General features: G+C 46.6%; 3 protein-coding genes and 1 long non-coding RNA gene across 13 annotated transcripts; 1 reads left to right on the top strand and 3 right to left on the bottom strand.

Moving 5' to 3' along the window:
* Window positions 1-20319: 20319 nt before the first annotated feature.
* On the bottom strand, window positions 20320-100870 carry Tbc1d30 (TBC1 domain family member 30). 5 transcript variants are annotated; one of them, XM_029482890.2, is made up of 14 exons: window positions 100495-100865; window positions 96714-96878; window positions 61752-61813; window positions 61085-61150; window positions 59293-59418; window positions 56892-57077; window positions 51928-52096; window positions 49828-49996; window positions 44699-44804; window positions 34501-34613; window positions 30655-30794; window positions 26853-27059; window positions 26272-26331; window positions 20320-22992 (listed from the first exon to the last, which is right to left on the bottom strand). In XM_029482890.2, the coding sequence occupies exons 1-14, from the start codon at window positions 100853-100855 to the stop codon at window positions 22193-22195; spliced, it is 2730 nt and encodes a 909-aa protein (XP_029338750.2). In that variant the 5' UTR covers window positions 100856-100865; the 3' UTR covers window positions 20320-22192. The 5 variants fall into 5 exon arrangements, with proteins under 5 accessions (XP_029338750.2, XP_029338749.1, XP_085699335.1 ...); XM_029482889.2 differs by lacking the exon at window positions 26272-26331 and having other exon boundaries at window positions 100495-100870; XM_085843209.1 differs by lacking the exon at window positions 56892-57077.
* An 11258-nt stretch (window positions 100871-112128) lies between these two features.
* On the bottom strand, window positions 112129-124404 carry LOC115032159 (uncharacterized). Of its 6 annotated transcripts, none has more exons than XR_015048483.1 (6): window positions 124190-124404; window positions 119800-119833; window positions 119335-119523; window positions 113941-114088; window positions 112840-112984; window positions 112129-112250 (listed from the first exon to the last, which is right to left on the bottom strand). It is a non-coding gene; the product is annotated as an uncharacterized LOC115032159 (long non-coding RNA). The 6 variants fall into 6 exon arrangements; XR_015048480.1 differs by having other exon boundaries at window positions 119636-119833; XR_015048482.1 differs by having other exon boundaries at window positions 123819-124404.
* A 62-nt stretch (window positions 124405-124466) lies between these two features.
* On the top strand, window positions 124467-157623 carry Gns (glucosamine (N-acetyl)-6-sulfatase). Its single transcript, XM_021173548.2, has 14 exons — window positions 124467-124723; window positions 130509-130568; window positions 134109-134315; window positions 135960-136025; window positions 136363-136461; window positions 137675-137842; window positions 139789-139871; window positions 140738-140856; window positions 143109-143212; window positions 148303-148404; window positions 150815-150922; window positions 151562-151672; window positions 153040-153200; window positions 155410-157623. The coding sequence occupies exons 1-14, from the start codon at window positions 124556-124558 to the stop codon at window positions 155486-155488; spliced, it is 1635 nt and encodes a 544-aa protein (XP_021029207.1). The 5' UTR covers window positions 124467-124555; the 3' UTR covers window positions 155489-157623.
* Window positions 157624-167844: 10221 nt separating this feature from the next.
* Window positions 167845-233254, bottom strand: Rassf3 (Ras association domain family member 3). Its single transcript, XM_021174050.3, has 5 exons — window positions 232944-233254; window positions 175509-175616; window positions 174462-174684; window positions 172744-172853; window positions 167845-170609 (listed from the first exon to the last, which is right to left on the bottom strand). The coding sequence occupies exons 1-5, from the start codon at window positions 233052-233054 to the stop codon at window positions 170460-170462; spliced, it is 702 nt and encodes a 233-aa protein (XP_021029709.1). The 5' UTR covers window positions 233055-233254; the 3' UTR covers window positions 167845-170459.
* Between the last annotated feature and the right edge of the window lie 55104 nt (window positions 233255-288358).

Genomic DNA, 288358 nt, shown 5'->3' on the forward strand with positions numbered 1-288358 from the left:
CTCCAAAATTGACCACATAATTGGTCACAAAACAGGCCTCAACAGATACAAAAAGATTGAAATTGTCCCATGCATCCTATCAGATCACCATGGACTAAGGCTGATCTTCAATAACAAAATAAATAATAGAAAGCCAACCTTCACGTGGAAACTGAACAACACTCTTCTCAATGATACCTTGGTCAAGGAAGGAATAAAGAAAGAAATTAAGGACTTTTTAGAGTTCAATGAAAATGAAGCCACAACATACCCAAACTTATGGGACGCAATGAAAGCATTTCTAAGAGGAAAACTCATAGCTCTGAGTGCCTCCAAAAGGAAACTAGAGAGAGCACACATTAGCAGCTTGACAACATACTTAAAAGCACTAGAACAAAAGGAAGCAAATTCACCCAAGAGGAGTAGACGGCAGGAAATAATCAAACTCAGGGGCGAAATCAACCAAGTGGAAACAAGAAGAACTATTCAAAGGATCAACCAATCAAGGAGCTGGTTCTTTGAGAAAATCAACAAGATAGATAAACCCTTAGCCAGACTCACTAGAGGGCACAGGGAAAGCATCCTAATTAACAAAATCAGAAATGAAAAAGGAGACATAACAACAGATCTTGAAGACATCCAAAACACCATCAGATCCTTCTACCAAAGGCTATACTCAACAAAACTGGAGAACCTGGATGAAATGGAGAAGTTCCTAGACAGATACCAGGTACCAAAGTTGAATCAAGATCAGGTTAATGATCTAAACAGCCCTATATCCCCCAAAGAAATATAAGCAGTCATTAATAGTCTCCCAACTAAAAAAAGCCCAGGACCAGATGGGTTTAGTGCAGAGTTCTATCAGACCTTCAAAGAAGATCTAATCCCAGTTCTTCACAAACTATTCCACAAAATAGAAACAGAAGGTACTCTACCCAACTCATTCTATGAAGCCACAATTACTCTGATACCTAAACCACAAAAAGACCCAACAAAGATAGAAAACTTCAGACCAATATCCCTTATGAATATTGATGCAAAAATCCTCAATAAAGTTCTTGCTAACCGAATCCAAGAACACATCAAAACAATCATCCATCCTGACCAAGTAGGTTTCATCCCAGGGATGCAGGGATGGTTCAATATATGGAAATCCATCAACGTAATCCAGTATATAAACAAACTCAAAGACAAAAACCACATGGTCATCTCGTTAGATGCGGAAAAAGCATTTGACAAGATCCAACACCCATTCATGATAAAAGTCTTGGAAAGATCAGGAATTCAAGGCCCATACCTAAACATGATAAAAGCAATCTACAGCAAACCAGTAGCCAACATCAAAGTAAATGGTCAGAAGCTTGAAGCAATCCCTCTGAAATCAGGGACTAGACAAGGCTGTCCACTTTCTTCATACCTATTCAACATTGTACTTGAAGTCCTAGCCAGAGCAATTCGACAACAAAAGGAGATCAAAGGGATACAAATTGGAAAAGATGAAGTCAAAATATCACTTTTTGCAGATGATATGATAGTATATATAAGTGACCCTAAAAATTCCACCAGAGAACTCCTAAGCCTGATAAACAGCTTCGGTGAAGTAGCTGGATATAAAATTAACTCAAACAAATCAATGGCCTTTCTCTACACAAAGAATAAACAGGCTGAGAAAGAAATTAGGCAAACAACACCCTTCTCAATAGTCACAAATAATATAAAATATCTTGGCGTGACTCTAACTAAGGAAGTGAAAGATCTGTATAATAAAAACTTCAAGTCTCTGAAGAAAGAAATTATAGAAGATCTCAGAAGATGGAAAGATCTCCCATGCTCATGGATTGGCAGGATCAACATCATAAAAATGGCTATCTTGCCAAAAGCAATCTACAGATTCAATGCAATCCCCATCAAAATTCCAAATCAATTCTTCAACGAATTAGAAAGTGCAATCTGCAAATTCATCTGGAATAACAAAAAACCTAGGATAGCAAAAACTCTTCTCAAGGATAAAAGAACCTCTGGTGGAATCACCATGCCGGACCTAAAGCTCTACTACAGAGCAATTGTGATAAAAACTGCATGGTACTGGTATAGTGACAGACAAATAGACCAATGGAATAGAATTGAAGACCCAGAAATGAACCCACACACCTACGGTCACTTGATCTTTGACAAGGGAGCTAAAAACATCCAGTGGAAGAAAGACAGCATTTTCAACAAATGGTGCTGGCACAACTGGTTGTTAACATGTAGAAGAATGCGAATCGATCCATTCCTATCTCCTTGTACTAAGGTCAAGTCTAGTGGATCAAGGAACTTCACATAAAACCAGAGACACTGAAACTTATAGAGGAGAAAGTGGGGAAAAGCCTTGAAGATATGGGCACAGGGGAAAAATTCCTGAATAGAACAGTAATGGCTTGTGCTGTAAGATCGAGAATTGACAAGTGGGACCTCATGAAACTGCAAAGCTTCTGCAAGGCTAAAGACACCATCAATAAGACAAAAAAAAACCACCAACAGATTGGGAAAGGATCTTCACCTATCCTAAATCAGATAAGGGACTAATATCCAATATATATAAAGAACTCAAGAAGGTGGACTCCAGAAAGTCAAATAACCCCATTAAAAAATGGGGCGCAGAACTGAACAAAGAATTCTCACCTGAGGAATACCGAATTGTAAGGAGCCGCCTTCACATTCGCCATTACAAGATGGCGCTGATGGCACTGACACCCGTGCTCTAAGTAGTAAACAAGCAAGCTGCGCATGTGCCGGGGTAGCTTTCCACGCCATGTGCTCTGCCTTTCCCGTGACGACAACTCTGGCCGATGGGCTGCAGCCAATCAGGGAGTGACACGTCCGAGGCGGAGGACAGTCCTCGATAAAAGGGAGAGGGCTCCGCCATTTCTCTCTCTCTCTCTCTCTCTCTCTCTCTCTCTCTCTCTCTCTCTCTCTGGCTCTCTCTCTGGCTCTCTTCTCCACTGGCTCCTGATGGGGTAAGCAATAAAGCTTGTGCTGCAGAAGATTCCGGTTGCCCTGAGCGTGCTCTTACCAGGGGGGACACAAAAGCTCACAATACCGAATGGCAGAGAAGCACCTGAAAAAATGTTCAACATCCTTAATCATCAGGGAAATGCAAATCAAAACAACCCTGAGATTCCACCTCACACCAGTCAGAATGGCTAAGATCAAAAATTCAGGTGACAGCAGATGCTGGCGAGGATGTGGAGAAAGAGGAACACTCCTCCATTGTTGGTGGGATTGCAAGCTTGTACAACCACTCTGGAAATCAGTCTGGCGGTTCCTCAGAAAATTGGACATAGTACTACCGGAGGATCCAGCAATACCTCTCCTGGGCATATATCCAGAAGATGTCCCAACCGTTAAGAAGGACACATGCTCCACTATGTTCATAGCAGCCCTATTTATAATAGCCAGAAGCTGGAAAGAACCCAGATGTCCCTCAACAGAGGAATGGATACAGAAATTATGGTACATTTACACAATGGAGTACTACTCAGCTATTAAAAAGAATGAATTTATGAAATTCCTAGCCAAATGGATGGACCTGGAGGGCATCATCTTGAGTGAAGTAACACAATCACAAAAGAACTCACACAATATGTATTCACTGATAAGTGGATATTAGCCCAAAACTTAGGATACCCAAGATATAAGATACAATTTGCTAAACGCATGAAACTCAAGAAGAATGAAGACCAAAGTGTGGACACTGTGCCCCTTCTTAGAATTGGGAACAAAACACCCAGGGAAGGAGTTACAGAGACAAAGTTCGTAGCTGTGATGAAAGGATGGACCATTTAGAGACTGCCGTATCCAGGGATCCATCCCATAATCAGCTTCTAAACGCTGACACCATTGCATACACTAGCAAGATTTTGCTGAAAGGACCCAAATATAGCTGTCTCTTGTGAGACGATGCCGGGGCCTAGCAAACACAGGAGTGGATGTTCACAGACAGCTATTGGATGTATCACAGGGCTCCCAATGGAGAAGCTAGAGAAAGTACCCAAGGAGCTAAAGGGATCTGCAACCCTATTGTTGGAACAACATGATGTACTAACCAGAACCCCGGAGCTCTTGTCTCTAGCTGCATATGTATCGAAAGATGGCCTAGTCGGCCATCAATGGAAAGAGAGGCCCATTGGACTTGCAAACTTTATATGCCCCAATATAGGGGAATGCCAGGGCCAAAAGAATGGGAATGGGTGGGTAGGGAAGTGGGGGGCGCTATGGGGGACTTTTGGGATAGCATTGGAAATGTAATTGAGGAAAATATGTAATAAAAATATTAAAAATTAAAAAAAAAATCTTGGGGCTGGAGCAAGCAGGGCCAGAGCAAGCAAAGGTCCTGAGTTCAATTCCCAGCAACCACATGATGGCTCACAACAATCTGTACAGCTACAGTGTACTCATATACATAAAATAAATGCATCTTTTTACAAGTCTTTAAAAATAAGCTTTGAAAACTTAAAGTTACAATATACTAAGAGAGAATCTGCTTCTAAAAGAGGCCAGTATCCACAGGAAGAAAGCATTCAAACAGTAGCAAGAGGTCCTGGCCTGGAGAGATGGCTCAATGGTTAAGGACACCATCTTGTTCTTCCAGAATACCAGGGTTTCGTTCCCAGCATCCAAGTGACAAATCACAATCGCAGTTCCAGTTCCAGAGAATGTGAAGCACACATACACATGCAGGCAGAACATATATACAAATAATAATAATAATAATAATAAACATTAGACGTTTGTAAAAAGCAAGAAAGCATAATGTGAGTGTATTTATTGCCAACAGAGCTGTAGATTCATTATGATGAAAGTGGTCGGTTTTATGGCCCACAGGTAGGTATCAGAAAGCTGTCCATGCAGCTGGATCCTGACTACCTAATGTAGCCACGTGAGTATTGTATTCCTTGGAATAGAGAACTTGCTAGGAAACTGTCATGAGATACAGAAGGCCTGATCCCTAAACGTGAAAGTGTCTGGAATATGTTTTATAGTTTTGCGTGTATCTGTGTGTGTCAGTGTGTGTCGGTGTGGGTCTATGCACCTGTGTGTGCACATGGATGTCAGAGGTCAGCATTGGGTTAGTCTTCTTTAGAACTCTTTACCTTATTTTTTGAGGCAATGGCTCCCTCCCAAGCTGGAACTCACTGATTGGCTCGACTGTCTGACCAGCAAGCTCTGGGGGGGTCAACTCACCTGTGCCAACCCCAGTGCTGATGCTACGGATATGCACCCCTGTGCCTACACTTTCACATGGTTTCTGGGACTATGAACACGCATCCTCATGCTTGTGTAACCAGTGCTTTATCCATGAAACCGTTTCCCCAGTCCTGTGTTTCCTAATATTTTCGAATTCTATGAGTGTATATTTTTCGTAGAATCAGAAGACAATGATGCTGCAAAGTAAATAATGCTTTTTTCTTTTCCTAAGATTTATTTATTTTATTTATATGAGTACACCGTTGCTCTCTTCAGACACACCAGAAGACTGCATCGGATCCCATTACAGATGGTTGCGAACCACCATGTACTTGCTGGGAATTGAACTCAGGACCTCTGGAAGAGCAGTTGGTGCTCCTAACCACTGAACCATCTCGCCAGCCCCTAAATAACACTTTTTCAATCTGCCCCTTCTCCAGTAAAACTGTACAAGTCAGAGCTCACCAAAGAGGAAAAGGGTGGGAGAAAAGGCTCACGAAATCACAGAGTCCAAGTTCCATGGTCTGCCATCTGCAAGCTCTGTATCCAAGAATGCCTGTGGTAGAGATCAGTCCAAAGTTCCAGTCTGAGGGCCTGACACTGCCTGAAAGCACTCTCACAGACACACTCGACGGCCATGTTTTGCCATCTATCTGGATATATCCCTTAGCCTAGTCAAGTTGACAGCTAACATTACCATTTCATAGCTCTTATCCAGACCCACTTGGATAGTTGTCATAATTCCCTGACTGATAGATAAGCCCTTCCTCTCTCCAGTGCCACTAGAGACCGTGTTCTGAAGGATAAGATGGAGGAGACATGTCACGTGGTACTACTGACTCCTGGCATGTCCTTCAACTCCGAGTCATCCCTCACTGAGCAGCACTGATCAGTGTGAGGCCGTAGGAGGGACACCTGCCAAGCTGTCATCAGGGGGAATTCCCAGGAGGACTCTGATTGAAACTGGGGAAACCATATCATATTTGGAGGAATAACTTGATGCAGAGGGTGGAGGATAGGATTTGTAACCAAGTGGTGGTTGTCTACCAAGCCTATAGGATTGTATTGTGCATTTACTTGGAGTAATGTAGGCTACGGTCAACGGCAATTCCAGGAAGTTCTATCGCCATCAATCTGCTCCCCACCCCCTTGTTCTCCTTGCTTCCGCTTCCTCCTGGCCTGTCGTCATTTCAGACATTGCTTTCTCTTTAGAGTCTTCCTTGACTCCGAGTGTCCAATCGTCTGCCTCTCGTCTAGACTCTCCTGACACTTCACACACCCTTGCTCTAAAACCTAGCCACACTCTCCTGCCACTCTCCTTCCGTGCCCTGACGCCAGTCGACAGCTCCTTCAGAAGGAGGGATGCCCGTTGTCCCAGTGCCTTGAGTGCAGAGCCCTGGAGCAGGCAAGTGACAAGTACTTAGTCATCACCTCCAAACAAATAATTAAATACGTGAACAAATAGGAATTAACACTTAGCAGTTAACCATCTCGAGATCGAGAGAGATTACAAAGGGTTAAGTGCTGTGTTAATGGCATGTGTACCTCCCGCCACTCCAGTGAATAAGCCATTAAACGTTTTCTTATATGGTAACTCACAGTGAGACAGCATGTGACTTTGGTCATTAAATAAATTAATAAACTGTTGATCTGAAGTAATGTCCAGGATAAAACTGTGAAGCAAAGTAAGGCAGGAACACATGGTTATTTAATTCCCTAGAATTAAAGATAGATACTGGGCAAGAATCCCGTCGCAATGCCCAAATCTAAGAAACACCAAGCTGCTAGTCCCCAGTTCCTGTTAAATGATGGTTGTTACAAGAGCAGATCCTAGAAGCATCTCATATGGGCCCTAAAACAGCGCAGCCCTATTTCCTACCCCCAACTCCAGAGCAGAAACAAATCTGCTATTGTGCTTTCTGTTACTCGCAAGCAAATTTAATCTTAGTTCCTACAGCTTCCTGAAGGAAATGAGTTATGAAAATGAAGCGGCAGTCATCCAGACGCAGAGAAGTAGGCAGGGGGTTACAGAGGAGTAAATGAATTGGGCACAAGGACAGAAAGACAAGGACAGGCCCTAGAACAAAGGACACTGGGCTATCCAGCAAAGGTGAAGGGAAGAAACAGGCTACCAGGCTAGGAGACAGGCAGGAAATTAAACTGAGATATCAGGACCAAGGCCACACAAAGGAGCCTTTGTTGTCCTGAAGAGGAAGGGAAAGTATACATTGTTTCTAAACAGGAAAACTAAGTATTTGAGTTAGCCGCTGAGAAAGCTCTCTTCAATAGAGACGGGCCTGAAGGGAAGGAGCCAGGTAAGTGGCTGCCACAGTAGTTTACAACAGTGGCTCTCTCTGCCTTCCCAACACTGTGACCCTATAATACGGTTCCTCATGTTAGGGTGACAACCCCCCCCAAGCCATAAAGCTATCTTTGTTGCTACTTCATAACTGTCATTTGTGACAGTTATGAATCATGATGTAACTATCTGTGTTTTCCCATGGTTCTAAGTGACCTGTGAAAAGGTCATCCAACAACCCCCAAGGGGCTGAGACCCACTAATTTGGACGTCCATAACCCTACAACATCTGTCCCCTCCAAAACATCACAATGAAGTCTATCCCTCAGACACTGGATCACCAACCGGGCAGCATACACCAGCTGATGTGAGGGCCCCCAACACATACACAGCAGAGGACTGTTGGGTCTGGGTTCAGTCAGAGAAGATGCACCTAACCCTCAAGAGACTGGAGGCCCCAGGGAGTTTAGAGGTCTGGTAGGATAGGAGTGGTGGAGACATCCTCGTGGAGACACGGGGTTGGGGAAGAGGTATGGGATGTGGAACACTTGGAGGGTGGACTGGGAGAGAAATAAAATCTGTAATATAAAAGAAAGAAAAGAAAAGAAGAGAAGAGAAGAGAAGAGAAGAGAAGAGAAGAGAAGAGAAGAGAAGAGAAGAGAAGAGAAGAGAAGAGAAGAGAAGAGAAAAGATAAATAAATAAATAAATAAATAAATAAATAAATAAATAAATAGTAAAAAGAAGCCTATCCCTACAAATTGAAAGAGACAAGGAAAGTCAACAGATGTGTTGTGAAGATTCCTATAGCTAGCTCTAGTCCATCATATGAAATGATAACATATTTTTTTTTCAAAACAACAATATTCCCTATTGGTTTGGCCTAGTTTTGGTGCAATCCACCAAACCTGCTCCTGGCCTATGAAGCCAAGCCCCCAATAACCGACCCCTAGACATTTGCCTTTTTCTGCCCTGTGTTCTGGCCCTTATTGTGGCTAACAGCTACCAAGAGTCCTGACAATTATCACTCACCCCTAGACAGACAGACAGACAGACAGACAATGCCCCATTTCTCTGCTCCTCTTTGCAACAAAGCCTTTCCAAAGACTCTTCATCACTACCTGCCCCGAGTCCCTGTCCTTCTGCTCCATCTTGAATTCCTCTACCATGCCCACCAAAGTAGTTTTTGTGAAAACCAGCATTGGAGTGAATACTGACGAATACAATGACTGGCTCTCAGCTCTCGAGTGCACCACAATGCCTAGCACACCTCTTGGGACAACTGTGTCTCTTCACTTGCCTTCCGAGATTCCCCGCCTTTGGTTCACTCCCCTTTGCATGATGACTAGAGTCTCCTTTGCTGACTCCTTGTCACCCAAGCAGCCTATTAAATGCTTCTGAGTCCCCAGCTCAGTGTTTCTTTCACCTTCCTCTTTCCATCTACATAAGGTTTTCTCAAGATTGACACTACTGATATTTTGACCTGGACAATTCTGTCTGTCCTGTACTCAGCTGTCCTGTGCACTGTAGGACACACAGTGGTATCTCTAGCCCCTAACCACCAGAGGTCAGTAGCTATTGTGCCCCCACTGAAACTACCAGAATAGTTAGGGACCAATATCAGCACCCACAGGAAAGTCTCCTTTGGCTGTTTTAGATTTTTGTGCTCTCTTCCAGTCACTGGGTTCTAGATAGTGTCTATTGGCTGATGGTTCCCCAATTCCCACATCCAGAGCAGACTTCTCTCTAGAACTAAATAGAATCTTCAGTTTCCCATTCAAAAGTTCGTCCAATATTTAATACACACCCGAACCCACCTCTCAGCAGCCGTGACTCCACCCTTCTAGCTGCTCAGACTAGACTTTCCCTGTTATCTCTGACTGGTCTCTTATTTTCACATTCTGCACCCTGCCAAGAAATCCCACTAACATGCCAGATCGCAGGGAGGATATAGCTGTTTCTCTCCAGCTCCACTGCTTCAGCCTTGGCTCAAGACACCACAAGCTCACGCTTTGGTTACTACATCAGCCTCCTACCAGGCCTCTCTGCTTCTGTCTGATATCCCCTCATGTCAGTTCTTCATGAAGCAGCCAGAGCATGCCTTTCAAAGCATGTCAGATAATTCCACTTCTTGCTGACAATCCTTCGTTGTCCATTTTAGCTAGGCTTTGTTTACCTGTTTTGTTTGTTTGTTTGTTTGTTTGTTTGTTTTTATCCAGTGCAGAATGCTCAATATAAAGAATGGTGGCTTGGGCTGATGGCTTTGGAGGCTCCAGCCATGGTCAGCCAGTTCTACTGCTATGAGCAGGCTGTAGATAAAAAAGATGTACAAGATGCAGTGGCTCACGGAGTCACTTTGGAAGGGCATGCTGGAGCAAAGCTATTTAGCTAATGTTGGCACGAATAAGAGAAAGAATGAGAGGAAGAAGGGAAGGGAGAGGAGGGGGAGAGAGAGAGAAGAGGGTGGGAGGGAGAAAGAGATAGAGAATGGAGACAGAATATGCCCCCAAGACATGACTCCAAGGATCCACCTCCTGTGACCATGTCCCACCTCCAGAGCATGCCACTAAATAACAAACCTATCTATGAAGTCTAAGATCAAATCACATACCCAAATCGCTAAGTTGAAACACTGTTGCATTTGAAAACCACACCTCCAGCAAGCGAGCCTGTGGGGAAACGCTTACCCAAACAATAGGTGTATCTTTGCATTGTCCTCGAAGAAAGTTCAGCCTCCGTGCAGGTCCCTCTGTAAGCTGACCTCTATTTATTTTCTGGCTTTATTAACTGCTCTTCATAGTTACCATCCACAGAGACAAGAAAGCTGAAGGGAGCAGGCTGGGTAGGCAGACCCAGAGTTCATGTAGAAATGCTCTTTTCCAATGCAGATACTGTGTAGACAGCTAGGCTGTATGTAATCTAGAACTCGGAATTGTGGGCTGGAAGCAGCCATTTAAAGTCGGTGTCATAAAACAGTATTTAAAACATGAGCCTAGAACAAGTCTCCAATGGAGCAGATATTGATCAGCGGACCGTGGGTTGAGCTCTAGGACACCCCAATATTAAATGGGTGGGAAGAAAAGGAGGAGCCACAGCAGGAGGCTGGAAGCGGAAGTCAATGAGCTAAGAAAGTGCCCTGCCAGCTACGTGAAAACTTCTCCAGGAAACATAGAATTGAATATTTGCATACCCAAATGAAGTATATACATATAACAGATATGTCTTCCTCGGTTGTGCTTGCCCGCCTGTCTTTACCACATGGTCTTACAGTAACAATTCTTTTCTCCTTAGAACACCAACTGTCTTGTTTGTGGAAATAGGGTTCTAGTTTCGTTAGATAAACCTAGGGCCCAGGTAGGGTGTGACTAGACCATATGGTGTGGAAATATTAAATGACACATATGACTAATATCTGATATCTGTAATTATTATTGGTTACTAATCTTGTCAACGACCAGAATGGGTGGCTCCAGACCTGGTTGAGGAGCAAGGGGCTTTGCCTTACCGTCAGCATCGTCAGAGCAGAGATGCATCATCACATGATGGCTAAGACTCCATCCAGTGTTTTCCTCGTGTTTGTTCCTTTTATTTACTCTTCCATTACCTTCTCTTATGCCCGCCCACTCCCTGTGGAGTCCTTCTGCTTGGCCAAGGGTTTCTCTTGGTATTAATTATCTATTCAGTTTCTAGCAGTTTCCCAACACTTAGAACCAGGTGGCTTGGCTAACACAGCTAGTTCTTCCAGTGATACTAACACGTGTTGATCCAGCCAGTGTAATGCTGATGGTTACTATAGCCAATGACAAACAAACCAGAAGTGCCACTTGGGTCACCTTGGTAAGAAAAGGTGTGACTTCTTATAAACATTTACTCCCCCCACCAAAGCAAAACAGAAAAAAACTGAAGCTACCTGGCCTTATGATCACCCTTTTAAGCTGGAACCTCCTGGAGATTGGTACTGAAAAGGCCCCCACAGGCCATGTTCCCTGTAAACAATTATTGAGCTCGATGAACTAAAGCTCAGACCAGGGGTGGCGGCTCGCGGTTACCAGCCTACCCTTGAAGAGGCTGACGCAGAAGATTGCCATGATTTTGAGGCCAGCCAGGAATACAGAGACAGAGACAGAGACACAGAGACACAGAGACACAGAGAGAGAGAGAGAATGTGAATGAATATGAGACTTGAGAGAAGAAGGAAGGGAGGGGACAGAGCAAGGGAGGAAGAGAAGGAGGAAGGGAGGAAGGCAGGGAAAAGGAGGCACTGCAGACTTCAAGTGCACGCGGTGTGTATACCTTGTGCTACCTGTGTCTGATGCCCTTCACCCACACTGTTGCTCTGCACATTCCCTGTACAGACGTCCATCTGTACCACATTTTACTAAAACCATGGAACTAAGTCACCACTTGAGATTTGTAAAACGCCATCGATGAGTGGAATCTCAAACCCAGGCTAAGCTTCTTTTACATCTCTTGATATAGAATTGGAGCCTGTAAAAATTAGTCAGACCTATCTCAAGTACCTATGGACCCCAAGATGACTTAGCACAGGACCTTGGACTTCAGACTGCTCAGTAAATGGGTATTGAATGACTCTGAGTTGGAAATCATGAGAGGAGATCCTGGGCCATAGAAGGAAGGCCAATTAGAGCCTACGCTTTGCCTCCTGTGCAGCCTGGGACAGACACCTTGTGGAGCCTCTAGCAAGTTTTAAAAGAAAGTTATTTGAAACCATTCATCAAGACGTGGAAGTCTTTGGCAGCAAACTTTGTACCTGAGTGCCTCTCGCCCAATAACCAAGCTCACATATGTTTGCGAATGAACAAAATGGGCTCGAGGACATAGGAAAAACAAAAGAGCCAACCTTGTAACCTAAAGGGCAGAGGGAAGCGCCCCTACATACACACAGCCCTCGCAGTGAGGCAGATGGCAATGTTCACGTGAAGCAACAGCGGCATCTAGTGGTCAGATTAATCAATCGCAAGTCCTCCAGTCCCAGTAATTGAGAACGGGAGAACCCAAAGCTTGCTCTCTCTCCTCTCAAGTAGATGTAACCTGACAGATGACAATCGTTAACTTGACCCATCTGGAATTTACTGAACACTTCATCCCAGAATGTAGGTTAACTCTACTGTTAATCCCCTGATACTCGATGCACAGCCAGATTCCTTTCCAGAATGCAGATACACTAGGCAGGCGGTTGCTAGTGTGTACCGCATATGAAAACTACTACCTAACCTCTGTGGTGGCCAGTTGTTTGCTTACTACACTGGATGAAACTTTAAAACTCTCATGAAGAAGACACATTCACCTCTAACCCTAGAGTGTAGGGGATGCTGGGATTGACAGGAGGGCTTGCAGAGGTTTGCAGGTTGGCCAGCCAGCCTAACTAGGTTTAGTGAGAGACTCTGTCTCAAAGGAATAAGGGGTAAAGTGATAGGATAGCTGATGTCCTCCCATGTGGAACAAGGGGCCTGCCACCAGACAGAAGAACTGGTAAGGCTGAGCAGACTCAGAATCTCAGAATTAAGAAGGACAGGAGTGGAGCCAGCTCCCTGCCCCGATCTAATTGTTCTTGTAACCGTGTTACTTGTGTGTAACCATGGCACACACGCACGCACGAACACACACATACACACACACCCAATAGACCATGCAATCAGCCACATAGCATAAAAACCTGGCGTTCTCCATGCTAATGAGGTATCAAGATAGGCCAATGAGCTTCCCTCCCTGGGCATCCCTTCCTGCAAAATGTATTTAATCCCTGGTTCACCCTGAGTAAGGTGTATGCATTTACATTTGCAATCAAATAAAAGTTTGAACAAGCAAGAATAGTCTCTTCTTTATGAATAGCCACGGGGTGGGGGCGGGGCTTCGTGGTAAAGAGCCACGCCTAAATCTCCAGGAAGAAGGCCTTCTCTCTCCCAGCCCCTCTGTACTCTTGGGACTCATTCTGAACCAAACAGGCAGCCTTTCCTCTTCCTGCCTGGCCACAGACACCCTGAGAGGAAGCGAAGACCTGGCATCTCCGTGCCTACTCCCTGCGGTACCCCAGCAGCAACTGGGTACACAGGAGACTGGGACCCACAAGCAAACACCCCAGGTGCCACTGTTTCCCACCCGAGAAGAAACCGACTGAGAACCCTGGTAGTTACGGATGGCGTTCTGCCTCCCCTGAGCAACGTGCCTGTTCTCTGAGCACCACAGTGCGAGGCGAACACGCAGCCCGACACTCCCTCTGTCTCCATGGTCCATTATACCTGTTTGTATTTCCCCATCTGTCCCTGGTAGTTGGACATACATATACAGAACTCTGTGTATGACTGTCCCCTTTTCCTGAAAAATTCTCTCAAATACCTCCATAGCTAGCTGTCTGGGACATGAACTAGGGGCTCTTCAACCACCTCATGTGACTCCTATCACGGGCATTTATACACATGGGGCGGGAAGAGGCATCCGCGAGATTCTCCACCTTCAGTGAGAAACAGGCAGTGGCCAAATCGGTGGCTTTCAAACTCTGACCTCCAGGACCCTAAGATCTCTACAGAACATCTAGATTATCATCAGCAAGAAAGAGAAGGCATGGGAAAGGGTGTAGCCTCCTTCCCCTACCTAGCCAGAGTAGCTCTGTACTGCCTGGGTAGTGCAATTTGAACACAGAGTTCGGTTGTAGTTCTGGAAGTCCAGAAACACAGGGACTTAGCATGGTGTAAAAACAGCACTCAGGTCAGTAGAATGGACCACTTGACAGATGCTGTGGACAGCCTGGGTAAGCACTTGGGGAAAATATGTTAAGAGGACACTTTAATGCACATCTCATGTAAAAGTGAATTCCAGAAAGAGACAAGCATAAAAAGCAAACCACAAGAGAAGCCAAAGGAAAGCAGGATGTTTTACTAAGTATGAAGTAGAGAAGGATGCTCTCCACATTTCATACGACCTGGAAATGCAAAGGGGGAAACCTGATAGATGCAAACTTAAAGAAGATCCAGATACATAGTAATAAGTTAGTAGCAAATGTCGTCCTTGGTCATAGCTGCCTCCATGACTGCACTGAGAGAGGCCTAGAAAGAGGATAGCATTGTCTCCCTGGTTAAGACTACATTTCATCAGAACGAAGGGCTTATTAAGTCATCACTGACTCCAAGAATTCCCTAAAACTGTTGATGTTAACTGTGGCGACTCCGTTTGCTTTCCTGAGGAAAGATGACTAACTCAGGACCCCATGTCGGAAAGATTTTATTTGTGACATGCTGTCAAGCTGTTCACAGGTGGCATCAAAAACAAAATCCGTGCCAGAATGTAATGAGAACTGGCTGAACAGATTTTTCACTTTTACTGGATGTTATGGTTTGTATATGCTCAGCGCAGGCAGTGGCACTATTAGGAGGTGTGGCCTTGTTGGAGTAGATGTGTAACTGTGGGCGTGGGCTTTAAGACCCTCATCCTAGTTGCCTGGAAGCCAGTCTTCTCCTAGCCGCCTTCAGATGAAGATGTAGAACTCTCAGCTCCTGCTGCACTATGCCTGCCTGGATGCTGCCATGTTCCTGCCTTGATGATAATGGACTGAACCTCGGAACCTGTAAGCCAGCCCCAGTTAAATGTTGTCCTTCTCAGAGTTGCCTTGGTCATGGCGTCTCTTCACGGCAGTAAAACCCTAACTAAGACACTGGATTTAAGTACTCACTTCAACGAGTTGAACGTCCATCTCTAAGGCAAAGGCAGCTAATCAATGCGTCCCCTAAGTCACAGCAGTGTTCCAACGGAAACTAAAGCTATGGCATACTTGAACTGAGGCGATCTTACGCATGCTGACACATAGGCTAAGCATCTTTCCTGGGGACCCTGAAACCTGCATTGCCTTGCTTTTCTATGTGGTAAAGGCATTTGAAAACAGACTTCAGGATATCCTGGGGGGAAAAAATAACATTTTGGTATACTTGGGACTCAGTTTTCAGTTGATGTAAATGCCTTATCAGTCAGTTTTCAAAGGGAGTAGAGAGCCTGCCATCTGATACTGACTTAAACCTTTGATCGTGCCCTTCCTAGACTTCCCCAGGTCAGGCTTCCCAGGGGCAACTACCCCTTGATTCACAAACATTTCTTACTCGGGTCATCACTTGAAAGAAGCACCTATATTTGCTTGGTTGGATTTTATTTGCTTTATTAATGGTAGTAGTAGTGTTTTGTTAGGATGTGGGGATGGCCACATGGGCACCTTTAAGCACACCTTCACTTTCAGTTAACTGCCTAGACTGTAGGCAACTCAACGTTTCTCAGACCTCAACACCCTTTGGTCCAAGTAAGAGCTTGTTCCCACCAGTGACTCCGCCACTGTGTTTACAGCTTTGGGAAAAGGCTTACAAGTTCTTCTGTCCCCTTGACAAGGTGAGGTTTTCTTCGATGTCTCAGGAGGCCTTTCTTACGTGCTCCCAGTGAGTGCTCCTGTGGCTCTGCTGAACCCCACAGGGCTTGAGAGGCCCGGCCCCACCCAGCTCTCTCGCTACACTGTAGACACCATCAGGTACACATGGAGCTTTTGGAGGAAGCTTGCTTTGAGGCCACCTAGGAATTTCACTCAAATTCCATTCTGCTCCCAAATATACCACTGGGGCTTCTAAATTTTGTTGAGTTTGGGAGTTTAAAAAAAAGCAAAAAAACAAACAAACAAATAAGCAACTGTTCTCATTTTTAATCATTCTACTTTTCTTAGCCATGAAAGCAACAGATGTGGCAGACAAGATATGGGTGGGGGCAGGGTGTGGGTCATACTTGGCATTGTGTCCCATGAGGGGAGAAGATTCAAGGCCTACAGAGGTTCAAAGGGCCTAAAGGCACCATGCTCCCCCTAAAGCTGCCCCAATACCCCCAACCTCACTCCCCTCACTTCCCCATATTTTCTGCTATAAGGGTGGAGAAGATGGGGAAATAAGAGAGATCTCAGAAGATGTCTGTGTTACCTCTGCAATGGAGAAGTGCTTTTCCATACCAGTGATACAACCAAGCTGGCTATCATCAAGAAGCGGAAGGTGGTTAACTGATGTCACAAAAGATATTAGGATGAAATGCTGTGAGTCAAGTCTGGTGCTAAGCCAACATGACTTGGAATGAGCCTGTGTTGTTTTTCAACTTCATGATTCTCCAACAAGCTATCCCCTCATGATAACCGGCCAGTGGCCAGCATTGCCTTGCAGGCTTTTTCCCTTCCAAATTTAAGTCCAATAGATCAAAGTGAGTCTGTTCCCCTGAAAGCTTGAAAGGAGAGCCTAGGAATTGATTTTCTTTGCTCAAGTGGGAGCCAAAGATCAGTCACCATACCCAGGGTGGAGGAAGATGTTGAGGGGCTCTCAGCTTAGGCCTTGGACTCTGGGGCCATCAATCTCACCAGAAGTATAGACAGAGGGAGGTGGGGGCTAGCTCACCAGGCAAAGCCAGTCCTTTGTTATGGAAGGCAGGCAATAAATTCTGATCAGCAAGGATAGCCTATGACCATAACAGGCACCATGAACCTGCGATTGTGGTTATACAGATACGGACACTGAAGTTCCCAAATGTTAAATAGCTTGCCCTTGGTCTTAGGAGGAGGAAGTGGCAGAGATAAGTGACCCCGCTCATGTGGTGTGCCAAGACTACAAGAATGAGTGGGTGTTCCTCAGACCAACTGGAACAAGGAAGAGGTCTAAGCTCTCTGAACATGGAGGAATAAAATATTGAGGAGCTGGGACCTTGGGGAATCTTCAAGTTATATTTGACTGTCATAGTTTGCATAGTAAGTCTTTCCCAGAAGCCTGTGTGGTAAAATCTTGGTCTCCACCCTGCTGCTATTTGAGATGAGGTAGAAAAATTTCAAAGAGGGCCTGGTGAGAAGTCTCCAGATCATTGGGGTGTGTCCTCGAAGAGGCTGTAGACTTCTCTCTTGTTGCAGGTCATCTCCACTCTGGCGGAGACAGGAACGACACGGACACCAAGTCGGGTTCACCCAGTAGCTTCTTTACTTGCTCTCCTTCTTGCAGCTTTTCTTACAACTCCCTATAACTAGCTTCTACCTAGGGCAAGGGCTAAACAACCCTCCTATACTCACGCCGACTGACCTCATCTAGCTCCACCCCACCTCATCCAATCAGAATTCACACACACTCCGGGCACGAGCTCGGGTCTGTCATGATAGGCTGACAGGTCTGGATCAGGAGGAACGGTCCAGCCTGGCAGGCAGCCCACGCATGCAGCCTCACTGCGCATGCTCAGGCAAGGCAGTAACCGTCTTAGCCCATGCGGCCACATTCACTTCCCGCACTCTCTTTTCCTTTTTTTGGTTGCTTTTGATATCTGGCTATAATGTGGTTGACTTTCTCCCACTACCACCACCATCTTGCTACATACCCAACACAGCAACGGTCAATCAACCATCAACAGAAGGTTCTGGGAGCGTGAGCTTAGAAATCTCTTTTTGGTTGTTTCAGGTATTTGTCACAATAACACAAAACTAATTAATGTACCTTCTTGTCAGGCAGCTAGCAAGGGAAACTATCCGGCCTCGGCCAGACATCATACTCTGTGATTTATCAGCCAGGTGGCAATGGTCGAGAGTATAACCACCTTGCTTTGTTTCCTGGAGTAGTGATCCCTGAGGGACATACAATGCCTGACACACAGAAGCCCAACAAATGCTCACTACTGCTGTTCTGGAGATGCTAAATCAAGAATGCAGACAAACGGGTAGAGACCATGAGGAAACAAGAGAGAATCATTCAGGATCTTCCTAACGAGTTTGCCCTTTAATCCTCCAGAAAGTCAGAGGAATAGATAGATGGGCCTGTTAACATTTTCCTTTTCCAAGATCACCCGGGCAGCAATATGATAGAACATGGGTGATGAGCAACGCCCCCCTCCAACTACACACACACACACACACACACACACCTGTTCACCTACAAACCAGGAAGAGCGTGCTTCTTCAATGAACACCAAACCTACCAATATCTTCACCTTGGATCTCCAGTCCCTAGAACTCCACAACTATCTATTGATGAAGCCACCCAGTTTGTGATGTCTTGTTATGACAGTGGGGCCAAGATACTCAGTGTCCTGCATGGGAGCTGATGCCAGACCCCATCCATTCCCCAGCTTGGGGGAGTACAAGCCACCATTATCAGTGAGCCATCATCATCCACAAACACGTCCCACGTCCCATCCATAGCTTTAAAGCAGAGGCTCCTGGCCACAGATGTTGCTGACTTTAATGAACGATCTCATGTGGGAAACAGAAGCTCCCGTTGCTATGATCCACCCCTCCACCCCCATCTCAGTTATTTCTATAGTCTCTAAATCTTATTTATGGAAGCCTGGCGACCTGAGTTCAACCCCCCCTCCCCCCCCCCCCCAGCTGTGAGAAGCAAACACATGCATGCGCGCTTCCAGAAAAAAAAGATCCACGGCTCTAAATGAATGAACCCTTGTGTTGTTGAAAGGTTCTAAAATATGCTACTTTTCTAACTTGAGAAAATGACGTATTCGAAATGCTGCTTCAGAGGACTGCTGTAAGCGGCGATGGAAGTAGGTTGGGAATTACATAAGAATCTATGAGGAGAGGCGCAAGCCGCTGGACACGTGACCCTAGCTCTCGGTCCGGGCGCAGTTTTTGAAAGAACAAGAAGTAAATTTATATTATTGCTTCCTTTAGTAAACAAAGTAAAAGAGCAGGTCTAATGGTCAACTTATATGTACACCATATACATATGATCTCTCCCTCCCTGCGTTCCTCCCTCTGGCCGTTCTATTCAGGAGCCTGCTCTTCTGTCCCCTTCTGAGCAAATGAAAAGGTGCCTTGCATGCAGTGGTAAGAGCAGGAATGAACAGAGCCCTGTGGAGCCTCAATGAGCCTCCCTCGTTCCTGTGATCAAGCGGGATACAGGAGAGAGCGTTGAGAAATAACTAAGAGGAAGGAACGCTATGCTTCCTACACATTCAGACAGGAAATGACTCCACCACCACAACAGTGAGAATCTTTATGCATATATCTCTGTGATCAGTACAGTTCTTCAGAACTAGACAAAAGAGAGAGAGAACATTGTTCCAAACAGTTACAGCCATAGATCGACATTACAAACTAGGTTTAGATCTAGATCTTTTTGGAGAGGACTGAGGTGCAGTTGACTTCCAGAAAAAGTGCTGAAAGGGTACAGGCAGACTCGGAAACAAACTGCAGGTATTAAGTTCTTCCGGTGTTTGCATACAGTGTCCGACACGTGGGGAAGACGGACAGTCACGACTGCCCCTTTGTACATGCTGTGGGGAGGGGCGGGGGAGGGGAGGCTATTACAGAGTTCTTGTTCTCTAAGTGGCAAGGCTCAGAAGTCCGTCCGTTCACATTGTGATTACCTGGTACAGTGCATGCATGTTATCAGTACAGAGAGCTTTAACAGGAATCTGTTGGGTTTCCTAAATTGACATGGTCATTTTTACCACACACACACACAAATATTCTTCCAGCTATTCGTTCAATCAATACTTGGCACATACCCTGAGCTGTCTCATCCGGCTCTTTCTTAAGATATAGGGGGGAAGAGATACTAAGAGAACAGTTGATAGACAATCCCACCTAATTATCCATCTCCTCCCTCCAAACATGAAGACCCTCAGGAGCCAGGGAACTTGGTGGAGAGAGAACCATTTTCTATTCAAGTCAGTCATGGGGTGTGTGTGTGTGTGTGTGTGTGTGTGTGTGTGTGTAAGAGGGAGAGATGCTTAATTGGAATGATCAAGAGAAAAGATGATAATTAGGTGGTTGTTGTGAATGAAGTTTAGTAGATAAAAGAAATTCTCTTCTTGTGCTTAACTTTGGGAAACAGTGGGTCTCATCATCTGGGGGGTGGCAATGCAAAGTAAGCCCACACAACCCCCCACCCACAATCTTCCCTACAGACAGAGGAAGTGGCCTGCTAACTTCAGATAGAACTCCAGGCCCAAACTGTAACAACTTACCAGCTATTCCATCTTGGGATCCTTTGGGGTAAAAATACCATGTGGGGGATTAAATGTGTCATTCCTGTAGTGGTTTTTCATTCAAAAGAGCCCACACGACTCCTCTCTATCTGATTAAAAAATGAGTACTTCTCATTGTAAAAGCCTTCTGAAACCAGATTTGGGTTCAGAAATAGCAAAGCAACTCACTCAAACCAACAGTGACGGCTTCAACAGAGTTCCTGGGAAGACTGCCAAAGGCTCTGGGAAACGAAGGTAAAGATGTCACTATATTCTGCTAATGATGGTGGAGACGGAGTGGAGAGCCCTTCATTTATCCAAAGGATAGACGCATGAAGCATGTTGAAAAGGAACTAAATTTTCATGGTGAGGCAGTTTCACAACTCATTCTGTGAACACCATTCCGGGACTCTATACCAGCTAGAGAACGAGCCTTTGAATCAGGAGGCTGTGTATTAAATAGCTTCCTAGTCTTGGCTCATACAAGCTCTGTAGTCAGTCAGTGCGCATGGACAAAGAGCAATAGACCAGCTTAGAAACATAGTTAGATCCTGTAAAACCCTAGATTATTTACCGTGAGTTATTGAAGTGCCACTTAACCTGTGTGGCTCAGAGTTCCCAACTGCATAGTAGAGACAAGAGATGCTCTCTCTCTGATCTGCTGGGACCAGGGTAGGAGTGGAAGGACAGAAAGAACGTGGGGGGAAAGAGGGCATTCTCCAGAGAAAGGCAGTGTTCAAGTAACAAAGTAACAAAAGTACTGCAACCTGAAACCACAAAATTCAAGTAACAGTCACCGTGCGATGTTCTGGTTTGGAGCTGTGCATCTGCAGTGGAGAGAGAGCCGGTAGCTATGGGAACCACGTTCAGAGGATGCTGAAGTTCCACACAGAGCCCATCGAGTGCATGGGAGAAAAAAAAATGAGCCTCCAGAAAGGTGGCAATCAGCAAACCATTCAGAGCAGTTGTTTAATGCATAGCCCACCTGTGTGTCTGCATATGGTCTTCAATTTGGTTATTAACTTCAATTTTGACTTATTTGAAGGTTTTCTTTTTCACAGGTAGAAATAGAAAGTTAAAGAAAGGCTATCTTGACATTTTTGCTATGCTTTAGCATATCAATAAAAAATAATCTCAAGACAGATATTAAAGTATACACATGTGCGCGCGCACACACACACACACACTCACCCAAGCACACACAGGCACTCTTGCTCATACACACACAAACTCCCTCCCCTCCCCAACAGAGCAGAAAGAGGAACATCAGGAAGTTTTCTGCAACTAATTAACTTACTTTCTACGGTTTTAGTTCTAGCAAGCTGGTGTTCGTTCATGCTTGAGTATTAGTGACCTCCTGAGGACAGAAAGGTCAGGGAATGTGTTGTTTCAGGGATCCAAAAAGGCCCTGAGAAGGCCAGAAGAGGGCTTAACAGTCTACAGGTTGTCTTTTCTAAAGAGCTCACAAGGAAAATTGGGGAAACGCCATACTTGAGACGCACAAGATTTACTTAGTCACCAGAATCCACTTTACCCAGCAGATGGGCAAAGGTCCCATCTGGTCCCCACCGTGGAACTTCCAATTCCTGTTTGGAGCAGGCTGATGGTGCTCAGCTCTGAACCTCTCAGTTCATTCTTATTGGACAAAAGAAACAGGAAGGGCATAGCCTGCCACGTGAGTCTAGCCACTGAGCCACTTCGGGGCGTCATCGCTTCTTGGTGCTGCTGTTCCCAATGCCGGACTTGTTGAAGCCCCTGCTCATCTGAGGGAAGTGCATGTTTGGGGTTCTTTCTGTGGGGCCATATAACCCCAAATTCCTGGCCGTGGCTGACTTTCGCAGTGGCTTGACACTGGGAAAGGGGCTGAAGATGGGGGGTTTTGAGTTGCTTCCGGGGAGAGGTTTGCTGGCAGTCAGGTTTTCTCCAGGGGCATCGGCTAACTCTGAAGCGTGCCGCTGGCAGGGGAAGTGCACCTTGGGTTCAGTTTCTGCCGTGGCATCCCTTTGGTTCAGTTCCAAGGCTTCTAATTTCACCTGAACTGCAGCCACGTCAACGTCAGCATCCCCAAACACTGGCTCCGGAGACTGCCCTTCGATCGTCCTCGGAGTGCCGCCGCCTCCATCACCATCACCGCTGCTGCCTTCACTGTGAGCTGTTACTGCACAACCGGAGGGAAACTCCTCGGCTGCCCCCAAGCTGCTGGCCTTACAGCCTTCACTCTGTTCTTCTATCAGCCCTACCGTGTCTCCGCAGCCCAGATGACTCTTGGTCCTTGGCATGTTCTTTTTGTGGACTCGGATGTGAGTCCGCCATGGAGAGTTGAGCTTTGTCTTAATGTCTTCATAGGGGACCGGAGATATTTTCCCTCCTGGGTGGCCTGGCACGTGGATCACTGCGTTCTTGGCTGCTCTGTTTGTAATTTTCATCTTTTTCCCCAGAAGAAGATGGTTGATCACTGGAGAACTATTTGCCTGCGATGGGAGGATACTGGTCACTGGCCCTTTGTCTGAAAGAAAGGTTGAAAGTCCGTGTGAAACACACCACGCAGAAACACAGCTGTCTTTAACAGCAATCTCACGGAGCATTTCTTCCCCCCAAATCTTTTCCCCAAAAGCTGGCAGAGCCATGTGACTGAGGACAGTAGAAACCGAATCAAATCAAACCCTAGTGCCTGGGATACCCAGTCCCCCCCTCTTCAGATAAGAGAGCACTGTGGGCTGATACATTGTGGTTTAAATGGGTATATCCCCCCCAAAGGGCTCGTGTATGGAAGGCTTGCTCCACAGCTGGTAGATCCAGCCACTGATGACATCATCAGGACGTTGACCTAACAGCATGAGGTAATTGTTCCTCTCAGGATTTAAAATTGCATCAACTCTTTGGAGGTGGTTAAAGGTGACCCCGTAGAAGTGGGTCATGGGGGGGGGTGGATGCCACTGAAGGGTGTACCTTGTTCCCAGTCTCTTTCCCTGTGGCTCTGCTTCTTGGCTACAGTTTTTCTCTACCATAACCACCACCACTACCTCCTCCTCACCCTCCTCCTCCTCCTCCTCCTCTTCCTTCCTCTTCCTGACTATCTCAGGCCATGAGGATGGGGCCAACCAACCACAGCCTGAAACCTCATGACCCACAAACCAAACTCAGCTGCCCGCTCCTTCACACTGTTCCTTCAGTTATGGTCAGTTATGAAGACTCTAACACGGACCTAAAATGGAACAGAGACTCTGCTGGCCCCATGCGTTCCTAAAGAAAGCTCAGGTATCCTAATGATTTTTACAGAGTTTGTCTCTGAAGAGCCACCCTGGAGGTCATGTTATCTAGAAAATCTTTGAAAAAAAAATTGAAAACAATACAATAAACTCTAAGGACATGAGTCATCGGACCATGAGAGGCAGGAAAGTGACATGCTACAGGGTGCAGAAGACACTGTCAGAGGGAGTAAACCCAGTGGGCTCATGCTGACCCAGTGCCTGGCCCTGAATATGAAAACTACGCCCTCAGCTCAATGAGCTTTGGAAGCCAAAAAGCAATTAGAACAGCAATGTTCTGGGGGGCAGTGATGGCTTGCTGGCTTCCTCCTCCTGAGGCTGTGACCAGATCCCTATCTGTGGTCTAGCATTTAACACCACGAGCCCCGGAAATGAGGGCAATGGCCAGAAGCATGGAGGAGAAGTCTCTCCATGTGAGCAAAGCTCGCTCTCCCTGATGCCTGTACTGTGTGGCCGACTTCCCTCCACCTCCTCAACTCTAATCATTTCCTTCCGGTCACATCTCAGTCTCACTGGAAGCGTTATTCATATCTCCACCTCATATGCTGCCCTCTCCCTCAGTGAATTTAGGGTTCTTGGGACGGACATGCCCATTGCCTATTCTAATGGCTCCTCACCCTCCACTGCCCTGTCCTGAACCAACCAACCCCCCCTCCCTCTCCCTCTCTCCCTCTCTCCCTCTCCTCCCTGCCCCCACTCTCGTAGGCGCCTGCCTCCTGGTTGTCCTAGTTTCTCACATCCCTTCATCCATCCTTACATTGCCAACTAAATGCTCTCCATGTGTGCTGCTCAGCTGAACCTCAGCCGCACTACCCACCATGCGTGCCAGCGTTCCTACACCTTTGCCACACCCCAGAGAAGTTCCAACCCCAGATCTAAGGCCTACATTCTCTTTTCAGAATCCTGGCCCTTCGAGTTCCTGACTTCGGGTTCCATTGGGACCTTGATGTCACCAAACAATCTGTCCTCCTTTCCCCTCTTCTCTCAGACCCTTCAATGATTTATTCAAATCTTAGTTACTCTCCTTCGTGTTCCTTCTTGTTCTCAATGCTTCCCCCATGCTCACTGCAAACAGCATCTTCCCTAATATGCCCAAGGAAACAGGAGCTCTCAGGTCTTAAAGACCTTGACTTCCTATCCTTTTTACCCTAGGAATCTGGGACCTCAGGCCCTCCCTACCCTGGGAATCTGGTACCTAAAGTGCTATTCCCATCACCCCTCCCATCCTCAGAAGCTGAAATCTTTACTGTGCCTTCAAGGTAACTCAGATATTTAATCTCATCTGCTGCCGCTTCCTCTAAAACCTTGCTACTCAAAGTCCAGGCCCCACCCAGAGGCTGAAGAAGCCTCAGCACACAGCAAACTTGCTGGAACGCGTTCTGAACTTCAGCCAGCCTCTAAATGACTGTCCGGGCACCCTAAGATTAAAGAGCCAACGCTCTGTAACTTTGCTTCTGAGCACCAGTGTCCCCTGATTTAAGGACAACAAAGGGAGCTCTAGAGAAGGGACCAGCAGACTTTCTAGACTGCAAATCTTCTAGCCACTGGAGCATGAAGCAGCCTTAACCAAGGTGTAAATAAATGCGAATAGCGGTGTTCCAATAAAACTTTATCAAAACAAACGAACAAACTCTACAAACAAGCAGTGGGCAGGATTTGGTCTGTAGCCTCGGTTTGCCAACTCCTGACTAAAGAGCGAGCCACTGGACCAACTTAAAGCCCAGCAGCAACCGTTCACCATTCTCTCAAAGATGCTTCTGAAAAACAGCTACACAAAGGATGAAAGTTGCCCTGGCTCTCACCCTGGCCTGACCACTCACAGTCGCTGTAACCCCGGACAAATGCTAACCTGTTAACCCTTCCTGGGAGATTGAAGGACAAGGCGAGGAAATGTGTGGGCCAGTGTTTTGAAAGCTAATACGTTGTCATTGTGGGTTTCCTTCATACTGCTTTCTTACTGACTCAAAGTGGAGTAAGAGCCTTCAGGATTTCCCTAATTTTTTTTTTCCTGATGTTTTTTCCAAGTTTTTTTTTTTTTTTTTTCAGTTTTTGTCCAAGATCAGTCACATGCTCTGAAGTCATTTTTCAAATTTGTATTTTTTGTGAACTCCGGACAGGCAACATTTTCATCAGGAACAGGAGACTCACTCCCCAATCAGCATAAATTAGACAGCAAGGCGGACTGTCCCCTGTGATTTGGGAGATTATACGGGTGAAAAGGAAGCTTGACAATCCTTGGAAAAGAGCGTTTTCACCGAATCACAGTTGTTCTCCTCATACAGGCCCAAGATTCCAGAGCTAGCAAGATCGGTGAGACACAAGATTTCTTTTTTCTGTCTCCCGTCTTCTATGGTCACAGCTGTTAAATTACTACCTGACTTTTTTTTTTTATGGTCACCCGCCCACACGCTTGACTTTCTGAGGTTTCTCAAGTCCAAGGATTGTACAGCTCGGCCACATTTTAATCATTTGTAAATCCCTCTCTGCAAGCACACGAAGTAAATAGGATATGATACCATCCACAGCCTGCTCCTCGGGACCTAAGAAGAACCCAAGGTCCTGTTCTTCTTTAGATCCTGATAAAATAAAGTAGAAAATGAGGTTCTAGATAGGTTACTGTCGGACACCAGTGTGTGACTCAATGGCTAATCTTCACTGTCAACTGGACTCAGAACCACCTGGGAGACACACGTCTGGGTGTATCTGTGAGGTGTCCCGAGACGTTCCCTGAGGAAGGAAGGCCCACCCTGAACATGAGCAGCCTTGTCCCTTGGGGTCTTGGACCGAATAAAAAAGGAGGAAAGATAGAACATAAGCTGGATCCCAGCACTCACCTCTCTCGGCTCTCTCTGTTCCCTGACTGTGGGTGCAGCATGACAGCTGCCTCACATTCCTGCTGCCCCACCCTCAGCCCCTACAGCCCCTCTCACCACCTTGCTTTCCCCTCCATGATAGACTGGGAGCCATCCTATGAGACAAAGTGATCTCTTACTTTGCTTGTGTGGGCTATCTGCCTCAGCAGTGTGAATTCTGAGGCCATCCTAGGGTCCCTGTATGCGCTGGGATGGAGTTCACACTAATGGAAACATCCCCTTACCTGCCCTGATGTACACCTGATGGAGCTGCTGCTGTTGCTTCTTCTTAATTCGGGAGTACTGCCGCTTCAGGGCGTTGATGTCCGTGGTCATCCGCTCCATCATCATACTGTTGAACGCTGCGTGGTACTCACTCCGACAGGAATTGATTGCTCCTGGGCTCAGCTCTGCGATGTTGTTCGATCTGAGGGTCTGTTCCTCAGTCGCTTCTGTCCCCGGGGAAGGAACAAAGTCATCGGAGGGGACCTGAGCAAATGGGAACCAACTACCCTACAGCCAGTCTTAACCCGCAAGAAATTCCAAACTAGGAAAGCGTCCTCTGGAATTTACCTAGTACTGGCTTCGATTTGCTTCTGCATTCCCTAGTGAGCTTGTGGGTCTGAAAAGAGCCCTGTGGCTCACTGATTTTGTGGGCACTTTTTCATGATATAGACATACAATCAACTATCTCCAATTAAAAATCAACGCTGAGTTGGGCGTGGTGGCGCACGCCTTTAATCCCAGCACTCGGAAGGCAGAGGCAGGCGGATCTCTGAGTTCGAAGCCAGCCTGGTCTACAAAGTGAGTTCCAGGACAGCCAGGGCTATACAGAGAAACCCTGTCTCAAAAAAAAAAACACACACACACACACAAAAAAGATCAACACTGGGCTGGCGAGATGACTCAGTGGGTAAATGCACTGGCTGGTCTTCTGAAGGTCCTGAGTTCAAATCCCAGAAACCACATGGTGGCTAACAACTATCCGTGTTCTGGAGTGTCTGAAGACAGCTAAATCTTTGGGCCAGAGTGAGCAGGGTCAACCAGAGTGAGCAGGGTTGACAGGAGCAAGCAGGGCCAGCCAGAGCAAACAGAGGTCCTAAATTCAATTCTCAACAACCACATGAAGGCTGACACCCATCTGTACAGCTACAGTGTACTCATATACATAAAATAATAAATGAATAAAATCTCTTAAAAAATGCCATTTTCTAGAAAGCCCTCAGAAAAATACAGTACCAAGAGGTAGCTACTGTACGAGCATCCTCTCATCTGCATAGGAATGTATTAACCATTTGTAGACATTTTCATTACGTTTTAAAAAGTAACACCTTCTATAAATGTATGAGACCTCGACCACTGTGCCACAAGAAGCCGATCCTTTTGCACACCTAACAAGCATTTTCCAATTGTGTGTGATGGGTGTTAGGTCACACCCAGGTACCAGACACCCTTGCTCTGGTGAGTGTGGCATTCACAGGCTGTCTAGATGAGAACAGAGAAAAGCAGACTTCTCTAAGGCACTGCGTGAGGCTGATCCCAGGAACCAATGAAAGACAGAGATTTCAGCTCAGCTAATGTCTGCTGGGAACCTCTCCAGGGAAACCCTGGGCACCTTGTAAATCTGCTACATGGGTTACTGAAAATCACTTCTCTAAAGGGAAGAGAATTAAAAGAATGGATAAGTTGAACAAAATCACTAAAAAGCACTATTTATGAGACAGTGATGTCTACCCTCGTCTATAATTGCACAGAAAGAAAAACAAAAGCTGGCCAGAGGCCAAGACGATAGACTTAAAACCCTTAGCACTGGGACTGGGGAATGGATGGGTCAGTGGTTAGGGGCAGTTTCCCTGTAATGGTAAGGACCAGAGTTCAGACCTCAGACCCCATTATATAGCTCAGTGACCCATAAACACGTGTCACTCCAGCATCAAGAGATCTGACAACCTCTTCTGTACATAAGCATTCAAACATGTACATTCACACACATCAGTAAAACAAATTGTTAAAAGTAAGGAGGGCCAATAAAAAACTACACAGCAAAATAATGAAATTAAAAAAAAAAAACTTTCACATTAGGGCTGAAGAGATGTCTCAGAGGTTAAGAGCACTGACTGTTCTTCCAGAGGTCCTGAGTTCAAATCCCAGCAACTACATGGTGGCTCACAACCATCTGTAATGGGATCTGGTCCCTTCTTCTGGAGTGCAGGCATACATGCAGGGAGAACACTGTATACATAACAAATAAATCTCTTTTTTTTAAAAAAGAAAAACTTGAGATTAATAATTAATTCCATGTCTAAAAATCTAAAAGCTGAAATTCAGACAAGAAAGGGAACAGAAGACATTGCAGAAATCAAAGAAACCTCACTGGGCTCAGATTTTCAAAGCTTGTTTTAAAAGCTGAGAGAAGAGTGCATGTCACAGACACACACATACACAGACACACACACACACATACACACACACACACACACACACACAGACATGCACAGAGCAGTGTGAACCCAGCCTTCCCCACTCCCCAGTGGAACTTCTTATAATTTTACAAACTTTATTATAAAAAAGAAAACTGGGACATACATAAAAACATACACCAGAATTAAGCAGACCCGAAGTCTATCCAACTCAATGAATTTCTAAACATGAACCCAATCGTTAAGCAGGTGGAAGCTGGGCATGTAGCTCACTTGGTACTGGGTTTGCCTAGCATGCACAAAGCGTGGTCAATCCTCAGAACCATGTAAGCCCAGCATGGTGGTGCATGCCTGTAGCCCCAGCACTTGGAAGGAGGAGGCAATGCCCAGATGTATGAGTCTACTGTGGTTTGGATGAGAAGGCCCCATAGGAGGCTCATTACATTTGAATAATGGAGCTCCAGCTGGTAGAGCTGTTTCAGAAGGACCAGGAGGTGTGGCCTGTTGGAGAAGGGGGCGGGCTCTGAGCTCTCTGCCTTGTGCTTACCTCGCATGTAAGCTCTTGGCTACTGCCCCAGCACCATGCCTGCCTGCCTGCTGCCATGCTCCCTGCTGTGATGGTCATGGACTCAACTCTCTGAAACTGTAAGTCCAAATAAACTCTTTCTTCTATGAGTTGCCTTGGTCATGGTGGTGTCTTATCGTAACAATGGAAAAGTTAGTAAGACAAAGACTGCTTCAAACAATCTCAAAACGAGTCCCGCCTTGGGTAGTACACTCAAAACTATCACAACCAAAAAGCAGTACCAGCAGCCACCTTTTAAGTAATAAACAAAAATAAACAACAATAAGCAAAATTTGATCAGATGGCTCATTAATGTCAAGATATCAAAGCTGGTAGGAGGTCAAGATCACGCAGAGGGGCCTATGTGTCTGTCTCTGGATGCACGTTTCTGCCCTCTTTGGACAGGAGAATTGGCCTCTTAATTTGAAGAGGCAGACTAAATATCCTAAGTCAGAGATGACTTAGAAGTCAGACAGGAAGGGACCCAGTGGGGAAACCACAGGCTACATCTAAAAGCTCATTAGACTGTACTGTATACCCCAGAGAAAGTCACTTCTGTGAGAGAAATAAAGTATGGTCATTGATCCAGAGCACCCTTTTTAACAGAGACAATACCAAATCATAGAACTCCTAGGGTGGATTCATAGAATACCAAAAGGTCTAGAATCCTACCTTATGAGAAATGAGCTCTTTAAGAGAGCCGGCAATATAGCTTGGTGAGTAAGCCCTTCCCTAGCTTGAGTGAGGCTCTAGATTCAGCGTGAGAGAAAGGGGATGTGGGAGAGAGTGGAAAGAGAGGGGATGGGCAGGTGGGCAGGCACAGGTGGGCACAGGTGAGGACAAGCAGGCAGGCAGGCACTTCTAAACATGGGCCTTCAAGAGAACCTTAGGAGACATGATGGCCATCCTCAAGGGCTTGAGAGATTTCAGGTAGAGGAGGAGGCAAACTTGCTCTGCTGCTTTGAAGAACTGGTCAGAGCAGTAGGAGCCCGAGGCTACAGGTAGATCCTAGCAGTCTGATAGAACCAACTCTATCAGGATCTGAACAAGGCCCCTCCTTACCTTTAATCTGCTTTTGGTACTTCTGCAGTTCAGGTGCCAGGAGCCCACTGAGCGGTCCAAGGCACCCCACGGCACTCGCAACAGCATCCTCATCATCTGGGCCATTCTCATCGTCACTATCTCTGGCCTTACTGTGTCGCCTTGGGAAGAATAAAGGAAGGAAAAGAAATAGTGAAAATATCAATTTTTTTAAAGGAATAGAGTCACAGTATTTAAATGGTGTGCATGACTGTGTGTGTAAGTCTCTGTGTGTGCGTGTGTATATGCATGTGCATGTGTGTATGTGCATGTATGCGTATATTCATGTGTATGTGACAGTGTAAGTCTCTGTGCACATGTGTATGTGAGTGTGTGTGTGTATGCGTGTGCACATGCATGTGTGCATATGTGTGTGCGTGTGTGTGTGTATGCGGGAGCGCGTGAGATTTGTAAATTTCCCACCATTCTTTGCCAATTTTTTCCTGGGTCTTGTCCCATCTAATTGCCATAGGTCAACTTTACTAGCAGTTTCTTTTATATTCTCTAGTTATCTATGTATAGATAAAAAGACATAACTGTGGATTTTTATATAAATATGAATATATATATATATATATATATATATACACCTTTGTACCTTTAATCATAAAAGATTTCAATATTTTACATAGAGCTTCCTTGATCTTTTCCATAGCTGTATTAAATCTACACAGCCTATGTTCATTAGCCAGGCTGCTAAAGATGCCCACCTGAATGGTTTCCAGTACTATCCTAGGACAAAAATTATGTGTTTTGCATATGTAGAAATAAATCTTTGGGGGAGGGTTATATACAGAATTGCTGAGTGAAGTGAAACACACACCAGTATTTGGGGCAAATACTATCAGATTGTCCCAAAGCCTGAGGAACCTCTAATCCACAACGTATAAGATTATCTGTCTCCACCCACGATCGTATCTAGTGGTGGACCTTGCATACCACAGCATTAAACTGCCGGGAAGCTATGCCCAAAACGGCAACACTATTACAGGAGCAACCAACTATGTTCTGATGGGATTTGAAACATGTTCCACAGGAGGACATTCATGCCTGCGGCTGTAAACCTGGGCAAAGCCTGTGGCTGGGGAGGTCACAGGCCCTGAGGAGTGGGAGAACCTGCTACTGGTGTTTTGTTAAGTAGTCACACTGTTGAACAGCTTTCTAAATAGTTATGTTTATAGCCACTGACGTGTGCTGCTCTCAATCATCATCAAAGAAGTTTCGTTTTACTTTGGGCAGCAATTAATGTGGAGACTCCAAACTGTTCTAAGAGCTCAGAAGTGACTTCTGGGTGTTCAAGTCAAAACTTGGAGACAGAACAAATGGGGACAGGAAAAAAAAATGTAAGTGCTGCAGGATGGGAGTGGCGCTGCAGGGCGGGAGGGGCACTGGAGGATGGGAGGGGCCCTGGAGGATGGGAGAGGCCTTCAGGGTGGGAGGAACAATGGAAGATGGGAGGGGCGCTGCAAGATGAGAGGGACGCTGTAGGGTGGGAGGGGCGCTGTGAAATGCTGCTGTTCTCTGGACATGAAGTGGCCATGACATCCTTGAGCTCACAGCAGCTGTGGTTCCCTGCACAAGGTCAAGCCACTCCAAATTCCAGCATAGGTGGGGGAGGAACTCGTGAGGTCCCCACCCCGTGCTGGGGAGCTATAGGCAGCTAATGAGCGCTGGCCCATGGAGAGCCATTTTTCTCCGAGCATGTAATCACTGGCTGCCATTGCTCAGATGGCTGGCCCCACACCCATGGGCATATGGGCACTAATCTAACTCAGAGGGTGACCAAAAAAGAAAGGCCATTACATTGGGAAGGGACTTTTGGCTGCCAAGGGGAGCTGAAGGAGGGAAAGAGGTGGATATGATTTAAATACACACACACATGCACATACATGCACACACAAATAGATATATATACACATGAAGGGAATCCTCACAACAAATAAAAATGTATTTTTAGAAAGGTATCAGAGGGTGAATATTTAACCTGATTCAAACACTGCACATTGTTATACATGAGATGGAACTCCATTTAAAAACAAAACAGAACAAAACAGAAGGTCTTCACAACCTTGCCAACAGAGAACAGTACCAAGCATATGGATTTATGCCCCTCGGACAGGTGAAGACAGACCAACATACAAAAGAGAATCGACTGTTTTAAGCTGGATTTCTCTTGGTGCTAACAGAGTAGCCCTACCCTCTCACACACACACACACACCCACACCCCCGCACGCTTTGATCAGCACGGCCGCCATCTTTGATTAATTTTTAGGAAGTCTGTATATTAGAGAGATTAGTCTCTATCTTGCAGAAGCTTAAAAAATGTATTTCTGCAAATGTTTTTAAGTCTGGTTATAGAGGGACTCCTTCATTCCCCGTACGGGCCACCACTTTGTTGTGTTTATCTTGTCTAGCAAGAAAAAAACGCAACACGGTCGGATTTTTTTTAACAGCCTTTTTTTATTTTAGGAACACCTCTATGCTACGGGGGTGGGGGGGTGGGGGGGGGGGGACTCTGGAAACCCCAGGAGGACTGTTTATATCCACCCCAGCACTGGGGAGAGCTGGAGAGAGTCTTTTTGGGATTTGTCAGTCTGTCGGCACTTTGATATGTAACACCCGCTCGGGAGGGGCTGGCACCAGATTCGGGCTGGCGCCTGTGCAATGGCGTTGTTTATGGCGCTGGTGTACCGGAGGTCGGCGCCATCTTTTGGGCTTGTGGCTGCCTACATCTCCCCCTTTTTTGTTTAATAATATGATGCTAGACTAGGTCTGGGCAAGTCTGTTTTTATTATTTTATTTTATTTTATTTTATTTTATTTTATTTTATTTTATTTTTTGGTTTAGGTCATGTAAGAAAATCTTTTAATGTATGTAAATCTAATACTTTCCCCTCTGTTTCTGAACTGTTTAGTCAGGTACTAAGTCTTCCTACATTCCAAAGAAGGGGAGGGGGGTGTCTTTTACATTTTCTTCTGTTAAGTAGACCTCTCTCTCTCTCTCTCTCTCTCTCTCTCTCTCTCTCTTTCTTTCCTTCCTTCTTTCTTTTTCTTTCTCTCTCTTTCCCTCCCTCCTTCCCTCTCTCCCTCCCTCCCTCTCTCTCTTTCTTTCTTCACCGCTTAACATTTTAATCCAGATGGAATTCACCCAGAATACGTTGGTGTGAGGAGCTGCTCTTTTCTAACTACTCCACTGGAGCATGACCATTGATTTTGATCTTCTCTGGCAATTTTTCCCATCCTAGATTCTTGATGTACTTGTCAATGTGTGTGTGTGTGTGTGTGTGTGTGTGTGTATGTGTGTGAGAGTGAGAGAGAGACCTTCCAAATCAGCTCATTCACTAATTGGTAACCAGTTTCACACAGTTTAAATTACTGAGATCTTAAGTATTTTACATCTTTAAAGGAGTTCCAGGTTTGTTACATTTTCCTTCAGTTTCATGTCCCAATTTGTTTGGAAAGCACCCTTTGAAAAGCTCTCTTAAATCTAAGTGTATAAACCTTTGGGAAAGAGTCATTCAGATTTTTAAGTATCAAGTTACTTTGCACATATCTGAGGGCTTAATAAATATTAACTTACAAAAACAAATATTAAAATATTAAGTCTTCCCACATCTAACCTTCGAGAGACTTGAGGCCCTGGGGAGTGGGGAGGCCTGGGTGGGGGATCCTCTTGGAGACAGGGGGGAGGAGGAATGGGATGAGGAACTGCGGGAGGGCGGACCAGGAGGGGGGCAATGACTCGACTGTAAAAAAAAATGAAAATAATAATAATAAAAAAAAATATATTAAATCTTCCATTATGTAAACAAGACAAAAAAAACTTACCCCGAAACCGAAGTGGGCTTAATCGTGGCTGGGAATGGCGTGATGTTATAGGTGTACTTTTCCCTCAGCTCTGCCAACTGCGGGAATGGGAACGGGGCCATCGAATACACGGTCTGGAAAACAAAAGCAAAGCCACCAGGTCTCAGAGAGTGACCCAGTGACTCTCATGGGTCCCAAACTGAAGGAGTTAAAAGTTCCAGCAGGTTGAGGCCTGAGAGAAAGATATTGCTCCTTACAGGGCAACTGGGAGAGACAACATCTACCCTGGAGACAGGCCAGTGTGTGAGGCAGGGATGGGGATGTAGCTCACCTCATAGGTCCTGAGTTCAGTCCCCACCCCGCACCACATAAACATGGTGTGGTGGAACAAGACCCCAGCATCCAGGAGGGCGACAAGAAGGTCAGAGGTCAGAAGTTCAAGGTCATCCATGGCTAAGCAGTGTGCTTATGGCCAGGCTAGGCTACATGAGATCCTAGCAGATGAACTAAAAACCTAGGAATATTGCAGATTGGGTATCGTCTCTAAGCCTTGAGGCAAAGGACTCTAAAATCTGAAACAGTTGAGTACCAACATCATCTCTAAAAAAGGAACAAAAGAATTCCACATCTAACCCATGTAGTGGGTTACAGACTAAATATGGATATTCTCAAAGTATGGTATAATACTAACTTCAGAGACAAGGGGGAACATCCTATGACTTATAAAAAAAAAATCCTATGTTTAGATTTGCGCTCTATACCCAAGATTTCTCATTGTACACATGCAAACACCCCCAAACCCGAGTCATTTCTAGTCCAGGCACTTCAGATAAGGGGCAGCCAACCTGTTCCGATAAACACACGAGTGACCCTCCACAATGCTGAAAATTCCAAATAAGGGGCATGGGCAGGGGAATTCAGGCATCTCACATCCTCTTGCCATCGGAGAGGCGTGTCAGCACCAAAGAACCCACACATGCCCCTCCCAGGTCTGGCTTGTTTAAAGTGTTTTGATAACTTTCGTGGGCACTGATATCAGCTTTCTGAATCAAATTAAGTTTCGTGGATGACCTTGTAGTTGACTGCGAGCTTTCTCCAAGGGGACCACCGTTCCCAATGCCTGTGGAGGAGCTCTAAGCTAGAACTGATAGCTGCTATTTTTGAAGGGAAAAGAAAAAACAATGGTAGGTTGATGAAGCATAGGCTATCAAAAAAAAAAAATCCTATAAATAAAAACAAGGGAGCCAGGTGTGGTCTGGCATGCTTTAGCCCCAGCACTCAGAAGGCAGAGGCAGGCATGTCTCTGTGTTTTAGACCAGTCTAGTCTACAGAGCTAGTTACAGTTATAGGACAGCCAAGGATAGACAGAGAATCCTTATCTCCAAAACGGGGGGTTGGGGGAAGGGCACTTGGGCTTACACCAGACCTTGAAAACTCTGCATCAGCCTGAAGAAAAGGACAGGGTTGGTTCTCTTACTCTTAAATCTTACTTGCCCCACACTCACCCACTCAGCCACCCAGCCCCCCTCACTAGCAAATGTGCATTGGTAATGCTATCATTTCTTGATAGAAGCCAATCAAATATCCTGAGGAAAGGACTGGAGAAAAAAATGACTCAGCAGTTGAGAGCACTTGCTGCTCCTAGAAGGGCCAAGGCTCAGTCCCCAGCACCCACAGTGCAGCTCACTACAGCCTGTAATTCCAGTTCCAGGGGCTCCAACACCATGGCCTCTGTGGATCCCAGGCGTGAGAACAGTAAACATACATTCAAGTGGGCACAACACCTGTGCTTATAAAGTAAACATAAATAAATCTTCAAAAACTATATATATATTGATGGTCTAGGAAACTATTTTTAAGTGGTTTTTCCATCTCTGCCAGACCTCTGGGGCTGAGGCGCTCCTTGGGTAGGAAGGGGAGAGCTCTGAACGGAGTGTGGCTGGTTCAACTGGCAATTTCTGTGACGCTACTGTGACAGTTCACTTCAGTTTTGATGCATCTGTCCCTACAACTGTCCCTGAACTTCCTGCCAGCCACCTATATGCTTTATATACCTTTATATATACCAGTTCAAGATCTCACACAAGTAACCGTAGGCCACCGTCCCTTCTCTTTGATGCTTTATGCTTATTTTGCAAGACTGCACAGCCTACACATTGTTTTTAAGGGAGCACCTCCCATACACTACATCCATGATGAGCCACAAGGCTGAGACGCAGTATAAATTTAGCAACACTACACAACTCTCCCCACACCCGAAGAAGAAGCAGCAGAAGGCTTCTTCTCGTGGTTCTCATTAGTATGGCGTGTGAGGTGATCAGTCCCCAGCCATTCTAGGCTTCCGAGCTTAGTCTGGAAAATGCGGGGTGTGAAAGCCAGGGTGACAATTCCTTCCAGCAGGAGGTGGGTAGTTAAAACCAGGGAGGTGTGCACGGGGTGTGCACAGGGTGTGCACGTGAGTGTCAGTGCTTGGATTCTTTTGGTTTGTTTGTTTGTTTGTTTGTTTGTTTGTTTGTTTTGAGACAGGGTTTCTCTGTGAGGCCCTGGCTGTCCTGGAACTCACTCTGTAGACCAGGCTGGCCTCGAACTCAGAAATCCGCCTGCCTCTGCCTCCCAAGTGCTCCCAAAGGCATGTGCCACCACTGCTAACCTGGACAGCGTTAGTGTAGATTTTGTGATACCATGTTTAACATACTACCTGCCTGAAGTGCTTTGTATAATTATGTGAATAGTGGATTCTCATGTTTGATCTCACAAAGATGGCCAGTGGGCTCATTCCCAGTACAGAATCTTCTCTTTGCTCCACATGATCTTTTGAAAAGTGTAGAACCATATTCTTAGCGCTCTGACTTTGAACCCAAGGAAGTACCTCCTCTCAGATGTCAGTCAGGGAGAATAGAGTCAACTGTATCTGACACCATACACACATGTCACCCCAGGACTGAGCCAGGAATCACCTGACCCTGCCCTTTATGCAAATTTTTGTCTTAATAACTGAAGAACTTGATTCAAACAGTTAAGAAATTCACATCATTTATATTTTGTTTTAAAAGATTTCATACACGCACACACACACACACACACACACACACACACACAACCTCAACAGGCAGGAGAGCTGGCCCTGCCCCTCACCTACTGCAGCAGTTGGGAGAGCAGACCCTGCGTTTTGCCTGAATGGCACAGTAGAGTTGACCGTGATGGACAAGGGTGAGCCAGCCCTGAGAAAGCTGGCCCTGCAACTTGTCTGCCATGAAGTGGAATGAATGAAGGAGAGATGTTCTCCCCAACCCTATCCCTACCCCTACCTACTATGCCCCTGCCAGAGAGCTGGCCCCAGGGTCATGGGGTCATCTGTGTGAAAGAACTAGCTCTGTCTCCTCACCGGCTGGCCCAGCTCCTTCTCTGGTATAGGCACAGATGAGCTGGCCCCAAAGTCATGAGAGCAGACAGCTGGCTCTGCCCTTATTCGCTGCAGCACTGGATGGGCTAGCTGGGACAGCACTGGAAAGCTCACCCTCAGGCCCAGATCCAGGGCTTTGAGTTGGTCCACCCTAACATCTACCCCATCGACAAATTGCTGGTACTTGTGAAGGGGCCGGTTCAATTCCATAACCGGGAATTGCGGTGTCCCCTGACGCAGCTTTGGGTGAGCAGTTGTTACTTCATGCCCCCAACCTGACCCCATCCCGCCTGGGGCAGATGGCTGTGCTCCAATCATGCATGATCAGAGCCCCTAAGAACAGACCAGGGACTGCTGGGCTTGCAGCTGCCTGGCAGGCTTGGGGCTCCCTGGCTCTCTCCTTCCTCTGCTGTTTATTTGCGGTTAGCACCTCAAAGCAGTCATCTGCATCCTGAAGCAAGCTCACCCACAACCCTTCTTCACGTGGACACACTCGTGTGTGAAGGTCTCACATGGCTGAAGGCACATTTGTCCCATGATCACGAACATGCCTGGTTCTTTACCCAGAGGGCTGGATACGTGGAACTCGTGCATCCAAGTTATAGATTACCAGAGATTCCTAGTAAGGCCTTCCACTAAACCTCTTTTGAGTTCCCATGCTGTACAGTAATCGAATCTTAGAACAGAATTGAAACATAATTTAGTTGCATGCCCCTCCTCATTCCACAGGCAGCCCTCTGGGGCGTCACCGACAGATGGCCTCAAAGGCGCTGCCTAAACACTTCCAGTTATGGGCATACAGTGCCACGCAGGGCAGATGGCTTCGGTTTGTGACAGAACTAATTGATCAAACATTGTCCTTCTATTGAACAAGCATCGACATCCTTGACATTTCCAACCCGCCACTGGGGGAGGGGGGGTGAGCAGTGTGGTTACTGGGCAGAGCCCATTCCATGGCATGCAACAGCTGCCTCCAGATTAATTCAACATTCCCAAACAAGGTGAGGTGTTCAAAACACCTATGATTCTTGTAACAATTCTCCCGTGTTCAAAACACCTATAACCCCTGTAATAATTCCCCTTCCGTGGTCCTTAAGGAACTTACCACAGATACTGTCCAGAATCTACTGCAATCTGATCCAGATACCTTACCTTGCTGGCACACTTCAGTTGCCCATCTAATACCATCAATTACGGAAAATCAGAAGGGCTGGAAAGATGGCTCCACCAGTAAAAAGTGCTCACCACTAAGCTTGAGGACCTGAGTTCAATCCCCAGAGTTCAATCCCCAGGACCCACATGGCAGAAGGAGAGAACCGACTCTAGCAAGTTTCCTCTGACCTCCACAGTACACTGTGCAACGTGTATATCAGCAAATACACAGACATGCACACCCCACATACCCACCCACATGCACACGTGCGCACACACATACAGAGACAGACAGACAAACAGAAAGACAGAGAGAGGCACACAAATAAATACACACATAATAAAAATTTTAAATGTATACAAATGGCCATTGCAGAATTAGTGGGGAGTAATGTGGTCTCTGCAGGGAGGAGAGGTGCAGCCCAGTCTCTTTGTTTGTGTAGCGTTTAGAAAGGCCTGGGGAAATTCCAAATGGGAGAATCCTTGCATCCTCTTCAGCTCAGAAATAAGAACCCCTGTATTCAGCCAGCTCATGTATTCATGCGGAGCCATTTTCCGTTTGCTGACAAGTTCGTGGTCCACTGAAGCCAGATCCCAGCCACTAAGTGCTTTGAGAGCGAATAAAAAACAGAAAGTGGCTTGGAATGACATTTGCCATTTCTCTCACTAACAGTCCTTCATGACAAGGAAAATGGACAAGTCTCTCTCCTCTCTGAGGTACTAGTGTGCATTGAAATAGACATTTATATTTAGGCCCTGCTGAAAAGGAATTATGTTTTCTTTTCTATTACTGACGTGTTTTATGAGAAACACGGACATAACACATAAAATTAGGCCTAGCTCGTCTTCCCTCACACAACAGGAGGAGTGCTGCTCGTGGGCCCTGCAGACCATCCAGAGCCTACAGGTCTCCCTGTAAGTTCTCAGAAGGCAGGATTAAAAAGCCACCTCTCTCCCGATGGCTAATTAGAAACTCACACTCCAGAGCAGCTTTCCTTCCTTCTGGCCACATTTAAACTCTCCGTGAACTGATACGTGGCTTATCCTTCTAAGAATTTCACTGTTAGAGAGACATCTTTACAATAAGCTGCAGGGTTGTCAGGAAAAGCATAATTAAGCCAGACGTCAGGGACACGGGTCTCAGTCCTGGGTCAGCTACCAAACAAGCAAGCAGCTGGCAAACTGCTCACATTCCAACCCCTCGTCTCCTCTCTAGGAGGTAAGAGAATTACGTTAGTTGTGATCTCACACTTCTTTCAAGCCAGTGTTTTTCTAAGTGGTCTGAGACCCACCTACACCAGAAGTCCCCACGGACCAACATCCGCCCTGAATACATTCCTGAGATGTTTCTTACACACAGTCTGCTTTGACAGCAATCGTCTTCTGACCCAACGTTCTAGGACTCTGTCTCCCTAAGCAACCAGCACCGTGCTTAGCACACCACTGCTTACCATAGAGAACACCACACAAGACCCCTTTCATTAAAGGACCTATGTCTTCCTTAGAAGGTTCAACTACTTCACAAAAATTGCAAACAATGCCGGATAATCTGGAATTAATAGGAAGTCAATTGCTGAACATCTTTAGTACCAGAGATGCAACTCCAGAAGAGGCTCCATCACTGAGGGCTGAGGTAAAGAGAAGAGGCAGAGGACACAGGTGAATGAGTAGAATTATCCTGATGGAGCATCATCAGCAGGAACACAGCCTACAGAGGCTTGGGCAAGCACAGAGCTGTGGCGTGAGAGAAAGATCCAGCTGGAAAGCAGTACAGAGGACCACAGATCCTCTGTACGGGGAAGCCCTCAGCATACCTCCAAGGATGCTGTGTGGAAACAAGCCTACCTTCCTCCCCATAAACACTGCTTTCTTGTAAGCCAGAAACCCAGGGTCGCTCTTGCCTCTAGGCTTTCCCACAGGTTGTCCTGGTGTCCGGTCCAACTTTCCAAATCTATGCTTCACAGCTTTCCAAATGGAAAACACAACTCAGGCCATTTCCCCCTGCCCTTGAAAGCCTTTCAGATCAACAGCTCCTGTTTCTCCCTTAGCAGAGAGTCAAAGAGATGCTACACCTGCAGGAAGCATAACCCCTGACCGAAAGACCAAGTCCGGGCTCCGTGCACTGGCTGGAGTCTTCCACATCCCAGTCCCTGAAGATCCCACCCCTCACCTGCCGTGCATCAGCTCTACCCTCTGCTCCTGCAGCTCCCTCAGCTACTGCTAAGATACAAAGTATTTGGTTTTCAACCTAGCAAGGGGGTAGACTTGTTCATTTTCTAAGTCAATTTGGCTGGATTTAGAATCACATAGGAGAGCCCAGAGCCTGGCAGTGGTGGCACATGCCTTTAATTCCAGCACTTGGGAGGCAGAGGGAGGCAGGGGGATTTCTGAGTTCGAGGTCAGCCTGATCTACAGAGTGAGTTCCAGGACAGCCAAGGCTACACAGAGAAACACTGTCTCAAAAAACTAAAAAAAAAAAAAAAAAAAAAAAAAAAAGAATCACTTAGGAGACACATCTCTGGACATGTCCTTGAGGAGGTTTCCAGAGAGTGTTTATCTGAATAGTCCATCCTGAATATAAACATCACCACAGGGCTGGAATCCTAAGCTGAACAAAAACACTGAGGCCAGACACCCTCGTCTCTGTTCGGTGGTCTTTCCAGATGTGGGGAACTTCAGCTGTGCTCTTGGAACCACCCTAGACTCTGCTGCCCATCTGACGTTGCTTTTTGCCATATCTGTCACAGCAATGGGAAAAGCAGCTGTAACAGAGACCAGCTACCTGCCCATCATCTCTGCATTGCTGCCTTCAACCCGCACTTCCCTTTGTTTGCTTCTCTGTTGCTGTGACAAGCATCATAGGCAAACCCAATCTGGGGGGGGGGGGATGGTTTCCCCTTGGAGGTCACTCACAGTCCTTGGTTGAGGAAAATCAGGACAGCTACTCAAAAAGAAACCTAGAGGCAAGAACCAAGGAGAGAGCACGGGGGAGCTCTGTTCACTGATTTGCTGACACTTAGACACTCAGGGATGGCACCACCCACAGTGAGCCACATTGATCCTTAAGCAAGGAAATGCCCCACAGACTTGCTTACAGGGCAATCTGATGGAGGCATTTTCTCAGTTGCAATCCCTTTTCCCAGATGACCCTAGCTTGTTGGAAAAAAAAAAAAAAGAAAAGAAAAGAAAAGAAAAGCACACACATAGATGTACTGTAACATGCATGTGCAGCCCACACACACACACACAGACACAGAGCTAGACATCTTTAAAGGTACCGGACATTAATAGGAAAACATCTTCTAACTTCATCTGCCCTCTCCCTGCTTCCTTTTCCCCTGGGGATGAATTCTCTTCTCCTCAGCCCTATACACACAGAGCCCCACTTCCTCATCCCACATTGTCCCCAAGATCTAAGCACAGGACCTAACTGTTAGGGATACTCAGTAAATATTGAGACGTCTATACAGAGGCTAGAACCTGAGAGCAGGGCATTTTGTTGACATCGGTTAGTGACAGCCCAGTATAGTTTCCCATGCCTGCCATTCCACTGCTCAAGGCTATAGAAGGATTTCATGGCCAGCCTGAGCTACAGGCCTGGCTCAACAACAACAACAACAACAAAAGTAGCAGACACCGTGGTGCTTCACTACCCTCCTACCTAAATTACCACCGTCCTCTGGGGTCTGGCTGCAGATGCTTTTGCACCTGTGCAGCCCCTGGAAGTTACACAGAGGTTGCTCCACCATTCCTGCGACAGGGCAGTTTACTAATTCATGAAGCAAACATTTATTGAGAGTCTATGGTTTGTTTTCTGATATGGTTCAAGCAGGGGAAAACAATTTGACCCAACGTGACGAAGACTGGGTACAAAAGGAATGGACAGGCACTCTTCCTAAAATGAGGGGAGTCAAGAGCGTGGGATGAGGGTCTGGTGATGAGATATGTAGGCTGTGAAGAGCCTTGGAGTTTCATAGGTGAGAAAGAAGGGCTTGTCTCTCTAAACCCTGCTTTGAGCACGTGATTCTGGCAGTTCTGTAGGATTTAAGGGATTTCGTGCATGGGAAATTTCAGGCATGGAATGGGGCTACAGAATAGTCACAATAAAAGACACCTAAGAGGGAAGAGCAATGACCAGGTTGCATGAGGAAGGCTAGAATCAGAAGCCAGCTACCAGACCAAACATTTCCTCTTCTGAGACAGGAAGGAAGGAGGGCTGAGATTTGACAGAGCACTGACATTCAAATACAAATGCCCTGGAAGTTATATCAGACTACCCGTGCTCCCAGTAAACCTGACAGGTTCAGCCCTAAGCAGGCTTTCCTGAAAAGAATCTGGGGTATCAGGCATGAGTAGAGGGGCGATGCTCATTTCTCCATTGGTGCCTGAGTCTTATAGTCCGTTGACTGAGTCCCAGTCCCCAAAATGGCCACAGGCAAGGCACCCAACATAAAGGTGAAACCAAGAGAAAGAAGAGAGAAATAGCAGAGAAAAAAAGCAAGCAAGTCTCAGGGACAGCTTTAGATACAATCCACAGTTGATCAAAGGCAAAAGGGGGAGATGGAAGGATTAGAAGAGACCCAAAGGACTGGAGGGGAATGAAGAGGATAAAAGGGTGCCCCAGAACCCAATGACAAAATCTTCCAGAAAGATAACCCAACTCCTCCTGCCTCTCACATTGACACTTGTGACACTTGTAATTCATACGGGATACTGTCAGTTGGGACACTTGTAATTCATACGGGATACTGTCAGTTGGGACACTTGTAATTCATACGCGATACTGTCAGTTGTGACACTTGTAATTCATACGGGATACTGTCAGTTGGACATAAACCAAGACACAGGTCAGTCTCCAGTCCAAACCTAGTAACTTCTTTCCCCCTCATAAACACTTCACCCATAAGTCACCTTTCACAAGTCAGCTCAGGAGGTAAGGGGCTTGCCGCGAGAGCCCGACAAGCTTGCTACTCTCTGTAGAAGGAGAGAAGCAACTCCTGGGGGTTGTGCTCTAACCTCCACGACGATGGCATGGTATGCACGTGTCCGCCCTCCACACACACACACCAAACAACAAATAAAGACATCTTTAAATCTCAGAATTGGATTCACAATAAGCAGTGATGACTTTTTTTTTCCAGGGTTTTTTTTTTTTTCACCTTATACCTAAGCATATTTTAGGCAGTAAATCCCATTCATTTCTTCCATTCTTTTGTGACAAAGGTTCTTATTCATTATGCACATGCCTTGGTGGGGTCATTTGCCTGGGTTGCAGGTGGAAGTTCCTACAGGAACTTAGAAGATTAGACTCCCGCACTGACCTTGCTTTGCAAAACAAAGGATAGGTTCTGTGGGCTTTCCCTATATAAACGCGGTGCTGAAAATTAAACTTGGAGCCTTGATCAGAACCTTGTCTTGGCTTCATTCTTCTCTTGCTGCCACCACCACCACCACCCTTTTTCATTTCCAGCCTCCCTTTCAGGTAAACCCAGTCTGTCTGGTCACTGGACGGCTACAAAATTACAAATAGACTCTTGGCCAGTGGAAAAGCTAAGTCTGGAGGACTGGCTGATACGGTTCCCCAAGGTCAGGTCTCAGAACACCACCAACTGTCATTCCTCGGTCCTGGGCTTCCCACCCCAGACTGCCCAGGCTGCCACTCACCTGCATGAGTTCATGGCTCTGTAGCAGATCCTGCTCCAGCATCTCCTGGGTGAGGCGCCCCATGGTGCCGTAGAATTCGTCTGCTGTTTCGCAACATTCTATCTGCCTAGATGAGAAAAAAAAAAAAGAGCAGAAAAGGGCCTCAGTGGGGGCGTTCATACTGCATAATGGCTCCAAGGACCGCCTCTCATCATCAGTAAAGTCCTGGGTCACTCTCACAGTGCAGTCTGCTGTGGAGCAAAGAACAAAATAACCAAGGGCAAGGTGACCTTGGCCATGCATCCCTGTCATACCAACGACTAGGAAGACTGACTCAGGGGGTCATTAGAGAGTAAGAGTTTTGAAACCAACCAGGGAAACACAGGAAGAAATAATTTTTAAAAACACAAAGACAAAACAAAACCAACAGCAGACATGATTTTGAGGTAGTCATTATAGAATGAGTTCCCATCTCCTCTGCATGGCTCACAGAGCCTCACAGCCTCAAAGGGTTTGTTTATTCTTCCCGTGAGGTACACTCTGTGCATCAGAACACACACCAGTGAGCAGAAATCAGAACCACAAAATTGGGAACTGAAGGCAATTACGCCCTGTAGAAATAATTAATCGGATTGAATCTGCTGGGATACGTGAACGGACTGGATTCAAACCCCAGTCAAGTTAAGCAGACTATGGGAACTTTACATCCTGTCTCCAGACTGTTTCCACAGGCTTTGCCGATTCCTCAAGAAGGTAGCTGTCACCTGGGAACCTATGACACCGCTGAGACTTGAATCTGCCTTGTAAAGAGGAGGAAGAGGGAGGACATAAAATGGTGGGCTCTGGGTGTTTCCGGCTGATCTGTTACAAAGGTTTTTGCACGGTTAGACAATCCTCTTTGCCTACCTACCATCAGACTTGTTTTGATCGGCACTAATGTTGAGCAATTTCCACACAAATATTCAAAACACAAAAGTAATGGGAAGATCCAAGTCTCCCACCACCACTGTGTAAGCAAGAAAGTGAAATATGAGAAAGTCACATTATAAAACACAGCAGGGCAGGTGGACACCAAGAGTAATGGGATCTGGCGCCCTCTTCTGGCACATAGGCATATATGCAGGGAGTACTTTTTTTTTTTTTTTTAATGCGCTGGAAGAAGCATTGCAAAGACCTAATGTAGAAGACAGCAGCAGGCCTGTCTGGGGAGCCTCTTGCTATTGCCCAAGACCAACTGATGTTTATGGAAGGGAAGTCACTGCACAGCCAGAGGGAGCCATTGAGAGCCAAGGACAAGAGCTGAGGACTGCAGATTGCAAAGGCCCTATTGACTTTCTGAGCCTCTTCAGGGCACCAGTGACCCAGAGGTTTTTAGCAGGTTTTAGAGGTGGCTTGGCATGTTGGGGCACAGTTAGGAAGACTGAGTGTGAGGTGGTGAGGGAGTGTGCCAATATGGAAGTCATAAGAGACAGACAGAAGGATGCTGCTACAGTGAGCCGGTGGAGAATCCACAGTGGTTCTGCTGAGAGGGAGGGAGGGAGGGAGTGAGGGAGGGAGGAAGGAAGGGAGGGAGGAAGGAAGGGAGGGAGGAAGGAAACAAACAAACTAGAGGGGCCCCACAGATAATACAAGGCACAAGCGCTGTTCAGTTATTCACAGACCCGAGGCTACCTACGCGATGGATGTCTTCCCAGCGGTACATCTGTGGGGAAGCTTTATGGGCGCCAGAGTCCAAGACTCCAGGCGCAAGTCCCGGCTCTGCTTCACATTAGCCGTGTGACTGTGAACGAGTTAATTAACCTGCTCGGATAATTTTCTCACTTGAAAAGACAGGGAGGAGCAATCTCCTCCGCTCTGTGGGGTTATTGAGAGAACCGAATGAGATAATATACTCAGACTGCCTAACGTAATGACAGGCGCTGTCGGCGCTAGATGGATGCTGTTGGCCTCTCCTTGCTCCTCACAAGCCGCGAGCTGAATAGCTGTATAATTATCATGAGCAAAGCCCCTGAAACACTTACAATTCATAAACGGGAGCCACTGCTAAGCAGGGGATTTGCATAATGAAAAGCACAAATTATAGAGCCAAGATGCCCTGGTTCAGCACAGCGTTTCTCACTTACGAAACGGGTGATTTCAGGCGGCTCGTTGAACTCTGTGCTTCAGTTCTCATAGCTGTAAGAGGAAGCTGGCGGCTCAGCAGTTCAAAGCACTTTCTGGGTTCCATCCCCGGGACCCATCTCAAGTGGCTCACCACTGCCATAATTCCAGATCCAAGAGGTCCTAGCACCTTCTCTAACATCCCTGAGCATCTGCACCCATACAAGACACACATACTCACACACATATGCACACACTCATACACATACATGCACACTCATACACTTGCATGCACACACTCATACACATACACACACTCAGATATACACGTACCCTCATACACACACGTGTACACATGCACATACACACACTCATGTACAGACACACACATGTGCAAACATAATAACTCTTAAGATGAAGATGGTAAAGAACTACCCATGTAGGATGATAGAAAGCATTAATGAGCATACACATGCACAGCACACGCATACAGTACACATGCAGAGCACACATGAACAGTGCACACACAGAGCACACACACAGAGCACTCGGAGCACACATGCTGCCCACTTTGAGCACTCCATGAGCGCCAGCTCTCACCAAAGCAATGACCTCACCAGTGCCACCCCATCCCCCCCGCCCCCTGTAGGAACAACTTCTGGTGTGACAGGAAGTGAGCAGAGGGGAGCAATAGGACCCCCTTCTGTCCCTGCCTCATCACTGAGGACTAACAGGAAGTGACCAGCACTGACCCCGTACAGCACCTTCTCGAATGCTATACAAATTACACAGTCATGGGCGAGGACGCTCAGAGAGCCTGCACTGTGGAGAGTGCAGAGAGCAGGGCATCCTGGGAGAAGGTGGAAAGGCAAGGAAACCGCACTCAAAGCCTCGCAGATGAGGACTTACTGGTTCGTCTGTCTGGAAACCATCATACAGTAAAAGACGACAGCTGTGTGATGTTTACAAATACATACATTAATGAGTTTTTAAACCTACGAACTGATAGCTGCCAGATCTTCCCTGTTTAAAAACTACATCCCATAAACAAGTTATAAATAGAAAGGCTAGCTAAAAACTTTGAAAACGGAGCAGGCAAGATGGCTCAGTGGGAAAAGGAGCTTGCAGCCAAGCCTGACAACTTGAACTCCATCCTCAGAAGCCGGATGGTACAAGAGAACCAGTTCCTGTATGTTGTCTTCTACCCAGCATACACAAACCATGGTGCCCATGCCTGTACAGACACAAACCACGGCACCCATGCCTGTACAGACACAAGCCACAGCACCCAAGCCTGTGCAGACACAAGCCACAGCACCCAAGCCTGTGCAGACACAAGGCATGGTGCCCATGCACACACAGACACAAGGCACACAGTACCCATGCACACACAGACACAAGCATGGTGCCCATACACACACAGACACAAGCCACGACAGACACAAGCCACGGCACCCATGCACACACAGACACAAGGCACAGTGCCCATGCACACTCAGACACAGGCATGGCAGACACAAGCCACGACAGACACAAGCCATGGCACCCATGCCTGTGCAGACACATAGATAAATGAGTATAATTTTAGAAACATTTAAAACACTGCCAGTGGCTTGTTAGTTTTCTGACCTGTTGTCATGGCTACCTACTCCAGTCATTCACTGGAAATTTCCCTGCTTCTCACGTTCACCATAAATGAGCAGAGACATGCCATTTTTCTCACCCGCTACTACCAGGGACAGGAAGTGACATTTGGGTTGGTTTTATGTTCTGGAAGAAGCAGATTTTAGCATCTTGGTAATTACTCATGATGGAAGAAAGCATCTTATATTGTACTACCAGCTGTACAGGCGCAGGTACACCTTTTCCTACCAACTGTACAGGTGCAGGTACACCTTCTCCTACCAACTATACAGGCGCAAGTACACCTTCTCCTACCGACTGTACAGGCACAGGTACACCTTCTCTGGCTGTACAGGCATAGATATACACTTTGTGCAGGGAAATCTCATTTAATTTTATCACGGCTCTAACGTCAGAACAAAGTAAATAATAAAGATCCATAACTAATAAGAGCCAGGTGTGGTGAGCCACACCTCTAGTCCCAGTTTTGGGGAGGCAGAGGCTGGGGGATTAGGAGGTTAAGATGATTCTCCACTTCATAGTGAGTAGAAGCCAGCCTACATTAGACAAAACTCAACCTCAAAGAAAGAAGAGGAAATAATCCATTTGTGACAGGCACCAGGAAATCTGCCTATTTCTTTCCAGATGCAGCGGATTCTTCTCTAGCTAAGTCCCCTCTCCTCTTCCACAGGAGTGTACAGAAAGGCTGCTGAGAAGGGGGCCGGATACAGAGGAGAGGAACCTAGAAGAAGTTTACAGGTTGGTGTAGCAGAAGTTTCCCCTAATTAACTGATTGGATAGTAAAGAAGCCAATCACTGGGCGAAAAGGAGGCCGGCCTTCCGGGTCAGAGAGAGGAAGAGGGGATGCAGGAGGGAGGAAGGACATTTCTTTGTGCTGTGAGACAGCAGCTGAGAGCAAGCAAGATGTAGACCCAGAACTGTTAGACCTGAATAGTTGGTGAGTCATCTGTTGATTCTAACCTAAGATTCTCCGGTGTTTTACATTCGCAATGACTCAGGTGAGGTGGAGGGAAAGAATTTAGCTGGGGCAGAATTCTGCCAGGCTTTGGAACTGAAGATTGGACAAGGACCGAGCTCCAGGAGAGAGGTAACCACAGCGGAGAGTATGCTGGCCAGAGCACACCCGCAGCTAGCCGCAGAAACTTGGGAGTGCAGCAGCTGGCCACGGGGACCAAGAGAGCCATCTTGGAGCCCCGGAGAGGCAGAGCTTTTGTGGGAAAGGCGATGGCTAGGAGAGACCCTCAGTCTCCGGCTATGTACTGGGCTGGGAACAGACAGAGACCACGGGTGCCGAGCCGGCAAGGAGCCTGCTGAGGTTTGTGGGGGCCACAGCTTGCTCTCCCACACTTTGCTCTGAGGAGCCCAAAGGCAGCTAACAGCAGAGGGCAGAAAAGACGATCACTCACTCTCCCAGCTTTGCCCAGATGGCCAGCGACACCCTCAGGATGATCTCTGAACCTTCGAAGAACACGGAGTCCCAGATCTTCAGAACCGTGTGGTTCGGGAGGCACGTGGCGAAGAGTGTGAGGAACCACTGCATTGTGAAGACGTTGGTGAGCGGGGGCTCGTATCCGCCTGAAACACAGAGAGGGCGCAGAAGCCCCTGAGAGTGGGGATGTGTAAGGTGCGCAGCGCCCTTTCTTTCTCCCACGGCCTCACCAGGTGCTGCTTCCTGGCTACCTACTTCGTATTCCCTAGCGCTTTTTCTTCCTTTCCCCCTCCCATCTTTCTAGAGGAAACATTTTTAATAGAAGGCTCCAGGACACGAGAATCATAAATTCTTTGCCACACTTCACAAGTCTTTAACCTGACCTAGATCTGGCTGCACTTATTGTAGTCTGCTTTCAATGAAGGGGAAAGTTTTCCTCACCAAAAAGAAAAACAAAAAAAAAAAAAAAAGTGTGAGAAGAAGCCATTGTATCTGCTCAAATACAAACTCTGGGGCTGGGGCTCAACTGGTACCTACGAGACCTTGGGTTCAAGGCCCAGAAGAAAACAAAAACAAACAAGCAAACAAAAAAAAAAAAAACCAAAACAAATAAAACAAAAAAATGCCAGCAGACTTTCAAAAATCTTGCAGTTCCCACTTCAATTCAAATGCGTTATTAGAGCTAAAATTGCTTATCCTATATTATTTATCTCTTAAGTTGTATAATTCCAAGATCACAATGGAATGAAACAAAATTAGCAGGGAAATATTCCAAAATACCTACATGTTAAACCACTTTAAGCTGGAAAATGTTTTGAACAAAGTGATACACAATTTTAAAGGGCGATCCGCCCCATTTTGGAATTTCTGGACTAAGAGCTCAACCCTCCTTTCCACCCCACGTGACTATAAATGTCTTAGATTTTACCCTCCTCTCCCCAGTGACTGTCAGTAGTACAACTATCTCAGGGTAAGAAAAAAAAAAAAAAGTTCCCCAAACTTGTTTTCTTCTCTCCTGTGAACAAATATTTGCTCAGAGACTTGAGCCCACGGTTATCCTCATGGTCGGGAGCAAAGGGACTTGACGGAAACCTACCTGTCAATAACCCATGTCTGTCACTACCTTAAAGACAGAGTTCTACTGCAGCCGGATCACACAAGATCGTTAGAGCTACTCAGCTGTCTCTAAAACCTCCAGTGTTTTTTAATAACAACTAGATCTTCAGCACCCTTTAACATAGCCCCGAATGTTAGTACAAACTTGTAGTTTCGGCATCAAGAGGCTGAGGCCGGGGGGTTACCACTAAGTCTGAGGCCAGCATGGGATACATAGCAGGACCTCATCGCAGAAACAGCATCCTTTAATGTGCACCCCATTGTTTTACTTCATTTCACCTCGCTTTTTCCTTTTGCTAGACCAAGGGCTCGAACCTAGGGCCCTGGCACATGCTGGATAAGCACCATCACTGACTGCAACTCAGCCCTGCGTTCCCAGCTCGACTGAGCATGTGGTGTACCACAGCAACCGGCCATCACATACAGAAGCTCAGCAAATGTCTGACGGGTCTCTGGTGCTCAGAGAAAACACAGTTGGCAGAAATGCACCATGCAGCCACAGTAGACTCAGGATGTCCACTACCTACCAGTGACCCATGCCCCAGAGTCTCTTTTCAATAACCTATTGCTTCTACCAAGGTCACAGTCTGTGCCAAAGCGCCCCTACCTCAGTTTTTAGAAAGTCCTTCTGGTCCGGTGCCAGTTTAGTTTAACCGATTAGACCATGTTTACCACTCTCTGTGAGGAGCTGAATTTATCCTGATGGTTGCGGATCTGGAGCTAACGTAGAGTTAGACACTTAACCAGCTACCCACCCTTGTCTACCAATAGCTTCAGCGCATGACCCTATATATTCTCAATATTGTGTTTGTTCTCTGGAAAGGGAAGTGTGATGACACCACACCCTTTAAACAGAAATACCTGGCAACCTGTTTCCATCCAGAAAGTAAACTCATATGCAGAGCAGAACCAGACCAGCCAAACACTTCCCGGGAACGCAATAGCCACGCGTCTTTCTTACCTCCACTCTCTTTGTTCGCCGTTCTCTGAAGTGTGTCGAGGTGCTGAGACAGCTCAGGGAGCTTCAGTCTCAAGAGATCTCTGAAGACAGCCATATCCACAGACAGTGCCCGGAGATTATTGACAAAGTAGCTTTCGGGGAGTACCTTATCAATCAGATAAATCATAATCTAAAAATTAAAAAAATAAAAATTAAAAAAAGAAATCGCAAGCCTGCTTCATACCCACCAGGATTTTAATATGCCAAAAATAAAAAAGCACAGCAAAAAGACACAGAAGCAGCTGACCAAAGTTCCTCCTGATGCGTCAGAAACCAATTCAGGACTCACCTACACCACCACCACCACCCCACCCTCCTGCAATGAGAAGGCGGCATAATTATCTAAGTAACCCAACGTCAGCTGTGCTGCGAGGTTTCTAGAAGGACTGCCAGACCTGAGTTCACCCCGTATGTAATTGCAATTATGCAACCCTCAGCTTCTCAGAGAGATGAGAAGGCACAGGTTCCCCCGCATTCAGCAGGACCCTCCATCCTCGCTCCTGATGTCAGCGGTTTTACAACCTGGATATGAAAATCCTGAGAGCTGGCCCGTCATAAAACGCCCACGCTGAGGCAGGTCCTGGTACTTATGGCCACTTGGGCTATCAGCGTGGCCCACGCCGGCTTTGGAGAACATAAACTAGGCTTTGTTTGCACACTTGGTGCCTTTTTAAATTGGCGCTTCTGACACATGGCTTCCTCAAATTACCACTTTCTCCTGACTGCCGTGCTCGCGTTGCCTTTCTAATGTGTCAAAAGCCACTCAAATGACCCAACAGAGCACCCATAACCACCTAGGCTACCCCATACTCTAGGCAATCACCCTTGCCATTGAGCTGCAGCCCAGGCGAACACAGTTCTATTAAATTATGTCCTCTTTAAAACTGCTAAAGAAATGTTTCTCAATCATGCTGTAATTCTTTTCTGCGAGTGTGCAGGCGGGCTGGGGTCCTATGGAAGCGGCGTGTATATAGAAAGGACCAAGGCTGACACCGGATGTCTGTCACGTACCGAGGCAGGATCTCTTGCTGAGCCCAGAGCTAGTCTGGCTAGCTAGCTTGTTGGCTCAGGGATTGCCTGATGCTGCCTCTAACAGGCAGGATGACAGGGATGCCGCGCCTCCATCAGGCAGGATGACATGCAGGCCCCCTCAGTCACCTGTCTTTTATGTGATTTCTGGAGATCTGAACCATTTTTACCTGCTGAGTGTCCCTGTGCCCCCAGTTATGCTTGTAATTCAATAACACAGTAAAACTGTCGGTCCAAAGTCATCTCAAATTCTAACATCAGGTCAGCCTTCCCTCACTCTACCCATAATTCCAAGCGTCAGGTCAGCCTTCCCTCACTCTACCCATAATTCCAAGCATCAGGTAGCCCGCCCTCACTTAATCCATAATTCCAAGCGTCAGGTAGCCTTCCCTCACTCTACCCATAATTCCAAGTGTCAGGTAGCCTTCCCTCACTCTACCCATAATTCCAAGCGTCAGGTAGCCCGCCCTCACTCAATCCATAATTCCAAGCGTCATGTCTTACGTTGCAAATTAGGAAGAGGAAGAAGAAATGGGAGTGTGTCTGATTTTTAACCAATATTTCTAAACAAAACAGCTACAAAGGAAACTCGTGGCAAGGGCTGAGGAAGAGGGAAAGCAGCTTGCTCGTATCTGTGGATCCGTCGTTTTAGCTCCCAGTGGCTAAAATGGCAACTGGAAAAACAGACCTGCAATAGTCTCCTGGGTATCAGGCAGGTCCCCTCGTGAACCTCGCCTCCCTCTGCATGTGAGACGTCCGCCAAGGTCTACCCGTCCTCATGCCCCAACCACAGACTACCATGGCATCTCACGGCACGCTCTGGACTCTTTTAACTTTTCTTTCTTTCTTTCTTTCTTTCTTTCTTTCTTTCTTTCTTTCTTTCTTTCTTTTCTTCCTTTCTCCCTTTCTCCCTTTCTCTCCCTTTCTCCCTTTCTCCCTCCCTTTCTCCCTTCCTTCCTTCCTTCCTTCCTTCCTTCCTTCCTTCCTTCCTTCCTTCCTTTTGTTTAGTATTGGTTTTGGTTTTCTTTTAAAGCAGGATCAGACCTTGAACTTGTTATGCAGCCAAGGCCGTCCTTAAACTCCAGATCATCTGGCTGGAGAGATGGCTCAGTGATTGAGAATATTGGCTGCTCTTCCAGAGGACCTGGGTTCAATTCCCAGCACCCACATGGCAGTCCACAACTCCAGTTCCAGGGATCTGACACACTCACAGAGACACACCTGCAGGCAAAGCACCAATGCACATAAAATAAAGATTTTTTTAAAAAATCATTAAACGCCGGGCGTGGTGGCCCACGTCTTTAATCCCAGCACTTGGGAGGCAGAGGCAGGCGGATTTCTGAGTTCGAGGCCAGCCTGGTCTACAAAGTGAGTTCCAGGACAGCCAGGGCTATACAGAGAAACCCTGTCTCATCTCAAAAAACAAACAAAAAAAAAAAAATCATTAAACAAAAAACCAAAAACTCCTGATCTTCCTGCATCCATGACCCAAGTACTTAGGTTAGGTACCACCACCGCTAAAGTCCAGTTCATCCTTTTTACGAGTTAATTTCTCAGGCATCACTGAGCCCATTTGAGACCTGATCGGCATGTACACACACCTCCCCCTAAGCCTCTCCATCCCACCTCCAAACAGAACCACGTACACCAGCTTTGCCACAGAACACTCCCTATTTTAGACATGCAAATTACATCTGAGGAAAAACACTAAAGGCAGTGGACGGAATACATAAAATAATTCTCTTTTATTTTTTTACTTTGACGGGGCTTGCTTCAAACTCACAGGCATCCTCCTGCCTCTACCCCCCCCCCATGCCCAGCTAAAATTGCTCCTTAATCTAAAGCATCCCAAAGCCATGCACTGGCTCTCTCTCTTCCTGCCTCTCTCTCATCCCTGCTGCCTTTTAGATGAGCCAGGAGCTTCAACGCCATTGCCTTCTATACATAAACAGAGAGAGACGGTGAGTGCGTTCGGGCTGGGTTTATAATTAAGTCTACCGTGATACGTCTACAACCAGGAGGAACATTTGTTTATTTTTCCATATCACTGAGATATTCCCCACAGTCAAGCAGGTGGAGGCTTGGGTACAAAGATTAGATCTCAAACGGCACAAATCCTGCAGTCAACATCAGTGTGGAGGTTCAGCCATGAGACGGAGACTCACACTGCCCTGAGTATATGAGGCAATGGTACCCCTCCCCCAACGTTTGCATATATCAACGCAAATGGCCCCGTAAGCCCATATATTTGAGGGTTTCATTCCTAGTTGGTGGGCTGTTTAGGAAGAATTAGGAAATGTAGCCTTGCTAGAGGAGGTGTGTCACTAGCAGTAAACTGTAAGATTTCAAAAGCTTAGGCCAGACCCAGTCAGTGTCTCCATCTCCTTCCCCTCTCCCTCTCCTCCCTCCCTCCCTTCCTCCCTCCCTCCTCCCTCCCCTCCTTCCCTCTGGTTCTTTCTCCCTCCTGCCTGCAGATCAGGATGTAAGCTCTCAGCTACTGCTCCAGCCTAATGCCTCTCTGCCACCATGCTCCCTGCCATGATGGTCACAGAGCCATCCTCTGAAACTATAAGCAAGCCCCCAATTACATGCTCTCTTTTCCAAGCCTTGGTCATAAAGTCTCTTCATAGCAATAGAACAGTGACTAAGACACTCTGTGGTGACTTACCCGCCCACCTTCAGACCTCTAACCTTACACCACGAGTGCTTTCAGAATTGCTTTCAACTAAAACAGGTCGTAGACATCAAAGATTCAAAGACACGTTTATTTCTGTATGCAGCCACCTCCCATAGACGCATCTACTTACACCCTATACACCCTGCCCCAAATACAAACAAGTAAAGCAATCAAGTTAGGCAGGTCGCTGCTAATGGGATTCCCGTGTCTTGTGTGTGTCTGTGTGTGTGTGTGTGTGTGTGTGTGTGTGTGTGTGTGTGTCTGTGTGTGTCTGTGTGTGTGTGTGTCTGTGTGTGTGTGTGTCTGTGTGTGTGGTCTATCTATCTGTCTCTGTCTCAATCTCTCTGCCACTCTCCTCTCTATCGACAGGGTCTCAAGTAGCTTGGGCCGGCCTTGAATGAATTCATTATATACTGAGTATGGTCTTGAACTCAACCTGATGCTCATGCCTCTGCCTTCCAAGTAGTCAAGCTGCAGAAATACACTACCACACCTGGTCTGTGCAGCACTGGGAACTGAACTTTGTGAAGGTCAGGTGAGCATTCTGCTGCCTGAGCAACATCTCTGGCCTGGTAGTCCTTATGTAAGCCCTTCCCCTGGGATATAAACTGACCTGGTGACCATGGATATGGGAAAACAACAGCCACCACAGGGGACGTTTGGCTATACATCTGTCATCTCCTCGGCCTTACTCTTAGGGACCTCAGTCACCTGTCTGAGATGGGGGACCTTACATGGCAAGGAACTGAAAGGCCTTCAGCCAACCACCGAACACCGGAGACCCCTCATTTCAACAGCGTGTGAGGAAGTCCTTGCCAACAACCACATAAACACGCCACTGGACGAACACTCCTGCCATTTGGGCCTTCAAATAAGATCACAACGGCCACCATCATGAATGCCAAGGTGGTGTGCGCCTGAGCTGGCTCAGCCATGTCCAAATGTCTGACGAAAAGAAACTATGAAGTAATATACGAGAGAGAGAGAGAGAGAGAGAATTGACATAATGCTTGCTTTTAAAGTGTCTCATGGAAGTGAAAACGTTCATGGTTGGCAACTACGGCAGTCTGTCACCTCACATGGCTTTAACTTGGGGAAAATCCTATCACGGGTAATTACAAACGATCACAAGGGGCAAGGCAAGAAAGAGTCATAGGCAGGGAAGAGTCATAGCCCAACGTCAGCATTCCCGTTGCCCTGTTCTGAACCTGACACTCACCTTCAGCGCGTCCCCCTCGTTGCCCTCCATCACTTCCAGAATGAGGGCAGCCAGGATGTTGAAGCCTTGGCAGTACCCGACGTTCTTGTTCCACCGGGCGTAAGCCAATAGCACCCGCTTTAGTACCACCCTGTCTTGCTCCGCCTCCTGGCCACAGTAGGAACTACAGCCCGTGCGATGCAGATCCTAAGAAGGGAGGGGAACGGTTCTTAAATACCTCCTGCTGTGGTTGGAACAAGTCCTGGCCTTCAAGGAGCAAAGAGCTTGGCTCTACACACTTCCCACCATGATGACTCCCCCGCCTCAGACGTAAAGCAACGGGTCAACAGACCTTCCTGACCAGTGAGCCAAATATCTTGTGAGTTGACTGTCTCAGGTATTCTCCACTGCCTGGTCACGTGATTGAAAGCTGACTAGCAAACCTAACATTCCCTCGGGGGAAAAATACCTAATTTTTTTTTTTCTTCATTTCACCTTTACCTCTATGAGCATAGATATTCAGTTTTTTTTTTTTGCTTTTAATTTATAAGCAACATATACACATGAGCCAAAACGCTCTGAAATTTTTTGTTTTCCTACTGTTTTCGACTATGCAGTCTGAGAAAAAAATCGCAAGAGTGAGTTTAGTCAGTCAAATGTTCCTCAGAGTGCTTCCTGAGCAACACAAAAAGTTACTCAGTTAAAAAAAAAAAACTCCATTATAATTTCATGTAAATTGAGAGCCTTTTTAAAGATGTATATTAGTCATATATATATGTATACATTTGTTTCAACATATGAGAGGTGCTAAGATTAATCCTTTGAACAAAATATGGTATAAGATTTAACTGCTAAAGCTCTAATACTGAAGACTAAAATTAAAACAGCAAAATTATCAAGTATTACACAGAGAAACCATCCTTTGCCAATTAGTCTATACATTTCTACAGTGTGGGTAATAACACCTGCTGCTCGGTAATAACATGGAGCTAATATCTATAACTGAATTACTAAGACGAAGCTATGGTTTTCAGGGGAGACAATTTCACTGATTAGCACTCGCTTCACTGAAAAAGATCCTTTCAGTAGCATGATTATAAACTGTGTGTTGCCTAAGCTGTGTGATCACGGTGGGAACCTCCTCTGAGCCCAGCACACTCAGGAGAGGCAGGGGGATTTCTGTGAGTCCAAGGCCAGTCTGGTGTACATAGTGAGTTCCAAGCCAAACAAATCTACACAGTGAGACTCCGTCTCAAAAAAAAAAAATCACAAAACAGGGCTGGAGGGATGGGTGGGTGGACAAGAGTACTGGATGCTCTTCCAAAAGCCATGGGTTCAAATCCCAGCATCCAGATGGCAGCTCATAACTGACTGTAGCGCAAGCTCCAAAGGATCCGTTGCCCTCACCTGGCTTCTCTAGGTACCAGAAATGTCACAGACACACATGCTAACGAGACACCATACACATTAAATAACATAACCTGTTTAAAGTGCACGCACAGCCTTAATTCATAAGTTAAACAGAAAGGGAATATTTCAAGTATGGAATTTTGTCTCTATGAAACCTATGCTGAAATTCCAAATAAAACATTGAAATGCGGACAATGCAAAGCACGCAACGTGCCGTGCAGAGATTTTTTTAAATGTTCATTTGAAACAAACCAACTTAAAGCAGAAAGTAGCTCATTTTAGTTTGTTCTTCCCCCCCTTTTTTTTTTTAATGGATTTAAATGTGCCAGCACATTAACCATCTTGTGGTGGCCAAAATGTAGATGAGACAGCCTTCCTTTTCAAATCCCAGCTTAGCATTCCACTGTGGAACACTCACAAAGTCAAAGCCCACGTGCCTTGCCTTATGGACAAGGATTATTCTGGTACCACAAGAAACCAACATCCTTGGCTCTTAGCACCAAGCTCTTATCAACTGCCGCAATGCAGGTGTGCAATCAGAGCTGCCCCCATAGCGGACTAGAACTCTAAGCACAGATCCATCAGCCAACCCACCTACTATAAATTAACAGTGAGACTAGCAAAAACTCTAATAAGAGCCAAATGTTGCTAATATGAAATATATTCACCTTTGAATCTCTCAGTCCGATGACTTCCATGTAAAAGTACAATTGGTATCCCTGACCCATACCAGAGAAAATAAAAAGGAATTCCTCCTATCATGTGACCAAATTAAATAAATTGGATATGTATGGGAGCTCGGTCATGTTCTCCTCTTACTAGCAACATTTAAATTTATGAAGACAGGATGCGGTCAAGTTCTCCATACAAAAGCTACCAATTGATGGAGTGAGGTCGTAAGGAGATGCTCAGACTCCGCGCAGAGGTCATGTGATCCTCCGCATAGGGAATGCTTGGCTCTTAGCGTCCTTCCTCCTGCATTAGAATGGGAAGCCGAGCTCAGCAGCATTACCTTGACGATCTGAATTCCCATGGAGTCGTCATCCGGGTTGCTTCTCTCGTTGAAAGTGAAGCGCATGGTTTTGTCCCAGTCGATGGCTATACTGTGCAGATAATGATCCGCCAAGGTCAACCAAACCTAAAGGGTTGCACAAGTAGAGAAGACTGGAGAAGCAGAATCGCCACTTTCATTAGTAAGCTCGGACTGCATCCGGGAAGAGCTAGCTGGGAACTGTTTGGAGGCGGGGCTAGCTCGGGCATACAAGTCTAGTTTACTGGAGTAAAGTGAACCCTCTGGGGCTTTTTGTTCTTTCTTGCAATAAACATTTGTTGAGTTCTACTATATGCCAAATAACAATCTGATCATTAGAGAAGAAAATAACCAGGTTTTATTTTTCTTTTATTTCAGGTAATTCAATAGTCTGTATAATTCTATGACCTCGTTTTGCTTAATTGTAAATCATTCTCTGCTTGGACAACAGCTGCTTGGCCACACACGAACCGTTTTTTCCCATGAAGACCTCTGCCTTAAACCTCCCCCTACACACCCCCTCCATACACACAATCCTGACAGGTAAATACCCAGAGTCGCTGAGTATTTTAACTCCCTTACCTGACCAATAAAATCTAATTCTGAACAATGAATTTCATAATTCCGTGTTAATATTCACTTGAGAAACACTCAGTGTTCAAATTCCAACGTTATGATTAGGTTTATAAATTAATAACTTTAGAGTTCTTTTTAAGTTTCAGTACTTGGACATAATTTGGCAGGAACAGCATTGATTAATATCCCTAAGCAGACTTCCAAGCATCAGAGTCCTGCCCAAATGCCCACCAGATAACTTTTTGTTAGAGATGAATGGGGCATCCCAACAGATTCATATTCACTCTCTCTCTCTCTCTCTTTCTCTCTCTCTCTCTCTCTCTCACACACACACACACACACACACACACATATTCCGGTTATACACACAGACTTACAGACTTAGACATACACACACCTGTTCCTCCCACCTACACCAATGAGAGCTCTACCTTTCCAGACACTTGAGCCAAAATCTTGACATCCCATTTATATCTTATATTCATCCGACCCTTCATCTCAGCTCAGGCTTCAAAACGCAAAAGGCCAGTTACCACCACCCCGGCCTGTTTCTTGCCTGAATTATGATAGTCTACGTGTCTCCTGGCTGTACCCTCACATCTCAGAGGCTCACCAGCAGATGGAGTAACCCATCTGACGAGCCTGCTCTGAACTTCCCAGTATTTCCTCTCTCACACTGACACAGAAGAGCCCTTCTGCTTCTACAGCCTGGGAGGGACCCAGCCACTCACGCTGCAGCTAGACGCCCCGCCCCCTGCTTCCCACTACCTCTAGGCACCTCCCACCTTCGGCTCCTACTTGCCTAAGAACATGGTCCAGGTGCTCCCACCCCAGGCTGCTTCATAAGTGACCGTCTTCCTTTAGGGCCCTATTCAACGTCCATATAAAACTCCGCCTCCTGACCCCTTATTCTCCCACACTCTCTGCTTTACGTCTGTTAGCCCCAGCACTTATCGCTGGGTGGCACACTATATTTGATTCACCGTAAGTTCAACAAGGACAAAATATTCCACCCTTATTCCACCCGCTGTGGTTTCCACAGCTGCATCCCTCGCACCCAGAACGTAGAACGTTACCTGGCACGAATGATAAATACCCAGGGCATGATTAGGGACGCATACACTTTTAGACTTCCCAGACACATCAATGGACAGAGCTGTGGTCCTTGAGTATTCCAGCCCTGTGAGAAAACACTTACCTTTCTCCTCCATTCCTTTGGTATCCCCGTTGACAGTCTGGCCACAGCCTTGAGCGCATCATACCACTAAGACCAGAGAGAAATATTAGGAAAGGAAAAAGATGGACCAGAAGCAACATTTTTCAGGCTTTCTCCATCTTGGCATCTGCACTGTCTAGTTTTATGTCAACTTAACACAGGCTAGATAGAGTCACTGGAGAGGAGGGAGCCTCAATTGAGAAAATGCCCCCCCCACGCGCCCCATAAAAATCTCAGTAGAGTCAAGCCTGCAGGGTATTCTCTTAATTAGTGATCAATGGGGAAGGACCCAGCCCATTGTGGGTGGGGCCATCCCTGGGCTGATGGTTCTGGCTTCTCTAAGAAAGCAAGCCAGTAAGCAGCACCCTTCTGCATCAGCCTCTGCATCAGCTCCTGCCTCCACGTTCCTGCCCTGCTTGAGTTCCCGCCCTGACTTCCTTCAGTGATGAACAGTGCTATGGAAGTGTAAGCTGAATAAACCTTTCTTCCCAGCATGCTTTGGTTATGATGTTACCACAGCACCAGTAACCCCAGCTAAAACAGCATCCATAGAATGTGAGAAAGTTAACACAGCACCCCAGGACACTGACAGCTCTAGTGTATTAAAATACATGTGAATATTAAGACTTAAAAGCCAAAAAAAAGTTACCTGCTGAAAACCATTTTGACCCAAAGAAGGCTCAAGTGTGAACTTCAATTTTGTATCAACTCCTAGAAGAAAATTAGGTCATTGTTACTTAGGGAAATTGTAACAAAGTTCATAAATAAATTCAACACTCAGTTCTACTGAACTATGGTAAAAAATGGTTTTTTAACTAAATTTAGAAAAAAATCATTAACATTAAAACACACAGAACATTAAAATAGAAAAGTGACCTAAGAGAATAAAAAGGAGTTACAAACATTGGGTGGAGGCCCCCACAGATGCCCAGAGTAAGGCAAAAACGAAACAATGATTGACTGACACACAGGCTGGAGACACAAAACAATGACTGACTGACGCACAGGCTGGAGACAAAACAATGATTGACTGACACACAGGCTGGAGACACAGACCTGCATTCACTTTAGGTCCTACACTGAAGCTGCTTAGCCTGCCTGGACCTCAGTTCCTACATCTCTGAGGTAAGGACAACAAGCCCCACCTCAGAGGACTGTTTCAGGGACTGGCTGCAGATATCATCACCTGGGCAATTAACAATTACAAAACGCAAAAGGGAGTTCTCTACTTACAGTTTGTTTTTCTGCAACACCTGCATTGACTAAGACACTTAAGGGGAAACATCAAGGGCTAGAACTGAGGCCCGGCAGTAGATCAACCTTTGAATATGTGTGAAGCCTTAGATTCACTGGAACACCAAACGCTATAAAATACCTTCATGAGGCTGTGGATGCAGCAAGGAGGCAGCGCTAGGGCCTGGTGCATACAAGGTGAGTTGGAGTCTCAGCAGAAGAGGCTACATCCGTCTATCTATTCTTCCTGTTTGCTTTGACTTGGCAACGCTGAGGATCAAACCTTTAGCCCAGCACATGCCAGGCAAGTGCTCCATCCCTGAGCTACACCCACCCATGCCTCTTCCTGCTTATTAAAGCCACTCCATTTGATGACTTCCAAGTATTTTAACTCTGTCTCAATACACCTCTCCATTGATGATAAAAGTACATTAAATTCTAGACTTCAACCTAAAGATAGGACTGTATTCTAATGCTAAGTGATCTACTGCTTTAATTTTCTTTGATTTAATCCCAAGTCTATGCAACACAAGTGGGAAAGTACATAAAAATAATATTTATTTTTACTCCTGTTGAGCCGGTGTTCACAATCTGCAATAGAATTATGTGTTGTTTTTGTTGTTGAAGAGAGACTCTATAACAATTCTTATTTCTGTTTAAATTCTTTAAAAATATATAATTAAATGTGAAAACATGACATATCCTTTTTACACAGTGTCAAAATCATTTGATAGCACTGCTTGGTTTTTGAAGACAGGGTCCCATTATTTTACCCTTAATGGCTTGAAAGTCTCTGTGGACATCTACCTGGTCTTCACTTCCTGTATCTTCTAAGTACTGGCATTACACGCACCCATCATCATACCCAGCTTTAAGCTGTGTGTGTGTGTGTGTGTGTGTGTGCACATGCGTGCGCTCATGCGAATGTGTCCACATATGTGTATGTGCATATGTGCAAGTAAGCATGCATTTGGGGGCATCTTCCTCAATTGCTCTTCACTTTGTATTTTTGGACATAGTCTCTCACTGTGGAGCTCATGGTGCTAGGTTAATCAATGAACTCTGGAGATGTGATCAATCCTACACACACGCACGCACGCACACACACACACCCTTGGAGTGCTGCGGCTACCAGCATGCACTGTGCAGCTTTTACAAAGGTTCTCAGGATGCAAACTCAGGTGCTAGGCTTGCAGAGCAAGCACTTTGCCTTTAAGCCATCTCTCTCCCAAGCCCCCTTAGCCAACTTAGAAAAGCCTTATTCCTTACAAGTTCAAGGACCAAGAAATGCCAAGCCTTCTCAATAATAAAATCAGAAAAATCAAACGATGACATCATTGCCTCGGTATTTAAAAACCTCTCAACTTCCGCCCTTTCGATATTGACATGGATAGGAACACTTGGAGATTAGTGTCCCTGATGTATGTATAGGAGCATACGTGTGTTCCTGTATGTTTAGGAACAGTCTTCAGGACTTAAAAATAATAATAAAGTGGCCTTTTAAAAGACATGCATATGGAGTCGAGAAGCGGGGAAGACATGTCTGCATTTCCCAAGCCCTTGACTATACGCAGAGAGGTGGCAGGGACGCTGCTATTGTTGTTCTTGCTCTTGATGGTGATGTGGAGCCCCGTACAAGTGTTTTGGATACATGTATTGACACCTAGATGTCCTGTGGCAAGAACCCAGGACATCTGAGAATACCCCTGTCATTTCGAAGCTTTAAAGTCAAAGCCGTGCTATGATTGGATAGATGATTTTCTTCTCCAGGAAAATGTAAATGACCCACTGATTCTCATCTCTGGAAATTAGTTTTAATGAATTCCTCCCAGTCTCTGTAATGGGATCGAGTCAGCCTCCAGTGCCAACCAATGAAATGGACTTTGTAGAGAGTGCTGTCCAGGCCTGGAGTGCTGAATGTAAGAGCTTATAATTATGACTCTTGCTTTATCACAACAAAGACCAGGAAACTCGGCCCTATGGTGACTTTGTCACTGCCCAAAAACCACTGGACTCCCAGTATGCTTGACCAAATAGGCTCCTTTGACTTTGAGGGGCCACCTGCTGGGCTTAAACCAATTGCTTTCCTGTGCTGTAAAGCAACTGGGTCTACTCAGTCAAAACCACAACTATTTTTCTCATAGTCAAAAATGAGTCAGGTTTGAAGTGGAATTGATCATTCGCTGCCCTCACGCAGAGGCTTGAATCGGGTCATTTTCACGCTCTTTTCTTCCAAGTGAAACAAGAGGAGAGGAGGTTTATATTTCATCTGATAATCACAGCTGTTCCGGATTCAGAAAGACAAAACACTATTTAACGTGGGAAGGAGATTTAAAAGGGGTGGAGGGGGGGAGGTAAAGGTAAAAGAAGACGGCGAATAAATACTAGTCTTAGCAATTAGACACTTCGGTGGGAAGAAAAACAAAGAAACCACGAGGTTCAGAGAGGCAGCAACGCATTCCACCCTTTAAGACCCAGTGCCTGGCTGTAGAATCTTCAGGCTGGGTGGGAGCAGGTCCCAGAAGGCATGGGGGGCGGGGGGTGCTGGAGAGACCACATACTGACTGGGGACAGTAGGGGGCCACTCAAGGGAAAGGTGAGTGCTCCGCGGGCAAAGAGAGCTGCGTTCTCTGCGGCTACCCCTTTGCCAGAACCCCCAGCGCCCAAGCGCCGGTGCCAGAGCCAGGCTCTTAAATCCCAGAGCAACGATGCCAGGTGACGGAGCTGGTGCGGAGCCTGGAGAAGCAGGGATGTGTAAATACAAGCTGATGGTAAGAAGGGCTTGTGCTCACCAGGCTAGGCTGGCTCCTGGACCTTACCTTACCGAACCGAGCTCGTGCCCCCTCCCACCCCCAACACAAACACACCACGGGCACTCTCTCGGGAAAACACGCTCTGGATCGCCCACCCTTCGCAGCCGCTGCCCTTCCCTCAGACCTGTAGGGTCAAGGCTGCGCTTCAGCCAATCCACACACCTCTCCGGAGGTCTGGCTTCCAGCGAACCTGGAGCACAATAGGTGACGCGGCCTGGGCTGACGGGGGCAGCCTCCCTCAGCCCCCACCATGCACGGAGGCTAAGCACATAGGCCGCGGGGTGGCTTCTTCAGGGCGGCGGGTTCTCTGTGCCCGGGTGGCCGATGAACGCACCCAGGCCGGGGTCTGCTCCCATCCCTCCCAGGCCAGCGGTGCTCCGCAGACACCTGCACCCCAGCGCCCATCCGCAGCCCGCGCCTCACCCGGCTCCAAGGTGCAGAGCAACCGGGGCGCGGTCCGCGAGATGCAGCTGCGCTTCTTGAGCACATTGCTCAGGATGGTGCCCACGCCACCGCCGCCCTGGCGCTTGAGGCATCGCCCGCCGCGACGCAGGGAGCCGGTCAGTTTGTCTTGCCGCATCCGACAGCGCCGTCCGCCGCCCGGCTGCTCACTGCTACTGCTGCTGCGGCTGCGGCGCCGGAATGACTCCTCACGCAGGGCTCAGCGAGCCCAAGCCGGCGAGGCTCCCTGGAGAGTCGCGAGCGCGCAGCCGGAGCTGCGGGAGTCAAGAGGATCAGAGAGAGCGGCTGAGCTCCGGGAGACCGGCTGGCATCTGCAGTGCGGAGCCCGAACGGCTGAGACCGGAGCGGGCTGGGGCGGGGAGGAGGGCGGGAGCGAGCGCGCCGGCACGCAAAGACGGAGGCGGCGCCTCGGCACCCAATCCCGGCATCAGCCTAAGCAGCAAGGCGGTCTGAGCCCCGGAGCCAGCTCCGTGGACAGAAACCAGAAACAAGGCAGAAGTGTCCTCATGTCTAAGCCTGGGAGAGATGGAGGGGCCGCAGGTGCAGGCAGCCAAGTGCCCACTTGGTTTGATCAGCCTGGGGAGGCAAGGCCTGTCCACTCCAGCACGAAGCAGACCTCGGGGCAGAGAAGCTGGCAGATGATGACCTCAACCTTCAGCCCAAATTGTGCTCACGTCTTTCCAGGCCGCTTAGAGAGGCAAAGAACCGTGTTTAATAACAATGACGACAACAATATAGTTCCTCTTGGGAAAACAGAATCATAAGAAATTGTTCCTGTTGAAGAAGCAGTTTTCAAAAGAAGTGTTTCTGGGGACGTGGTGAGGTCAGGTTCTTAAGAAGTTTCTGCCAGACGTGGGAAAAAAACAAAACAAAACAGAAGACTCTTAAAAGAGTGCAGTTTCTGAGTCAAGGCTTAGGGTGGTGGGTTGGAGAGACAGAAGAGCTACAACCTTGAAATTAAAGGGGCACACCCAGATGGATGAAGGTTGATGGCTACGTTCTGGCAAGTCCCATCCAGCTTGAGTCTATCCATCCGTGTAGATGCTCTACCTCCCATGGCGCTGCTGCTGGAGCTGCCTCAAGCTAGCAAGCCTGGGGAGACAGGCAGCCCAGGACGTGACCGGGCTGCCAACTTAAGGCTACCTGTGCAGCCTTCGCCCAGGTCTATACTTTTTATATTTCAGTCATGGGGCTCACTTAGGTTGCTCTGACTGGCCTTGAACTCGTGATCCGGTTGACATGACCTCCTGAGTAACTGGTATTATAGTACTATATCTCACCCCTGCCCGAAGGCCTAGCTTGGTTTATACATTTTTCTTCTGCTTATATTTCATGTAAAATATGGTAGCCAAGAATGGAGGTGTAAGAGGATCTCTCCCAAGCTGTCTTTAATCTTCAAAGCGCCCCCTTTCTCATTGCATTCGTTGAATCTCAGCTCTCAAATCTTCCAAAGCTCCAGAGAACAGCCAGGTCTGGCTTCATAATCATTGGCAAGCCGTCTGGACAGACTTCTTCAGGACCTACCTCCCTTACGCCTGTTCCACAATCTCTTTCCACTGCCTGGGACCACAGAAGGCCCTTCCAGACTCTTCAGCAAAGTTCCCTGGGAGTACTGGTCAGCTGGCTAACCTTCATAAGCACGTGGCCCTGATCTAAACATTTACGAATGGAAGGACGTTTCCTTGCCTTTGCCAATGAGACAAGTTGGAGATCGCTTCATCTGTCCTTCCTGTGGAAATTTCAAAGGTTTTCTGCAGCTCCTGCAAGACCCTGCTCCAGTTCCACCTGCGCTTTGCAGGTGTTGTGTGTTTTTCCTGCCCAGGTGGTACCAAGTCAACACTTACTTAGTTACGATACATTGTTTGTCCTAGGATCTGAACTGTGGAGACAGAGTACATTTCCCACCTGAATCCCTTCATCAGGAACAAGATAATGGCTCATAATTCTTTCTACAATGGTTTCTCCATAGCAAGTTCCAGGCCATCCGGGGCTACACAATGAAACCCTATCTAAAAATAAAATATGGAGAGAAAATTGTTTCTTAGCAACCCTTGGAGCTATAACTTGAGAGTTACCAAAATAGAATATAAAACTGATGTTAAGGTACTTAATTGTGACTGTCCCTTGAGAAGCTCGGACCACACTTGAGTGTGTCTTATTCTTTCCCTGAGCACCCCCCTACATCTCTCCCTCCATCTCTCCCTCCATCCCTCCCTCTCTCCCCAAGTATGCATGCTAAGCTTATCATTCACAAACTTACAGTCTCCTTTGACAAGCCCACTCTTGGTGTGTCATACATTCCTCCTGAACATCTATCCTCCCCTTAATCTTTCTGTTTAAAATCTATATTAAAATCTCTTTTAATAAACTGAAACTCTGCCTCGTCATCTCTCCACGCCTTTGGGGCTCCTGAACTTGTGCTTACCACTGTTGCTGTTAGAAAAGGAAAAATCTTTCTTAAAGTACAATGTTGCCTTCAGAAAGCAAGGGGGCAGGAGCATAGAAAGGTTTCTATTTGGTAATCTTAGGGAGGAGGAAAGCAAATATTTAAAACCATGGGGAAGGAGGCCAGGGAGAGTCTCTGTTTCAAAAAATAAGGTGGATGGGGTCTGAGGAAGAGCAGCACAGAAACTGTCTTCTGACCTCCATCTATACCTGCATACACACAAACACACACACACACATGTACATACACAGGTACACACATACACATGCATAGACATACACATGCATGCATGTACATGCACATGTACACAGACACATATACATATGTACACATACACACTTATATACATTCACACATATATATACATGTATATACACACATATAAATGTACAGACTACACATGTACACACACATGTACATTCGCACATGTACACACACACATGTATGTATGTATACACACGTACATATACATGTACATACACACATAACATAGAGGCTACACATATATGTGCATGCATGTACATACACATGTACACAGTACACACATGTGCATGCATACACTCATATACATACACATGTACACACATACATATACATACATTTAATCCCTGTACTTGAGAAGCAGAGGCACATGGGTCTCTGAATTCGAGGCCTACAGAGTGAGTTCCAGGAGAGCCAGGGCTACACAGCGAAACCCTCTCGAACAAAGCCAGAGTGTCCTCCAGATTTGCATCAGATCTCCTGGCCTTCTTCAACAAGCTCAGGCACGGAGCTCTATCCTTCACTGGCCTGGTGCTTTCACACTGTATGTATTCACTTTCCTTTAGCTTTCCTTAGCCATCCCAGCCTCTCTCAGGGATGTTAAGGACCACAGGAAGGCCTGATGTTTAGCACAATGTTCTAGAGAATTCTGAGGCTGAAGACGATGAACTGCGGGAGCAGAAAACTCCAGGACAAGTGTTCTTACCTTCCAGAACTCTCTCCTTTGCCAAGCCTAGGGCTCTGTGTCTTCTTTAACAAAGGATGCTATTCACACTGCATCTCACTGAGCCAGCAAGAGAGGCAGCCTCATGGGCCAAGAGGAGGAGCCTGTGGTGTGGGAAGGACAGCCCGAGGCTGTGTGACACACGCCATTCAGAGCACCCCACACCCTTTGCCTCAGACATCACGCTCATCAGGCAACCTCTGATTATCATTTGGCTCCAGAAATGGCTGCTGCCCAGAAGGGAATGTACTGAGCACAGCAAACCGCAGCCACAAGCCCAGAGTTCGGCTGATGCTGAGCAGGCTGAGGAGACCAAGGGTCTAAGCTATTACAGCTGAATTCCAACCCTGGATGAAGTAAGTGCCTGGCCAGGGGTATCAAAAAGATGTTTCTCCTAAGTTCTTCACAATGCTTTCCTCCCTCATAGTGGAGGAGGCTACTTTCCCAAACAAACATTCCATTTTGTTTCTTTCAGATTACCAGAGAAAACAGATTTAAAAAAAAAAAAAAAGGCTTCCATTCTAAAATGTTTCTACTATTATAACAATAACTAGCGGAGGAACTAAACAATGTTCTTTTGTTTACATTGGGGAGGACTGCCAGGACTGCCAGGACTGCCAACTTGGGTATCAAACAGATAATTAAGTTAGTGCTAAAATACAATACACTAAAAGTAGCCACAGCACAAGCCTGGCACTATATTTATTATGTGACTCATGGTTTATTTCATGTCTGGGATATTGTTTTCCAAAAGCAAAAGATGTCATCTGAAGTTAACTCAGAGATAACAAGGCAGTGTGGCCTTTGCCTGAGGCTACCAACAGCAGGGCCAGCCCATCATTAGTCTCTACTCAACTAATGACCCTCCCTCCCTACCAAATAATGTCAGTGAGTTCCCATTTGAGTAAATCACACCTTGGAACTATCTGAATTAGTTAAGATTTAAGCTGAATGTGTGGAAACGCTCAATGTAAAATGTATACGGGGTGAGTCTGGAGGTGAGGCAGGAGATCATAAGTTTGAGGCCAGCACGGACTACATCACAGGTGCTGGGCTAGCTTGGGCTACAAAGTGAAGCCCTGTCTCAAAATACTTTATAGATATAAGAAAGTGTCCCTCATATTGTTAAGGAAAGAGAACATTTTGAGGAACGTCCTACCAGCTGACTAGCGAATTAAGGACCATTTGCTCACAGGGCATTCGGTGAAATCTTCAGCCTATTTTCTGGGAACGAGCCTTCTTGAAAAGAAACTTTGCCTTGAATGGGAGACAAGCAAGAAGTCTGAAAGAAAAGCAAGCCCAGCACCAGAAATAAAAGCCGCGTCCCAAGGGCCTTTCCAAGAGAAATCGGGTCTGAGACGCTTTCTGATTTCCTGTTGCTATTTTCGCTTAACAGAAAAATCTCGAAATAAAAAAGGCCTACGTGCTTATCCTCAGGGAGAGCGCAGGACTGGTGCTGGCAATTACCAAGGAGAAGAGGCCCAGGAAGCCTGCTGCTTAGAGAAAGGAAAACCGCAGGGAGCCAGGCTGCAGTGGGAGCCTGGGGCTGGAGCTTAGCCCCTTGGGTTGCTGCGGCTGCACAGCTGCGAAGCTCCGGGCAGCCTCTGAGGGTCAGGGAGATCTCATTATATCCATATATCTCATTATATCCATATATCTCATTATATCCATCATACCTCACGTTGGGCAGCACATGAGAACGTGCATCTTGCCCTCACGGTTACTAAAAGAGAAGGGCAACCGCCAACATTAAAATAAAAAATAAAAAAATAAAATAAAATAAAATAAAATAAAATAATAAGCCACTTCTTTTCCCCTTCTCCCTACTGCCTGGTAAAAATCAACATTTCCACGTGTCTCCTGTTGTCTGCTATAGGCTGGCTTATCCTGAGAGGCAGGTTTGCCACCAGCACTAGTGAAAGGCAGTCGGCCTTTAGGAGATAGGTCCTCGGAGTGAGTCTTCCTGAGGTCGCTGGGCACATGCCCCTGAAAAGGAAGGGGGACGCTGCTCCTTTCTCTTCCCTGCCCTGTGGCTTGTGGTGAGGGGAGGCATTCTGCTCCACCTGCACTCCTGACTCACCGCAGGCTCAAAACACAGAGCCAACAAGATCATGGACCGGCGCCTCCAAGACTGTGAGCCAGGATAAACCTTTTCTCTTTATGTGTGAATCGCCTCACTTGTTTTGTTACAGCGATGGAGAGCTGACCAACGGAGTATGGGCAGCCACTTCTCTAGAAAACAAACATTCTCCTCCTACTACTTAAAAGTAGAGTCTAATAAGTAGTTCCTTCAACTCATTACCTAGGACAGAGCCGTGCCTGACAAACTCACGGTGATGAGCATTGCTTTCGTCCATCAAAGAGGCTTGGGGGCAGAGGAGCAGGAAGGAACTGAGGGGGAAGGAAAAAAAAAAAACCCACAATTTCCTGACACTGTCACATGACGCGCACGGAACATTTTACTTTCCTTTTATGTGACGGTTCTCATCTTAGTCATAAAAACACTTTCTCTATTTAAACACAGATGTCCTTTAACACAATGGGGTGTGGCTTTTATATTCTGTTAAATGCAGAGAAAAATTACGATCACACGCTGAATAAAGGAGCTCTGAGATTCCAAAAACAAGTCACTCCTCCCCGTTCTTCCACCTCTCCACAGTGCTATTTATGCTTCTCAGAAACATTCTCTTCAATAAGATTTAAAAAGAAAGGAAAAAAAAAAAGAAAACACCCCCAGGCATAAATTCTCCTTAAACTCACTCAAACATTCTGGAAGATGTATTTTAAGAAAAAGAAATCACTTAAATTTATAGATCAAAAGTTCAAAATTAAAAATATATCTAATATTATAATTTAATTCCTAGTGCAGAAATCATATTTGTTTAGTATTATACTGGGCGTGTACTTGAAGCCGCTACAGCTATTATTCTTCTGACCTAATACTTTTGGTGAAGCACTTTCTATCCTCAAAATGGTTTATATGGATTTGCTACTAGGGGTGCCTTTAACCCAAACCTTCAGGACCAAATGTGTTTGGGGTTTGTTAATATTTTAAAATATTTACACACATGTTCACAGGTAGATAAGTAGATAGATAGATAGATAGATAGATAGATAGATAGACAGATGGAAAGATGAATAGATGGATGGATGGATAGATAATGTATATGTATGTCTGGAGTTAGCTTGGAGGTAGACTTCGGTCTAAACACAAGATGCATTTATATCTCCTTCACATCTTATATACATGATGTTGAGGTAATCTGGTAGAATATGTTTAGCCTGCCTGTGTGGGAAGTATGGCCCATCACATGAGGTCATGTAGAATTTTCCATGTGTAGCAGTGGCATACCGCTGCCTGAACAGCTTTGTGTTTTGGAATACTTCAGATTTGGAATTTTCTTTTTCTTTTTTTTTTTTTCTTTTCTTTTTTTCTTCTTCCCTTTTTTAAAACGATTTATTTATTACTATATGTAAGTACATTGTAGCTGTCTTTAGACACACCAGAAGAGGGCACAGATCTCATTGTGAATGGTTGTGAGCCAGTATGTGTTTGCTGGAATTTGGACTTAGGACCTTCGGGAGAGCAGTCAGTGCTCTTAACCACTGAGCCATCTCACCAGCCCCAGATTTGGAAATTTTCTGATACAATGTTGAACTGTTCTTGAGCTAGGCTTACATTGGCCATAAAAAGACTCCTTTTTTGAGGGTCCTCAGCTTACCACTGCCTCGGTGAACTCACCACTAGCCTGTTCCCTTTTTTACATGTGGCAAGTTACTTTTAGAAATCATTTCTGAAGTTTCTTGGGAAACTTGAAGGTCGACCAGAAGAAGGGGGTGTCAGATCACTTGGAGCTGGAGCCACAGGCATTTGTGAGCGACTTGATAAGGGACTGGGATCCCAACCCCAGCCCTCTGGAAGAGCAGGGAGCAGTCTTTCCTGCTGTGCCTTCTCTCCAGGAGTCTAGGAGACTCATTGCTTTGGCAAAACCACTGCTTAATGTGTCTGTAACTGTCTATCCTGAACACTTTAGAGAAAACTATTCTATGATTCTCTTCACCTGTTTTTAAAAAGGCAGGGGATTGGGTGGAGGGTGGTTCTCAGTACCAATTAATGCAGATTACTTTAGCTTAAAATATATACAACCGGGAACAGGGACATCAGAGGGGTAAGATGTAGCTGCTAGCGTTTCCTGGTATCATTCGCCACCAGAGGAATCAGATTTTAATAAGACTTACAAGACTAGGATTGAGTTGTTGCGCCCAGCATTGAGTTACCATTGTTTCTGAATTGAGTTTGTATCGCATTTCCGTTCACAGGAGCTCCTGGCTCGTTTGGGTTCAAGAGAGAAAGGTTGTTCCCAGTTTCTGGCTATTAGGAATGAATAGAGCAGTAACAATCCTGGTTGAGCCCATGCCCTTGTAGTAGGATGAAGTGTCCTTCAGACTTTGAGGCTGGAGCCGATTGTTGATTCAATCGCTATACTAGAGAAGGACTTAGAGACATAGATTGTCAGCAATGACCACCACCCCTAGAAAACATTTGGACAAATAAAACTGTTAGTGAAACTATATTGCGATGCTTTTACTACTGGCTCTGATGTAGAAAATCTTAGGGAACAGTTAGAGGTTCAGAACGGCACACTCTTATTTGCTAAGCTAGAACTTTAATGGTCAGGGAACAAGAACAAAGGCAGCCCTGGCTGGTGTGACTCTCGCTGTTGCTGGACAGGGGATGGTAGATTTCTTATACCCATTTTTGCCCTCCGCTTCCTGATATGATTTATTAAGAATTGCTGATGAGAAGATATGCATTCTGAGGATTCAAAATCGACATTAATTTTTATATAAAAGTTTAGATTTGTGATTCCTTTAAACTTTTTCCTGGATTATTTTAAAGATAAATAATAAAATAATTATTCCTTTCTTTGTAATATATGTATGTGTGTGTATATATTATGTGCGTGTGTGTATACACACACACACACACACACAAAACCATAGACTGGAGCAGGGCAATGCTTTAGAAGGGAACACTATTGTGGCTAGAGTTCAGTTGGTAGAGTGCTTATCTAACCCAAGGCCCTGGGTTCAATCCTCAGTGCCACAAAAGGCAGATGTGGTGGCCCATGTCTGCAATCCCAGAACTCAGGAGGTAGAGGCAGGAGAGTCAGGAGTTCAAGGTCATCCTTGGCTACAGGGCAAGTTCAAGGGTAGCCTGTACATAAGACATTGTCTCAACATTTTTTTCTTGATAATAAGAAAGAAGTATCAGAAAGCAGAAAAAGGTTACAATCGACAAAAACACTGGATTGGCTGGGCTGGACCTCTTCTCTCAACATACTGAGTTCATTCTGTAGAGACAGTGCAGATATTTGGGCTGAGAAAGGATGTATGAGACACACAGGTGTCAGCTAAGAGCCCCCCCCTCCAGGAAGCCAGGCAATGTGGCCAGAGCAGGCCAAGGTTTAGATTCTAACACCAACATGTGTCTTTGGGCAGGTGTGGTGGTTTGAATATGCTTGGCCCAGGGAGTGGCACTATTAGGAGGTGTGGCCTTGTTGGAGGAAGTGTGTCACTGTGGGGGGTGTACTTTGAGACCCAAATCCTAGCTGCCTGGAAGACAGTCTCTTGTGTGCCTTCAGAACAAGATGCAGAACTCTCAGTTCTCCTGTACCATGCCTGCCTTGATGATAATGGACTGAACCTCAGAACCTGTAAGTCAGCCCCAATTAAATGTTGTCCTTATAAGAGTTGCCTTGGTCATGGTGTCTCTTTGCAGCAATGGAAACCGTAAGATAGCAGGTGACCTAGTTTCTAGGCTTCAGTCTCATCATTTTTAGAATGGATGATATTTATGTTATGAGACCTGATGACATGACAAAGTCAAGAATGTAAACCCAGTGCTGGCACAAAGCAGGTGCACAAGACACTTACACCCAGGTCCCTTTCTGTGATGGTTTATATAAGCTTGGCCCAGGGAGTGAACCAGGGAGTGTCACTGTGGATGTGGACTTTAATACCCTCACCCTAGCTTCCTGGAAGCCAGTATTCTGCTAGCGGCCTTCAGATGAAATTGTAGAACTCTCAGCTCCTCCTGCACCATACCTGCCTGGAATCTGCCATGTTCCCACCTTGATGATAATAGACTGAACCTCTGAACCTGTAAGCCACCACCAATTAAATGTTCTCCTTATAAGAGTGGCCTTGGTCATGGTGTCTGTTCACAGCAGTAAAACCCTAACTAAGACACCTTCCTTCCATCTGTGTGGCCATCACTGAAAGGAAACCCTGGCACTGTGAGTTCTCTACCTTGAGGTCTGCACAGTACAAGACCTAGGTTCACCTCCAGAGCCCTTTCAACTGCCCAGGACCCCTCCTGGTGTCCACACCAGCCTCATTTTTTGTTTTTGACCCTAGAACCCTCACTCGCTTGGTAGGAACACAGCGATGATCTCTGTGCTTCTCCCAAAGGGGATGAGTTTGAACTGTATGGTGAGAGCTATAGAGAAACAGACACCAGCAAAAATGTAAGAAAATTCTTGCTATGATAAAATACATTCTCCAGGATCAGAGATTCCCTCTCCCACAAGGCTCTGGAGCAGAGGCTACAGGGTGGACATGATGTTCACACTGCATGAGGCCAGACCAGCATCTGTCCTTCTAGTTCTCTGTGGTAAACTCAGTGATAAGATTCTATTACTCCATTCCAATCCCTCAATGCTGCACAAACACTAATGTCTGGAGAACATACCTATAATTGTTATGTTTTCAGACAAACTGAAATTTAAATAGCAAATTCTTTGGGTATAAGCCCCTCCTCATTACAAAAGGTTTATAAATATATATTCTCGACTTAAATAGCCTGAACAAATAAAATTATTATTCATTTCTTAAGGATTTTATGTTATCGGACCTAGAGAGATGACTCAGTGCTTAGGAGTATATACCACTCTTCCAGAGGATATAGGTTCGAATCCCAGCACCTACAGGGTGGCTCACAACGGTCTGTAACTCCAGTTCCAGAGGATTTGACATCCTCTTCTGATCTTTGTCAGCACCAAACACACACATGGTGCACAGACAAACATGTAGACAAAACTCTCATATACACAAAATACCTTTAGGTCACTATTCTTATGCGTATGAGTCCAAGACAGATACTATAAGTTCAGGAAGTTAAATGGTGCCCAAGTCATCTTTCTCACATGTGCTGCTGGGTTTAACTCTTTAGATACATGTGTTTAAACTGCTGTACTCCTCCCCTGTCCATGAGTGTACACACACACACACACACACACACACACACACACAGGGCTCAGCAATCATCTTTGATGAAGGGGTAAAAAGACTGCCAGAGCCATGGGTAGTGCATAGGCAGCAGAATGGTATTTTCTGTCGGGCTGTTGTACCCAAAACTCTCAACCCCAGCATGGATGGGAGGGCTCATGAAGCCCCACCCCTACCTGAATTACTACTGACAGCTGGTGGCTGCTAGGCAAGAGGGGAGTCAGTTCTCTTCAGGAATGTGGCCTCAGACAGTCTATGCGCCAGTAGATGGCCCTATGCCATGCACACAAGAGACTGCAGTATGTGGATTCCATATGTGAGAGACTGAGACTGAGAGAGGCAGAGACAGAGAAACTGAGAGAGACAAAGAATGAATATAAAATTGGGAGAGAAGACTGAAGAAATGGCCATCCAGAGACTACCTCACCGAGGGATCCATCCCATATACAACCATCAAACCCCACACTATTATGTATGCCAAGAGGTGCTTGCTGACCGGAACCTTGTACGGCCGTTCCCTGAGAGGCTCTGCCAGTGCCTGACCAATACAGATGCAGATACTCACAGACAACCATCAGACTGAGCCCAGGGACCCCAATGGAAGAGCTAGGGGAAGGACTGAAGGAGCTGAAAGGGTTTGCAACCCCATAGGAAGAACAACATCAACTAACTGGAACACCCCCCCCCCCCAGAGCTCCCAGGGACTAAACCGCCAACCAAAACTACACATGGAGGGATCCATGGCTCAGCTACATATGTAGCAGAGGATGACCTTATCTGACATCAATGGAAGGAGAGGCTCTTGGTCCTGCGAAGCTCCATGCCGCAGCATAAGGGGATATTAGAGTGGTGAGGCCAGAGTGGATGAGAGGATGGAGGAGCACCCTCATAGAGGCAAAGGGGAGGTGGGAGAGGAGGGATGGGATGGGGACTTGTGGAGGGGTAACTGGAAAGGGTGATATCATTTGAAATGTAAACAAATAAAATGATTAATTTTAAAAAATTAGGCGAGAAAATTGCTGGGGCAATAATGGAAGAATTGGAAGGAAAGGAGTAGAAGATGGGTTTCATCAAAACATGCTCTAAGAAATTCCCAAACAAGCCTTCAGTCTTAGCACTCAGGAGCAAAAACCCCTCACAGCAAAAACAGCACATCTCTGTGAGTTTGAGGTCAGTCTGGCCTACATAGCAAGTTCCAGGACAAGCAGGGCTACATAGAGACACTCTGTCTTAAAACAACAGCAACAAAAATCCTTCTGAAACACTAAAAAACAATTTTAAAAGTGAAATATGAAAGGCATTTTTGACGGGCACGACCTGAGGGAGAATGCAAATGGAACATTGCTGTGGCAGGGGCCAAGGTCGGTGCATGTGACACTGCCAAGCTGATAACTTCATCTTCCCTGGAGGACAACCCCTGGCACACAGGCCAAGAGAAAAGAAGCGTGGGATGGTGTAAGCCACAGGCATATCCTAGCGAAGGCCCATATGTATGTTCTAGAGTGTCAATGCCCACATAAGCTTTGGCCATGGCAAAGAGCCGGTAAGGAAGCAGATAGCTCAATCGAGGATGCACTTTCTGCGTTCTTTCTCTCTGCTAGAAGCAATGCGGGGTGGCATGTTCTACTTGTGAACTTAATATAGCGACAGCGGCACCTTTAATTACTACCTCTTTAGTCCCTGCTTGCAACAGAGCATCACCTGGCAGAATGTCAACCTGGCATATTGCCAACATTAATCATATGCACCCGCTCCTGGGGAGGAGACACATTGTGTCTTTTTTAAAAAAACATTTCTGGTGCTTGATACTTAATGATACTTTTAGTATCCCTTACCCAAAACCGTTCTGACCACGTGTTTCAAATTTGGGTTTATTGTTGCTGTCCTTCAGACTTATTTGACTCTTACAGGGAGAAATCATAGGGATGGCGCTGAGGTTCATTTTCACCTTAAGCACATGGCTGGAAGGTGGCATTGTGCAGCGTTTTTAATGGGCCTGAGCCCAGGTATGGTGGCCCGTGCCTATAATCCTGGCATAGAAGAGTTTGAGACTGGAGAATGGACACTTTGAAGCCAGGTAAGGCAACCTGGTAAGATCCTCATTCAAAAAAACAACAAGAACAACCAAAATTGCACAGGCTGGAGAGATGGCTCAGTGGTTAAGACTGCTCTTCCAGAGGTCCTGAGTGCAATTCCCAGCAACCACATGGTGGCTTACAACCATCTGTAATGGGATCTGATGCCCTCTTCTGGTGTGTCTGAAGACAGCTACAGTGTATTCACATATATTAAATAAATGAATAAATATTTTTTAAAATTGTATGGAAAGTTTCTGGTATAGAGTTTTCTCCCTGTATCATCATATTGGCACCTTTTTTTTTTTAATTTTGGACTTCTGGACTAGATAGAGATGATAAGTCTGTATATTCTGAGAAAATGGGAAATAACTTGCTAACATAGAAACTGATATACACGGCCACTCTCTTATGTTTGTTGCTTTGGCTGCCTGGAACTTGCTATGTGGGCCAGACTGGCCTCAAATTCAGAGAGCCCCTCCTGTCTCTGCCTCCTGAGTGCTGGGTTAAAGGCATACAGTACTGAGCCCATCTTGTGGAGATCTTTTTAACTCTACTTAGAGAACACAAAGTGTATCTGAGCGGCATCCTCCCGGTGTGACATTGAAAAATGACACCTGCCTTGACACCTGTTTCCATGCCCTGCCCTCCCCACCCCATGTGTACTTCATCCATGTGCTTGAATTATTTATATGAAGACTTTTATCCCCTCAATAAAACATAAGCTTCTTTGAATGCAGAAACTAATTTTTATTCATTGTTTATCTCTCTCCGCCCATGCCTGCAGCTATCATGGGGCCGGGTACACATTTGCTACCCAGTTCACAATGTCAAAAATAAATAGAATCAGAAAGTCATTGTGTCAAGAAGTGTGACTTGTTCCCACTCGTCAAAAAAAATAACGTTTTATTCAATTATGAGAGAAATAAGCAGATGTGTTTATGGACAGTTATTTTGATTAGCATTTGTGCAATGAAAAAAAAAACCCACACACTTTTCTTAGTCTCCTGACAAGATGTGTAATTCTCAGCCATCACACACTTGTCTGCTCATCCTGTAAATACAAAGGGAGTCAGCATGGAATGGTGGAAAAACCCACACTCTAAAACAGAAGCTCAGCTCCATCGCTCAGTAGCAGTGGTAATTTGGGTAGCATCTTAGTCTCCTTACCACAAACATGCGACAAGTGAAGGGCCAACTCTATAGATGGCCTCTTAGGAGCAAATACCACAGATAAAACATCTACCACACGCCTGTCATACAGTGAGCTCGCTATTGAAATATTACTTGTTCTGTTGATAGTAGGCGGGTATTAAAGCACTTGGGTTACTTTTAAAGACTTGTTTAAGGTTGGTTGGTTGCTTGCTTGCTTGCTTAAGACAGGGTCTCACTATGTAGCCTTGGCTGTCCTGGGACTCACTCTATAGACCAGGTTAGCTTGGAGCTCACAGAGATCCACCTACCTCTGCCTCCCAAGGGCTGGTATTGAAGGTGTGTGCTACCACAGTGCCGTGTTCACCTTACAGTGACCTTCTCACAGATTTCCAGCCCCGCCACCAGGTCACTTGAGCAGGATTCTGTACTTTCTAATACCACGACTTCCCAGCTTGACCTGGTGATGTCATCTAAAATGCCAGGAAATCAGTTTTGGAAAGTATTCATTCCAACTGGCAAATTGGTCCCATCTTCCGTCTGGGTTTTCTGAGATGTCACTCAAAGAACTTTTGCCACAGTGCAGACAAGTCAGCTTTTTCATTCTTCGAATGTTAATAAAGGCCCAGTGTTAGTTACCTCCTAGCCATTGTCTTGGCAAGACCATTGCAAACAGGAAATCAATCTTTCCTAGCAGAATCTAAGCGAGCCACTTTCTTTTCAATCTCTCTCTCCAATATGAGAGCTTTTAAAGAATGCCTGCAATTACCAGAAATTGAGTCATTATATATTTCTTTAAAGTTTGCCAAAAACGGCCCACCATTTATAGGAAGTTTTCTGGTCTTTGGAATTATTATTTTTTTCATTCTCTGCAGCACAGATAAGTTTTCTGGTAAATTCTGCATGCCATGCCTATATGTACTAACAATAATCTCCCAAATTGGCAGTTCCAAATACATACTAAAAAGAGAAAGAACTTGTCCAAAAAGGGGGCTTGGGACCTGGAGAGGTGGTTCAGCACTGGCTGTTCTTCCAGAGGACCCAGGTTCAATTCCCAGCACCAACATTGTGGCTCATAATCTCTAACACTAACTCCTATGGGATCCAATGCCCTCTTCTGGCCTCCATGGGTACTGCATACATATGGTACACAGCCATAGAAGCAGGCAAAACACTTAGACATAGAAAATAAAAATAAATCTCAAAGAAAAAGCATTTTTCTAACCTTTTCAACTTGCCAGGATTATATTTCCTGAAAAAAATGCCTGGGAACAGGAGCAAAAATGGAAACAAGGTAACAATATTAACAATCAGGTGTCAGCTGCTGTCCATGGACCAAACACAGACTTCATGCTTTAACTGGCTATTTAACTCAGCAACATAGAAACCCCAGGGAAAAGTACAGACATTAGTAGGGTGAATTTTATTACGAACAGAAAAAATGACTATAATATAACATAGTCAACAGATAAATATAAGTGGTTAATTCTTGTGGGTTTTTTGCAAAATATCAGGTTTTTTTTTTTTTTTTCTCTTGAACTCATTTTTTTACATCCTAGGAGAAGAATGTTGGCTGGCTCCTGAGACACCTCCCCGATCCGTGGATATAAATGCTAAGTCACTGCCAGGGAGGAGGCTCATCGGAGGTACAATAGCCCATGCGTAGTACAGGAAACTGTAGTGCTTCAGTTTGTGGGAGACATCACCATGCTAGGGTGGGCTCTTTGGCAATGCAGCTGCCTTCTGTCCTGTAGCTAACCCCTCATCCAGGCCTAAGTAATCCCAATAACTCTTTAGTTCAGCCAGCCAAACTTGGGTGGAATCATTTCTTGGTTCTTTTGGTATCCCTTCTATGATGAACAGACATTGTTCACATCTCCCCAGGAAAAGTCATACAACAGAATGACTTTTTACGACTAAAAAGGAACATGAATAATGTAAGAGATTAAATAACTTCCCCCAGAGTCGAACAGCTAGGTAGTTGGATTATGAACCCGGTTTAATGCTAAAGCCACATTCTAACAACTATGTTAACAAAATACAGCCAGATAACTCTACTTGACTAAGATGAAAGCATTCTGGACGGATCTAAAATAGACTTGCTCTCAGCCCCGTTTGTGTTCCCAACTGAGTGTGGTACACCCATCATTTCCGCAGATTCTTCTTACGTCATTTATTAATATTGTAATGGCACAGATAACCAACAAGCAGTTTCAACAAGGTCAGTCCATCTGTGTTTGTTAGCCTGAAACTCCTGAACAGCAGAAGGGATGTAAAAGCTCGTCGGTGAGTGCAGCAGACCTGGCTGTTGCCCAAGGCACCAAGACAGAGCCTACAGAAGTCAGTCAGGACATGAGAGATGGGCTTTACTAAACATTTACTGTACATCCCAAATATTCCTCTCTGCACCAACCCGCCCTGGAAGCCACCCAGGAGACATCTGGTCAACCTTCAAGTTTCCCAAGAAACTTCAGAAGTGATTTCTAAAATTAACTTGACTCATGTCAGAAAGGAAACAGGCTGGTGGTGAGTTAACCGCAGCAGTAAGCTGAGGACCCTCCATACAGAGAAGGTGTCCACGGTGCAGGGTATAATCAGTTAGAAATCATTTTTGCACCAACATTGTGCTCCCTTTTCAGTGAGAAGCAGCTGTTGTAATCACTGTAGCACAGAAATTAAGAAAACATCTGAGATGATTCAACCCAAAATGCCCTGGGTTTTTTTTTTAAATGCTTAAAAAATCTTACATTGTATTAGACTCAGTAGAGAAATTAAAGACTGCATGAATTATTTATCATGTCAAAGCTTTGATAGAGTCAGCATGGGCTGTGAGTCCAATGTTTGCATTACAGTACCTGGTGCACAGTTTGGCTGAAAATGAACTTTAGTTAAAGAGAAATAGTTAGAATGTGTGGGCGTCAGCTTTAATTGTCAAGCTGACAGAACCCAGAATCATGTGTGAAGAAAGTCACAAGGAGGGACTGTCAATGTTAGGTTGGCCTATGGGGAGTTGTCTTAAGATAACTGATATGAGCCGGGCGTGGTGGAACACACCTTTAATCCCAGCATTTAGGAGGCGGAGGCAGGTGGATTTCTGAGTTCGAGGCCAGCCTGATCTACAAAGTGAGTTCCAGGACAGCCAGGGCTATACAGAGAAACCCTGTCTCAGAAAAAAAAAAAAAAAAAAAAAAAAAAAAAAAAAAAAAGATAACTGATATGGGGTGCCCATCCCACTGTGAGCAGCACCATTACCTAGGCAGGGACTCTGCATAAGCGTAGAAAAATAACACTGAGCACAAGCAAGCGACTGAGTGTGCACACATTCATTTCGCTCCATTCCTGACTAAAGATGTGATATGAACATTCTAAGTTCCTGCTGCCTTGGCTTCCTGGCAATGATGGACTGGAACCTGGAACTGTAAGCCAAGTAACCCTTTCTCCCTACATTGCTTTTATGAGGTGTTTTATCTTGGCAGCAGCAATGAGATAGAACAGAATTCCTCCTCCGCCATCCTGTTTGAACTCATCCAGGTAAACCATAACCACACAGCCAGATGTTACATGCATGGAAATTATCTATGGCTGACTCTTCTGTGCAAGAAAAAAAAAAAAAAAAAAAGGTCACACCAGGATGTAAGTTTGCCTCCTAGGATAGGAAGGCTGTAACTTGATACACTGTAGGCTTCCCTTGTTTGGGGGGGATTTGTTTCTTTGTAGGACTGAGGTTTTGACTCAGAACAAAAGCATTCCACCACAGAGCAGAGAGGCCCATGCCCTGAATTTGAATCTGTAAGTACAGCTGAACTATAAGATAGATTATGAAGACCTAAAGCAGAAGGCTCTTGGAGAATTCTACATCAAAGAGCAGCTGAGATCAATACTGTCTAAGACTCAGTTCAATAACTGTTTCTTATTTTCTCCCATGCTACAGTTTCCCTTCACTACCCTGAAACCTTTAATAAAGTATCCTTCCAGGTTTATGGAGGGGAAACTTTGGAGAATGAAGAGGAGGGGCAAGTCTGGAGTAAAGTGAGAATAGAAATCCCACAAGTAAAATAGGATGGCCCAATGCAAAACACTAAAGCAAACACACACACAAGCACACACACATACACACACAAGCACACACACACACACATACACACATACACACACACACACACTGCCCAGAAGTGAGGGGTTGGTCTGACTTTGCTATGGGTTGGCTCTAATGCAAGAGGAGAATTTTCACTCGCCGAGGCCTTGAGGTCATGGGAGCAGGAGGGAGCCAGGAGGTATGTACTCTAAGGAAGGACTTCATGCTGAACATGGGGAAACTTGGGTCGTTTGAGCCCTCTAAAACTAAGTACATTTGTGACACTGGTATACACTATTGATATGGCTTCCAGAAAGACACAGATTAAAGCTGAAGCATGAAGAGCGTTAATTGGATTTAAGAAGCTTAAGAAATCCTGGCCCTAACCACCTGTGCAGTGGGCGTGGCTTCAGACATGACACTGACACCAGAGGCCCACACAGTGGCACTTTTGTTTCACTGGCCTTCACAGGGGCCTGATTGATTATTAGCACAGTATAGACAGAAATCCACAGATAATTCCACAGAAATAGATTTGCAGTTGTATTTTCTGAGACGCAGCTAGCTATATAGCTCAGGCTGGGCTTGAACTTGTGGTCGGTCTTCCTGCCTTGGGCTTTCAAGTGCTGAGATTACAGGTGTGTGTCGCTATGCATAACTCTATGCTTTTTTTAAGTATGGTTCAGGAGGAGAACAGCAGAAAAGGCCGTTTCCCCAGGAGCTCTGATGTAGGACTCACCCACCCAGAGACAGAATGTAGGGAAGTTAAAGATTGTTTTCAATGAGATACCCTGGAAAGGAGTCGCCAGTCACTGCTAAGTCCCTAGGTAAAATACTGCTTTGCAAAGAGCTAAACAAAACAAAGAGGGGGGTCTAAAATAAACAAACAAACAAACAAACACAGGCCCCTGAGAGAGAGAGCCGAGCACAACAAAACACCAACAGATCCAGCTACTCCACAGGCTGAAACTTCTGGGCCAGGATGGACAATACAAGTCCTAGTGTCAGAGACAGTGTAGGCCACCATGTGCACAGCTGTCATCATGCTCCACAGGCTCCAAAGGCAGAGGATGTTAAAGTTCAAGGTCAGCCCACACTATCCAGTAAGCCCTTATCTCAAAAGAGCATACACATGTGCATTCATGTGTGTGCACACAGTAGAGCACACACACACACACAGATACACACAAGCAGAATGAAACTCCTGACTTCACAACCTCATAACCCAGTGCTGTCTACACATTTAGCTTCCCCCTTTAAAAGGACGATTACTATCAGACACCTTCTTTGTATGGACATGGAAAGACATTTAGCTACAGAAAAGCCTCTGTGTCTGTGAGGAGTCGCCATGTTGTGGGCCTGATCAGGTGCTGAACAGGAGGAGCCTCTGTGATGAGCCACTAAGAGTCATCACACAACCCATGAAGACCCCAAACTGTTTCCATTTACAGAGACTTAAGATTGAGATCTTTATGCCTGTTCTGGGAAGTCCTCAAGACAGAACATACTGAGAGAGTCGTGAACGTGCACTGAAGAGGGACTTCCTTCAACATGTGAAGTTGTATGGGGAAAAGAACGGGATTCTGTATCCGTCCCCTAGTAATTTCTAGTCACACAACTGAGTCTAGAATGTTGGTGACCCTATAAGTTGTTGATGAAAACTAAATAGAGCAAAGGAGACAGAATCCTAAGTCCCCCGACAAAGGAAAGGAGCCGGCTTGCCCTCTGCTGGCCAAACCAGGTAGTGTCGGCAAGATGTGAGGTGACCTTTCCTACCACTCTGAACGGAAAGACGCAGGGACAAGCACCGAAATCACATTACCCATCTCACAACCTTCCACCCATGACCAAACCCTTACAAGAAGATCACAGCCGCGTGCCACACTTCACAGCTAAGCCCTGAACGAGCCCTTTCCTGTGAGTGTATGAAGAAGGCAATATTGGCCAACGAAAATGGGGGTGGGGTGGATGGAGGGTGGCGACGTGGAGAGCTACAATGATGGCTCAGTCGGAAAAGTACTTGGAGCAGAATGAGCATGAGCCATGAGCTGGGTGAATTCTCAGTCACTGAGAGACCCTGTCTCAAAGGTAATTAATTCATGAAATGGCACACATGCACCAGGATACACACAGTCATGTGCACAAAAGACTTGAGTAAGCTAGGCATGAAATACAGCTTTTCCCATCAGCAACATCAAAATAAATTTCTCTATATGAACAGGTATAAAGGAAAGAAAGAAACGACCTCCTACCACCAGGGAGAGAGACAGGGTCAGCTGTACACTCAGCATAAAACTTCACCATGCTCTTAGAAGGGCATTGTGCAAACAGCGACGTCCCCCCCCCCACGCCCCCCCCCCGCGCGCGCGCACCCCTCCCCCGCCCCCCGCCCCGTCCCCCCCACCACCACCACCACACACCTAAGCTTGCTACTCTGTAGCCTTGGGAAACAAGGCTTTCATTTGCTTCTTTCCACCCACATGCAAAGATTGTATTAATGTTGTCATAAAGCAAGTGTGTACTCGATGAGCGCCAAACCTCCACTTGCTTTAAATCTAAGGAAGCAGTTGCTATACACTAATGTCCTATGTTCAATAATAAGCTGGGGACCGGAGGTGGCTCAGCCGCTGTGACAGCATGCTGTTCCTGCAGAGGACCTGAGTTTGATTTTTTTTTTTTTTTTTTTTTTTTTTGAGACAGGGTTTCTCTGTGTAGTCTTGGCTGTCCTGGAACTCACTCTACAGACCAGGCTGGCCTCGAACTCAGAAATCTGCCTGCCTCTGCATCCTGAGTGCTGGTATTAAACGCGTGTGCCACCACGCCCGGCTCTGAGTTTGATTCTTAGCACCCACATCAAGCAGCTCACAACTGACTCTAACTGCACTGAGGCATCGATATCCACATTCTACACACTACACATACATGCCCACATGCACACACATACCCCACACACACCACAAACCCCCCCCCACACATACACCACACATGTACATGCACACACACACATATGCCTACACATTTTACATATCAAAACACTTTTAGTTTTGTCTCCAAAACATTCTTGCGATCTGTAAGATCAATATTACTGCTCACTTTGTAAGTTAAGAAAAGCATAAGAGCCAGGTGTGGTGGCGCACACCTTTAATCCCAGCACTTGGGAGGCAGAGGCAGGCGGATTTCTGAGTTCGAGGCCAGCCTGGTCTACAGAGTGAGTTCCAGGACAGCCAGGGCTATACAGAGAAAAAAATAAATAAATAAAAGAAAAGCATGAGAAACTTAGAAAAATGGAACAGTAGTCTGATGTTCAAGAACAATTTTAGTGTTAGTTTCTGTTTGTTTTGTTTGTTTGTTTTGGCAGCTTTTCAAGAAAGGGTTTCTCTGTGTAATAGCTCTAATTGTCCTGGACTTGATTTGTAGATCAAACTCACAGAGCTCTGCCTGCCTCTGCCTCCTGAGTGTTGAGACTAAATGTGTGTGCCACCACACCTGGCCAATAATATCACGTCTATTTTATTGACTTATTTTTTGAAACAGCATCTCACTTTATGGCCCAGGCTTTACACAAACTCACAGTCCTCCCCACGTGTTGAAATTACGGGCATGTACCACTATGCTTGAGCTATCGTATCTAATTAATTAGCTAGTTGATTAATTCATCTTCTGGTGCTAGGAACTGAACTCAGGACCTTGTGTGTGCTAGGCAAGAGTTCTACCACTGAGTTGGTTGATCAAAGCCTAGTGTTCGTTTTCATGAAAGATAAAATCAATTTGGAAGATCCAATAGAGATAGAAACCTAATAAAAGGGACCCAGAGAGATGGCTCAGTGGTAAAGAGCACTGGCTGCTCTTCCAAAGGACCTGGGTTCAATTCCCAGCACATACATGGTAGCTCACAACCATCTGTAACTGCAGGACCAAGCTGTCTGACACCCTCACACAGACATATATGCAGGCAGAAATCTGTGTACATAAAATAAAACTGATTTAAGCAAATAGGTAGGAAGCACCGGGACTTCCTGAGTATGGAAGAGATGCCTGACCCAATATACACAAAGGTGTGGCTAGTTTATCCCAAGTCATGGGAAGAGAGCGAGCCACTCAAGACAGGACTGTGAGAACAGTCTACCTCTCCGGCTTCTTTTCAGATAGGATCCTGCTATATCGCTGAGGCCAGCCTCAAATGCACTGCCTTCCTCCTTTGGCCTCCCAGATTTTTGGATTTATGGGTACGTCCCCACGACACCTGGTTTTTAGAACTCTTTGGATTGCTTATATTTTCTCTATTAAAATACAAAGTAAGGTGAAGTGAAATGTTCTGGTTTCTTTGGAGGCTCGGTTGTGTCAGTTCTGGAAACTGTCTTCTGAGAGGATGGTTTTGCTGAGAACAGGCACGTGGTGATCTTCGGGAAGCTGCCTGGAAGAGGGGCGTGTGATGTTTTGCTGGAGCAGACACTTGAGAGAACACGTGATGTTTGGAAATGGTATAAATATAACCCAACAGACAGTGGGTGATGCTGTGTGGCATTGGTTCGACTTGCCACTCTTTGCTGGTCTTAGTCTTTGCTGATGACGCTGTGGCATTGGTTCACCTGGCCTTCTGATCATCATTTGTCATGACTTCATAGAGAGAAACGCACCAAAGAGTTTCTCATGATGTTCGAGAGGCTTCTTGTCACTTCCACAGACTCGGCCGATTGGCAGGGCCTTGCAGTTTCTTCTGGATCAAACTGTTGTTGCTGACTCGTGAACAGTATCTGTGAGTGGACTGAGCGACCACTGCTGCTTCCTGTGAGCTGAACTGCTGATAACCTGACAATGAAGCTTAAATTTGCTCCAAAGAACTGTTTCTAAACAGGTCCACATTCCCCTTTGCCCTTTAACCTTTCCTTTCCACTAGGTTAAAGCATTTAAGAACCCTTACTAAAGTAGGTTTTGAAAAATCTAAGCCTGTGGTAAGGCAGTGGGATGGAATGTAGACATGGAGCAAAGCAAGGATGTGAACTAAAGAAATAAATTAGCATGGCTGGCAACAAAGATTCTCAATTACATTAGTGGTCACACATCTAAAGAAAGATCAGATAATCTGTCTCTCCAGCCACAGCCAGCAGTAGGTGCGTGCACAAGATGCTAGAGATCCAAAGAAGATACAGGTTGGCGTTTTGCTGGGGGGAGACCAGGCCAATTGATCTGTGTGGGCATGCAAGTGAACTGTGAACACGCACGATGTAAATGCTACACAGTTAAACAAACAACAGTCACTAGTGATCACTGCCAGGTCAAGTAGGCCGCACATGGTCACAAAACCAGGATTCGGCTGAGTGCGGTGGTCCATGCCTAGGATCCCCGAGAGTCTACAGTCAGGCTGGGCTACACTGCAAGTTCCAGGCCAGCTGTGGAAGCCAGCAGTCTGATTCAGGCATAGTGGCGCACGCTTTTAATCCCAGCATCCGGGAGGCAGAGGCAGGTGGATCTCTGTGACTCAGAGGCCACTCTTGTCTACATGGTGAGATCCAGAACAACCAGAGCTGCACAGTAAGAGATCTAAACACAGTCCTGAACAAACAAACAAAGAGGACAACAAGAAACAAACAAACAAAATAACAAGAAGCACCAGACTGAGCAAGCCGTGGGGAGCAAGCCAGTAAGCAGCATTCATCCAACGGCCTCTGCGTCAGCTCCTGCACTGAGTGCCTGCCTTCAATTCCCTTTGTGGTGGTCTATAAGCTGTGACAGGAAAGAAACCCTTTCCTCCCCGAGTTGCCTTTGGCCAGGGTGTTTATTACAGCAACAAAGTAAGATAAGTGGTCTTCATACTGCTGTTTTCTAGTTACTGTTTTAGTCTCTATCGTAACAGATTTAGAACATTTTTTTAAAAAAAATTACATTGCACCGGTGTGCTGAGACATTTGTCACACAAGCCCGATGAGGTGAAGTCTGATTCCCCAAAACCGAGATAACGGTGAAAGGTGGGAACAGACTCGTGAACATTGTCCTTCTTCCACACACATGCTGGACGACACTTCTGGACAGAATGTCCAGGAGGCTGGGCCACTTCATGTCTGACCTGCTTCATCCTGCAAGGCGGTACTGAAACGCTGGCTCTCCCCTCCATGCCCACAGAAGTGTGCATTCACTTACTGCTAAGAGTTAACTGAGAGGGGGTGGAGGGGAGATCGAGCAAGCCCTGGCAACCTAGCTGATCATTCAGTAACTAGCCTGACACCCATCGCAGAAGTCGTTTTTCAACTTTTCCCTTTGATTTCCCCCCGAAGAGATAGCATGTGAATTCTCCCAGGAGCCCAACAGTAGAGCAGGCCCCAAAGGCCTTGTGGCCTCTTCGGAGAGCTTTACCTCAGATAGAAACCTTACCCTCCTTTCACAACCAGGCTTGTCCCCGCTACTCAGGATTTCAGAACCGCACCGTTGCTTGGGAATATAGCCAAAAGCAGAAGTATAAACAAAAGCAAATTCATGCTTTCATAGGAGAGAGATTTCACCCCGAGAAGAGCTCCTGGGAGCTTCTAAGGGGCCTTGTAGTTTCTGTTACTCAAGCTTGGTAAGCGAATATCCGTACACGTAGACTTTCATTGTTCCTTGAAATAAAAACAGTGTCTTAAATACTCCTTATACTCTGTATAGTGGCGCACTGTGTAGTAGACGTATTTTAAGGAGTAAGTGGATTCGTCGGTGAAACTGCTTTAGCCTTTTGACATACTCCAGGACCAGTGTGTGCGACGGAACGAGTGAGCCTTGGCTACTGAGCTTTACCCTCTAAAGCTCCTCCCAAATTATTCTTCATCATTTTACGCCTATAAATACAAAGTACGTGAAGAAGCTAGGATACAAAACGTTATGCCATGTGATGACTTAAGAAGAAACTACACGTGGGTTTAGGTCAGGATATGTTATCCCGATACTCACGAAATTATAAAGCTGTTAGGCTGGGGTCCCAGCTCAGCTCGATCCTCATCACTATGCAAATAAAATAAAATAAAACGAAAGTTTCTAGCATCTACTATGTCTTCGTGAGATCGGCGTTAAAGAACAAGAAGGGGAAGAATTTTTCATACAGGACTGACAGAGCACCAGCCTTAAACGTATTGCTGACTGTGTGATTTACTGTGCCTCTTGCGCGGAACTGTCAATGAGGGGCTAGGAAAGTAGCTCAGCTGATAGGGTGTTTGTTGGCATTTCGTCTAGGCTCCGCCCCTTGGTTACCTGGCAACAGCCAGGCGTGTCTGACTCACTATAAAGGGGTTGCTCGCCCCCTCCTCACTCTCTTGCTCCTGCCCCCCCCCCCGTCTCCCTGTTCCCCTCCCCTCTCTCTCTCCACATGCTCCTGGCCGGTCTCTACTCCTCTAACATGCTCCCCTCCCTCACCTTTCTCTTTCTCTACTCCCCTCCCCATGCCCTGAATAAATTCTATTCTATACTATACCTTCAAATGGCTGGTACCTCAGAGTGGGAAGGGATGCCTCAGCATGGGCCCGCCGAGGCACCCCCTTCCCCTACACCTTACTGCGCCTCTACCAAACATACCCCTTCTTTCTTATCTTTTTATAAAACACAACAGTGTTGGCCTAGCACTCATGACACCCCAGATCTGCTCTGCACATAACCTGGCTATGACGGTACATGCCTGTAATTCCAGCACTTGGGAGGTAGAGATGGGAGGATCCGAAGTTCAAGATCATACAGAGCAATCAGGCTAGAAGTGACCCGGATGCTTCCTCCCTGCTGGCCAGCTTTCATGGTCCAGAAGGTGCTGTACAAGCTTCTGGGGTCAGTGGGTGGGAGGCAGTGGGTGTCAGACTGCCCAGTAAGGGAAACGGACACCTTACATAAGATATTATCAGAACAGCCTGTAATACCAGGCAAAGGTACAGCGCTACATCCGTAACCAGGAAAACAAAACCCACACAGTCTTAACTAGTTGTGGATGCTGCCAGGTAAGACTGTGTCCACTCCACAGGAGAAAATTCATACACGGTGCGGTAACCCTGGTCGAAAGCCCGAGTTGGGAAAGTCACAGATCTAAGGGGTTGGGGGGAGCTACGACTGTTGCTTTCCTAAACTGACACCTTGAGCCCTCAGATTGTCTTCTAAATATTTATACCCATAAATTGGTCAGAGTCTCATTTCACAGTGGGAAGCAGTTAGAACTAGTTATACTCATAGTTAGTCAAAGCGCTGAGAAGAAATAACTGTTGAATGTTCATCCCTAAATGTCACCACCACCCCTGCCAAGGTTTGGAAAACAACGTGAAAGAAGAGACAGAAAGCCGGTAAGGGCTGAAGATGGGAAGGATTGCTGTAAAAAGCCATCTTCTGGACATAATGTGGACACTGCACGCATGAACTTGGCAGCTGTAGTCATCTGCACAGGGCTGGGTTCTTCGACATTTTGTCTTGGTTGGTGGAGGAAGATACATCACACAGCCCCACCAGTCAACTGAAGAGCTACTAGCACATGATACTGCAGAAGGGGGAATGCCTGGGCTTTTAATTATGTCTGCCAATTTACTTAGGCATTTAAATCCATTTTAGATGTGCTTACTAAGTAAACCACTACTGAAAGAAAACTGTTTACTATTACAATGTTGTGGCAAAACAAAATGACAGACTGTGAAACCCTGGGATAGCGCTAAGGATGAAGGCGTCCAAAGAGATGGCCTACAGGATGACGACATCTAATAAGATGGCTCTGAAGAGGAAGGAGTCCAATGAGAAACTTCCGAGAATGAAAGCATCCAGTAAGATAGCTCTGAGGATGAAGGTGTCCAATGAGATAACTCCAAGGATGACGGCATCCAATGAGATGGCTCTGAGGATGAAGGCGTCCAATAAGATGGCTTCGAGGATGGATGAAGGCGCTTGCCTCCAAGCCTGATCACCTGAGTTCAATCCCCTGGTCCCACAGAGTAGAGACAGAGCACCAACTCCCACCAATTGGCCTCTGGCTTTCACATACAAGCACACACATGTGCATCACAACATGCACACACCTGCACAAGTACACACCTGCACATATACACACAAAGGACTCTCGCCGTTTTGACAAGTACTTGGCCCTTGCAAATATTTCTAAGAAACCGTAAAAATGTAGAATGTCAGAGTGGATGCTTTTCTAAAATAAGGCTGCCAGCTGTCTAGGAACCCCGTGTGTATTGGCAAGACTTCCGTATGGTTGCGTACATTTATATTTAGCTCATGTTTTCTCTTATCACACTTTTAAAGTCACAGCCATGTTTTATCACTTGATTTGGAATGGCATTTCACTAGCTCAACCAACCTGGCATTGACCACACCAAAGCAGAAGATTGTAAAGCCATGTGGCGCTAGTCACATGGATTCTGCCTTCAGGAGAAGGGGGTTGAGCAAAACAGATAAAATATATATACATATATATATATATATATATATATATATATATATGTGTGTGTGTGTGTGTGTGTGTGTGTGTGTATACATATATATACATACATACACACACATACATATAGAATGGGCTGTTGATATATATATATGTCTGTATATGTATGTGTATATATATATATATATATGTGTATATATATATATATATATATATATATATATATATATATATATATCAACAGCCCATTCTTAAATGAATATAGGAGGGAAACATCTTCTTCTATCAGACAAATACTGATCCTGAATCACTTTTTTTGTTTGGTTTGGTTTGGTTTTTGCTATGTTTTGTTTGCTTGTTCAGAGTTTGAGGGAGATTTCATGTTGTTATTCTGAGTCTGGGTCTCAACTGGGTAACATGGTCTCACCTCCAACTGTTGATCCTCCTAGCCCAGCGTCCCTTTAATTCCTTTCATTGTCTGAGCCTTCAAGTGGGTTTCCTACACTCCAAACTACATTCGTACAATACAATCATTTAGCCAAGATAAACACTTCCTTCCTGTGCAGACTGTGCTAAAGCAGTGCTTGCGACAAACTGGGAATCATTTTGCTTTCTGCACATTACAAAACTCAACAATACTCCAACTATGTTGCAGAGCTACAGGGAAAACCAGAGCACTTGTGATTTACGGTGGAAAACATGGACTTTTGAGACCCCTGTCTTTCCATTCTTTCCCAATTCCTCAGCAAGGTGACACTTGGCCAATTAGTTAAACTTGCTGAATCCCAACACAGTGTGCCTGAAGGAGCTGTTGTCAGATAGGAAAGCAAAACTTGGGCAGAAGGCATGCGCTCAATAAATGATCGCAGCTGCTGCTGCTGCTATTTTTAATTAGTATTAAAATGGTTATTAAAAAATAGATCTCCTTAAGTGATATGGAAGGAAAATACGTTCTTCTATAGGACAATGATTGATCCTGCTCCTTTTGCCTGCTCAATTTTTTGAGATTAAAGTCTGGTAGTGTAGCCCAGGCTGACCTCAAAATCTTGCTCCTCCTGCTCCAGGCTACTGAGAGCTAAGAGGACAAGCAGGTACCTTACCTGCCATACTTAGCAGATCAGGCTTGTCTTACTCCCAGCTCAGTTGTAAAATGAAGAGATGCTGTCTGTGGCTGTTCGAATGAAAATGGCCCTCACGGTCTCATATATTTAAATGTTTAGTTCTCAGATGGTGAATTGTTGAAGAAGAATTAGGAGGTGTGGCCTTGTTGGAGGAAGTGTGTCACTGGAAGTGGGCTATGAAGTTTCAAAAGCCCATGCCAGGCCCTGTCAGTCTATCTGTCTGTCTGTCTCTGCCTGTCCCTGTATGTCTATCTCTATCTCCACCTGTCTCTGTCTGTCTCTATCTCCACCTGTCTCTGTCTGTCTCTATCTCTGCCTGTCTCTATCTCTGCCTGTCTCTGTCTGTTTCTATCTCTGCCTGTTTCTGTCTGTCTGTCTCTATCTCTATCTGTCTGTCTCTATCTCTGTCTGACTCTGTCTCAGTTTGCCTCTCTCTCCTCACCACCCCCGTCTCTTTGTCTTCCTCCCTCTCTGCCTCCTGCTTGTGAATCAGAAGTAAGCTCTCAGCCACGGCTCCAATGCCATGCCTGCCTACCTGCTGTCAACCCTTCCCCACCATGATGGTCACGGGCCAATCCTCTGAAGCTGTAAGAAAGCCCCCCATTTCATTAACTGCTTTCTTTTTCAAGATGCCCTGGCCATGGTATCCCTTCACAGCAACGGGAGAGGAATTAAGACCCTGCCATAAGACTTTTGCAAGACACCATAAAGTATAAGTGGTTGTTGGGTTTCGCCTGGGTTCTGGGGATCCGAGCACATCAGGTCCTCACACGAGCGCTCTTACCCACCAAGCCATCTCTCCAGCCCCAACTTTGGAATTTAATAAAACAAGTCAACATGCTGCATTTGAATATGGCATTGCCAGGCACTGCTAAAATGAGAGCAGATGTTCTGTGTGGCAGGGAATCTCCGTTCTTAGAATTCTACGTGAGTTTGCTATTGACTTTGTTAGAAAGAGTGTGAGGTACTGGAAGTAGGCCATTGTAACTGCTGTAACTCAAGTATTTCTACCACCAAGGAAAGAATTGAACTTGTTGGGAAAGGCTCAGGACAGCCCCACAGTCTCATGAATGAAAATTAAAGCCTGGCTAAAGTTGAAGAGATATATTTAAAATACATCATCAGGAGGATACATGCAGAGATTCACACATTGAGTTGGGTGCTAGTGGGCATATTTGTCTAAAAGACACAGTGCCAATCTTTCTGTCAATCAAATGCATCTAAAGTCTAACATGCATCAGTCTCCTGTAGATACAGAGTCCACCAAGCCCCACCTCCTGTCAGCTGCTCCACCTTCCCCATGTCTTCCTACACATCAAAACCCCATGCTTTTAACTTCATGCAGACAAGGTAATAACTAATCACACTAAAAGCAGAATTGACAGGAAAAAAAAATCAAAGCCAGTCTCTCATAATAGAAGGGGGAAATAAGTTTCCCTTAACACATTTGAATCAGTCAGAATCCATGAAAAGCTATCATGTGTGATGCGTGCCAACATTCATGCATGTCCATGCACACACACATGCCCTTCTTTCATCCTTCTCTAGCTCTTCAGATAAGTGCCCAACTAGAGGAAAGTCGGTCTACTCGACTGCATTCCTCTTGGTGAGGGCCACCATCACACCACTATGATTGCTAAACTGCATTTGGCTTACTATGCATTATGTCTCAAAACCATAGGTAAGTTGAGGCCAGCAAATAGCAGTGTACTGGGAAGGGGTAATTAGATGGAATTTTAAGCTGCTGATGTCATTACTGAAAACTAGTCAAGCCCTAGACATTGGTTCATGAAAACAACACATCTTAATTTGGGAATTAAAAAAAAAACAAACGTTGATCTGTTACTTTACATATAAAAATGTGACAGAGGAAAGTTATAAGAAGAAGCAGCTCCTGACATGCACCCAAGATGCTGCCCCAGGCATTTTTTCAGAAGGACACTCACACTGTGTTTGCCATACCTGAACCCCACTTTGCCGCGCTGCGTGTTAACAAAAAGGATGCAAAACAAGAACAGGGACATGTTAGCAGAAGAGAATTACAAAATTCATTCACAAGATTCAGTCTCTGACTATCAAGTTGGATCGGTAACTGAACATTTTTTTTTAATTCAATTAACCAAGCTAGGCAGCTCTAACTAAAAGTGAGGAACGCAAGACAAGGATTTCACTTGTTCAGACACTTTGCCCTTCTTGGGTTTCAGAGCAGGCTGTAGCGGCTCTCGTTCTCATTGGTTAGGCCAACTGTTTAATCATTAGTGCACGGAGATCAAAGGAACAAGGACACTACTTTAAGTTACATCCATTTGATGCCTGTTTAAAAGCCATTGAGTATCACACAAAAAAAAATAACCATTGTCAGAGTGAAACATGACCTCAACTCATGAGTAATAAAGCCAGGGCTTACCCTTAGACATCAGGCATTCATTTTAAATTTAAAAGCCGTGCTGGTTGGTTGGTTCCTGGACTTTTCAATCAATGCAAAGCAGTACCTGCTGCAGGTTCACTGCCAGCCAGTGGCAAGGGATGACAAACACACACACACACACACACACACACACACCTGCTCCCAACCCCTGGACTTACTTCTCTTCTGTGACACAGCCTGCAGGCACGCTGTCACAATGTCGCAGTTCTTCTGAACTTTATGCAGAAGCCTGTCTTTCTGCTTCAGCTGCCGGAGTAACTTTGCGGACTGGATGCCAATCCTGTACTTTAGCTCTCGAAGAACGGTCTTCAGCTCACTGGAGTCTATCAGGAAAGAATAAATCCCTTGAGAGGGATATAAATCCCAAGTGTGCTGCTAGTCAAAAGGTGTAGGTCTAGAAAATGAATTTAAATCCACTCAGTCTAGCTTTTCATCCCAGGTAGCATGAACGTGATTCAGCTAAGACGTTCCAGTGTAATCAACCACCCATTCATCTCCGGCTTTGCTCATAAAAGGAATTCTATAAGATAAATGTTATCCTGGATGCTACAATATAACAAGTAAGCAAAGACTTTTACTGTTACCAGCTCCCCGGATACATTTCTCTCTCTCTCTCTCTCTCTCTCTCTCTCTCTCTCTCTCTCTCTCTCATCCTTCCTTCCTTTCTTTCTTCCTTCCTTCCTTCCTCTCTTTCTTTCCTTAAATATAGGACTTTTTAAAAAGATTTATTTTATGTATGTGAGTACATGGTCTTCAGACACATCAGAAGAAGGCATCAGATGCCATTACAGATGGTTGCGAGCCACCATGTGGTTTCTGGGAATTGAACTCAGGACCTCTGGAAGATCCTTCAGTGCTCTTAACCACTGAGCCATCTCTCCAGCCTGTATTTATCTTTCAATGCTTTAAAAGTACTAGCTATTGAGCCTGGTGACGCAGGCCTACAATGCCACCTACTCAAGATGCTAAGGCAGAGGGATCACAAGTTCAAAGCCAGATGATACAACTAAAATAATGTCTAAGACCTTAAGTGCTGCAGATACAGTAAAGTACTTACCATGCAAGTTTACACAAGCATCACATAGAAAATGTCATCATGGTGGCACACTGGCCTCTAGCCTTTACAGGCAGGCACACATGCACACACATACATACACACATATACACACACAAAAATAAATAAATAAAAAGTAAGAGTGGTCTCAGTGGTAGAGGCATTGCCTAACACGTGCAGGGTCCTGGTTGTTCAAACCCTAAGACCTCAAAAATAAGAAACAGTTAAAACAACCTTGTCAGTTGTAAATAACACCAGCACATTTCATAACGAAGATGAATGTAGCTATGCTGATTTTGTTTTAAATGTGTGGCCTTCAAATAGCCTGGGTAGTACATTTAATTTAGGACCTCAGTAATTTTCATACACGGCAGAAAATGTATTTCCTCTAAAGGGGTCAAATGATTCAACATTCTTGGGCTGGAGAGATGAGTCAGAGGTTAACAGTCCTGGCTGGCTCTTCCAAAGGACCGGGTTCAACTCTAGCACGCATGATGGCTAACAGCTTTCTGACATTCCAAGTTCCAGGGGAATGGACCTGTCTTCTGACCTTCAGAGGCACTGAACACATATGGCATACAGACATGTAGGTAAAAACTACCAAACACATAAAATAATTTTTTAAAACTTAAAAAAACTAAAAACCTTAATAGTAAAAATAATGAAGTCTACATTCTTAAAACTAGTACTGGCAACAGTAGGAAGTGTGTGAAAACTCTAACTTAGTTTTGCTGTTTCTTAAAGTACCTACAACTCTGTATTTCTTCTCTACATTATACACTTCGTATGGGGACATATTCTGATTCCCATGTAGAAATGTCTTCCACAGTAATAGCAACAGGCAAATAAACATCCCACACAGGAACCCGTCTCTCTGTAGACCATAACCCCTGCTTCTCACTAGGTAACAGAGGAAATGGTCAGCTGGAAACCTGACTAATTTCCTCTCAAAGGAATTTTACCCCTCTATGATACATGGGCTTGCAATACTGAAAGTGTTCTTCTAACATTCACGGAGTGCCTAACACACATTAGCGTAGGTAAATAGCCTGCCCGAGGCCGCACAGGGAGATAACTGAGGAATCTGACTCCAAGTTCATCCGCTCCACCACAGACAATCCACTTTCCATTACAAACTACTTTGTTGCTGCCCCTAGACCTCAGACCCACACCCAGCATCGTCTGGATACAACATTGAAACAAACACTAAACCGTGAGAGAAGAAAACCAGCAGGCAGGTTATCTGCATTGTCCCTCTAAGTGGACACAACCATTAGGTTGGAACAGCTAACAACCCAGTGAGCATGATTTCTGCGAACAGCTGCATCCGTGACCCGATGGTCTAATCACAGTGTTGTAAAGATGTCTGTGCACAGAGACAGTGTGTCAATATACAGCATCTTGCTCATCCAACACAGTCAACTGTGGAAAGAAAGGGTTCACAGGCAACGGGTCAACAATGAGATGAAAACTGGAAAGAAATGGATTCTGGCAGGATCTGTGAGTGATCTGTAGAGTGGCCACGCATGTGAACGTGACACCCACTTGCAGGCGGCCGACCTCTATAAGCTTTGGCTTGCCAGCTTTCCTCTTCTAAAGGGAAATTATCAGTTTCTCGAAGTTTCCTGGTAAAGTGAATAGCCTTCTAACATGCGAAAATCTGGACATAACTTTCAAAACTGATTCTCTTGGAATCTGCCCTACAGCAAGAGTTTGGGCACAACTTAGCACAGCCAGGTAATTACATAAAATAAAATGTCTGCAGCCAAAGGTGTTGGGGAACGTGGAGGGAGGGGGGCGGGATTCACTTGGAAGCTGAGAATTGTTTACACAAGTAGGAGCAAACAGACAGATTTATTCTTTTTCGTTTTTTTTTTTTCTTCCTGGAACCAGCTAGACTGGATACAGCAAGTACAAGAAGACTGTATAATTCTCTCTATCCCCCCACCCCCATGGTCATTTAGCACAAGGACAATATTGCAAGAAATGTGATAGTGGCTGGCCTTCTGTTCCCCACACCTTAGTAAATTTTGTAAATTGAGGTTTTCCTAGATGTATGCAAAAAGACAACTACACTAGTCCCGATGCCTGAAATGTAAGCTATAATTATTGAGAAAAAAAAAAAAATCTCGACCAGAACTTGAGTCTCAGAGTTCGATAACAGAAGAAACATCAAATCAGCCTGTGATCCGAGGAAACCAGGCCATTTCTCAGCTGCACTCTCTGGGCAGGTGAACGGTAGCAGTAGTTAAATGCACCGTGAAGGCCAAGCGCTCAGACTCCACTCAGTCCTGAGACCCAGATTAAAGCAGAGCTGCTGGGGACTCACGCTCTGGCAGGCACGGAATTCACGCGCTCTGCTGCGAACTGCATTATCGAATTATTCTGCCTCACTAGTTAAAAATCCCTGTCCAAGCGGCGTGGCTAGGGAAGGGGGCGGGGTGGGAAGCCCTAGAAGTCGGCTCTCTTCTCCCAGGGTCCTCTAGGAAATTTCTAGTAAACACGGAAGAAACGCCAAACTAGTCCTAACAGCTGTTCAGGTAAAGTTAAGCGTCTACACTGCCCCTAGCCTCGGACTCCTGACAAGCGTGGGGGAGGTGGGAAGACCCGACCACGCTCCGGGCCACCCCAGCAGAGGGGGAGGGGCTGGGCATTAGGAAATGTCTAGGGAAAGAGTGACAGAAGAGTCCCGAGTCAGATGAAAGGAGACGCCACACTCTCCGGGTGTGCGGGCAGAGCGACAGCGCACAGGTGGTGCAGGTGGGCAACTAGCACAGGTGGTCAAGCGGGCCAGGTGGCGCAGGTGGGCAACTGGAGCAGGTAATGCAAATGGCGCAGTGGGGCAGGTGGCACAGATAGGCAGGAGTCCCCGCGCCCTCGCTCACCTTTCCGCTGCAGGTACTGCATCTGGAGCCGCAGGCTCGGCCGCTCCCGCAGCTCCTGTAGCACTCGGGAGTCGCCAGCGCCGCGGCCGCCCAGGAATGCGTCGGAACCCGAGGTCTCGGTGGAGCTGTCCAGGCTGTCCCTTCGCCGGGGGCGGCCCTGGGACGCACGGTCCCCGCCGGCTGCCACCTCCTCCTCCTCGGTGCAGCTGTAGAGCTCGGTGAGCAACCCGCTCACTAGGGACGCCGTGCGGCTCGTGCGACCGTCGGGCTGCGGCTCCAGGTCGCCCTCGTCCGCCCGGTGCTCCGCCGCCTCCTCGGATTGCTGAGGGTCCCACGTCCTGCCCGCGGGAAGGACCTCCATGGCTCGAACCGCCGCGGCGCCCGCCAGTTCCGGGAGGGCGCGGCCACGCGGGCAGCAAAGAGTCCCCAGCAGGGGTCGAAATGCCAACCAATGGGCGGAGGACCGGAGTTCCGGCTTCACGACCGCGGGCGCCGCGCCCGAATCCTTCCCACCTGACCCGGAGCGTCCAGAAGACTCCACAAAAACCTGAGTATCTGGCAAGTCCTGGGATTTGAGTGACGTTGTGAACTTTTTTTCCTCCAATAAAAGACCTGGATTCAGAACAACTAAATTCCTTGACACTTGATTGTGGGTTTAATAGACCTTCCTGAGTTGGCCGAGCTAACAAAAGTCGCCAGAGCTGGTTTTGATGGTGAATTCGAGTTTATGAGAGTTTTATCTTTTTTTCTTTAAAAAAGAAAAAGAAAAAAATGTGTATTATTGTTGCGCACTCATCCCAGGATGTGCCTATGGAGATCAGCGGTCAGGCAGCATTGTGCAGTCAGTTTTCTCCTTCCAGCTTTAAGTGGGTTCTGGGAATCAAACTCCTAGCTTTAAATGGGTTCAGGGGGTCAAACTCGGGTTGGCAAGCTTGTTAGACAAGTACTTCTACCTGGCGAGCCCTCTCTCTAGCTCCTCGGAGAGATTTGTCTTTACACTAGACTTCAGAAGAATTTTTGATACCTTCCCCTTAGATAACTTTGTGAACTTAGTCACATCGATCATCAGTTTAACCCTGTGGTGTCCTCGCTTTTTGGTGAGAGCCTTGCAGCAAAGAGGTTAAAAGACTTGCCAGGAAGATGGTGGCACACGCCTTTGATCCCATCACTTGGGAGGCAGAGGCAGGCGGATTTCTGAATTCGAGGCCAGCCTGGTCTACAAAGTGAGTTCCAGGACAGCCAGGGCTATACAGAGAAACCCTGTCTCGAAAAACCAACAAAACAAAACAAAACAAGACTTGCCAGGAAGGAAGCTTGAACTTTTCTTAATGTCTGCCACTCATTAGAAAAATACTCCTCAGTCTGAAGCTGTTAATTGTCTGTACATCTAGGGCTTCTGAAGAACAGTAGCAGCCGGGCGTGGTGGTGCATGCCTTTAGTTCCAGCACTCGGGAGGCAGAGGCAGGGCGATTTCTGAGTTCGAGGCCAGCCTGGTCTACAAAGTGAGTGAGAAACCCTGTCTCGAAAAACCAAAGAACAGTGGCAGGCTTCCTGTTTATTTACACGTCTTACGTGGTGGGGCACAGCCTGACCCGATGTCCTTAACCACTACCAACAAAATACTTTGAAATTGGAGCTACTGTGAGTTATAAAAGCACCAGTTTTATAACGTTGTATGTATGCCCTAAGCATACAGAATTTGAATATATACTGGAGGGGCTGAGAGATGGCTCAGCAGTTAAAAGAACCGGCTTTTACCTTACAAGGGACACACCACACAGCTGCTGCAAAGATGGAGCGGTCAGGAGTCACCGTGTAGACAGGGAGGTTTGATCCAATCCTCTGCCATAGAGAGGTGAATTAAATATTAGGGCAGCCATAGAATGGGTGTCCTGTCATTATTTCAGAGAACAGTAGTGTCCTGACTTGCTTATGTCTTTACATATACCTTAGGTGAAAAATTATAGTACCCATGGGATGGCCCCATCATCTCAATGGAATAATGTTAATTTTTGCATATATGTATATGTATATATGTTTTTTGCATAAACATACATATGTATACACATGTACATAATATATAGATATATAAATTCATGCTTAAAAGAAAGAAGTTAATCAAGATGGATAATGAAATGAACCGGCTTTTAAAAATTTAAGATATTAAAATATTTAATATATGGCAAGATGGATCAGCAAGTAAAGGCACATTTGCCATCAACAACCTGGGTTTGATCCCTGGTACCTACAAAGTAGAAGCAAAGACCTCCTCGTAAAAAGTTGCCCTCTGGCCTCCATATGCATACCCTAAGACACACGCCAAGAATAAACAAATGTCAACCTGTTCACGGACTACAAGGAAAAGATGAATAAGCTGCTACCACACTGATTCTTTTAAAGAAGTTTTTTCTCCCTGTTGCTTGTGGCATGAGTGAAGGAATCCATGGGCCCTTCATCAGAGAATGATCTTTGCAGCACGCCAGACTTCCCCAGGGAGCAAATACGGCAACTGTTTCTCTTTTCTCAGTAGACTTTCCCCCGTTTCTCTCCATTTGCCTCCACTAGGGACCCACTTCAACATTTTTTTTTTCTTTTTAGAGCGTGTCTTCCCAGAAACTGACAGAAGTTCAAAGGGATCTGAGGAAGATGAAGAAAGACACCAAGGAAACAATTGATTGTTAACATCAATATTTCGAGGAATCAAACTTCAAAGTCACTTCCTACTGTTACCATTACTGGAAGAGGTGAAACTGGCAAGCTGGAAGTGATGAACAGCTAACTCTAGTTGTGTGTGTGTGTGTGTGTGTTAGAGGGGTTGAACTAGTCAGCAGGATTCTTCTGAGGTCTCTGCTTCAGTCCCTGCCTCGGGGTTCCTGCCTTGAGCTCCTGCCCTGGGTTTTCTTGATGGTTTTCTTAACTATACTGTGTATGTGAAATAAACCCCTTTCTCTCCAGGTTGCTTTCGATAATGGTTTTATCACAGTAGTATAAAAGCCAACTAGCATGCTCATCATTTTACAAATACCTAAACAAGGTAATTTGATTTTGATCAAATTTTGATTTTTTTTTAATGTGCATTGGTTTTTTTTGGGGGGGTTGGTTTGTTTTTTGTTTTTGTTTGTTTGTTTGTTTGCCTACTTGTATGTGTGGATGAGGTTTTCAGATCCCCTGTGTTGGGAGAATTTTGGTTTCTTTTAAAATACACTGAAATATTATAAGGTTTTCATTTTTAATCCCAGGTGTGGGATATAGGGCTGCTTCAGATTGTCCCCAGCAGCGAACTATGATTTGCCTCATGTTCTAGCAGGGGCATGGTTTTGCCAGCTCCAGATAGTTTCTGTGAGTATGTGACATGTGGAATTCTGGGAACTTTCCAGAGGGTATATAAAGGTTACGCTCCCCCAAAAGGTGGGGTGGGTTGTTGTTGGTCCCTTGGGAGGGTTCGTTGTTGGTTGGTTGTATTTGGTTGCTCTTGGTCATAGTTTGTTAAGTAGTTGTGTGGGGGGAAAAAAAACACAACAAGAAGAAATTCGATATCCTAGCAATGAAGATCAAGTTGCCCCAAGAAACTCAATGCCCCTGATCAGTAGGAAGTAGTCTAATGATAATGTTGTCCTTTTTCCCCTCTATATTTTTCTCTCCTATCTAGTGTTAGGGGGTTGAAAGGGTGGAAGACAGAAGAACCTAAAAAGTGGCAAAAAGACAGGCTACACCCGGGAACTGGAGACAGTTGTACCATGTGGATGATGGGAATTGAACCCGGGGTTCTCTGGAAGAGCAGCCAGTGCTCTAACTCCTAAGGTATCTAGCCCCCTTGATATGCCTTGTGATATACATATATATGTATATATATGCTTGGCCTACAGGAGTGACACTATACAGGAAGTGACACTATTAGGAAGTGTGGCCTTCTTAGAATGGGTGTGGCATTGTTATAAGAAGTGTATCACTCTGGGGGTGGACGTTTTTTTAAAGATCTATTTATTTATTATATGTAAGTACACTGTGGCTGTCTTCAGACACTCCAGAAGAGGTCGCCAGATCTCATTACTGGATGGTTGTGAGCCACCATGTGGTTGCTGGGATTTGAACTCAGGACCTTCGGAAGAGCAGTCAGTACTCTTAACCGCTGAGCCATCTCTCCAGTGCCCAGGGGGTGGACTTTGAGGGCCTATGTTCAAGCTCCTCCCAGTGTGGAAGATACAGTCTCCTGGCTGCTCTTGGATCAAGAGGTAGACCTCTCAATTCCATCTCCAGCACCATGTCTGCCTGGACACTGCCGTGCTTCCTGCCATGATGATAATGGACTGAACCTCTGAACCTGTAACCCAGCTTCAATCAAATGTTGTCCTTTGTAAGAGTTGCCTTGGTCATGGTGTCTCTTCACAGCAATGGAAACCCTAATACACTCACAGGAGGAATGAATTGGTATGATGAAAGTTATGACTGTATTTGGAATTATACTTTCTAATATCTGGTGGTGAGCATTGATTATTGTCGAAGAAGAATTTCTTGAAGAATTTCCCCTTGGCCAGGTTCGAAAGGAAACACAAAACAACATTGATCAGCAGTTTGTCAATTTCACCGGTTAATTTTGCTGTTTAAAAATTAATCATAAGCTCGGAACATTACACAATCTGCATTTTCTATTCACTTGCTGTATGTGAGGAAGATTTTTATTTCTCAATCTAAAAAGTTGTAATGATGATAACAAGGGGGGAGAGATTAATGCTTTTAAAAGCCATCAAATCCTACACAGACTTCAGGAAATGCAAGACAGGTCTCTTTTTTTGAAGAATGGGGCCTGACATGTGCTAAGACCAGAGGAGGCCACAGTGGTGTCCAGAGAACTGCCAGGAAAGGGCTCACAGCCTCCCCTCTCCACGCTGCAGAACCCCAAGAACCCTGGGGTGACAGACCAACAGCTCCCACTCATCCCTCCCACACAGAGCAGAACGTGGGACCTTCTAAAGCTAGAGAGATCTGACATCATCCTGCAACACAACACAGCTGAGCCACTCTCTAGCTTGGCCAGAGAAGCTCCTCTCTGCAGCAGGCAGCAGAATGCAGACTCAGAACTGGACAAAGTGCTGAGAAGAAGGGACTGCAAGTCGCCAGCTCTAAATGGGGCATCTGTGTCAAACATACACACGCATGCATGCATATGTGTGTGTGCACAAATGCATACTCAGGAAACATTGAGGGAAAGGAAAGAGTGCAAAAGCCAGAAAATGGAGTCATGGACAGCAACAGTAGCTACCCAGAGTTAACACTAATTGCTCTCAGTGGTGGGTAAGAGAGAGGAGAGAGGACATTAAAGAAGGGAGAGTAGCTGAGAAAGTGTCCCTGTGGTATAGTGGGGCATCTTTCAGGTATATTCCCAGGAGTGATATAGCTGGGTCATGAGGCAGAGCTATTCCCAGTTTTCTGAGAAACAACCAAATTGATTTCCAGAGCGGTTGTACAAGTTTGCACTCTCACCAGCAATGGAGGAGTGTTCCCCTTGCTCCACATCCTTGCTAGCACGTTCTGTCCTTTGAGTTTTTAATCTTAGCTATTCAGACAGGTGTAAGATAGAATCTCAGGGTCATTTTGATTTGTATTTCCCTGATGACTAAGGACATTGAATATTTCAAGTACTTCTTGGCCATTCAAGATCCCTCTGTTGAGAATTCTCTGTTTAGCTCTGTACCCCATTTTTAATTGGAATTATTTGGCTTGTCAGTGTGTAATTTCCTCAGTTCTTTATATATTTTGGATGTCAGCCCTCTGTCTCATGTAGAGTTGGTGAAGATCTTTTCTCATTCAGTAGGCTGTCATTTTGTTCTATTGATGGTGTCCTTTGCCTTACAGAAGCTTTTCAGTTTCATGAGGTCCCATTAATTAATTGTTGATCTGAGAGCCTGAGCAATTGGTGTTCTGTTCAGGAAGTTGTCTCCTGTACCAATGGGTTCAAGGCTATTCCCCACTTTCCGTTCTATTAGATTTAGTGTATCCAGTTTTACGTTGAGGTCTTTGATCCACTTGGATTTGAGTTTTGGGAAGGCAATAAATTTGCATTGTTCTACATGCAGGCATCCAGTTAGACTAGCACCATTTGATAAAGATGCTTTCATTTTTCCATTGTGTGGTTTTGGCTTTTTTGTCAAAAGTCAAGTGTTCGTAGGTGTGTGGGTTTATTTCAGGGTCTTCAATTCGATTTCATTGATCAACTTGTCTGTTCCTATACCAATACCATGCAGTTTTTATTACTATTGTTCTGTATTACAGTTTGAGGTCAGGGATGGTGATAGCTCCAGAAGTTCTTTTATCCTTTGGGATTGTTTTAGCTATCCTGGGCCTTTAGTTTTTCCATATGAAGTTGGGAATTACTCTATCAAGGTCTGTAAAGAATTGTACTGGAATTTTGATGGGAATTGCATTGAATCTTTAGATTGTTTTTGGAAAGATGGCCATTTTCACTATGTCAATTTACTGATCCATGAACATAGGAGATCTTTCCATCTTCTGATATCTTCTTCAATTTCTTTCCTCCGTGATTTGAAGTTCTTGTCATACAGATCATTCACTTGCTTGGTTAGGGTTACACCAAGATATTTTATATTATTCATGGCTATTGTAAAGGAAGTTGTTTCCCTAGTTTCTTTCTTGGCCCATTTATCACTTGTATAAAAGAGGGCTACTGATTTTTTTTTTTTTTTTTTTTTTTTTTAGTTAATTTTGTATCCAGTCACTTTGCTGAAAGTGTTTATCAGTGGTAAGAGTTCTCTGGTAAAATTTATGGGGTAGCTTATATATACTATCATATCACCTGCCAATAGCAATACTTTGACTTCTTTCTTTCCAATCTGTATCACCTTTATCTCCTTTAGTTGTCTAATTGCTCTAGCTAAAACTTCAAGTACTGTATTGAATAGATAAGGAGAGTGGGCAGCCTTGTCTTGTCCCTGATTTTAGTGGAATTGCTTTAAGTTTCTCTCCATTTAATTTGATGTTGGCAATTGGCTTACCATATGTTGTCTTTATTGTGTTTAAGTATGCACCTCTATCCCTGATCTCTCCAAGACTTTTAAAATGAAAGGATGTTGGATTTTGTCAAAGGCTTTTTCAGCATCTAATGTAGTGATCATGTGATTTTTTCTTTCAGTTTGTTTATATGTTGGATTACATTGATGGCTTTTCATATATTGAACTATCCCTGTATGCCTGAGATGAAGCCTAGTTGATCATAGTGGATAATGTCTTTAATGTGTTCCTGGATTTCTGTCTGTATTTTATTGAGTATTTTTGCATCAATGTTCACAAGAGAAATTGGTCTGAAAATCTCTTTCTTTGTTAAGTCCTTGTGTGGTTTGGGTATCAGGGTGACTGTGGCCTCATAGAATGAGTTTGGCAGTGTCTCTTCTTTTTTTTTTTTTAAGAATTAATTTTTTTATTAGGTATTTTCCTCATTTACATTTCCAATGCTATCCAAAAAGTCCCCAATACACTCCCCCACCCACTCCCCTACCCACCCACTTCCACTTTTTGGCCCTGGCATTCCCCTGTACTGGGGCATATAAAGTTTGCAAGTCCAATGGGCCTCTCTTTCCACTGATGGCCGACTAGGCCATCTTTTGATACGTATGCAGCTAGAGTCAAGAGCTCCGGGGGTACTGATTAGTTCATATTGTTGTTCCACCTATAGGGTTGCAGATATCTTCAGCTCCTTGGGTACTTTCTCTAGCTCCTCCATTGGGGGCCCTGTGATCCATTCAAAAGCTGACTGTGAGCATCCACTTCTGTGTTTGCTAGGCCCCAGCATTGTCTCACAAGAGACAGCTATATCTGGGTCCTTTCAGCAAAATCTTGCTAGTGTATGCAATGCTGTCAGCGTTTGGAAGCTGATTATGGGATGGATCCCTGGATATGGCAGTCTTTAGATGGTCCATCCTTTCGTCACAGCTCCAAACTTTATCTCTGTAACTCTTTCCATGGGTGTTTTGTTCCCAATTCTAAGAAGGGGCACAGTGTCCACACTTTGGTCTTCATTCTTCTTGAGTTTCATGCGTTTAACAAATTGTATCTTATATCTTGGGTATCCTAAGTTTTTGGGCTAATATCCGCTTATCAGTGAGTACATATTGTGTGAGTTCCTTTGTGATTGTGTTACCTCACTGATTGTGATTGTGTTACCTCACCAGGATGATGCCCTCCAGGTCCATCCATTTGCCTAGGAATTTCATAAATTCATTCCTTTTAATAGCTGAGTAGTACTCCATTGTGTAAATGTACCACATTTTCTGTATCCAGAAGATGTTCCAACTGGTAAGAAGGACACATGCTCCACTATGTTCATAGCAGCCTTATTTGTAATAAATAGCCAGAAGCTGGAAAGAACCCAGATGCCCCTCGGCAGTGTCTCTTCTGTTTCTATTTTGTGGAACAGTTTGAGGAGTGTTGGTAGTAGCAGTCTGGGTAGAATTCTGCACTAAAATCATCTGGGCTTGCTTTTTATTTTTTATTATTTTTTATTTATGTATTATTTATTTATTTTTGGTTGGGAGACTTTTAATGACTGCTTCTATTTCCTTAGGGGTTATAGGGCTGTTTAAATAGTTTACCTGATCTTGATTTAACTTTGGTATGTGGTATCTGCCTAGAAAATCATCCATTTAGTTAAGATTTTTCAGTTTTGTGGAGTACAGGCTTTGAAGTAAGACCTAATGACTCTTTGTATTTCCTCATTGTCTGTTATGTCTCCCTTTTCACTTATGATTTTGTTTATTTTCATACTCTCTGTCTTTTAGTTAGTTTCGCCAGGGGTTTCTCTTTTTTGTTGATTTTCTCTTGGTTTAGTTGATTCTGAGCATTGTTTTCTTTGTATCTAATTGATTGATTTCAGCCTCGATTTGGTTGTTTTCTGCCTTCTCATCTCTAATGTGTTTGTTTGTTTCTTTTTTCTTTTCTAGAGCTTTCAGGTGTGCTGAAATGTAAGTTGCTGGTATGAAAACTTTTTAATTTCTTTATGTAGGCACTTAGTGCTATGAACTTTCCACTAGGCACTGCTTTCATTGCACCCCATAAATTTGGGTATATTGTGCCTTCATTTTCACTGAATTCAAGAAAGTCTTTATTTCTGTATTTCTTCCCTGACTCCAAGATAATTGAGTAGAGAGTTGTTTAATTTCCATGAGTGTTTAGGCTTTCTGGTGTTTCTGTTGTTGTTGAAGTTCAGCTTGGTGATCTGATAAGATACAAGACATTATTTCAGTTTTCTTGCATCTGTTGACTATACGGTCAATTTTGGAGAAGGATCCATGATGTGATGAGAAGATATATTCTTTTGTGTTTGGGTGAAATAGTCTGTCAGTGTCTGTTGGTTTTATTTGATTCATAATGTCTGTTACTTTCATTATTTCTGTTTAGTTTCTGTCTGGATGATCTGTCAGTTGGTGGGCATGGGGTATTGAAGTCTCCCACTATTAATGGGTGGGGATCTCTATGCAATTTAAGCTTTAGCAATGTTTCTATTACAAGTGTAAATGCCCTTGTGTTAGGGGCATAGGTGTTCAAGATTGAGATATCGGCTGGGCAGTGGTGGCACATGCCTTTAATCCCAGCACTTGGGAGGCAGAGGCAGGCGAATTTCTGAGTTCGAGGCCAGTCTGGACTACAGAGTGAGTTCCAGGACAGCCAGGGCTACACAGAGAAACCCTGTCTTGAAAAACCAAACCAAACCAAACAAAAAAAAAAAAAAAAAAAACCAGAATTGAGATATCATCTTGGTAATTTTTTCCTTTGATGAATATGAAGTTTCTTGCCTGTCTCTGTTGATTAATTTTGGTTGAAAGTCTATTTTATTAGATAGTAGGATAGCTATTCCAGCTTGTTTCATGGGTCCATTTGTTTGGAAAAGTTCTTACGAGCCCTTTACTCTGAGGTAGTGTCTATCTTTACTGCTGAGGTGTGTTTCTTGTGTGCAGCGAGTGAAGGATCCTGTTTTCACATCCATCCTGTTAGCCTGTGTCTTCTTATTGTGGAATGGTGTGCATTGATATTGAGAGATATTAATGGCCAGTGATTGTTATTCCTGTTATTTTGATGTTGGTCCTGTTACTCTGTGTGTGTGTGTGCGTGTGTGTGTGTGTATGTGTGTGTGTATGTGTGTGTGTATGTGTGTATGTATGTGTGTGTGTGTGTATGTGTGTGTGTGTGTGTGTTTCCCTTGTTTTTGCTGGTGTGGAACTACTTATTTCCTGTGTTTTCTTGGACATAGTTTTCCTCCTTGGGTTGGAGTTTTCCTTCTAGTATTTTTTGTGTGTCTGGATTTGTGGATAGATATTTTTTATATTAAGATCTGTCTTGAAATATCTTGTTTTCTCCATCTATGGTGGTGTGCTAGGTATAGTAGTCTAGGTTGGCACTTGTGGCTTTTTAGAGGTTGCAGGATATCTGTCCAGGCCCTTCTAGCTTTTAGAGTCTGTTGAGAAGTCAGGTGTAATTCTGATAGGTCTACCTTTGTATGTTACCTGGCCTTTTTCCCTTGCTGCTTTTAATATTCTTTCTTTGTTCTGTAGATTTTGTGAGTTTTTTATTGTGTGTTGGGGTGATTTTCTTTTCTGATCCAGTCTAATTTGTGTTCTGCATGCTTCTTGTATGTTTATAGGCATCTTTTTCTTTAGGTTGGGAAAGTTCCCTTTTATGATTTTATTGAGAATATTTTCTGTTCCTTGTAGCTGGGACTCTCTTTCTTTACCTTCTTCTATTTATATTATTTTTAGGTTAGGTCTTTTCATGGTATCCCAGATTTCCCAGATTTTTGTGTCAGGAATTTTTTAGATTTAACATTTTCTTTTCTTCTATTGTGTTTTCCATGCCTGAGATCCTCTCTTCCATCTCCTGCATCCTGCTGGTGATGCTTGCATCTGTTGTTTCTGTTCTTTTCCCAGTTTCCCATATCCAGGATTCCCTCCATTTGTGTTTCCTTTATTGCTTCTATTTCCACTTTCAGGTCATGAACAGTTTTATTCATTTCCTTCACCTGTTTGATTGTTTTTTTTTTTCCTCTTGTATTTCTTTAAGGGGTTTATTTGTTTCCTTTTTAAAGGCCTCTACCTGTCTGATTGTATTTTCCTGCATTTCTTTATGAGGTTAATTCATTTCCTTTTCAAATGTCATCTTCATAAGATTGGATTTAAGGTCCTTTCCTTCGCTTCAGTTGTGTTAGGATATCCAGGGCTTGCTGTAGAAGGGTAGCTGTGCTCTGAAGTTGTTGTAGTGCCCTGGCTTTGGTTAACTGAATTCTTTCAAGGACCTTGAGCCATTGGATGGCTTTGGTTCCTGGATGTTCCTATTGCAGTAGGTATTAGGCAGGGGCCTAACCTCAATGATCCTGGTGTGGTAGGCCTTGGGTGGGCATCCTTGGGCTGTAGGGTTCTGGATCAGTGAGTCTGATGGATGGGCAGAGAGGTGTCACCCATCTGTGCCCTCTGTTCCTGATTCTGTACTGTTTACCTTCTGTGGTGACTCTCTTGGTCGCTAACTACATCTGGAATGAAAGAACTCCCAAAAATGACAAGGAACAGCTGTGAGAAAAAAAAGAATTTTTTTAATTTTTTTTATTTATTATTATTATTATTATTATTTTGCTTAATTAAATCATTTGAAGTGAGAAGATCCACTTCTAGTCTGGTAGGTCTGGGTCTTTGACACACCTTTCATCCAGATCTTTAGTGGTGGGTCTTATAAGCTGGGACATGTTTTCTGCTGGAAGCCTATATAAAAGACATGAAGAAGGAAACTCGGTTCATTGCCCGCTTGCTCTCACCTCTCCCACAAGTCCATTCCTTCCCTGGCATTAGAGCTACTTTTTCAGGATCCCAATGTATAGTATAGTGACGGCCAACTGAGACATCCAGCATTGTAGAATAAGCAATGGATCCTCTCTCTCTCTCTCTCTCCATTAATTAATTCATTTATTCACTTCACATCCTGATCCAAGATTCCCCCTTCTCCTAGCAGCCCCCCTCAAAGCTCCTACCTTCCTCCCCTCTCCCCTTCTCCTCTGAGACAGGGGAGCCCCACCCCCAGGAACCAACCCACCCTGGCACATCAAGTCACCACAGGACCAGGCACATCCCTTCCTATTGAGGCCAGACAAGACAGGCAGGGAACAGAGTCAGGGACAGCTCCGGCTCTTATTGTTAGGGGACCTGCATGAAGACCAAGCCATACATCTGCTGCACATCTGTGCCAGGGGACCTAGGTCCAGCCCATGTATGCTTTTTGGCTGGTGGTTCAGTCTCTGGGAACCTCTAAGGGTCCAGGTCGTTGACTCTGTTGGTCTTCCTGTGGAGTTCCTACCCCCTTCCAGGTCTCCTGGTCCTTCTCCAAACTCCTTCACAAGACTCCTGAGCTCTGTCCAATGTTTGTCTGTGGGTCTCTCTGCATCTGTTTCATTCAGCTGCTCAGGGGAGCCTCTCAGAAGACAGTCACACTAGGTTCCAGTCTACAAGCATAGCAGAGTATGGTTAATAGTGAGTGTCAGGAATTGGTGCTTGCCCATGGATGGGTGTCAAGTTGGGCCAGTTATTGGTTGGGCATTCCTTCAGTCTCTGCTCCATCTTTGTCCCTGCACTTCTTGTAGACAGGACACATGTTAGGTCAAAGGTTTTCTTGTACCTTCCTTGTGCAAGCAGCCATTGTTGGACTAGCTGAACTACAGCCTATATATAAGTCATTCTAGTTATTTGGTGCCTTGTGACCTAGAGTCTCTCAGAGCTCTGTATAGGAAGTTTGCACTCCCCCCGCCCCTACCTACCTCACTCCTATCTCACTCTGTAGCCTGGGCTTGGCTGGCCCAGAGCTCCCCAGATGGTGGTAGCAAGGACAGCAAGCAGGATGGAGGTAAGAGTCTGAATTTACCGCAGCTGTACTCACATGCACACACCATCTCTCTGCAGAGTTTGCACAAATCTCTTTTTGTTTATTTTTTTTTGAAACAGCCTGTGTATATAATACAGGCTTACCTGGAACTTTCTATGTAGACCAGGCTAAACTCAGACTTGCTGCATGTATGTATGCACATCATGCATGTGCCTGGTGCTTGTCAAGGCTGTGACAGGGCATGGGAACCCCTCGAAAAGGAGTAACAGAAGGTGTGAGCCTCTTTGTGGGTGTTGGGAATCTAACCCAGGTCCTGTAGAAGAACAGTGTTCTTATCCCCCACATCGTCTCTCCAGGTCATTACAATAAGCTTATCATACCAGCTACAGTTTTACAATTATAAAATAATGATAGTTTATCATTCACACTTGACAGACATAAGTGGATCTGTAATAAACGTTTTAAGTGTTTTTTTTCAGAAAACCTTTCTACAGGTATTGTCAACATGGTGTGTACAAAAACTTGCACTTTGAAATTCTGTCAGATGTGTATTCTATTATTTAAAAAAAAAAGCCTTACAAAATACTCCTGTCAGCTCCAGCAACAGCCACATCAAAAGGCAGAGCCTTCTCAAAGTTCAGAAATCATTTGCATATTCCAGGATCAACTGGCATTGCTTTCTGTTACATCAAGAACTGAAGATGAATTTGCAGAAAGATGTGGTGGCCTGTGAAAAATGAATTTGCAGGCAAATCTTATAGTCAATCAAGTATCATATTTATAAAGTCTCATTATTAAGTCTATTATATAAAATTATAACACCCACAATATTCGTTGCAGGTCTTCAAGTGACACTATTAGTCACACACCACGATATCACCTATTGCTTTATAAAGATTTATTTTTTTAAAATATATGAGGATAAGTGTGGGCACACGAGTGCAGGTGCCCATGCAAGCCAGAGGCTTTGGACTCCCTGGAGCTGGAGTCACCAGTTTTTGTAAGCCACACTATGTGGTGCTAGGAACCAAACTCAGGTACTCTGTTAAAAAGCAGTAACAGCTCTTAAATGCTAAGGCATGTCTCCAACCTTGTAACATTTTGTGATCTATAAGATATTTTTAGGGCTGGAGAGATGGCTCAGCAGTTAAGAGCACTGACTGCTCTTCTAGAGATCGTGAGTTCAATTCCCAGCAACCACATGGTGGCTCACTGTTGTGTCCGGCCAGCAGATCACAGCCTGGGTTCTAGCCTGGAAAGGCATTTTGGAAACCTGGAAGAGGGGCTAGGCGGCGAGAGAAGGGAATGAAGCTAAGACAAGATTCTGATCAAAGCTCAATTTTACTATTTCCAGACACTCAGTTTTAAAGGAAGGGGGAGGGAACCCGATTTCCTGCCAAGTAACTCAGGGTCCAGTAGCAGGACGAACACGTGTGTGCCTCCAGGCAACAAAGCGACAGGGTTCAGCAGTAGGCGTGGCAGGACGAATGAGCAGGTAGCTCCACCCTTGAGCAAGCAGGTTCAAGAAGATGGGGGAAGGGAGACCACATATCCTCCCATTAGTTAACAAAAAAAAGAAAAAAAGAAAAGGCTGGCCTGAGGCAGAAAAATTATCTATGTGCAATAGTTCTGTCTGAGTTCTTAGGGCTAAAGAAAAAACCTGTTTCTGTGGGATTCCCTAACTTTTCTAATGGTAAACTGTATCTGGCTAAGACTGTCCTTATTATCTTAGTAAACCACTAACAACAGAATAGGCTCTGACTTTATAATGCTAATTAGTGCTGAATAGGTAACTACCTGGTTGCGTTTTAAGTAGGGCGTTGGAACCCTGGCTAAGTCTGACTCAACAAATTTAGAATAACACTGAGCTGATATTCCTCCGCAATTTTGGATGACAGGCAGGGAAACAGGGAGAAGGGGTAAGACCAGCTCTTTAGTACAAGGCCAGTTGGCTTTTTTATTTGGGTGGGAGGCAGTGAAGGGCTTGCCCTTTCGACAGTAAGGGCTCCAACCTCTCTCCCCCCTATTAATTAAGTTAAAATAGGCAACGCTTAATTGAGGTGATCAAATGATTTTCTCATCCGTAGATGAGTGGGCCTTTAACCTTGACTTGGGTGGACATTGACCCGATTCCTCACATCTGTGGCTCTTGGTATCTTTTGGGGAGGGGAGGCAGAGCCTTAGGTATTTTTGGTTTTTAGCTGGAGTCAGATACCAACCTCTTTTAAATCAGGTGTGTCGCACAGGGAACTCAGAAACGGTCAAGCTGGACCTTCCCTCCGCAGTAATCTCCTGCGCCAAGCGGTACCCATACTGTATTCGTCTGATCACGAATCAGTAGCGCAGGTCTGAGTCCTGCGTAGTCTCTAGTGGAGACTTGTCAACCTCAGATTTAGCAAGGCCTAGACAAGAATTATGTCATTATTAACACCACTAATTGTGGTTAAAATAGGAGCTGGAAGTCTTTTCTCTTCATCCCTGTTATTCCCTAGCCTGAGGAACTAAGGACACCTTGCAGTAACAGCAAAGGTGAAAAGCCAGAGGCCAGCTATGGGACTAAGCCCGTCTATCAAAATAAGAACTAATCTCTGTAAATATTTGAAATTTCTACTTCTCTAGCTCTCTTGGTAAATCTAAATTCTATCTCAGACTGAAAGCCACGTGCTGGAATGTCCTTGGAAGGAAGATAATAGTATCCACCTGTGTGCTCTTGGGGGAGGGTTAGGCACGCCTGCAGGTCCGGCTGGAGAACATACTTGAAAAAAAGAGATCTAGACAATGAGAGAGTAGCAATGCAAATTTTCTTTTTGGAGAAGTCAAGGTACTTTATTCAGTTGCAAATTTTAAGGTTAAGGCTAGTCTCCGGCCTCCTGTGGGGGAGCCGGCTCAGAGAGTAGCAGGAAAACAGCTTTTTTAGGAGCTTCAGTTTCCAGCTGAATTTTAAGCAAAAGAGGAATTTTAGTCCTCAAGGTGATACTTATAAGAAGATTTGTAATGTGTGTTCATCTGACTAATTAATCTCTCTGGCAGCCACCGTGCTCTATCTTTATCTCTAGAAAAAACACAAACCAAGCCCCTTCCCCAGATTAGAACCGGATCCTTTTATCCGTAGTTAGGGGGTCTTTTCAATTTATTAATGGATAAGAATTAGAAGTAACTGGATGCTAGTGGCAATCCACTGCAGACTGACCTTTAATATCAGTTTGCAAAACGTTTAGGACAAATAAGGTGAAGGCAAGATGAGCCTTTGGTGACCTTGGGGGATATGCTCTGAATTAACTTTGCTAGGTAATTTAGAATATAGGAATCTCTAATAATTGTACTGAATATTAGACCAGTCTAAGATTGAGTTAGAATGGCTGGTCACACTGAAGAAAAGTGAAAAATCATTATGACTCTATTAAATGACTAATTTTACTAAGTCTGAATATACAGTCTCTGATGTACTATTGCCATAAAGTTAAAAGGCTAGAAGCTAGTCTAAACTGGAAAAATGACAAGCAAGAATGGATCTAAGACATGAATTTAATCTTTTAGTCCTTTTAATCAGGACACTGAGTTAACTTACCTGTCGGCTCGGCACAGGAATTACTAATATGCTTCTGTAGCGTTCTGTGGAGAGAACCTGTTTTTCCCTTTCCTAATAAGGTAGCTGTTTTAGGATCAATCTATAAGCCAATAAGTAGACCCTTTTAAGATACTATAAAGCATTTATTAAATTTGACATTTTAATCTCAAATTTTGAAAATAAAGGTATGATTTAAATAGTGTGCATGGAAATGCACTAAATAGTATATATGGGGATACAATTTCTCTCTTTTGTCTTTTAAGAGGTTAAAGTTTAAAATTTTACAATATCTAACCTTTTGAATTAATAACTTTTTGGACAAAACATTTTAAATATTTGGCTGTAAAGGGGCAGTAACTAATTGCACTTTTAATCATTTTTTTTTTTAAGGAACGGTTGTAACTAGAAAGCTTGAAAAGTTATTAAGAGTCACACGTGCATAATTTATTTATTTATTAACTAGAAATATGTATAAGCAATTGTAAATTTGAGAATTAATAGTATCTGAGGGACGAACAATTTTAAGTAATTATGAGCTCAGAGATATAGCATTGACTATTAATATATAAATTAAGGTTTGATTGTTCAGCATTTTAAAACACCATCTACAGCACACAACCAGATTATTTGTGCTGGGAACAGGGGCAACTGTGTGTCTTAAGACTTCGCCCCACAGCAGCTAGTTGGGCCCACGTGGGCCAACGATTGGCTGGGAGGATGAGAAAAATGACTTTACAATAATGTTTTTTCTGGCCAAAGAATTGTCTTGGGCACAACTAATTTTTAATTACCAATTAACAACAATTATAAAAGCTTTTTTTATTTTTTGTAAAACCTTTTGTAGTAAACTAAAGCACTAAGTAATAAAAGGATACTGTCTCTGAATCTTTTGGGTGAGAGCAAGGATTTAAGGTAAACTTCCCTTGAGAAGCATTAGTTAATAAAATACTTTTCACTTAGGAAACAATATATACTGAAAGATTAAAACTTTTGGCTTCTTGTAAAGAAGCAGAAACAATAAACATTTTTCTTACATAATGTAAAGCTATATTAGCCATACCTAGAGGCAAAATTTTCTAGTAATTACCAGTTTACTAGAAGCAAAAATCTTTGAATTTAAGCATTATTTTAAACATCTGAATAGATCTGTAACACTGTTAAAAAGAAATTTTCTTGAACACAGGGAAAAACCTTTTTAGGCATTGTTTGCAAAACAAAAGAAAGTTCACAAGCCCCTCTGGGGCTGCCCAGAGCCCTGAATTGACTCAAAGGTAAAATACTTTTTAATCTGAGCATCAATCTTAAATTTGCAATCAAACTGCAAGCTGCAGTCAATGGAACAATGGCAGTTTTAACCATAATTTTTAAGTTTTTTGTGCAAGGTTAGGATAATACCTATAACTTTGGGAAAGCAAAACCTAAGTTTAAAACAATTTATCACCTTTAAAATCAATATTAGAAGCATTACTATCATATTATGAAGTTTGGATGTCAATTAATACCTATGAATACCTATTAAAGCAAGCTTTAACGCTTTAATAAAGAGGCATTGCTTTAAATCTTATCTTAAATTTTACTATTTAGGATAGGAACCACATTAATCATTATCTAAACTAGAAATATCTTTAGAGACCCAGCCTCTAGGGCTGCCTTAGGCCACGTGTCGGAAGGACTCTAAACTTGAGTTATCAAATTTAACATTAACCATCTGTTAGCAATGTAACAATTATTAATCTTAACCAACAACTTATGAGCTGAATGCGAAAGCATGCAGAACACATTTTCAATAAAAAAGAACCAAATGAAGCAGTTAATTTTAGACCAATCGGAGAATATTAATTTTTTGTAGCTACAATCATAGAATAAAAAAGCACTTACCATTGTCAAACACATTAATCATGAACCATTTATCAGATTTGAAACTAAGAGGCTGTGCACTCGCTGCTTTTTCTTAAAACAAATAGTTTTTCCATCAGGGTCCCTCCTGCCACGTGTCTGGTTTTTGGCTGAAACACGTGGCAGCTATTGGCTTTGCAGATAAAGTTTTTTATACCATCTTTATTATCCAACATAAAACATAGAACATTCATTCATACAGACTGGACACGAACATACATGAATTGAACACGAGAACAGATTGGTGCACCAGACATTAAACAAGACACAAAATGGGGGCAGAGTACTCCTGCTATTTGGGACAATTTCCTCCCTCATGATGCAGTTTTTATAACTGTGGCAATCCGCCTGATTAATTTCCTTTTAATAAACCCTTTCCTTTCTCACACCTAACAATGTAGCTTTTTCGAGCCACGGCCTACCGCCTGTGCCTAGCTCCTCTTAAGCTTCACTGCTGAACCTAAGTGAACCAGCGCTCGGGTTTGACGCTGTTTCAGCTTAGCCCATACCTTCTCCGGTATGAATTTCCTTTATCCTTTAATTATTCCATGGAGCTCCAAACCAGCAGTGTCTCTTCCAAAAATCCTTTGCCGTTTCTCAGTCCCGCGTTGGTTCGCCAAATGTTGTGTCCGGCCAGCAGATCACAGCCTGGGTTCTAGCCTGGAAAGGCATTTTGGAAACCTGGAAGAGAAGAGGGGCTAGGTGGCGAGAGAAGGGAATGAAGCTAAGACAAGATTCTGATCAAAGCTCAATTTTACTATTTCCAGACACTCAGTTTTAAAGGAAGGGGGAGGGAACCCGATTTCCCACCAAGTAACTCAGGGTCCAGTAGCAGGACGAACACGTGTGTGCCTCCAGGCAACAAAGCGACAGGGTCCAGCAGTAGGCGTGGCAGGACGAATGAGCAGGTAGCTCCACCCTTGAGCAAGCAGGTTCAAGAAGATGGGGGAAGGGAAACCACAGCTCACAACTACCTGTAATGGGATCTGATGCCCTCTTCTGGTGTATCTAAAAACAAATACAGCGTACTCATATAAATAAAATAAATAAATCTTTAAAAATATTTTTTAAATAAAAAGCTTTGGGCCAGAGAGATAGTTCAGTGGTTAAGAGCACTGGCTGATCTTCCAGAGGTCCTAAGTCCAATTCCCAGCAACTATGTGTTGGCTCCCAACCATTTATAATGGGATCTAATGCCCTGCCTGGCGTGCATAGCATGCAGGTATCTATATGCAGACAGAGCACTGAGATACATAAAATAATATAGAAATAAATCTTCAAATATAAAATAAAATGTAAAAAGCTTTACGAGATTTATTTTTCTTTTTGCAGTAGGACTTCGGGCTGACTTTGCACTGCAGTCCTGCCTCAACCTCCTGAGCCCTGGACTAGATTTATGTCTTAGCACAGTTAACATTTTCCTGCTGATATTTTGCAGAATGGGCCCTATGTTTTGCTTCACCTTGGCCTACAGATTATGTAGCCAGCCTTGCCTGGCACTGTGTGCTTTTCTTCTCTGTCCAGCCCTCACTGGGAGCTGACAGCACGTCCTGGCATTCAGTATGTGGCTGCAGCTGTGTTCTTAGGTATAGAATATTTTGAGGCTGTGACTTGTTTATTTTTTTAGTTGTTTGGTTTTTTTCCGAGACAGGGTTTCTCTGTGTAGGCCTGGCTGTCCTGGAACTCACTCTGTAGATCTGCCTGCCTCTGACTCTGGAATGCTGGGATTAAAGGTATTCACCACCACAGCTGCCTCCTGGCTCAAGGCTGTGATTTAATGTTTCTACCAGGCAACGTGAGTCTCCACTGTAAGGAGTCTCTCTCCACTGTAAGGAATACAAGATGCAGCCATTTGGGTTTCATCTGAAGGTAGATCCTGGGATACTTTGGGACTTCTAACAACTTTGGTGATGTGTTAATCCCTATATTTCACAGGGTCCACTTCCCACTTGCTGGAGCATATACGCCACCACACTAGTCTTTCTTGATCAGCACGAATGACCAGCACAGCGTCATCAGGATAACTGGTAGATGAATGTCCCTCAGAATGCGCGATGGCTTACATCTGGTTGGACTGTATTGTGACACCCAGTGGCATGCTGTTGCATATGGGATCATTTGCATCACCCTGAAACCAAACTATATATAACTTTTGCTGTGAAATCCTCACAAACAGAAACTGTTTTGGAATCCCTTTCGTGACTGAATTAGATAAGAATGTACTTGCCAAATCAACACCCTGCTTGTAATTAGCTGAGGATGTCTTTATCTTCCCTGGCAGAGATACGCCATGCAACATCAGCTCCCGCAATCACCTGTTGACTGAGATCATGAGAGATGATAATCATATCTGTGGTCCTTTCTGCCTCTCTGCCAGCCTGCCTCTTTGAGCAGGGATATACTGGGGCATGCAACAGCTTGTCTGTTTTGTTTATGCCCAAAGAAATCACTTTTGATCCTTTTATTTTTCTCTGATATTTTTCCTATTCCTTGTTTCATTTGTTTCTGTTATTAACCTTTTAAAATGAATTATTTTATTATGGGGATTTATATGTATACATCTCTGTGTGAGGGTGCGCATACGTGCGTGGGTTCCCGAAGAGGCCAGGAGGCCATGCCAGAATCCCTGGAACTGGAATCAGAAGCAGTTTGTCCTCTGCAAGAACAGTATGTACACTTAGCCCCCAAGCCTTCATCTCTCCAGCCCGACATCTAGCTTCTGAGAAACTGTATTTAAAGAAAAACTTTACGGGGGTGGAGAGATGGCTCAGCAGTTATGAGCACAGGCTGCTCTTTTAGAGATCCTGAGTTCATATCTCAGCAATCACAAGGTAGCTCACAACCATCTGTAATGGGACCAAATGCCCTCTTCTGGTGTGCATGAAGTCAAGGTACTCATATACATAAAATAAATAAATAAATCTTAAAAAAAGAAAGAAAGAAAGAAATACTTTATGTTTTTTAAATTAGTATCACTTAAACTATATATGGATAATCTGACCAAACCTCACAGAGAGGCAGTGTAGCGGAGAGGTTGCTGAAAAAGGAACAAACTTCCCAGGGGTCACATCTGAGCAGCACTAGGCCCATAGCGTAATTTTCAGCACGGCTAACTCTACAACTTATGATACCTCTGACGTGAGCTACAGTCAAACCCGCATGTGCAAAGCGGTATTGCTAAAGTAGAGGGCAGAGCATTGTAGCGGCCGAGGAGACTTGCATTAGAGGTGTCTGCTGGTTTTCTTGGAGTCCTTTGGAGTCTTTGTTAACAGGTAAACATGTTTCTCTTGCTGCTTCCCTCCCTTTGTCTTTCAACATATATTTTTTTTTACTATGGTGCATCTATTTATGGGCCCTTAATTAACTAGTTAATTGATTTGCCAGTCTGGCTTAAAACTAGCTTAGTAGCTGAAAACCTTATGCTTCAGGCACTCCTACCTCTGTCTCCTAGGTGCTGGGATTACAGCTGGATCGAATGTGTTGCTCCCAGGCTCGATTTATGCAATCCTTGGACTTGAACATAGAGCTCCTGTCAGGCTAAGTAAGCACCCTCCCCATTGAACTACATCCTTATGGCCACCTGAGGAGCTGCCTGAATGATTCCCTTCTGTACAGCAACACCCGAAACCATACTTCTGAGCAGAGTATTGGGAGTGAACATTCTTGTTACCATCCTCAAAAGCTAACATTTATTTATGTAGCCTTTTACAGTGAAGTAGGTGGCTAGCTGCAAATTTTTATGAGACTCTTTTTCTTTTCTTTAATTTTTTTTTTTTTTTTTTTTTTTTTTTTTGAGACAGGGTCTCTCTGTGTAGCCCTGGCTGTTCTGGAACTCACTCTGTAGCCCAGGCTGACCTCAAACTCAGAAATCCACCTGCCTCTGCCTCCCGAGTGCTGAGATTAAAGGTGTGTGCCACCACTGCCCAGCGAGACTCTTTTTCTTTAGACAGGTTCTTATAGCCTAGCCCAGGTTAGCCTCAAACATATAATCCTCTTTCCCCCAGTGTCCCAAGAGCTGGAATTACAAGTATTTGCCATCATGACTAGGGGAAAACTGTCTCTGATTTTTCTGCATGAGGCTGAGTTCCTTGGATCTTATTTTCTCAAAATGTAGACATTTTGAAGCTATTATTTCATTTAAAAAATTATTTCTTCTTTCTCTAACTCCAGTTCTGTGAGTGGTGGACTACACTGTCGTGTCTCATAGGTCACAGAGATCCTATACATTTTTATTGTATATTATATTAATTGTACAATAGTGTATGGTTATTATAAACTATCTGCTTTATTTTTAGATATAAAATAAGAAAAATACTTTTAAAAGGTACTATGTCCAGCTGTCTGACAGATGTCTCAGTGGTTAAGAGCACATGTTACTCTTGCAGAGGACCCATGTCAACTCCCAGGAACCCTCGTGGTGCCTCACAACCATTTGTAACTCCAGTCCCAAGAGTCAGACGCTCTTGTTGACCTCCCCAGGAACTAGGCAAGCATAGTACACACACATACATGCAGACAGACACTCATGCACATAAAACTTTAAAAAAAAGAAATCACAAAGGTGTAAGTCCAACACACAATCAACTGACAAATGGCTGTACCTTCTTCTGTTCTGCATAGAACAGCGCTCACTTGGTATATCATGCATTGACCTCGCAGGAATCCCTAACAGCAACTTAACTTTTTAGCTAACTTAAAATATTTTTTGAGGTTTCATTCAGCAAAGGATTTGTTGCTATTGGAAGGATTTGTTGCTACTGGTCATGCACTTCTTTTCTTTTTTTAAGATTTATTTATTTATTATATATAAGTACACTGTAGCTGTCCTCAGACACACCAGAAGAGGGCATCGGATGTCATTACAGATGGTTGTGAGCCACCATGTGGTTGCTGGGATTTGAACTCAGGACCTCTGGAAGAGCAGCAGTTAGTACTCGTAACCACTGAGCCGCCATGCACTTCTAAGTTTCCAAGAAGGCTTGCAAAAACTCACCAAGTAGAACAGGCCAAGATGCCAAGGCACCTGCCGCCAAGCCTGAGGGCCTGAGTTTGATCCCCTGCACTCACTCCATAGAAAGAAAGCACTGACTCCAGCAAGATGCCCTCCGACCTCCACACATGTGCCGCGGAAGGTGCGTGAGCGCGCAAAACCCACAAAATAAATGTAAATTAAAGTGTGATTAAAACTTGAAACGTTGACCAGAGCTCCTAGCGTCGTAAAGTTAAGGCGTTCCTAAATTGTTTGAAAGTACATGCCAGCCGAGGAAAGTGGAATAACAACAGCTGAGCCAAATGAGAACTTCACCTCGACGGGTGAAAAGTCAAAGGACACAGGCAGAGCTGTCCATTAACCCCAGGACTGACCGGGACTTTAACCAGCAGCTGATCTTATGTTCACGGCACGTGCGCTGCTTCTCTCTGGAGGGAAGATGAGCGGACTGACTCCTGTCTTCATCTCCGGTGCTCTGTCCTGCCTCCTCCAGCATCAGGAGCAGGCCTAACCAGTGGCGCGGCCAAGCTCCGCGCGGTCCTAGCTCTGTCCAGCCGCCCAGCGCCCGGGCTCTCCGCCGCTCCCCAGGCCCCGCCCACGGCCGCCCGTCACGTGACGACGCGCCCCGCCCCCTGCCCCGGCTCACGTGATCTCGCCTAGGGAGAGAAAGCCTGACCCCGTCTCCTGCGCTCCCCGGCGTCTCTCCGCAGCTCTCGGTTCCCCCGCGGAGCTTGGCCGCCATGTGGCTCCCGTCGGCAGCCGGGCCCCGGCCGGGCTGTCCCCGCCGCCTGCCGGCGCTGCTGCTGCTGCCGCTGCTGGGAGGCTGCCTGGGGCTCGTGGGGGCGGCTCGCAGGCCCAACGTGCTGCTGCTGCTCACCGACGACCAGGACGCGGAGCTCGGCGGCATGGTAACTCCTGTCCACGCCCTCCCCTTGCCCCTTTGCTGGGCCGCTTGGCCGTGGGTGGGTGGGTGTGCGCGGTCACTCCGGGTCCTCCGGGAGCTTGGACGAGTCATAGGACCCGACTTCCTCCCCCGAGCTCACCCACAGGCTCGCACCGTGCGCACGGTGCCTCCAGCCTGGACCTTACTGCTGCAGTGGACACTCGCCGCTCAGGGCAAACCTGTGGAGGCCAATGATTGATTAGGGAGATCCGAGGCCACGTCAGCCCCCTTCACGGAGCACCTGGGACGTCGGCATCCGTGCTTCTGGGGTGGCTATAAAAGTGGGTTTGTAGGCTGTCGAGCTGTTATATTGACAGAGAGTGTTTTTGCTTAAGAAGCATCAAAACCAAAATCAATTGGCCTAATCGAACAGTTGGCTGAGGCACAACTGTCAGGGCTCCACTTTAGGTCTAATGGGTGTTAGTCATGAAGACTGCATTTCCTTCCCAGAGTCACTTCGGCTCTTTTGAGGTTCCGGAATTTGACCTTTGGGAGCATGAACGCCAACCTCCTTCCATTGGTGCTCAAGGGATTTGCCCAAAGCACTGAAGCAGAGGAGGCAGATTAGGACCAACCCTCCAATGGTATTCCGTCCTGGGTCAGCATTGCTCTCACTAAAAAGAAAAAAAAAAAAAAAAAAAAAAACAAGTCTCGAGACTCTCTCCCTCTTTCGGTTCTCCTTCGCTTTCAGCTGATTGCGGTAACTGTTAAACCTTCTAAGCAGGAGGGTCCTACTTTTTCCTGTGTGGTAATTAACCCTGGCTCAATGTCCTTCAAGTTGCTGGTCCCAGCTGATCAGCGAGTTGTGAAATGAGTCTAGTGAGCCAACATTTTGGTTTTCCACGTGTCACATGTGATAATGGTAAGCAGAGCCATGTATTTCTGGGCTGGGCAGTAACACGTGCTTTGCCTTCCACGAACTGTCTTTTTCTAGATGGTATTCTGTTACCAATCCCCTTGGCCCTTCTCTATATCTACATAGATCCCATTCGTTGCCTTGTTGCTGTTGTGGTATCCCCTGAGCCATAAGGATGTTGAATCTCTTCTCCCCTCCCACCCCGCTGCAGGGCCTGCTAAGCCAGTTCTCTCTCAGAGCTAGCCCCCACCCCCTGTATCAAAAGTCTTGACTTAATTCCCTCTTAGGTTTTATTATCCCTCCCTGCAACAGTTCCCATAGCTCTCTTCTCTTTCTTTTCTCTTTCTCTTTGATTTATTTCGTTTGTTTGGTTGTGTTTTGTTTCGTTTTGAGACAGGGTCTCACTGTATAGCTGCGGCTAGCCTTGAACTCACAGAGATCCATCTTCTATCTCACCAGTGCTGGGATTTCAAAACTTTACCCCCCAAAAAAGTATTTTGTTCAGGAAAAAAAAAAATGCTGTCTCTCCCAGAGTACTCAACAGGTCAGCCTTAATACCGCTGTTGGAAACAAAATCCACTACTTACATATAAGGTGCCCCAGCTCAGTATATAGCTGTTGACTGTGTATAGTTGAGGTCTTACACTTTTGTGTTAATGGTACTTGCCTTTAGAACTTTCTCTTTTTCTATTTGCTTCTTTATACCAGAAGGATGTGTGTATAGGGGGAGCGTATGTGCACACAGTGGCCTGAATAGAGTGGAGGTTAGAAGACAGCGTCTCCCATTCTCCACGAGTGTCCTGGGAGCTTGAACTCCTCAGGCTTGGCAGAGGTTTGCGTGTACCCATGAGTCATCTCGATGGCCCTGGGTTGTTTTTTTTTTTAAATATATATAAAGTATTTGTAGTAGCCAGAGAAACCAAAACAAATGAAGCTTGCAGCTTCCCACACAGGTTCTGTCAACAACCTGGGTTCCTTCCCTGGATCGTACAAGTGCTGTGGACGCTAAATAACTGAGGAAACGGTGTGTGCATGTTTTAAAGCTGCAGCCCCTAGCACTGCAGGGAATTCTGACTTTCCTGGTGGCCCCTTTTGGAGTCGTGACACTGCCTGTCAAATAGGAGAGCAGAGTGAAGAGCTGAGACGGGGTGATGTTTAAGAACTTCCTCCATGCCAGGCAGAGGGTGAGGTGTCTTCTGTTCGTATTTCTAACATCACGGAAGCTGCCTGTGGCAGACAGCTGAGGGGCAACAGGTTTCTTTGCTTTTCAAAAACACTGTGGTAGCCCCGTCTCACCACATGTTGTCTCAAGGCCACATAGGCGCTTTGCACTGAGTCTTCAGTGGCATTCTGGAATGTCGTCAGTGGGGTTCACCCACGGTACTTAATTTATGAATAAAGCCTTATGTATAGTGTCTCTACCAGAGAGAGGAATTGTGTTTCAGATTGACACAATAGTAGGCAAGGTAAGGAATGGGGACCCCCATACACACGCACCCACACTGGCTCAGATCAAAAGTTGATGTCCCTTGATTTCCATTTAATGTGATTTTTTTTTTCTTTTTTCAAGACAGTCCACGTCCTAGTTAGGGATACGATTGCTGTGATGAAACACCACGGCCAAAAGCAACTTGGGGAGCTAAGGATTTATTTGGCTTGAATGTTCACTGTCAGAGCCCATCCAGGGAAGCCAGGGCAGGAATTCGAACAGCCCAGGAACCTGGAGGCCAGAGCTGATGCAGAGGCCACGGAGGGTGCTGCTTACTGGCTTGCTCCACCCACGACGGGCTGGGCCCTCCTCCAACAATCACTAGTTAATAGAATGCTCTACATGCAGGCTTGCTTACAGCCTAATCTTAGGGAGGCGTTTTCTCAGTTGAAGCTCCCTCCTCTCAGATGAGCTCAGCTTGTGTCTGGTTGACATAAAACTATCCAGGATAGTCCAGGGTGACTCAGTTATCCCTGTAGCTGAGGTTATCCCTGTAGCTAAGAATGTACTTGAAACCCTTCTCCTCGTGTGTCTACCTCGCACGAGCTGAGACTACAGGAATGCACCACATTAAAAAAAAAAAATGTGTATGGGAGTCCTGCCTCCCTGTATGAGCGTATGGCTATGTGTTGCTGCCTGTTGCCAGCGAAGGCCGCGGGAGTGATCCAGATGAGTTAGAACAAGAGGTAGAGATGGTTGTGAGCTGTCATGGGGGTGCTGAGAATCAAACCTGGGACCTTTGGAAGAGCAGCCAGTGCTCTTTTCTATGGAGCCATCTCTCCAGCCCCTGTCAGTTATCATTACCCTATTTTATGTGTGGTCACCTCATCTTTCACAGTTAATATTCCACTGTATTGTCCCATGTGCCACCTGAGAGACTGTGGTTTTATTAGTTTTTGCAGGGCATGGCGTTTCCCTCTTAATGATGAGCACGGGTTGTTTTTTTAAGTCATTTATTTACTCTAGGTAAGGGGGGTGGTGTTTGGTCAGGGGCCACTCGGAAACGTAGGGAAAGAGTCAAAGTGACATTGCTCTGCTGAAAGCAAGATGAGTTCCAGTGTTTAAAGGCAGGCAGCCGCTGAGTGACGGGAACCATCAAAACCTTTGGCGTGCTGTTGCCTGAGATCAGGAAAGTCAGTGAAGCCTTTGGTTTTTATAAAGGGATTGTCTTAGGGTAAGTAAAGTTACACGTTTGCGTTTGCTCAGGAGAGTAAAGGCGGCTGTTTCTTAATACCGTCACATGGTTTCCACCTGACCAGCCACTGTCACCTCAGATCAGCACGGATAACTGTCTTCAGTCTAGTGCAATCTCTCAACTGGGACTTGTTCAACCATACGTAGATGATCAGCGTAAAGTTCTAAACCAAAATGCCTATGCGGCCTTGCCTTCCACTCCTCCCTTTCTGTCTCTTGGGGTTTTTTCTACCACAGTGGCTCCTTCCTGTTTGCCCTGTTGGGCTATTTGCCAGCCTCAGCCAGCGAGCTCCACTCCCCCTCCCTCGGGACTCTCAGCAAGGCTCCCTGCTTTAAGGGCCTACCTGGTGCTGTTCTGAACTAGCTTCCTGCTTTTCTTCCCACCAGGTGTGTCACATGGCCACTGTGCTCTCTCTCACTTGCACTCTCCGAGGTCATTGGTCACCCGAGGCCATTGATCACCTTGTTCAGGTCCTACAGCAGTGGTGAGGGCAAGACCGTGTTTCCTACTCGTCCTCACCTAGCTCAGTGTTTGCTGAGATTAGCGCACGATGCACCGTATAGTCTTCCTGTAAACCTAACACTGTCCGTAGTTTTGTGTGCTTATCAACTTGATGACTAAATCCCTCTTGATTCCCATTCTTTCTCTATATCACTGGTTCTCAGTCTTCCTAATGCTGCGACCCTTGATACTTCATGTCGTGGTGACCCCCCAACTGCGAAATTATTTTTGTTGCTACTTCTTAACTGTGATCTTTCTACCTTTATGAATCAATTGTAAATCTCTGCCATGCAGGGTATCTGACGTGTGACTCCCCCCGAGGGTCGAGACCCACAGGTTGAGAACCACTGCTCTAGGCGTCCTTTGCCTGTCCTTAAGCCAGGGTTCCATTCAGTCCACCATTACTTCCTGAGCTTGGCACCAGTGATAAGTTAAGGACAGCTACTGGCATTGCTTCTGCAGCTTAGCACAGACCTTCCATGGCGTCTCTTGAGGGTCTACTACTGGCATCATCAAAGCTTGACTAGATCAAGTTGGAATGGTGTCCTTTGGAGACTACGAGCAGCTTGGTCTTATAAGTCAATGGAAAAGGCTACTCACATATTGTTGAAAGTGAGACTTTGGTGAGCCTCGGTATGTATCTGGAGGTGCAACCTCTAAGAAATTACTGCGCCACGTGGACATAAGACTGTATACAGTCCGTCTTGGGTCTGAAAGGTATTTCAGAATCATCACGGACGTCCTCATGAGCCTCATCCATGGTAGTCTTTGCTGTCTGGGCAGTGAAGACAGAGCAGAGAGCCTTTGATGGATAGTTACACAACTGCCTTCGCTCCTCTGCCTTCTGGGGTAAAGTGTACTTTTCCAAACCTTAGGGGATGCACAAAAGATGGCGAGTGCACATGAAACACACTGGCAGGCCTGCACATGTGGCTCAGTGGGAGAGTGCTTGCCTGAGTACGCAAGGCCCTGGGTTCAATCCCCAGCCCTGCAACAGTTATGTTTATGTTTGACAGGGTCTGTGTGCACCTCTGTACCCATACTGTCATCTGGTTCAGGTGCCAGCCAGTAGAGTCCTTACGGTGTCAGGGTTCCATCAGTGAATGTATGAGGTTGGAAGTAGGCTGTGTGAGCCTTGCAACCTTGTCTGTCTTTGAAAATCCAAGTGTTGCCTTATTTCCCACTAATGATGGAAGTGTCCTTGCTGATGCGTCCATGCCTTGGGGTTATTGGCAAATAAGAGAGCACTGTGATTTTGTTACCTGCTGTCCCCGCAGACAGAACAATGCTATCAGCTATGAACTTTCGCTTCCTGCTTGCAGTTTACCTGACTGTAGCCAAACCTGTTTGGTTCATCTCCACAATCATTTCTCTTGACTTTGTGTCAGAGTTGACCATGTGGAGGTAGATGATTAAGATACGAGGAAGAGGGCTGGAGAGATGGCTGAAAGGCTAAGAGTGCTAAGAGGCTTCCCAGCACTCACTCGGCCTCCAACAGTCCGCATGTTGCTGTCCATTCCCAGGGGATCTAGTTCCCCCTTCAGGTCTCTGCAGGCACTGCATGCATGCACATGGTGCAGAGACATACACACGCAGGCAAAACTGCCGTACACACAAAATAAAATATAAATTTAAGTTGTAACAAAACACAAACTTTGATTTCTGTATTTTATCAGACATTGTTTAACAAGGAATTGTTTACTTTGTAGACGCCGCTGAAGAAAACCAAGGCCCTCATCGGAGAGAAGGGGATGACTTTCTCCAGTGCCGTAAGTTTAGAAGCCAGTGTGATGTCCTTAGATGTCCTATTGCATCCCAGGACGAAACCTCACGTTTCAGTTCTAGTGTGGTCTATGTGGGTGGATTTTTTTGTTTGTTTTCTGGGTTTTTTTTTGTTTTGTTTTATTTTTAAATGAAATACCTGGCCTGAAGAGTTTTATTTTTTAATTAAAATGATAATTTCCTGGTCTTTTTTTTTGGGGGGGGGGAGGTTCTTGTTTGTGTGTTTTGAGACAAGGTCTCCCTTGTCAAGCTGTGGTTGTCCTAGAACTCGCTCTATAGACCAGACTAGTCTTGAACTCACAGACTAGACTTGCCTCTGCCAAATGCTGGGCTCAAAGGCATGTGCCAATACACCTGACTAATCGCCGGTGTTTTCTAAGCTAGACTGCTATAACTAGGGGATTTTATTGAAATCCTTACTGTTCAAGGGCTGCGACTAGTTTGTATAAACCAAGAACAGTTATGCTCTGTAAGCTGATCCAGGGTTAAAGTTTCATGAGCTCTGCTAACTCACCCTGACAAAGGTCATGATACTGAGAACACACATGCAGCCCGTATGGAATCAGAGGCCCAAAACAAATCTGATTCTGTAAGTGCCTGTGTGGTGGCTTCACACGGGGAAACCCACCGAAGGGTGGGTAGCACAGCGCTGCGCTCGGGTTTAAGCACAGCCTCCGCAGCCAGGCTGCATAATCTTGAATACATTTTTATTTCTTTATTTACCTGTTCCTAGCTCTGTTTTGGATTTTGGTTTCCCCACTTTGAATGAAGTCAGTACCGTCCACCTCAGGGTCATTGTGGTTCCATGAATCAGCACAGGCTGAATGGATCAGTGTAAGGTCACAGCGAGTTCTACGCGGTATCAGATGGTGTCCACAGAAGGAGTAAATGAAGGGAGGGAGAGTTCATTCTAACCCGGAAAACGCAGTCCACGTATCAACTTCAGATTGAACCCAGTGTGGTGTGCACGTGCCTCAAATTCCAGCACTCAGGAGGCAGAGACTGGGAGCTCTCTGTGGGCTCGAGTTCCAATCCAGCCCAGGGTTACATAGTGAGACTTTAAAAAAGAAAGAAAGAAAAAGAACAAGATCAAGAAAAAATATTATAGAGATGGCTCAGAGGTTAGTAGCACTGACTGTTCTTCCAGAAGTCCTGAGTTCAAGTCCTGGCAACCACATGGTGGCTCACAGCCATGTAGAATGAGATCTGATGCCCTCTTCTGGTGTGTCTGAAGACAGCTACAGTGTACTCATCATATATATATAATAAATAAATAAAATCTTTTAAAAAAGAAAAACACAAAAGTTCCACTTAGTAGCAGAAAAGTCACTCTAAGAATAACAGGCACTGGCCAAAAATGGATATGACTTCTTCAAGTAAGCCAGGCATAGTGGTGCAAGCCTTTAACCTAACACTCAAGAAGCAAGGGCAGAGCCGGGCGTGGTGGCGCACGCCTTTAATCCCAGCACTCGGGAGGCAGAGGTAGGCGAATTTCTGAGTTCGAGGCCAGCCTGGTCTACAGTGTGAGTTCCAGGACAGCCAAGGCTACACAGAGAAACCCTGCCTCGAAAAACCAAAAAAAAAAAAAAAAAAAAAAAAAAGAAGCAAGGGCAGGTAGATTTTTGTGAGTTTTAAGCCAGCCTGGCCTACATAGTTCCAGGACAGCCAGAGCTATGTAGTAAGATCCTATCTCAAAAAAAAAAAAAAAAAAAAAAAAAAAATATATATATATATATATATATATATATACACACACATACATACATACATACATACAAGCAACAGTACTTTTTGAAAAATGCTTGATATATTAATAGGAACATCATTCCCATGTAAAGACACTAATATAAAATATACTAATTAAAGTTTTAAGACTTTTTTTCAAGATCCAACTAAGTGATTCTAAATACTGTGTGGGTAAGAATAGTCAAGATAGCGTATTTTGTTTGGGGAGTCAGGTATGCTGTGCATTCACTCAGCCACGGATTAGACACCCAGGCCCAAGGTTGGTTGGGTTTTATCAGCACCAGAGGTCAAACCCATAAGACGATGTTTTAGCCAGGCACTAAGATGAAAACCCAGTAATAGTGTGAAACTGGCCATAAAAGGTCAAAAGGCAGAAAAAAAGGGAAATGTTCTAGTTTCCTTTCTGCTGTGGTAAAATGCTCTGGCCAAAGGCAGCTTGGGGCTTTCGGCATCCGTACGGTCACAGTTCATAACTGAGGGGCATCAAGACCGGAATTCAAGCAGGAACCATCAAGGAAGACTGCTTGCTGGCCTTGCTGGCTCAGTGGCCAGCCCATGCTTAACCACCTTGAAGGCTGTGTTGTTTTTGTTTGTTTTGTTTTTTTAAGACAGGGTTTCTCTGTGTGGCCCTGGCTGCACTGGAACTTGCTCTGTAGACCAGGCTGGTCTCAAACTCAGTGATGCACCTGCCTCTGCCTCCCGAGTGCTGGGACTAACAGTATGTGTCACCATGATGGCTTCTCTAGCTTTCTTATACAACCCAGTACCAACTGCTCAGGGAATGTTGTCGCCCACTGTAGGCTGAGCCCTTCAGTATCAACTAACAATCAAGGTGGTCCCCCATAGACATGCCCACAGGTCAGTCTGACCCGGGCAGTCCCTCAATTGAAACTCCCATTTTGGGTGACTCTAGGCTGCATCAGTTTAGCATCCAGGGCCAGGATGAAGAATGGCCAATGTAGAAATTACAGAAGTCAGGGCTGGAAAGGAGGTTCCGCAGTTAAAGCTGCCTGCTGGACAATCCTGAGGACTGGACTATAGGTCCATCAACCATTAGCAGGCCGATCGCCCCACTATGAGGGTGTCACCTCTCCCTGCTTCCATGTGTGCACCCACACACAAGTGACAGACACTCATGAAGACAAATATCCATACATATGCATACATAACTAATATATTTTTAAAGCAAAACCTTAAAAAGAGTTACAGAAGACAAATAACATCTGGTTTAAAGGGGGGGGGTGGTAGAGGGAGTGAGCATTCGTGTGGAGACAGTCACCCTCGTGAGTATTTTAAAATGCCAGTCAGAACCGGAGGCTTAGCTCAGTGGTGGGGCATATGCTTAGCGATTCTAGATCCTGATTTTTTAAGTCCTGGCACCAAAGGAAGAGAAAAGGTTAAATCCAACTTTAAAAGCAGAAACAACAGCAAAACCAAGTTAAGTACTTAAAGGGACCGTGATGCCAGCACAGATCCTGGGCAGTCGGTTTTCATGTAGGCATCAGAAGGGATGGGCTTAATTATGTTATTTACACCCAACCCCGCATAGTCTCTTCCACCTGCCCCCTGGTCCCCTTGTCTCAAGTAACAGCTAGTTCACTGACTTTATTTTGCAATCTGCTGTGTTGTCCCTGACGCACGCACACAGGACTCCAGCAGCTCTGGAGTGTCGTGTGTAAAGAGCGATCTGTGCTCAGTGAGAGACTGAACTGAAAAGGAAGCAGGGCGCCTTCCTCTTCCCTCTCGGTGAATCTCACCCTTTGGCTCCCACCCCTCTCCAGTATGTGCCCAGTGCTCTTTGCTGCCCCAGCAGAGCCAGCATCCTGACTGGAAAGTACCCCCACAACCACCACGTCGTTAACAACACTTTGGAGGGGAACTGCAGTAGCAAGGCCTGGCAGAAGATCCAGGAGCCATACACCTTCCCAGCCATCCTCAAGTCGGTGTGCGGCTATCAGACCTTTTTTGCTGGGAAGTATTTAAACGAGGTATGTGGAATGATCTCCTTCCTTACAACAGCATTTAATTAATGGGGATTAATTTATCTCCTTGGTATCATCAGCTCACGTCATGCTATTCAACGGTTTGGTTCTATGCGGCTTTTGCTGATCCGCCCATTAATTAGACAAGCACAGTGTGTGCCCAGCTCTGTGGTTACTTTCTTTTCACAGAGCCCCCACAGCATCTATTTACAAACTGTCCTAAGTGTTGGGACATCTGCCCCGCTCCCCCAGGACATCTGGGATTCCTCAGTCATGTGGCTGTCACAGTGTCTGTGTTCCATTTCCTCTTTTTCAGTATCAAGGGGGAGGGGACTAAACACTTTGCTCACCTCTGAATTAGAACAGCTCAACCTACAGCACATTTTTTGACCTGCAGAGTGAGGTCAGACATAAAGCGAGCCCAGCTTGTGGAGGGTGTGTGCTGAAAGGACAGTGCCCCGTGGGCTGTGAGGCTGTGGAAGCATAGGGCTGAGTGATTGATGCTGGCCTCCTGGGCTGTGTGGGGTGTGGTGCCTCACTGTGGCCCACCACTCAGGGCTTCATAGCCCCAAGTGCACCACCTTGACTTGGTTTTCTTAGAATATATGTTAAAAGGAAATGATGCATTGGGGGTGTTTGGGGTTCTCTCTAGTGATAATTAACTGGGGTGCCCAGGGGAAGATGTGTGTGTTTTCTGACTTTCTTTTCCCGTAGTAGCTACAGGTCTTCATGTCACATGAATTTTCTGTGTCCCTTCCTCCCTGTCATTTTAGGGGGGTTGTGAACTCTGGGCTTGAGGGTGGATGAGTCAGTTTGAAAGAATCATGAGAAGCAGGAAGACACTCTGTATTGGGGTTGGGGCAACTCGATAGTCATAAGGGAAGTTAGGCTACTTCACATTGAAAGTCATTTGAGGGGAACAGTATAGTGCGAGACATTCTTCAGAGATTCCGTTCTCCCTTCAATGGGCAGTACTAAACTGTATTAGATGGGGGGGAAGGGGGGAGAGTGTACTGTGATCTCTTCTAATAGTTTTACCAAATAAATGTAGCCTCAAAAGTAGATGTTATAAGGACGGCCAAAGTCACAGGCAAGCAGGCAAGCAAGGGTCTGATTTTCTTGGCTGTGAACGACCAATCTAAGTATCTTTTAGATTATTCAGTTGTAGCTCAGCACTCACCCATGAATAGGTCCCACGTAATGTCCAGATGGCAATATGTTGGGCTGAAAGACCACACATCTCCCAGAGCTACTGCAGTGCCACCACAGTAGAAATGCAGCTGTGGACACACTCTGTGGGTGAGTTTGCCTGACTGTGTGCTAACAAAATCATCCGCACTGACATCTGAGGTCTGCATAGCTCACATTTCACAAGACAGTCTTCTCTAGACAGCGCTGTACATTTAAATGATTGAATGGTACACTGGCCATCCGAGACAGCTGGCAGGCCAGGTCAGCACAGCGACACGCACAGTTACAGACTCTGCTGAGGAGAAGCCTTGGGTCACAGGGTTCGTTATGCGCTAGGCCGTGTGTTTGGGGAAGCTGTGCCCCTGTTGTCTCAGGCACTGGCTGAAAGGTGTTCTCGGTTGCTGGTTTCCCTCTGGACTCTCTAAGGAGCTCTAACACCCCGCTCTACTGTCCTTCCAGTATGGAGCCCCAGACGCAGGCGGACTGGAGCACATCCCCCTGGGCTGGAGTTACTGGTATGCCCTGGTAAGTGGCTATGGAACTGAATGACTAGACTCGGCCCCATACTGGCACAAGTGTTCCGGCAGATGATTTGTCTCTCACGAAAGGCTGGTGAGTCACCTCGTCCCAGGTGGTTCTCCTGCCATTAGTGGTCTGAGCCACGTCTGGTTTTTAAAACAGCACGGATTAACGAAGCCCTGCTAGTCTATGACAGTGCTCCTTAACCCCAGCTCAGGGTGACACAGGCAGGCGCCCCTCTCCTGTCTTGTCACCTGTAAACAGTGCACTTTAGCCAGCAGGAAGTCACAGTTCGGCTTTGAATAGTGACCTCCTCACAAATTTTACTTCCTGTTTCACATAGGAAAAGAATTCTAAATACTATAACTACACTCTCTCCGTCAACGGGAAGGCACGGAAACACGGCGAGAACTACAGCGCGGACTACCTGACAGATGTTCTGGTAAGTTCTGAGGCTCAGCAGCCCCGCCTCACACATGACTGCTTTGTCTAGACAGCAGCAGATATGTATCGGCAAACAGAAATGCGCAACGACTTGGTCTGTCTGCCAAAGAATATTTCCAGCTTATTAAAGACCTCTAGGCTGTTTTTCTCTGTATATAAGCCAAGACACAAGTCTCATATTCTCATAATCCAGAGGTAAATGCCTCTGTCTGCGACTGTGGTGGCCTTTACAGGCCTCTGGGCGAGGCTGGGCACAGGTGAAGCCCTAGCGTCAGGTGACTCCTCCCCTCCTCACACGTTTCTAAGGAAACTTTCTGCTGAGTGTCCACCAGACAGTGTAGCGCATGACATAGCAGATGTTCCCTGGAGAGGGCAAAGACCAGGCCCTTGGAAGGCAACCTCCTCCGGCTGGAACTCTCACGTGGGCCGTGGGGGCGTGGCTATGTACACGCAGTTATTTGTTGCAATCACTTCCTACTTCGAGAGGCGCTGCTGGGTGACATAAGGCAGAAAGGTAAAGCATGAGAGGTCGCTTCTCAGCAGACGACTGAAGGACGGGGGCAGGGGCGGGGGGGGGGGGGGGGTCCGGATGAGGAGGAGGGGGCAGCGTGACCGAGCAGGGCTGAGCCAGGGAGAGGGGATGCAGCTCATTAGGTTTGGTGGGGGGCAATTTTACCTGATGAACCCTCCCACTGGCCCCTCCTACCATTCTTTTTTTTTTTTTTAAAGATTTATTTATTATTATATCTAAGTACACTGTAGCTGTCTTCAGAGGCACCAGAAAAGGGTGTCAGATCTCATTATGGATGGTTGTGAGCCACCATGTGGTTGCTGGGATTTGAACTCAGGACCTTCGGAAGAGCAGTCAGTGATCTTATCCGCTAAGCCATCTCTCCAGCCCCCTCCTACCATTCTTTAAGGCATCATTGCTATAAATTAATACTAAAATGGACAGTTTACTATTCCGCACTGTTGGCGGGTCTTATAAGGTTAAGGTCTCAGTTGCTCTCCTTGGTAGACTTCTCAAGCTCCACACCAGATGTGTTATAGCAGCAGTGTGCTGCACATGACCATGAAATGAAAGAGATTAGTATCCACACTGACCCCGCCTGCTCTCTCTGTCTACCAAGAGAAACCTCCCCATTGGATGCACGGTTGCTAGGACGGTTGCTAGGCAGGCCTAGGAGATGACAGCTCTCTGTGTGTGTCAGGCCAACCTCTCCCTGGACTTCCTGGACTACAAGTCCAACTCTGAGCCATTCTTCATGATGATCTCCACTCCAGCGCCCCACTCACCGTGGACGGCCGCTCCGCAGTACCAGAAGGCTTTCCAGAATGTCATCGCACCAAGAAACAAGAACTTCAACATCCACGGCACGGTAGGTACCTCTGATCCTCGAAGCGAGCGGTCCGGAAGCATCAAGCCTTGGAAGCGGGCTCCTTTGAGCTCTCCTGGGTGGACTGCTGTACCTGTCCCCAGTATAACAGATTGTAGAAATGTTCTTAAAGGTACAGATCAAGTCCCTACCACACATCCTGTGAGCAGCTAGAAGAGATCCCTAGGAATGGGAAAGGCACTACGGGTCAACCAGGAGCCGTTAGCATGTCTCCTGCCTCCTCTGTCCCGGAAGTAGCTAAGCCAAGTCTCAAGGACATTCACACGTGATTCTCCCCTAAGGCATAGGATGGAGAGAGGAGTCACGTTCAGTGTGCAGGTAGCAGGGTGCACACAGCCCAAGCAGGGGCCTCATCAGTTAACAGCACTTGTCCCTTAAATTTACCTAATATGCCACTCCCTTTTCCTCATTCCCCTACCCAAGGTACTGGGTGCCTGGATTCCTGGGAGAATCCTGTCAGAATATTTCCTGAAACTTCAGTCCACATCTGAAGGTTCTTTCTCCCTCCAACAGAAGTCACATTTTCAGCAACGGAAACATTGCCACACACCATTCTCCCCTTCTGCTCACTGTCTCCCAAACTGTGTTCCTCAGTTTGTTTGGTGAGACACTGTCTCTCTGGGTAGACCACGCTGGCCTCAAACTCACGACTATGCCTTTGCCTCCTAATTGCTGGGATCAGAGATCTGTGCTACCGAGCCTGTCTCCTCAGAGTACTCCTCAGGCAGTAACTTATGCCTCCCTTGGCTGAGCGTATAAGGAGATCGCCACTGCCTGAGTCTTACCTAGAAGTCACGGCACTTGTAGCGATACAGAAGGAGTCTTAAAGTCAGAGCAGAAGCCTGAGTTTCTCTCTGTGAGATGAGCCGGATGCTGTCCCTCCTGCTGTCCTCCGTAAGGAGGCAGAGGTCTCAAGCCTTGATTGTGGTAATGATTTAAATATAGAGAAACATCTGCACCCTGGGCCACAGCTCGGGCGTGTGCTTGTTGAGGTAAGTTGAGAAGCTGATTTTGAGCTAGTGGACTGGTCTCAATTTTGTGTTCCAAAAAGAGTTACTAGAAGCATTTTAATATTTCAGTATTACTGAGTGCAGTAGTTCCAGTCACGCACGAGCTGATGTGAGCCTCCATCCACAGGGGATTCAAGAGCGAATTTCTGAAGCCTCTTAACCAAAGAACGGTTGGAGAAATGCAGTTTTATTGTGAATGCTGATAGCATCTGAGGGTCCTTTTGTTACTAAAATGTGGCTTATATGAAAATAAAAGGGCCCTCCAGAACTGGACCTAAAGGGTTTTTTTTTTTTTTTTAAGATTTCATTTTTATTTTTAAACGTTCAAGCATGTGTCTGCCTTTGGTGTGGGTTTGTTTATGTGGGTGCAGTACCCAAGGAGGCCAGGAGAGGGCCCAGTTCCCCCAGAACTGGAGTTACAGGCGGTTGTGAACTGACCGGTGTGGGTGCTGGGGACCAAGCTTACGGCCTCTGCCATTCCAGTCTCTGCAGAACTTAAAGTTTTAAATTCAAGTACAGGATTTTCCCCAGGGATATCAGTCTCTTGAGTTGACAGACCTGTGGATAGCAGGGCCTTACAGGCAGAATGTAGAGAGAGGTAAGTTAGCACTTGCCCATTTGTAGCCATAGTTGACATAGGATAAATTACTAGCTGAACCTCACATTAGCAGGGGGCACTCACAAAAGTGTCCCGGTGCCTCCCAGCAGAAGGCTGTGAAGTGGTGGAGTTCATTGAGAGGCTGCCAGGCTGCTGTAGCAGCTCAGGAGGAAGAGGCAACCTGAGGTAGTCCTACGTGGCTTCAACAGCTTCGAGGCAGTTTGCTAAAGTATGAGTGAGCCTTTGTGTTACCGACTCTTGGACTCTCCTAGTGTGACCATGGTGACTTGCTGTTAACGTTTGTTTCTTCTGAATCTTAGAACAAGCACTGGCTAATCAGGCAAGCCAAGACTCCCATGACGAACTCGTCAATACGCTTCTTAGATGACGCCTTCAGGAGGAGGTGAGCACAGACACTCTGTTCTCAGTGTGGGGCTCTGAGAGCAGACAGGGAGGTGGGCCAGCAGGAGATATGCTCTGGGTCACTGCGCCTCACAGGCACGCAGACATGCCTTTATGTTCATGGGCGTGAGGTACCCTTTGGACCCCAAGACTGACTAAACCATCCATGTTAAGACCTGGTAAGGAATATGACAAACTGGAACTATTTGCTTGACATTTTTCCCCATGCTTAAAGAAAAGGTTATATAAAAATCAGCCCATGGAGAGATGGCTCAGCGGTTAAGAGCACTGACTGCTCTTCTGGAGTTCCTGAGTTCAAATCCCAGCAATTACACAAAGGCTCACAACCATCTGTAATAAGATCGGACACCCTCTTCTTGTGTGTCTGAAGACAGCTACAGTGTACTTACATATAATAAATATATAATAAAGTAAATGTTCTAAGACTGCAGGCCATGTGTCCCAAAACAATAACAGCCTTAGACAATATGGAAATATTGCTGTGTGCCAATAAAACTTTATAAAAACAGGCAATGAGCAAGACAAGCTTTGGCCTCTTACCTTAGACCAGTGCCTAGTATTTGGACTATTTTAACAATATTGTAGCACAGATTTATCTGAACCAATCTGTAGTAATCTATACTGAATAACCATCTTTCCTTTCTGATTAGCTCTGTTCTCATACAGCAATTATGAAAAGCCTGATTTCTTTCTTTGGAAACAGACTTGATGAAGTTCTTACTGTGTTCTGGGATGTGCAGTGGTGGAGCCTGGGGGACAGGGTTGAGCATTAGCTGTTTGCTTTCCCCGGATGAACGTTTCTGTGCGGCCATTGCCCCTGACGGGCCTTCCACCTGTGTCCTCCAGGTGGCAAACCCTGCTCTCAGTTGACGACCTTGTGGAGAAACTGGTGAAGAGACTGGACTCGACCGGCGAGCTGGACAACACGTATATCTTCTATACCTCAGACAACGGCTACCACACAGGTGAGGGCAGGCGGGGTGAGTGCTGTCACGCCCTCGCCGTAGCAGCTAGCACTGTACAGCTGCGCACCCGCCAGGCTGAGGCGCTCATCCTCAGGACTCCTCGGGTAGAAAGCATTGCCACACAAGAAGCCGGGCTTCTGTATGCGCTGTGTGAGATGCTAGGCCAGCTGGTCTCAGGCAGGCGTGCAGGATCGTTTACCAAGTTAGAGACAGTGTGGGAAAGCGAGAAGATCTCGCATCTGTAGGGTAAGTGGAACATATCTGTAGGGTAAGTGGAATGTGTTGCTGTAGACGGGGAAACGACGTTTTCCTGCAGTCACAGTTTGATCATTAATCTTGTGATTTGGAGAGTGACTCTGGCTTCTGAAAACGGCAGTGTGAGTGAACTCCGTGCCTTTGACTTCCAGCCTTCTAGCGTGGACCCTGATAGCTACAGACATGTTTTCTGTCTTCTGTGTGTACACATTTGCTCTTGAGTTAGCACTAGGCTTGCTCTCACTCGGACAGACTGACTGACACAGCATCTGTTACGTTATCCTGTGGGTATCTTAACAGGCAGCGTGGAAACTGGTGTGGCCCAGGGGGGAGGGGAGTGGGGTGATGGTGTGTGCTGTTATATTACTTACTGAGAAGGCTGAGGCAGGGGGATTGCTTGAGCCCAGGAGTCTGAGGCCAGTCTGGTCAGTGTAGATCCTGCCTCTGCGTGGCAGAGAGAACTAATAAAAACCTCCTTCCTGTCTTCCCACTCAAGGTTTCAGCTGCAGAGTCCTTCCTGCCTTCCTTGTGTTTTTCTGTGTGTGTGTGGTGTGTGTATCTCTGTGTGTGTGTGTGTGTGTGTATCTCTGTATGTATGTGGTGTGTGTGTATCTCTGTGTGTATGTGGTGTGTGTATCTGTGTGTGTGTGTATGTGTGTGTATATCTGTGTATGTGTGTGTGGTGGGGGTAGGGAAGTCAGGTGGGCTCTGCAGTGCCGACATTTAGACTGAGCTTCTTGTGCACGCCCGGCAAGGGCGCTACCGCTGACTACATCCCCAGCCCGTGGGTGTTGGTTTGAGCAGGGTCTCGCTTCATCTCTTAGGTTGGCCTTAACCTCGTATTCCTGCTGCCTTGACCTCCAGAGTCTTGGGATCCTGGGGTCCCATGGGGTCCGGCTGCTTCTCTAAAAGCTTTGAAGCAGCTCCCGGCACTTAGGAGTACACAGATGGTCCCAGGCCCATCTAATTTATCAAGCAGATAACGCCCGGAATTTCGAGGCCTCTAAGCCTCAGTGCTGCTTACTGATGGCTCAGGAAAGTGCTCTTCCTATACAGCACTTCTTATCCCAGCTTGGCTGCTTGTCCTGTGAGGCCTTGCGTGCTCATTCCCACTCAGTATTTCCTGTAGCCTGGTAATGAGAGCTGAGGCCTGGCGCGGTTGTACCTTCAGGCCAGAAGGCTGCCTCAGAGATGCAGAGCTATCCCAACCATCTCAGGCTGTGAGGCCCACTGTGTGGCTGGCTCATAGGGGTGCCAGTGTTGATGGGTGGTTTACAGGGTGGCCCTTTCCTATGACCCTGTCATTGCCATTCCCTTTGCAGGCTGTTGCTAAAACTCTCCTCAGACTGAACTTGCCAAGCGCTGACACCTCGCTCTGTCCTTATTGTGGTCTGTGGGCTTCGGCAGGAGGGTCTTTTCTCGTTCCGTGGCCCTGCACTGCAGTGCTCAGGGGACAAGGAATGTTCCTCCCTTATTTGGCAGTGATGACGTTCGCCCAGGTCTGGCCACGTCCACATAAATGAGTGTGTATTTGTCTTTCACCCCTTCCCAGACATTATTCTCAATTTGTCCTATTTAGAACATGTTCTTTTTAGTTATTCATCTAGTAACCTCTTTTTTCTGTGTCCTGTGTTGAAAAGAAACTGAGGAAAGTGTAAGCTCTCTGTTATAAACCTAGAATTAAGGCGCTAGAGATGGCTCATGGTTAAGGAGAATGCTTCCAGAGGACCTGAGGTCAGTGCCCAGCGCCCATGTCAGGGGCCTCAAGGCTGCCCATCCCTCCAGCTCCAGGAGATCCAGCATCTCCTGCACCTCCTAGGGCGTGCACACATGTGCCATACGTTACACACACACACAGAGAAAACACACATGAATAAAAAATAAATCTTAAAAAACAGTTACGACAACACCTTAGTGTTTCAGCTCAGGCTGCCCTGGCTCTGTGCTGACTACGTTTTGTTGCAGGGCAGTTCTCTTGACTCTGTGTTTTCTTGCAGGGCAGTTCTCTTTGCCAATAGACAAACGGCAGCTGTATGAGTTTGATATCAAAGTTCCACTGTTGGTTCGAGGGCCCGGGATCAAACCAAACCAGACCAGCAAGGTAGGTGCCCAACCGCACCTGATCCTGTGTGTGGAGCATGTGGCTTGAGAACGTGGCTGTCCCTCTTGGCGAGGAAGGCGGGCCATATGCTCTTCTGCCTGTATGGACCTTGGGAAGAGTGGCCTGTTTGTCCTGTAACCGTCCACTGCCCTCTGTGGATTTCCACTGCCACCTCATTCATTTCAAGATTTACTTCCAGCACTGGTGACTCTCATCAGAATCACTGTGTGAAATTGTGTGGGATTTCTCACCAGTTTTCATGTGAGTGCGTGTATGTTCTGGGTATGAATGTAGGCAGGTACGTGCATGTGTGTATACATGCACCTGTACATGAATACATGTAGGGGCCCAAGGTACGAACTCGAGAAGAACAAAAAGAAAAAAGGGTTCTCTAGTTTTTTTGTTTTTGTTTTTATGTTATTTTATTTTATTTTTTGGTTTTTGAGACAGGGTTTCTCTGTATAGCCCTGGCTGTCCTGGAACTCACTCTGTAGACCAGGCTGGCCTGGAACTCAGAAATCCGCCTGCCTCTGCCTCCCGAGTGCTGGGATTAAAGGCGTGCGCCACCACCGCCCGGCTGGGCTCCCTAATTTTCATTGGTTAAGAAAGTGTTTTCTCTTTGCTATCAGTGGTCCTCCTTCATTCATACTGGCTCACAAGTGGGTGTTGGTTCATTAGAGAGTTCACTGGAGCTCTCTCCAGAAAGCAGCCGGCTCTTCCACCTGCTGTTGCTTGTTTATATAAACCTTAAAGGGAGAAGCTTATGACTCTTAGCATTTCTTGAACTTGTAAGATTTTATTTCCCAAGTTCCTGAGTCTGCACATCAGGAGCGAGGAGTGTCTAGGGATGTCCCCTCCCTTACCAAGGCTTTTCTGCTCTGTCCCCTTCTGTCTTGTGATGTGCAGCATCTTCTGTTGCTGCCATTGGTTCAGAGTCTTTCCCAGCCTATCTCGTTGAAGCACTTTGTTCACAGAGGCGCTGGCCACTTTTCTCTAGTGGTCAGGAGGTGACAGTATGCAACCCTGGCTATGTCTTCTCTCTTCCTGAGTTTGCATCATCACCTAAGCTCTGAGACCAGAGAAAAGGAGCACACACATAACTGGGTGGCCCAGACATCGGGGTAGTGGGTGCTCTGGGCTGTCCCCACCCTCCCCTGCTTCCTATGTCAGCACTCTTGGTGCTTCACTGTTAAACTGTCCCCAGAAAGGTGGAACAGCCCTTCCTACCTGTCATACAAGTCCTGGCTTTCTCAACAGGCCAGCAGATCTTAGTGTGTCTTACTGAGGCTGGCTTTTGATCTGAGTGTAAAGTCCATATTAGTAGGTAGGTGGTGCCCTTCTGAGAAGCATGGCACCTGGGACATCATGTTCTGTCAGAAAGAAACTGAAAGGGAGCGGAGTGACTGTGTCCACCAGCTGCGGGAAGAACAGACCGTTCCTTCTTCTCGGCCGCTTACTCATGCCACGCAAGCGGGGAGGTCAGAGGCCTCACCTCTCTAAGCAGGGTCTCTGGGGGAAAGTATGTGGGGCCTTGTACAATTGGCCAGGACAGGGGTATCGGAAGATACTTCATCTGCAGACTCAGGAGATACAGTGTTGACAGTTGTAGGAAATTCTTTTTTTTTTTTTTTAAGGTTTTTTTTTTTTTTTTAGATTTATTTATTATTATATGTAAGTACACTGCAGCTGTCTTCAGACACACCAGAAGAGGGCATTAGACCTCATTATGGATGGTTGTGAGCCACCATGTGGTTGCTGGGATTTGAACTCAGGACCTTTGGAAGAGCACTCAGTGCTCTTAACTGCTGAGCCATCTCTCCAGCCCCTGTACTGGCCTTGACAGTGTTGGAGCCGACGCTTCGGTGCCAGGCTGGGATCGGGGAGGAAGCAGTGCTTCCTTATGTGAGGTGTCTGGGATAGAGTTCTCGAGAACTCCACCATTCCTCACTCATCCCCGGCCATTACAGCCCCACAGAAGATACCCACAAAGGCCAGAACGGGTGTCAGATCCTCTGCAATGGTCTCAACTTGTGGGTTATGACTCCTTTGGGTCATAGATCAGATATCCTAAATACCAGATATTTTACATTACGATTCATAACAGCAGCAAAATTACAGTTATGAAGTAGCAGTGAAATAATTTTATGGTAGAGGGGTGGATCACTACAACTCGACAAACAGTATTGAAAGGTCACAGCATTAGGAAGGTTGAGAGCCACTGCCCTAGAACTATAGTTAGAGGTACTTGTGAGCCACCCGATATGGGTGCTGGGAACTGAACTCAGGTTCACTGGAAGATCAGCCAGTGCTCTTGGCCACTGAGCCATCTCTCCAGCCGCCTTCATCTCTACTTCAGTGTGATACCCAAGCTCCTTCCTAGCTACGGAAGCTAAGGGCAGATCCACCCACAGCAGCTCAGCCTTTGCTGGTGCTAGACCCTCTCAAGTGCTCATAGCTCTTTCGAGCCTTCTGGGATGTTATGTGACTTGCTTGTAGTAGCCCTGCTTAGGATGCCTTGTGGGGTGCTGTATGCCGTGCCTTACCCAGCCCCTCCTGGTTGGCTTTAGTGTCTGGAAGCCCGCTGTGTTCTGAGAGGACTCACTTTGTTTGCACAGCTTATCAGAAGCCTGTGTGAGACCAAGGTAGACAATTCCCACTTGACTTTTCTGCTCACAATCTGTAACTACATAAGGTCTCTAGTCTCCTTACATAGTGTGGGCAGATTTTGAAGCCATCTGCTTCATAGGCAAAATTCCTGCCCTATTTAGAAGACCCATGTGTGTGTGTGAGAAGAAAGTATCCTGAGGACATGTGTTGTGTGTTTGTAGTGCTTTTTTTTTTTTCCTTGGTTTTTCAAGACAGGGTTTCTCTGTGTAGCCCTGGCTGTCCTGGAACTCACTCTGTAGACCAGGCTGGCCTCGAACTCAGAAATCTGCCTGCCTCTGCCTCCCAAGTGCTGGGATTAAAGGCGTGTGCCACCACCGCCCTGCATGTTTGTCATTCTTAAGCCATCGTAGTGACTTGATTTGTACTGGAATTGCCAGCCTTAGCCACTGAGCAAAAGGCCATTAAACAGCGTCTCCCATCCTGCAGCCGTGGTATTTGAAGGGAGTTTTGATGAGACTAACAGTCACCATTTTCATTCTGGGCTCTTAGTGCTTTAGCTCATACAACTTATCTTGTACCCTGCTTTGACTCCCAGTACCAATGACACAGGCTCCTCCGCACACCTCCTGGACTCCCCGGGCTCATGTTTCTCCTATGGTGATCTCTTCCTTGTCACACCCAGACACCAACTGTGAACCAAGCTGCTCGGTTCACCCCCCAACCCCCAGGGCCTTGAAAGAAGGAAGCCGACCCGTGTCTGGGGGGGGTCTGGGTGATCTCTGGAGACAGCTCCAGTGTCTGGGGGTCTGGGTAATCTCTGGAGACAGCTCCAGTACACTTTCAGTGACATAAGGACTGCTGCTTCCTGAAGTGTCTCCATGGAATGGCAACCCATGACAGCTGCTGAGAGGTGCTAATAGATTCAGAGCCAGGTTGTGTATCAGGGCTTTCCCAGCCACCAGGAAACCTGAGCCCCGACCCACAATGCTCTGCTCCTGCCTGTCATACAGACCTTCCTATGTGGTCTTAAATTAAAAATGACAGTTACTTGATTTTTTTTTCAATCTCCCTGTTTGGTTGCCTAAAATGGCTGTCTTCTCCACAGTTTCAAAGACATACTTTGTGTGTAACACGTGAGCCTTAGTCAGTGTTCCTCGGGAGCTGGTCACCGAGTTCTTTTGTGTTTGTTTGCTTGGTTGGTTGGTTGGTTGGTTGGTTGGTTTGGGTTTTTGGTGGGAGTTGGGGGGCAGACGGGGTCTCACTATGTCTCCCTGGCTGTCCTGCCCTGACTGTCCTGCAGCTCACAATGTAGACCAGGCTGGTGTCTGTCCCCCAGAGTGCCTCCCAAGTGCTGGGATAAAAGGCCTGAGCCCTCATGCCCGGCTTCTCAGCTTGGTTTCTTAGACAAGGGCTCTCTGGCCTGGGGCTCACCCTGTAGGCTGAGCTGCCACATAAGTGCGAGGACCCGAGTTTGTTCCTCAGAATGCACTTGAAAAAAGCCTTGGACTCCAGTACAAGGAGCCAGGAGCCAGAGGCTCTCTGAGGGTGGCGATCAGTAAGCCAGGCCCGTGAGAGAGAGGCTCTGTCTTAAGAATGACACCTGATGTACTCTGGCTGACACACACACACACACACTTGTGCATACACATATGCACACACAATGTAAAGGTTTTTACATGAAACTCACATAGCCCCACTGGGTTGAAATGGAGCCATGCTGCTTTAGAAGCTCAGAAATGTTGATCACAGAAGGAAAACCACCTTCTAAACCAGGAGAATATGTTGAGGTAAAAATGTAAGACTTTTGTTTCTGGTTTCTAGAATGCTTGTTTTAATATAGATATATAGCTATAGATTTTTTTTTATTTGTGTGTGTGTGTGTGTGCACACACACGCATGTGTCATGGTGTGCATGTTAGGGGACAACTTGTGGGGAGGGGTTGGTTCTCTCCTTCCACCCTGTGGGACCCAGGATTGAATTTAGGTCATCCACCTTAGTGACCAGCACACGGGCCCTAGAGTGTTTTCGGTAAAGCGGGGTTTGTGCTATTTAAGGAAACATGTTGACCAGTTAGAGTAGCTTTTCTGCAGCCTTCACAGCCTATTGCAAGACCGGGCGGGTGGAACACACCTGTATTCCCAACATTGAGAAGTCTGAAGGAGGAGGATCACGAGTTTGAGACTAGCCTGGGCTACATGGCACACCCTGTTTAAAGTAAATTGGGGACAGAGTAGGAGCACTGTCACTTTGAAGACTATAGCATGAACTCATCCTCCTTGCTTTGTTTGTGGGTGGGGGACAGCCTGGTCTACCTAGTGAGTTCTAGAACATGTCCTGAGTTGTAGTTGGATGTCTGGCCCTGGGTGGGAGAGCAGGTTTTCTGGAGGTGACAGTGCCTGGCTGCTGGTGGGTTGTTTAATGTTTCTTGGGTGGGAGGAGCATGAGACAGCCAGGCCTCAGACAGTTTGCTTCACTCACACAGATGCTGGTCTCAAACATCGACTTGGGTCCCACCATCCTGGACCTCGCTGGCTATGACCTGAACAAGACACAGATGGATGGGATGTCCCTGCTGCCCATTCTGGTGAGTTTAAAGCCACAGCCAACCCCGCACCGAGCTCCAGAGTTAATGCCAGGTGGACAGAGACAAGCTCCTAAACCTGAGAGGCAGAGAGCAGGACTGTCTCTGGCCTTGTGCTGGGAAGCAGTTCCCCAAAGGAAAAGTTTGACTGGACCACGTGTCACCTTCAGTCTCTGTATTCTCTTCCCCTCTCCTCCCAGGAAAAAAAAAAAATGGGTCTGAGAGCGTAGAGGTTGCCGACCAGGGAGAGAGCAGTGAGACACCTTCTGTAAGACTCAGGGATCGCCCGGGTCACTGTGCAACGATTACCTTAGAGTCGGTCAGAGAGATGCCTGTGCTGCTGGCAGAGTGGTGAGGACTAAGACTGATAGCCACTGTTGCCGACGTCTGGGGGACAGAGACTGCTCGCACACTGTTCATGGAGGGACAGGCAGATAACCAACCAACAGACCCATTTACTCACCTGAGTGTTAGCTACGGACGCAGCTACAGGCAGCATTGCATAGCATGCAGAGGCCCTGGGCTTGGTGTCCGGGACCAAAGACGGGAGGGGGAGGGGAGGAAGGAGGAGAAACATTGAGAGATGAGTGTTAGCCGCGTTGATGCGTCTCCTCATGCCCGTGGACACCCTCCCGTTGGTAGTTATCGATGTTACCTTAGACAATTAGGGTCTTGCTTTGAGCCTTCACACACACACACACACACACACGGGGAGGGGCCACACACACAGGCACGATACTGGACTAGATCTCTCTCTAGGCACTTTTTAAGATTCAGTTTTGTTTCCAAGCTGGATCCATATTGTTCCGGGCTTCCATTACCTAAAGGCATGGTGACCTGGTTGCCCGACTCTTCCCAGGAAGGAATGTTCTTTGGTGGCCTAGTTCTGTCATGTTTGCTGCCTTCGCACACGTGTCCCCAGTGACCTGCACGCTCACCCCGATGAGAATCCCCGTCATCCTGTATAAACTGTCGGTTTAGTACAAGCTGGCCGAGTGAGTGGAGAGCAGTATTTGCTCTCCAGTTTGCATTTACTTGTTAGTAAGGTGAGGCTCTCTTCTGTCATCTTCCTTCGTGTGCCACACAGTGCGAGAGTGGACAATCCCACATGGTGCATGAGAACAGACAGTTCAGTCGTTTCTGGTGTTTGGCCATCACAATCTGATTCCAGAGCATCCCGCCATCCCAGATCGTTGGTCACCCCTCCACTGTCTCTTCCCCGGCCCTCAGGCAGCCTATAACCCTTTACCTCTGTGGAGTCATCTACCCTGGACACACAAGTGTATGTGCAGAACAGAAATGCACAGGGTAGGGCTTCCCCTGTCTTGACATTCAAGGCCTTGTATAAGCTTGCTCCCATTCCCCACTACATGTCCTCAGACTGACACCACAGAGGCTCGTGGGCTTGCTAAGACCTGTGATTCAGAGCTGATGTAGCAGCACACTGAGAGACCCAGCCTGGGACCGGTGCTGCTCAGCTTCCTGTGCACCGTGTGTGTGTGTGAAACCCTGCATCAGCCACTAGCACCAGAAAGACGACCCTAGGACACGAGACGGCTGGTGTCACATATGCAGCACCCAGCTGCCAAGGAAGATGTTAGACTGACAGAAGGGTCCCTTCTAGTCTGGCCTCCCTTCGGCCTTCCTCTGTCCTTGGCTGATATCTGAAGCGGCCTTGCCCCTTCTCACTCAAGACCACCCTCTCTCTGCCCACCTCCTGCCTGTTGTTCTGCCTTGTGCCTCGGCCTCCCGAGCAGCTGGTGCTGCAGACGCCCCTGGCCCAGCTTGCCTGCTGCTCAGGGCCTGCTGAGGTTTAGGCCCTGGATCTCCGCCCCAGTCTGTTCCTACTTCCTCCTCTTAGATGCTGTGGTTCACAACCCACCTAAGCTTTTAAACCCTAGCTTGCTCCTGTCCTAGAGGCCAGAGTGTGTGTCCCTGTCTCAGTGCTGCCTCCTTTCTCCACACAGACAACGTGTGCAGAGAGTGAACGTGATGTGTGGGTTGTACGTCATCTCAAGGCCTCAACCCCACACCCCAGCACGGCCTCTGTGTGTGTGTGTGTGTGTGTGTGTGTGTGTGTGTCCTGCTGCCCAGGGCACGCAGAGCCTCTGCCAAGCTAGGCCCCGTGTGTTCTCCCACCTTGACCTGGAGCCACCTGCACCGCCTTGGCTTTCATCCCCTCCCGCTTCACATACTGCCCTTAAAGAGACAGTAAAGCGTTCCGGGCACCCAACTGTCGCTCTGAAGACCTTACGCACCAGAAAGGACAGTAGTGACTTTCCTACACATCCGGTCTTCCCATTCCCTTTGTTACAGAGTGAGCTGTCTAAGGCCCTCAGGCAGCGCAGTGAGAACTGGTGGTCACTTATCAGTCCGCGCCTCACGGGACCCCCACATCTGCTCTTCTTTCTAGAAAGGAGACAGAAACTTAACCTGGAGGTCAGACGTGCTGGTGGAATATCAAGGAGAAGGCCGCAATGTCACTGACCCGACCTGCCCTTCTTTGAGTCCTGGAGTGTCTGTGAGTAGCTTGTCTTTGATCACAGCTTCCTTACCGCAAGGCAGGTGCTGTTTAGACATTTTGGTCACCTGAGGGACCTGAATGAATGACGCTGCTGGCATCAGGCTCTCCCAGTTACATAGACACGCCCACACCCGCCAGCTTCTCCACCTCCTAATAGCAGAAGAGATGGAGTTTGTCCCTGTGGCTGTGCTATCACTGTGGCAGCCAGGCAAGCCACGGAGGTGACAGCAGCCATGCTGACCTGGCTTTGGGGACAGAGCCTTGGTTCTCCTGACAGCAAAGGTTCTGAGTATAGGACCCAGCCCACTGTGCTGCACACACATCTAATCTCTCGGAGAGCAGGGGCTGGGGACTTCTGAGCTCCAGGCCAGCAGGGAATTACAGTCAAGCTGTTTCGTTTTGTCTAAACTCTGAGTGTTTAAAGGGCACAGCACAACCACCTGTGGACTAGCAGAGCCTGTGGAGACGGTGGAGTCTGCTCCTCTGTAGTGCCAAGCACACGGGGCAGTCAGACAGTCCTTCAGAGTGTGTCTCTTTCCCGGTGTCTGCCTTCTGCCAGCCTGTGCCAGTGTTGCCACCTGAGATGCTGATGCTGTGTCAGAACAGTCCTCATTAACTTGTAAACTGTCCCTCCAGCAATGTTTCCCGGACTGTGTGTGTGAAGACGCGTACAACAATACCTATGCCTGCGTGCGGACACTGTCGTCATTGTGGAACCTCCAGTACTGCGAGTTCGACGACCAGGAGGTAAGGACCGTGTGCCTGAACACCCCTCCCACACCGCACCTATTGTTTAGGCTTGGTGGCAAAAGATGAGGCCAGAGCTCTACCCAGGGAAGGCCTGTTTCTTCTCTGCACTCCCCCTGGTCTCCTGTGGCTCACAAGGCAGCAAGTCAGGCTCACGCGGGCAGCTTCATTCTGAGTTTTCTCAATGGAGTCTTCTCCACTCACCACCTCCTCACAGTTGGCTTTTTCAGCAAGACACTTGGCCTGGTAATAGGGCTAACAGTGAGGTGCTTAGCGTGTACAGAGAGAGGGGCTGGCCAGCCTCTGACTTACCCAGGAGGACCGTCCTTGGGAGAAGGTGGGTCTTGAGCCTCACTGATAAGTGTGGGTCATCTGAAGGCTTCTGTGGAGGCAGGGGTGCAGTGTCCGCAGGTGCGCAGCATGTCCCGTCTGCCACCGTCTTCCTGTATGAAGCAGATGCTCACCTTGCTCTTCAGAACAGACCTGTCCTTCCTTACAGCTCAGAAGCACATTACACAAGCAAGCAAGCAGACATCACTGCGGCTGGGCTCTCCTGCCCCGTGTGTATCTATTTGATAATGTGTGTGTTAGTCTGAGGGCTGAGGCTTAAAGCCCTTAGAGCCACCCTTTACCTCCGTGTCCTGGCCTTCTGTTTGGAGAACAGTGTGCTGCAGAAAGTGCTGGTGTCCGCTGTGTAAATAAGGCCTTCTGCCTGTGCAGAACATCCCAGACTACTTCTTAAAATAGGGGATGACTGGTGTACCACAAGCCAGGATGCTTCTCACTCCATCCTGTTGCTTAAGGATTCTGAGGAAAACATATGGCCTACAGCGCTCCCCTTGGAGTAGCTGCAAATCTGTCTTATTGCTGAGGCCAGGCCATCGAGGGTTCACCTTGTGCTTAGCCTGAGGACAGTGGTCCTCCTCCTTCCTAACGCTGCGAATCTTTAATACAGTTCTCACGGTATGGTGACCCCCAACCATGCAATTATTTTATTGCTTCTTCATGACTGTAATTTTGCTACTGTTAGGAGTCGTAATGTGTATGTGTGGTTTTCAATGGTCTCAGGTGACCCCTGGGAAACACCAGTTGTGAACTGCCACTCTAAAGGGTCATGAGTCACTTTCCTGAAGATATGGGGTAGACAGGTAGCTGCAGATCAGCATGGGGCTGTGTGTCTAACACAAGTGCACCCTGACACAGACGGCATGCGATCACGTGTGGGGTCTGGGAGCCTTAGACCACATGATGGACAGGCCTTGGCTTTTCCTGTCCTCCTTCCATTTCCATTTAGAAATAACTGCCGCAGGAGGATTCTCTCAATATAACCTTCACTCTCTTCTTCCCTCCTTCCTTTCTGCCTCTAGGTATTTGTCGAAGTCTACAATATCACTGCAGATCCAGACCAGATCACCAACATTGCCAAGAGTATAGACCCTGAGCTTTTGGGAAAGATGAACTACCGGCTGATGATGCTGCAGTCCTGTTCTGGGCCGACCTGTCGCACTCCAGGGGTCTTTGACCCTGGGTAAGTGTCTTTCCTCAGTGACTCTGCCATTGCCTCATCTTGAGAGGCCAGGCGCTTCTGAAGACAGAGGGGAGCTAGGGGCTCCTTTCTGCTTTGAGCTGTGTTTGTTCTTCTGCTCTATTGAGAGGATGCTGCGTTCCCTCTGTGTCAGCTTGTTTGGTTGGGAAAATAAACTGTTTGGGACTTGGCTCTGTACCTTTGGTGGCTGCTGTGACTACAAGCTCAGCCCTGCTTTCCTGTCCCAGGGTTCTGCTTGGTGGCACTGGATAGCTCTGGCCCACCCTAGCCCCGGTCTGAGAGCATACTGCTTTATTTCTCAGAGTATTAAACACTTAGGAAAACGGGTGTCAAATGTAACTGACGTGGCTCACCTGTTGTTACCCAGCCTGCCTCACTCTGGATCTGCTTACAGTGCTGGGGCTGCAGAACACTGCCTGTCACTGCCCAGGAGTTCAGGCTGTAATTGAGTAGAGAAATGGCTCATGGACTGTCAAACTGTAGTCCGTACACGGCCAGGAACACAGAGTCCACACTGTCAGAAAGGGTTGTCGTACTGGTCATCCAACTCTCACCTCCATCCCCAAGGCAACCCCAGGGATCAGGCCCCAGCTAGAAATTGGTTTGAGACAGGTCTCTCTGTCCTGGAGTTTGTCATGGAGACCAGGCTGCCTCTTCCTCCCTAGTGTTGCTGTGATTAAAGGTGTTAGCCACCATGCCTTGCTAAAATGGAAAACGTTTAAATAGCTAGGCCACTGTGTAAAAAGACAATACATGTCGATCTGTCTAGATTAAACCCAGGACTGTTTGAGTGGAGTGAATGTCGTAAGCCTGGTCCACATGGCCTTTATCCAGTCTTCACCTTCCCCGATGTCTGCGCAGACGTCAGCTCACAGTGTTTATCAAACCAAATGGACTTAATGCTTCTAGCCGTGTGTTCTAGGCTGGTTCCAGGAATTGAAAGCTGTAACTAAGCCCTTGAAAGGCGAGTGGAGAAATCCCTGGGACTGTGACATATGGCCAGCAATCCCTGCTGGCTTAGCTGCTGGAGCACTGGCCAGCAAGAGCAGGGTGGCTTCAGGTACTGTCCTGTTTGTCCTGGACATCTGGAGCGGTCGTCGGCTCCCTAGAGCCCAGCGCATGCATGTCGTCATCATCAGACACAGGGTTTGCCCGGGGTTCACTGGCTGCACGGGTCATGTTTCTCCAGCGTTTTGTTTATGTTCAACCCTGATGCTTCAGTGATGAGATGCTAGTTATGTGTGCTCTCGTTCGCCCGAGTACGTAAATACCAACTGAGTTTGTTTCTAATTTATCATCCCAGGTTATTCTTTTCTGCCAAACATTTGGCCTTCCAGGATCCTCTGCAGTAGGGTCATCGGACTGGATCCTGTAGGCACAAGCTCTTAACGCAGCCACACACGTGTGTTGTACAGTGTCTGTGGCTGGATGGTCACAGTCCCAACCATAGCATCTGACCCTTTACAAAAGTGTTGCTGCAGAGATTGGCCCACAGGCAGTGGGAGTGTACATTCAGTGCCAGGTTCCTGCTCAGCTTATGGAAAGCCCATTTCTGGCCAGCCTGGATTCTATTCCAGCCACAAACCCTCAGCTGTTCCCACGGAGCACTTACAGGGAGGGTTCCATACATTCTACATGAATGCCTCTCTGTTTGATGGCCAGAGACAACTTGAAGTTGTCTAAATTCATGAGCCTGGCTCAAGCACACATCTGAGACCCGTGTTTGTGTGTGCGCCAAAGTGCCAGCGGCTAGAAAAGAGGAAGTGATCTCAGAGCTTGAGTGGAGCTTAAGTGAGGGTCAGCTCTTCCATCTGGATGCTTTATACCTGAGACTCGCTCACCTCCTGTAGCATGCCTGCCTTTAATCCCAGCACTCAGAAGCCTGAGGCAGCAGGTCGGGAGTCTTAGGCCAGCCTGGTGTGTAGCAGTTTCCAGGCCAGCCAAGGCTGTGTAGTAATGTTTTGTTGCTGCTGTTTTCTGAAGGACTCTCCCTCCTGCTTCTTGCAGTTAACCTTGTTGTTCTCCTCAGGTCACAGCTTGCATGGAAAATGCTCTCAGCTACTGAAACCACATTTATGTGACAGTCTCTTCCAGCCTTGCTCCCTCCTGGCAGCTCTCTGCTGCAGGATATGCCTTTGAAGTCACATGGCTAGTGAGCAGTCACTTGACGTCCTCCCTTTCCTTCCCGCAGATACAGGTTTGACCTGCGTCTCATGTTCAACAGTCACGGCAGCGTCAGAATGAGAAGGTTCTCGAAGCATCCTCTGTAGCAGCCTCTGCAGTTGGATCCTTGCACAGCCTTTTCCGGTGACGTGGTTGGAGTGGAAGCCCATGCCTCAGGAGCTCTGGCCTTGCTCTTTCAAGTCTTGTTTGAAAAATAACCCAGTCAGCTGACTTCCAGTACTGTGAATCCGCCCCTGTCAGAAGTGGCTGACCCTGTTTCTCCTCAGATGACAACCACCACTCCTGAGGTCTTTGTTCTCTCCTTGTCCCTTCATCTTGGCTGGGCACAGTATATGAGTCCCCACGTGGTCCAGTCTGGGTCTGTGAAACTCTTCTGATAATGGCAATACTTTCGGGCAGAGATAAAACCTTTTGGTATTCAGCTAGCCCCCAAATCAAAAGCACTGTACAGCATTTCACACCAAGCCCCTCACCAAAACACACACAGGTGTGAGAAGAGCTGCTGTCTGTGGACACGTAGAGAAAGGACATTCACGACATCCCTGTGGTGTGGGTAATGTGCAACGTGTTGCCCAAGCTCTGCCCTAAGAAGCGCTCGGCTTCTCAGTGGCTCCAGCCACCTGAGAGAGCCCAGAAGTATGGTGGAGAAGGAACCACCAGGGGGAGGGCCAGATGTGCTTTCTGAGCGAGCAGACCTGGCTCTTGGATCAGTGGGCTGAAGGGCCGCACTTAGAAGTGCCTGTCTGGAGGGTTCTCAAGTGTCAGTGCCACACATGTCATCCTGCCTGGCTGCAGTTAGCTGTCATTGTCACTGAAATAGTGTCGAGGGGAAGGACCAGCTGCCTCACCCACTCCCTGCTCTCACAGAAGCGCCAGTTTCCAGTCTCCAGTCAGTATTCCCCTGGCCGGCTTTCCAGATGCCCTGGACGGCATTCTGTTCCTTAAAGTCCAGTTCCACCCTGACGTCCACAGAGGCAGCCCAGAGTGGCGAAACTCGGTTCCAGCCTGTCATAGGCAGTGAGCGGGTTTAGCTTTACACAGCCTCTGCCCAGCTTTAACTTGTAAGACAGCTATGAGTCACTTTGAGAATTCCAGAGGCCATGTTGGGGGGGGACAGCCATTGAGTTTATTCCTTTACCTCATGTGAGCCCGGCAACTTTGGTGATACTGAGAGGCCAGCAGGTAGTGGAGTGGACACCTCGGCCGTGGCCACTTTAGAGGGGGAAAAGTTTAAGTTTTAAACTAAAAGTTACAGAATTGAATGTGGATACCGGCTTCATTCACCCCACTTGGATTCTAAACATGACCAGTGAAGTAGTGAAAGCTGACCACAGTTGTTCCCAAATAAAGGTAGGCAGCTCCTACCAGGCCTGGGATTGAGATGTTATTGTCTTCAGTTTTATAGCTGACTCCTGAAAGCAGGTGACATCAGAATGATAACAGCCAGTAGGCTGCAGTAGGTGTTCCTACCTCGAGGCCCTCAGACGGAGGTGACACAATAGGGTGGTGGGACACGAGATCCTCTCTGAACCTCCTAGTTGAGGAACGTTCCTGCAAACATTCAAGTAGACCTTCTCTAACAGACTGCAGCATGCATGGCCTCCATCCACAAGAGATGCACTGCAGGAGGCCGGCCTTGCTCTCTGTACTCAGAGTTCTGAGGTCTCCTTGGAAGGCCAGGTATATGTGCGCCCGTGCTCTTCAAAAGGGAGACCCATTAAAGCCAACATGGAATGCAGGGACTTCGCCTCAGAAGGTTTCCAGTTTTAAAACTGCCCCTCAGATACAATTTCAAAGTAGGGTACACATTAGAGTGTCTTTGAGTTCAACCAGTTGGTACTGTTGCAAACACCTTTTGAATTGCCAGCGCCCCGGGTCTTTGTATAAAAATAGAGTGGCTATGGAAGTCACACCTTCATCTGTGGAAGTGTTCTCAGACGTAGGGGTGTCTTTATCTTATGTTTTCTAATGGAGGATGGCAGCCCAGCATCCTCAAGACAGAGCAAGGGGTATCAGCTGATTGCCGCGGGACTGATGGGTGTCCTGGGACTCTCTAGCTCACCAGCACTTTGCGCTCAATGGACTTTGTAAATTCTCATCAGCTGTTGTAGAAGCTGCTCTGCCCGGAGCTGTCATCTCAGCCGCTCCCTTAGAAAGTGCCCTTCAACGGACCCTGTTCACTGCTGCACTTCTCAATGAATTAAAACTGACTTCTGCTCTAGTGGCAATGTGTCCTTTGTTTTTAGTCCACAAGTGTTGATTCTCACAATGTATAAGAAGGGGGCTGCTTCGTGGAGTTCTGTAGTTTTGTGGTGCTAGGGACCAAACTCAGGGCTGACATAAAAGGATCAGGTCAGCACTGTCCCCCGGAGATAGACCTTCCTTCCGGCTGCTAGGTTAGCCAATAACCTAGTGAAAATGGACCGTCTCCTCCTCGTGTGCGCCCTCCGCCTGGAAAGCTCTTAGATACCAGTCCCTGCAAGTCATCTGAGACCTGGGGAGATGGCTCAGTAACCAAGAACACCTGTTCTTGCAAAGGACACCCCCTCCCCCCTCCCCCTGCTCCCAATGCAGCTCCCAGCCCCTACAGCCATCTGTAACTCCAGCTCAGAAGATCAGGTGCCTCTTCTGACCCCCACAGCCTCCTGCACACACTCATAAATATTCATAAACTTTTTTTTAAAGAAAACACGCTGATAACTTACAGCTTCTTTGAGCAACTTTTAAGAGGACAGACTACTCACCCTTGCCAGTACATGACTGTGATAACCCCTTTCCCTAGAAGAAAAAATTACATTTTACAGGAGTCATCAAATGTTCTTAAAGGGATAAATATCCAATCCTAGGCATACAGGTTACATACATAGTCTCTGTCACAACTACATTGCTGGTAGAACATAAAAATAGCCCAGGAGCTGGGGCTACAGCTCAGAAGTGCTTGTGCTATATGCAAAAGGCCCTGGGTTCCACCCTCCCTTCAACACGTAAACTCAGTGTGGCGAGGGTTCTTCAGCTCCAGAGAGAGACCAAATCCTGGTGCATATAACTGTGGCTCTGTTCCAATGTAGAAAAACAAGTTGGCCACAAATTGCCAGCCACCGACATCCATGATTGCTTCATAGACCAAGGAGATGTTAGACATTGAAAAATTAACATTACTGTCTGGGAAAGATGATTTGGGGGCTGGAGGGATGGTTCAGAGGTTAAGAGCCCACACTGCTCTTGGAGAGAGGGCTCCAGGTTGGGTTCCCAGCACCTACACCAGATGGCTCACAACCACCTGTAACTCCAGCCTCGGGAGAGCCAACCTCCTGGTCTCCACAGGTACAGTGCCCACAAACGAAGTCACACAAATATACACTTAGTTAGAAATAAAAATCTTTAAGAATTAATGTGTGTTTATCACAAGGCTGAGATCACTTCTGGATCCGGGCTTTGGCTAGAAAGTAGCCCAACCCCTGTCAGTCCCCCCTCATCCCGCTGTCCCTCCCCCACCCCCTGTTCCCACCCCGAGGGGACCACACATGGTGGGTTTGTTACAAGTGAGGAGCACGCGATAGGAGCAACCTGTTTTGTAGCAAGCCTGCTCCTTGCTCCAGAGGAAGACAGACCTCCTCAGCCACTGAAATTGCTCATCTGCCACAGTCCTAAGAAATGACTCTCATAAACTCGTCGGGGCCTTGTGATTGGGAGGCCATAGTTGATGCTTACCCAACACCTCTCAGCTGGCTAGGCAGGTGGTCACCTGGTTGGATGCATTTGCTGCCCTACCCAATGGAGTCTAGAAGCCAGAGCAGCCATCCACAACTGCTGTGATGTGGTCAGAAGAGCTGTTTTGTAACCCGGCGTTTAAGGTGAAGGGTGTGTATAGGGTCATGAAGATGAGCACAATGCTTTTATGTGTTCTAATCACCTAGGGGTATATGTGTGTGTGCAGGTGTGTGTGTGCCTCGAATGCATGCGCTTATTTGCCTGCACACATGCACATGTGTGCCAACGGTGCCTGCATGTCCAGGTGAGAGGACAATTCCTGGAAGCTGGAACATATGTAATATCAGCTTGGGTCAGACTCTTGAGGGAATACCTAGTCCTAAACAGAAAGCCAATCGTCCTTTAGGAACCAGGAAATTAAGTTCTATCTCACCAGCATGCCAACAGCAGTCAACACAGACTACCAGAGAAGACAGACTTGATGGTACCTGCCCTTGGAGCCAGATTCCCTGCAAGGTCTTTGTTTCCACCCCCCTTTTTTCCAGGCAGGTCATATGTATACAATGGAGTCTGGTCCACAAGCCACAAAATTCACAGGACCCAAGTTGGAAAACCCTGTACTGAGGTCTCCTGGTGGCTTAGGAATCACTGTAATTAGATGAGATTAAGAAATGGGACCACGGGCTGGAGAGATGGCTCAGGGGTTAAAAGCACTGACTACTCTTCCAGAGGTCCTGAGTTCAATTCCCAGCAACCACATGGTGGCTCACAACCATCTGTAATGGGATCTGATGCCCTCTTCTGGTGTGTTTATAGTGTACTCAGATAAATAAAATAATCTTTTTTTTTTTTTTAAGTGGGACCAGGTGTGGCAGCTCAATGCTACCAAACTAACACTCAGGGTGACTCGGTCAAGGCCAGTGTTGGCTACATAGCAAGACTCTCTGCAACATCCACCAAAGGTCTGGAGATGGCCCCTTGGACAAGCACAGTGTGTGGATCCCTAAGAGCTGCATGGGTGTGGGGGCAGAAATCCTAGGATGGGCTAGCTAACGAGACTAGCATTATCAGTGAATATTGCTCAACTGGGAGACCCTGCCTCAACCAAGTAATGGATGAAGGCTCCCAATGTCAGCTTCAGACCTCCACATGCATGTGCACACACAGTACCCACAGCAAACACGAACATGTGCACACAGGTGGGAGGGTATGAAATATGAGCACCAACTATTACAGTACCAGAGCTTAGGAGAGTTCTAAGTTGGAATTCCGTCTTAAAGGGAAGACAGTAGAGCCAGGCAGTGCATCCCGATAATCCCAGTGCTGGAGGTGGGACACGGGGGTCAGGGCTCCCAGACAGGCTTGGCTAGAGGCTGAGACTGAAGTCAGTCTGGGCTACAGGAGATTAGTTAACAAAAAATTGTCAGTCTGAGCCCCCTTCCTCCCTGTGAGACCCAAGCTGCTCACTTTAGCTCTCTCTCTCTCTCTCTCTCTCTCTCTCTCTCTCTCTCTCTCTCTCTGTGTGTGTGTGTGTGTGTGTGTCCATCCTCTTGGCCTACAACTAACTGAAGGTAATAGGTTCCCAGAGCATAGAGAAATACCTTTACATCTCATGTCAGGGTCAGATATGGTAGTGCACACCTTTAATCCTGGCATTTGGGAGGCCGAAGCAAGTGGATCTCTGTGTGTTTGAGGCCAGCCTGGTCTATAGTCTCAATGGGTAGCCCTCCAGAGTCACATGGTGAGTACCTATCTCAAAACAGCAAAGTTCATGGGACAGATTCCCACCCCCTGACCCCCTTCAGCTGAATTTTTCAAAGCTCACAAAGCTACTTAGTAAAATACTAAAGATAGAAGTCAGGATTTCGGGGTTGTGGCTCCTGCAGTCCTGGGCTGGACCTGGGATGACCAGGCCTGTGGCCATTGCCCCAGCTAAGAATATCCACACCAGAGCCCAGAGGTTAGAAGGCTCAGCTGTCAGACAGAGTACTGAAAAGGAAGTGGCTCAAGTCACTTCAGGTAAGGGCTAAAAGTGGATCCAGGGGCTGAAGAGATGGTCCTGAGTTCAAATCCCAGCAGCCACATCCATCTTTGTAATGGGATCCGATGCCCTCTTCTGGTGTGTCTGAAGAGAGTAACAGTGAACTCACATACATTAAAAAAAAAAAAAGTGGATGCAGCCCTCTGGAAAGTCGCATCCTGTGACTTCTACCCATCACGGTCCAGAAAAGCTGCTGCAGCAGCAAAGGCTACAGGAAAGGGAGTGACCCACGGCAGAGTCATAGTGAAAGACATGGGACCAGGACATTGGTCTGCCACCAAAGGACTGACCGGGGCGGGGGCAGGGGGGGGAGGTGTCAGGAAGTGATCTCAGTCACAGACAACACCCCTGTCCCACACAATGGCTGCTGACCCCGGAAGGCTCAAAGGCTCGAAGGCTGTGACGGGAAGGAAGCCTGCTCTTGGACCTGTCCTAAAGTCTTGCCTCCTGTGGGCCCTACAGAAAGCCCTCTGTGGAAGCTGCCAGAGCCGGCTGTTCTCCAGCCCTCCTTGGGGGGACACTCCTCTCCTCGCACTGAAGCTGGAGGTACCGAGGCTGGCCTCTTGGACACGAGAGGATGGGGACCACTGTGACCAGCTCCAACCTCTGCTCCAAAAATAAAGAGCATTCTCGGAAGGGGAAGGGAGGGGAGGGGAGGGGAGGGGAGGGAAGGGAAGGGAAGGGGAGGGGAGGGAAGGGAAATAAAATAAAAATAAAATAAAAAATAAAAGAATAAATCAAGAGGTGTCAACCCTAGGTGGGTGGTTCTGAATGGTATAAGACAGCAGGCTGAGCAGGCCATGAGGAGCAAGCCAGAAAGCAGCACCCTTCCATGGCCTCTGCATCAGCTCCTGCCTCCAGGTCCCTGCCCTGTGTGGGTTCCTCTCCTGACTTCTCCGGATGCTGGACAAGGATCTGGAAGATGAAGCACAGCTTTTCCTTCCCAAGTTCCTGTTGGTCTGGTGTTTTCTCACAGCAACAGAAACCCAGACTAAGACAGGAGGGCTGCCAGGACTGAACCCTTCCACAGCTTAAGTCCCCGCTCCTCCCCTGAGCTTCTGCCTCGGCCCCAAATCCATTTTTCTGCTAAACTCTGCTCACTCTGCAATCTTCAGGATTTGTCCCTCCTGTTAGCCAAGGCTTCTTTCATTACAGGTACCCACAGCAGAGCAAAGCCGGCCAATGGTAAACGTTCAACTTCTCCCCAAAGGGGACACAACTACATTGTCCAGCTTCAGTGACCTGTGCCTGTAGCCCCAGCATTAGGTCAGTTTGTGGTCTTTCTTCCTCAGTCCTTATCTTCCAGGAGGCAGGAGGATTACAAATTCAAAACCAAAGGGTTAGAGCCTGCAGTACATAGTCAGAACTTCTCGGGGGGAAAAAAAACAGGAACTGACCGTGTTGCTCAGTGCTGCCTACCACTTGCCGACTGTGCACCAAGCCCGAGGTTTAATCCCCGGCACCACCCCCACTAAGTGCATGCGTATTACATACCCAGGAATATAAATAAACACGAGTCCTAGCCTATTCTTACTAAAGAGAGTACATGTGTCTTTGTGGATTGGTTGCTAAATGTACCCAGCACATGTTGGAAAATATTTTAATGGGATCCCTGGCTGGCAGCTCATCACAGACCACCCTTCACTCTCCAGTGAGTTCTCCGTGGTTTCCAAAAGCCTCTGACCCAAGGCAGGAGCACCTGTTAGCACACTGCCCCGGCCTCCTCTGTGAGCAGCTCCGACACATGGTGATTGTATTCTGCCCATGCCCCTACTATTTAAGCTGCTGCGTGGCCTTGCTTCCCAGCTCTGGCATCTCCTGAATACGAACTCAGGACATTATGACACCTTGGATGCTTACTAGGGAGCTGGAATGAGTGTCAACTAAGGCTGTGTCACCTCCCAAGGCTGCCTCGGTCTTCTACTGCACTCTCTCAGATGCTTGCACAATGAAGCCCACAATGCCATGGCGAGCCCTCTCACAGAACAAGAACAGAGAATCTTCCAGTCTATGATCCTGGCTTCCTGCGTCCTCCCTACAATGCCCCCAAAGCGCTGCCCAGGCAGAGCTCAGCTGGGGCAAAAGCCACAGCCGGACAGGCCATAAGCTGCAACTGTGTGTGTCTGAGGAGGACAAGCTGCCCACGAAGCTGTTGTCACACCTTTGGGAAGTCCCCCCTGCTAGGAGAGATGTATAGAGTTCCGAAAATAATGCCTGGCCTCAAGGAAATTACCAACTGAGGGAACCAACCTGGTTTTGTTCTTGTGACTATCCCTGAGAGCTATTGAGACAGGAAGGACTTCACTAAGGAGCCCAGGCTAGCCTTGAAGCTATATTCCTCAGCCTCGGCCTCAGGAGTGCTGGGGTAATAAAGGTAAGCTTTCCATGCTTAGGGAGGGGGTGAGAGTTTACAAGCATGGAAACAAAGATTGGCAAAAAAAAAAAAAAAAAAAAAGATTCAGGCCTCCAGCCATGGTCTGGATCACTCGGCATTAGCATCACCTTGGCCTTGAAAAGACTACTCCAGGTACCCTGAACCTAAGTTGTCAGGAAAGAACACGTTTATGGCAAACACAGCGGAAGGCCAATCGTCCTACAGTTGTGAGTGTTCTGTGTTTAAATCAATTTCCTTCTGTAAGAATCAATTTTTAAAATACTAACAAGACACTTGGCAGTGGCCACACCACAGATCCAGTTCCTTCTGGCTCACACACCTTACTTGCCCTCCACAACCATGTCTGGCTAAGATCAAAAATTCTCTTAAGTCAAAATTGAAGGTGACAGAGACAGAAGAGGAAAAGCCAGCTTTCAAAGGGAATGCCAGAAGAGAGACAAAATGGGTGGATTGCAATGAAATATAAATCTCCAGCTTGCACCCCACACCCTGCAAGTGTTACCTTGTGTTAGCTCTTTTTTAAAAGTTTCATTTTAAGGACTGGAGAGATGGCTCAGTGGTTAAGAGCACTGACTGCTCTTCCAGAGGTCCTGAGTTCAATTCCCATCTGTTATGGGATCCGATGACCTCTTCTGGTGTGTCTGAGGACCGATACAGTATAGTCTTCATATATAGAAAATAAAATCTTTAAAAAAAAAAGAAAAAGAAAAAGAAAAAGCCGGGCTGGGCGGTGGTGGCACACTCCTTTAGTCCCAGCAGGAGGTGGAGGCAGGTGGATTTCTGAGTTCAAGGCCAGCCTGGTCTACAGAATGAGTTCCAGGACAGCCAGGAATATGTAGAAACTGTCTCAAAAGACAAAACAAAACAAAACAAAATAATAAAGTTATCCCAAACTTGATTGGCTAAAGTAATTCCCTCCCCAGAAAAGTTTAGAGTCCTGTGCTACTGTGTGAATAAACATTTCTAAGTCCCAACTCACCTGCCTCAGAAACAAAGACAGGAGCTTTGGGGAGCTCGGTGCCAAGGTGTGGGCCTGGCAGGATGTTAAGATGGCGGAGTCTCTGCACTGGTGCAGAGGTCTGCCTTGTCTAAAAAGAGCTCCCTCGTTGAAGTCTTCGCAGGATTTTCTCTCAGAAACCAGAGTTTTACAGCACAAGCTGCTTCTCAACCGAATCGCCTACGACCAACCGACTGGGAGTGGTTCGCCAAAAAGCAAAGCAAAACCAGAGGAAACCAGACCAGAGACCAAGCCAGAGCCTAACCCCACCGTGCAGAAGACCAGGCTCACCTGGAAGGAGCTAGATAGCTGGCCCGCCCTCCAGGCTCTCACCGGCCTTCCTGTCCATCCTCCTCCACCCTCGACTCTTTAGCAGAGATTCTTTCTAGAACACCAAATTAAGCAAGTTGCAGTTCACATCGGAAGTCAGCACAGGGAGAACTCGAAATTTTTCGGTCCTTTGCAAAGGATGGTGCCTGTCTCGGGACCAGCTGAGCGGCTCAGCCCACTGCAGCTTTGGGTGGCTTGCCTGGCTTGCTTCGGAGCCTTCTTTTCTTGGTTGCTCTAGGAATTTTCTGACCAATTACAAGAGGAACACTAGGAATGAATGGTCCCCTGCCCTACCCTGCCCACTCCTCCCAGGCAACAGACCTTAAAGGAAAACCAGGACAGTTCCTTCCCTGTATTTCAGGATTAGCCCCCAAATCGGTGGCTCTCAGCCCTCCTAACGCTTCGGACCCTTTCATACAGTTCCTCACGTTGTGGTGGCTCCCCAACCACAAAATTATGTTGTTGCAACTTCATAACTGTAATTTTGCTACTATTGAGTTGTAACGTAAATATCTGAAATGCAGGATAACAGACATGCCACCCCTGTGAAACAGCCATTCGACTCCCACAGGGGCCATGACCCACAGGTTGAGAACCACTACCCTAAGACAACCACTTCCATAACTGAAGCTCAACCACCAGTAAGTAACTGAGTGAGTGGAAAGGTCCCCCTCTTCCAGCACAAACTTGCTTTCCCGTCTGCCCCCCAGAGGGGAGGTAGTGTTTGCTCTAAACACTCTTTGGAACTTGAGAACAAGATGGCCAAGAAGCCGGGCTGTCAAAGGCTTGCCCATCACTCACACCCCACCTTGGGACTGCCTGCCTGGCAATGCGTTCCTCAACTATGACATGTTGCTATAGGTTGTACCAGAGACTTCCCCTTTCAGTAAAACAAAACACCTAATTAGGGCTACCTGACAGCACCCCAATGCAGCATTTGTATTCTACCCTTCTCCCAATCTCTCAGAAGTCTGTCCCTCTCGTGTGTTACACACTCACAACACTGATCCATCGCGTGAGCCTGGAAACTGTGAGAACTCCCCACCAGTAAGCAAGGAATCCTGCAGCGAACACCCGCAAGATGGCCTCTTGTAGTGCTACCCACGGCTGAGGGCCTGCCCAGTCCCCCAAACTCACTACACACTAGACACTAACAAGGTCTGGGGTTACATGGCTATAAATCTGGGTTCCCTTGGCCCCCTCCTCAGATTAATTTTACTAGGACAGCCCCCGGAAGGCTGGGAAATACCCACCTGTATGAGCTGGCTTATTACAAAAGATACAGATGAAGAAAGTCACGGGGCAAGAGCGCTACTCCCCAAGCTCTCTAAATGGGGATGGGGATGGGGCAGTTGTGGAGCGCTAAGGAGCCTTCACTACACAAGCATTCAGTGAAGCAGAATCAGCCCAGCAGGGCGAGACTCTCCAGGCTGTTCTTCCTCTGTATGCTGCCTAGCTTTCTTACAGCCAAGAGGCAGGACCCTTTTTGAAACGGAGTCTTATGCTACACTTCAAATAATTTACTGTTATTTGTATTAACATGACTATTGACATAGTGACAGAGATGGAACTTGTCTTAGAGTTTCTATGCCTGCACAAACATCAGGACCAAGAAGCAAGTTGGGGAAGAAAGGGTTTACTCAGCTTACACTTCCACATTGCTGTTCATCACCAAAGGAAGTCAGGCCTGGAACTCAAGCAGGTCAGGAAGCAGGAGCTGATGCAGAGGCCATAGAGGAATGTTTCTTACTGGCTTGCTTCCCCTGGCTTGCTCATCCTGCTCTCTTATAGAACCAAGACTACCAGCCCAGGGATGGTCTCACCCACAAGGGGCTCTCCCACCCTTGATCACTAAGTGAGAAAATGCCTTACAGCTGGATCTCGTGGAGGCATTTCCCCAGCTAAGGCCCCTTTCTCTGTGATAACTCCAGCCTGTGTCAAGTTGTCACACAAAACCAGCCAGTGCAGAACTCAACCCAAGGGCGTTTCCTTTTCTCTAAATTGTTTTCATTTTTAATGATGAGCATGTGTTTGGGTGTGGCCCGTGGAGGGCAGGGACCCACAGAGGCCAGAGACGCGGGATCTCCCTAGAGACCGAGTCACAGGCAGAAGGTTGTGAGCCCCCAGGTTCGGTTGCTTGAGGACTTTTCCTTTTCAGTTCTGAAAAAGCAGCCAACACTTTCCAACCTCCGAGCCATCTCTCCAGTCTCACAAGATGATGGTTCCTTTAGGGCCAGCTCCAAGACAAAGAGACAGGACGATTTGCTTCCGTGACCTTCATCAGGGAAGAGAAATTCTCATTTCTCTGCTTTGTCTTGGGGGAGGGAGTAAGGAGCCGGGAGTCCTGTGGAAGTGCCTCCTACCCAGGATCTTTACAAAGAGTTTGGCAAAAAGCAAAAGCAAAGCAAAACAAAACAAAACAAAACTGTTCCTCTCATGGCCTCTAGGGGGCAGCATGGCTGAGAGAACACCGTATGCAGCCTTGAAGACAAATCCAAGCCAAGCTCTCCAACCCATTTGTACAAAAGTTGTAGGAATCTAAAACCAAACAGGCCCTGCTGTTGAGGTGGCTTCTTGCAGGTAAAACCTGGCAAGTCAAGTCCGGCAGGGGTGGACCGGGGCCTCTGAGGACTGCCTGCTTCTGTGTCTGGAGAGCTCTTTTGGTGTTTGTGTAGTTTTTGATGGGTTCCCAAGGCATACATTTGTTTTCACAGGGAAAACAATTTTAATGTGCAGGACAGGCAGACATGGAGGTAGAATAACAAAGAAAAATGACATTTGGGAAAGCGTGTGCCCCCTCTCCAGAAAAACACAAAGCCAAAACCGTATCTTTGTAAACATTTCTGAATTATGGAATGTTCTTCTCAAAAAAAAGAAGCTGTTCCAAAACTGACTAAAATACACACACACACACACACATATATATTACACATATAGTAGCATGTTATCATAAATGAAGACATACAAATTTATCAACTAACAACTTCAATTTTTAATAATAATAGGAACAATTTTGCCATTCCAGACACAATTTCAGGGGAGAAAAAAAAATCTGCCCTATAAAAATAAAACATAAAGTCCTCAACATTATAAATATAGCTTTTCACTTTAGATTTAAAAGCTTCCCTGCGCCACCCTTCATTTACCACCGTCCCTGTACCATCACATTCTGAAGAGAAAACAGCATTACAGCAAAGCTGGCTTTCGCTTTACCGGAGGATCTGAACAACGGTTTGAAAAAAAAAAAAAAAAATATATATATATCTTTGGCCTCTGGGGCTCCTTTTCTTCCTTTATGCTTTATGCTTCCTTTATGCTTTTTCTTCCTTTATGCTTTAAAACAACGGCTGCTGTAGTAACCAGTGTTTGAGCGAGAACATCGGCCTTCAGGAACCACGGACTGGCAGATCTTCAGGTGAAATTGTACACGCCATCGAGCGAGGTTTGGAGGCATACAGAGGAGGGAGCTGCTTCATACAGTCTACTTCAAGTAAAAAAAAAAAAAAATTTCACAGATACCCATCAGCTGCTACTTTAGCGTCTAACAGTGTCTTAATGTGAGAAACTAATGCCTCACAAACGCTAGGCACACTGGGCGGAGTAGTCAGAAGACCAGGTGGCTGGTGGCGGCATACACAAACCCAATGGTAAAACCAGTACAAGAGCCACGAAGGCTTTCCCTGAACAACAAAGGCAGCGTGTCGGATGACAATGTCACTAAACCTCATTGATGCACGGAAAAGAAATCACATGCAAAATTAAACAAGATGTGCCATTCATATTTTATAGCTAGCTCTACTTTTTTTTTTCTCCCAACTCTTTCTAATAGCTTAGAAGATCTGATTGTCCGATTGTCTGTGGAGCTTGCGTTAGCATAATCCACACTTGGATCCGCCTCCCACAGGGTGACATTCTCTGACAAGTCAGGAGAGCCACCTCGAAGGGACAGATTCTCGATCGAAGGCACGGTTCATAGAAAGGCTAAGAGCTGGGGCACCTTGGAATTTCCAAACGATTCCATCGGGTGTCACCGTGTTAACAATTCCTTGGGAATTTATAAACAACAGAACCTATCTAGACTAGAGACAGACCAACCGTAAGGCCCCTCCGGAATCGGAACACCATTCCCTCGGCTCTCCGATTTGCAAGCTGCTGTGGAAAGTGAGGCCATTGCGCCTGTCTATTGCACATGCGTCTCTTTGGTTGGAAGGAACATGCTCGCTTGTGTTAAAATAGTTCCATAATTAACGACTGTTGTGCAGTCAGCTGGGTGTGGCCTTTCCTTCCTTGGGGCCCTTAGTTAAGTCTCTGAAGAGGCAAGGATGCAGTAGGACCCGGCCTTTAATCAACATCCCTGTCTTCTACTTTGTAAGAACAACTTTGAAGAGTGATTGGGGCTGGGAGGCTGGGGAGGGGGGAAGCAGGGGAGGGGGCAGAGGAAAGGAAGGATGCAATGAACGGAAGAGAGTGATTGTCACAGTGTGCCGTGAGCCCTGGCCTTGCTACATCTTCTTTCTAGCTAACAGCTGAGGGGAAGCAGCTGCCCTTACCCAAACTCCTTTTTAACTCTGAGAGCAACCCTTACATGTGGGGGTGGGGGTGGGGGTGGGGGTAATAACCTACATTAACAGGGATCAGCACATGGCCAGGCCCCACCTACACAGAGAAGCTAAACCCCAGGCCATCCGTTCCACGCCAGCGGGTCTCAGAACCAGCAGGTCTCAGAACAGATGCACAGGTCAGGTCCAGCTGAGGCACACCTACCTACCTGTGGACCACCTCGGTCAAGGTTAAATCCACTGCGGGTCGGCTGCACTTTGTGGGTCCCTTTGGACTTAGCTCCTGGCTCTTTGGCTCTGACCCCACATTTTACCACTAGCAAATTAAGCAATCTTTAACCAACCTCAACATTGACCCTGAATGCTTTTAGCTCCTTTACAGACAAATACACCTTTCTCCTCTAACGCTAACTTAGAAGCCACGCTACCTCCCCGAGCCCTGGGCCCTTACCTTCCCTCTACCTTCCCGACTTGCTCTCTACTTTCTTTGTCAAAACTCTTCTAAAATCTTTTCCCAGTCCCCCAGAGTTCCTAAATTCCTGTGTCCTTCAGTTCAGGTGGGTAGGTGCTCCAACAGAGAATGAAAATATGCAGGCAGTTTCACCGTAGAACACTAGGACTTAGCGGTTGCTTAGTGACGCCTTAAAGCTCATCTTTGCATCCTGAAGGTTACCAGAATCGCGTCCCTAAAGTAACTAGTAGAAGACAGGGGGCCTCAGCCCAGAGCTCATGCTTCCAAGCACGCCGGGATGCCTGATGCCCAAAGGCTCACAGCTTGTGAGAGGTAACATCGCCATGCCAAAACAGAACAAGCTTGCGGAGTCCCTTGTGCCAGTCCCTCGTGAGGCGCGGGATGCTGCGTGACCAGGCTTTGACAACTGTGTCTACAGAGAAAAGAGGAAGACCCTAGAGTGGCCTGGCCGCGAAGACAGCTCTCCGAGAAGAGAGGCAACCAACGCGGCTCTCTCGTGCATCCCAGAGCTGTGCCTTCCGGGCAGGGAGAGCCCTCGGCCTTAGCCGGGCCTTAGCCGGGCTTCCACACCTCGCCCAGGGCTTCCTCCAGCTTCTGCCTGTAGGCTGTGTAGCGCCGCTTCAGGCTCTGCAGCTGCTCATCCTCTTCTTTGTCCAAGATGCGCAGGAAGTTCTGCAGCTCCGGGAGGCTGAAGGCTTCCCACTGTCGGGGACAAAGAGGAAGACGCCATGACTGGCTCCAGGAATAATCCAGACAGGGTCACTTCAGTGTTCTCCCTGAAACCAATGGAGGGTGGGCCCCCTCCCACCGCCAGGGCAAGGTTTTGCTGTGTCATACAGTCTAGCCTTGACCTCATGATCCTCCTGCCTCAGAGTCCTGAGTGTTGGTTTTATGGCTTCCCTCCTCTCCTAGTCAACCCCACAGAGAATCAGCTCTCCACATCTGCACTGGTGGTCATCCCAGCCTTGCCTTCCTCTCCCTGCACAGTCTCCTCAGCTCCGCACAGTTCTGCCGCCCGCCTGCAGTCAGATGGACACGCTTTCTCCATCGCTGCTGCCCCAGCTCTCCTTACCCACTGCTCACCCCTGCAGCCTCTTTCCCAACCTTCTTGCTCTCTCCTGCTCTTTCCGACCTCAGCTCCAACTCCCAGCCCTCCCACACACCCAGCCACGGTGAGCACGCATGGTTAAAGGACGCAGCTGGCACCCCTGAATGTTACTGGAGGTAAGAAATGTGCTACCTTCCAGCTCCGCCCTTAGCCTCCTCAGTACCTCAGCTTAGCGCTCACTTGCTCTCCTTGCTTTGCTTGGCCTGCCAATCTTCAGCCCGTCCTTCCAGTCTCAGCTCACACCTCACTTCCTGAGGAGGCTTCCAGGACCTTCCCCTTCCCTTCCCACCCAAGGCTGGGTTCACTTACAGGTCTCTCTGAGCCACTTGGAAGCCCGGCTCGCAATCAAGATTGTAAGGACTACAACACCTTGCCTAGTGTCTTGCTTGCCTATGTCTGCCCTCCACGGTAGCTGGATGCAGCTCGCTACTTGGAATTCGGTCACACTCACACACACACACACACACACACACACACAGAGAGAGAGAGAGACAGACAGACAGACAGACAGAGCAGCAAGTGGTTAGTACCTCCTCTTGCCAAGCCTGACAACTTGAGTTTCACCCCTGGGAGAGAGGCGAGTCCTGCGAGTTGCCCCCTCAGCTCCACACGTATGACACGACAAGTGCATATCCACTCATCCGCACAAAACAATAAAAGGTAATTTAAAAAAATAAAAGTTTTTTTTCTTTTAAAAAGCACCAAATATCAAGGAAATTGCTGTGCAAAAAAAAAAAAAAAAGTGAGCCGAGTTCCTCCCCGTGACCCACTGAGATGTGGAAGGTTGTCCTCCACGTGTATGCTGTGGTACACATGCCCGCAAAACGCGCACTCACACATACACAATAATGAGAGTAAGAACTACTTTTAAGAAAGCCTCAAGCCAGCCAGTGGTGGCGCACGCCTTTAATCCCAGCACTCGGGAGGCAGAGGCAGGCGGATTTCTGAGTTCGAGGCCAGCCTAGTCTACAGAGTGAGTTCCAGGACAGCCAGGGCTAAAAGAAAAACCCTGTCTCGAAACAAAAACAACAAAAAAAAGAGGCTCAGTACCACTCTCAACTGTTTCTGAGTGGAAGGCTAGAATAATCAGAGGCTCTGCCTCCGGGTCCCGATCTATCTCTATCCATGGCCCAGGCCTCCTGACTAGGCCAGCGAGCAGAGCCTGTTCTCTCAGCTTCGTGAACTGCTCCACGGGACACCTCACACGTCCTGAGTCTGAGACCTGGCCTGGAGAGTTTGCTCCAGGATCACTAAACGCTGACAGAGGATATACAAGGCAGTCCAAAATGGTTTTCAATGGACACCCCAATACGTCGTCCTTGGAGAGAAGAGGACACATGCAAACAGAAGTCCTGAGTCATCTGACTGGATGTAGAGGGGAGGGGATGCCAGGCCCGCGTCTTGTTGGGTTTCCTTGCTCTTGGGAGCCTTTCCTCAGCAGCAGATAGTGGGGAAGGGGGGGCTGGATTAGAGTCCCGTGGACCTGGGACGAGAGGTGAACATTGCTCTCTGTGTGAGCGTAAGTAAGAATTCTTTCCCCTGACCTCTGAAGAGCGTACGGCCACATAATGTTCTAAGAGAATTACACTGTAAGCTAACTAGGGGTTCACTTTGGGTGATTCAAAATCTCTCTCCTTTGCTGCCCTGCCCCCCTCATCTCCTTGAAGCAATAAATCAGGCCAGCTGTTCGGGGCCATCTGATGCCACCGTGACCTGTCCCTCACTCACCTCTCCAATTTCATGCTCTCGAAGAACAAAACTAAGGGTGTCGGTTCTGGGCCCTGCTACCAAACGCAGGTACAGCGGGTGCTCCTGGTCGGAGAGCTTGCAGGCATACACTGGGGAAGGAACACAAACAGCGTGTTACAGAGGACTCCAGTGTTCCTGAGACGGTTCCCCCACTACCCCACCACATCACAGTAACAGGACACATCTCTCTCTCTCTCTCTCTCTCTCTCTCTCTCTCTCTCTCTCTCTCACACACACACACACACACACACACACCTGTGACACACCACAGTAACAGGTCAGATTCCCCGAGCCTCTAGATCACCATTCGATCACACTAACAACACAGTCCCACAAACCTAGTATACACCGGGCCTTGAAGAGGAAGCGACGAGTTCCAAGAATGACATGAAATAGGAATTTGCATCAAGCGTTAGCGCTATGGTGATTCCGTCGGTCCCTCCCTTCAGAAAGATGGGACATTTTGGGGTGGGGGAGGGACCTTAACCCCTATTAAAAACCATGAAAACATCTCAACCAAACAACATGGATCCAAAACTCCCAGGAGCAAACGTCTTTGCAGACTGAGTAAGACCCAGCAGGCCAGACACTTATCCCACAAGCACAACTTGTCTTTACGGATGCACACAGATGTACTTTCACATACAAAGATTTGCCATGGGGGTGGGGGGGTGCCCCCGCAGCTCAGCTGGACACTGCCATTTTAGATTGTGTGGCTGACATCCACCTGTGCTGGCAAAGTTGCTGGCAAGCGAAAACTGTGTCTGTCCCTTAGCACTTCAGATGCAACCGCAGTGCAGTTTCCCGGAGGCGGCTGCTCCTCCGCCAGGCTGCTGAGCCTGTGGCTTCTGACTTACCTATCTTTCTGTACAGGCTGGGAAAAGCCGTGTGTCACCCTGCGCAGCTAAAGGACATTACTGTCATGTCCAAGTCAGTACCTTTTCCACTATGGCTGCTTTAGGCTTTTCCCAGAGAAGACTTAAGTAGCTGACTGTCACTTATTGCTTGGATCATAGACACCAGCTTCCATTCCAACTTTCCCCAGGAGATCCCAGTCTATTTCCTGAGGTGGTCTAATGTTCGTTCTATTCACTGGGCATGCGTGTGAGTTCAGGAACACCCGAGATCAGCACTCGTTTGTTTTTACCTGTGAGCTGTACAGGTGCCTCTGTTTTTTTGGTTTTTGGTTTTCGAGACAGGGTTTCTCTGTGTAGCCCTGGCTTTCCTGGAACTCACTCTATAGACCAGGCTGGCCTCGAACTCAGAAATCTGCCTGCCTCTGCCTCCCAAGTGCTGGGATTCATTAAAGGCGTGCGCCACCACTGCCCAGCCCTGTACAGGTGCCTCTTGGCCGAAAACTTCAACCACAAAAGTGTTCTCTGGCGTGTCAAAGGGCACTGTTGTCATTGCTACCACAGCCTCACCAAACCTGTCCCTCTGTACAGCACACCAGCAAGTCCTCCGCACGAGTCGTCTCATGCAGAAGCCTCGAGGGTCCTCAGGCGTAACACTCTTCAACTCAAAATATGAACAGGCAGCAATCAGAGAGATCTGCCTGTAGATAAAGTGTGGCTTCCACAGTCCGACCCTGGCCTCTGACAGACAGTTAGACATGGCGTCTATCAGCTGTCCTTCTGCTAATGAGTAAGAGAGGCAGGAACGGACGGCCTGCTCTCATTTTAGGTGTGGCCACGTACCTTGGTCTTCCCGGTGACAACGCTTATAAAGCGCAAACTTGGTGGGACTCTCGGTCACCAGAAACTTCCTGAGCAGAGCCTCGATCACTTCCCCCACGGTGTTTGTACTGCTGATGTGAAGTGTGTTCATGCAGCCACCGCTGCTGGGCTCGGGAGAGGGCTGGGCAGGTTTACAGAGTTCCATCTGCACCTTAATGAAGCCAGTGTAGATCCCATTGGAATTCTGAAGAATGAAGAAAGGTCACACTGAGCAGGTGGCCAGCAGGCTCAGAAAGGAGCAGATCTAACCCACAAAGGAAGGCGAACAGCTTTTACCCATTTTTTTGTCTTTCACCAAAGAGTGCAGAGAGGGGCTACCTCAGTGGGAAATTCATACAAGATCTGCAGGGCAGATGCAGTGGAGGAAACATGCTAGCCCTGAGGTTTGAGCTTCCAGAGCCTTCTGGGATGGATCAACACCCACTGAAGAAGACACAGTCCTGTGTGGCACACACCTGTCAGACCAGTGCTGCCTCGAAGCCTGGAGTGTATCTCAGCTCGGGGCTCAGCACCAACCTTCCACAAGAAGGAAGGTTGTGTGGAGGGCTCTGAGACACCCAAGTCTGCAGCAATAAGTTGACACTAGGAAAACAGGCTGGCTTTATTCCCAGTGGCAAGGGGACACACAGCAGATGACACTTCTGCTACACTCACTAGTGCAGAGCATGCACAGCATGTCAGACACTCACACCTCCCACCTGGTCAAGGCAGGGTCCCTCATTCTGTCCCTGCTATGGCTGCTGCAGCTGCAGCTCTTGGGTAGCCCAGGCTACCAGTCCTGAAAGCCCCTGCACAACTCCCCATCTCTCTGTAGAGTGTCGGCATTACAGGTGCGTGCCGCCCCATCTATCTGGCCTCTTCATGGGCCTCAGGGATCAAACCTGCCAGCTTGTACTTTTACACACACACACACACACACATACACACACACACCCCAGCCAGCACCCTGCCCCTATCCATCCGTCTTGCTTTCCGTGAGAGCCAAGCCCAGCAGGCAGGAGTACTTACTAAGGTCATCTTCAGCTTGTCTGTAACGGCTGAATTGTATTTATGAACTTTCTCTTTGATTTCCTCTTTGCTGAGGTAATTGTGCGTTTCCTTCTCTTTCTCCACATCCTAGAAGAAAAGCAAACCATGATCATGCATGGACAGCCACGGGGGGAGTGGGGGGGGGGGCAAATGTGCAGATAAACCAGGATTCTTCTATGTCCCACAAAAGAGCAGCCAGGTGTGTTGCTCCCCGAGACACAGGCAGCTCTAGTTTACCATCAAGAACACCAGGGTCATCTGCCAAGCAGGCCTCATTCTTCCTAGGGGTAGCAGAGTGAAGTCAGCCCACCAGTAACTAGAAATAGCACTTTGTTAAATATCCTCCCACAAACCTGTCTTTGCTAAGTTCCTTCTGAAAAATATATTTCCACAGAGTACCTGCTACTGGGCACGTCTCCCTCTAAGGGTTGTTTATCTGCATGTTTATTTTTGAGACAGGGTCTCATTCCGTGGCCCTGGCTGGCCTGCAACTTGCTATATAAACCAGGCTGGCCTAGAACTACTAACAGAGACCTGCCTGCCTCTACTTCCTGAGTGCTGAGATTAAAGTTGTGAGCCACTATACCTGGCTTCAAAAGGTATTTAAAGAGGTACACTCAAAGCTTCTCCTGAGTACATTTTATTCATGTCATGGTCTCTACAGCTGTACAGTGTGCCTTAGCAGAAAGGAGGGAATGAATACTAAGTAACCAGCAGTAATCACCAGCCTGTCAGACTGTGCACAACTACCAGAGGGCATATTTACCTTCCCAATAGTCTCTGTGCCAAGATATAAGTGACCAGACTCTCTCTACCCCGCCATGCTCTTTGGCCTTTCCCCATAACGTGAAAGGGGAAATACTTACTGGTTAAGTTCGCTCCTGATCCTTTAGAATTCACTAATAATTTAGGATCGAAAGGCCTCAAACAGTGCGTGTATGTCCTACCTGATTTTATGTCAATTTGACACAGGGTAGAAGAAGGTAGAAGGAGCTAGGGAAAAGGAACTTCAAGTGAGAAAATGCCCCCCACCCCGGACTGAACTGGGGGCAAGCACGTGGTGCATTTTCTTGATTGGATGATTGATGTGGGAGGACCCAGCCCACTGTGGGTGGAGCCACACATGGACTGGTGGGCTTGGGCGCTATACAAAAGCAAGCCAGGCAAGCCAGTAAGTAGCAGACCTCCATGGTCTCCGCCATTGGTTCCTGCCTGGAGCTCTGACTTCTCTGGATGGTGACATATTTGATCATAGTATCTTATCCCAGCAATAGAAACCTAACTAGAACAGGTGCAGCCATGTACCCACAATGCCTAACTGTAGCATCAGGAGAGTCAAGGACACCAGGCACTGGACTGGATTGCAGGCCATTCTCCAATCCACCGGCAAAGCTGGCGTAATGACCCCAGTGTCCACGCAGAACAACTGCATTCTAGGGAGTGAGTTAACTTGCCAGATGAGACTTAGCTGTTGAGTGGAGCCTCATCCCAAAGCCTGGGGATGCTCACCAACCCAACTGTCTGGCAGCCTGTATCTCCACATGGGCATTTCATTCAACACTTCCTCAAAAATGAGCTAGCTAGTCTCTCTGTGGTATAGACAGGAAACAGGAGAGGTCTGCAGAGCCCATCGGCCCTTCCAAGAAGTCCCCACTAGTTATCTGAACAAGTGCTATCTTAATCCAGATCCTATATCTTTTGCACTAAATTACACAGGTTTCCAAGGCCCTGGTGTAGACAAACCATTTTCTTTGAAAATGCAAAGAGTGTGTGTACAGTCAGATTCAAACTCGAGGAGTGACTGGAAAAAGAAAGTATGAAGATATGCTTGTTCCAGCCAGCCAGAGCGCACCATGCTCATGGCTGGATGGATATTCTCCAGGCTAGCAGTTGTTCACTGTGTGGCAATGGTACAAACACACCAGGAATGGTCACCATGGAACCCGCTGGAGGAATGCTGTGCCGAATTCCGAACGGCTCTTAGGCAAGCATCCCAGCAACAGCAGACTCCGTTCTTGACGTCCTTTGGTCTACCACTGGGCCTCAGGCCTTGCTCACCCTCTGAGTCTGTTTGCTCACTTCCTGCTAAGTGACCAGTCTGGAGTAGGTCATCTCTGAAGAGCTCCTGACCTGAGCGCAGTGCTGTCTGCAAAGATCTGATCTGATCTGAGAGCAGCGCTGTCTGCAAAGATCTGATCTGATCTGATGGCTGTTCTCTCTCAGGACCGCGGGAGGGACAGGGTTCCATGTAAGGGATCAAGGACGCCGAAGGGCCCCCAGACCACTTGCTGCACACAAACATCACTGCATGTAGGCCCGGGGTGTCACGCGGGCGAGAATCCTAAGGAAAGGAATGGAAGGGGGCAGAGGATAGCAAAGAAAAGGACCAGGGCTTAGGCCCCCTTGGACCAGAAGCCCACTGGCACTATGAGAAAGATCAAAGGAACCATGACCCCAGGATAACCCACACCTGAGCACAGAAGAGGAAGGCAGACAGATCATTATCTTTACTTCTCAGAGACTAAACCGAGGCAAGAGTGGAAAGCATCAAGAGGGCTGGAGCTCAGGGCCTACGGGACTGCTCCTGGGTTGAGCACTTTGCTATTCAATGATCAACTGGACAGTAAATCCTAGGAAAGCGACAGCCCAGAGCTGGGTTTTTAAAAATAATAAACTGGGGGTTGGGGCTGGAGGTGGGGTGTCTACTCATGTACCAACCATATAGGCTTGTGCTTGAGGAGGGTGGGGTAAGAGACACAGGGGCTCCCTGCAGCTGTCCCGTCTCAAGGTGCCTGTTCCCTGGGCAGCCTGGCAAGCACAGGTGCTTCAACTGCACAGACAGTGCAGAGACAGAGCGCACAGACGGGGCGGGGGCGGGGTGGGAAATGACAGACTCCACATAGGGCCCGAGCTGGAGAAGGACCACAGCCTTGGACAACTTGTAGACTGCTTAAGCCTTTACGAGACTCCCTTGTCTGCCAGCCTGGGAAAGAACCCTCCAAATGCATGCACATTCTCGATGCGCCTCGGGTGGGGGCAGAGGGGTGGGAAGGAAGATGGCAAAGATTGGTGGCAGGGTTAGGCAGTGGCACAGCAGACTATAAACAGGATTCTCACTGCAGGGCAGGATGGGGAAGGGCGGGGAAAGGGTAGGGGCAGCCACCTGTGAATGATGCATGGCTGTTGCCCTTGGCAGCCAGGGAGGGGCTGGTGCCACACCCCAGAGCGTCTGTCGGGCAGGGTACAAGTCATTTCTGTCTGAGGCCACAAGGAGAGCTCGGCTATGCAAAATTCTAACTCTAAACCCACCCCTGGCATTTCAGCCTCTGTGCCCGAGGAGTGTGATTTGGGTCAGACTCACTTCCAGGGTGGAGCCCCACTTCCAGGCTGTTTTCTCACCAGCGAACTTTCTCAGGAGAGACACACCCACCTATCTCAAAGACACAGAGAACCTTCGTCCAAGGCACATTCTTTCTCATAGGCGTTCCAAGGATAGACGGACGCCCTACAAGTCTGAGAGGACCTGAGAGTCACTTACACTTTCCTGGCTAACTCTGAAACTACATCAGAATTTTAAAAGCAAAACCACTAAACAACAAAAGGCTCAAACAGCCAGGCAGTGGTGGCACAGGCAGAGGCAGGTGGATCTGTGAGTTCGGGGTCAGCCTAGGACTTACAAAGCAAGTTCCAGGACAGCCAGGGCTACACAGAGAAAGCTCATCTTGGAAAAGAACAAAAACAAAACAACAACAACAAAAACAAACAAAAGAACCCAAAAACTCAAACCATAAAGTGCAAACACAAGCAGCTTCAAAGGAGGCCACAAGGAGATGACTATGCCCCCATCACTACCTCCGATTTAGCATAGTACAGAAATCTGACTTATGGGTCCCACATACTTAGGTCTGAAACCATGGCTCTGCCACCTTCGAAGTCACAGGACCTCTCTGAGCTCCGGCTTTCTCATCTCTATGAAATGTGTGAAAACAATACCTACTTTATACAAACGAGAGGACACAATACCAGCCATCATTCGACAATTATTTATTAGTGCCCACTGGTGCCAAGCCGGATTTCAAGCTGTGAGAGGTGGTTGTGATCGCTGCCTTCCCACCCCTCCTGGCCGACAGCCTGGCGAAGCTTGCTTTACTCCCCAGGCCCCACCTACTCATACCGGTTGGATTGTTTCACTTGGCACCACGGTCCTCTAGGATAATAAGGCAGGACTAGGGATATAGGTCATGGGTAGAGCGCTGTGTGAGACACCCAAGGTCTTGGGATCTGTGGAATGAGGGTCTCTGGACATGGCTCGGTGGGTAAGCTGTTTGCCGTGCAAGCATCAAGACCCGAGTTTGAATCCCCAGAGAAAGCTGGGCACAGCAGCACACACCTGCAATCTCCTGTAGTGAGATGGAGACGGAGACAGAGACAGGACGGTCCCTGGACACCACAAGACAGTTAGCTCACAATACGCAGCAGCAGCCAACAGAGACCCTGTCTCAAAATCCACACGAGGGAGGCCTCCACCCTCCAAACATGTGCCCATTCTTAAGTGTACCACACCCACAAATATTAAAGTTTAAAAAAGGAAAGAAAGAGAAGCAAGCTACTGATCTTCTTCCCTGGGTGTTAGAGGAAGAAAAAACTCAAACCCAAAACCAACAACAACAACACAAAAACCCAGATTGTCCAAGGATCGAGGAAGGACAGAAGGACAGAACATAAGTGGTGCACCTCCACCTTCCTCCTGGCTCTCAGGCACCGCTCTCTGAACCAAATGGATCTGGGTCCAGTCTGCAACAGCTGAAGGTAACCTGACCAGGCCAACGAGTGCTTTCTGTCCAGCCTAGACTGATATCATAAATTCCTACTTCTCATCTCACCTCTAGCTTTGAAAACAGGCTACTGCCTACTGACGTCTCAGGTCCCCGTGGCATAGAGACAGAATGAGTTCCGGACTTACGATTACACAGAAGAGAGTATCTAGCATTGTCCACCCTAAAACAGGCCCATTTCCTGGAGCAGCGGGCCCTGGCTGCAGATGAGATTCAGGGCCAATTAAGGTGAACTGAATCCAGGCACTAACTGTGATAAACATATTCCGGCCAGACCTGGTTCCAGGGAGGAAGCAACACAGTGTATGATGGGACTGTGGTGGTTAATTTCAAGTGTCAGCTTGGTTGGATTGAGAAACACATGACCGAGGCACATTGTGTGCACTGTGTATTTGTCGGTGCTCACAGTGGGTTAACGGAGACCCACCCCAAATGTGGGTGCCAGGAGCCCACTAAGTGGAGGTCCTGGACTGAATAAAAAGGGGTGGGAGAAAAGCCAGCTAAGCCCTGCCACCCCCTACCTCAGCTTCCTGGTGAGTACCACTGACCAGGCAACTCCAGCTATGACACGTTCCTCCCCATGCCAGACGGCAGTCACTTGGACTTGGCGGGAAATATACCCTTCCACCCTGCAGTTGCTTTGGCCATGCATATCTGGTTGTAGCCACAAGAAAAGCAACTTAACACAGGGATCCAAACTAGAGAGGACCATTCTCTGCAGAGGCTCCTCCTGCTGAAGTCCTAAAGTGGGCACACACTGCAGTGGTGCCAGGCAGATCTCTGTGAGTTCAAGGCCAGCCTGGTCTACATAGAGAGAGAGAGACCCTGTCTCAATCCCCACCCTTGAAAAACAAACAAACAAAAACCCCCAAAACAAAAGCAAACCAAGTTCACCAGAGGCAGAGCAAGCAGAGGCAGGGCTGACATGTTTTGTTTTGTTTTTTAAAAAAAAAGTCCTCCCCCAAGAGCAGTGGTGGATTCTCTGTGAGTTCTAGGCCAGCCTAGTCTGCAATGGCACATAGAGAACACAGAGAAACCCTGTCTCCAAACAAGCAAAAGATTATTGTTTTCCTAGGGAATGAGGAAAAGGTTTTTGTTTTGTTTTGAGATAGGATCTCTTGTATCCCAGGCTGGCTGCAGACTTGTTATGCATGTGACTGTGGGTATCCCCCTGCCTCCACATCTAGTACTTGGGTTATAGGCATGCCTCATACGACTGACTCCAAGTTGACTGAAAACACCCATGTACACGCTCCTAAACTGAGTTCTAAAGTAGAACGCAGCAGCCAACTTTGGTGGGAAGCCTTTCAGGTATGCAAACCGGAGAGAGACCCTGGGATGGGCTGTCAGACAGAACCAAAGCTGCAAGGTTCTAAGAGAGCCCTTTGGACCAGAAGCCTGCCTTGCTCAACCCCTGTGAATACATCTGTATGGAGAGCTGGAGGGGACAGATCTGTATTTACCTTGGCTGCCTGTCTAACACTCCAACACTCCGGCTAAGATACTGAAGGAGACAGACACTACAAGTCTTTTCAAGGGTCAGCTTATCCATTCGTACCGTAATGACCCAGCCGCCTTTCCAGCAGCCATGCTGTGTGTGAGCCTACAGCAGGCAGGAGTCTCATGAGGTTTCGGAGCGTGAAATGAGGAAACTAATTGCAAGTGTCTTTTAATTGCTCCACGGGACAGCACGAATCTAGACAGCACGAATCTAGAAAGCAACTCGCTGGTGCCGACAAAGGATGAGAGGCAAAAAGCACCAAGAGACAATGTAACAACAGGAAACAATGTAACAGGAAACAATGTAACTGGAAACAATGTAGCAGGAAACAATGTAACAGAAGCTAGAGTGAAAACCCCGGCTGGGGATCTCACAACAGTACTGAGGGGACACTCTGAAAGGCAGCACCCCGGATGCTCAAGGTGGCTCTGTGACAAGGCCTCCAAAGCGCAGTCATGTGTGCAAACCCACAGGTGCCAAGTCCAGAGAGATTCTGTGCTTCTCTTGGTGTGTGGTCCTGGCATGTTGATCTCGACTGGCCACTGGGCTGTCGAGATTGTTGTCCTGCCAGATGGAGGAAGACTTCTTTAGCTGGCAAGATTCAGAGAGCTGGCACTCCATTTCCAGTCCCGTGAGGATTAGGGAGTCTATCTTGCCTGAATTCAGCTGGTAGACAGGCAACCTTCCTATGTAGCCAGAAGATACTCAGCGTGCACTCTCCTGGTCAACCCCCACCCAGTCATCCCTGTAGCAACAGACGACCCACAGCTGCCGCGGGCAGAAAGGCAAATGGAAAAATGGGAGCAGATGGAAGTGTGGGTGCCAGAGAAGTCAAGGGAGCCGTGTCTCCCCCAGAGCATTGGTCCTGTGATAGACAAGGTGCACACACCTCTTGTACCTCAAACACTGCCCCTCACATCATCCCAATAAAAATGTGTGTGGCCTTTAGAATGCTACAGGCTCTAGGAAGCCCTGCAGCTAAGGTATCAGGAAAAACACCCAGCAAAGAAGAGGCATTGCTGTGAACGTGGTGCTGGCTAATTGTGACCCAGCAAGCGCTTTATGCAGGAACAGATTTTTTTTCTTCCCTTTATCATGCAGCTGCCTTCCAGTTTGCCATTCACCACCTTCAGTCTGATGATGGTGTGTTATAGGTCTAGTGTCTTATTAACCGTTCACTTAGTCTGTATCCTGGGAGGGGTGTAGGGGGTGGTGTTACTAGTACACCTAAGATACATCAGTCAAACTTGGTAATTTAAAGCATCCTTTGTCCCCAAGGTTACTTATTAACAATCAAAATGACACCAGAGGACAAAGGTTGGTACTTTAGACTATCATATATATATATATATATATATGTGTGTGTGTGTGTGTGTGTGTTAATATATTTGTTAATGCCAGGAGGTGGCACAGGCCTTAAATCCCAGCACTCAGGAGGCAGAGGCAGGCAGATCTTTTGAGTTCCAGGACAGCATGCTCTACAGATTGAGTTCCAGGATAACCAGGGCTACACAGAAAAACCCTGTTTTGAAAACAAAACAAGACAAAACAGAAAACAATCAAACAAATGAAAGTTAAATCTAAACATACTACAAAAATAAAACAGCAGCTACTGTCTGAGACTGGGGTCTGCAGCAATCTCCCCTTACAAGCAATATGCTCAGAACATAACACAGTCTCCACCTGTCAGCCTGTCACCACCCTTTCCAGGTACCACCTGGTGGTCCCCAGCAGTCCGCAAGCCAACTCCCCTCCTCATGGCCCAGCCCACAACGGAAGCCATCCCCAACAACAGCAGCCCATAGGTGTAGCCCGCACCACACACATCCAGGTTCAGCACCCAAGGCACCCTTGGGCTTCTCAGCCACCCTAATGTGTCCTTAAACCTTCTACCGGGAGAATGCTGTGTTCAAACTAGCTGTGTCCTGAACAGGAGAGGCAGGCCCTAGCCTATTCAACAGACTGGGTCCTGAAACCTGGCTGGAGTCTGCATTTGCCACCTCTCTAGCCTGTTGCGTGTCTTATCAACCAATGTGATGTTCTTGCTCAGTTCTCAAAACCTAATAAATCTGCAAAGGCATATGAGGGCTTTACAGTATCAGACGCGATGTTTTATACGCTTCTGCTATCCATCCACATCAAAAACCAAGAGCCCTTCAAAGTATGCCCCGTAACTACCCTGGCACACCCAGGCCCAACCCGTTAATAAGATTAACTGCAGCTGCGATGCACATCGAAAGACCTTCATCTGGTCCTTCCATGAGCTCACTCTTTAAAGCCCTGCTCACCACTCCACCGCTACCCTATATGGTTGTGCTTTTAAAACCGGGTCGCGTGCCAGTCGGCAAACAGCCACTCGGTTGTTTGGAGCCAGAAAACAAACTTGGAGGTGGCCCCGACTCTCCGGGAGTGCCCCAGTCTGAGGTCGTGACCCTATGGAATACCAGATTATACTCAGCCTCAGACATGGAGGTTGAAACGTTTTCAAAGGGAGTCAATTACGATGCTATTCATTTCTGAATGGTGACACAACTCATAGCTGGCTTAATTTGGTTCTTGTTTTTTTGGGTGAACAAAGTAAGAGAGAGGCCAGGCACACACAAATGTGGCTAATCTGCCTGGGCAACTAGCAAAAGAATGAGGTGGCAAGCCGGGCGTGGTGACGCACGCCTTTAATCCCAACACTCAGGAGGCAGGGGCAGGCGGATTTCTGAGTTCGAGGCCAGCCTGGTCTACAAAAGTAGTTCCAGGACAGCCACGGGCTACACAGAGAAACCCTATCTCGAAAAACCAAAAAAAAAAAAAAAAAGGAAAAAAAAAAAGAAAAAAAAAAAAAAGAGAATGAGGTGGCAGGTGAGGTGGCACTTGGGCGGAGGCCAGCGCAGGCTTCCCCAGAGCCAGAAGTCTTTATGAGAATGTCAACTCAAGGCCTCTGCTTCTTGATTACTGACAGCCCTGAACCCAGTCTCTGTCCCCCTACATCATCTAAAGCTCGAGTCTAGCAGCCCACAACGCTCCCCTAACTAATCAAGCGCTACAAAGCAAGTGTGCTGGAGATGAGAAAAATTAACTGAGAAAAACAAAATAAGGATAAGAAAGTGCCTGGAAGCCAAGAAGGAAGAGAGAGACAAAAAAAAAGGAACAGACCTGCTGCCCCAGATTCTAGCAGATTAAGCATCTCATTGGTGCAATCTGGAGGAACACCCTGGAGCCATCCAATGGTCACAGGCCATCAGCTAAGGGCACAGGGGTCTCCCATCTCAGGTCAGCCCAGGGAGGGACACTGGAAGTCTCCACAGGGCCAGAGTCTGGAGGTAAGATCTCATACTGCCACAGCTGCCATGCAACCCTTTGAAACTCTGTGGTCAGGCCAGGTTCCGGAGAAAGGAAATCGGACGGGCTGGCTCCTTTGGAGACCAGCCAGAAAGGAATGCTGGAATCTGGAAGGCTGGTGGGGACATGCTGAGAAACTCTGCAGGTGGCTCCACCACCAGCAGGATCTAAAAGTCAGTCAAGGGCAGAGATGGGCAAACAAAACCCTGGCAACTCTGCCAGGTGACACCGAATTTAAAGCCAAAAAAAAAAAAAAAAAGTCTTAGTAGAATCAGAAATTGGGAGTTTGGGGATTTAGCTCAGTGGTAGAGCAGTTGCCTAGCAAGCAAAGGGCCCTGGATTTGGTCCTAGCACCCGTGTGTGGTGTGTGTGTGTGTGTGTGTGTGTGTGAGAGAGAGAGAGAGAGAGAGAGAGAGAGAGAGAGAATCAGAAATGGGGGGCTAGAGAGGCAGTTCAGTGGTTAAGTGGCTTCTCTTCCAGAAGACCCAGGTTCTATTCCCACCCACCCACATGAGGGCTCACAACCACCTGTAACTCCAGTTCCAGGGGGAACCTGACGCCCTCTTCTGGCCTCCGCAGGCACTGCATGCACACCGTGCACAGGGAGACCCAAAAGTAAAAAAAAAAACCAAACGATCTGAAACAGGTCTGTGGGAAGGACTGTGTTGTCTTTCCTTCTCCTGGTACAAGCGTAAGTTACTGGCATAGAAAAGAAGGTTTACTCCAACATAGACTCTGAGTTTTCAGGGAACAAAACTATAAATGCCAATGGCCAGAATGTCAGGAAGATGGTGTCCAAGAGGTCACACTGAACACCACTATGGCTTGGATTTACATAGCTGATTCCTCCCCTGTGCAGCCTCGCTAACGCGCTAGCCTAAGCATCTTAGTGCTGGCTTGATCTCATACACCCCAGGTCCACAGCACCAAACGGAATGAGCCACGCAACAGGTGAGCCCAGGGCCTAGCAGATCCTAAGACTTACCATACCAGCAAGTATCCTAGCACTGAGTGCTTGCTTTTACACAAATGTGACAGTCTGAAAAGTCCACAGGAGGTTTAGGCTAAACTGTTTCTATCACTAGTTCCCATCGATCCAGTCCAGCCATCCCTTGTCAGACCATTCCCCTTGGAGTACCCCGCACCGCCTCCAAGATGGCTCTTTTGATAAGCTGGTTCCTAGCCCTTAAAAGGCATGGCTCGAATAATACTGACTCCTTCTGCCAAGAGCAAGACACAATGAAGGTGCTTGCATCCCTTGATGGCCCATATCGCAGAAGGACACCACCGTCCCCAGAATGAGGGCCACGGAGGACGCCTGCAAGCCTCTGTGCCTTGGTGTCTCCAAAACTGGCTTTGCAGCCCTAGGAATTATCTTCCTCTCCTTGCCAACAGGGTCGGATTGCACACTCTGAGAGCCAAGAAAACCCAGGAGCCAGCTCTGCAGTGGGAGCTCCCTGTCGTTCTTCCTGCCTCCTGCTCTGTGGGAGGAGAAAGCAGGAAGGATCCAGAGGTGTAGGCTACCCAGAGTGTGTCAGAACACAGGCTGGCTGGACCAGGAGGGTGGGATGACAGGAGAGATAGATGTTCACAGAGAGGCTAATGAGTGTCTAGTGAACCCAGCCTAGTGGCCTAGCCCACCACTTACTGCCTTAGAGAGCTCTGGCACTGCCTACAGCAAGGACTCAGAATAAGGACATCTCCATCCACACTAAGAAGTAGGCGGTGTCTCCATTCCTCAGCCCTAGTCTGCCACTGTCTTCTTCCTAAAATCTTTTCTTCTACAGCCTCTCAAGCCGAGGTAGCCACCCCCACCCAACTCCAGGGCAGGCTGGGGAGCTCTGCCTGCTCAATCTTGTCACAGTTACTTTCCAAGCACTAACTCATACCCTTCACACTCTGATGGAGAACACGCCAAGCCGTGGAGGCCGGGTTACTTTGCCAGAGAAGTACTCAGTTAATTTAAGTGTGTGGTAATCGGAGTGCGCGATGATACTATACTTGGCAGATAGAGAATTCCTACCTAGCCATGACCAAAGAGTCCATTCGAAAATTGGAAAACCTGAGCTGGAGAGATGGCTCAGCGGTTAAGAGCACCGACTGCTCTTACAGAGGTCCTGAGTTCAATTCCTAGCAACCACGTGGTGGCTCACAACCATCTGTAATGAGATCTGATGCCCTCTTCTGGTGTGTCTGAAGACAGCTACAGTGTGCTCACATGCATAAAGTAAATAAATCTTAAAAGAAAGAAAGAAAATTGGAAAACCATTTTAAGTACTGGGGGCTGAGGGGGACCATGGGACTAGGATCATGTCCTTTGAAGTACAATATAGCTCATGGAAGAGTCTCTGCATGAAAAGAAAAGCCAGGGAAGACATTCTACTGTTCTACCAAGTACAAACACGGGGGAGGAGGGGACGGGGAGGGGAGCCAGCACAGTGGACAGGGTGCCTGCCTAGCATGCAGGAAGTCCTGCAGAGAGTCCTGGGTTCAATCCCTAGAAACCCATAAACGGGGTGTGGTGGTCATGCCTTCAATCCCAGCGCTCAGAGCACAGCCAGGAGAGGGTCAGGTTCGGTGTTATCCTTGGCTACTCAGCAAGTTTCAGGCCAGCCTGGGAGACCTAATAAAGAAGTGCCCATATATGGAAGCATGCCAAAATGCTAACAGAGTTTGCCCTTCATCTGGGGAGGTCTGGAATATACACGCGCACACACACACACACACTTCTCTTTTTCCGTGAAGAAAAATATATAAGAATTACAAATATTTCAAAAGCCTTCTTCAGAGTCTGGTTGGCTGAATCAGAGAAGAAAAAAAGTGAAGTCTGGGGCTGTTAAGTGGCCGTTCATGTATAAAAAATAAATAGCCTTGGGAACAAAAATAATCGTAAGACAACTGAGCACTTCACCAGTAAAACTGAGTTCCACTTTCATGTGCTGACTGCCCCCCAAAATAAACAGAGGCACCAGCTAGGCAAGGCTGATAGCCAGCTGCTCGTACAGAGAGCAGAAATGAGCTGCCAGAGACAGCAAACCACGGCTCTGAGGTCTGTGAAAACACGCGCACACTCACAAGTACACACGCATGGACACACACAAATACATATGCACACAACAGGCACACATATTCATAGACAGAAACATTGTCATACATGCGTGCACACACACATTGCCAAAATTAATAGTTGGTTCCTAACGTCACACAATTGGCCAATTTATAAACACAGGCTGCCCCGGGAAGGGTGGCTGTCTGTATTTTTGGTTTTATTAGTGTTTGTCTGTAATTTTCACTGTCTCTTTGCAGGGGGAGGCTCTTCTAGGTAGAGGTCTCTCTCACCCACCCTCCCGCTCCTTTTCCTCCTACAGTGGTGTACACAGGAAGCTGAAAGCCGGAGGAAGCCAGCTCCACCTTTCCTCCACTCAGGGCGTGGGGGTGGGTCAGCAGCTGCCCCTGCCCCACTGTCCAGAGGGTCAGCCAGCAAAGACAGGGGAGGGCTGGGCTGACAGTAAGGGAGGGTCAGCTCGTGTGGCATCGCCTGAGCACGCGGTCCCAAGGACACAGGATGCTGCACTGTGGAAGCTAAGGAAACAGAGGACCAGGGACTACAAAGAATGTCACTCGTTCAGGCCAGACTCCTTCCGTGAGGATGTAAAGGATTTTGTCTTTTCTACCTTTTCACCTCAACTGTCGATTTCCTGCCCTGGGAACTCCTTGGCGGAGTCCTCTAACAAGCAAACAAAACTAAAGGTTTCAAACAGGCACTTAGGGGTGTTCTAAAAGTTAGAGTATCAGAATGAAGGACACTCGTTCCTCAGGGTCACACAGGGGATGCTGTCCAGCCAACCCCTGACTGCAAATCCACTCCAGGTGAGACGGAGTCGGCCTAGGGTACCTGTGATACAGGAATGTCTTTCCTATTTTAAACTTCACTTGCTTACGGACATTTTTCTTCCCATTCCAAATTAACAAAGCACTAAGCAGTCAAGTACCACTCTACAGTAGACAGCCTCAACCAGAGCTGAATCAGTGCTGAGTGGAGGACAGGACGCTAGGCTGGCCAGGTGACTCTGGACTCTGCCCTACACATGCCTTGGCAGCAAGGGGATCAAGCAGAGGTCCAGGCCACACATGGCACACTGTAGCCCACCCACCACGAACCCCCAAGGCAGGACACTGTACAGATGCACAAATAAAAGCTAATGTCACACACAGTGACTGTGACCATGAAGCCCAGCCAAACCCAGAACTGTGCCCCTTCTACCAAGTGGCCGGTGAAGCCTAGGGAACCAGCAAAGCTCCTGCTGCTGGATGAGGATGACTATGTGAATCGGGGAAGACACAGAACCTTCCCGGGGTCATGTTCACGCCCCACTTTGCTGAGCGGGACTGAACCTAGGACCTTTACATGCTTGGCAGGCAACTCCACCACTGAGCTATGGCCAGCCCAACATGGATGAGCCAAACGGAGCCTGAGGAAGACAGCTCGTCCAGAGACAAACCATGCCCCTCCCCGTCGGCTTCATCTGTTAGCAGAGATGGATAGAACTTGGTCTCCTTATAGCTTACTTCTGTCTTCTCAACCGAGTATGGGCGCAGGCAAGGGAAGTGGGATAAGATGGGATCCTCTCAGAACAGCCAACATTTGAAAAATGGAATGTATAAGACAGAAATCCTGTCAAAGTACAGGTTAGGACCCCGCCTCCAAATCAAAGCAGGAAGAAAATACTGGGCGTGGGAAAACAACGGAAGCAAGATTCCAGAAACTGACCAGTGAAAACTGCTAACCAGGTGCACCCGAGTTCACCTGGAGATTGCGCAGGACAGAGTGAACTCTTACAAAGACGCTACTTTAGAGACAGAAATATGTCTTAGAAGTAGCCAGTGCCTAGGAGACAGGGGACAACCAATCCCGACATTTCTAACCAGTGACGGACCGGTCTTGTACCTGTAGCCCCATGGGCCACGGGCTCTTGGCTAATTTTCCTTCCTCCATAACTTTCTGTTTTTCCCTTATGATTAATTTTGTATGAGTACACTGTCACTGTCTTCAGACACCCCAGAAGAGGGCATCTGATCCCATCACAGATGGCTGTGAGCCACCATGAGGTTGCTGGGAATTGAACTCAGGACCTCTGGCAGAGCAGTCAGTGCTCTTAAACTCCGAGCCATCACTTCAGCCCTGCCCCCCAACTTCTTGATTTTCATGTGAAAAGACAAATCTCTTTGCAGACACCACCAACAAATAATATTTTGCTTCCCGCTGCTTAGTTAATGGACTGGCCTTGGCCTCCGACAAATGTTTACTCTGCACTTAAATACCTTAGCAAATAGTTGCACCAGGCAGAGGGACCGCAAAGGAACATGAGCACAGCCCTAAAGGGCTCATGTAGGACACAGAAGTGCCACAAAGAGGATGGGGGCAGCTGTCACCGAGCAGATGGTGGGCACAGAATGAACGTAGCAAGGGCCAGGGGAGGGTCCTGGGGAGGAGGCACCTCAATAAATGCCCTGTGCAGTCAGTCAGTCGTTGGTTGGCTTCTTATCAACTTGTCGCCCGGCACACAGAAACCCACAGAGAGTAGCCAGGGCAGCTAATGGAGGGTTTTGAAAACCAGAACACACGGCTGGAATGGGCTAATTTTAGACAAAGAAAAAATACTTAGCATGCTGTTAGGGGGTATTTTTAGAGTCTGTTTCAGTTAGCCATTGCCGACCTCAATAGTTCAAGGGAAAAAAGCAAAGAGAAGAGTCTGGGAAAGTGGTTTCATATCTTTAGAGTCCAGCACCATACGAAGGGAAGGAGGAAGGAAAGATGGAAGGAAGGATAAAGGGGGAAAAGCCTCCAGAAAGCCAAATCCGATCTTCCTTGTTGTGGCTTGTTTCCCTCATCCTAAAACAGAATAAACAATCTATGCTGCATAACAAGTTCCGTCAGTCCCATGCTGAAGTATTTACTCTGGGCTGGGGCAGAGTTTGCTGCACCTGCCTTTCTCGTGTGTGCCTTAGAGAAACCCTGAAAGATGTAAAACAGAGATGAGCACTGGCAGTTGGTTAAACAGAACAGCACCACCTAACAATGGCTTAAAGGTTCCCTAGCCAGGCAGGCCTGGGCCTCCATAATCCTCTAAAACCCGCCCCTCCAGGCCAAAGCTGGAGCCAAAGCAAATTCCGGGAGCTTGGAATGGGATGCTGCATCAGCTCAGCCTCCAGAGGGCTTGGCGGCACCTGCTGCTCTCTGAAAAAGACACCAACCAGCCTTGAGGTTTCGGGCTGGAGACTTGCCGGCCCTTCCAAGCCCAGCTCATCACAGACTCAGTGAGCCTGCCGTCACCCTCAACTCCTCTGCTAGTCTGAGTCTGAGAAGGGGATCACAGTTTTCAAATGGCCACTGTTGCAGGGTATCTAGTGACCAGACTGTGCTCTGAGTTTCTACCTCCCTCCCAGTAAAGCAGAGATTATAAACCCAACCCTGCGCCTGTGAGAGCTAACAATCAACAGTAACTCAGTCATTTTCCCAGGTAAACAGAGCCCCTGAGAGGAAAGCAAAACTGGAAACCTCTGGACATTTTAGAGGCTGAGAGTGCAAACACTCCCGCCTGGCGGGGCTCCGGGCCCTTAGGTGGTACAGCTACAGGCAGCTGAGGCTTGACCTTCTGCCCCCAAAAGCCAAGCCTCGCAGAAAGCAAAGTTCCCAGGGCAGTAAGTAAGTAAGGTACAAACTGCTGCACAGGACCTTCCGACTCCGGCTGTCCTAAGGGAAAGCAACCTAACTGTGCATTCTACACCTCTTGGTCTCTCTACATAGTCCTGGCTGGCTGCCCTGGGACTCACTAACGTACACCGGGCTGGACTCTGCTTCACAGAGATCCACTCATCTGTCTTCTGCCTCTGGAATGCTGGGACTAAGGCATGCGCCACTGTACTCGGTTCTAAGTCTGGCTTCTTGCTGGAAAAATGAACACAAAAAAACCATATGCTCTCAGAGGGCCTTGTTAAAAGGAAGAGATAACCTACAAGGGACTTCTCCACAATCAGGTGACATCATCATGTGTCGAGATTATTACAGTTGGCATTTTATAATAAACAGTAAAAAAAATGTTTATAAATTGGGCAATGGGGCTGGAGAGATGGCTCAGTGGTGAACAGCACCGGCTCCTCTTCCAGGGGTCCCAAGTTCAATTCCCAGCAACCACATGGTGGCTCACAACCATCTGTAATGGGATATGATGCTCTCTTCTGGTGTGTCTCTAGACAGCTACAGTGTACTCACATATAATAAGTAAATAAATCTTTTTTTAAAAAAGTAAAATAAAATAAAATAAATTGGGCACTCTCTCCCCAGAAGCTCTCAAAATATTAAGAGGTTGCTGGGTATGGTGGCAAACACTTGGCAAAGGCTGGCACCGGAGGCCGGCAGGGAGACACGGTCAAGAAGAGTTCAAGGCCAGCTGAAGAAGCTACATGGTAAAAACTTTGTCTTTGGAAGGAAAGAAACAAAACAAAAGTGGACTATTTCTAGCAGAAGCTAAACTGGTCCGATTCAGCCTTGGCGGGCATCTCGGGTTAGATGCTTTTATATGAGCCCGGTTTAATCCTCCCAAGTCTCCCGAGCTGACGTGGATCACTTCAAATGTTTTTCGAAAACACAGGGATGGAGACGCTGACCACGTCTCTGGCTTCAGCTCCTCGGCGTGCCGCTGATCTGACATGATTTGGTGACCACGTACCATGCATGCCCAGTGGTGCGCTTCATACCTATTAATTCTGAAGCGCCTGGTCAAGTGGTGCGGGATAGAGTATTGTTTCTTAAAGGGGACCTGCTTCATCTCAGAGAGAACTGAGATAGTGGGTCGTGGCATTGAGGGAACTTCTCAAGGTGTGATTTCCCACATACTGCAGAGTCCGTGGTCCCAGGCAGCCCACTGAGAAGCAGGGTAAGCAAACACGGGCTCAGAGTGAGCGCACGTCCCTGAGATGGCTTCCGTACTCTCCAAACCGCAAACTCAGTCCATAAACAAGATACAGGCAGAGTGGAGAGGCACAAGAGCAGTGGTTCTCAACCTGTGGGTCGTGACCCTTTGGGGGAGGTCAAATGACCTTTCACAGGGGTCACCTGGAAAACAGATGTTTACATCCTGACTCATAACAGTAGTTAAGATTACAGATACAAAGTAGCAGTAAAAATAATGTTATGGTTGGGGATCACCACAGAATGAAGACCTGCATTACAGGGTGGCAGTATTAGGAAGGCTGAGAACGGCTACATTACAGTCTGATCTTTTTCCTCCCCAGTGAGCATGTGCCACATCTGCACTGCATTTCTCCTCGGCCTGACCTCCTCTATGTACACATTTGGAGACCTAATGACTCTGAGGCTATCTTCCCTCTGCCCATTCCTTAGTTAGCCAGGACAAGAGCTCTGTCAAAGGTCTGTGCTTCCTGCCTTAAACTCAGTCTTCTTAGCTGGCTGCGGGGTCAAGGGAAGATGGAGAGGGAAGACTGGGAGTTTGATGGGGTCCGGTGTGCCAGGAAGAAGCAGATCAATGACTGCATAGACTCCACGTATGGTACTTGTATAAGAACCACTTCCAGGGCTGGACGCTTTCCCCCAAGACAGTGGCCCTGGCGTCCAGTTAAAGCTCTGAATTTTATAACAGGATGTAACAGGGTTGACACCTACAATGGCTAAAATTTATTGAACGTTTGATATCTTCTCGGCAGTCTCCATCTGAAGACCGACCACACACTCCATTCTCCCTCAAGCCCTGTGCTTTCTCGTTGGGGTCCTCGTCCCCAGTCAGGCAAGATCTAGAACCCACCAGGGCAGGGACAGCCAGGAAGTTTTATTTCACACAAGGGTGAGATCTGGCCCTCATCTGGGACTTAGAGACACATTCCACATGAGAAGCGTGCAGCTACAGTCACTCAGCATTCTTTCCCTCAAACGCACACAGGCACACATGCATAAAATTACTTCATGGAAGTTTTATTTTTTTCTATGCTAACACTAAGATATTCTTTTCTCTGTGTGTGTGTATGTGTGTGTGTTGGGGGGGGGTGTCCACATATATGTGTAGGTGCTTGTGTGTGGGTGTGCATGCACACAGGTGCTCAGGCATGTGGAAGCCAGAGGTCGATATTTATTGCCTGCCTCAATTGCTTCTCTAGGTTGTTTTTGAGACCAGGCTTCTCAACCAATCTGGAATTAATTCAGCAATACAGCTAGACTGGCGGACCAGCAAGACCCTCCAGTCTCCGCCCCTTCTTCAATGCTGGGGTTACAAGTCTATGCCAGTCAGCACACCCTGCTTTTTATATGGGTGCTGGGGATTCAAGCTCAGGCCTTGTGCTTACACAAATGCATTTTAAGAGATGATCCATAACTCCAAACAAGTGCCAGGAACAGAACCCAGGACTTTCCACATGCTGGAGAAATGCTCTATCAACCGAGTTGCAACCTGGCTTTCACTTGCTTAGTTCTTGTGCATGGACAGGAGAGAGGCTTGCACCCAGTGTTGGACAAGCACCCCGGATTTCTATTCATCTTCTTTCTTTTTTTTTTTTTTGGTTTTTCGAGACAGGGTTTCTCTGTATAGCCCTGGTTGTCCTGGAACTCACATTGTAGACCAGGCTGGCCTCAAACTCAGAAATCTGCCTGCCTCTGCCTCCCGAGTGCTGGGATTAAAGGTGTGCGCCACCACGCCCGGCCTATTCATCTTCTTTATTGCCTGTTTTCTTCCTAAGAATTAGCAACCTCCCATAGCAGGGATTTTTAGGAGTTAGATCCTGGCACCTGGAACAAAGCTAGGAGCACTTAGACTCAATAAACACCTCTGAATAAAGGGACAACAGGTGTGTGGGGTGGAGAGGGATATCACTCACCGTGTGAAGAGAACTGTGAGAGTCCACTGTGCACAGTAATCTTATCTAAGAAATCATTGTTATCACTAACACAGGAGCAAGGGGGACTCAGCCTGTCCACTGTTAAGGTCTGATGGAGACCAGGGTTTGAACTCAAGGTCTATAAGCAAGGAGTCACTCCCTTCATAAGAGGCTTCTGCCAGTCAAGTCAACCACCAGGAGTGCCCTGGGGTATGCACTGAAGGAGGGCGCTGTCCTTCAGAGAACAACAAAACTGGATGGTTGGCAGGCACAAGGCAAAGCTGCCTGTGTGTGTGTGGGGGGGGGGGGGGGACAGCCAGGAGACCTCAGCTGTGGATGGGAGAGAAAGACATGGGCCCAGAGGTGCAGAGAATGCTCTCACCTCAAATACAAGCCCCACCCTTCCGCTAATTTCCATGTTTTCTACATAAGAGTATATATTTCAGTCATTGGAAGAAAACATATTAGTGCCTTTATTAATCCTAGCACTTGGGAGGCAGAGGCAGGCAGATCTCTGTGAGTTCAAGGCCACTGAGGTGACATTCAAAGTAAGTCACCTATCTAGGCCTGGGGATGTAGCTCAGGGTGCACCCAGCACGACAGTAACTGGGTGTGGTGGCGTAGGGATCCAGCACCTTGGGGCCTAGATCCATGCCTTCAGACTTGTCTTAATTAGAGAGATGGTTTTCTCTTAACCCAGTTTTGAACACACGGTGAGTTCCAGGACTACCAGGGTTAGGCAGAGAAACCCTGTGTTGAAAACAACAACAACAACAACAAAAACCCAAAACATTAATATTTGTTTCCAGTAATATCAGGTTCATAATTTGTAGCTTTTGATCTTTGTAAATTTTTAAATTTTACTGTATTCTAATTATGGAGACCTTATATTACTGCTACATACACACTAAGTTGGGGTCAAAAAAAAAAAAAAAAACCCAGAAGCGATGAGAAGACTTTTTGCTTTAATTAATTACCTTTTAATGCAGGCTTAAGCACAAGGATTAAGCAAAAGTATTGCTCAGAAGGAAGTAAGACAACCTGAAGGCAAGGGATGGGCCTTAAGGTGCTGGATCCAGGGGCCACCATGCCCAGTTAACGTAGAGCTAGACCCGAGGCCAGGGCTTCATGCACGTCTGGCAAGCACCCTGTTCACCGAACTACATCCCGGGTCTAGTGACTCGCTGGTCAAAGCTGCAAACAAACCTCTCAAAACAACGTGGCCCACAAGAATTGATCCCTCCTCTCCCTCAGAGCCACCTCAGGACATGGCACAAAAGCTGACGCAAGAGCAGAGAGCCCGGCTCCCCGAGCTGACCGTGTGTTATCCTTTCGATGGTAAGAGTGACCAGAGTCCAAGTCTCACTTGGGAGGAATCTAATCTTATCAGGAAATTTCTTTGTATCTCAAACTATTCCAAAAATACCACATCCTCACCTCACCCTTACCTCACTTCACCTCTCTCCTCCCTTAAAGAATTTACTTAGCAGATGAGGAGCCAGGCCTCCGGACACTCTAATGGGGCCAAGGAATGTCCTTGAAACTAGGGTGACAGTCCCAGTGGCTCTCACATTTCCCGTCTGTTTTCTCTCCTTAAGAAATTGGGTTGGAGGGCTGGAAAGATGGCTCAGCTGTAAGGAACACTGGCTGCTCTTTCAGAGGTCTCGAGTTCAAATGCCAGCACCCACACGGTGGCTCACGACCATCTATAAAGGAATCTGATGCTCTCTTCTGGCACGGGGGGGGGGGGGGCGGTGGTGTGGTGTGGGGGGGTGTGTACATGCAGCAGAGCGATCATATAAATAAAATAAATAAATACAAATTTAAAAAAGAAATCGGGCTGGGGAGATGGCTCCGTAGTTAGAACATACCACTCTTATTGAGGAGTTCAGTTCTTAACACCCAGTTGCCATGACTCCAGCTCCAGGGGACAACGGTGACTCTGGCCTCCATAGGCACCCGTACTCGCTTGCACACGGAAACACACACACAAGTAATATTTTAAAGATGAACTCTCTTCAGTTTACATAAAGCCCCTGTCTATATTTTGGTCTCCTCTTTAACCAGCACAGTAGTTTCTTAAGAACCTGGCTGTGTCAGATGCCATTATATAACTCAAGTAGTGTTGGGGCTCGTCCCAGATATGCAGTCCTCTGGTACCCAGGAGGGGCTCTGCTCTAAGGATTTTTAGGATGCAGACATGACTAACTCTTCGAGAGACATTTTGTCTTTATTTTGAAAGGATCGGTCTGGTTGGCATCAGGTTTCATCCACATACTGACTTCCCAGAGTACCTCAGGGTCTCGACTTGTAAGGCCACCCACACTTCCCACCACAGAGAAGCAACGGAACATTTTAAAGTCGATGCACCTCTCATGAACTCCCTCTGCATTACCAACACCTCTGTACACAATCTTAACCTGCTCCAGTGACACGGTGCATCTTCCTGGGACACGAGAGACCATGGGAGTGATTGGCAGGTGAGCACCCGTGAGACCTCATCAGGTGGTGGTAATACTGCAGGTGAGCTGGCCCTCCAGAGGTCAGGCGATCCTGTCTCCACCTCCCATCTCACCGTAATTGCTCCAGAACTGCACACCACACCTGGCCTTTTTTTTTTTTTTTTTAAACATGGGTTCCACGGGTTGAAGTCACGATTTTATCTGTTTAGCTGCCACCCTGATTTGTTCTCTTTAGACAACCAAATATTTAGATGCAAAACATGGTTGCTTGAGCTTTCCTCTGCATTCTCAGAAAAGCTCAGCACGCTTCGCCTCTGGTCTTCTCCGGGAGCTAGTGACTGAAGGGAGATGGGCTCCTGACATCTGAATGACGGGGCTTTCAGTGATAAAATCCATGTCTATTTTAAAATTCAGGGATAGACAGATCTCTGCTTCTGTATTGGTTGACTTTTCTAAACAACAGATGAGAGGGAAGGGGCTGATTTGTCCCACCATTCAGGGGTACAGCACACCGCTGTAGAAAAGGCGGGCAGTGGAAACAGCCGGGTCTGTGGTAGAGGACAATGTGGCCGGGCCTCACAAGTTACAGAGGACGAGTCTAGTGCAAGACCACATGATGGTAGATTTTGTGTCTGCTGAATTAGAAAACGGAAATCTCAGGCCAGAAAAAAACTTACCCTACTAGGTTTTAAAGATGTTTTTAAAGATCACCCGCCTTGGCGAATTTCTGAGTCCAAGGCCAGCCTGGTCTACCGAGTGAGTTCCAGGACAGACAGGGCTACACAGAGAAACCCAGCCTTGAAAAACCAAAGGAAAAATAAATAAATAAATATCACCTGCCTCTGCCTCCTGGGCGCTAAGATCAAAGCCCAGCCCAACTTGAGTCACGAGGTGTTGAGTTTTGTACTAAGTTGCTCAACACCATATAACCACTGCTACCATCCGTCCCCACAACTGTCTCCCCATCACAACCCTGTCCCATTAGACTCTGACTCCCCGTCCCCGTCCCTGCTTTTCTGACTCTATGAGCCTGGCTTCTCCAGTTGCTTGGATGTGGACTTATCCCTTTGAGACTGAGTTCTTTCACACAGTTGCTGCATTTGTCAAACTTCTATTTTACTTCGGACAACTATTTAGTTGACGGCCCTTAAACAATCTGAGGGACCCACATCAGGAAATCCTGGATTTTTCCATCAAGTGAGTAAGGTGGCCTATTTTTCTCTAATCAGTGTTTGCCTGAGCGGGCCTTCCTCTCTGGGCTTGCAGACTCGGTCTGTGTAAACAACTTCCACTGCACACATCTGGGACCACGTGGCATTTCTGCACACGGGAGAACGAGTGCTTGCCCGATCTGCCTTTTACTGTGACCGCTTTAGGAGATGAAAAGACCAGAAGGAGAAACGGACCCAGCAAAAGCAACATAAGGAAAGGCGGGTTTGTCCTGCCTCGGTCGGAGGGTGTTGTCCATCACGGCCGGAAGTAGCCGGTTCACTGCGCCAGGAGCCGGAAGCAGAGAGATCAATCTGCGGCAGTTCTGCTCACCTTTGGTTTGGGAGCCCCTCACCCACAGTCAGAGCAAGTCTTCCCTATCTGGTTTAACACACCCAGAGGAATAGTTGAGGGTGTCACGTGACAGTGGAGACGACCTGCTTAAGAATACAATTCAACAGTTTAAGTATATTCACCATGATCTGTTTACATTTTTAATCAAGAAAGAAACCCTAGGGCTGGAGAGATGGCTCAGCGGTTAAGAGCACTGACTGTTCTTCCGAAAGTCCTGAGTTCAAATCCCAGCAGCCACATGGTGGCTCACAACCACCCGTAATGAGATCTGATGCCCTCTTCTGATGAGTCTGAAGACAGCAACAATGTATTAATATAAATAAAATAAATAAAAATAATCTTTCTAAGAACAATCTTCTTTAAAAAAATAGCCTAAACTCTTAACGGTCACAGCCCACTCTGTCCTGTTAGTATGACCTTTTTTACGGTCTAGTGATTCTTAGCATGTACCTCCTTTCAAGTCCACACATGTCAGCAACAACCTCAAAGACAATTTTCCCTACAGGCATATTCCGCTAACTTCAATTTTCCAGTAAGAAAAAATTATTTTTTCTTTTTTAATTGGATAAAGGCAGTAAGCCTTGGGGGTTGGGGTTTTGTTTTACTTTTGTTTGTTTGTTGAAGCAGGGTCTTTCTCTCAAGGTAGCATTGACTGGCCTGGAATTCACTAGTTAGACTAGGTTGGCTTCAAACTTTCGAAGCTCTTCTTAACTATGCCTCTCAAGGCCTTGGGCCCTACCACCCCCAGCTTGGTTTTTGTTTTCTACAAATAAAATTCACAAGAAGCAACAGTGAATTTCAGGAGAGGGCTCCTCTCACGCTATAGGCTGGCTCTCTGTTGATGATGGGCAGAGAGATGTGTCCTGTCCGCTCTCCCACTCGCTGCAAGTGACAGGCTATTACCAATCTATTTAGCAATGTAACAAAAATAATGCATCTATTTATTTCCTCTTATGGCATACACGTGGTTTGAGGACAACCTGCAGGAGGTCTGTTCTCTTCTTCCACCATATGGACCCTGGGATTTAAATTGTTTGCTAGGTTTGGCAGCACACACCTTTACCTGCTGAGCACTCTCACCAGCCCAGCGATGTAAAAACTTTTAAACTATGATGCCCCTGCCTCTCATATAAAGCATTATTATCAAAGACTATCATGGGCCATCACAAGCTTTTAAAACGGCAAATTACTCATAAAGAGCTGAACAATAACTTTAAAAAGCTCTATGTACAGATCTCTACCAATGCAGCCTGTCAGAGAAACAGTTGAGCTTCAACCATAAACCGACTCTGAATAAAGACACCCCTGGCTACCACTCCACTGCAGGGGTTCTCAACCTCCCTAACGCTGCGACCCTTTAACACAGTTCCTCACACCGTGGTGACTGCCAACCACAAAGTTAATTTTGTTGCTACTTCATAACTGTCATTTTGCTACTGTTTTGAATCGCACTGTAAATATTTCTGGCCATAGGGGTTGGCCAAAGGGGTCATAGCCCACAGGTTGAGAACCGCCGCCCGCCCCACAGCGTCAGGTGTTGGTGTGGCTTTCTGATGGCCAGGACGCCACAGCACATTAAGTGTTTGGACAGTCCTCAGGAGTCACTGCAGAGAGCAACTAAGAAATTGACTACAGTCACATACTTGGAGATGAGAGAGCAGTCATCCGTTCAGCTTTAAGCAGGGAGTTTTGATTAAACGTTAGGAGAGGGGCAAGGTTCTGGTGCCCCGGGTGAGGTGACTCACGTATGTGTTTCCGTACTGACTCTAGGCGGATCTGAGTAAGCGGAGAGCTGGCAAGCAGCAAGGGGCAGCACCTCCTCCCGAGACAGGCTTGCTCCATGGCCTCCATGCAAGAAGGGACTCAGCCCTGCGGCTCTCCACCAGCCTGGAGATTCCTGGGGACCAACCTGAACTGGGACCCATGCTCTGCACCCTGTGCACGATGTGGCATTTCTGCCACAGGCTGGTTGTTAGAGCTCCTACTATGGATCAGTTTGTGTCCCCACATCCACGTGTCAAGTCTCTAATACCTCGGTATTGCTGGTCTTTACCGAAGCCGCTATGTCCACATGAGCGTTAGGGTGGCCTCTGCTCCCCATGCCTGGTGCCCTCCTCAGGAGAAATTCTGGCATGGCACACAGGGAGAGAGGATGCTCTTCTACAAGCCAAGGGCGAGGCCTACCTCAGATCCTGCTTCTGCCCTCAGGAAGCAGCTCCATCCCTGGCTTCCAACCTCCAGACCCGAAGCTGACACGCTTCCATTGTTTAAGCCGCTCTCCATTTGTGATCTGTTCCTTTGTTGGCAGACCAACCCAGATTCCAAGACTTCAAGTATAAATACAATATTAATACAAATTACACACTGAAATGGAATCAAGTTTTCCGAGTTCTACATATTTAAGAACTTGTAAGAGTACGGTTTCTGTAGTCACCATGGCATTAAGTTATTCCGCACTGAGGGAGCTCTTTCAGAGGTGGAGTCAGAAGTGGGTGGGGGTGGGGGGGTGGAGAACAAATCCTCCATCACTCTGTATCAGACGCTCCCTGGGTCTGGGAGCTGCCTGGACACCAGCTTAGCAAACTAAACCCATGTGTGCCCTGCAAGAACAAAACAATGAACAAATGATGTGCTATGTATGGGACATTAGTCCTTGGGCGTGTGTGTGCATGTGCGTGTGCGTGCGTGTTTTATGTAAACCCCAAGAACTTGCCGGAAGAAAACCCTGATATGTGTGTTGGAGACATGGGGTGACACAGAAGTTTAACACTATCTTACACTTGGGAAGCAGAAGCAACTGGACTTCTGTGAGTTCAAGGCCAGCCTGGTCTACATAGGGTGTTCCAGGCCAAACAGGACTACATAGTCAAAATGGAATCCTATCTCAAAAAAAGAGGAAGAGGAGGAGGAAGGGGAGGGAGGAAGAAGAGGAAGAGAAGAGGGAGGAGAAGGAGGAGGAAGAAGAGGGATAGGAGGAGAAGGAGGAAGAGCGCTAGAGGGCTGGCTTGGAGCATTTGCTGTTCTCGGAGAGGACCTGGCTCCATTCTCAACACCCACGTGGCTCCCAACCACCTGGAACTCCACTTCCAGAGGATCCGATGCCCTCTTCTGGCCTCTGTGGGCTCTAGGCACACAGTATACATACACACATGAAGGTAAAACATCATACAAATAAAATCTAAAAACTCTAAAAAACTGTATGTACTGACTGGTATTGTGTGTCAACTTAACACAAGCAACAAACCAGAGAGGAAGGAGCCTCAGTTGAGGAAATGCCTCCATGAGATGCAGTCCTGGGGCATTTTCTCAGTTAGTGATTGATGGGGAGGGTTCAGCCCATCGTGAGTGGAGCCATCCCTAAGCTGGTGGTCCTGGGCTCTAAGTTAGCCAGCTGAGCCAGCTATGGAGAACAAGGCAGTGAGCAGCACCCTCCGTGGCCTCTGCATCAGCTCCTGCCTCCAGGTTCCTGCCCTGCGTGAGTTCCTGTCCTGACTTCCTTCCAATGATCACCTATGATCTGGAAGTATAAGCTGAATAAGCCTTTGTCTCCCCTTGCTTTTTGGTCATGGCATTTTGTCGCAGCAACAGAGACCCTAAGACAATACACTACCTAGGCTGTGGCTAGCTTAGAGGTAGAGTGTGTATGTGTGCAAGGGTCTGGGCTTAGCGCCCAGCATCAAAAACAAACAATACGAGAAGTCTATGTTATTGGCAGTTCTGGCAACAGACAACGATCTGGCCAAACAAGTGAGGTCACGTGGACAAGTAGGAAGTTTCAGGGCTGTGCAACCAAAAGCAAGACCAGTGTGGGGACTTTCCAAAGAGTGGTTCCATGTAAGTTAACACAAACCAAAGAGTCAGTATAAAACTTCTCAACTGCTGACCACTGCAGTGAAACCATCCCATGAGAGCGACATCTATGAGACTCCTGAGGCCGGTGTCTCCCCCTGGTAAGAAAGGACTTCGTACTTCAGTGTCCTGGGGACAGGCGAGGAGTCGAAGGTTTTCAGGCAGGATTAACAGTCGTGGAAGGACTGCCTTTGAGATATTGATGTCTCTTCTGCCTGGAGATGGGCAGATTTGCTTATCAAATTAGCAAGAATGGCTGACAGGGTGAGCAGATGAATCCACAGAGCAATTACTTGAAGCTTCATTTAAGGCTATTTGGGACGCTTCCTAAGTGCCCCAAATGTAGACTGGGTTACTTAGAGATCAAAGGACAGTTAGATAATCCTGTTCTATTTAGTACTGGTCAAAACGACCAAATCCTGGGCGCCTGCAGGATGGGAGTAAGTGCCCCACCCCACAAGCCACCATGGTGTCCTAGATTCCTTTCTTCTATCCCACCAAGTCCGGCTTCCAAACAGTCATGAGTTCAAGGCTATCCTAGGGTACAGGGGACTTTTTTTTTTCTTCTATATTTAGAAAAATGATTCTCGGACTGGAGAGCAATACGGATCACGGGCTCAAAGCACTGTTGGCTCTTGCACAGGACCTAGCTTCCACTCCATGTGGTGGCTCACAACCACCTGTAAGTTCAGTTCCAGGGTATCTGGAGCCCTTTCTGACATCCACGGGCCACCAAGCACGAACGCGGTACTGATAGCCACACGCGCAGGCAGAACACGCACACACAACACAAAGATAATAAATCAAATTCTTAAAAACTGATTTCAGAATGGATGAAAGACTTTCATGCAAGACCTGAAACTCTGAGGTTGTCAGAGGAAAACGTGTAAAATACTTCCAAATGTATTCGCAGAGTCCAACGGTGAAGAGAGGGAACTCACACCCGCTGCCTAAAACTTGGGGAGAAAAATCTTCACCTGCTATACATCTGACAGGGGACAAATAATTAAGAACTACATTTTTTTTTAAGACAGAAGGAAAAGGATCCAACCAATCAATGAGCTTGCCCGACGAAGAGACAGTTCTCAGGGGACTGAGTAAAATGAAGGGAAAACGCCCAACATTTTCAGCCAACACAGAAATGCAAATTAAAGCTGTACCATGGGGTTTTGGTGAAGCAGCAGCCGGTGAAGTGCCTGCCCAGCATGCACAAAAGTCCTAGGTTCGATCCCCAGCACAGGATCATATATATGGTGGGGTACACAACTGAAGCACTCAGGTAAGAGGGTCAAAATGTCAAGGTCCTCCTCAGCTATCTACAGGTTTAAGCCAGTCTGGGCTACAAACACCCCCAACCCCCGGGGCCCCCACACCATCTCAAAACCAAGCAAACAAGCACACAATTACTATTCATGATCCTGTCTTGGTCTGGTCAGGCTGGCTATCAGAAGAAAATAACAAACACTGGCAGGGATGGGGAGGGGGGAGGGGAGGAATGGTAACAATTGGACACACTGGTAGCAACAAATTAGTGTGGGCACTAGAAATGCAGAATAAAATAAAACAGAACTGCCCCTCCCCCACCCCACCCCCCCAACAGCTTGACAAACACTGCTGCTGTGATCTCTCCTGCTCCAGGGGTTTCCCTGGGTCTTTCAACAAAGAAACAGAAAGGAGCAAAACCCTGGAACGCTTCAAGTCACACTTCCCTCCAGGAACCTGCAGGACGGGGACCTTTTGTTTAAATTTCAGCATGATTCTTATCGTGGAAGAATGCAAGAAAACTGAGACCAAAGTTTATTAGCCCAGGTTCTTTCAAAGGAAAAGTGGGCAAAGCCCCGATTTGTTCTCCTGGTGCTTACTGGAGCCTGGGTTTGGGTGTCTGTCTGTCTGTCTGTCCGTGAGACAGCTGACCTAATGAGTAGGGAGCCGTGCTTACATATTGGCAATTGATTTTCATTCCACAGGTATACTGATTGGCAACCTCCTCTCAGGCTCCTACTTGAAGACAGGATTAAAAATCACACAGGGGAGGCTTTACAGATGACTTGGCAGTAGAGAGAGTGTGGCTAGCGCTCTGCAGAAAACCAGTTTGTTTCCCAGTGCTGTAACTCCAGCTCCAGCAGACCTCATGCCTCTGGCCCTCCTTAGCCACCTGCACATCAGTCATGCACATACCTGCACAGAGAAACATGATTAAAAATAAGTCCTTAAAAAAAAAATATCACACATAGCATAGGATGTCTATGTGATGGAGCATTCAAGCTAGCATGTACAAAGTCCCGGTTTGCTCTCCAGCACGGAACAAGGTTGAGGGTCACGGGGCAGACAACCATTAGCAAGTATGTGGAGGGAATGGAATCTCATATATATATATATATATATATATATATATCCCTGGGGGGCGTATACCACATGATATGTAAGTCAATGGCAAGTACCAAAGCCAGCCCTCTACCTTCTCTAACATACAGCAACTATCCAAAAGAAATGAGTGTATACCCACCAAAATATAGACAAGAATGTCCACAGTGCTCGGGTAAAACAGGACACCAACATCACCCCCTCCATGGCTCAAAGAATACTGAGAAAAGGGGACAGAAAGAATGTATGAGCCAGACGATGGGAAGAAGGGCCATGAAATGCTGTCTTATGGTTCGGACATGGCTGCTGGTGAGCAGGGCCTCCATCCAGCATGGAGCACTGATTTACGATCTGTCAAATCCTATCGAAACCAGCTATGGAACCTGGAAACCAGGGTCGGGCAACCACTGAGTTGGGAGTTCTGGATGTGTGTGTTAGCTGTGATGTCAAAGCCTAGTGTCTTAAAGTTGGGTCATTCCCTGTGGTTTATGGCTCAGGCACACACCAAGTGCAATGTCCCTCGAGTCAGACACTCCTCAGACCCTCTTGTTCCCACGTGCACTGAGGTTCCCTCTGCTTTCCAATTCTGACATCACCTGCTTTAACGCTCGAAGTCACTGGCATTAAGGAAGGATATCTCCTCTAAGGACATTAAATAAGAATGATAGAGGAATGGGGTCATCCATACAGCAGGCTACTGTTTTTAGCCTTATGAAGAAGGAAAGCCTCCCATTCACAAAAGTGTGAGCAAAACCTGAGGTACAATACCAGTGACGCCAGTCAGTCATGGGAGACAAACAGCACGGCCAACTCACAGGAGACCCAGAGAGGTAATATTAGCTGACAGGGATGGATGAAGTCAGGCCAAAGGACATGAGTTGTCCAAGAGGAGAGGAAGCTTTCAACTGTCACAGTACATAAGTAGACAATTGATATGGAAAAACGTAAGACCCTCAGTGAAGCGAAGCTCCAAGCCTCCAACATGGCCGTTCTAACGGTGCAGAAAGTCACTGAGACAGATATACAGGGTTCGGACCTGAGCAAGTGTCTGAGTGGTTCCCTTAATCTAGCCATGCCATGCTCTTATCTGTGAGGTCACTGTCATCAAGTCAATTTTAAAACAAAATACAATAGTCAGACTTGAAGAAGTAGCCACTAGGAAGGGTGGTGCTGAGGACAGGGAGGAGGGGGAGAGTGAGAGGGAGTGTTCAGTGAGTGTGAGTTACGGGTGTGCAAGATGAACAAGCCTGGAGACCCTCACACATCATGCCTACATTGAGCAATGGGACACTGGATGCTGACCGTCTGCTAAACGTTCTCACCGCACACAGGAGTGACTCCAACTTTCAAAGAGGATGAAGTTTATCATCTTGATGATGGCTTCAGTATTGCAAATACGGTACATGTGTCCTACACACCAAGTCATCCCCTTTAAATACTAACAGGGTTGTTTGCATAGCTACTTTATCTCAATAAAGCTGTTACTACACATAGGTATATAAAACACACACACACACATTTATATGGATTTATGTGTCCAAAGGAAAGCGATATGGTCCGTTAAGAAAAAAATATGTAGAAAGAAAGAAAGAAAGAAAGAAAGAAAGAAAGAAAGAAAAGAAAAGAAAAGAAAAGAAAAGAAAAGAAAAGAAAAGAAAAGAAAAGAAAAGAAAAGAAAAGAGGGCTGGTGAGATGGCTCAGCAGGTAAGAGCACCCGACTGCTCTTCTGAAGGTCCAGAGTTCAAATCCCAGCAACCACATGGTGGCTCACAACCATCCGTAACGAGATCTGACTCCCTCTTCTGGAGTGTCTGAAGACAGCTACAGTGTAATTACATATAATAAATAATAAATAAATCTTTAAAAAAAAAAAAAGAAAAGAAAAGAAAAGAATATGTAAGTCGAACTTGCCAACCTGCGGGTGTAAATGAAGATCCTTGGAAGCTTGAGATGAATCCCTCGGGTCAGTGATCTCACTCCATGACGTGACTGTACAAAGGTCAAAGCAGGAGTGAGATGAGGGGACAAAGCAGGAGTGCGTGGGAGTAGATAACCCAAAACTACGAATGTACAAAAACTCTACAGAAACCACTATTTTGTATGCTAATTTAAAATATAATTTTTTTAAAAGGTAGTTTGAACACAGGTACCCTGCATAGATGGTTCCCTCAGAAGACAGGGGTCATTAAGTGAAAATCTCAGAGCTAAGTATTGATACCTCCCTATGAATTGCTATGAGGAAGGTCCCCTACCCTTACATACAACACAGGCTACTGCCATTGTTGTGGGCTGCTTCCCATAACTGATTGGTAATAATGTCCTATTGTTGAAGGTACAACACACTTTGGTTACAGGACACACAGAAATCAAGCTGGAACTGACCTTAAAACTCTCGCCCTGCTAAATATCTTCCACAGTGTTAGAAAGCTGCAAGAGAAGCCATCAGCTGTAACGGCCAACCCCAAGAGCTACAGATCGACGGCCCAGGCAAGATGTGCACTGGTGGAGTAGTGTGACCGTTATGCAATAACTAACTGCTTTCTGACTGGACGTGAGGCCTGCTTCACAGAAGGGAATTCACGTCTGATACTATGAACTTGGTTAGAAGCCCATGGCTCTGTAGGTCACAAACCCTAAAGGCCAATCTCCAACTGTGGCTTTACTCAAATGGACATGCTATTTGTGACAATCTGTTTATTTTCTCAGCCCAGAGAGTGGCACAATTAGAAGGCGTGGCCCTGTTGAAGTAGGCGTGTCACTGTGGGTGTGGGCTTTAAGACCCTCATCCTAGCTGCCTGGAAGACAGTATTCTGCTAGCAGCTTCCAGATGAAGATGGAGAACATCTTCTCCTGCATCATGTCTGCCTGGATGCTGCCATGCTCCCACCTTGATGAGAATGGACTGAACCTCTGAACCTGTACACCAGCCCCAATTAAATGCTGTCCTTTATAAGACTTGCCTTGGTCATGGTGTCTGTTCACAGCAGTAGAACCTCAGCTAAGACACTGTTAAACCGTCCTATTCTATGTGTGTCTGCACTCGATCTTACCCAGAGCAGTGGAGAACAGGTGACACAGACACTCATAACTGGCAAAATACCAAGGATAAGTGCCCGTTGAATGCTCGCCCTAATGGGACATCTAAATCAACACCCACCGGTCCCAGGGCTCAGGGAACATCTCGTAAGCAGCAGGAAGAATGTAAAATGCCAAAGGATGGGGAAGGCTGTCTAGATGGATGCGGCCACTGTATCCATTAAACTCACTAGAGCTGTGGTCACCTGTACAAGACCAAGACAGTCGGGCTGTTCAATCGACATCCTAGATGGACTAATTGGACTTTGTACAAAGAAGGGGGGTAGCATGAAGGTGGGGGTATGCTGGCATTATCTGGGGGAGTTGGGTAGATATGTAGAGATACATTGCATATGTGTATGACATTATCAAAGAATTTTTTTTTTAATTCCAGTCTTAGTCACTGTTCTCTTGCTATTAAGAGACATCATGATCATGGCAACTTTTTGTTTTGTTTTGTTTTGTCGAGACAAGGTTTCTCTGTATAGCCCTGGCTGGCTGTCCTGGAACTCACTTTGTAGACCAGGCTGGCCTCGAACCCAGAATCTGCCTGCCTCTGCCTCCCGAGTGTTGGGATTAAAGGTGTGTGCCACCACTCCCAGCTATGGCAACTCTTATGAAGAGAAACATGTCACTGGGGCTGGCTTACAGTTTCAGGGGTTTAGTCCATTAGCGTCATGGCAGGAAGCATGATGGCATGCAGGTAGACAGGGTGCTGGACAGGTAGCTGCAGAGCCATTTTAACCTCCTCATTATTTCACCACAGAACAGCGACAGAGACAAGATGAGAGATGCCTCCGCCAATAAGTATCCACCATAGAACCAGGGCCACCAGTAAGGGCTCTCCCACTGACTTCTGCCAGTGGGTGAAAAACTTTGAATAGCGACTACGTTCGTTGCACAGCAGAGGTGTTTTGAGGGCCGTGTTGAAGGAGAGTTTCATAAAGGCTCTAAGAAAAGGAAGTTGGGGATTATGAAGAAGCTGGTGCCGTCAGACTAAAGCCGGTCCTGTGGGTATTTGGAAACCACCAAGCACACCTGGGCAACTGGAGCAGGAAGGACATGATAAGGAAACACAGCCTCTTTTCAGCTGGAGGGACTGTGCCAGGTCACCTCAAAAAGACCCTTTCATGCTTTTGGCTGTTCTGGACATTTCAGGCCCCTTTTGCCTGCTACTTGAGCTCTTTTGAGAAGGTTTAATAAACTAGAAGGCACAGTTGGTAGAGTGCCTACCTAGCATTCACAAAGCCCTGAGCTGGATACCCAACACCAGACCCCAGCACTGCATAAAATGAGGGTGGCCACAAAATGCCTATAATCCCAGCACCAGGAGGTAGAAAAGTTCAGGTAATCCTCCACTCCCCAGCAAAGTCCAAGATAACCAGAAATCGCTCCCCCAAAATAAGATTTAAACCAACAAAGCAGGGCTGCAGAGACGGCTAAGCGGGTAAGAGCACCGACTGCTCTTCCAGAGGTCCTGAGTTCCATTCCCAGCAACTACACAGTGGCTCACAACCATCTGTAATGGGAACCAATGTCAGCAACAGTGTACTCACACGCATACAATAAGTGAACCTTATTTAAAAAAAAAAAAAAAGAAAAGAATACAAGAAGAAGATTTTTTAATTGTAATGATTTTGTTTGGGCATACAGCTCAGTTGGCAGTGAACTCGCCTAGCATATGTGAAACTCTGATTTCAATTCCCAGCACAGCATAAAACCAAGCACGATGAAGCATGCTATAATCTCAGTACTTAGGATGCAGAGACAGGGGGACCAGAAGTTCAGGGTCAACCTCAGCTATAAAGCGAATTCATACCTAGCCTGGGACACATAGACTGCTGATAGATAGACAGACAGACAGGTGATAGATAGATAGATAGATAGATAGATAGATAGATAGATAGATAGATATGATAGATACCACACAAAAGAAGTTCTTTTCACTTTATGCAGTGCTGGGGTCTGGTGTTGGGTATCCAGCTCAGGGCTTTGTGAATGCTAGGTAGGCACTCTACCAACTGTGCCTTCTAGCTTTTAGCTTCCTGTGCCTGCACCGAATGCAAATCCAGCTTGAGGAAGGCATCAGGATACCATAGAAGCAGGATTTATGTTACCGGTCTCCATCAAGAGCTGAGTGGCTCTGTGCGCACCCATACAGCCGCTACTGCTTGCGAGCTGCACAGCAGTGTGTTGGCCTCCCTACATAGGCTGGTGAGCTCCTTACATAGAGAGAGTTGGTTTTTCTCGCCCAGCTGTCTGTAGGACAGTGAGAGCTCTGAGCAGTGCCCATGGTCAGAAACACCATGAGTGCCTGGGGAATCTCAGTGTGTCAATAATGGGTGTGTGACTTACTTTACTCTTGGAATGCACCCAGGCTACTAAATTTTCTTATCAATCTAAAAGGAAAAGAAACATAACCAGCCTTCAGAACTTCACTCACTATTCCTGGAAGCAAATTTCAAAGACCTACTAATTTTTGTTTTGTTAAGAAAAAAGGATCATGCAGATTGTTCCTTACTCATACTCCTTCCCTATAGTGTTTCATCTCGCAGAAGGGTGCTCCCGCTCCGGAGGGCACCGGCAGTGTGTTTGCACCAGGAGACAGTAAAGGAGCTGCTGCAGGCAGGTTCTGCACGTCTGAACAGCTGTCCCCTGGTTCCACTCTTCTTGCAGTACCTGTCATGCCTTGCTCAATCAAAAAAAAAAAAAAAATCCTTTGTCAAAGAAAGAAAGAAAGAAAGAAAGAAAGAAAGAAAGAAAGAAAGAAAGAAAGAAAGAAAGAAAGAAAGAAGAAAGAAAAGAAAATGTTTCTTTGTGTAGCAGAGACCTGGATGTCCTGGACTTGATTTGTAAACCAGGCTGTCTTCAAACACAAAAAAATTTGCCTGCCTCTGCCTCCAAGTGCTGGAATTAAAAGCATGAGCCACCACACCTGGCTAGAGACAGCTCTTAATGACAACAAAATTTTTGGAAATCCTCAACTTCTTTGTAGCTGAGGCGACATTCATCATAATCATTATAGCTTCCACTTTTGTTGTACGTGCATCACGTTCAGATGACAATGAATGTGGCCCGTATGGAAATAGGAACCCTGGAAACTCAACACGCAGGGGTTTTCTCCTAATGTCTCCAAGAGTTAAGCTATGAGTGCAGCTTCAGAAATCTCAGTGACCTTTGTAAAGAAGACGGGTTCACAACCCATATCAGATATCCTATCAGATTACTATTTACAACAGCAGCAAAAATCACAGCTATGAAGAAGCAATGAAAACAATTTTATGGTTGGAGGAGGCTCACAACACGAGGAAGCTGATGAAAGGGTCACAGAGTTAGGATGGCGGAGCCATTGCTTTGGAGACAGTACATCTCCGCTAAGTTCCGACCTAACTGCACTATAACCCACGGCTTGTACCTACCTGCTTCCTCACATCGCCCAAGCTCCATGGCACCCAGCCCCTTTCCTCTGATCCCTGTGAATGTGATAGTCACCCTGGCTGCCCAGCCAGCCTGGCTTTTCTACCCCACCATCTCTCAGTGCATCTTCTTAGCAATGCCCTTGTCCAAGACCTTATCTACACCAAATGTCTCAGCACAGGTGAAGGGCCCTGTGTGTGTGCACTGTGGCCAGTGGCATGGGTGCCTTCACTGTACACCACATCACCACCTTGATGCTGGAGGCTCCCCGAGACCTCCCACTAGGCCGTGTGCTCCGGAGGCAAAGATATTACACTCCTCTGAGAAGCCTGCAGGGTCTCGGCCCTGTGGATGAAGCAAACAGTCAAGAGGGCAGGAATGCTAAGTCAAGGAGGAAAGGATGCTGGCCACAGAATCAGCAGGGGAGCTCAGAGACCTCCGTCCCACACAGACTCTGAGCAGCCCAACACTGCTGGAAATGCGGAGGACTTAGAGAATTTACTGTTTAGTAAACATTTTCACTTCACACCTGCAACAACATTTGGAAAAGGGAAGCAGAAAAAAAAAATGCAGGTTTTATGGCCCATTCAACTGAAAGGTCAAAAGGGCAGTTAAACTATGTAATCAACCCATTCTCCTCCCACCAGAGATAAGCCACCCAGAGAGAAGGACGAGGTGACCTCACTGTGGGAATCCCAGCATTTGGAGGGTGTGGTCAGTGGTGTCAGGAGGACCAGGAAGGTAAAGTCATTCCTGAGCTACATAGCAGAGCTGGAGGGCAGCCCTGGACACTGGTATGGGCGTGGCACTCTTGGGAGGTGTGGTCTTGTTGGAGTAGGTGTGTCCCCCTGGAAGCCAGTCTTCTGCTAGCAGCCTGCACATGAAGATGTAGAACTCTCAGCTCCTCCCGCACCATGCCTACCTGGATGCTGCCATGCTCTCACCTTAATGATAATGGACTGAACCTCTGAACCTGTAAACCAGCCCCAACTAAATGTCATCCTGATAAGAGTTGCCTTGGTCTTGGTTTCTGTTCACAGTAGTAAAACCCTAACACTGTGTCAAAGATACCAGAGAGAGATAAGGCCTTGCATGGGAGATAGCATAGTTACCAGGACCTGAATTTGATTCCTAGAACTCATGGGAGGGGGGATGCTGTGTGGTGGTCCTGTTTCAAGACTTCCCTCAGAAGCCATCAACTGTCAAGAGTTACCCCACTGGGGTTCCTCCTCCTGATCTCCTCTTTCATCCACACTAAAATGTTGAGTGGCCAAGGCTTAATCTTGTAGGTTTTGTGCAGGCAACCATATGTACTGAGTTCACCCGTACTGTGTCATGGCCCGAACACACTGCTTCTCTCTGGTTCCCCCCAGTTTTCTAGTCAACGTAAATCTGAATAACAAAAATGTTGCTCTTATCAGCTCCTCCACAGCTGTTATCAGTGTAAGCTACCAAGTCTCAGTAGTAAAGACAGCACGGCACACGAGCAAGAGCAGACACACTGATATCATAGAACAGAGGACCCAGGTATAAGTCCACACACCTACAACCACCTGATTTTTTGACAAAGAGACCAAAAATACAAACAGGGAAAAAAGATGAAATCTTTAGCAAGTGGTGTTGAGGAAACGGAGCATCTGCGTGCAGCCAAATGAAACTTGGCCATTTCTCTGAACTGCACACAAACCCAACCCCAGACCAACCAGAGATCTCACTGTTAGACACTTCAGCATATAGTCCCTGGTAGACTTTCTGAATAGGATTCTGGTCACAGCAAGAAACAGGACCAACAACCAAGTTCACAAAATTGAAGAGGTTCTATGCTACAAAGCCACCCGCCGATCGCCTGAAGAGGCACCTACAGCATGGAACCATCTCTGCCAGCTAAGCATCCCATGAAGACTAGTATATACAAATATACGAAGACCTCAAAAAGCAAAACACCAAGCAAACAAATAATCCAGTTAAAGCGGGCTATGGAACTAAACAGAGTCCTCAAAGAAAATACAAATGGCTAAGGAATGGTTTGGGGTTTTTTTGTTTGTTTTTTGTTTTTGTTTTTGTTTTTGTTTTTGTTTTTGTTTGAAGTGTTCACCAAACTCCAGGGAGATGCAAATTAAAGCCACTTTGATATTTCACCTTACCCCAGTCATAATACTTAAAACTAAGAAAATAAAAGACAGAGGCCAGGTATAGTTTATAGTGGCCTACGCCTTTAATTCCAGAACTTAGGAGAAAGAGGCAGGAGGGTTTCTGAGAATTTGAAGTCAGCCCGATCTACAGAGTGAGCTCCAGGACAATCAGGGCTATAAAGAGGAAAAACGCAGTCTCTAATAGAAAAAAAGAAAAGTAAGTTGTTGGTCAGGAGTGACCGAAACAATAGGCTATTGCCATTCCAAGATCTGTCTATCAGAACGCGATTGTAAGACCCTATTGCTGAAGAAGCCATGACACTCTGATTGAGGGGTAGGCCGGCGGGAGGGGCATGGTATCAACAGTTTCACCTAGCTGTGAACTCTGTAAAGTGCTGGGTTATCTCCCTACCATTGAATAATCGATAAACAGCCACCAAGAGGGCTAGAACTTTGCCCTCACATAGACACTGTGTGACCAGTTGTTACTCTGCAAAGGAGGACTTGGTATTTTATTTCCAAGCATCTTTTTAAACTCTAGGTCTCTATGAGTATTTTTTTATTGTTACATTTTCATTTATATGTGTGTGCATGAATGTGCATATGCATATGTATCTCTGCGGGGACGGGGCACAGCACGAGAGTGCCAAAGGACACCTGTAGAGGTCAGAGGACAACTTGTAGGGATCTCTTCTCTCCTGTCTACGCAGAGTTCAAAACCACCCTGGGATACACGGTGTCTCCACAGCAACAATAAATGGCTCAGATGAAGGCAGTCAGCCAAGCACGGCAAGGCACGCCTTTAACCCAGAAGCAGGAGGCAGAGGCCAGGGGAATTTGAAGCTAATCTGGTCCACAGAGTGAGTTAGTTCCTGGCCAGCCAGGGCAACACAGTGAGACCCTGTCTCAAAAAAGCAAAACAACCAAACCTACATAAATGTGTGTGTAGATATACATAAATATATACACACACATACACACAGTACATACAAGTAGTTTTGTTCCCTTTTTTTTTAAGTAGAAGAATCAATCAAGTGGGGCTGGGAATGTAGCTCAGTGGCAGAGCACTTGCCTCCCATGCGTAAACCCCTGGGTTCAATAGCGAGCACTGGGGAGGGAGAGGAAGATGAGTGAGTCACGCTAACCACCACAATCCTGACTCATCCCTCATCCCTTCCATAGGCAGAGTCCTCCACACTGATAGTTTCCATTGTTCAGTAGCGACCCGAGACAAAGTTCATCATTTCTTCACAGGATTTAACCAGCTAAGGAGGATCCTGAAGAGCATTTCCTGGCAGTGTGAGCGTAAACCGGTTGGGAAAGGGGAGACACTAGAAGTAAATGTCAAATCAAACTCTCTCTCAGCAAACTTCTCCCCACTTCCTGCTGCACCAACCCAAGTCCCGTCCTCCCACCAGCACGGTGGCCAGCCCACACCTCTTCTGTCCTTCAAGTGTACTAGGATGAGGATTCTATTTGTGTGTGCAAGTGCGTGTGTGTTTGTGTAGGGGCATTATGTGTGTTGAGAGTACACATGCACACGCACGTGGAGACCAAAGACCAAGTGTTGTTCCTCAGGAGAGGGCCGCCTTGTTTTCTGAGACAGGGTCTCTGGCTGGCCTGGAACTCGCCCACGTGGTAGGCCACTGGATGAGTCCCAGCGATCTTCAGACCTGCCTCCACTTCCCAAGAGCTGCGGTTACAGGCACAAGCTACCACCCCCATCTTTTTGGCGTGGGCTCTGGGGACTGAGCTCAGGACACCATGCTTCCGTGGCAAGCCCTTTATCGACTGAGCCACACTTCAAGCCCACTGGATTCTTAAACACAACATGACATTGCTGGTGGGCTCTTTCTCAGTACTGTACGTGTAACCCCTGCAACACAGAATCTCACATCAAGTTAGTGTTCTTTTTTGTTTTGGCACCAAAAATGGATGAATACAATAAACCATGCGGGCCCCCTCGATCTCTCTCAAAATATCTCCTCCTTCACAAGAGAAATAATTCTGCATATTTTGCTCATTTCTGCAGCACTAGCAACTAATGGACTGGCTTCAGTTCCCTTCATGCAGCTTCAACACGTTCATGGGGGGGGAAAAATCCTCCCTACCATAATCGCTGCTTCCTTCACGCCAGACAAAACTTAACCACTTGTCACAGAATTCATCAGGACAGTTAAGAAAGCAGTGGTCTAGGAGCCGGGTCTCTCCACCCCGAGCCCAAAGCCCTTTTCATTTCAACTAAATGTCTCGCTTCCACACGAATGCAGAACCTTCTTATTACCGCTCTCTTATTATCACTCAATCGAAAGCAAAAACAAAACAAGTCACTTGTTTTCTGCCTCAATCCAACTTCTCCTTCTTAATTACAGTTCTGACACAAGTCTGACCATATTAAAACCAGACGGTAAACTAGCAAGTGTGACTGTACCGGGATATAATTCACTAACGCCCTCAGTCAGCATGCACAAAGGCCCCATCCTGGCAATGCCAGTAACAATAAAACAAAAATCAACAGGGCTCTCTCTGTCCCTGTGCCAGGCACCACACACACACACACACACACACACACACACAAGTTCACACGCACACTGAAAATACAGCACATAATCTAATAAAGCAACGGCGTTCCTAACACCGTGAGACAACACTTCCATGAGTAGTGTGGCGGGTGTGAACTGCTGCCATTGGCATGGAAACAAAGTGAACACACCAGAGACGGAACACTTGATAATAACAACTATGTGGCTGGCTGGTATATTCATTAAATATATTTTCATCGCGATTTTAGCAAGTACTGCCTTCCACTTACAGAAAGAAAATACAAGGTGAAACTACTGTGAACGGGATTCTGGGTCACCGTAGCAACAGGACCACAGACCCCCACATCCGTGTTCTTTGATTCCGTCTCCTATGGCATACGGAGTGACTGGCTGAGAGATACCATCTAGGTTTGGCTGTGTGCATTCTGAAGCTCATGATCATTTGGAAGCCCAAGGATCATTTCCCAGAGTGGGGCCCCAGAAACCAACTCGTAACTACAGCATTATATACATACACCAGAGATCTCTTTGTCAAGTTCCGAGTCTAGATAATCTAGAAGACATAAAACTAAGTTCGCAAGCCCCCTGATACGCCCAACAATGCACCAGAAGGTCTTCTCTCTCCCAAGATTCCTCCATAAACAAAATCAACTCCAAATGGCATTTAGACTCAGATATAAAGTGCTCTGATTTTCAATCACTTTACACATGAAAATAAACAAAAGAGATTCTTTTTTCAAAAGCTATTCACTAGTCCTTGCAATCAACTTCATTAGAAGATGCAGGCAAAAACTGTTTTGTAAGCTTCTAAACAGGTCTGCCAGGCCAGACTGTCAACTGCCTGATTGACCGCTCAGAGAGACTTTTCATGGATAGTCTATCAATCATTCCTCTTCGAATATCTGTTTTAAAGGCTAGAAAACCAATACTCAAGGGACTTGATAAAGGAGACTCCTGAAGTTCCCAGAAAAGGTAATGACAAATTCAAAACTAGGCGTCTTGTCGGGTCCCAGCACTCAGGAGGCAGAGGCAGGCAGATCTCTGAGTTCAAGGCCAGTCTGATCTACAGAGTGAGTTCATGACAACCAGAGCTACAAAGAGAAACCCTCAAAAAATAACCCTTCCCATCCCCCTACTGCTCTCCCCTAGTTTCTCTTTCCCATCCACCCTACTGAGTAACACTGCCTTAGTAAAAAAAATCCCCTACCAAGCTGTCACTAATTAACAATGCTAATACTCAAAACAGCAAATCATCCTTGCAGTTGTGCTGCACACCTTTAATCCTTTATTTATTTAATCCTTGCATGCCTTTAATCAGGGGGCAGAGGTAGGTAGATCTCTGTGAGTTCCAGGTCAGCTAGAACTACACGAGATACCCTGTCTCAAAAGACAGACAGGCACAGGCAAAATACCCATACAAAGGAAAGACATATTCCTTAAAAAGGAAGAATATGTACCTGTAAGTTGTATGTAATTTTACAATCACGCAACAGTGAGTCCTTTAGAATTCATCAGAGACACTACAGCAAGAACGAGATTATGCAGGCTGGAGAGATGGCTCAGCGGTTAAGAGCACCGGACTGCTCTTCCGAAGGTCCTGAGTTCAAATCCCACCAACCACATGGTGGCTCACAACCATCCATAATGGGGTCTGGCGCCCTCTTCTGGAGTGTCTGCTGAAGACAGCTACAGTGTACTCATATCATAAATAAATACATCTTTGGGGAAAAAAAGGGAATGAGATTATGTATAAAGCATGCTAATAAATAGCATTCAGAACTAACAAGGCCAGTTTCAGACTACTTTGTTTTTTGTTTGTTTGGTTTTTTTTTTTTTTTTTTTTGGTGAAAAACACAAAAGGAAAGGGAGGCCAGGGTAGGAGTAGAGAGTGAACATCAGAACCCAGAAAGCTTCCCCCCACCCCCACCCCCAGAGTAGAAAGGAACTCAGCAGGGTTGGCCAAACAGATCCCATGACAGGCTGCACTTCCTCAACTCCTGCATTCAAGCATAAGCAAATCCATTCAGAGTGTGCAAGCCTCCAGAGGGGCTGCAACCCCCATTGCTGTCTGCAATCCCTGCCCGCTGAGACCGACGCTGTGGGTGGGAGAAGGCTGAGCAGCCAGCCACAGCCTCGGACAGCGCTCCGCTCAGGGGACAGCGGCCATGGCTCCTGCTCCCTTCGCAGTTGGTGACCATTATCTCATCTCATCTGATGTCATGATCACCAGAAGGAGCACAGTGACTAAGTCCCCAAACAATGCGCACAGGGCGATGCAGGAAAAAGGAAAGGCCTCCAGGAGGAAGCGCAGTGTCACCCAAGTGAACACAACTGGCAGTGAGGATCCTGCAGCCAGGCAAGTGCAGAGAAGCCAGGGAGTTCGCACTTCAAAACAAAGCTTTATATATGATTGAATATCTTCTCTCCGTCCCGGGGCGGCCTCCTTGAAAGGAAAAAGCTGGTAACATCTTGATATTAGGTGGCCTCGGGCTCACAGGGAGGCAACAGCCCCATTCCCAGGAAACAAGAACACCTCGGTGATATGGCAAGCAGTTAAAAGATAGTAATAACCTCCAGGACCGACTGGTGTTCCTCATCAGCCGCAGATACCCTGTCCATTAAGTCAGTACAGCCAAAGAGACACTAAGCTTTTGTAGTTTTTCACCCTTCCACTGACAGTATGGTTCACTTTAAATCTCAACTGCAGCGGGCTCTCCATCCGGTCTGGCCAGTTAAAGCTATCACAGGTAGAGAGAGCAACTGCTAACATTTATTAATGCTACGCAGGCTGCTGGTTCACAGATGGGGCTTAAAGGCTTGTGATGGCTTGCCCGAGGGGCCCACAGCTAGCCTGATTTAAACCCAAACTATTGTAGTAACCGCTCCAGTCAGCTCACCATTCACAAACATAGATCGGATGGGAGAGCGACGTTAGACCACTTGCCTGCTTGCCCACGTGTGTGCATATACATGTTAAGATAAAGATTTTGACGTCAGGTGTGTTCCTCACCATTTTTCGGCCTAGCTGTGATGAGAAAAACCTTTTCTCACTAAGCCTGGAGCTCACCAGCGTGACTAGCCTGGCTGAGCAGCAAGCTCTAGAGGTCGTCCTGTGTCTCCCTCGGCAGCCTGGGGCCATGCCTAGTACTTGCCGTGGAAACTTTAGGGTTCTTTGGAAAGTCTTTTGGATGATGTTTGGCTGGGGCAAACAGGTGAAGGAACATTTACTGAAGTGGACACAGGTGAAAGGCTCTGGCAGACTCGTGAAGGAACGGTTTGCTGATGCAGACACAGGAGAGAGGATGTTCTGCTAAAGCAAACACGTGAAAGCACACGTGACGACACGTTATGTATTGGTCCGCCTTACACTGTGTAGTTGAGCTGCCTTTGTCAGGACGACATAGAGAGAAAGGCACCAAAAAAAGTCTGGTGTGCTGTAGTTTCTTGCCTTTCCCGTGGACTTTAGCTCATCGGCAGAGTGACGTCAGCTGAGACAGATGCATGTGTTGAGGCAAGACCCATGCTGAGGCACATGAAGACACATGATATTTGGAGGGTATATAAAAAAGACTCAGTGGACAGTGATGGAGGCTAAGTTAGGCTTGCTTACTTATAGAGCTAGCTGTGCTACACCCGGGGGTCCAGCCTGTGGGTCTAGTGTCTTTGTGACCTTCACTTCCATGAGAGTTCCTCCTGGTCCCTCCTGCTGACTCAAGCAGAGGCTGAGACCTGGCTGTCTCTCCTAGGTACCACCACTGCTGATTCTTGCTTGCTATTCCAACTCTACTGGATGGAACTGCTGACGCATCCCTGGAGGTTTGCGAATGGATGGAACTGCTAACCTATAAACTGAGCTGCCAATTTCCAGACAACACAGACGGGAGTTGTTCCAAAGAACCTTTCTAAACAGGTCCACTTCCCTTGTATCCTTCCTTTCCCACTACCTCTGGTGGGTGGTGGGCTAAAAGGGAAGTTAAAGCGTTAAGAACCATCATTAAAAATAGCTGTTTGAAGCCCGGCGTGGTGGCGCACACCTTTAATCCCAGCACTCAGGAGGCAGAGGCAGGTGGATTTCTGAGTTCAAGGCCAGCCTGGTCTACAAAGTGAGTTCCAGGACAGCCAGGGCTAAACAGAGAAACCCCGTCTTGAAAAACCAAAAAAAAAAAAAAAAAAAAATAGCTGTTTGAAAAAATTAAAGTTATAATATACTCCAGGTTAACCTCAAACTCAAGAGATGGCCTGCCTCTGCCTCTGAGTGCTGGGATCAAAGGCAGGCACCATGACTGTCCTTCTGTCCGTCTGCATACCCAGCTTTTAAAAGGTCGATGACCTGAGCTAGTATCTAGATGGTGGAATTCCGGAAAGAAATACTTCCCATTAATTGTCCTCTGACCTTCATACAAACAGAATGGTGTGCATGTGTGTGTGTGTGTGTGTGGTGTGTATGCATGTGTACAGAGAAGAAACAAACGACACAGAACCAGCATTCATCTGGCAGAATGAATCTGAAGTTGATTTACCTTTTGAAATGCAGTTCTTACCCTAACGAGTCTTCCTCCAAATTCTCCCCACCAACTGGCAAGAATGATTATTAGAATAATTAAGGAAGGGACTGGAGAGGTGGTCAAGACCCCTTTAGGACTGCATATCAAGTCATAATAGTTATGAAGTAGTAACAAAATAATGTTACGGCTGGGGGTCACCACAACATGAGGAACTGTATTAAAGGGTCGCAGTGTTAGGAAGGTTGAGAACCACTGGTCTGGAGCAAAGGCTGCTCTTCCAGAGGGCCTGGGTTCTATGCCCAGCATCCACGTGATGCCTCACAACCATATGTACCCCAAGTCCCAGAGGATATGATGCCCTCTGAGGTGCACTCATGTGGTGGACAGACATACATACAGGCAAAAGGCCCATACACACAAAATAATAAAATAAAGTATTTTTTAAAAAGTATGGAGCAAATTCCCTCAGGCAGAGAGCAAGGATCAAACCGAGCATGGCAGTTTTGTGCTAGACGACTGTATAACTCAATCAACGACGGTCAGTCAGAGGAAACACAAGAAAACAACCTTCAAACTTCAGAAGGCTCTGAAAGGGCAGCACCTTGCCCTAAAGGAAGACTGGCTCTGAAGACCAGCCATCAGCAAGCCTGTGTAAACAAAGTTACAGGGACAGACCTGGAGCGGACAAAAGTGATGCTATTGTTTCTTTAGCTATGTACATAATATTTACATTTTCCCATAGCTGGGAAATTACTCACTTGTGGTCCAGTTTCCCTGAATTCACGACTCAGGCCATAAAACCTGCATCTGCTACATCAGAGGGCAGTAAAACCCCGATGGCTACTTCTCCTGTCTCAGCTCCATAGAAATCCCATGAACAATAGAATCAAGCCCATCCTAATTTTCCCAGAATGCTTCACTGATTACAAGTCCCAACAGCAAACTAGACTTCATTTTGCATGAGTACCTCCCCTATGTAATTTCATACATTTTTTTTTTACTAATTTTGTTTTGCAGTTTGAAAACTAAATCGTGTGCACTTAAACTCCTACGACCATGCCCACAAATACCAAAACTGAGAGCACAGACTCACTTCCCATCTACCCTAAAACCAAACAGTAATTCTTTTAAAATTTTTTTGTTTCTTTTTGGAGACAGGGTTTCTCTGTACAGTCGGTCCTGGCTGTCCTGGAACTCACTCTACACTCACACTGCCCTCGAATTCAGAGATCTATCTGTCACTGCCTCCAGAGTACTGGGATTAAAAGTGAGCACTGCCGCCGGGCGTGGTGGCACACGCCTTTAATCCCAGCACTCGGGAGGCAGAGGCAGGCGGATTTCTGAGTTCGAGGCCAGCCTGGTCTACAAAGTGAGTGCCAGGACAGCCAGGGCTACACAGAAAAACCCTGTCTCGAAAAAAAAACCAAGAAAAAAAAAAAAGGAAGCTAAGGACTGGAGAGATGGCTCAGTGTTTAAGAGCACTGACTGCTCTTCCAGAGGTCCTGAGTTCAATTCCCAGCAACCACATAGTAGCTCACAACCATCTGTAACGGGATCTGATGCCCTCTTTCGGTGTAACTGAAGCCAGCGACAGTGCACTCATATACATAAAATAAATAAATCTTTTTTTTTTTTTTTGAAAGCTGAAAGAAGAAAAAGTTCCATCCGCGTAGAAAGGGGTTAGTCAGGATGTAAGGACTGGACAGCGATTTTCTACAGAGGCACCAACTTCCGTGGATGCGATGCTGGACTCCTGTTTACTGTTCCTTCCTTCAGTAACACTGTAAACCTAGAAGCAAGTGCTGTAATTCTCTCTGCTGGGTGGGTTTCAGGCCTTTGCCCTGCCGTCCTTTCTCTAATGTCCGTTTTGAGAGGACTCTGGATCTCCTGACAGACAGCAACGACAATCTCCTTTCACAGGGTTAGTGAGGGACACCATCAGCTGGCTCCTCACTCTTTTCATCCATGGCTCTGCCTTCCTGGCAATGCCTGTCCTATGGGAATGTCCCTCTACTACAGGGCAAGTTTTTTTTTTTAAGTTATAATAATAATAACCCAAAGTTCACCCAACCACAGGAAAAGGGAACTATCAGATCAACAGGCTCTGAACTGGAGCCATCCAGATTTAACCAGCCTCACAGACAAAAGGTCAGGTAATTTCATAGAAATTATCGTCGTATACATTTGATCATAGATGTGTTTTTCCAATAAGTGGAGCCTGCTTTCTATTTAATAAACCACGATACAGAAATCAATTAAAGCTAAAGTCATCGGCAATATCTCAGAATTTTAGGTTTAAGGAGCAGGACTCAAATGTCAACATGACATTCTCTAAAAAAAACAAAACAAAAAAAACAAAATCAAAAATTGAATTAATTACCAAATGATACCCAATGATGGTATTTCTGAGTAGGCGCGCCAAGGAGCTGCCAGCAGGGCCTCTCGACAACATCGGTACAGCTCGGCCACTCAAAGGCTGTAATAACCTGGTGCCCATCAGTGAGTGGTTATGGAAGCAAGAGGATGTACACGCAGATACTGTGATCCTCCTGAGAAGGGAAGGAAACTGACACAGGCTGCAGCACAGGCGGATCCAGAAGACTAACAAAAAGACCAACGCCATGCCCTACAACTGAACCGAGATGGTCAAGCTCAAGGTGGTCTACAGAGAATAGAACGGAGCCCAAGAACTCAACGGGCTTTGTTCACCCAGATTCCCTAACACCCAGCCCAGCACGCAGTCAACACGGGAAACAAATTTAGAAAAGTCCCCTCCCTACCCCTCTGTCTCTTTTCTCTCTCACTGGAAAGTCCCCTCCCCCACCGCCATTATTTCAAGTGAAATCTATAACAAGTCTGTGAAAGCCAGTATCTTCTAGGACATCCATCCATTCTTCTGGTCTCCAATTTCCAAATTTATCCCTTTCCCCTCCTCTCATTATCTCCCCGTGTTTAGTAACTGGAGAAAGAACTCGAGGACGGCAGAGTGTAATTAGAAAATTATTCTTAGCTGACTGAATCACGGAGCAGCAGTTAGCAATCACAGTGCTTAAAATGCGTATTGAGCTCGCTGTTCTAATACTCTGAAATCACAAGTCCCATCGTCTCTGTAAACTGAACACGGAGTCGAATGTAGCAAGCATGCCGTCGGGCTGTGTTATCCCATTAAGCTCACATGAGAGGTGAGGGGTCTGCACACACACAAGTTTCATATCCTTAAAATGTTGGTTGGTATGCGTGACCCACGGAACTACTCCCCCCAGCAGTGAGCAAGCCCCCGTCACAGACAACACTCTTCCCAGGATTCCTGGCGCGTACTCCAGACCCCAGGCACAGCCACCCAGACCATGAAGATTTGAAGTCTGCTTTAGTATGCAACCCTATCCAACCAAGATATAATCCGAGCCATATGCTTGCTCTTATAGTTTCCAGGTGTCTAAAACTAAACAGGTGAGGATGGAGATGGCTTAGCAGATAAAGGCACTTGCAGCCAAGCATGGGAAGCTAACTCTGACCCCCTAAACTCACCCTGTAGAAAGAACGGACTCAGACAAGCTGTCCTTGACCTCCATACTTGCACAGTGGCGTTTGTGTTCACAGACACACACACAAACGTAGGCCAGACATAGCAGCACACATCTTTAAATCGCAAGACCCTAGAGTCGAGTCAGGCGCAGCAGGCAGATCTCTGTGACTTCAAGGCCAGCCTGGTCTACACAGTGGGAAGACTGTCTCCAAAGACAATTAAGACAACTTTTAAAAGCAAATACATGTAGAATGTTTTTAAATAAAGTTTTTAAGAATGGGTTAAAGTAATGTAGGCCAATGTCCCTAAAACATTTCTGTGTGTAACATATTTCACATTCCACGCACAGGGCATGCTATTCAAACGCGGTACCGTATGGTTTCATTCAGGAGTCCAAATCAGAGGATTTTTGCAGATGAGTAACTACATCCCCAAGGGGGCGTGTCATATATTTCATATTCAGATTTTAACATTTCAACATATCTTTTTAAACTACTGTGATGTGTGTCTTGCATTCTTTCCTTTAGAGTTACATCCTTGGAATCTAGTGAGATTTCTTTTTGTTTTTTGGTTTTGTTTTTTTGTTTTTTGGTTTTTGGTTTTTTTTATACCTACGGTCCATTTCAATTCAAGCCAGCCACATTTCATGGTCTTGGTAACCACAAGACCCCAAAGTGCTGGACAGCACTGCTTTGGAAGAGTCACGTGATCCTAAGAGCCAGTTCTGACCGTTTTTTCACATACATTTCCAATTCCAGTCATGCTCCAGCACCCTCTGATCGGGAGCACAGTTGACTTTTTATTTAAAAAAAAAAAAATTAGCTGGGCATGGTCGGGCCCACCATTGATCCCAGCACTGGAGAGGCAAGAGCAGGCAGATTATCTGTGAGTTGGGAGTCCAGCCTGGTCTACCGAGCAAGTACCAGGGCAGCCAGGAACGAAGGATTTAGGGTGTAACTCACTGGTAGAATGTCTACCTACTGGGGGGGGGGGAGGAACAGTAACTAAAAATAAAAGCGGGGGGGGGGGGTCAGAAGTTAAAAATGCTCTTCAGCTACAGAGCAAGTTGCTGATCAGCAAGTGCTTGGTGAGACTCTAAAAAACACAGGAAGGGAGGGAGGGAGGGAGGGGAGGGGAGGGCAGGGAAAACGGAGAGGCGTTGTTTACTTTGGTTTATATTTTGGTTAACCAGCAATCTGACCGGCTCTGCTTACAGTTCTCTATCCTCAAAGGTGACTGAATACATTTTTCACGAAATGAATATACAAAGCAGTGACTTGATTTCTTAAAACAAGAAGCTACAAGCAAGGAGTTGAGGCCTGTGCCTAGGATTCCAGGCTTGAAGGGGGTTGGGGCAGGGGAGACCACTGCCTAGGCAGCCTGGGCAGTAGGGTGATCTCCAGCCTCAAAAACAAACAAGAGGCTGACACGTGGGCCGGAAGACACCTGGTTCTCACAGGTTATGCCTGCATAGCCCAGGGAATAAAACCCTCTGCTCTATTATTATTTATTTTTATCACAGCTGCTCAAACTGTTTCCACTCAAGTTCCCTTTTCTCCAGAGGGATTTTTTTAATTTGACTTGCAGGATTATGGGTATGTAAAATAGGCACACAAAACCAAACATCATTGGTAAGAAATCATGAAAAAAAAATGTATTTTAGGGGCTGGAGACAGCTCTGTGGGTAAAGTGCTTGCCTACCATGCATGCATCTCTGACTTGTTGCTAGCGCCCAAATCAGAAGCTGAAGGTTATCAGATCCATTGGTTGATTCAAGAGCTTGAGGCCAGCCTGAGGTCTGAAGGACCCAGTCTCAAGCCAATCAGTGGCGTGAAGTTTGCCTCCAGGGCCCACAGGGTGGGAGGGAAACCCAACTCCCACAAGTTGTCCTTTAGCACTCACAAAAGCACCGAGATACAAACGTACATGTAAGTGTGCACACAGACACACACAAAATAAATATGTGCGAAAATTGTTTGAAGAGAACTTATTGTGTAACAACGCTTTGTGTGTGCATGTGTGTGTAAAACTTCAAAAGCAAAGACAAAAGCAAGTTTGCATACTCATGATAGTCATGTCTGTCTATTTGTACACAAGGAACCACCTCACGACTGGAAAACGTCGAGGATGCTGGGTCTGAGTTGGCTGATATCTGACTTTATAGTCATGAATGCTGGCAGTGGTCTGAATGCCAATTCACACACATACCATAGTAGGAAATTGCCATTTTGATGGTATGTTTAGGGTCATCTCAGAGAAAAGAGGCACTTGTGTCCTAATCCCAAGCCAAAATTCACTTTTGCTTGTTTGTTTTTTAAAAACCTGATGGTTTGCCAAAGGTAGTGCCAGAAGCCTTTAACCCCAGTGCTCTGGAGGCAGAGAATTCAAGTCTAGCCTGGTCTGCGTACATACAGAGGACCAGAGCAACCAGGGCTACATAGAAACAGCCTGTCTCAAAAACAAAACTAAATACTCGAACATAGCACAATTCAAAGATACACTAAACTGATATTTACACATTGAAGAACAATAACAGGGAAACAGTTCGTGTTTGTTTCCCATCATTTAAGCATGATGCTCTGTAAGGGCAGAAAACCATTTATTTATTTATTTATTTATTTATTTATTTATTTATCCAGAACAGTCTCACATCCACATGAGGCGTTTCAGGCAATAGCCATTAATTAACCTTGCGTGGTGTGTCAACATGCACTGTGCAAACTGCCCTGGGTGTGTGCACACAACCAGGGTGTAGTGAAGTCTGTCACAACCAACACACCGGGTAAGGAGATTAATTGTGTGTTTGGTTGTGAATTTGTTTTGGGTTCAGAAACTTCTCACTGTAGTCAGATTTTTCTCTGTACATATTCAACTGAAGGACCCCACGATTTTAAGAAGCTAGGATGTGTTGGGGGCTGGAGAGATGGCTCAGCAGTTAAGAGTACCGACTGGGGGCTGGTGAGATGGCTCAGTGGGTAAGAGCACCCGACTGCTCTTCCGAAGGTCAGGAGTTCAAATCCCAGCAACCACATGGTGGCTCACAACCATCCGTAAAGAGATCTGACGCCCTCTTCTGGAGTGTCAGAAGACAGCTACAGTGTACTTACATTAAATAAATAAATAAATAAACTTTAAAAAAAAAATTAAAAAAAAAAAAAAAAGAGTACCGACTGCTCTTCCAGAGGTCCTGACTTCAAATCCCAGCAACTGCATGGAGGCTCACAACCATCTGTAATGGAATCCAATGCCCTCTTCTGGTGTGTCTTAAGACAGCAACATTGTACTCATATACATAAAATAAATCTTAAAAAAAAAAAAAAAGCCGGACAATGGTGTCACACACCTTTAATCCCAGCACTTGGGAGGTAGAGGTAGGTGGATTTCTGAGTTCGAGGCCAGCCTGGTCCACAGACTGAGTTCCAGGACAGCCAGGGCTACACAGAGAAACCCTGTCTCGAAAAACCAAAAAAAAAAAAAAAAGAAGCTAGGATATATACATATATCCTAGCTTCTTTTATATATATATTTTATATATATATATATATATATATATTATATATATACATACATATATATATATATTATATATATATATATATATATATATATATATATATATACACACACTACTCTAGTTTTCTGCTATGGTTTCTGAAAATTGGCCCAAGGATGACTAATGTCCTTTGAGCCTCCTATTTGACCTTTTGAAATGCCAGTTACTTATGCCAGGGAGGGAAGAGAAAACAAGGGGCTGACATTCAGGGCTAAGAGCTGGGGATCAGATCTCACTGAGAAGAATGGGATTGACCTCGTGTGTGACTAGACAAATAATGGTCACAGGATGACAGGTACTGGCTGCCCAAGGAAGGCTAAAAAGAAGAACTACATCATTGGATATTTTTAGTCCTTTTCTTTTCTTTTTTCTTTCTTTCTTTCTTTCTTTCTTTCTTTTTTTTTTTTTTTTTTTTTTTATCACTGCGCTCAAATCATTATAAATCTTGCATGTTTGCCAGGAGAGGAAACACAGCCGCGCATACCGCTCATTCGAGGTTGCAGAAGGCTGGGGACTGATTTCCCTTTGAGATTCAGTGAGAGAAATATGCCTTTGTGCATCTTGCTGACACAATCACAAATGCCCAGTGGATTAAGACTGTAAGAACAGTCATGTCGGCGAGATGTGCACTGCAAACGGCTTCTGCCAGGCAAAAAGGCTGGTGGGGGCTGCCTCAGCTGTTAACAGCACCAGCTGCTCTTCCAGAGGACCAGGGTTCAATTCCCAACACCCACATGGCAGTTCACAACTACCTCTTAACTCCAGTTCCAGGCTGCTCTGGCAACTCCTGGCCTCTGCAGGCACCAGGCACAGATGGCGTATACGGACACTTGCAAACAAAACACCATACACATACAATAAAATAATATTTTAAAAAAAAGTACTGGGCTGGTGAGATGGCTCAGTGGGTAAGAGCACCCGACTGCTCTTCCAAAGGTCCAGAGTTCAAATCCCAGCAACCACATGGTGGCTCACAACCATCCGTAACGAGATCTGGCGCCCTCTTCTGGAGTGTCTGAAGACAGCTACAGTGTACTTAACATATAATAAATAAATCTTAAAAAAAAAAAAAAAGTACTGCTGGTGGAAATACTTGCACTCAGGTATACAGGATTAAAATTGATATAGCTAAAATACTGCTGATATTGGGAGCCACTTTTTGCCCACGTGAACTACCTCCAAAACTTCCAGAAGAAACCATACTAAAGGGAGAGCAGGGACTGGAGAGATGGCTCACTGGCTAAGACCACTGGCTGCTCTTGCAGAAGACAGAAGTGTGGTTCCTAGCACCCACGCCGCAGCTCATAACCGTCCGGAACTCCAGTCCCAGGGAACCCAAGGTACCATATATACATCGTGCAGACATACATGTAGCAGGCAAAGCACCATACACAAAGGTTATCTATCCCCTCAGCTGGGAGGGAAGGCATGAGCCGGGAGGAAACTCAGTACAAGCAGTGGAATGCTTGTCCCATGAGCACCAAGCCCTGGGGTTTGATCCCCAGCATCCCAGGAAACTGGGCATGACTCCCTGAACTTAGGGGGAGGTGGGAGGATCAAGAGGTTCAAGGTCTTACATAGAGAGCTGTGTAGCCCAGCCTGGACTACATGAGACTGTCTCAAAAAAAAAAAAAAAAAAAAAAAAAGGCCACATAGAAGATTAGCAGATTGTATTACTAGTTTTAGGCTGCGCATGTGTTCTAGGCAGTTTGATTTTAGTAACTACAGAACATTTTGGGTTCTGCTTATAAACCTAAGAACAGACGGCTCCTCTGAAGCCTGGTGAATCCACACACCAGAACGGAGCATTGCCAAGACAGTCTGTGCAGCAGAGTCAGAATCCTAAGAAAGCCTTAGTAGACACATGTCCATATTGACAAGGGAACACAGCATCTTAAGCTACGCTTCTGCTGAGAGAGCAGCTGACCCACGCTCCGGCCTTCCTAGCATCTAGTGGGGCCTTAGACAGCCGCTCAACAGTCTCTCCTCTCCGAGGAGCAGTGTTTTTGGGAGAACCATGAGATAGGACAAGTTTGAGAGCGATGAAGAGCCAAGTATCTTCAAGCCAGGAAAAGGATCATTCATCTAACCAGTGTTCACTAAGCAACTGCACAGCGAAGCACTGGCTGGGAGTGGGGAGGAGGGGGCAGCATTAACACCCCCTCAAAGCCTCTTTTTTTTTTTTTTTTAAGACCAACATGGTACAAAATAAAAGGAGAAAAGGACACCATTTTCTTTATACCTCTTTCTGTTATCGTTGGAGATGGGGAGAAGTTGAATGTTCCCTGCCCTGGCAAGAGAAGAAAGAAAATGTCTACCCCTGACTCTCCAACACACCCCCTCTCCTCAGCCTGTATTCAGCAGAGCCCTCATGCTTTCTTTGAATATTCGCAAGGGTTCCAGAAACCATCCTTCCTAGCTTTCCCAGCAGGTGGTACAGTGTGCGGGAGGTGGGGGGAGAGAATCTGTGCTAGCAAGAATGGATCCTTATAGCTCTCCCCACCTTCTAGGGAAGAGGTAGAAGTACCCGGGTAAGAAGTGTTTCTTTTGCCCCCATAATCATATCAAAGTGAAGAAGTGCTATCTGACCCAACCCAAAAGACACACTCTACCGTTGTCGTGCAAGGCTTTGCGAGCGTTACTTCCTCGTTCACAAATATGTAATCAGGAACTTAAGATACACTCACTTCTTTAAATAAAACACAAGACGCTTGCTGCAATCCAAGGTGCAGACAGGCGTGGCTGCAGGGGCAGAGGAGGTAAGGTAGGTGGATCTCCATGCACTGAGGCCAGCCTGGCTCACAGGATGAGTTCCTGGACAGGCAAGGCTATGTACAGACCATGTCTCAAAAATAAACAAACAAACTCAGGCTTCAGAAACCCTTCTCACCAAGAGCCCTTTCTTTAACACACGCGTGTGATGCCAGGAAGGGTAAACAGGCCACAGAGCTTCAAATAGACAGTGAATGGCTCCACCCAGGAAGTGGATGTTACTGCCCTGATTTTCAACACGTCATACAGCCATGTCAGTGCTCAATGGACAATATTACATGATATATACAGACACTGTTAGAGGACGGTTACCAAAGTGGTTCCGTATAACCTAGACTCTCTTAATGTACATAAACCTCACAGAAATGCTGCTTAAAGTGTGTGGGTGGGTGTGGGTGTCCTGGATAATGACCTTAAATTGCTGACCTTCCTGCCTGCACACAGACAGACAGACAGACACACATACTCACACTCACACACACACACACACACACACATACACTACTGTGAACTACAACCCCATATTATGCAGTAAGTACTAGGCAAGCTGTCTACTATCTACATCCCCAGCTGCCGCTTCAGCTTCTGAAAAGCAGGAACAAGATTCTTGACTCCAACCACAACATTCTGGCTGGACCCCCGTGGAGGGGACTCTCACACCGGTAGAATTCAAGAACCCCCTGGTTTTCTGGAAATTACCAGGCACTTCTGGAATACAAGTCAAACTGGCTCAAGGTCTTTACAAGGCAAACGGGAGGAGAATATGTAAAGTGGTGAAGAACCCCAATGAGGGAAAAACTAGATGAGAAATGTGGAAAGGCCATTTCTTCTCTGCCCCACAGGAGGTAGGCCAGGCAGTGTGGGAGTGGGAGTCGTGGGTAAACTCTGACTTCCAAATTCCCCCATTAGCACATTCTACTGAAAATAAAAGGTCGCCCTAGTAAACGAAGCAACCTGAAGTCTGAGGATAAAGGCATGCTACCACCCACCCTAGCCCTTCACGAGGGGACTAGCTGTTAGCAATAATGACCTCATCCTAGCCTTTCACCCTCCTCCTCCTCTTAGTTTGGAAATTTAATAGACCAAAAAGCCTAGAACTTCCAAATCTGATAAAGGAGTTTTACTTTAGAAAACAACGGCCTGTTAAACTTAAAAGGGTTGGCAAGGGCAGTCTGGGCAGAGATTTCTCTCCACCAAAATCCCCATCACTGGGCCTCTGAACGATTAGTTTCTCTTGTTTTTCATCTCCAGAGTTGACAGAAACCTCTGGTGTGCGTCTGTGGTGTTTTTAGGAGCAACAAGTTTGTTCCGTTAAAGCTCCTATATCTGACGAGAGCGTGGCCGAGCTGGCCAGGCTCCCTGGTGCGGCTTCCAGGGCCAGAAGGCCACCGGTTAAGCGCCGACCTTACAAGTCCGGCCAAAGTGCCCCATTTGGAAGACGCCCCTAAAAAGAAAATAATAATCCCTGTCCCGATCTGTGAAACTGGCACAACTTCCCGTACTGTCTTTTCCCAAGCCACGTTTCCCACGGCACCCTTCCTCCAAAAAAGGAAGAAATCGGCGTAAGGCTCAGCCCTCTAGAGCTAAATCTACCCAGGACGTCCGCAGGACCCGCAAACCGGACCTGATGAGACCCAGACTTTAGTGAGCACCGAAGATCGCCCGGTCCCTTTACCCCGCAGCTTGCCCGCACGGGGGCTGCTCGGTCACTTCGGGCTATTGCGTGCCCTCAAGCCACTCAGGGCCATCGAGCAAACTGCAGCTAGAAGCAAACTGCAGCCAGGACGGCGCGGTGACCCGGCCGTCACCCCGAAGGGCTGCCGGGGGAGCCATCCCGAGTGGCCCGGGAACCTCCCGGATCTTTGGAGCTGCTCCCGCAGCCGGCGTCCCCCAAGCAAAGCGGCCCAGGCCATCTGGCTCCGCGCCCTTCCACCTCCTTCCCTCGCCTCGGGCGGCCCACGCCCACTGCACAGGCTCCCAGCACCTTTCAGGAGCCGAAAGGGCAAAGGCCACTCTCGGCGCCCTGCAGCCCTCGGGCGAGCATCGCCCAGCGCGGGCGGCAGACACGTGGAGCCAAGACCCCCGAGCACGCCACTCACCGGCTGACCGGAACGGGACTTGCCCGGAGGCGCTCTCCTGAAGAAGGAGGTCCTGGCGGTGAAGAAAAAGTCCTCCGCGTCCTCCTCGAGGCTGCTGTAGCCGCTGCTCATGCTGCTGGTCCGGTTGCGCGCAGGGGGCCTCCCCGGGGCGCAGGCGGCCAGGCCGGGGTGCGGCGCCCGCCCGCCCCGTGAGGTTCCCGGCGCGCGGCCCCGAGCCGCCGGCGGGCCGTCCTGCTGCAGCTGCGGCCGCCGCTCAAGCCGCCGTCTGGTCCCCTCCCGCAGGCTCCGCCGCCCTCTCCCGGCGCCTCCCGGCTCTGGTGCGCCACGACCCCGCCCCCTCCTGGACCCAGTCCCCCACGCCTGGCAAGGCCCCACCCACCTCGGACCAGACCCCGCCCCCAGCCAGTCACGGACCCTGCACAAGCCACGCCCCTGGCTACCAAGGCCCCGCCCCACGGGCCTCCGAGGCTGAGTCCTGCGGGGCTCCGCGCGCGCAGGTGGGGCCCCGCCCGCGGTTCCCCAGCCACGCCCCTCCGGTTTAGCACTGGTGGATGGTAGGAGGAAGGTGGGTTCGAGCACCTCCCCTGCTGGGACAGTTCTCCCGAGGGCTTCCCCAACCTCCGGGAAACTGCAAATTCCGCTACTGGAGCCGAAGTTTTGGAGAGGGCGGGAATATAATGGAGAACTTTTCCCACTCTCCTCCGGGCTCGGCCTTGGTGGAAACGGTCTGGGTCGAGGGGGACGAGCCACGGCGTGCGGCTGGCCCCTCCCAGACCGTTATAAGTTAGCAGAGATGGGTGGGGTAAGAGCGACTGGGTTGTGCTTATTTGAAAGAAAACATCCTCTCTGGTTCTTTTGAACTTCGGTGGTAAAGCTTTCCCGCCTCCCTATGGAGAAGGCGCGTCCCAAATGTGGATGGCAAAAGCAGTTGAGAATTTGGGGGACAAATTTCATAATCACCGAACAATCCAGTACTTTTAATTTAATGCACTTTGGAAATGTCGCCTCCCACAAGCAACCTTACGCGTTCACCCCATGGAGGAGCAATTAGATTAGACCACTTTGTTCTCACCCACACAACAACAAAAAAAAAGGTTTCCCTTCGGGAATCTGCTAAATTTTTTAAATGCGACTTTTTTTTTTCTTTTTTGCTTAGGGTGACCTGGGAGGTCGTTTTCCCCTTGGCGTGATGGAGTTGACTTGAGTCCTACTAACTTGCTTGCAAGAGACCTTGATGGGAAAGAGGGTTTGAAGCTTTAAGGCTGCTATGGTATGCAGGCTGTAGCAGAATTTTTGTTTTGTTTTTTAAAAGAGAAAGACGTCACTGCTTATGGCTAAACCCTTTTCTCCTCTATTCCTCCAGTGCTGGAACTAAAACGTAAAGGTAGCAGTCGCCCTCAGGCTGAGACCTGCTGCTTCTGTGGCGCCTCAGGTTTTTGTGTAACCCTTTCTGGGATCAGGACTGAGTGCTTGAGAACGAGGAGGAAGGAAAGCCAGACCAGAGAGAAGTCTGGGACAAGGGAAAGAAATGGCTCCTGTGTAGTCCCTTCCGCCCTCGGGCAGAAAGAAGGCTGAGTAATCTGCCTTCCTGCAGATTTATTCACGTGTTCAGCATGCAAACGGGCTTTTCACTCCAGGGAACTCACCCCCAGAGGGGCCTTAGAGTCACGGCCTATTTTAAAGCCCTTACTTTAAAGACTTCTTCCCAGCCACCACTCGACTGGATGACTAGAAAGCAGAGTCTGGCTTTACTCTTCCTTTAGCCGGAAAGCCTTACTTTACAGGTTCCTTGTGTACTTAGCCAAATGTAAGAGAAGAGGACAATCACTCCATGCAAGATTTGTCTTCTTTGACTCTTACTGTGACATCATTCAGATAATGCCATATTGAAATAACAGGGGCTTCAGTTAAATACTCCAGTTTGAGTAGTGGGTGGGTTAAAGATTGATTTATTGATTTACTATGTAATATAATGTTCTCCCTGCATGTATGCCTCCAGAGGAGGGCACAAGATCTCATTGTAAGTGGTTGTGAGCCACCATGTGGTTGCTGGCAATTGAACTCAGGACCTCGTCACCTGAGCCACCTCTCCAGCCTGGGTTAAATTAAACACAAATGTGTTTTATTATATTATTATATTATATTATCCATGTGTCACCTAGAGTAGACACAGAAACAGAAAAGATCTTTCATGGTTTGGTTGTTTTGTTTTGTTTTGTTTTTTGGTTTCTCTGTATAGCGCCAGCTGTCCTGGAACTCACTGTAGACCAGTCTGGCCTCGAACTTAGAAATCCGCCTGCCTCTGCCTCCCAAGTGCTGGCATTAAAGGTGTGGACCACCACTGCCCTGCCCTTTCATGTTATGTTTAAGGGGAAGAGTCTACATTACGTTTTATGGCTGTCAGCACCCCATCAGAATCACTTAGGCTTGCTGCCTTTTAACTTTTAGAAATTAGTGTTTGTGGGCAGGCGGCACTGCCGTGGCTTGCCTGTGGAAGGAAGAGGGCAGCTTTGTGCTGTCAGTTCTCCTGACATCTTTAAACGGGCCCTGGCGCCCGAACCCAGGTGGCTGGACCTGAACCACGGTCACCTTTACTGGCTGACCCATCTCATTGGCCTCGTAAGAACCACTTGTTTAAAAAAATAATCATAATCTGGACGAGGGGTAGTCCAGGGTGGATCACCTTTATAACCAGGGTCCTCAGGTTTTACTGAACAGGCCTGAAGCTAAGAAAGTCTGGTTCTGCCACGAGGTGGCGCATACCTTTAATCCCAGCAGAGAAGCAGAGGCAGGCAGATCTCTGAGTTCTAGGACATCCAGGGTCACATAGAGACTCCATCTCAAACACACACACACACACACACACACACACACACACACACACACACACACCAAGTATGACTAAGGAAAGTCTCTGCTTCTAGGAACAAAAAGTAAAAGCCATATTTCTATATTTTTCACATATCATTTTAAGTAAAAGCTGAGTTTTAAGATTTGACTCACGGAGCCAGGCGTGGTGGCACACGCCTTTAATCCCAGCACTTGGGAGGCAGAGGCAAGCGGATTTCTGAGTTCGAGGCCAGCCTGGTCTACAGAGTGAGATCCAGGACAGTCAGAGATACACAGAGAAACCCTGTCTCAGAAAAAGAAAAAGAAAAAAAAAAAAAAAAGATTTGACTCACGGGACTTAGAGATTGTAAAAAACTCAACATGCCTTGTTAAGCAGTTAGACAGTCTTATCATTTAAAATCCAAGGAAAGGGGAGGGTAGAGTAAATAAAACAGACTCAGGCAGGCTCAGGTTTGAAAGACCTTATTGTCAAACACAGATGTGAATTTGTAAGTGGACTGAATCACCCACCACACATGTGCCACTGATAGAGGAGCCTATTGGCTTAGATTCTCAGTCAATGCCTGAGTAGCTTTTCTTTCATGTTAATTGGGGAACATGCTTAAAGTAAATGTATACAAAGTAGCTTTGTCAGAGAGAGGAGGAAAGTAATACACACATCCTCTGTAGAGTAGGTGCGGGAGGCTAAGGGCTTAGTCCTGTACAGTGCCTGGGAAATGCTTTTCTGGCAGAATGAAGAGCATGTGTAAAGGTCCTGTGGCAGGAGGGTGCTCGGCAGATCCAAACCACAGCCAGCAGCACATCGATGTTTCCTAACTGTGTGAGTGGAAGTGAGTGTTGGGAACTTTTGTCAGAGAGTAACAGAAAATCCCTAACGGAGGTAGCTTGGTGGGCAGAGTGCTTTCTTAGCATGTATAAGGCCCTGGGTTCAATCCCCAGCACTGAAAAAAAAAGATAAAAATGTAACAGCCACAGAAAATTCACTGTTCTGTAAAGGGTTTTGCTTTGTTTTGTTTTTACCAGAGATTTTGAGCAAAGGGATAATAATATTTGACTTGCCTTTATAAAGCACTCAGTACTGAGCAGAGAGTAGAGTTAAATGATACAGGAACTTGGGGTCTAGAGGAATGGCTCAGTGGCTAAGAGCGTTGGCTGTTCTTCCAGAGGACCCAGGTTCGATTCCCAGCACGCACATGGCAGCTTAAAACTGTCTGTAACGAATGCCCTCATATGGACATGCATGCAGGCAAGACACCAATGCGCATGAGATAAAAAAACAAACATTTTTTTAAATGATATGAACACTCAAACAAATAAAACAAGGAGGTCCATTTTTTTTTTCACTCCTGAAACCAGCCAGCTGTGTACCTGCACCTGCAGGTGATGTTCTGACTGTGTGCTAAGACAGAAGATAAATGATGACACAGATTTATCCTAAAGGTCACACCAACCGATGACTATTTCACTGGTGCCGTGTGACATGAAGGAGGGTGGCCTGTGGGATGGACAGGCCAGCGCTGGAAAGACAGCACTCTTGCTTATTGGTTATTTTCTTTATTATTTTACGTGTATGGATATTTTGCCTGCGTCTATGTGTGTGCACTTTGTGTGTGCCTGGTACCCCCGAGGCCAGAAGAGGATGTCAGGTCCTCTAGAAACAGAGTTATAGGCAACAGTGAGCCAACATGTAGGTCCTGGGATTTGAACTCAGGTTCTCGGTAGCCAGAGTTCTTAATTGCTAAGCCTCTCTCCAGTCCCTATACTCATTCTTATATGACCTTTCCCCCTCTTGGGACAGGGTCTCACCACGTAGCCCTGGAACTCACTGTAGCTATATAGATCAGGCTTGCCTCGAACTCACGGAGGTCCACCTGCCTCTGCCTCCTGAGTACTGGAATTGCTCAGGTTGCGCTACCATGTCCGGCTCTTGTGTGCCTTTTCATGTTAAGTAGCTACTGTGTGACACAGGTTTGTTTTCAGTAATGGGAATAACAATGTGCCCATTTTATTCGCTTTAGTTCATAAGGATTAAGTGAGAGAAATCTCATAAAACCCTTGGCAGAATGGGGCCAAGCGAAGGCGAGTCTTTTTACCCTAAAAATATTGGACCTTGATGGCTGCGCAGCATCTTTTACTTGTTTCTTTTTGCTCGCTAAACTTTTTATCCTCGGATAAAAGTTCAGTGGCTGCTCAGGGCTTTGGCTTAAGGCCAAGTCAGTCATGCTTGCCTTCACTACCACGATAGCTTTCAGTGTGGGTTGATCACACAGAGCCAACTATTGAGACACTAACTCGGGAGAGAGATATAGCTTTTGGGAACCATCTCATCACCTTGAAGAAAGACACCCCTCTGGACTTGGCACCTGGGAATTCTGGAGCCAAATTATGGGCATAAATGACACCGCGACATAAATGACACCACGAATCTCGCAAATGATTAAAGGGACTTCTTGGACCTTTTAATTAACAAGCTCTGAAACTGCCCTACTTAGGGCGTGTTATGTGAGACAATATGTGTTCTTAGCCTGGCATAGTAACACACACACCTGTAGTCCCAGCTACTGAAAAGGCCTTGAGGTGGGAGGATTGCTTAAACTCGGGTGTTTAAAGTCAGATTGGCCAATATAATGAGAATCCCATCTCAAAATAAAGAAAAACTGTTGAGCCAAAATTTCTCTTAATAACTCTAAAAGGGGATTCAGAGATGCTTTGGTAGTCAAGAATTTGCTGTTACAAAGACACAATTTCTAAACCTAGCACCTATGTCAACACACACACATATACATAAATAAAAATAATTTAAAAAAATTTTTTTTTAATTCTAGGAGAGAGCTGAGTGTGGTGGCATGTCCCTGTTACACTAGCATTCTGACACAGAGACCAAGTCCGAGGCAAGTGTCATCTATAGACTGGGTTCCAGGCCAATAAGGACTGCATCGTGATTTTGTCACAAACAACAAACAATAACAACAATGCCTAGCACAGCCAAACTTAGAGAAAGTTATGGCTAGGAACATATAGTAATCTTTGTTTGTTTGTTTGTTTGTTTGTTTGTTTTTTTGGAGACAGGGTTTCTCTGTATAGCCCTGGCTGTCCTGGAACTCACTTTGTAGACCAGGCTGGCCTCGAACTCAGAAATCTGCCTGCCTCTGCCTCCCGAGTGCTAGGATTAAAGGCATGTGCCACCATGCCTGGCTACATATAGTATTCTTGCAGAGGACTTGCCAGCACCCATATCAGGCAGCTCACAACTGACTGCAAGTGTAGCTCCAGGCCATTGGACTCTCTCCTGGCCTTCGTAGGCACCTACACTTACATGCACACACCTCTACAATGCATACACGTGTATATATATATATATATATATATATATATATATATATATATATATAGAAAGGTTCTTTTTCATGGAAGTTGATTACTTAAAGGCCAGAAGGATAGCCTTTCTGGTACCATTGGTGTCTCTTTGGTTTGATCTTTTCCCATCATTGTGGTTGTCCCTCAGATAACTTCCATTGTGTTCATGGCAAAGATAACAATGTAAGTGAAAGGCAGGGTGTTTGGTGGTTAAGTGCGTAGGATCAGGAATCAGAAGGCCCGGGTTCAAATGTGTGATGGATGAGATGGTGTGATCCACAGTAAGTTGTCTCATTTCACTGAAACCCCATCGCACATTTAGAAAGTAGGAAAATAACAGCACTCACGTTGTAGCATTCTTCCAGAGACTACGTTCAATAAGGCTTGAAGAACTTAGCACTTGACACATAATGTGGTTCAGGTCATGTTAGCACATGAAGACAGACGCTCCATATTTGCACAATCTCAGGACCTAGAAAGGTCACGTGCTACCCGTGAGCCTGAGGGTACTAGGCTGATAGCACAAAATGGAGAAGGAGGAGGGGAAGGAGGAGGAGTGGGAGGAAGAGGAGGGAGAAGAGGAGAAGGAGAAAAGGAGGAAGAGGAAGAAGGAGGAAGAGGGGAAGGAGGAGGAAGAAAAAATTCCTCCCTCCCTCCTTCCCTCCCTCCTTCCCTCCCTCCCTCCCTCCCTCCCTCCCCTACAACCTCCCTCTCTGCCTCTTGCCTGTGGATAAAGGAAGACATAAATTCTCACCTGTAACTGCCATCCTGCCTTTGCTCCACTGTATGGAGCAACCCTCTGAAACCATAAGCCCAATTAAATGTTTTCTTTATAAGTTGCCTTGGCCGTGGTGTTTTGTCACAGTAATAGAAATATATCATGATTATTTATTTATTATATATCATAATAATAGGAGGGAGAGAGAGAGAGAGAGAGAGAGAGAAGAACTGGAATGAGAATATTTAAATTGCATTATATACATAATGCATACATATATATATATACACAGTGTTCTGTTGCTGTACCAGACACCATGACCACAGAAACTCTTATAAAAGAAAGCATTTAATTTGAGCTGGCTTACAATTCAGAGGTTTAGTCCATTATCTTCATGACAGGATACAGGGTGGCAGAGAGACAGACATGGTGCTGGAGAGGGAACCAAGAGGGAACCACATCTGGATTGGCAGGACACAGGGAGAGAGAGACACTGAACCCAGCTTGAGCATCTGAAACCCCTAATGACACAAACTTCCTCCAACAAGGCCACACCTCCTAATCCCTGTCAAGAAGTGCCACTCCCTAATGACAGATGAGCCTATGGGGACCATTCCTGTTCAAACCACCACAGGTCTCAAACTTACATCATGGCAGTCAAGAGGATTCCCATAACTATGTGAAATAAATACAAATACAAATGTCTGTAACTATGAGAATGACTTCAAGAAGGTCCATATGGGTACAATTCAGATATGATCTTGATGTGGGCACTGTGGGGTTCCAATGTATAAAAAAAAGAAGGAGGGCTGGAGAGATGGCTCAGTGGTTAAGAGCACTGACTGCTCTTCCAGAGGTCCTGAGTTCAATTCTCAGCAACCACATGGTGACTCACAACCATCTGTAAGGAGATTGGATGCCCTCTTCTTATGTTTCTAAAGACAGCTACAATGTACTCGTATACATAAAATAAGTAAATCTTTTTCTTTAACAATTTTAGATTTATTTATTATATATGTACACTGTAGCTGTCTTCAGACACTCCAGAAGAGGGCGCCAGATCTCGTTACGGATGGTTGTGAGCCACCATGTGGTTGCTGGGATTTGAACTCTGGACCTTTGGAAGAGCAGTCAGGTGCTCTTACCCACTGAGCCATCTCACCAGCCCAAAATAAGTAAATCTTAAAAAAAAAAAAAAAAAAAAAAAAGAAAGAAAGAAAGAAAAGAAAGAAGAAGGAAGGAAGGAAGGAAGGAAGGAAGGAAGGAAGGAAAGAAGGAAAAAAATCAGCACTTCTATGTCTAACAGTTCATTTCACCAAAAAAATATAAACAGAAATAGAGCAAAATTATTCCAGAATAGAAGTGAATGTGAAGGAACTGGAGAGATGGCTCAGCAGTTAGGAGCCCTTGCCACTCTTGAAGAGGACCTGGGTTTGGTCTCCAGCACACACACTGAGTGGCTCACAACTGCCTGTAACTCCAGCTTAGGGAACTGAGCCCTTTTCCTGACCTCCTCAGGCACTGGAGCCATGTGATGCACATACAGAGCATGGCAGGCACACACAAGCATAGTATAGTATCTTTAAAGCGTTTGGGCTAAGTGCTTGCTGTGTAAGCATGAGGCTCTGAGTTCAGCTCCCAGCACCCATGTAAAAAGCCAAGTGGGACAGATGGCATCCGAAATCCCAGGGGGGCGGGGTGTTAAAGCAGGAGGCCCTGATGGCTCACTGGCCAGTCAGTCTAGTCAAATCAGTGAGCTCCAGGCTTATCAAGAGATCACTCCCCCGCCCCAGTAGGCGCTGTTCTTATTGGTCATGGTGGCACACACCTTTAACCCCCGCAGTGAGGACCCAGAAGCAGGTGGATCTCTATGAGTTTGAGGACAGCCTGGTCTACAGAGTGAGTTACAGCACAATCAGTGCTTTATAGTAAGACCCTGCTCCAAAATAATAATAATGATATTAAAAATAATAATCACAGTAATAAGGTAAACATGAAACATACCTGATACTGACTAATGGGCTCCATGCATACATACACCTGAACACTCATGTGCAATGCACTTGTATATAACACACACACGCGCGTGCGCACATACACACACATGTACACACACGTACACACATATACACACGTACACACACATATACACACATACACACACATGTATACACACATACACACACGTACACACACATATACACACATACACACACATGTATACACACATACACACACATGTACACACATGAGATCCAGGACAGCTGGAGCTACATAGTGAGATGCTTGGGGGGCAGGGGGAGAGGGGAGAAGGAAAGGAGAAAGAGGGGGTGGAGGAGGAGGAAGAGGAGGAACCTAGGGTTATCTTTAACTATCTGGTGAGTCTGAGGCTAGGCTAGGATACCCAGTCAGACCTAGTCTCAAAAACAAAGTACTTTACTAATCAAAGTGGGTTTACCCAAGTGTACACACACATATACACACATACATACACACACACAAACACACATATACACAAGCACACACATGATCAATAGAATTCCAGCTTCTCTCAGAAAGTGAAACTGCACCGACACTTAGATTATTTTGGCAAATATAAAGGATACTCAAAAGTCCCGAGAGCCCTTCATCAAATAGTTGGAGGCTTTACTAGGTGAACACACTTGGGTAAACCCACTTTGATTAGTAAAGTACTTTGTTTCTGAGACTAGGTCTGACTGGGTATCCTAGCCTGGCCTCAAACTCACCAGATAGTTAAAGATAACCCTGGGCTCCTCCTCTTCCTCCTCCTCCACCCCCTCCTTTCCTTCTCCCCTCTCCCCCTGCCCCCCAAGCATCTCACTATGTAGCTCCAGCTGTCCTGGATCTCACTCTATAGACCAGGCTGGCCTCAGATGCACAGAGACCTGCCTGCTTCTGCCTCCTGAGTGCAGAGATTAAAGATGTGAGCTACCACACGTGGGAACCCTGAACTTCTGGTCCTGCTACCGTCACCTCCAAGTGTTGGGATTGTAAGTGTGTGCCACCATGCTCCATCTATGCGGTGCTGCGGATCAGGGTGCTCACCCCTCATATTTCTAGGCAAGTACTCCACTGACCTGGCCCTGTGTCCAAGCCAATACCACACACAACGGAAGAAACCCTATAGAAAGGGGGAAATGTAAAGTACATGCTATGATTCCTTTTCCGTAAAGAAGGCCTCTTGGCCTTCCCTGAACATCACTTGAGCGCTTACCGTATACTAGACACTGTTCTAGAACTTTGATCTGTGGGAACTCACTGACACCTTATTAACTTCCCCGGGGGCGACCCTGACCAAAGGGCAGTGTGTGCAGCCGCCAGGAATGACAGGGTTATCTTCACACCTGAGGTCACCTTCGAACCACTGTGTACCTTGCCCGTGGGGCCCAGTCACTTGAGGGGAAAGAGTCAGCCAGCCTCAAAGAAAAAAAATCCAGGTTTCTGCCGCCCACAAGTGATTTCCTCGGTATTGACTTAAGATCTGATGCAAGAGATGTTGCGTTTGTGTGAGGGGATAAGAAATATTTGCTCTTCAGATTGGGTAAAAGGGTCAACGAGATGGCTCAGTGGATAAAGGTGCTTGCTGCCAAGCTTCATGGCCTAAGCTTGCTCCTCCTCTGACCTCCACATGAGCACTGTGGCACACAGACACACAGACACACGGACACACAAGCACAGATATAAGCACAGATATAAGGGGTTTTGTTTTAAGTTTGTGGGAAAGAAAAAATATTTTTATTCAGCTAATTAGGACACTGAACTTCGCAATGTCTGTTGGTTTGTTTATTCATATAAAGGCTCCCCGGGTAGTACAGGCTGGCTCTGAATCTGTGATTCCCCTGCCCTTTGAGTGCTAGAATTTCAGTTGTGTGCTCCATTAGTCTGGCTTTGCAATACTTAGGCTGACTGGTCCTTCTGTGTAAGCTGCTCTCTCCCGATCCACATGCGCCTGCTAAGGGCTGTTTGCTTCCCAGCCTGATTCTGGCCAGATAGCCTGTTGCTGAATGATTTTTTTGTTTTGGGACACTGGTCAGAGTTGTGGCCCATTCTCAGGGCAGGGCGTTTACTGACAGAGACAGCTGTGAAGCACATGGCGTCCTCAGGTAGATGCCACCATCCACAGAGTCTAGGCCAAGAGCTTCGGGTGAACAGACAAGTTTTTGATTTGGTTTGGTTTTGGTTTTCTCTTTTGTGTCGCCCTGGCCATCCTGGAACTCACTCTGTAGACCAGGCTGGCCTCAAAGATCCACCTGCCTCTGCCTCCTGACTGTTGGGACTAAAGGTGTGCGCCGCCACCACCCAACTGAACAGACAAGTTTTGCTGAAGACAAGCATTCCCTGAGAGTTCATGCTGCCTTCTTACTTTTTATTTTATGTATGTGAGTACACTGTCACTGTCTTCAGACACACCAGAAGAGGGGCATCAGATCCCATTACAGATGGTTGTGAGCCACCTTGTGGTTGCTGGGAACTGAACTCAGGACCTCTGGAAGAACAGTCAGTGCTCTTAACGGCTGAGCCATCCCTCCAATCCAATGCTGCCTTTTTACAAGGAGTGGGGTACTGTGAAGACTGCCCAGGCACTGCTCAAATTGAGCAGCATAAATCATCCACATCCAAAATGAGGAGCCTGGCTGGGGATGCAGGTCAGCAGCCATGCTCTGCATGACTGCTGTGGGTCCCCTTGTGTCAGGAACATCACTTCTTTCACTATTTCTGGGGCTGACACCTCACTAGATCCATAGAACAGGGGGAACTGGGCGAGACATAAAAGACATGTTAAATTGGCACCTGCCTTCCAAACCCTTGTAATTTAGCTGGGAAAATTATATCATAATGGCAGATGGTCTGTAATTAGCCAATCAATACGTCCTTTAAGCGTCTATCAAAATTATAAACTAAAAAGCACAAGAACATGATAAGATTCGGTCTAGGAAACCTTCAGAGGAGGTGGTAGCTCTTTGTCTGACATGAGAAAGACAGATGGGAGAAGGCCGGTCTCTTGCAAAAACCAAGTCCAAGCCATGTGAACATGAAATGTAAAACTGGGAAGAATTAGGAATGAAACCAAATAGTGAGGGGTTTCAGTGTGCGCTGAGGTGCAGAGTGTGTTTCACATATGGAAGGGTCTGGATTCAAATGCCAGCACAGAGAAGGAAGAGAAGGAGGGAGAGGCAGAGAGGAAAGAGGAAAATAAGGAAGGAAAAGCAATTATCGAAAAGCCAGGCGTGGTAGCATTTGTGCGGAATCCCAGCAATTAGGAGACTATGGCAGGAGGAAGATGAGCTGCAGAATAGTCTAGACTATATAAGGAGTTCATGGCTGACCTGGAACTCACTACAGAGACTAAACAGACATCAAATTTCAGCATGCTTTTAATCCCAGCACTCGGGAGGCAGAGGCAGGTGGATCTCTGAGTTAGAGGCCACCCTGGTCTACAGATGGAGTTCCAGGACAGCCAGGGCTACACAGTGAAACCCTGTCTTGAAAAACCTAAATAAACAAACAAACTAATTAAAACAAATAATACATAAATAAGCTCTACCCAGTCACCCAGAGTCAATCACACTCTCAGTCCCCTGTTGAAAAATCTAAAATCGTTATAGAAGAGTCGACGATCCATGCCTTGAGCCAAGGTCTTGAACATACACTGAGGAAGTAAGACTTTCTCTACCAGGGGCAAGAGTCAAGACAAGTCATGCAGAACTGTTATGGGCCAGTGGATGGGGGCTGTGTCGAAAGAGCAAGGAACAGGGGCAGACAAACAAGCTCTGCCTACGCTTGGGTAACGCTTGGGTAACTTCCCTTGTTTATGACACCAACCTACAGTGTGGAGGACAGCTTCTGGCTGGCCCCTGGGGAACACAACTCCAGGTTCTTGACCTTTGCCAATCATTGGCTGATGGTGTCAGAAGCACACCTCCTCCTTTTTTTTTAATGTGAAGATGTGTGCAGCAAACCACAGGTGGAGGGAGCAGGAAGAAATGGGGCCGTTTCTAAAGAAATTAGGTAGGCTTGCTATTTCTAACATGCTTCTAAGAGAGTGGAGGCGTTCACTCCAAAATATGCCGCTCTAAAATATGCCGCTCTGGTATGAGGATTATTTTGAGCTGAAGGCGACTGAAGAGCAGCACACTCAAGGGAATATCTATAAATGGAGTGCAGAGTTCTCTTCTCCTAGGACTGGGCTGTAGTTTGGGGCTGTAGCACGCCCTTAGCAATGTGCAGATCCGTCGCTTCAATCCCTAGCAATGCAAGAGACGCAAAGGAAGTTTCTACTTGTGGAACCTTTCACTTCTGTACCAGGAAGGGAAGGATACTGTGTCTGTCTGTCTGTCTGTCTGTCTGTCTTTCCTTTCCCCTTTCTTCCTCCCTCCCTCCCTCCCTCCATTCCTTCCTTCCTTCCTCCCTCCCTCCCTCCCTCCCTCCCTCCCTCCCTCCCTCCCTTCCTTCCTTCCTTCCTTCCTTCCTTCCTTCCTTTTGTTGTTTTTTGAGACAGGATCTTCTATATTCCATAAAAAAATATGAATGCTAACAATACATTGTCACTACTCCCACCACGTATATTCAAGCTTTAGAATATATTTGTTTTCAGTACAAAGAGGCTGTGTTCAGAGGTACAGAGGCTACCTAGCTTACACAAGGCCCAGGGGTCCGTCCCCAGCGCCCCAAAGCAAACGAAAGCGTGAAGGACAATTACCAAGTATAAAGAAATGTTTGGGGCTGGTGAGATGGCTCAGTGGTTAAGAGCACCCGACTGCTCTTCCGAAGGTCCAGAGTTCAAATCCCAGCAACCACATGGTGGCTCACAACCATCCGCAACGAGATCTGGCGCCCTCTTCTGGAGTGTCTGAAGACAGCTACAGTGTACTTACATATAATAAATAAATAAATCTTTAAAAAAAAAAAAAAAAAAAAAAAAAAAAAAGAAATGTTTGCACTAATAGCTCTCATACCCATGAAGAAGATAGAGCCTCGTGGCAAAATATAATAGACTGAGGCAGAAGGCAAACACTGGGAACTATTTTAAATGTTTAATTTACCACGTATGTACATGTGTGTGCTTATACACGTGTGTGCCGATGCCTGAGGAGGAGAAGAAGGTTCTAGGCCCCATGGAGCTGAAGTTCCAGGCTGTTGAGAGCTCCCCAAAGCGGCTGCTAGGAATGGAACTCCGGTCCTCTGGAAGAACAAGTGCTTCGAACCATTAAGCTCCTCTCCAACTGCAGGAACTGTTTGAAGCCTTTACAGTGGCCAAGGTAGATTATCCAATTGTTTGTTTGTACTGTACGTCAGGCTTTATTGAACTATACCCCGGAAAGGGTGACATCTGCTGCGTATAAATGACACACCGATTTTGTTTTTTTCCTTAAGTATTTTAACGTCTCGTTCTATGGTCCACGCTGGCCTTGAACTTGCTCTTTCTGCCTCACCTTCCTGAGTGCTAGGGTGCTAGGATTACAGTGTGTACCAGCAAATGGTACTATTTATAACAATCGAAGAGTGCTAGCTTAGCTTGCAGACATTCCCCAGTGCTACAAAGATAAAATAGAGCCACCAATGGCTCAGTGGGTAAAGGCCTGAGCTTGATGATCTAAAGTCCATTCCCCATAACCCAATGGGAGAAGGAGAGGAAGGAGTTCCCGGGTTGTCCTCTGATATTGAAACATGAGCCGTGGCAACACACACACACACACACTAAGTAAAACATAATTAAAAATTAAAAAGTTATAGTAACAGCCGGGCATGGTGGTACACGCCTTTAATTCCAGCATTGGGAGGCAGAGGCAGGCAGATCTCTGAGTTTGAGGTCAGCCTGGTCTACAGAGTGAGTTCCAAGACAGCCAGGGCTACACAGAGAAACCTTGTCCTGGAGGGTTGGGGGTTCGGGGGGACTTACTTGAAATCCATATGGTGGCATTTGGCAGGAGGACGAAGTTCAAGGTCATCCTTGGCTACATAGTGAGTTTGAAGCCAGCTGAGACCCTGTCTCAAAACAAACCAAACAAAACCGAAACGGCGTGGGACAGTGTGTCTAGTGAGAGAATAAAATATACAACCTCAAATATATTCCTCTGGATATTCAGAGAAACCACGCTTAGCAGTCATAGAAAGATTTCTGAAAAACTAACCTTTTATAAGAGAAATTCGTATCTGTTATGCATCAGTAGCCAGTGCAGGTACAGGCTTGCCCCTCTTTCTTCCCAGGGAAGAGAACACTCAATCTAGACAGATGACCACAGGTGACTGTCCCTGGGAGTATAGCAGCCACTGTTTGATGCCACCTCCAGTCCCTAACCTTCTGTACTGGCTAGTTTTGTGTCAACTTGACACAGCTGGAGTTATCACAGAGAAAGGAGCTTCAGTTGAGGAAATGCCTCCATGAGATCCAACTGTAAGGCATTTTCTCAACTAGTGATCAAGGGGGAAAGGCCCCTTGTAGGTGGGACCATCTCTAGGCTGGTAGTCTTGGTTCTATAAGAGAGTAGGCTGAGCAAGCCAGGGGAGGCAAGCCAGTAAAGAACATCCCTCCATGGCCTCTGCATCAGCTCCTGCTTCCTGTCCTGCTTGAGTTCCAGTTCTGACTTCCTTTGGTGATCAACAGCAGTATGGAAGTGTAAGCGGAATAAACCCTTTCCTCCCCAACTTGCTTCTTGGTCATGATGTTTGTGCAGGAATAGAAACCCTAACTAAGACACCTTCCATAGATTACTTCTTCCCTTTGTCTCAGAAACCCCTGTAGCTCTAAGCACCGTGTGAAGACTCCTCTCTGAGTTTAATAACATCTCTGCTTACATATTAGCTATTTGGAATTGTTCGTGTGTGTGTGTGTGTGTGTGTGTGTGCGCGTGTGTGCATGCGTGTGCGTGTGCGTGTGTGTGTGTGTGTGTGTGCATGCGTGTGCGTGTGTGTGTGTGTGTGTGCATGCGTGTGCGTGTGCGTGTGTGTGTGTGTGTTGCCTAGGTATCTAAACCTAGGTCCGTGAGCTCGCCAAGTAAACTCTACCACTACACCTCCAGTTCACAAAGCATCTTTTCAAAGAAGCCACCGCATGCACGTGAAGGTCCGAGGACAATCTGTGGGAGGGAGTTGGTTCTCTCCTTTCCCCAGGAGGGTTCCAAGGATTGAACTTTGATGGCCAGGCTACTTAACTGGCCAGGATTGGCAGCAAGCACCTTTGCTGAGGCATACTGTGTGAGCGTTTTCAAGTAAAACTTTGGAAGAGGAGATCACAGCCCCATCCCGCCACTTAATCTGGGTGAGACCAGACCCCGGGGAAACAAACATGGAGGCACTCTTTCATCTTCAAAGTTCTCTCAACATCTTAAAGATAGAGCTTCACTGTATCATTGAGTGGTACTCCCGCTAATGGCTGCATCTCCACAAGGAGAAATTAAATAGCAGAGTATAATAATGATAGCCCCATAGGTCTTGGACCAGGCTTTTTAAAATGTTCCCAACACTTTCTCACCTACTTATCTTAGCCTAAAGGGACTGTAATTACTTCCTCTTCACAGGTGGGAAAATGAGTGTTGCCAAAGATAAGTCTATCTCCCCATCACAGCCAAGCAAGCTAATGCTGACACTCAAGTCACAAACAGACTAACGTGAAGGACCACCTGCAAACCTTCCATTTTATTCATAATGAACAGTCTAGGAGGAGTAAAAACCTCTTAGTATTTGTTTCCCATCATCCTCTCTTTTCATAAAGTGAGAGGTGTCTCCTCCCCTTTTCTTGAAAGGCCAGCTTGAGTCTACAGAGTAATTACGGGGAGCTCAGTGCTTACTCAAGCCGTGCGTGCAGTCTTGCTCTCCCATAGAGCTTTGAACTATTAGGTTAACGCTCATGATATATCAGTCACAGACATACGGGTACAGAGCAAGCTGATGTCTCACGGATATTCTTTTTTAGGAAAAAAGGCTATAGGTTGTAACCAGAATACACAAATGTTTTCATGCCTGCTCCCTTTGCTGTGGGCGACCTTAACTATAGGACTGCTGTTTTTAATATATACTCATAGAGGGACATCTTCGAATACATAGAATAATGAGTTTTGTTGGTTTTTCTTTGTTTGTTTCTTTTCTCTGAGAGTCCCTCTGAGACAAACCACGCTGACACCAGACCAGCTTCTGAAAGAGATTTACACCAACTGAGTCACTTGGAAGGGACACTCCAACCGGTTGAGCCACCTTCAGGGTGTGCAGTGTGCTCCAGGTTGCCAGCTTTTATGAGCTGTCACCTGTGCTGTCACCTGTGCTGGGATGGGCTTAGGTGGTGCAGCTGTCATTGAGTGATTTCTGCTCCGATAAGTATCCCCAATAAAACTCTTTGGTTCCCCAAGTTGGACTTTGGCGGAATTTGTCCTTTGGCCTGTCATGGGCTCCCTCACTGGGGTGTGTTGCATCTCTCCAAGAAAAGGTCTGACACAAAACAAAGTTCAAGGCTAGCTTGGTCTAGAGAACCTGTTTCCTCAAAACCAAAACCAAAACAAACAAAACAAAAAAGAAAAAAAATGACCAGAAAACCCATTGGTTCACTTTCCTACCGTGATCCTCAGCACAGTAAAAACCCAAATATAAAGAAATCATTGTTTTTTCTTTTGTGGTTTGCCCGTGCTTCCTCCTTATTCTCCCCAACCTCTTGAGCAGAACTTGGACTAGCACTTTTTCCAGCTGTTGTCCCCCACAGGTGGGTCTGGTTGAGATTAGGAAGCTGCAGACACAGAGGGATGGATGTCAGCTAGTCATCACCAGCCACCAGTCAAACACCTTGAGAAACACTGAGTTGCAAAACCAAGGTCGGAGAAATAAGTTTAGTGACAACAAAAACAAAACTGCTCCATTGTCTTTCTTCTTCCTTTCTTCGCAGTCTGACTTTGATCTCCCTGGTTAACCAGAGAAAGGTATAGAGATGATGGGCACACACTTCCGCCTCTGGCAATTGTTTGAATTTTCTATCTTTTTGCTTTTGATGTTTAGTGTTTGTTCTGTTTTGTTTTGTTTTTCAAGGTAGGATCTTACTGTAGCCTAGGCTGGCCTCAGCCTCCTGAATGCTAGGGTTAGAGATGCGAAATTGCTGGCCGCCTTTTTTTTTTTTCCTTCAGTTCCTTGGTAGAAGTGGGTGGGATCCTAAGAGCAAGTTGAGGGCCTGGCATCTTGGTATTGAAGCCATGGGTGTGGAAGAACAGCATCCTGGAGGATCCCAGCGAGATCCCGGCGTGTGCCCTCGAATCTCTTTTACTCCACAAGGGGCACAGAGAGGGACGTGGTGACAGCAGTAGGCTCAGTCAGGCACATTAATCCTGCAGATGGTATCCACCGTCTACCCCAAGGGCTTTTAATTTAAAGAGCACACTTTACCTTCCTCATGGGAATTCTCTGGCCAGGCATTTTATACATAAATCAGCCACCCTACATTATCCTCAAATTCTTACCCCCTGCTTCCACCCACGAAGCTGCTGTGACCACGACAAAAGAAAAAGTGTGGAGGTACAATAGCTTAAAGCACAATGCATGCCTGTTTGAGTATCAGGTATGTGTGTCATTAGTGTATGTGTGTGTGTGTGTGTGTGTGTGTGTGTTCACGTGGGTGCCTACCCAGTGCTTGCCAGAGATCAACTGTTCTTCTGGTGAACACATGTCACCAGATCTGAGGTTTGCTGGTTAGGAGACTGGCAGGCCAGCAGCAAGCTCACAGGATCCTGTTTCCACCTCCCCAGCACTGAGAATTGGTGCCATCATGTAGGGCTCTCGGTGTGGGTGCTGGGGAACTGAACTGTTCGTAAAATTCTAAAGACGACGACGGATGTAAAGGTTTTGTGAACACTATGCCTGCTGTTACCACTGTGGCTGCCTCCATCTGTGAGCTGCAGCCAGAGCACTGATGAGACCCTGGGAGAGAGATTCCCTCCTGCCTTCCACCTGCAGCCTCCGGCCTGGAGCTGTTCTGTTAAACCTTGGCCTTGAGAAACAGCATAATTACATAACAGCATAACATTCCTAATCCTGAGATCTGGGATTATAGGCGCGTGCGCACACACAGGTCCGGCCCAATCAATCTGTCTGGCCAGCCGGGCGTGGTGGCACACGCCTTTAATCCCAGCACTCTGGGAGGCAGAGGCAGGCGGATTTCTGAGTTCGAGGCCAGCCTGGGCTACAGAGTGAGTTCCAGAACAGCCACGACTACACAGAGAAACCCTGTCTCGAAAAACAAAAAACAAAAACAAAAACAAACAAACAAACAAACAAAAAACCAAAACAAAACAAACAAAAAAAAACCCAAACAATCTGTCTGGCCTTGGATTGTCCAAGTCATCCAAGAACTGTCCATCTGAATCCTTAGGCTGAGACTGGCAACTTCCAGCTTGCTGTTGACCCCAGTTTAAAACATTGTTTCCCAAAGGAATCAACCTGGCTGCCATGCTCCAGCCAAATTATAGCCCCACTGCCCTGAAATTTGCTAAGACTTTTCATCTTTTTCCACTGGGTCTCTGTTGTCTATATTGCTACTCCTGAACGATAACACCCGAGGTGACAACTCGTCAAGAGTTGTCCTCTGACGTCCACATGCATTTTATAGGCTGTGCTCCTGAATTCACACACATGTCCCCCACATACGTCATATGTACAAACACATATAGTGAAACATAAACAAACAAATAAAATTTAAAAAATCCTAGTGTGGACAAATCAACCGCGGTAAATTTAAGTTTCTAGTATTCGAAGGCGGGTCCTTTGGGAAGTAATTAGGATTGGATGAGCTTGTGGGTAGAGCCCCCATGATGGCTTTTGTGGCTCTGTAAGTAGAGGAAGAGAGAGCTAGCATGCTTGCCATCCTGTCATATGATGCCCTTCTTGCACAGACAGACATCACCAAGCAGTTGCCAGTTCCTTGTTCATAGACTTCCCAGTCTCCAAAACCACAAGGCAAAGACTGGCTGATTGTTTACAAGTCAGCTCCTCGCGGGTGCTCTAGGAGAGCAACAGGAAATGGACTAAAGCCAACAAGTCAATGTATTTGTCACAGACATTTCCTCCGGAATCATGGGAGGTCATAGATGTGAAGATGTGGGATGGCTGAGAGGGAGACAGGTAGTAAGACAGGGAACTTCAGGACTGGAGTGATGGCTCGGTGGTTAAAGGCACTGGCTGCTCTTCCAGAGGACTTAGGTTTATCTACAGGTACCCACATGGCAGCTCAGCTATAACTCCAGTGCCACGGGATCGTCTGCCATCTTCTGCCCTCTGTGGGCAATGCATGCCTGGATGTGGTGCACATACATGCATTCAGGCAAAGCACCCGTATTCAGGAAATAAAAATAAACAAAACTTTAAAAATCGAACATTGACTTTCTCTTTTTCCTAAATTATTCTCTTTATCATTACTGCGGGTTTAATGTCCTTTGCCACCATGTCCCCGTGTACCTGTGACAGTCAGAGGATGGAGGTCATGTCTCTCCTTCCATCATTAATTGGGTTCCAAGGATCATACTCCAGACATCAGGGTGATACGGCAAACGCCTTTATCTGCTGAGCGATCCCACAAGCCTTGGCTTGGTTGAGCCAGCTTTGTGTGTGGTACTCACTGGCCTCCAGCTAGCTCCATAGTCGAGGATGACTTTGAACTTCTCATCTGACCTTCACCTCCTAAATGCTGGGATTGTAGGTGAGTGTCACCACACCTGGTTTAGGTAGTTCTGAGGATCCAACCTAGGGTTTCATGTACACTATGCAAGTACTACTCTAAAACCTAGCATACACATTGTTGTCCTGTCCTGTCCTGACTGCCTGTCTGTCTGTTCATCTGTCTGTCTATCTTGTGACCAGAGTGGGTGGGGGGGTTCTGGAGCAAACACTTCTGGGAGCATAAAAAGTGGGAGGCAAGGTCAAGAAAATGAGAAAATGAGAGCTATAAGGTACCCAGGAGAAATTTAACCTCGTAATTTTGCCTGATTCTGGTTCCATAAATGGAAGCTTTCTCTCTAAGCCCTCTGGGGGAAAGCAGAGATCAAAATCATGGAAAGTTCAAGGTTTGTTAGAAGCCGAGGAAAGAACTGTTACAGGAAGTGGGGTTTCTCTATGTAGAGCTACACTGTGGTAGCCAAACTGGCACCCAAGCCTGCTCTGCCGGATGGCTTCTCACTGAGTTCTGCTGAGATTCATAATCAGAGGAAGGAAGTGCCCAAGAGATCTGAGGCATTCGTTGTTGTTGCACAGATGGTTTGGGTTACCACACAGCCGGCAGAGCTCAAGGCCAGAATCCGCTGTGAGCTACCTGGACATAGGGTTTTAGTTGGTAACACTCTTTCTGGAAAGGAACTCTGCGGTCACATTGAAGCCACACAAGTGCCTGGAACACCGGCTGGCAAACATTAAAATATGAATCGATAGGAAGCTGATAGCCCAGGAAACCCCACCGTGTGTGCCACATAAAATAAGGTTTCCAGCGGGTATTGAAAAGAAACAGGAAGTAGACAGGCTTAGGGACAGCAAGTCAAGGGACTCTCCTGCCAGGATCCGGGATCCAGTGGATTTGCTGGAGAGCAGGGTAGGTAAGAGACTGTGCTGTGGATCTGGTGGCCAGCAAAAGTCACAATGACGGTGTACTGGTGTTATGTAAAGCATGGATCCGGTTCTACCGGACTCAGAACACTTGAGCAAAGGCTGCGCCAAGAGAGACAGTTCTTTTAATTCCAGAAAGGGCCCAAACAAAGCGGCTGTATTCACTGTGCCAGCAGGTGGACCAGGCATCCCTCCTTGGGAACAAAAGTTCAGTATTTTAAGGCTGTATAACAGCTTCCTTGGATTCTTCCTGTCTGTCGCCTTGAGTAGAGAAGCAGGTGGAGGATGGGTGAGGGCGTCTCTCCAGAGTGGACACCAGCTTGTTTTGTAAGGATTGCTCAAGAGCTTCTACAGGAAAGGGTGGGGTTCAGTGGAGTTCAGTCTCCAGTATCAAACCAACCCAAACCACACCCCCCCTCCTCAATCCCCTCCCCTCATCCCCGCCCCCATCCTCCACCCCCATCCCTGCAAGCCTCAAATCTCTCTGCACACTTGCCAGTCTTTCCATATGAAGAGCAAAAAACTAAGTGTGCCTGTGAACTGACCAGGGCCATAGGGAATGACAGCAGAGATGAGTCAGAACGGTGGCTTCTAAAGACCAAGTCTTTTATATAGCCTGAAGCCCTCAGAAGCCAGGAGCCAGTGTCACTGTACACCTGATTCCTCCATGGAGAAGCGTGCAGGTGGCAGACTCCTCAGACAGCTTGGAGGTGTCGTGGGGGAAGTCATTTCAGATGTTTTGTTTTGAGACAAGGACTGAATCTGTAGCCCAGGTTGGCCTCTTTAATTTTAATTGTGTTTAGTGTGTGTATGTGTTTGGTGATTGTCAGGGCACCCTCTCTGGATTCAATTCTCACCTTCTACCTCATTTTTAAAGCATCTCTCCCTCCTCCCTCCTCCCTCCTCCCTCCTCCTTCATTCAGGCTATACTTTTTTTTTTTTTTTTTTTTTTGGTTTTTCGAGACAGGGTTTCTCTGTGTAGCCCTGGCTGTCCTGGAACTCACTTTGTAGACCAGGCTGGCCTCGAACTCAGAAATCCGCCTGCCTCTGCCTCCTGAGTGCTGGAATTAAAGGCATGCACCACCACACCCAGCGTAATTTTTAAAAAACAAACAAACAAACAAAAAAACATTTAAAAAAAGATACAAGTTGCAAATAAGCAGGAACTCACCAGCTCACCTGTCCTTTCCTAATTCTCACAAGCAAAGCAGATAAACCCCACGTTTCCTACTAACTGAATGAGCTGCATGACTTGGAAGACCTCCCCTCCCCAAAGTAGCAATCAACCCAGACAAAAGGGGGTGACCGCTCCTTTTGGGGTCCCAGCTTTCTTAGGTTCAACAGAGCCTTTGTGGGTTTCTCCCTAGAGCCGCTGAGTCTCCTTTTATTATGAAGCCAACTTGGGGCTTTGGCAATGCTGGTCCCAGCTCTGAATATTGTCGTGATGAGTCCAAAGGGAATGTTTCCAAACCAAGCAGGATGTCTCTCGGGGACTTTAGGGAATGTGCCCGAAAGGACCTACTGGCCTTTAGAGGTTCCTGAGTCCAGGATGCTGTGGAAGCAGTTATGCAAGGAAGAATGTTATTCTATGACCAGTAGCTGGGGCTGGAGAGACTGCTCCGCAGTCAAGAGCGCAGTCAAGAGAATCCAGGTTCCGTTCCTGGCATATACTTCACTCCAGTCCCAGGGGGGCCTCTGTAAACACTGAATACACATGGTACACATACATGCACTCATATACTTAAGTGTAATTATGGCAAGGGCGTGTACTCCTCAGTGCAGATGGCTTGTCTGAGGAATGCAAGCAAGACCCTGAGCTCCCCCCAGCCCCACCCCGCTTTCCAAGACAGGGCTTTTCTGCATAGCCCTGACTGTCCTGGAACTCACTTTGTAGGCCAGGCTAACCTCAGACTCTAAAAGATCAGCCCCTAGCCCCCAGATGCTGGGATTAACTTAATGGCAGCTGTAGCCACCTGTGTGGTCACCAGGATCGCCTGCCATAGCTGCCACCTGGCAGCTTTCCCTTTCTTAAGTTGCCTTAGGTCACAGTAGTTTATCACAACAGCAAAGTAAACGCTACAGCCTCCCGTATGTGAGAATGTAATAATTGCTCCCTCCATGTCTGATCACGGCTTGGCAGCTTTAGGCTTCCAAGAATCAGCGATTCTCTCGATGGTTATTTTTTCCTCTGTGATCTGAATTTGGAATCTCTTGGTTTGCTTTTCTGATGCGGCTGAGAACATGTCACTAAATCTGATAGTCACTTGTTTTCTGGTGTATACATGTGTTCAGTCTTTTTTCCTCATATTTATGCTCAGTTTGGTTTCTTTTTTTTTTTTTTTTTCAACTTCGTTTATAGGAGTTGGTTGGATCTCCTGGGCAGAAGTCCTTTCTTAGCTGTATGTGATTTTCCCAGCTTGAGACTTAGCTCCTCTGTCTCTGTAATCGTGCCACCTGATGATTTGATACGCCTAACTTTAATTTGGTTTAATTCAAGGGCTGGCAAACACTTTCTTAAAAAGGGCCAACAAGGAAATAGTTCAGGCTTTGTTAACCACACAGTCTCTGACCCTGATCTACTCTGCCAGGTTGTGAGAGGAGCCATAGAAACTATGTAAATGATTGGGCGGGGCCATGCAACCATAGAAACGATGTAAATGAGTGGGAGGGGCTGTGCTCTCCTAGACCCATCTGCAAAAACAGGTGCCGGATCTGGCCTATGGCTTAACTTTGCCAATTCACAGCTTATCTATCAACCATTTCCTCTATGGTCCACTGCTTTTTGTCCTCTTTATATCTTTTGTTACCCTAAGGTCCGGGGATAATTGTTTTCTTTATTGTTTTAGCTTTTACATTTTGATTTAAAATAAGACCGTTCAGGGTTGTTGGAGAATTAGCTCAGTCAGTGCGTGTTTGTCTTACAACCATGAAGATCCGAGTTCCAGTCTCAGAACAACATAAAGCTATGGACATGTTGGCACGATCTTGCCCTCCCAGTGCTAGGGAGATGGCGACATAAAGATCCCCAGGGTTTGCAAGTCAGTCTAACTCCATTGGTGAGCTCCAGGTCAAGAAAAGATTCTGTCTCTCAAGGTTGTCCTTTGGCCTGCACACGAGTGCACATGTGTATGTGCACATGTACACCCCCCCCCCCATACACACTAAAAGAAAAATATAAAGACTGCTGTTAGGGTTAGGTATAGCTCAGGGATAGAGTGACTGCTTTGTATGGATGAGGCTCGGGACTCCACAAATCAAGAATTAAGTATTCACGGGGGATGGAGAGATGGCTCAGCGGTTAAGAGCACTGACTGCTCTTCCAGAGGTCCTGAGTTCAATTCCCAGAAACTACATGGTGGCTCACAACCATCTGTAATGGGATCGGATGCCCTCTTCTGGTGTGTCTGGAGACAGCTACAGTGGGCTAAAATAAATAAATAAAATAAATAGCTCCTGCATAAAACAACAACAACAAAGCCCACACCTAGACTAATGGTGGCCTACACCTCTAATGACAGTACTGTGCAGGCAGATACAAAAGGATCTCTGTGAGGTCCAGGCCAGTCTAGGTTACATAAGGAATACATAACCAGAGACATATAGTGAGACTTTGTCTCAATGAATGAATGAATGAATGACTGTCATGTAAATAAAATAAAGCATTAAGCGTCCATAGATGTGTGAGGTGGTTTCTAAACTTACTATTTTACTGAGATGAGAGTCTCATTATGTTTCCAAGTCTGGAGTTGAACTTCTTGGCTCAGGTGAGCCTTTTGTTTCAACCTCCCCAGTAACTAGGACTATGCATGGTTGTCACCACGCCCGGCTAAGTTCTCAGTTCTGTGTGGGTTTTATTGTTTATTCTCGTGCCAATGTCGCAAATTTAATTATAGTGGTTTGATTTTTATGAAAAAGACACTTCCGTTTTTGTCCCCTTCAAATCTATCTCTGTTATGTTTAGCCCCTTATTTATAGGGCCAAATAAATGTTCTGATTAATTTGTAAGATTTTGACAATGGCCTGTAATTGCCTAGCATTCGAAAGCTCCTGGTTTTAATCTACAGGGCCACAAAGAAAGAAATAAAAAGAGAAGAATTAGAAAAGATCACACTGGAAATTATACTGAGATTTAGCTGGGGAGAAAATTGGGGGGAATAATTGATATATTTAATTTCATTTTATAAAGTGATACTTTGTGTGTGTGTGTGTGTGTGTGTGTGTGTGTGTGTGTGTGAGCAGGAGGGCATTTATCTGTGTAGTTCTAGCTGTCCTGTAACTCACAGTGTAGATCAGGCTGGCTTCAAACTCACAGAGATCCATCTGCTTCTATCTCCCAATTGCTGGGATTAAAGGAGTGCTGAGATTAAAAAGCCAAATGCATGTTTAAATGAAAACATTTTTTATTATTTTATGTGTATGAGTGTTTTGTCTGTATGTCTGTGCACTACATGTGTGCTTGTTGCCCTAAAAGGCCAAAAGGGGCATTGCATCCTATAGATAGATGCTTGTGAACTGCTATGTGCATGATGGAACTTCAACTCAGGTCCTCTAGAAGAGCAGCCAGCACTCCAACCCCTGAATCGTCTCTCCAGCCCTAGATGCAGTTATACAGGCAGCTAAAACGTGCAGAACAGTCGGGGCACCTGGTGAAAAGTTTGATTCAGTTGAGCGACACTAGTTCTGAGTTTGCCTTGCCATGGCTGGTCATCGGGCCCAGCAAACGCTGGTCCAGAGGAGGCTGGAGAGTGGAAAGGAAACATTAGCCAGCACTCAATGAACAGCAGCTCTCCTTAAGATACAAAACAGAAAGATACATCTCACAGACTTGGGTATATTGGGCATAATTTAACCTCTTCTCCATCATTCCTTAGATGAAATCACGGGGCATAGCCCCAAGGCTCCTTCAAACTCCATTTATACATCCATTTAAGGGCTTTTTGCTTGATGAATATTTATGAGATCTTAACTATAGGCCAGGCTCTGTGTGTGATACTGGGATTCAGCGGTAGGTTTATTTTGGTGCCAGCGATCAAACTTAGGGACCACGAACGTTAAACATAACCACTTGGTTCCCAGCAACCCTCATGCCATCGTGAGGTGGCCTGTTACCATGACTTCATTAACCTTAATTACTTGCTATATGCTCTAGTGTCACATAGGGCAGCCATTCTCAACCTGTGAGTGGTGACCACTTTGCCTGGGCGAAGACCCTTTCACAGGGGTCACCTAAGACCATCAGAAAACACACGCGCTCGCGTACACACACACACACACACACACACACGTTTCAATTCATAATAATGTTAGAATTACAGTTATGAAGTAGCAATACAAATAATTTTATGGTTGGGGGTCACCACCACATGAAGAACTGCATTAAAGGGTCACAGTACTAGGAAGGTTGAGGCCATTGATATAGAGGGTTGGGGCCTAAAAATATGACTCAAACCAGCCCATAATGTACTCCAAAGGGAAGAAAATATCAAATAAATAACCATAAACTCAAATCTATGACTATCAACTATAATCTTTGCTACAAAGGCAGAGTTCAGGGGGAATTACCACAGAACTTAACCCAAAGGAAGGGGAACTTACAAATGGCCCTGTGACTTCTGGGCTGAGTGGAAGAACCTTTGCCCTCCGTCTCTCAAAAACAATAGAGCCATTGAATCTGGCATCAGCAAAACTTCAAAAATCACTGCTCATCCTTGAGGCGCGGGGTCAAGCCTTAGTTGTGGGCGATAAATAAGAAGTAAATAAATAAATAAGATCGTCACTTGCCCTCGCTGTCCTGACCCCAGGTTTGGATTTATATATAACTGGGCATGTCCGAGCCCACGGGAATGCGGATGGGGTGGGGCTGGGGGGACCGGGAGAGACACCATAGAGACACAAGGTGGGGGCGAGGGAGGCAGAGAAAGCCGCTAGGATCTCTCCCACAGAACTGTGATAGGAGTTAATTACTGGGAATGACTGATGTGACATCATTGCCAGCGCAGAGGCCGCTGCCAGAAAGCTTGGCATGGCCCCCTCGCCTGACAGCCAAAAAACACAGGTGTCTTAAAGAAAAAGTGCGGCAGAGAGAGCTGAGTGAGCAGGAAACCATTTGCCCGGAAGCCCAGCCCAGCCATTCAGAGCTGACTGCCGCTTACACGTCCTCTGCGTTGCCAGGTGACCATGAAGCTTCCTTGCTTGCTCCAGGGGCATGGGGTAGAGGGGACTGCTTTCATTTCCTGTTGCCAAGCTGCCTCTTAAATCCTGACTGTGAAGGCTGACAGTCCCTAGCTTTTGTCCAGGGCCCGCGGCACGGCCATTATGAAGGGCAGAGCAGGATGAGGCTTAGAGAAAGGGTTTTTTAAATTTTCTTTCTTTTCTTTTCGAAACAGTGTCTCAAGAGTCCCCGGCTGTCCTTGAACTCCCGCGACACCAAGAGAGATCATAAACTCCTGATCCTATTGTATCCACACACACACTCCACCCCCACCCACCCGCACACCCCAGTGCTAGGATTGATTGCTGGCTTGAGCCACCATGTCTATCTCCTCCAATGCTGGGCATGGAACCCGAGGGCTTCTTGTGCACTCCGCAGGCACTCGGCTAGCCAAGCTGCCTCCCAGCTCCACACCGTTGTTTTAGGGGCATCACCAGGAACACTTCCTTCCATTATGGATGAAATCCAGAAGCCCAGCGTTCCAATTCTGTCTACTTCACAGCCACCTTGCTTTTCCATTCCAGTGCAGGCTTCCTAGTAATGCTATTCAACTTGATCCTCTTACTCGTTTGGTAAATAGTAAGGGACCCCTCCTAGTGTCCCTAAGCTGTGATTAACCTCCAGAGGGGACACACGGGCATAAACTATTCTTCAGTTCGAAAGTCTCTTGGGGGATAAATATTTACATGTGTAGGAAAATGCTTCCAGATGACATCAATGTGATTTTTTTTTTTTTTTGAAAGTGTATGATCTGTTTCTAAAGAGTTGAAATCCGGGCAAAGTTCAAAGCAAAAATACTTTTTTTTTTTTTTTTTTTTTTTTTTTTTTTTGGTTTTTCAAGACAGGGTTTCTCTGTGTAGCCCTGGCTGTCCTGGAACTCACTTTGTAGACCAGGCTGGCCTCCAACTCAGAAATTCGCCTGCTTTTGCCTCCTAAGTGCTGGGATTAAAGGCATGCACCACCACTGCCCGGCGCAAAAATACTTCTAATGATGTTTTCTAAACAACTAAAAAATTATTTTTTGAAAGGGTCTCAGGTCTAAGCTGGCCCCTTACTTGCTATGCAGCTGAAGATGACCTTGGACTTCTGATCGCTTCCTCCAGACAGCAGGGATCACAGGTGTGCCTTACCTGTGACCCTCAGCTCCGCTTATGTCGTGCTAACGACGAAACCAAGGGCTTTGCAGATGCTAGGCAAGTATTCTACCAACTAAATAAACTGAGTTCCCAAGCACTAAATCCTTTCTGGCCCCTCAGTGGCCAGATGACTAGGGACCCAAGGGTTAAGGGTCATTTCCAGTTTTTCCTCTGAGGCAGAAGAGCGCACTTCACGTGGTCCTGACGAACCTCGCTGAGAGGACAGGAGGCTTGCTTGTTCTGTGCCACACAAGAACCCCGTGAGCAAGGCCACAACTGGCGCACAGTCAGAGGCCGGGTCGCCTTTCCAGCAAGCTGTTCCTACATGGGGAGTGGTGGGGGCGGGGGCAGGCCGCTAAGCAGCTCTCTGAAAAACAAATTTCCCCTTTGTTTCTGCCTGCTGGAGAAAAGTGTGTTTCTAGTTTCTAGCCAGCAAGTTACGCCAGCTACACGAGCTGTGGCTTGACAAAGAAAGAGGTCAGTATGAGAAGATATTAAAATTCAAAACCCATTTCAGAGACCCGCCTTCCTTCCCGATCGCATGGTCGCAGGAAGAATCCATAAATCAGAAATGAGGTCAAGAGTGGTGTTGAGTTCAGCCTTATTCGTCCCTTGATAATATCATCATTCCCAGATGAGAAATACAACGGAGACAGGCTTGAGCCCAAACAGCTGTCGTCCCACTTGGACAGCCACCGAACATCAGTTTTAGGCTAACACCGAACAAGCCTTTCAATGGATGCAATGTGTGTCGTTAGCTCCGTCCATGTTTTAACTAAACCAGCCATCTGTAAAGATGAAGTCTCTGCTGGGGGTTTTGGTTTCAAAGAAAAGATTAAGTCCAGAAAGCTATCTGCCCCCACAGAGTGCACGAGGTGGGCCCAAGTCAGAGAGAGCCAAAGCCGAACCAGAAGCAGCTGAGGGCGGAGCCAAAGCTGAGGGCGGGGTCAGAGCCCCAGGTGTAGGCAGAGGGAAGGCAAATGTGGTATGCGGGGAGCCGTGATTTTAAATGGCTTTTAAATTTAAAGGTATGCATTTATTCGAGTGTGTGCACGCACTTGTTTTTTGTTTTGTTTTGTGGTTTTTTTTTTTTTTTTTTTTTTGGTTTTTCAAGACGGGTTTCTCTGTATAGCCCTGGCTGTCCTGGAACTCACTTTGTAGACCAGGCTGATCTCGAACTCAGAAATCTGCCTGCCTCTGCCTCCCAAGTGCTGGGATTAAAGGCGTGCACCACCACCACCTGGCTACGCACTCGTACCTGTGTATGTGGGTGTGGGTGTAGAGGTCAGAGGACAACTTGTAGGAAGTCAGTTCTCTGCTTTCACCACATGTGTCCCAGGGATCAAACTCAGTTGGTAAGACTTGGCAGCAAACCCTGTCACCCACTGAGCCACCTAGCCTGCCCAAGACCCTGAGTTTTTAATGTAACATTAGCAACGTGGCTCAGCGAGTAAAGGCACTTGTGGCCAAGGCTGACAGTCAGAGATCAGTGCCTGGGACCTACATGGAAGGGAAAACCGACCCTCATAAGTTGTCCCCTAACCTCTCTCATGTCATGACATACACACATTCATGTAGGTGTATGTAACACACACACAGGTGCAGTGCAATAAAAATGTCTCAAATTGGGGCTGGAGAGATGGCTCAGCTGTTAAGAGCACTGACTGTTCTTCCAAAGGTCCTGAGTTCAAATCCCAGCAACCACATAGTGGCGCACAACCATCTGTAATGGGATCTGATGCCCTCTTCTGGGGTGTCTGAAGACAGCAACAGTGTACACATATAAATAAAATAAAATGGTCTTTAAAAGATTTTTTTTTAATTTACTTCTGGCTACTCTGAGACACTGTCCCCCCCAAACCTATGCCTCGGGGGTGATGATGGATAGAGGAGGGAGGAAGAGGCCATGATGTTGGAGGCGATCCTCAGTGGCCACATGGGAAAGGGACAGTGCCACTGTTAGTACACTGCACAAAGCAGCAGGCTGGAGGCCAACCAGAGGCTAAAACCCAACCTGTGCTGTGGCAGCCAGCTGGGCTTCCGGGGCAGGCCTGTCTGCCAGAGAGGGAGTCTTGCTGCACCTTTGCAAAGAGCTTGGCTCCAAAGAACACTGGAGGCTTAGAGGTTGAGAGTAGCTGCTGTTTTGTATACAATTATACGTCTGGGTCACTGGACATTCCAGCGGGCACAACCTTGCCTTAGCAAAAATCTGCTCTGGAAGAGAATCTTAGGCCTCACTCATTCTCACCCTAGCTCATCCTGAGACTTCCTAGTCAACCCTGCTGCTGGTAGAAGGAAGAAGGGGACCCTAAGTGGACAGGAAGCGTGCTCACTGCTCCTGTTCTGGGGGGCTGTGGGGAGGCAGGCAAGAGATAAGACCAAACCTCACCAAGCTGTGGTCCTGTGTCACTTTGAGTGCTTGTGAATGATTCAATCCCAGACACGGGGCCCTCTGAGGTAATAGAGAAAAGAAAAGCCAGCAGGGAGTTAAAAATGTCAAATTTCACCTGGTGTGGTGGCACATGCCTTTGATCCCAGCACTTAGGAGGCTAAGGCAGGTGGATCTCTGTGAGTTTGAGGCCAGTATGATCTACATAGCAAGCTCCAAAATAGCTAGGTAGGACTACATTGAGAGACTCTGTCTTTAAAAAAAAAAAAAAAAAAAAAAAAGGACATATTTATATAATACCTATTTTATACCCCTCCCCCAAATTTGGGACAGACAGAGACACTGATACCTATACTGATACCTATACACACACACCCCTGTGTACACTCATACAAAGGTCTGAGAGAAAAGGCAAGGGGCTCTATAGAGTGACTGTCTCAGAGAAGTCTCCTGAATTAGAGCAGGGGCTGCCATCTTGCCCTCCTGGTGTACAGTAGGGCAGGAGGGAAGAGGGAAGCCCTCCATGCCAGCCTATGAAGGGTTTCCCCTGTGGACTCCCATCTCCTAAGCCAGCAGTGCCACCAAGGACTCTCAGTCTGAGCTCTGGCTTAATCTGCCCTGAGTTCCGGAGTCAGGAGATTAATTCCTCATAGTGGCAGTGTCTGCTTTCTATTGTGTGACACAGCCTGACACCCACAACAGATATGGATACCCAGGTTTGCCCTTCCAACATCCTGATTCAAGAGTTAAACTTCTTTTCTTTAGAAATTATCTTGTCTCAGATAATCTGCTATAGAAAATGACTGAGACCCTGTCTAGGAATGTGATTTCACAGCTGCAAGACCAGAGGCTGGGTACTATTCAGGGTTTGTTAACTATTTCAGAGAAGGCTCAAAGTCTACTGTGTAGGAGGTGGCTCATGGGCCTGAGCAGTGGGGGGGTTGGGGGGGGCGGGGATGGGGGGCGGGGAGGCGGGGTCAAGGGTCCTGTCATGTTACAGCATGGGGAGATACCATAGCTGTGCTCAGCGTGTGATGCCCAGAGTGATCCCTGGGCATGGAGGATATAGGAAGTAAGGGCTGTTACCCCCAAAAAAGAGAGGTTGGGGGAGGCAATGCAGAGTTAGGGATGGTGAGTCCTGCTTCTCCACATAGAAAACGGTGGCATGGAGTCACCAGCAGGACCTTCTAGCCACATCTCTGTATCTGCCCTTATCCAGTCCCAGCTGATAAAGGCAGAGCTAAGAATCACTCTCTAAGGTTCAAGTCAGAGGTCACTCAGGTTCTGCCTGCGGGGAATTACTGATGTCACCAGGTGTCTGTCTCTGAGCAGTGCTTCTACAACAGGTCTCCTCTCTCCAGGCCTCTTTGAAATCCATCTGCCCAACAGTTGCAAGCCCCAGCTGCTGTCTTGTGGCTTCAGGCGGTGGGGAGAGAATCAATTATCCCGACCTCAGCCGCTGCAGCCGGTGCCCCAGCCACGCCTATGAAGCTGCGCTTAATGTGGACCTAAGCACTCCAACAACTGCCTTTTGCCCATGGTCCCCACCTGGCAACGCGATAAACATGGTCTCCGCTATCAGGAGAGTTTAGAAACACCGGAGATAGGGACCAGCATGCACTGCACCTTCCGTTTCAGACGCCTTGTGCGCAAGTGAGTATCTGGGCTTTATCCTTAAAACACTTTAAAATTGCTTTTAAGTGTGTGTGTTTATTTTATGTGTATGGTTTTGTGCTAGAGTGGAGGTCAGAGGACAAACCTGTGGGAGCTCTAGTCGCACCATGCGGATCTTAAGTGTTGAATCGTTCGTTGTTAGGCTTATAGCAAGCATCCTAACCAGCTGAGCCATTTCACCCATTGAAATGAACTTATTTGTTTTTGAGACAGGGTTTCCCTATAAAGCACTGGCTGTCCTGGAACTCATTGAGTAGACCAGGCTGGCCTGCCTCTGTCTCCTGAGTGGTGGGATTAAAGGAGTGGCCCACTGTGACCGACCCTGGACTTTATTTATAACCGTGAGCCTTTCACACATTAGCCAATGCTCTCCTTGCCTCTGCCTGAGAAACTTCTGGAGTGTTATTCATATCCGTTTTTAGAACTCTGGATGTGGCTAATTGAGAATGCATTCATTGCTCACTTGGCGCCCTTTCCACCTGTGCTTCTGATAGTTAAAGCAATAAGTGTCGTGACTAAGCCACCGGTGGGGCTCTGGGTCCTTCGGTCCGGTTCAGGACCCCAAGAGTCTGACTTACTGGGTGCCTGCTAGGTGGCAGGCTCTATTGGAGCTCGAGTTTTGAGGCCACTGGCCTTGCATCCAGTGAGTTTCGCTTCGCACAGTGATCCTTAGATGCTCTGCCACAGTGCCATGCAAATGGATTAAATGGCAAAACCCAAAATGGTTCACATTCCGCGGAGGAAAAGGCAGGAATGTCTAGGATGCCGAACATTCTTAGAAAAGCTTTCTTCATCTATATTCTGGATATGGAGTTCCAGGATGCCTGCCCCCCCCCCAACACCACAACTGATGGTTGAGTTTAATCTCCAAAATCATAGGTTAATAGTATAAATAAGGAAATGGAACCCTACCTACTGAGTTCAGAGGTGAGGCATCTGGGAAGTGATTACATTCGATCAAGTCCTTCGGGCCAATCCTGATGGCCTCTGAGAAGAAGGTATTATCAGTTAGACTCTGAGATATGCATGCATTCCTGCCATAGTGTATCGAAGTCAAGGGGACTGTGGCCAGAGCCTGTTTGTGCCTTCAGGATCCGAAGCTGTAGGCTAAATAGCTCTCCATTCTCCATCCAGTGGGCTGCTTCAAATACGTGGCTATAGTAACAAAAATCTTTCTAGTAAGTAAGTTCCATCTACAGAACTCTTCCGTCCTTTGGATGTCAGTAATTGGGGCAAAAAGAGAGACAAGTGTGTTCTAGAGCATGTTCAAGTGCCGAGGGTCGCAGCTAGGGCCACTCGGGAACCACTGTGCTACACTACCAACTCCAACGCACGAGACTGCTTCTCCAATCCTGCACCAATCTCTTGCTTCTGGTTCCCAGGACAGTTTGCTTTTATTTACCATCTACTTCTTCGTGCAGGGTCTAACCTGGGTTCACTAAAATATGCAAAAAAAAAAATCAAGATTTAAAGCACTTTCCATGGTTTTAGAGCTTTATTGTAGAAAGGCAGAGAGAGGGCACCCAACTGCTCTTCCGAAGGTCTGAAGTTCAAATCCCAGCAACCACATGGTGGCTCACAACCATCCGTAACGAGATCTGACTCCCTCTTCTGGAGTGTCTAAAGACAGCTACAGTGTACTTACAAATAATAAATAAATAAATCTTAAAAAAAAAAAAAGAAAGAAAGAAAGGCAGAGAGAAAGAGAGAAGGTAGAAAGAGAGAGGGTGGGCATGGCCACGTGGAGAGAGGTGGGGAGAGAGGGGGAAAAGGAGAGCTAGAGATGAGAATAAGAGAGGTGAGAGCTTAAGAGTTAAAGGACGGACATGTGTTCCTCCCTTGGAAATGACAGTGTATAGGTATGAACTGGAGAGTGTTCTTCACGGGGGTCTCTCTTACTCTTCAGAGTTCTTTCTCATTTTTTTTCCTTAAGAAATCCATGTTTTGGGGGCTGGTGAGATGGCTCAGCGATTAAGAGTATTGACTGCTCTTCCGTAGGTCATAAGTTCAGATCCTAGCAACCACATAGTGGCTCACAACCATACATGATGAGAAACAAATAACAAAAAAAACCCGATGGGCCAGAGCTAGTGGGGCTGGAACAAGAGGGAGAAGGGAAGGGGAAAAAAGAAAAAGAAAAAGAAAGGAAGGAAGGAAGGAAGGAAGGAAGGAAGGAAGGAAGGAAGAAAGAAAGAAAGAAAGAAAGAAAGAAAGAAAGAAAGAAAGAAAGAAAGGAAGGAAGAAAGGAAGAAAGGAAGAAAGAAAGAAAGAAAGAAAGAAAGAAAGAAAGAAAGAAAGAAAGAAAGAAAGAAAGAAAGAAAGAAAGAAATCCATGTTTGCACTGTCCAAAAAAAAAAAAAAGTAGTGGGAGAGAAGGATTTCCTGACTCTAAGAGAATGAAGACAGGAAATCAGCGCTTACTTCAATAGAGCTGGGCTAATAGTTGTCAAGAGTCAGAGCCCTTCTGTTGTTTGCTTTGGAAATTACACATTTTTCATTGCCAAATAGTAAATATTGTTTAGCAGTTGAGAGCTGAAATTGTTACATCAGATTGAGGACATATGAGGCAAGGCTTAGCATTCACGATACTGTGTATCAATAGCCTTCACGATACTGTGTATCAACAGCCAAAACTCTAAAGCAATGATCAGATTCCACAGAGATGGCAGATACACAAAGAAACAGTGGACACCGGAAGGCTGGATTCAGTCCCTGGGCACAGTGTCCAGAAGCCATTGTGCCAGGCTGGGATGGGGGCTTCAGCGAAGAAAACAGGCATGGCCCCTTCCATGATGAAATTACATCGTAGGTGGAGGGGTAAGGAACAAACAGAGCAAGACCACACGATGCCAAGGGATAGGAAGAAGACGGCCCAGGGCCATAGGGCAGCAGGGAGAAGGAACGGAGGCTGCTTTCGTTTGGGTGGTCAGGAAAGGCCTCCGTGAGAAGGTGGTATTCGAACTGAGACTGAAATCAAGGACTGAGTGCCTAACAGATCTGGGGAGACTATTACAGGTGATTAAAAAGTAAAGGACATTTATGTGAATGTGTATCTCTATGTATAAATGTGCTCCTGTGTGTATGCGATGTAGTATATGTATGTATGTGCATGTTTATGTTGGTTTTTTTTTGTTTGTTTTTGTTTTTTGTTTTTTCGAGACAGGGTTTCTCTGTGTAACCCTGGCTGTCCTGGAACTCACTCTGTAGACCAGGCTGGCCTCGAACTCAGAAATCCACCTGCCTCTGCCTCCCAAGTGCTGGGATTAAAGGCGTGCGCCACCACCGCCCGGCTGCATGTTTATGTTGAATGTGTGCAGTATCTCTGTGCATGTGTGAAGGAGGGTGCGAACTCACTCTGTAGACCAGGCTGGCCTCGAACTCAGAAATTCGCCTGCCTCTGCCTCCCATGTGCTGGGATTAAAGGTGTGTGCCACCACGCCCGGCGGTAGCCTTCTTTTTATTTTAAATTTTGAGACAGAGTTCACTAAGTTGTTCAGAGTGGTCTTGAACTCATTCTGTAGCTCAGGACTGTCTCATCTTCTGGAGTAGTGGGGGGAAGCCCAGTTTATTGATCATCATTATGGTTTGCACCCTAAAGGTTCATTCACATGTGAAAAGCTTGGTGCCCAGTGCAGAGAAGTTGAGGCACAGCAGGACATTTGGAGGGTGGGGACACAGGAGGCGCTGCCAAGGTTACTGGGAGATGAAGCTACTCTTGGACCACCTGCTCTGGCCTCCTGTTGCGCCACGTGACCGCTTCCCTTCCCGTGATGTGTGTGGACTACCTGCTCTGGCCTCCTGTTGCACCACGTGACCGCTTCCCTTCCCGTGATGTGTGTGGACTACCTGCCTGGCTCATGCGCCACGTGACCGCTTCCCTTCCCGTGATGTGTGTGGACTACCTGCCTGGCCTCCTGTTGCACCACGTGACCGCTTCCCTTCCCGTGATGTGTGTGGACTACCTGCCTGGCTCATGTGCCCCGACAGAGCTGAATACACTGCTCGCTCACGCGCGCGCTCTCACTTGCACTTTTGCTCTCTCACGGTTTTCTTTGCGTCTTTCTTTTTTTAGTGAAAAAAGCCAGGGGCTTTCACATGCTAAATGCATGCTCTAAGAAATACTTTTTTTTCTTTTTCTTTCTTTTTTTTCGATTTTTCGAGACAGGGTTTCTCTATGCAGTCCTGGCTGTCGTGGAACTCACTCTGTTAACCAGGCTGGCCTCGAACTCAGAAATCCACCTGCCTCTGCCTCCCAAGTGCTGGGATCACAGGCATGCGCCACCACTGCCCAGCTCTGAGAAATACTTTTAAGCTTTCTTCCTCCTCTTCGTGTATGTGTGTGTGGTGTTCATATGCGTAGTATATGGGGGTGCACAAGTGCATGCACACTGGAGTGTGCCCGTGTGTGCATATGTATGTGTGTGCATATATGTGTGTGTGCTCTCAGAGGCCAAGGGAGGACATTGAGTATCCTACACTATCACCCCCCACCCTAATCCCTTGAGACTGGATCTCTCATGAAACTGACAGCTTAACTGGTCGCCAACAAACCCCAACAGTCAATTCTACTGCCTCTGCCCCAGAGCCCTGGCATGACTGGTGCACACAAGGCGCACACAACCCAGTTCCTTACGTGGGCGCTAGGGATCGGAGCTCAGATCCTGAGGCTTGCTTAGCAGATGCTCTTCCTCCCTGAGTCATTGCTCCATTTAATCTCGTTTTAAAAAATAAACCCGCCGGGCGTGGTGGCGCACGCCTTAATCCCAGCACTCGGGAGGCAGAGGCAGGCGGATTTCTGAGTTCGAGGTTAATAACTAAAGGGCTCCAGAAGATAAGTCTGATAGATACAGTGCTAAGGTGACTCTTCAAAGCCTAGAGAGATCATTGGCTGGGCTGAGCAAAGTAGGAACACTTGCGACCCTGACAAATGAGAAGGAGTCTAGATGCCAGGGAAGATGAGTCTGGGAGGACCCAGAAGACATTCAGTCCCTAAGGCCTTCAGGACTCAACACGGACACCGTCATCTCTAAGAAGCTCCGAGGTGGCTCTTCTCTTCTCATCTACTGAGGGTAGATGTCACTGTTATGGACCGGATATCCATGGATATGATGAGGGCCCCAAAGAAATACTGGCCAGGTGGTGCCACTGACGTCTCAGGAACCACTAGGCCACACTGCTATTACTGATGAGTACACTAGTGCAGGCAGAGGGACAGGCAAGGGGCCATGACCCCCCAGGACTTGTGCGTTAGTTAAAACAGTGTGTGTTCCAGGAATAAGATGGATGAGAATCTAGAGTGCTGTTTCTATACCAGAGGAAGGTGGGAGGCCGAGGGAGGGAGACAGTCCCACAGAAGGCCACATCCCTTCAACCTCCCGCCGACTGACAAGGTGGCTGGGTTCCGAGGAGGAAGGACCCTGCCACCAGGGCCGGTACCTACTGTTATCATCCTTACAGCCATTCTTCAGAGAAACCTTTAGACCTGGGTAACTGGAGAGCTGAGAACGGCGTGCTTCATCTTTTCAAGGACTACCAGACTAGAGAGCAATGGGCTCCATTCCTGGAGCTAGCCCTCTCCTGTCTGTACTTATGGGCCTCTGACAGAAAATATTTGGCTGTGGTGCACATGACAACCATATCTGGCCATGCTCTACTGACCCTCCTGCCTCTACCTCGAAGGGGCTGAGATTACAGATGTGTGCCACCAAGGCCCGATGGATGCTAAGCAGGCACTTTGCCAACCAGCCTACAGCTCTAGCCAATCTTTTTAAAAATTAATTGGTTTTTGAGGTGCCGAGGATTCGGTTTAGAGCCTCGCATGTGCGGGACAAATGTTCTAGCACAAGCCAACACTCTCCTCCCTCCTCCCTTTTAAAGCAGAACTTTTATGTCCTTTAGGAATGCCCAGTAGGAAAGGAGAGAAAGGGGGAACAGTATTAGTGGAGGATTGAGCCTGAATATAAAAAATATGCTTATCATTTCCTTATTTTGTAAAAGTTGCTTAACACTCTCTAAACCTTAGTCTCCTTTGTAAACTTGATCTCATGTGTAAACATTGGGAAGAAATATCATTTCGTGCTGAGAGGGTCATTAAGATGGCTCAGCAGGTAAAGGTGGTGCTGCACAGGACTGGGGTCCTGAGATTGATCACTGGAAGGAGAGAACCAACTCTACAAAGCTGTCCTGGGAACGCTATGCCTGCGCTGTGGCACATAAGCCTCCTTCCTGCATGTGCGCAAACACAGGGGAAAAATCCATTTAGAAATACCTTGCACTTGTGGCAAGTGTGACCCCAAGGTTCTCTGAATAGCACTCGGAGTCTTTCTGAATGTTCACGTTCGTGATGTTAGCGACCTGGGCCTTCTCCAGACCATGCAGCGCGTGGAGCCTTTAGGCTTCAGGTCAGAAACTGACCAACATCGCAGCATAAGGAGTTAGTGTTAGAGCGCCCTCTGCTGGTGGCAACACAAACAACAGGCTGTTTAGTTTAAAAACCCTAACAGACCAAACTGCTCAGTCATATCTTACATCCTGCCCACCAAATTTGAAGTGGTTGAATTTTCTTTTTCTTTCTTTTTCTTTCTTTCTTTCTTTCTTTCTTTCTTTCTTTCTTTCTTTCTTTCTTTCTTTCTTTCTTTCTTTCTCTCTCTCTCTCTCTCTCTCTCTCTCTCTCCTTCCTTCCTTCTTTCTTTCTTTCTTTCTCTTTCTTTCTTTCTTTCTTTCTTTCTTTCTTTCTTTCTTTCTTTCTTTCTTTCTTTCTTTCTTTCTTTCTTCCTTCCTTCCTTCCTTCCTTCCTTCCTTCCTTCTTTCTTTCTTTCTTTCTTTCTTTCTTTCTTTTTTTTTTCGAGACAGGGTTTCTCTGTGTAGCCCTGGCTGTCCTGGAACTCACTTTGTAGACCAGGCTGGCCTCGAACTTAGTTATCTGCCCACCTCTTCCTCCCAAGTGCTGGGATTAAAGGTTTGTGCCACTCACTATGACCAACTCATAAGCATGTTTTAAAATTTAGGATCAGACACATCTAATCCTAGCTACCATGAGTTCAAGACAGACTGAACAAAGTAGCGAAATCTCATCTAAGAAGGCAAATAAAATAAATTAAACTTAAAAATCAAATTCATATAAATATTTAAACTCCATTATAAAATTTAACCAAAGCCAGCGTGGTGGCGCACACCTTTAGTCCAAGCACTCGGGAGGCAGAGGCAGGCAGATTTCTGAGTTTGAGGCCAGCCTGGTCTAGAGAGTGAGTTCCAGGACTGCCAGGCCTACACAGAGAAACCCTGTCTTGAAATTTTAATTAATTAATTAAAACAAAATAAATGTTAAAAATGACTGTGCAGGAAACTACAGATAAAATTATAGTTTGACAATCTTTTTAACAAAGATTTATTTACTATTATACATAAGTACACTTTAGCTGTTTTCTGACACACCAGAGGAGGGCCTCAGATCTCACTACAGATTGTTGTGAGCCACCATGTGGTTGCTGGGAATTGAACTCAGGACCTCTGGAAGAGCAGTCAGTGCTCTTAACCGCTGAGCCATCTCCCCGGCTATAGTTTGACAACCTTGCTTATGAACTTCTGATGTCTCAGTCAGTGTTCTATTGCTGTGAAGAGACACCATGACGAAGTCAACTCTTATAAAAGAAAGCATTTAATTGGAAGCTAGCTTACAGTTTCAGAGGTTTAGTCCATTATCATCATGACAATGAGCATGGCAGCACACAGGTAGACTTGCTGCTACTCTGGTATCTAAGAGTCCCTGAGGGTGTATCTAAGAGTCCCTACAGCCAGATTCATAGGTGACAGGAAGACTGTGAGTAGCTTGAGCATGTGAGACCTCAAAGCCCGCCCCCACAGTGACAAACTTTCTCCAACAAGGCCACACTTCCTACTAGTGCCACTCCCTATGAGCCAAGTATTCAAACACACAGGCCACACCCATTCAAACCACCACAGCTGGTAAGGGTGTAAGATGATATTCGTTCCGTTTATGAATTTTTAAGTACATGATTTGGGAGAGGGTAACTATAGACACAGCCCGGCAGTTAAGAGTGTATATTGCTCTTGTGAAGAGCTGGAGTTCCATTCTTGTCACCCACATGACTCAGTTCACAGCTGACTATAACTTCAGCTCCAGGGGCATCCAATGTTGCTGACCTCATAGGCACAAACCACACATGGACACATAATTTAAAATCATGGACATTTTAAAGAGAGCCACTAGTGGTGCAAGACCAAGAAGTCTCCCTCAGGAACCTGCACTGAGGAACGGAGCAGAAAGTAGGGCTGGATGTTTATATAAAAATAATATTCCTGGGCTGGAGAGATGGCTCAGTGGTTAAGAGCACTGACTGCTCTTCCAGGGGTCCTGAGTTCAATTCCCAGCAACTACATGGTGGCTCACAACCATCTGTAATGGGATCTGATGCCCTCTTCTGGGGTGTCTGAAGACAGCTGCAGTGTGTACACTTATAAATAAAATAAATCGCCGGGCGGTGATGGTGCACACGTTTAATCCCAGCACTTGGGAGGCAGAGGCAGGTGGATTTCTGAGTTCAAGGCCAGCCTGGTTTACAAAGTGTGTTCCAGGACAGCCAGGGTTATACAGAGAAACCCTGTCTCGAAAAAAACCAAAAATAAATAAATAAATAAATAAATAAATAAGTAAAATAAATCTTTTTTGAAAAAGGAAGCTTCAGTTAAAAAAAAATCCTGTATGCGGTGGTAGTGCATGCCTATAATCCTGGCACTGAAGAAGTTGAGCCAAGAAGACTGTGAATATGAAGCCGGTCAGGTCTACACAGAAAATACTAGGCCAGCCTGAGTGAGATATGTAATCCTCATCTTCAAAAAAAAAAAAGGTTACTATTACTGCAGTTTTATTTATAACATTAGGAAACAACAACAAGGGCTGGAGAGATGTCTCAATGGTTAAGAGCACTGACTGCTCTTCCGAAGGTCCTGAGTTCAAATTTCCAGCAACCACATGGTGCCTCACAACCATCTGTAATGGGATCCGATGCCCTCTTCTGGGGTGTCTGAAGACAGCTACAGTGTACTTATATATAATAAATAAATAAATCTTTAAAAGAGAGAGAGAGAGAGAAACAACAACAAAACCTGGAATAGTTCAATCAAGTCTAAGATGAAGTGTTAGAACAAGGAAGTCATGCTTTCACAATGGAATGAGCGGAGACGAAGCTATGCCTTTCTGTCGGTACAATTCTAGTTTTACCAAGAAATAACTGTAAACAGTTGCACAGTCACAAATGACAGGAATCGAAGGTACTCAGGAATTCAGAGCAAGTGTCTCCACTTGGGAGATGACAGGAAGTTTAAACATTTTTTTTTCCTCAAACTTTGTTACATGTTCCAAATTCTCTGTAATAATTGTCTATTACGTTCATAATAAGAAAATTCGTGCAGTACAAAAGTCAGCCAGATTTGAGTTTCCTAATCTTCACAGCTATAAATGTAGAAAGCGAATGTCAGGTTTTATTAAAATTTAAGTTCAGGACTGGAGAGATGGCTTAGCTGTTAGGAACACTGGCTGCTCTTCTAGAGGTCCTGAGTTCAACTCCCTGCCACCACATGGTGACTTAAGACCATCTATAAAGGGAGCTAATGTCCTCTTCTGTCATGCAGGCACACATGCAAATAGAGCACTCATAATATAAATAAATATATCTTTTTTTAAACAAAAAAAGTCTACGTTTAGGGAATAACTAAATATGTTAGAGTTTTTTGTTATTAAGTGTATCTGTGTATATGCAGGTAGGTAAGTAGGTGTGTGTGTGTGTGTGTTCAGTAAGTCAAAAATCCACCTCTGGTATTGTTCCTCAGGAAACATTAATATTTATTTATTTATTTATTTATTTATTTATTTATTTATTTATTTATTTATTTATTTTGGAGACCAGGTCTCTCACCAGCCTGGAATTCATTAAGTATGTTAGTCTGGCTGGCCACTGAGCCCTGGGGAGCTGCCTGTCTCCACTTCCTCAGCTCTGGGGTTACAAGTGTGTGTCACCGTGCCTTGGTTTTTTGACATGGACTCAAACTTGTGTCTTTTTGCTTGCAGGGCAAAGGCAGTTCCGTCACGGACTGAACCATCTCCCCAGTCCCTGAAGCCCAAGCTGACCTCAAACTTCCTCTGCTGTGAACCTTGACCCCTGCCTCCACCTCTATGGCTGGGACTACAGGTCAAGTTTACAGTTTTTCTTTTATTTTGGGAGACAGAGTCTTTCTCTGTAGCCCAGGCTGGCCTGAGATCTCATCATGTAACTGTGGCAAACCTCTTGCCTCAACTTCCTATGTCTTGGGATTAAGGTGTACAGCACTGGCTAGCTATGTATGTATGTATTTATTTATTTATTTTAATGTGACGTTAAAGTGAAACCCGGGACTTCGTGAATTATTCTAGATGAGCTACAGTCCCATTCCTAAATATATTTCATTTTGAAATTTTATCTTTAGACTTCTTTATTTTATATGCATCGGTGTTTTGCCTACCTATGTGTATAGACACCGCATGCATGCCTGGTACCTGAGAAGGTCAGAAGAGGGGGTGGGATCTCTGGAACTAGAGTTACAGATGTCTGTGAGTCAACATGTGGGTACTGGGAATTGAACTCAAGTCCTCTGCAAAAGTAACAAGGGCTCCCAATCACTGAGTCGTCTCTTCAAGTCCCCTCAGCCCTGAATACATTTTAAAGGAGGACTTACAGTTGAAAAGAGTTTTAACACAGTATTTTGGTGGATTAGTTGGTAAGACATCTGGTATGCATATAGGAACTTGAATGTGGATTCCCCGAATCCATTGTCAGACCAGGCTTTTTATGTGAGTGACTAAAACTCAGGTTCTCTTGAGCATAGAACAAGTACTTGATCAACTTTACTGACTTTCTAGCCCTCTACTTTAAAAACATCGATACAATGTATACAGCTGGTGACTATTTGGTACAGTCTTATAGAGAACAAAAAGAGAGGAATTTGAAGTTTCATAAAACAAGAGAAATACTACTTAAGAAGCTAAAAATACTAGTTCTCCTGACTTGCTCACTCCACATCATATGCATGTAGCCAATTTTGACTCTGTGCCTTTGTGGCAGGAGGGGTGTTGAGACAAACAAAGCCCTGGCTGTCATGGAACTCACTGCATAAACCAGGCTGGCTTCAAACTCACAACAGAGATCAAAGAGATCGCCTGTCTCTGCCTCCTGAGTGCTGGGACAAAAGGTGTACCCTACCACCCAGGCTGACTCTATGCCCTTTAAATGTGCACAAATAGTATCTGCCCATTAGGAACGGAAGGTGAGTCATACAAGCTGTGGGGTTCAGGTACCCTTTGAGTCACTTCCTGGAGCATTTGTTTAATTAAACTTTACACTGTGCTCAAGTCAAACAAGCATGCTTGTCTCTGGAGCTCCGCAGAGGGCCTCTGAGTCATCCGATTAAGGTATCCAGATGCTACTCCAAATCCATTCTTGTCTCCAGGAGAGGAGGGCGTCTTCTGAAGCTATTGTTAAGGCTGGAGCATCTCGGAGGAACTCCCACCCACAGCAATCTATCATCCGTTACCAAGAAGGAAGCCATCCGGCTGCCAGCAGGGCCCTTATTCAAGCCCCTTACCGATTCCTCATGGGCTCCCTCAGCTCCTGCCAAGTGTAATTAAGCTGTGGTGTGGGGACCTCCACATGCGAGCCACACATGTAGAACAAACTTTTCAAAAGAGCCTCGGCCTTTCTGATCAAGAGACAGTTTGTCGAGCAAAGATCAAGAGCCGAACTGTGTATCAGGTCTTTTGTGCTCGGTGTTGGTTGGGGGGTGGGGGTGGGGCAGGGAGAGTGAGCCTCTTGATTCCAAAGAGTGCCGCTTACACAGAAAGGAGGCTGAACTGTGTTGCGAAACTTCAGACAAGATACTGAGCGATCATTCCAAGCTAGTGCCCAGACTTTGCAAAAAATTAGCAGTGTTTTAGTAAGAAACCGACATGTCAGGAGAGGGGATGTTAACGTTTGCAGAGGAGTGGTCATTTTTGCCCTATCCTGGCACTTCTGGAATCTTAGCAGGTACAGAGGATAGAGGCGCTGGAGTGGTGACAGGAATCAGCTGAGGCCCTTAAGCAGGCCATCACCCCCACTAGCTAATGTCGCTTCTCAGCTGTCCCATTTCTCATGGTTCTAGTTACCCCAAGACAAGCTTGATCTGAAGATATTGAGAGACTGCAGAAATCTGTAATTCCTGAGTTGAAAAATCATTACTGTTGCTATATTTTCGAGACAGTGTCTCTGTCATCCAGGCTGTCCTGAAACTCACTGTATAGCCCACAGTATTTTTAAACCATGGTAATCCTCCTGCCTCAGCCTCCCAAGTGGTAGGATTAATATCATAAGGGTGACCCCACCATGCCTGGCTTAAAGAATGTTTATTGGGCTGGAGAGATGGCTCAGCGGGTAAGAGCACTGACTGCTCTTCCGAAGGTCCTGAGTTCAAATCCCAGCAACTATATGGTGACTCACAACCACCCGTGATGAGATCTGACTCCCTCTTCTGGTGTGTCTGAAGTCAGCTACAGTAAGTGTACTTATGTACAATAATAAATAAATCTTTAGGCTGGAGCAAGCAGGGACTGAGTGAGTGGGAGTTGACCAGAGCAAGCAGAGGTCCTAAAAATTCAATCCCCAACAACCACATGAAGGCTCACAACCATCTGTACAGCTACAGTGTACTCACATATATAAAATAATTAAATAAATAAATCTTTAAAAAAAAAGAATGTTTATCATAGTGTTTCTTTAGTAATCATCATTGATCTTTTACTATGTCTAATTAATAAGAAATTTTTGTAGGTATGCACATATAGAAAAGTATAGCTGGGCGGTGGTGGCGCACGCCTTTAATCCCAGCACTTGGGAGGCAGAGGCAGGCGGATTTCTGAGTTCCAGGCCAGCCTGGTCTACAAAGTGAGTTCCAGGACAGCCAGGGCTATACAGAGAAACCCTGTCTCGAAAAAACCAAAAAAAAAAAAAAAAACCAAAAAAATAAAAATAAAAAAAGTATATCTAAATAGGGTTTGGGACTTCTTTGAGGTTCAAAGTGTCAACTGAGGACTTAGAGCACACCTATATTACAGGTGTGTCCCTAAGACTCTAATGTCACTTGAAGTTTTCTCTCTCTGTTTCATGCTTACAGTTCAAGACGGGAAGCCCCAGCATCGAGTGTCTGCCGCCACTTCTGCTGCCTGCTGCCATGCTTCCCCGCCAGGATAGACTCTGACCTTCAGGAATTATCAGCCCCAAAACAAACCTTTTCTTCTATAGTCACCTTGTTCATGCGTTTATGACAATGCCGGAAAGGTAATAAATACCTCAGAAAAAACAACCATCACAAATCCAAGTTCCATGTCTGTCGCCATGGAAAGCACGCCTTTCAACAGCCTGCCCCTGTGCATCCGAGGGATTGGCAGATTAAAGCGCTGTGCTCTGTGACAAATCCGTTGGCCTACCCTACCATGTTATTTATAAAATTATGATACGCCCCAAGGAAAGACATAATGATAAAGAGCTGGCACGGATCTGATTGGCTGAGGCTACCTGGGCAAGCCACAGGTTCATTCTTCCAGCACGTGAATGGCAGGCAGAAGCTCAGAATGCTGCAGGAGCAAGTGACATGTCTTCCTACCTGGCCGTTCCTTTTGCTGGGGTGTCTTGCTTCAGAAGAGGACATGCAACTCAGCCACTTGCCATTCTGAGGACAGTCCAGATGGAGCAGGTCCCGGCAGTGAGCGTGGCAGACGTATTCACCTTCTGAAACAGAGAACGCAGACGGCTCTTGCGAAGATGAACAGGGCTCTCTGTCCACCCCATAGGCAAAGGGAAATCTAAGTCCCGCAAACAACGTAACTCAAAGTAATGAAAACAAATTAGCCCCGTCAGTTCACAGGAAAAGGCTAACCTGCTAAAAATTCTAGGCAATCCTGGATTTCGCTGAGACCCAATCAGAGCTTGATTGTCTCCTTATTATCTTTTTTTTGTTTTGTTTTTTTTTTTGGTTTTTTTTTTTGGTTTTTCGAGACAGGGTTTCTCTGTGTAGCCTTGGCTGTCCTGGAACTCACTCTGTAGACCAGGCTGGCCTCGAACTCAGAAATCCGCCTGCCTCTGCCTCCCGAGTGCTGGGATTAAAGGCGTGCGCCACCACGCCCGGCAACTCCTTATTATCTTTTATAAAAGCAGGTATTGGGTATGTTGGCTGATTGCTTTTTGAGATACAGTCTCACCCCACAGCCTACGTGACCTCACCTCAAGCTCTTTGTTTTGTTTTTTGTTTGTTTGTTTGTTTCTAAAGATTTATTTTATATATGTGAGTACACTGTTGCTGTCTTCAAGACACAGACACACCAGAAGAGGGCGTCAGATCTCTTTACAGATGGTTGTGAGCCACCATGTGGTTGCTGGGAACTGAACTCAGGACCTCTGGAAGAGCAGCCAGTGCTCTTAACCACTGAGCCATTTTCTTAACTTTATTTTATGTGGGTGTTGCCTGTATGTCTGTATATGACATGCTCATGGGGGCAAAAGAAGACATCAAATCCCCTGAACCAGGAGTTACAGATGGTTGTGAGCCATCATGTGGGTGCTGAGAATCAATCATGGGCCCAGGGTTCTTTTTTTTTCCTTTAAAGATTTACTTATTATTATACATAAGTACACTATAGCTGTCTTTAGACACACCAGAAGAGTGCATCAGATCTCATTATGGGTGGTTGTGAGCCACCATGTGGTTGCTGGATTTGAACTCAGGACCTCTAGAAGAACAGTCAGTGCTCTTAACCTCTGAGCCATCTCTCCAGCCCAAGAGCAGTGTTCTTAGGTTTTTAGTTTTTTGTTGTTTTTTTTTTTTTGTTTTTTCGAGACAGGGTTTCTCTGTATAGCCCTGGCTGTCCTGGAATTCACTTTGCAGACCAGGCTGGCCTCGAACTCAGAAATCCACCTGCCTCTGCCTCCCGAGTGCTGGGATTAAAGGCATGCGCCACCACTGCCCAGCTTAGCAGTGTTCTTAGTGACTGAGTTATCCTCTAGGCTCTGGCCCCAAGCCCCTTACTGTCTTGCCTCCACCTCCCTAGTGACAGAGTCACAGGTGTACACAATCATGGTTGATTCACAATTTTTAAAAAAATGAAACAAAGTTCACAATGCATGAACTTCATGGTTTAAAGAGCAAAACCCAGTTGTTTTTAGATTGGTTAAAATATTGCTAGATCATCACTGCTATCTCCTAACCGTGTCTGTCTTCCCAGAAAAATACTCCATACAGGGGGCACCACCCATTCCCATTTCTCTAACAACCATTCATGTAATTTCTGTCTCTCTGGATTTTCTTATCCTGGATATTTTATACAAGTGGCTTTTTTTTCCCCTCTAAGAACTTTGACTCAGTAGACTATTCCAAGGTCTGTCTGTGACAGCAAGACCAGGACCTCGTGTTTGTGCGGATGAGTGAATGACCAAAATTGGATTCTTCGCTTATCACTTGATGGATTTGGGCTTGTTCCTTCTGTCTGTCTGCACTAACTACTTTTGCTGTGGTAACCCCCCCAACTATGATATAAAAAAAAAAACTAGACAATAGTAATAGAATACATGTGCTATGAAAGGGGGCAATACTGGGGTGAAAGGCTTAGGCAGGGGTGGGAGGGGGAAGAAACGAAGTGGAGGGGGTGTGGGGAGGTTAACTGGACTGACAGATACGTGGAAAAGCCTATGGAGAACTGCTACTTTGTAAGCTAACTTAAAAATATCAATAAAAAGCCTGGCAGTGGTGACATTCCCCTTTAATACCAACACTGGGAAGGCAGAGGCAGGCAGATCTCTGAGTTTGAAGCCAGCCTGGTTTACAGAGTGACTTCTAGTATAGCCAGGGCTACACAGAGAAACCCTGTTCCATATATATATGATGTTTTTATATCTTATTTATTTGATTGCTAGGGAGGAAAGGTTTCCTCTGGCTTACTGTCTAGTGACACACATGCTATCAAAGCATGGTGCAGAAGAGTGGAACAAGAGGCAGCTCTGAGTGCTTGTTGGCCAGCTTTCTCTACATAGCCCTGGCTGTCCCTGAACCCACTAAATACAACAGGCTGACCTTGAACTCACACGAACCACCACACCCAGCCCCATGCAAAAAGAGCCAGGCCCTACCCCAACCCTAGAAGTGGGTAGGCTGGGAAGAAGGCTTCGGCAGCAGAGTATCGCTGCCTTCAGGAGGAGACACGGCAGCCTAGGAGGGCCAAGGAAGGCTTGCCTTCATCCCAGGTTATACCTAAGGTGAAGTGCTCTAGGCATGGACCACCTGGACTTAAGGGGGTTTGGGAGATCACCTCTTCCTTTGGCTATGGTCTTCTTCACAAGGCTAGAGGGACATATTTACAGCTATCACCTCTGACTCTAGATGTCATCCTTTGGGTAACCAGGAATGCAGAGTCTGTCTAAGTGGCCTCCAGTCTGATCTCAGGGCCAACACAGGCCTCTCTTGTCTGAGCTCTTCTCTCAGAGTGGATGTCAACGGCTTACCCAGAAGCCTCAGGGCTGATAGCACATGCAGGTGGTGGTGCTGGAGGGATAGCTATTGGGACAGTGCTGTTGATTAGCTTTAGACACAGGGACAAGGTCCACTCATCCAAGGCCTCAAGTGTTCTAAAGATTGAAGCTGGGGGCTGGAATAGAAGCAAGGATAAGATACAGGCCCAGGGGCTGGCAAGATGGCTCAGTGGTTAAGAGTGCCGACTGCTCTTCTGAAGGTCCCGAGTTCAAATCCCAGCAACCACATGGTGGCTCACAACCATTCCTAACGAAATCTGATGCCCTCTTCTAGAGTGTATGAGGACAGCTACAGTGTACTTACATATAATAAATATATAAATCTTTAAAAAAAAAAAGATACAGGCCCAAAAAACGTCTGTTGAAGCTACAGAGATGGCTCAGTGGTTAAGAGCACCGATGCTCTTCCAGAGGTCCTGAGTTCAATTCCCAGCAACCATATGGTGGCTCACAACCATCTGTAATGGGATTTGGTGCCCTCTTCTGGTGTGTCTGAAGACAGCAATAGTGTATCCATACATTAAATAAATAAATCTAAAACAAAACAAAACAAAACAAAAAACCAAATGTGTGTTGAGTCAGTCTGTCTGTAGTATAACATAGCATTTGTCCTGGCTGGTTTTCTGTGTCAACTTAACACAGCTGGAGTTATCGGAGAGAAAGGAGCCTCCCTTGAGGAAATGCCTCCATGAGATCCAGCTGTAAGGCATTTTCTCCATTAGTGATCAAGGGAGGGAGGGCCCATTGTGGGTGGTGCCATCCCTGGGCTGGTAGTCCTGGGTTCTGTAAAAAAGAAAGAAAGCTGAGCAAGGCAGGGGAAGCAAGCCAGTAAGTAACATCCCTCCATGGCCTCTGCATCAGCTCCTGCTTTCTGACCTGCTTGAGTTCCAGTCCTGACTTCCTTTGGTGATGAACAGCAATGTGGAAGTGTAAGCCGAATAAACCCTTTCCTCCCCAACTTGCTTCTTGTTCATGATGGTTAGTGCAGAAATAGAAACCCTGACTAAGATAGCATTTTACAAAAATTATGTAATTATTATTGTCGGGATCTGGAAGTGGAAAAGGAGGTCTTGAAGATGAATTATGGGTTGCTTTTGTAATTAAGGAAACTGAAATCAGATGGATGAATGGATGAACGAATGAATGGATGAACGAATGAATGAATGAACGAATGAATGGATGAACGAATGAATGGATGAACGAATGAATGGATGAACGAATGAATGGATGAACCATGATAAAAGCAATCTACAGCAAACCAGTAGCCAACATCAAAGTAAATGGTGAGAAGCTGGAAGCAATCCCACTAAAATCAGGGACTAGACAAGGCTGCCCACTCTCCCCATACCTATTCAACATTGTACTTGAAGTCCTAGCCAGAGCAATTAGACAACAAAAGGAGATCAAGGGGATACAAATCGGAAAAGAAGAAGTCAAAATATCGCTTTTTGCAGATGATATGATAGAATACATAAGTGACCCTAAAAATTCCACCAGAGAACTTCTAAGCCTGATAATCAGCTTCAGTGAAGTGGCTGGATATAAAATTAACTCAAACAAGTCAATGACCTTTCTGTACACAAAGGATAAACAGGCAGAGAAGGAAATTAGGGAAACAACACCCTTCTCAATAGTCACAAACAATATAAAATACCTTGGCGTGACTCTAACTAAGGAAGTGAAAGATCTGTATGACAAGAACTTCAAGTCCCTGAAGAAAGAAATTAAAGAAGATCTCAGAAGATGGAAAGACCTCCCATGCTCATGGATTGGCAGGATCAACATTGTAAAAATGGCTATCTTACCAAAAGCAATCTATAGATTCAATGCAATCCCCATCAAAATTCCAACTCAATTCTTCAACGAATTAGAAAGGGCAATCTGCAAATTCATCTGGAACAACAAAAAACCTAGGATAGCAAAAACTCTTCTCAAGGATAAAAGAACCTCTGGTGGAATCACCATGCCTGACCTAAAGCTGTACTACAGAGCAATTGTGATAAAAACTGCATGGTACTGGTATAACGACAGACAAGTAGACCAATGGAACAGAATTGAAGACCCTGAGATCAACCCACATACCTATGGTCACTTGATCTTTGACAAGGGAGCTAAAACCATCCAGTGGAAAAAAGACAGCATTTTCAACAAATGGTGCTGGCACAACTGGTGGTTATCATGTAGAAGAATGCGAATTGATCCATTCCTATCTCCTTGTACCAAGGTCAAATCTAAGTGGATTAAGGAACTCCACATAAAACCAGAGACACTGAAACTTATAGAGGAGAAAGTAGGGAAAAGCCTCGAAGATATGGGTACAGGGGAAAAATTCCTGAATAGAACAGCAAAGGCTTGTGCTGTAAGATCGAGAATCGATAAATGGGACCTCATAAAGTTGCAAAGCTTCTGCAAGGCAAAAGACACCGTCAATAAGACAAAAAGACCACCAACAGATTGGGAAAGGATCTTTACCTATCCTAAATCAGATAGGGGACTAATATCCAATATATATAAAGAACTCAAGAAGGTGGACTCCAGAAAATCAAATAACCCCGTTAAAAAATGGGGCTCAGAACTGAACAAAGAATTCTCACCTGAGGAATACCGAATGGCAGAGAAGCACCTGAAAAAATGTTCAACATCCTTAATCATCAGGGAAATGCAAATCAAAACAACCCTGAGATTCCACCTCACACCAGTCAGAATGGCTAAGATCAAAAATTCAGGTGACAGCAGATGCTGGGGAGGATGTGGAGAAAGAGGAACACTCCTTCATTGTTGGTGGGATTGCAAGCTGGTACAACCACTCTGGAAATCAGTTTGGTGGTTCCTCAGAAAATTGGACATAATACTACCAGAGGATCCAGCAATACCTCTCCTGGGCATATATCCAGAAGATGTTCCAACAGGTAAGAAGGACACATGCTCCACTATGTTCATAGCAGCCTTATTTATAATAGCCAGAAGCTGGAAAGAACCCAGATGCCCCTCAACAGAGGAATGGATACAGAAAATGTGGTACATTTACACAATGGAGTACTACTCAGCTATTAAAAGGAATGAATTTATGAAATTCCTAGGCAAATGGATGGATCTGGAGGGCATCATCCTGAGTGAGGTAACATATTCACAAAGGAACTCACACAATATGTACTCACTGATAAGTGGATATTAGCCCAAAAACTTAGGATACCCAAGATATAAGATACAATTTGTTAAACGCATGAAACTCAAGAAGAACGAAGACCAAAGTGTGGACACTGTGCCCCTTCTTGGAATTGGGAACAAAACACCCATGGAGTTACAGAGATAAAGTTTGGAGCTGTGAAGAAAGGATGGACCATCTAAAGACTGCCATATCCAGGGATCCATCCCATAATCAGCTTCCAAACGCTGACACCATTGCATACACTAGCAAGATTTTGCTGAAAGGACCCAGATATAGCTGTCTCTTGTGAGACAATGCCGGGGCCTAGCAAACACAGAAGTGGATGCTCACAGTCAGCTATTGGATGGATCACAGGGCCCCCAATGGAGGAGCTAGAGAAAGTACCCAAGGAGCTAAAGGGAACTGCAACCCCATAGGTGGAACATTATTATGAACTAACCAGTACCCCAGAGCTCTTGACTCTAGCTGCATTTGTATCAAAAGATGGCCTAGTCGGCCATCACTGGAAAGAGAGGCCCATTGGACTTGCCAACTTTATATGCCCCAGTACAGGGGAACGCCAGGGCCAAGGGGTGGGAGTGGGTGGGTGGGGGACTTGGGGGGGAGTGTATTGGGGACTTTTTGGATAGCATTGGAAATGTAATTGAGGAAAATACCTAATTAAAAAAACAAAACAAACAAACAAACAAAAAAAAAAAAAAACAAAAACATGGTGAGCGGCTATTGGATGGATCACAGGGCTCCCAATGGAGGAGCTGGAGAAAGTATCCAAGGAGCTAAAGAGATCTGCAACCCTATAGGTGGAACAACATTATGAACTAACCAGTACCCCGGAGCTCTTGACTCTAGCTGCATATGTATCAAAAGATGGCCTAGTCGGCCATCAGTGGAAAGAGAGACCCATTGGACTTGCAAACTTTATATGCTCCAGAACAGGGGAACGCCAGGGCCAAAAAGTGGGAGTGGGTGGGTAGGGGAGTGTGGGGGAGGGTATGGGGGACTTTTGGGATAGCATTGGAAATGTAAATGAGGAAAATACGTAATAAAAAAAAAGATCACACACTCGGAAGTGAAATGCTGAGTTTGTAAGGGAGTATATACATACATTTTTGAGAACAGAAAACTGTTTTTCTTTCTATTTTTTACAAATGAATAAAGTATGTTACCCACGAGGGGAAAACAAAACAAAACAAAACACGTTGAGTGGGCTGGAGAGATGGCTCAATGGTTAAGAGCACTGACTGCTCTTCCGAAGGTCCTGAGTTCAAATCCCAGCAACTACATGGTGGCTCACAACCACCCATAATGAGATCTGATGCCCTCTTTTTTTTTTTTTTTTGGTTTTCCAAGACAGGGTTTCTCTGTGTAGCCCTGGCTGTCCTGGAACTCACTCTGTAGACCAGGCTGGCCTCGAACTCAGAAATCCGCCTGCCTCTGCCTCCCGAGTGCTGGGATTAAAGGCGTGCGCCACCACGCCCGGCTCTTCTGATGCCCTCTTCTGGTGTGTCTGAAGACAGCTACAGTGTATTTACATGTAATAATAAATAAATCTTTTCAGGACAGCCAGGGCTACACAGAGAAACTCTGTCTCAAAAAAACAAAACAAAACAAAAAAACATGGTGAGCAATGATAGCAGACCATAGGCGGAATGACCTCCACACATCCTGACGTACCTGTGTCACGTGGACACATGCATACTCGTAACACAGCACACAGTGGAGCTTGGGTAAGCTATAGAATCAAGTGTATTCAGCCTGAAATGCTCAGGCAGGCTGTTGGTTGAAATCACCACAACAAACTATGAGCAAAGCCTGACACTGAATCATAAACTTGCTTAAAACGTTAGGAGACATTTTTAGCCTTTTGTTTATTTTGTAACTAGACTGGGTAGCAGCTGTTGAGGGTGAGCCTTAGAGGTGACAGTGTCACATTGTGCTACAATGTTGAAAAGTTGGAGGCAGCACTGAGAATGTTTTAGGGTAGGAACTTTAGACAAGGTGACGGCTGATTTTTACCTTAGGGAGAATCTGGGCAAGGCTGGAGGGCTGCCTGGAGGGGGTACTCAGGGGGAGGTGGGCATTTTAGGAGGACAAAGGTAATGAATCAGAGAGAAGGAAGGAGGAAGACACCTGTGGGGGCTGTGGAGAAGGAAATCAAGACCAGTGAGCTTCAAGAAAACAATTGGGGGCTGGAGAGATAAGTGTGCAGTAAGTGTGCATGCTGCTCTTGCCAAGGACCTGGGAGCTGTTCCTTTCATTTACTCACGGGTGGCTCACAACCCAACTCTGGGAGATTTAATATCAAATGTATGCACACTCATATACAGATAGAGACTTATATATACTCAGGAATAAAAATAGAAGGCTGGGGAGATGGAGTAACAGTTAAGAGCCCTGAATGCTCTTGTAAAAGACAAAGGCTCAGTCCCCAGCACCTGCCTGGCAGCTCATAGCTATCACAGGGCATCATCTGATGCCTTCTTCTGGCCTCCACAGGCACCAAGCACACACTTGGTGCCCATATACACACCATATAAGTACTCATGCAGACATATAAAATGAAAATAATACTTTAAAAATTAGAATAGGGCTGGAGAGATGGCTCAGAGGTTGAACGCCCTGACTGTGCTTCCAGAGGTCCTGAGTTCAATTCTCAGCTACCATGTGCTGGCTCACAACCATTTGTAATGGGATCTTGGTGCCCTCTTCTGGTGAGCAGGCATA

Source organism: Mus caroli, unplaced genomic scaffold, assembly GCF_978045245.1.
Source record: "Mus caroli unplaced genomic scaffold, Mus_caroli_1 scaffold_9, whole genome shotgun sequence".
Classification (NCBI taxonomy): Eukaryota; Metazoa; Chordata; class Mammalia; order Rodentia; family Muridae; genus Mus; species Mus caroli.

Excerpts from the sequence above, each read along its gene's own strand:
- Tbc1d30 (XM_029482890.2), bottom strand. The coding sequence starts at position 100,855 with ATGGAGGTCCTTCCCGCGGGCAGGACGTGGGACCCTCAGCAATCCGAG. Across the intron at positions 26,332-26,852 it reads TCAGGTGTACATCAGGGCAG|GATCTAAAGAAGAACAGGAC; the intron begins GTAAGGGGATGT and ends TTATTTTATCAG. Across the intron at positions 22,993-26,271 it reads CGAGGAGCAGGCTGTGGATG|ACAAAGGGCCAGTGACCAGT; the intron begins GTATCATATCCT and ends CCTTTCTTTCAG.
- Gns (XM_021173548.2), top strand. The coding sequence starts at position 124,556 with ATGTGGCTCCCGTCGGCAGCCGGGCCCCGGCCGGGCTGTCCCCGCCGC. Across the intron at positions 124,724-130,508 it reads ACGCGGAGCTCGGCGGCATG|ACGCCGCTGAAGAAAACCAA; the intron begins GTAACTCCTGTC and ends TTTACTTTGTAG. Across the intron at positions 153,201-155,409 it reads CCAGGGGTCTTTGACCCTGG|ATACAGGTTTGACCTGCGTC; the intron begins GTAAGTGTCTTT and ends TCCTTCCCGCAG.
- Rassf3 (XM_021174050.3), bottom strand. The coding sequence starts at position 233,054 with ATGAGCAGCGGCTACAGCAGCCTCGAGGAGGACGCGGAGGACTTTTTC. Across the intron at positions 175,617-232,943 it reads AGTCCCGTTCCGGTCAGCCG|GATGTGGAGAAAGAGAAGGA; the intron begins GTGAGTGGCGTG and ends CTTTTCTTCTAG. Across the intron at positions 174,685-175,508 it reads ACAAGCTGAAGATGACCTTA|AATTCCAATGGGATCTACAC; the intron begins GTAAGTACTCCT and ends TTCATTCTTCAG.